At 41.8% G+C, this 288,358-nt stretch overlaps 3 protein-coding genes and 1 long non-coding RNA gene across 4 annotated transcripts in view; 2 read left to right on the top strand and 2 right to left on the bottom strand.

Annotated features, from left to right (window-relative positions):
* The window catches only part of VOPP1 (VOPP1 WW domain binding protein), a 62,544-nt gene extending 3,479 nt beyond the window's left edge, over positions 1-59,065 (top strand). Inside the window, exons 2-5 of the mRNA XM_036406618.2 lie at positions 40,932-40,990; positions 54,124-54,201; positions 56,221-56,357; positions 58,608-59,065. Of these exons, the coding sequence (XP_036262511.1) occupies positions 40,932-40,990; positions 54,124-54,201; positions 56,221-56,357; positions 58,608-58,789 (456 nt within the window). The 3' untranslated portion in view covers positions 58,790-59,065. The remainder of the gene's footprint in view (positions 1-40,931; positions 40,991-54,123; positions 54,202-56,220; positions 56,358-58,607) is intronic.
* Positions 59,066-63,398: 4,333 nt separating this feature from the next.
* LANCL2 (LanC like glutathione S-transferase 2) lies at positions 63,399-96,706 on the bottom strand. Its single transcript, XM_036399427.2, has 9 exons — positions 95,692-96,706; positions 85,546-85,663; positions 80,871-81,078; positions 78,516-78,663; positions 77,748-77,894; positions 73,966-74,148; positions 71,562-71,738; positions 68,221-68,293; positions 63,399-66,500 (listed from the first exon to the last, which is right to left on the bottom strand). Exons 1-9 carry the CDS (start codon positions 95,890-95,892, stop codon positions 66,385-66,387), a joined length of 1,371 nt encoding a protein of 456 aa, XP_036255320.1. The 5' UTR covers positions 95,893-96,706; the 3' UTR covers positions 63,399-66,384.
* A 1,516-nt stretch (positions 96,707-98,222) lies between these two features.
* Positions 98,223-107,798, top strand: LOC118696988 (uncharacterized). Its single transcript, XR_004981709.1, has 3 exons — positions 98,223-98,547; positions 99,578-99,696; positions 107,681-107,798. It is a non-coding gene; the product is annotated as an uncharacterized LOC118696988 (long non-coding RNA).
* Positions 107,799-127,686: 19,888 nt separating this feature from the next.
* Positions 127,687-286,126, bottom strand: EGFR (epidermal growth factor receptor). The gene is made up of 28 exons (XM_036406320.1): positions 285,752-286,126; positions 176,400-176,551; positions 174,750-174,936; positions 173,982-174,116; positions 172,154-172,222; positions 169,845-169,963; positions 168,301-168,442; positions 167,502-167,618; positions 166,813-166,939; positions 166,641-166,714; positions 165,368-165,458; positions 164,417-164,616; positions 163,254-163,386; positions 161,851-161,950; positions 159,772-159,929; positions 154,336-154,371; positions 152,893-153,034; positions 151,120-151,242; positions 149,789-149,887; positions 145,235-145,420; positions 141,823-141,978; positions 140,948-141,023; positions 139,614-139,760; positions 137,169-137,266; positions 136,463-136,630; positions 136,322-136,369; positions 136,116-136,221; positions 127,687-135,101 (listed from the first exon to the last, which is right to left on the bottom strand). Exons 1-28 carry the CDS (start codon positions 285,858-285,860, stop codon positions 134,725-134,727), a joined length of 3,675 nt encoding a protein of 1,224 aa, XP_036262213.1. The 5' UTR covers positions 285,861-286,126; the 3' UTR covers positions 127,687-134,724.
* Between the last annotated feature and the right edge of the window lie 2,232 nt (positions 286,127-288,358).

Below are 288,358 nucleotides of genomic sequence, written 5' to 3'. Positions count from 1 at the left end.
TAACCAGTAGTCTTGCTTGCTAGCTTAGCTTGGCTTGTGGTTCTGACGACAGGACTGCATTTTGTCTCAGTTGGCTCTCAGTTTTATAGAAAGATTTGAAGAGGTTCTTGAAGTGATGACTGTTTGGGGCATATATATCAAGATTTTCTGCTTCTCTTTTATCAGTGATCCCAAGGGCTTTGGTTGTCTGAGCTTAAATGTGACTTTAATGAATAGTGATGTCTTTGAAATGGGGAAAAAATAAAACTAAACAGTCCCCCCACCCCCTGATGAAGCAAGCTTATTTTCAGCCTGAATGAGGACACCAGTGTCTCTGTGGGGCTTACTTCTCAGACTGAGTGCCTGCTTTCTCTCACAAGCTGTGGAAGTGCTGGATGGAGGAGAGCTCAATAGCTGAAGCTCAGCTCAAGGATGGGGAAGCTGAACAGAGCTGTTGCAGGCTGACAGAGGACCCTGTCTGTGCTGCAGTGGTAATAATGGTGTTTTATTGTTGCTGCTGCAGAGAAGCTTGCTGGGTAGCCTCAACTTTCAAAACTGTCGAGTAATTTTAGATGCCTAAACCTCTGATTGGCCACTATATTGTATCCAGGAGAATCTAGTGATCAGTAGAATCTTCTTGTTAATTTGTCAGATGAAAGATACTACTCAAGAGTCAAGTGCCTTTTTTAAAAAGAACAAGAAAATGGACATGTCATAGGAACAGCAAAATGTGTTATCTTGAAAGAAAATTCAAATACTTCCGACAGTCTGTCATACAAGATTTGTTTAAGTAAAAGCAAAGTTGGCTGGTACTACTCAGTTGGTTAACTGATGTGTTGAGCTTTTTAGTATTATTTTTCTAAGTGGGCTTCAACAGGAGAGATTTTATCAAATCAGAGAAACCAAAAATTTCTGTCCTTCCTGAAGAGGTTTGTTTCTAGTTTTAGTTTGATTGTTTGTGTTTTGGGGTTTTTTTTTGTTTGGGTTTTGTTTTTTTAATCCTTGTAGGAACAAGAACGTTAAGATGAGGAAAACCCCCAGTCTTAAAAAAAAAAACCTACACATTTTAATCATGGTAGGCACAGGTGGAGTTCAAGAATTTGTGAGGATTATGGGGATCACTACATCCTCCCCTCCCCTGTTTCTGTTATTTTTTTCTATCCATTAGTGGTCAGGTTTTCCTTTATATAAAGGGCTGTAAGAGTAGTGTTGTCTCTGAGCTGTCCCTCTCTGTGGAATACTGTGGATACTGCCCTGTTGATAATTTAACTCGTGTTCTTTCAGTGGTGTCACTGTCATATTTTCTGAAAAATCCTTCACCAGGATTTCTTCTCCTGGGAAGCTGAGAAGCCTCAGAGAGAAATGAAAACAATAATTATCTGATTGCTTCTCCTGTGTTTGCTGCTTTGGAATGTGGTCTGGAGATTGTTTACCAACTGGTCATTGTTTGCTTGGTTTCATGTGAATTGTTTTAACTTAATGACCAATCTGTGTGTTGGGACTCTGGAAGCAGTCATGAGTTTTCATTATTATTCTTGTTAACCCTTCTGTGAGATCCTTTCTCAATTCTTTAGTATAGTTTTAGTATAGCATTTCTTTACTATATCATAAAATAATAAATTAGCCTTCTAAGAACATGGAGTCAGATTCATCAATTCCTCCTTTGTCCCGGGGACCCCAGCAAATACCACACCGTGGGGGCTGGGGGGAAATAAGGGGAAAAATCTATCCCAAAAATTCTGCTACAGTTGTTAGTGTAGATGTGGCCACTAACTCTCTCCTCCTTTTTTGGTTTTGGTTACATAACGGATTTAACAGCTTAAACAATTTCTGGTGGGTTTTTTCCCTTACCCTCCTGCAGCTGGTTGCAAAGCAGCTATTGCATTGCTGAGTGAAGGCAGGAAAGAGCTTTCTTAGGATTTATAGTTTGGAGATCCAACTGGTGCTGGCAAGCCTCCCCTGCCTCTTGACAGCAGTGAGATGGGCTGTGATTTCCAGGCGGGAGGACTGAGCTCACACACTTTTCTCACTTTGCTCCTGCTGAGGAGGAGACAGATTCGTGTTGGTGGTGGGTAGGAAATGGGTGGCCGACTGCCATTTGCATCTTCTAAGAGGAGGTGCAAATGGGGTTCTTTGGGCTTGGTTGGTGTGGGGGTTTTTTGTTTAAATTAGAAGAAGCATCTGTAAAATCGGTTTATATTTTCTTACGGCAGTCAAAAATATTTAGCACTTTCTGTTATGCTTTCTTCATAAAAGGGAAGTTGTCTGACTCTTTTTCCTCTTGCCACTTTCCATTCAGCTAATGCAGGTGGCTGGAAGGTTAAACTTCGCCGAAGCAAGCCCTTAGACTTCAGGTGCTCTTTTAAAATGGATTTAACTAAAATCAGTAAAAAAGAAAGGGGTCAGTTGAAACTCTTTGGTTTAGTACAGATTCATTTTGGTTTTCTCCAGTAAGAAGAGGCTTAGAAAAACTGCAATGACTATGCCCATATAGAGGCTTGCTCTGGTCATCAGTGTACGCTGAATTACAGGCAGAAAGAGATTAATGCTTAAGCTTATGCTACAGAATTTAAAATAAATAAATTAAAAAAATATTTAGAAATATATCTTACTGGGGCAAGGTAGCTACAAATTTACTGCAAATTTGTTGTGATATAAAAAGTAAAATCCATATGAAAAAACACTACATAAAGCTAGCATATTTTACTTTTTTTGTCTAATTTTTGACAGCACTGTGTTGCTTTGTATGCTCAGCAATGCAGCTGAGTTTGTTTTGCTGAAGGTTTTGTTGAAATCCTGTTAGAGTTTGTTATGGCAAACATATAAACTCTCTTTGGACTAGCAAGAGGCAAAGCCTTTCTAGAAGCTTTTTTTTTTGTTTGCTTGAATAGTGATTTTTGGGAAAGGAATCTTAGGTCTGTCTGAAGTCTGGGGATGCAGCCTGGGATCTTTGGCATTAAATAGCATTTGAAGACAAGAAAGCTAAGGTCTTAAATAGTGGATATTATCACTTTCCTGATACCAGAACAGTAAGATATGAGATGAAATGCCATGCCTGGTATTTCAGAAGGGCATGAGAGGACAATCTGGGTTTTTTTAATGTTTTTTTCCTTTTTGAGAACAATATATCTTGACAGGTTTCTCACATATTAAATGGAAGAGTTATCACTGCTGAGTTAAAAATGTCTTTCTTCAGAAGTGTGTCTCCAACTTCATGCTAAATAGGTGTTAGCTACACCTGTGTTTTAAATAGCTCAACTAAAAATCTATTCCTTCTTTCTTAGTGACTCAGCTTTCAGTCTGGTAAATATTTTAAAGGACAGGAACTAGCAAGAAGTGGTTTCTCATCTGTATCTCATGTAGTGAAGGTGTGGGTTGTTGCTGGTGGTCTCTAATCCCTGCTTTTGGCAGCTCCTGCAGCTCTAGTGACCCTGGGACCACTAAAGGATCATATCAACCCACTGATGCCGTGAATGACTAAGCCACAAAAAAGGGTCTGGGGGAGAAATGTGAGAGGGGATCGTTTTCCATTGGCTCAGCAGAGGTTTGTGCCTTGGTATAGCGTCATGGAACTTGCTGCAAGGGAGGAGAGAGAATGTATGGCTTGGAGCATGACTGCTCATTTTGGTAGCACACTTCTTGTTTCAATACATTAGATCTCTCCTAATGGGAATCATAAAATCCTTTTGGTTGGAAAAGACCTTTAAGGTCATTGAGTCCAATGGTAAACTTCACACAGCCACATCCACTGGTAAACTGTGTCCCTAGATGATGCTGCATTTCTACTGGAGTGGAAGGCAATCATGGAAATCTTTTCTGTGCTCTGCTAGAAGGGGAAACTAGCAGAGTGTGATTTTTATTTTTTTCCTTTGCCGGAAAGATGCCATTAGATACTATTCTGGAAAACTTAGTCTTATCATTTTCTCAAGTCACCTGCCACATGTCTCTCAGAGCAGAAGTGCTCAAGCAGGAGCTGATGGCCTCCCCAGTCTTTTCCATGTGTGGAGCAGGAGAGGGTCATGGATGGAGACTGTACTTTTAGGGAAGGTTCAGCATCAGTTGCAACATAGGAGGGACTGTTGTCCTCAAGTCCAGCCAAGGGTAACTACAAACACAGCACTCCTCTGCTGCACCCTTCACTCCACCTCTCTCATTTGGAGGTCTAAAAAAACCTTGGTCTTTCATTGAAAGTGACTGTGAAGTGATCTAGGCCTTAGTTTCCAAGTTCAGAGGAAGTTTCCAGAGGAGTGGAAAGTGGCCATTTGTGAAGGGTGATGAAGCAGGGTGATGGGAGCGTACCTAGACTCCAGTCCTGGCTGCACACGAGCCTTCTGTAAGCAGCTCACTGTTTCCAGCTGGAGTAGGAAAGATATTGTGCCAGCTGGCTTGGTCTCCCACCTCTGACATTGATAGGCATCAGGCAACTAAAGAGCTGGCAATAGTTTTCAGGATGGATCCTTCCTTCCAAGGTCTTATGCTGCTGGAATAAGATGTGAGGGCTGCGGACTCCAGGAATGTAGCCAATACCTCTAAAGATTTGTCCTTCTAAGGTAATTACATTTTATGTTTTCTTATGCCTTTCTAGTTACATGCATTCCAGTCTGTTTGGATCTTCCCTGGGAGTATGAAGAAGTGGAGAATCCTGAAATGAAATTAGTATGAGAGGAACATGAGCATGTGGGAAGGTGGCAGGGATCTCACAGATAGCAGGCTGAAGGCGATGGGTAGCACGTGTTATACTTGATGTGAGAGGAACATTTTGTTGTGCATGTTCATCTTTTTGGGCCTCAGTCAGGGGCACTAACACCCAAGGGAGCATGATGCTTTTGTAGACCTACTCTGCTTAGCTTGGTCTTGCCAGCAGTGTAGAGTGACAGGCTTGTGCTGCTATGGGGTTAAGAGCAGGTAGTGTGCCTGTGATCCAGAGGGTTTGGTTGGCAATAAACTAGGAGCTCTGTCAGGGAACATATACTAGCAAAGAAAAATAAAATCAATGAGTGTAGTAGCAAAGATGGGTTTCTTTTGAATGGCTGCAGACTTGGGGTGTTTTGGCTGGCACAGTTGTGTCTTGCTGCATGCATGTCTGATGGGTGTAGGTAAACCAAAAAAAATTCTTCTATGTGTCCTGGTCAGAGTCAGTTTTTCTCCTTTTCTGGACAGGAGGTGCTCCTTGTCCAGCTAGAGAAGGCCAGGTGTTTATACCTTGGTGGTTTTGGCACAGTCCCTTTAGTGTCATCACAGGAGATTGATACCCAACTGTGCAGCACTGTTTAGACATGGTGATATGACAGCAGTGTAAGGGTCTCTACCTGGGGAATTGCTCAGGTGTTGCTCAGTGTTTTGTTTCTCCCAGTTTTGTTAAATCTCTTCACTAAAATGGATAGAAAACCTGTTAACTTAGTGAATTCTTTTCTGATTTCCTCATTATATCTGTAAATGTAAATTATATCTGTAAATGTGGTGTTTCTCAGACTGATTGGTGGGTGACTGTAAGTGCTTCAGCTTTTGATGCAAAAACCAGGCAAGGATGAGTCAAGAAAGTGTTTTCTTTCATTTCTCCTCCTCGGGTGGGGGAAAAATACATTGCTTATTGCTACAGATAATTCTCTCAATACTGGTGTAAGTGAGATCCGTTAATTTGCTGCTGGCTCTCTTACAGTGTGAGTTCACAGCTCAGGGCCTTATTTCCCTGCTGCAATTGGAGCCAGGGGTTTAACCTATTACAAGGGTAATGGGTGTAAAAGTCCACCTTCAGTTGTTCAAGTGCCATTAAGTTTGGCAGAATCTCAGTCCAAAAGAGAGGACACATGGAACACGCTGCTTTCAAATAGTCAGACAATTGTCTAACCTAAAAAAATAAAGGAGGGGGAGGATGGGTGTGTAAGAGTTTCTAAATCTACTTTTTTGAGGTCTGCTTTTCTTTTTCAGGCTGACATAAGAGGCTCTTATCTTGAGTGCTGTCTTGCCTATCCAAACATTTATCAGTAAAGATAACCATGATTTTCAGTGTTTTGAGCAGCAGTGGTGCAGAGAATGCCTGCTGAGCCTGAACTATCAAGCAGTGCTGCCATGATGTGCTGCACCCTGTGCAGTGGGGTTTTGCATCAGAGACCCCAGTTGTGCTCTGATCTGCTTCTTGACTAAAGCAATTCACATCTCTTGGCTGTGATACAGAAATACTAATAACATATGGGATTAGGTTTAAACTCTTCAGAACTGGGTCATCCTGCAGTTTGAGATAGCTTAAGATAACGTTAGGCTGCTTCATTTTTATTTTTTTTTCCTGTAGTTGAAACGATAGCGGTCTCTGTTCCTAAACGTGTGTGCATGTGTCCCTGCGTAAAGTACGTTACAGTGCTACTCTAAGGCTGCATGTGTATGCCTGCATTTTTCTTAGGATGACCTGTATTTCTAGGGAAGCTAGGGAGCAGGAGAGGCATAAGTGCCTAATAATAGCCAGATACTACAAGTTGCATAATGTTGAGGAGAACCTAAGGCAGTTTGGGGCTTTCGCATAATGCCAGCACCATGCAACCAGCTGAACTTAGTGCTGAATTTGCAGCATGGTGATAGAGAAGTGTTTCAGAATCTGCAGCTGATGTGTAGATCTTGGAGCTTCTGTTTTCTGAAATCCAGGTCTTAGATTTGTTTTTTCATGTGCTGTGGGTAATACTTCTGATGCTGACTCCTTAAAGCCCAGGGTGAATATTAGCAAGTTGGGTCTCACTATACCGTGTATGTGGCAATCATTTGAACAGGTATCTTCAGTGCTCCTAGAAGGCATTGCAAGGGATCCTGAAAATGTTGTAGGAGACACATTTGAATATGCCCAAAACCTTGCTGGTGAAACTTCCTGGCATGGCTGTGCTGACCCACACTGCCAGCTCTGTGTGCGTGTATGCCTGTCACAAGGCATCCTGTGGGAACACATTTAGGTTGCAGCTTCACCTGGTTTTCCTTGTGGACAAAACCATGGGCACAGCTGTGGCACAAAGCCAGGAGGATTTGGATGAAGCTTGTTTTAATTCTGTAGTAATCTTGACTTCCTATTTTTATTAAAGCCCTAATCCTGGGCTCTGTCCAAAGGCCATTAAAAGTCAATGGAGACATCCTACTTGTTTGCAATGAGTGCTGGCATGGGCTGCCTGGAGGGTGCTGGGTGCCTTTGGTTTTGCTGTCTGAACCAGCCTGAGGTGCAGGTGTCTTTTGCTCTGTGCAGCTTGTGGAGCCCTGTGGGCAGGGATGGTGGTGTCTGCCCTGGGCTGAAGGCACACACGCTGAAAAGTTTGTTTGCCTTGAAGCAGCCCTTGGTGTCACTCCTCTGTGCACCTGCAGTGTGCAGCACTGTGCCCACCCACGGAGCTGCTGGTGTAGCTCTCCTTGGGGGAGCAGCAGCTGCTTCAGCCAGCCATGGTCACTGTCCATGTTGCATAAGGAGAAAAGCATCGTAGTGATTATATAAAAGAGATTATGTAACTGGGTAATTTGGTAATCGCCTCTCTGGTGAACGCTAAGAATAGCTTGTGAATATGCATTTATTTCTGTGATAGCCATCCACAGTGATGAAGTGCTGGGAAAGGTGGGTGCTGGGCAATGGCACAGGGTGAAATACTTGTGCCTGCTGGGTGTGTGTTTGCAGAAACTTTGCAGGTCTGTTGCTCCTTTGCTGCTGTGCTGAGACACATCAGCTGCAGGTCCCCCTGCCCCACACTGTGGTGTGACCTGCTCCACAGGTGCAGTGAAGGTATACAACTGCTTTTGATAAGCCTGTGCCACCTGCCTGTGGCATCTGTACCAGGCTGTGCAATGCAGACGCAGAACAGATGATGGAGGAAGGAACACATGTTGCTTCTCCATGGATTGAGGCCATTTTTGCTTTCTCTTGCTTCCCAGAGCTGTCTGGTTTTCATGCTGAAGTTGCCAGTACCTCTTCCCCCCACCCCACCCTGAGAATTGTCTGGGAGGTGCTGGACAATTTCCAGGATCCTGGTGAGGAGCAAGAAGGCTCATTGCCTGCTTTGAGACAACTGAGAAGACCATGTGTGCTTCAGCCCCACTCTTACTTGCATCTCTGTTCATGGGTTTATTCCTTTCTTGCAGAAGGGAAGGTGACTCATTAAGAAAAAAAAGATCAGATGGTGCCAAAGCCAGTGAGAGCTCTCTGATGCTAATTGAAGTCAAGGGAGAAACTGTGAAGGAGATGGGTGCTGTTCCTTGTAGTCTCTTAGTCATGAGAAGGCTGTGCAGGGGTGAGCTCGGGATAGCTTGGGAGAAGGCAGGAAACTGGATGAAAGGCTGTGGCAGGGGATGAAGTGAGCAAAAGAAACTCTCTGAGCAGTGGTTCATTTCAGAACATCAGTCCTGGCTCCAAAAATGTTCCTGCAGTTTTCAGATCAGCTTCTGGAGTCTGGATGATGGCTGCCTTTTTGTTATGGGTGTGGGGTTATTTTTAAGTTTTCTTTTGTGTGGTTTCAATTTGCCTTCCCATTCACTGTCCTGAAGGTACAGTTTGCCACCTTTTCTCATTGCTACAGCTATGTCTTCTGTACCTTGAATTGCTTTTTCAGCTCCTCATCTCCTTGCTGCCTGAAGCTCAAGCTCTTTAACCTTATCTTCAAGCTGCCACATAATCTTCTCTCCACCTACGGCTCTGACCTGGTTTCCTCCTCCTCCTCCCAGCCTTGCTCTGGCCTGCTGTTCCTCCCTTCTTGGCTTAGGATGGCTTTCCTCTCTCTTTTCTGCGTTATTGATTTCATGATTTGCAATAGTTTCCAGTTCCCTGGCTGCTGCATTCCTGTTCTCTTTTTAAAATGTTTTTTCTTTCTGTGCTTTCCTTTTTTATTTCTTTTCTAGGCTTTCTTCAGTTCCATCTATGATTCAGCCCTGGCACAACCACTTCCCACGTGGGTTTTGCCTCTCCTGTCATTTCTTTACTTTTCCCTACTTGCAGAAGGAAAGGCTGTACCATCTGCCCTTAAAAGTGCCTTATAAATCCATTTCCCACATACTGCAGTGAGGTGTTGGATGCAGATTTAAAAAAAAATAATAAAATCCTTTTCCCTTGAAAGAAATACAGGTTTCCATCCTGTCCCTTTTGCACGAATATCTGTTTCCTAGCATGTTTTTTCTCATTTTTGTATGTTAGGCTAGAGATTTAAGAGTTCAGTTTACAGCTTCACCCCAGAATTCCTTTCGTGGAGTGGGTGATTCCTTGTTGCAGTTGGCTGTCTTGTACAGAACCCTTCTCCTTGGTGTTTATGCCTTCTCCTTTTAGTAGAGTATCAGCCCTGGAATATGCTGCTGCTGTTGTTGTGAGGACAAAAGAGTGTTAGGGGAATGTTCTTAATAAACATACGGTTGTTGCTTAGTGTAGATGGGAAGTAGGCAGAGGAGACTGCGTGTGCAGCACCCTGTGAACTGTAGAGGACAAGGGCAGGCACAGACCATGGATAATATGAAATTATTTTGATGCCATGTACATTCTCAGATGCTTAATGGACTTAATTTTTCAGTGTCAAGTCACGCTTCTGGAAAAAGATGTGACTGAAGTGGAGAGTTTTTGTGCAAAAGCATGTAAGGATGTGTTAGAGCTGTTATGGGAGCTTTTGTAAAGTGAGAAGTGTTTAATTTGTAACTGTACAGATACATTAAGAATAATGCTGTCTGGACTGATAGGTAGGTGTGAAGTAGTGAAAAGATAAGGAAGCTGAAATTCATGTACTGTGTTAACTTTTTAAAACCAGTGAAACTGAAATGGTATCACATTTGCATCAATTTTGATGAAAGGTGTGTATGTAAACTCCTGCTTAGGATCAAAGAAAACCATTCTTAGTTTCATGTGGATAAGACAGTTCAAGGTGTGTAAGTATTGTATAAAAAGGTATGAAGGCAGTTTTTACATCTGATGCAGAGACACCATACAATATTTTGCTTTAGTTTTGTCTGCTTTGCCAGTGTCATATGCAGCATGTATAATCTGATTGACTTTAGTAGTAATGTTACCTTCCTTGTTCTGGAGCCTGCAGGTGCAGGCTTTCACCATGTGGGTTGTGAGGGTGTGACAGACACCCTGGGGTTCATCTGGAGCATACCAGTTGTACTGGATGTGAAGGCAGAACTCTCACTGGTGGGGAGGAGCAGAATGGGCTCCATGTTTTGGGAGCAATCCTAATTGGTCATCTGCTCCCTTTGAAGAAAATAGGGGCTGTGAAGATATTAAATTTCTTATGGAGGTTTGAGTTCAGTTAAATAGATTCAGTTAAAGATATTTCCAAAAGCAAGTCCAATGGAGGGAAAAAAATGAGCAGTGTCTGCAAATATCCCACTGTCAGGAAGTGCCTGATGGAGACAAATTAATAACTTTTAAGAAGTTCCCCTTTCAAATGTTCCTGCAGCAAGCTTTTAAAAAAGATCTAGAAAGGCTTGAAAGCAGGAACCCTTTGTGAAAGGTCTTTCCTTCAAGCAAGAACATTTTGACATGCCATGAAGCAAGGTTGTGAAGGGACAATTAGTACTGGGTTTCCTGATACTGCCTAGAGAGAGCTTGGCAGCCGTTTTCCTGTGGTAGGGATACACTTGTAATCTCAGTGTCAGTATTTGCAAATCTTACTCTAGCCCTGCTGGTGACTGCCTCCTTGTGTCTGAGGGTTATAATCACCCAGATCTTGAGGAAGGACTGAGGTCTGACTCTGAAGCAGGAACAAATGACTCTTGCAAGGGAATTGATCTCATGTCTATGCCAGATGTGTCCAGACCTGACTCTCCCTCAGCCCGACAGATGTTTTTGCAGCCATTTGATGGCAGGTACGTACCACCTTTGTGCCTGTGGCACTGGTGTGCTGGTGACAGCTGGCAGGGCTGGCATTCTGCAGGGCTGTCATCCTTCTGCTGGGCTGGGTGCAGCTCCTGCTCGCTCTGCCTGCGCCTGCAGGGACAGAGGTGTTCACACTCGGATCCTTGTTCCTAGAACATGGGCTGAAGGTGGCAAAACTGCATCATGTGCCTGACTTTATTACCTGGCTCTTCAGCTGCTGGAAAAAAAAACGTTCTTTTCTCTTTCAATGCTTTGTGGTGTTCTGGAGAAGAAATTCTTTCTTAATGATGTCCTAGACTGATATATGTTCTGTATTCATGGTAACAGCTTCTCCAACTATCCATCTTCCAAATTAGATTAAATCTATTTGTACATTTACGGTATTTCTTCATGCTTTATTCAAACACAAGTAATCAAATAAAGAACAATTCATGCTGTTATGCTTCAGAAGTCCTTGCCAGTACTTGGATTTTTATGGGAAGACAGAGTTTTGCAGTTGATTGTAATGGCAAAAAGTATGCTTGTCTGCCATCTCTCACAGAAGGATTTCATAGTACTTAAGCAATATTAAATATGTCATAGCATGTTCCAGTCACATCCAGTCCAGATGTGTAGCCTTGTACAGATGAGTAAGTGGGCAGAAAGTATTGAAAATGTCGTGCAGGATGTTTGTAGCAGAATTAGAAACTTAAGATTTCTGATTCCTGGTTTCCTAGTCCTGTTCAATATAAGGCAACTGCATTGATGTTACTATAAACACTTTGCAACAAGCCCTTCTTTTTCATGAAGTTATAAACACGGGAATTTTTTTGGAAGTTCCAAGCAAGGCATCTTGTCAATGGCATGCATCTCTACAGGCATGTGAGTGGTCTGGAGGAAAATTTCCTGGATTGGACTCTTCTCCATGAGGAATTAACATTTTGCAACCATTGTGTTTATTCACTGTGTCCTGTTAGTAGTGAATCTGAGATCAATAGATAGCTCCAGATTCTTACCCTTAGTATTTTGTTTTATGCATTTGCACATTTACTACTCAGCTGTACTTGTATTGGGATTGTCTTGCAGACTTAATGACTTTCTGATGATCTAATTAACCTCAGCCTGTTAGTGATGCCAGTATTTATTTGTGTAGAAAATGAATTAATGGAAGTTCCACCTGCATCTCACCTCTTTGGATAGCTGACTAAATCTGTTTAACTTACTGTTGTCTTCATAGTGCTGCACTCTGAAATACCACAGAAACTAAAGCTTGTGTGGGGTTCTTTGTTCTCACTTTTTTTTTTCTTTTTAACCATTCATTGACTATGCAGTCCTAAGACACTAATATTTTACAAACTTGAGTCAATGCCACTGAGTAGATTAGGTTAAAATAGAAATAAAAGCACATCAAGACAGTATCAAACTTCCAAAGGCTGTTTTTGTTTAAGCACTTCCAAAACCTAGGGAATTGAAAGTCCAGGTTTACAATGTGTGATGACAGTGGAACTTCTCAGGAAAGCTTGGCATTCGCCAAGGGTGTGGGAGGCCAGTTTTGTCTCCTTTGTGTCCTCTGGATGAGTCCTTGAAAGAGTTCCTACCCTAGATGGGGTATACTAGAATTGATTTATGTCAGTTGTTAACATTATCTCTCTTTTCCCCTTACAAAGGAAATATGTGCTAAGCTGGGTGGAAAGCTTCACCATCACTCAGTGGTTTAGATGCTCTTTGAAGAGACACTTGTGTTTGCAGCATTTATTCCAATTATACCCCTTCAGAGACTGAACATAGAAACTGGAAGACGGAAAAGGGTGAGACATTAGGTCTGTTGGTCGCAATAACACAGCGTGGCCTTGTTTTGTGGAGTGCTTACATGGGGAATTTGAGGCAACTGCTTGTGTGTGTTGGAGAAAGAGATAATTCTGTCCTTCCTGTTTTTTTACACAGTATCCTAAAAATTTTGCTACTATCTCTTAATAGAGATAGGATGCTGGTGAAAATAGGTCTTCGTACCTATATTTATGCATTTCATGCAAATGCATAGAGTGCATAAATATATGCACTCTGTTTCAATGTTGAAAAGAAATGCTGCCAGCACAAAAGTTTGAGGTTATGTCTCCTCCAATTGCCTGAAGTTAAATTTTGTTCACTTCCAGCAGAGCAAGAGAGGCTTGAGTACTTATGGATGGGAGGTGAGAAAACAGACTTGCCATATCCTGGCAGAACACATTAGCTGGGCTGGGTGGATCTTGACTGCAATTGCTACTGCACCCTTCCTCTTATACCTCTCTGTTCTGCAGATCTGTCCTTTTGGACACCTAACAGATGCAAAAAACCCCAAAGGAACATTTTTGTTTTGTTTTTGCTTTAGGAATGCAGGAAGCACAGTTTCAGGATCTGAAAAATACAGTTATGTGGCCAGCCCCCTAATATGAGAGGGTTCTCCAAAGATTTCTCTGGAAGTTGCATATCAAGCTGGCACTATCTGGAGTTTACCTGCTGCTACATATGTAATTCATATGATGACATGAAATATTTGTATTTAATAAAGAGCTCATAAAAATCTGTCTTCCCTCCTTTTCATATTGAGAGCATCTCATGGCAATGTCTGAAGGTTGCACACCCAGGCAAGGACTGTGGCCATACTGGAGAGATATATTTCAAATAATCACCATTCCTCTCCAGTAGCTAGGGAGATGGGCAGGTGGTGCAGTGGAGGATGCAGAGAGGGCAATGCCTAGTATACCTTTTCCAGCCTTACAGACTGTTCTAAAACAGATCCATACAACATTTAGGCTGAGAGTATTGGTAGTATCTTTTCTAAGCCCCAGATTTTTTGCAGGGCTGTTGTATTCCTGACATTGCTGTGCCAGTTCATAGTACCTTCCTCAGCTCCTTCCTATCTGATAGGGACTAGGTCAGGGAATTCATGCTGAGGCTGGTTTTGCTGCTGTCCTTTTCCTTTAATGAACATCTTAAGGCTGTCTTAGATACTTATTTCAAATTTTATTTATGTGAACTGATGAAATGTCCATGGAACTGGATGTGTGCTACGTTAAGTTTTGAGTTTATATATTCCTAAGTCTGTCTTGTCTGCTTCTCTAATTGGCTTTATTTGGGGTTTTTTCTCTAAATATTTTTAAATAATCCAATGATTTACATTTTTTCTGGATAGTCCAATTTTGTGTTTCTGTGGCTGGTGACAGGGCTGGTAAATCAGGATTGATTTAACACTTGCCACCCTCTTTTGGCAAGAAAGACCATCCAAGTGATCTCTGCAGTGAAACCAAAAGAAAAAAGATCAAGAGTTTTCAAATAAAAGCGTGCATATCAACAGCATCAGTCCTGCAGTTTCTTCTACCAGTGTGTAGAATTGGCACTCTGTGTTTCTTGTTGCACACTGTGGATTTAAGCTTGGAGGAAACCCTGCATCTTGAGCCTCTGATCACAATTTTATGTGCATAAATAGTGCTGGATTTTACAGTGTCCCACAAGAATTCTCTGTTCTGCTATCAGGCAGTCTCAAAACAAGCTGCCTACATGTGTGCCTTGCAAATAAGCCTCAAACCTGACCTGGAGGGAATACATCTGTGGGTGGATGCACAGCCCAAGCTCCCCACCTCCTCAGAGCTCTGCCCCTCAGATAAGGCTGTTGGCAAAGTTGATTATGAATCCTGGTGATGGGGATGACTTTCTGTTTGATGCAGAAGAACTCAGTTTTAACTGTTGTTAGAAAAAAAACCCCTTACTTCTTTAGAGCTTGTCTTATGTCAGAAATACTCAGTTTCCTCATTCGTGACATTGTGTGTTTGAAGATCTTTTTCCCTCCAGTGTGCTTTTGTGATCTACTTTACTATATAGGATGCAGTATAAAAGTATGGCCTCGTGGCTAAAGGCAGTGTCACTTAGGAAAGTGGGGTTCTGCTGTTGACTCTGCTGTCAGGCATGGGCATGCCTCTTTGTGATTTTTGTCCCATATTCTTCTTTTAGTTTAAGGAATTATAACTTCTATTTATAGCTAGTCTTGGAAGCTGTGAAGTAAAGCCATGGATTAAAAGCCATAAGAAAGACAGATAGGTTTCAGTAGATTGAATTGAGCAGATCCCACCATTAACAGAGATGAGGAAGAGGGATCTCTGGTATCCTTTTATTGAGTACTAAGGGTCATGACCAAGTACCACAGAATTATCTCTTGCCATGTAACGTGTTTCTCACATCAAGCAATGCTCACTCTGACTATGGGCTAGGAGACCTCTTTCAGTCTGTAGTGTTTCATAGTCAGGAGGGTTTTTTTAACTAGTGAACTTAAGGCCTTTAATAAAACCTTGTTTTTAAAAAAGTAAAAAAGATCTGATATCAGTTTCACTCCGTCTATTGAGAAAGATTAACTTCTGGCATTCTTTTTTTCCGCTTTGTTTAACGGCCTTGATCACATCTATGTTCCTCTTGGCCTGAAAAGCCTTGGGCAGTGCTTGACTTGTGATGCAGTTGGCATTGTACGTTAAGGAGCCGCAGACATTGCCATTGTGTAGTGTTAAACTTTCATCCATTATTTGCCAGAGATGGACTATCCTGTTCCTCCTGCACCTTGATTCTGGAACCTGGGTACACAATTTTGCAATGAATAAGTAAGTTCTATTTAAATCCATGCAGTTTTGATCTGAGATTTGTCTTGAAATGAATTGTAACTCCAAGCAAAGTTGTCTAGAAATGTTATCACAATGTTATCTAGAAATTATGGATTCACCATGGTTTTCCAGATGTTTGCCTGAGTTTGTCAGAAAATGTTATAAATGAGAAATATCTTCCAGAGGTTTTTATTTGTCTGAAAGCCACAAAAAGTGTTTTGTGTTTCATGCCATGGTTCAGCCCTAGCTGGCAGCTTAACGACCACACAGCTACTTGCTCACCCTCTCCTGGTGGGATGGGGAAGAGAATCAGGAAGGTCAAAGCTGGTAAACTCCTGGGTTGGGATAAAGACAGCTTAATGGGGAAAGCAAAGTGAGGAATTTATTCACTGCTTCCCCTAGACAGGCAGGTGTTTAGCCATTCCCAGGCTCCATCACACATAAGTTACTTGGGAAGACAAATGCCATCACTCTGAATATCTTCCCTTTGTCCTTCTTCCCACAGAAGGGATACTCTGAGCATGACACAATATAGTATGGAATATGCCTTTGGTCACTTGAAGACAGCTGTTCTGGCTCTGTCCTCTCCCAGCTTCTTGTGCATCCCCAGTGTCCTCCCTGCTGAGGCAGTGTAAGGCACAGAGAGGGCCTTGGCTCCGTGCAAGCACTGCTCAGCAGTAACTGAAACATTCCTGCCTTATCAACAGTGTTTTCAGCCCAAATCCCAAACACAGACCCATAGCAGCTACTGTGAATCAAATTAACACTATCCCAGCCAAAACCAGTATGCATTCTGTACTGCTGATTCTATCCCATTTACATTATGCTTAGGTCCCACACTATCCAATACATCCTCATTAACCCCCACCACCCTTCACTCACATCCTTTGGTATTGTATGTAGATATCATTCCATTAGTCAGTGAACTTTGGGTTCATTCAGTCCATGGCTAAGGGGTTCCATCTCTTATAGGGAGCACTCAGGACAGGAGAGATGGTGTGGAGTTACTTGCATGGAATTACTGGGCACCACAACCAGCTCAGGTCACTGCTGCATTTGCACTGCTTCTTGTAAGGTTTGTCCTCTGTTGGTTCCGGGGGTTTCTGCTGTTGTAATTCCCATAACATAATTCTGGTCACTTTGGACCAGACCTTGGGTTTAGTAGTGCAATGAACTTGACCTGCTGCAGCTTGGATTTATCCACAGACTGCAATTCCTTAGGGTTGTACTTGCTCCAAGTGGAGCCTTATCTATGAGCCAGCGTGTATGTGCTGTAGCATGGACATGGGCAAAGTTGCTTTGAGATGTGCCAGTTCCAGCATGGCCTTTTATCCGTTGGCCACAATCCCTGTGGAGATACACCTGCTGCAGCCCAGACATAAGCACAGCCCAGTACCTGCTCTGGCATGGGCTTATCTGCAACCACAGGTGCTCTGGAGAGTTCTGCTCCGGTGTGGACTCATCCACAGGTGACAATCCCTTTGACTGGGATCACACTGGAATTCCAGCCTGTCCAGCACAGCAGCGATGCTCTGGTCATCTGCCAGCCCAGGCGCGTGACCACTGTTATCAGGATGTTCCAGGCACAGCAGGGTGAGATGATAAGAGCACAGCAGTACAGGAAGCAGTGAGAGCAAGGAGCAGCCAGTTTTGAGCACCAGACCCTGGCATACAGTAAGGCAAGCAAGTTGTGAGGCACAGGGTCCTGCTGATTAATGGCCCAACAGCAATAATTTTATCTAGAATTCCATCTAGCCCCTTTCAGTCTAACCTGTTGCTATCTCCAAATGTTCAACCCCCAGGCTGCTAACCAAAACTGGCTGTGGTTTAACTCCAGCCAGCAACAAGGCACCACACAGTCTCTTCGTCACTCTCACCCAGTGGAATGGGGAAGGGAATCAGTGGTAGAAGTCAGAAAAAAGCATGGGTTGAGGTAAAAGCTGTTGAACCAAAGGTTGTGCACACAAACAGAGCAAAATGAGGAATACATTCACAGCTTCCTGTGGGCTGGCAGGTGTTCAGCCATCCCCAGGAAGTCAGGGCTCCATCACACATAGTGGTTATGTGGGAAGATAACCGTCATCACTCTGAACATCCCCCTCTCCTTCTTCCCCCAGCTTTATATGCTCATCATGACTCTGTATGACATGGAATATCCCTTTAGACAGTATTGACTGTATCTTCCCAACTTTTTGTGCATCCTCAGGCTTCTTCATGGGCATGGTGGTACAAGAAGCAGAAAAGGCCATTTGAGGCAGTGTAAGCACAGCTCAGCAATAACTAAAACATCCCTATGGTATCAACACTGTTTCCAACACAAATCCAAACTAGCTCCTGTGAAGAAAATTAACTCTACCCCATCCAAACTCAGCACATTTTTTCATGATGCTTTCAGGAAAAGCACCCTCAGTAAACTACCATACAGACCCATCCATGCTTGCTCTTTGGGAGGTGTTGGTCAAAATGGAACACCTTTCTGAATCCTCATTTAGCCAGCTCTCAGGCCATAAAGTTCAGTGGGGCATTTGCAGGGGTGAGAGGAGGTGCTCTTCCTACTTGTCATGGTTTTGTGTTTGATTGTATGGTCTGTGTCTTGCAGGCATAAGATGATCTTAGTGGTTGTTTATGGTTTTATAAATCTACAGAATCAGGGGATTTGCATTCTTTGGCTGCAGCTATACAGAGGAAGTCTGAATATTTAATGGAGTATTGAATACTGCATAACTTTTCCATGTATGAACTTGGAGAAGGTGTTTTGATAGATTGATTGGTTTGCTTCTTAAACTCTGTAAGGTCAGAGATCATGTGTCTGAAATGTTTTAAAGATCTAGTGTAGGTTTTAGGTAATTAATATTTCATGCTTGCCCCCAGATATGTGGTAGTGGTTAAAACTCAATTAAGTGGTGATTATACAGAATGATGAATATTTCATTTATTTAATATGAAATAGGAAAAAAGTTATATTGCTGCCATGCTGGTTTTATTTCAAAAACCTTTGTCAAGATTAGCAAGATTGAAAATCTCTTTAGTGTCCTGAATTTATTCTGCTGAAAGAATGCAAGTATTTATTTGAGGACTTTAAAAAAAGGATTCTGTTGTCCTCCTTTATAAGGATGTTTCTTCTTGCACCTTAATTAAAGCTTTTTCCTCATTCACCTTCAGTTACAGACCAAAATATTGTTCTGTTCACACCATTTATTAATTGAGCTCTTGGTAATTGTATATTCAGAAATATGAGTGTCTGCAAGACTGAAAGTAATCAGATGGGTGAGACAGGTGTCTCTCTGTGTCTGTACTCTGTCTTGGATGGTGGCAGGTGCTGTGCCAGGAAGGGCCACAAGACTGCCCACTGTCTGAGGTCCATTCCTCTCGTGCCTCCCCAACATATGGACCACTTGGATCAGAGATATTAGGGTGGAGCTCCCATTTTATTTGGTTTAATTACTGGTTTGGATCTGCCTTCCATGGATTTGTCTAGTTCTTTTTGCATCTGTCATCTCTGCAGTTTCCTGCAGCAACAGATTTCAGATTTTGTCTGTGTGCTGTGTAAAAAAGTACTTCTTAAATGAATTTCCTGCTAGGATAAGGGACACTCATTGAAACTATTGTTAAAGGCTTGGCAAATAATAGTTCTGTACTTAGCCTCATTTAGCTGTGCATTCAACCTTGCTTTTCCTCATCACCCAGGCATCTGTTTTCCAAGTTGAAGGCTCCCAAACCTTTTAAACCCTTCTTGAAAGGCAACTGCTCCATTTGATTATTCATTGTAGTTTTCCCTCCCTGTACGTCTGATTTCTAGCTACAAGCACTTCTTGGAAAGCAGAAATAAGAACTAAGTAATGCACTTTAAAATAGGGGAGAAATTGGTGACTAGAATCTGCTGAAAATTCAGGATTCCCCTCCTGTATGGAAAAAGAGCTCCAACTGATCTTTAAAATACAGCCAATTTTAATTTCTAAGCTTTTAAGGAACTGTAAGGAAAGTAACTCGTTGGTTTGAGTTGGATTCCAGTAGTGCTACTGACTTTTGGTTGCCCTTATTCTGCAAGGAGTTATTAGTGGAGTAAAGGACTTTTCAACACAGAGAGCTAAAGAGCATGAAACCTACCAGAAAAGCATGTATTGACTTGTGCGTCCTGAAGCTTTACTGCTTTTGATGGGGCTGGCTAAGGGGGGAATTATTATGTGCTCACCTCCTCTGAGAGAAACTAGTCTAGTTGAATTTTCAAAATTCAGTGCTCAGAGGCTTGCTGGAGTGTACCTGTAGGAGGAGATGGACAGATTTTAGCCTGAAGGAGTGTGGATAAGTGCAGCTATCAGAAGACAGTTGGAATACACGTCCTGCTTCTGCAGCCAATGCTCAGCTCCCTTCTGCAGTATGGGCGCAAAGGCTGCTCATCATCACAGCTGGCTCTTCAGAGCAGTGTTACATAATGGAAGTTTTATTACGTGGTTTGTAGCTATTATTTAGGATTAAATTTTGTTCCATGTAGCTGTCCTGCCACTGCTGTGGTGGTGTCTTCTTGTGTAACAAACAGCATGGCCAATATCTGTTCTGGGTCCTCTTCCAGTAAGCTGAGTAGATTTTCATATAAGAGGCTCAGTTTCATATCCTATGAAACTTTGTTGTAGACAAAGGAGAGAAAGTAGAATTTATTTTGTTATGTTTGAGGTGGGGAGTGAGTGTGGGAGTTTGGGAGGGACTCAGGATGAAGTGTTGGTCATCTTTTCTATCTTTTAGCCTGTGTTGTTGAAGGAGTACAATTTGATGTTTGGTGGCTGTTGGGTTTTCTGAGCCCCTGATGCCTTTATGGTATATCACAAACATCTGTTAGTGCCACAGCTGGACTGAGAGATGGCAAAGCCACCCATGCCAAGACATAGGCCACGAGGTGAAGTTGGGACTTCCAAGCTATTGGTGTCTCTTAATTGTGCTGTGCCCTTGAGATCGTAGGCAAATTTGACCACTTGTGGATGTATATGGAGAGTCAGAGATTAATGGAAAATCCTCAAAACACATTCTACTCTGCATTTTGCCTTCCTTATCTAACCCTGTTATCCCAGTAGTGCTACTGTGGTCGGAGTGGTGAGATGCAGGTGGAACTGAAAATGGTCTGCAGATTGTTAATATTCATATCCATGTCATTTTCATCCATTCCAGTATGGCTGTAAATAAAGAAAATTGATTGATCCTTTTGAACATTAATTTGGTTGTCTGGACTCAAACTGCCGGTGAAGGAACTGGATTGTATGCTTTGTTCTGTGTTGTAGCAGTGAGATTACACAGTTGGGCTGTTAACAGCTAATGCTTGAGTGTGTTTTACATTAAATACTGCAAGTCAAAGTTCAGCTGCTATGGATCTTACCTGGTGGGTTGGTTGTTTTTTTTCAGGTGAGCTCCAGGTGTGAGCCTATAGTAACTCTTAAGTTTGTTCATCAACACAGAGGCTTTTTGATAAATCATATGCACATGATTTTAATGTTCCTCATGGAAAACCATAAGGACTTTGGGTGCTGCTTTCTCAGAGACATGTTGCTTCTCTGATTTGCCCTTTCTTTTTCAATTCAAATGCATGCAGCCTGGTTTACATAGGTCTTTGTACATTTTAGTGTTACTACATTTCGCTGATGTATGACTAGTAATTTTTTTGAGAAAGAGTTGGTGATCTGCGCTTTTTATATTACATCAATGAAGAGTGGCTTAATGCTGTTTCTTAGACCTGAGCTAGTTGAATTGATGGCATGTGAAATTCAAGCACAGTAATCTTGGTTCAGTCACAGCTCCAAATTCTTCTGAGAATTTGAACCATGGGTACACATACTCTTTTTGTTTTGTTATGAATAGAAAATAGCTTCATACCACCAACTCTTTTCTTAGTTCCTTGGTTTCTTCAAAATTGTTCTACAAATTCAAGAATGTCAGTTAATAGAGCTTAAAAAAAAGGAGAAATTATTATGTCATAATAGCCTGATGCTAAAATAATGTTCCATTTACGTGGAGCCAGAAAATCAAGTTGCAAACCTGTCAGTGTAGACAGAATGTAAAAAAAAAAATAAAAATAAAATTTGCTATTCTTGTAGGAATGTGAGCAGTGACTTGTTGAGAATGAAATCCCAAATAAAAATATTTGTAGGCATGCAAGGCTAATGCAATTACTGTGGGCACATGGTATTTCTTGACTCTACGCTCCAAGGAAGACTTGCAGAAACACAGGGACATGAACAGTTTAGTTCGGATGTTTGCAAAAGAAACTGGTGTGAGATTCCTTGATACATCTGATGGTTTCCTTGATGTTCATGATGCTGTAAGATGGTCTTACTTTGCTCCTTGGATGAAAATATAAATAGGAAGTCAAAACAAGACTTTTTGCGTCTGTGTACTATTGTCCTGTTCCTAGTGTTTTCTTCCTAAATCCAACCTAGCCTTCAAATAAATCTGTGAAATTCTTGATAAGCCTCCTTCATCCTGCCTTTTTCCCAAACACTGGGGGAGGCTTTCAGTAAACACCTGCAGTTTCCTCCCTTGTTTATCTGCAGCTCCTGCCATGGACTCCCTGCCATGAATGCAAAACATGGCAGCAGTTAAGGGGCTGTATCAAGACCAGTTGCTGTCAGGACAAGAAATATTGCTTCATTGTTTGTTTTTACCCTCTCTTTGCATCTTGCTTTCTGTTGTGTCTTTTGTTTCATACTTTGATACTCCCTATTCCTTTTCTGTGTAGTGATTGTGCAGCCATGTCCTGGTTCCTGATATGGGCTTCTGGATGCAGCCAATATAAATCTTTTGTGCAATAGCAGTCATCCTGGCATACTTTCTGTCAAACTCTACTTCTGGTGAATTTATTTCCCTTTTATTTTTTTTTTCTGTGGTGCTAAGAACAGCAAGCAGCTGTCTACCAGCAGAAACTCTGGAGAACCAACTTTCCCACTGTTGATTTTTCCTTCAGTCCATATGGATTTCTCCCTTTAGAGTGAGGGGCAGATGTGCTTTGCCTGCTCAGTTGTGTAACACACCATTGGTTGCTTTTCTGCGCTGAACTCATAATGAAGTAACCTAAATGATTATAAAAGCTTTAGTATCAGCTTCATTTCATTTAAATAGACCAATAAAAGCAACCAGTGTGCAAGCTGCTGGCTCCACTACTCCTGCATAAACCATTAGCAAAACAATATTACTGGCTCTTGACAAAAGAAAACGGCAGTGACAAATCCAAAAATTTGCTCTGAAAAGAAGTCAACCAAGTGCCAGTGAATCCAGAGAGCCACTCATATGCACACTGGCTGCTGTGAGCTCTTTGTTTGAGGTTGAGGAGTCGGCACTTTCTCATAATTTGTTTTACATTCTGGCTTTGTCTTCTGTAAATATCCTTTGCAGTGTTTCCAGCAATGCTGGCAGCTGCTGAGGCACCAGAGGAGCTTCCCAGTTAGCTTGCAAGCACAGAGTTCTGATGAGTTTTGCATTTTATGCATGAGACTGGCTCATCTGGCTGCCTCCTAAGCTCTCTCCCTGCAATGCTAGCAGATTATGTATTTGCAGCACTATGCCCCATGTGCCAGGTATGGTATGTTGGCTTTGAAAAGCAGGAGTCTTTCCCATGGGGCCCAAAGGAGCCTCAGGATGTCTCTGCTAGAATGTCTCTGGTTACCTCACTGGTTGTGGGGGTTGGGAAAAGGAGCATCTCATGCGACCCAACACATGGAGCTTTTGGTACTGAGCAACAACATCAACAGCAAAAATCCTGTGAGCCTTCTATTCACCTAAGGTTTGTAAAGTGTGCCTTCAAGGATGCCTATACAGTTGTTATACTGTGTATTTCAAAGTATGCAGAATCTGTAAAACTACCTACCAACCCTCAACAGACATAAACTAGTACCATCTGCTTATATATTATCCTCTAGTGTTTTGCTGTGTCAGATAAACAAAAGCAGTGCTCACGTTTGGGTACCTGCATGGGCAGACAGTGATCTGGTTTCAGACACAGCTATCTGTGAGGGTGGCTGCACCCTGGCACTTTCCATTGAATGGTAAACCTCACAGATGGGCAGGTCAGAAGACCTCTGCTCTGCTGACACCCTTTTTCTGGGTGCTTTATGCTTAGGCTTTGCCTGAGACCTCTGCAAAAGGAGTACAAGATTCTGAGAGCTTTGGTTCCCTCTTTGCATTCTCTTCCTTTGTTTTCCTTCTTTAAAGCTGAAAACAAAAACTCTTCCTTTTTAATTTTACTTGTTGAATTTAAAGATGTCACGATCATTCTTTTCCAGGAAGAGCTCTCAGCACTTCAAACTTTCCTAAGATGTACACTGAGTATGGGTGCTCCCCACAACCTCTGGTCAACTGAAGCAATGTTAAAATGTAGTGTCAGCTAGAACAAGACAGATGCTGGAATAGGGATGTAGATGACCTCAGGGACAGTGAGAGGACAGGAGAGAGGATTAAATTTTCCTAAAACAGAGCTCGAAAAGATTAATAACCCTCTGTTTTGTGCTATGTTCTGGTAGCTGTGCATTAAATCTAATAAGGGAGCTGAGGCTTCTTTCTGTGCCCCTGTAAGCCAGGGGAGCACTTATTAAGTTCATATGGACTTTTTCTTTCCATCTCTCTGCTTTTGCAGAAGTGGGTGAACAGCACAGCATCATCACCTTTCTTGCTTGTCCAGATATTGTTTCTCTCTTAGGATTTGTTTCACTGTCCCTGTAGCACATCTCCCAGTCATCTAGATGGATGTGGTTGCATGTATATATTTTTTAAATTTAATTATTCTTTGATTCATTTATGTTCATCAGTATCATTGTCTGCAATCTGAGAGTTCACAGTCTGATGTCCTGGCATCATGTGCTTCTCTTCTTTCTTCTTTTGATGGATCTTTATATGTCTTCTATTATACTCTGAAGAATGTTTGTTATTTCCAGTCTCCTGGTATCTGTTCTGGTTTAAAGCAGATGTTTCTAACCCATTAAGAATGCCTTTACTGTGATAGCTAGACTTAAATTTGAAGAGCTGATCTGAAATAGAACAAGAATTTCCCAATGATCATTTTTAGTGTCTTGGTGCATTGTGGGTTTGTTATTTTTAGTAATCTTTGCCATTTATTTGTCAGTCTCACATTGGTGATACTCCTTTCCACTGCCAAGATCAGCTGCTAGAGTCAAGGGGTTATGCTTACTCTAACAAATGAGCAGGGAGCTTTGTAGTCTCATGGTTGCAGACAAAAAAGTTTGATATTTCATTCTCTTTGAAGAGAGTTATGGAAAGCCAACACAAAAACATTAAAGGATTTCAAAAGATATCACTGCAAAGCCTTGCTGATTTCAGTTTCAAAGTGAAAGATTTCAACTGATGATGTTTTGTTTCTTTTCTTCTTGTTTAAATGGACGTTGTACTGTTCTACGAGCAGTCTATATGGATGTGCCTGGAATAAGTCATTGAATCATCTCACAGATCTAGTCATTCTGGATGTAGGGTTTCATTTTGGCTTTTCCCCTGCAGTGAGGTGTGTTTTCTTTCCTGTTTTTTTTTCCCTGCCACTTCTCCCGCTACTCAAAAGAAAACACAGTTAGCCCTTTAGTAGTAACCTGGTGATGTAATGGCAAGCCCTGAAATCTCACTGGAAGCTTCTGGCTGGACGAGGCTTGAAGTGTGAAGCACATCCTCTGGCCCCTAGGTTTCTAAACTGTCCTGCAAGCACTACTTGTGCATGTTCATATTGGTGTAATGCCAGCTAAGTTCTCCTTCCAAACCCTCTGTATTAAGTGGTTTGTCAGTGATGAACAGGGTTTCACCCATTCCACACATCACCTTTGTGTTGCACTGTGTGCATGAGCATTGCTGTGGTGCCAGGTGTGTGATTCTCTGTTTCTGGAGGTTTCCTCAGTTTCCCTAATTTTATCTAGTTTTGCAATTCCTCTGTGGCCAGGTGGTTGCTCACTCTGTTGGTAGCTTTAAGACTAGATTTAAAAGCTGAATAAAATCACTTCTATGATCTAGTTTCTTTCTTTTTAGAGAAAATTAAATATGTCAGGAAGCTGATACCTTCTCAGAGAATATACAGTGAATGATCCCTATCAAGGACCTCTGAGTAGCCACTCCTGCTTCAAACAATGAAGGCTCTGTCTTTTATGGCTGGGGACTATATCCTGGCAGGTCTGTTCCTGGCTGGATAGGTGCCTGTATGCCTTGATGCATTTACTGTCCTGTGATGTGACCTATTATGTGCAAATATCATCTGTCACAGGAGCAGCCATACGTGCAGGGACTGAGCTGTGGACAGCCAGAGCAAGTATCTAACATGAATAATGAGTTCAGCTGTGTCACTGCTGTCTCTCTGGGCACCAGAGAGATATGGCTTTGCTCTGTTAAACAGCAGGGGGAAGGGATCAGGAGGGACACTTTCTATGTGCAGGATGAAGTCAGGGAGAGCTCAAAAGCCTGGGGAACAGCTGGACACCAAGCTCTATCCAACAGGTTCTCCATAGCTCTCACCATTGCTTTGTCCCTTTGCAGAAGACTTCACCAAATCCAGCTGGTTGCTCCTCTGCACCCTGGGCTGAGGGCAGGAGCACAGTGCTGCTGGCCCTGGGGGCCTGCTCTGCCTGCCTTCAGCTGCTCTGTCACAGACATGTTTTATGAAAAATCCTTTTGTTAGGTTTTTTCTCCTGAGAAGGTGAGAGGCCTCAGGAACAAAATGTAAACAATTATTATCTGCTGCTGTGGAATGCAACAGGTGGATCTGTGATTGGTCCATGTTGGTTGTTTCTAATTAATGGCCAATCACAGTCCAGCTGTCTCAGACTCTCTGAGAGTCACGAGCTTTCGTTTTGATTCCACTTCTTTCCTTGCTAGCCTTCTAATGAAATCCTTTCTTCTATTCTTTTAGTAGAGTTTTAATATAATATATATCATAAAATAATAAATCAGCCTTCTGAAACATGGAGTCAGATTCTCGTCTCTTCCCTCATTCTGGGACCCCTGCAAACCACCACAGTGCTCAGCAATGATGGCTTTGCCACATCTGTGCTGTCAATTGCCTTTTTAAACAGGATTTAAGCTAATCTCATTCTTTACCTGCAGGAAGGCATGGGGCTATGTGTGAAACTATTTATGTCTGCTTATTTATGTCTGCTTTTCAACCCAACCAGTCCATTTTCTTCCCCACTTTCTTCACATTCGCTGGGCAGTTTATTTATATAGAACTACCTGAACCCAAGTCTCTGATCTTTAGAGTGTTGGATTGAGCCTTTGCTTTTGTGATTGTTGGGTCAAGGGTGGATTGTTGGGGCCTTTTTAATACCTCCCTTGAGTAGATTAAAACCATATCTGAGCATAATAGAGGGCTCTTGGCAATGTTACAAGCTTTGACTTACTTAAAATTTCTATTTTCTCCCTCTTTTAAAACTGTAACTTACCACGTTTTAAATTTTTCTCTATCAGTGAGCTCTTAACAAGAGGAGAATAATTTCTTTTTTTTCCACTAGATATTAACTCAAATGCTCTGGCTTTATGACCTCTGACTGTGCTTTTTTGCATGGGAATGAGACAAATGAAACCCAGCAAGATGGAAGCTCTGTGTTTCCAGGAATAATCAGCTGTTTCCCAGTTTCCTTGCCACTTCTGAGCCTTTGCATGTTAATCCTGTACATAAAGTCTTAATTTTTCTTTTGTACTTCATTGCTGTTGTGTGTGAATTTATAGGCATTGTCTCTTTACTAATTCTGCTCAGTCTGGTTTGTGAGTGGGTATGCATGAGAAGATGCTTAGCAACTGAGGGCAGAGCTTCAAGAGGTGTAACTAAGAAAGCATTTCTGCTGCATCTGACTTCAGTGGTTTTAGTATTTAGATTCTCCTTGCCAAGCTTAAGAGGCATGTTTTGTTTAATTTCTTTTCTTCTACAAATACCGAGTACTTTATTGCTTTGTTCTGTATGAAATTTGGGAAATCCACTCATCCAGGCCATACACAAGTTGGTTCATTCAGGGAGATAAGTGAGCAAAGCTTCCCTGTGTAAATCATTTCACACCAGAAACACCCTATACTTAAAATAGAAAAATCAGCTCTTCAGCTGTAAAAATGTTCTCCACTTCATGAATTTTTATTAGGCACATTTTTTTCCTGCTAAGCATGCTAGTAAGTCTGCAAGCCTGGTCTATCCAGCTGGGGAGTCAGCTAATAGCATCAAATGAGAAACAAAAAGCTGGAGAAAATGTTTGGTGTGGACATGCAGTGGTTTACATCGTGTCCTCTTTCCATTTCTCTACTTGCTGTAGTCGTTGACTTGCCTTTGGCATTCACATCAGCTAAACTATCTGCCTGCTGCTCAGATAGCCTTGTGCCAGGACTGAAACTGGAGCATATTGTTCCATCATTAAACAGGCAACGTTGAATATTTTGGAAATTAACAACAGCTGCAAGTTCTTCAGCTATTTTTATTTGTACTGTGGCTCTGATTTTTCTAGTGTGTTTGTGCTGAAGTCAGAAGAGGAAAGGAAAATAGATCCCCCAAGAGGCTGATTTTTTGTTTTTAATTTAAAAAAAAGGCAGTGCCTAACAAAAGCATCCATAAAACAAATAGTACCAAGGGTTGCCTAGCAGTTTTCTTGGTGTTGTGTGGGCCCCTTGTGTGGTTGCTGCTATGAATTTCTGAGGACTTTAGTGGCACCTTAGTGTATGGTAATTGGCACTTTCCACAGTCAGCCCTCTCCTTTAAAAGTCCTGCTACTAATAGCATCTGTCTTAGGCTTTAGAAAAGATTGCTGCCAGCAATTTTCCATTTTATTTATGTTTTATGCTCCTAGTCAGAGATATAAGCCTCAATCCCCAAAAGCCACTCCGTTTGGTGGGCTTGGATGAGGCCCTGAAGTCAAGCTAGGAAAGCTTTAGAGGATAATTGTTAAACAGGATTTCTTAAGTATCCTTCAAGAGTCCAGTGGCTTGAATTTCTTCCCATAAGTCTCATGATCATGTGGCAGGAATGACAAGGCAGAGCCTTAGTCTTCTGAAAGTTCAAGAAAATGCTCCTTAGAGCAACTGTAGGAACCAGACATGAGTGCATTGTTTCTTTATTTGAAAAGCAATTTAGCAAGAATGTATTTTTTCCCTTTAACTGAAGAGAGAGGTGGTCCAGTTCTTTGCTCTGGTTATGTGACCTAACTCATGGCCAGAGATCTTTTCATTGGGCTGGACATCATTTTAGAAAACTGCATACCACTATGGGTATTCATAGGCATTCCTTTAAAAGTGTTGAATATGGGTTGGTATATTTCTGGATTTGAGTGGAAATTAATAAAGGCGATGGTTTGCTGTAATTCAGTAATTAAATTTTAGGGGAGAGCTAAACCTGTTCCCCCTAACATGGGTCCACCGTGAATAGTAAGAAATCTTCTTTGTATATGGAGCCCTATTGACATATTTGAAGGACTCAGCCTTATTCAGTATCTGGTGTCTGATTTGGGAGTCTCTAAACTGGTGAAAATTTCTGCTATTTTAGATGAAAGTGGCTTTATTGACATGGGTTAGCACCCTTGCATCTAAGCTATTAGAAGTTTTCATCTTCTCATTGAAAAAGAACAATGGCAAGCATGAGCCAAAGGCAAGCAACCTCTCAATGGTGAGGTGCTAGGCTTTTCCTTTCCCAAATTAGAGAGTAAGCACACTACTACAAAAACGGATTTTTTTTTTTTTTGCCTCGTACTGTGGGAAGATCATAAGAAGATTTCTTCCCTGGGCTTGCACAAGGAGATGTAGCTAATTCATGGTGTCATGCTTTTGTGTCAGAAAGGGCTCAAGGTACAAAACTTGGTTGTAGGTGAAAAATTGGAACTGCTGCCTTGCATGGAGGAGAGGTGCACCAGGTATCTGTCTGTAGTATAAAAATGACAAAGCCAGTGGAGTTGTCCCTTTATCAGTACCTTTGCAAGATGTTGTCATTCCTATATAGCGGCCACTAATTCAGGGACTACCTCTGTGATTTCTTTGGCTGCCACCCTGTTGGTTTCTGTCCTCTGAACCCTATTGGGAAACATGCTGGGAAGAAGGTTTGGCTGTGGCTCAGTCAGTGCCATTTATTCCAGTTAGCCCTAGATTTTATTCCACTTCATATTTTTCTGGTTTTCGTGGGCATGTCATTGTCTTCCTCGCTTCTCTGCCCTGCTGCTCCATTCTTTCTTTCTCTCATCCACGAGTTTGCTTTTGTAATTACAGTATAAAGGCGCCTTTGCCTGAGCAAAATTGCCCTGGAGAAATGTGGGAGCATTAATGCCTTTGTACTGCAGTGCTGTTTCCCCACTGAGATGAACCCAGCACTTGGAAAAGCAGCTGGCAGGCCTGTGAAGAGAGGGGCAGCAAGCCAAGCCATATCCTGTGAAAGCAGAAGCAATGCCCTTGAAATCTCTGGAATTGCCCACTACATGCACAGGGATTAAATTTTCTCCGAAAGTTCAGTTTATGCAACATTATCAACACTGACCAAAATATGCAAGTGTGTCTGTGCTCATGTCTGAGCTCTTGGTGCTATTTCCATCTCTTAGTGTGGGCAGGCACTATTAAAATCCTCAGCACTTTCAGTCTAGATGAATAATTTTCTAGCTGCTAGGTTTATAAATTAAACATTTATGGCCATATCTCATGCTATTATCCATCCATAGCAATACCTCCAGGCAAGGATCTTGAGCTTTTTTGGAGTGCAGGCCATGTGTTAAAGAAGAGCGAATGTTTCATTTATACCTCATCTTACTCTTGCACTTCTCAGTTGCAGAACATCCCTGAGGTAACCTCAGATATTTCTTGGGAGGAAATAACCTCAGTAAGAAAGAAGATTTTTGATGTCTGTGTTGTCTGTGTCAAAGGAAAGAGCAGAGTTCACTGCAGCATTCCGAAATTTTTTTATGTCTTTTCAAGTAACTTCCCAACACACAAATATGATCTATCATCTGCAAGCTGGAAAAAATAAAAGCATCACATGAAGCACAGACCACAAGGGTGGTAGCAAGAGGTCCGGCAGTGATAACTAGGGCATTTGCATTTTAACTGTTATTAATGGAAGCTGAAAGACTGATGGTGTCCCAGAAAAATCCGTGTATATGGACAGATGTTTGAACGAGGGGCATGCCCTGATTAACAATGAGAGGACGCATGTAAAAAGCTACCCACATCCTGCATGTCCTTCATCAAGTTGTGAAGGGAGTGGTTTGAGGGGTGAAAGGAAGTGAGACCCAAGTTGTGGCTTCTATACATAACCAAAGATGTTGTGCAAATTTGTCTGGTTATGTGTATCCAGTATCTCTTTCTAAACAGTCATCTTAAGAATATATATATTTTTTTCTTCTTCCAGGAAGCTATTTTGAGTGCGATAAAACTCGGGTCATAACTCAAAGCAAGGAAATGATCCATTTAGAAGAATGCCGAAGCTTGTGTTCTTTTGGTTTAAATGAAGAGCTTTGTCACATTCTTAGTGGTTTATATTGAAATTAGACAGTCTGGCACATTGTAGATTTTTGTTTAGGTACATTCAGGCTCCTAATAAAAGAAAAGCAAATATTAAGGTCTTATGTAGGAAGTTACTTTGTTTGGAAGAATGCTTTACCATCAGTAGTCATTGTTACTTGCCTGAAAGGATTATCTCTTTATTTGCTATTTTAGTCCTTTAACAGGAAATACTTCAAGGACAAATGCTTAGTATTTCTTCCTGCTCAAATAAGTAGTTCTGGGGTACAGCTGTTAGATTTGTCTCACTGGAATTTAATAATCATATGCTATTGCTGTGGTAGTGTATATTGGACTGTCTGAATAGGAGTCCATTTAGGTTCTTATTTTAAATTAAAAGACATTGATGTTTCAGTCTACCTCGTAAGTAGACTTAGAGTACAGCATCTCCCAAAAAGCTTGAATTGACGTGTTAAACAAGTACAAATTACATTGAGTTAACTCTTGTGCTGTTTCTTCCTGTGAGGAGGGTTTTGGCTTGAGACAGAGATGTGTTTGCTGCTGATCAGTAGGAACTTTAAGAGACTGTGTGCAAGAATAGAAAAATGTGATTATTAGCCTGGATGAACCCAAGCCCATAAACTCCTCCCAGTGTTCCAGTAACTGAATCCCAGAGCAAATGGGTTTCTGGACTGTGACATGGAGATGATTGTATGACAGCCCTGTTTGGTGAGCCAGCCTTGCAGACCAGACCATGCCTGCCTTTACTGTGTTGCTATCTAAGTATCAGCATTTACTGCAAGGTAGTTAGTCTAATGTAGCTGGAACAAATGAACTAAAGTTTCCTTTAGAACTGTTTCTCTAGTCCCAGTGTGGTCATTAAACCAGATTGGACCTGTACAATCAATTATACATCGTTGCTTTCCCCTTGAGAGACTGAGTGGCCTTGTGAGGGCGTGAAGGACACAGTAATGATGGCTGTTATTGTAAGTGTGTAGGTAATAATTGACTTCACTGCTAAGCAGTTGGGAGTTGACCAAGTATGAAGCTTCCCCAACAAAGCATTCAAATAGATTGCTTCTTCTCAAAGAAATACCTGGATTCTCATGTGCCAGGGGTTTTTAGAAACTGCTTTTCAAATATCAGAATGTTTCCAAGGTAACCTCTTTAATCTCCACTGTGTTCAAATGCTTACTAATTTAATATACACATGACGTGTGTAATCTGATTAAAAATTAACAGATGCTCCTAAAAACAATCCAACACTAAATATGATGGGGTTCTAGAATAACCTCTTCAAGGTGAGAACTTGCCTTGGCATTTCTTACCTTCCAGGTTATAGGAATAGTACTTAGATAATATTTCATTATTATTGATTTCTTTTGTTCCCTGCACCACTGGGTGTGTGATTGCTCATGGATTCTGCATCTTTTTTTTCTTTTTTTTTGAGGCTGGGGATTTGGTGTCTTCAGTGTTACAGATGTTTTCAGGACTTCTAAGCACAAAGCATTTCTTGATCCAGTATTTGCAGTTTTGGAATAAATACCTCAGAAAACTGAAAAGATAAGAGTCTTAGTTGAATAAAAAAATGTTTTGTTTTCCAATAACTCCTCATAAGAAGGATCTGAGGAAGGTGTGCATCCCCGGATTAAATGTCAAGAATGAAAAAAAAGGGTATTAGGGTGGAGAGCAAGAGTTGCTGTGATTATGCAGCTGCACTCTGTCCTCTCAGCTCGTGCTGTCTCTCTCTGTGGGACAAATGAGCATATGGGGGCTGCATAACATCAGCAGAACAGAGCCTGGGAACTCCCAAAGCAGCTGTCCTATGTCCTAGGGACCATCCAAGAAATCCTGCATCCTTTGAAGGGCTGTCATAACTTAACTGACCAGCATCTGTAGGTGCTTTTAAGTGCCTTGATCTTGTCTGCACTGCAGATGACTAAGAAAATTGAGTCTGAATTCATCTTCTTTTGCTCAGTCTTTCTTTGCTTTGGTTGTACTAGTTTGGTAGATGAAAGACAACCCCTGAGGATTTAAGTACTAGGTAATTTAAGGGCTGTTTTCATTCTTGGGGTGGTAAAGTGGAAGAACGAAATGCATGTAGGAAACAGGCAAATTTGCCAGTTCAGCGTGGACTGGCGTCGTTTTAGATAAAAACTGGGGAAACCTAAAACTAGACTTTTCCCTTAGTAGTACCCTGAATATCATAAGTTCCCTCCAGCAGGAGGTGCCTATTCAGGGTGGAGGCTGGAGATGAACCAAGCTTCCAGTTCTTAGGCAAAGGAAAGCTGGTTGGTGTCTGTGTTCATGGTGCTCATTAGAGGCATAAAAGTAAAAACATTGTATCACCAAAAAATTTCATGAAGGTTGAAAAATTTCATTTAGGTTTGTTTCATTTTTAAAGAGACTGAGGGTGGAAACAGTGATGTCCTCACTCTTGGCATGGTCTTCCTTTCAGTTCCTGACAAGTGATCCCTTCCTCCCATGCACCCTACTTTGTGGGTTGTTTTATGGTGTGACTTGACTTGTTCTGTAGTTAAAGAATGCAAATAATAGTACCCTTGATTTTATTTCTCATGCACATCTGAAAGGAAAAAGAATAATTGCAGAAGCTAAATTCAATTTTGGAGCTGTGGAAGCTGTCCAGTACCATTTGGAATGGATCAACCTCTGCAAGTTAAGTTGGGAAAATGTTACATCTGTTTCCTTGCAGTTGGAACAAAAAAAGTCTGCCACTACCCCCTGGAAGCTGCAGAGACTCCAGTGGAATGTTAAGTCTGTTTTGCTTTTCTTGGGTGAAAATGCCTTCAGTATGTGACATGGCTCATGCTTTCTTGCAGATCTAACATTAGGACTTTCAGTGCAAGGTCAATTCCACCAGGAAGCTTTAAATACACCCACTCCCCACCTTTTATGTTTGTGCAATTATTGCTGCATTCATGAGTGTAGAAATGAAAGAAAGAAGGTAAAGCAAGTCCTATACTTCTCTGATATTGAGGCTCTCTTTGCACTTTTGTAAGCATCTGGTTTGACATTCTGATGTAGAACTGAGCTGGCTATTTCACACAACTATGACAACTGTCATAACTATGCTTTCCAAACAGTCTGAAAGAGACTGAGTACAGCTGTTCCATCCAAGGCAGTCTGATGATGGTTTGGGTTGATGTGAAGTTGGATATGAGTCAGCAGTATGCCCTGGAAGCCAAAAGGGCCAGCTGTGTCCTGGATGCATCAAGAACAGCAGTGCCAGCTGGTCAAGGGAAGCTGGTCCAATATCCTGCTCTACACTGCATTGGAAGGTGTGGTTCCACCTGGAGTCCCGTGTGCAGTTTTGGGTGCCACAATATTCGAAAAACATAAAATTATTGGAGAGCATCAAGAGGAGGGTGCCTGAGGTGGTGAAAGACCTTGCGGGCAGGACGTAGTGAGAGGAAACTGGGATCACTGGTTTGGTGGAGTGTGGAGAAAAGAAGGCTGAGGGGTGATCTCATGGAAATCTATAACTTCCTCAAGAGGGGTAGTGGATGGGAGGTGCTAATCTCTCTCTGGTGACCAGCAGCAAGACGTGAGGGGGTGGAATGAATTTGCATTGGCAGAAGTTCAGACTGGACATTAGGAAAAAGTTCCTTGCTGCGAAGATCGCTGGAACAGCCTATCCAGGGAAGTGATTGTGGCACCAAGCCTGTCAGAGTTCAAGGAGCATCTGGATGATGCTCTCAGCTATATGGTGTAATGTTAGATAATCCTGTGAGGAACAGGGACCTGGACTGAATGATTTTTATGGGGCCCTTCCAAGTTGCGGTGTTCCGTGATTCTATGGTAGTTGTGCTTATTAATTTCTCATAGAAGTGCTCCTACATGCAAAGAGATAATTGGTAGGTGTGGCTACTGTTAGCAGGTGTAGGTGAGAACGGAGAGGGAGCTGAGAGCTGTGAGAGGTGATGTGTGTGGGTGAGGTTTGGTACAGGTGATCGTTGCCCCGGCCGGGATGCGGGAAGGTGCAGCAGCACCGGGGCACTGCCGGGAGGGAGGACGCTGTCCGCGGTGCTGAGCGCCCGCCCCGCACCCTCCCTAGCGTGAGCTCTGAAAAATATGGGTGCCTTGCTTTGCCTTTTATTTCTGCCTTTTTCCCTTGTATATGGATGAAGGAATTATATTCAATTGAAATTGTATTGTTCTGGGACTGAAGCGCATTTGCAATTTGCTCCATAATGGCCAAAAAAAAAAAAAAAAGGAAAGAAAATTAAACAAATAAATGAGTCAGGTTCCTGAAGTGAAATGGTAAAATGGAACACAAGGGATATTTGTATTTCCTCCCTGGGAAAGGTTAATAGATCTAAATGTAAAATAATGCTTTTTGATGGGAAGCTATCTAATGCTAAACTCATATTAATTCGAAATAAAAATATGATAATTAATACATGTGCTCTGAACAGCACAAGAAGTAATAAGAATTAGATGCTTGTGCTGAAATTTTTGCTGTTGCAAAACACACTCTGATTAATTCAAGGTGGAAAAGTTGTTTCTTTTATGAATCCTACTATCAGAAATATTCCTTCTTTCTTAGAGAACAGACAAAAAGTCTAACTAAAAGCAATTGTCGTAACCAAAACTATTTAATTTCCTTATGAAATTTATGAAAATCATTATTTATACTGTGAGTTATTTGACTTTGTAATTTTGGTGTTGGTGAAAGAGATGGATAGCTGAAATAGTATTTGTTCTGTTTACTGTTAAATGGGAGGGAAAGCTTGATAAAGGATTGGCATCCTTTTATACAAGAGCTTCCTGATGTGTTCTCATTACTTCATTAAATAAAAATACTTTAACATAATCCCGAGTTTTAGTAAAAAGTTGCTCCTGTCTTTTGCAACAAGGGTATATGTTGAAATCACTGGTAACATGGCTTGCTAGCTCAGTGTCTTGGAATAGTTTTGCAGATGGGCAGCTTTCACCCTCAGCTGTTAGCATCACCAGGGAAGAAGTAGGGATTAATTTTGATGGATTCAGGCAAGGCTAAAACAAAATGTGTTTTCTCTAGCAAACTATTTTCACCCTTAGGCTGCACTTTCCAGATTCAGGATATGCTGTCTCTTACTTTAATGGATAGTTTGCCCTTTTCTAGGCAATAGAAGAACAGGATGCCTCGTATTCCTGTGTCTGCACAAACAGTCTTTCAAACTTTCAGCACACAAGTTTCTTCTGATACAGCCCAGCTTGTATCTCATAATGCATCCAGCTCTTGTCTAGGCACTGAAAGGGATAGTGTTCTGAAAACTGATGCAGTTTTAAAGGTCAGATCCCATAAAACATTGTGATTCGTTGCCAATAATGTGCCTTCTGGAACTGCTTATTTAGTCTGGAGTTGCATCGTAGACTTTATCTTCATTTTGTCTGGGCTTCATCAAGTATTTGCCACATGCAGTGACCAATAAAACCAGGGAAGAGCTAAATTTTGCAAATGGCCTTCTGTAAGAGAGGCATCAGGTATAGATAGTTGTTTCTCAGATGCTGCGGGGCCCTATGGTGAGAAAGGTGTTGTCCTTCCCATTTTTTCAGATTTTAGTTTGATCAGCAGTATGGAAGACAGAGTTCTGGCTGTTGGAATAAGACTGTGTGATGCTCAGAAACAACAAGATACTTCTAGCATTATATTTGTCAAAGATACTTCTAGCTCTTTCTTCCTGTTCATCTGTGTATTAATCCGAGCAGAGCCTCCGAGGCTGCAGCCACAGGACTGGCATGTCGATGGATCATCTTGAACCCTAATAAGGTATAACATGTACCCAGCTAAGTGGCAGGTTACAGCCACTAAGCAGGTCACCCCAGAATACCAGGTCACTGTTAAATACCTGGTTTTGTTCTTCTGAATTTACCTTGGATCTTTATAAGTGTAATACGTAATGGAAGAGAAAGGCTCACCCTCAGTTGCTGGTAACTGATAGGTTTTCATCGGCCTTGTGACTGATAACAGCCTCCTACAGAATCTGGCTTTGAGCAGATGTCACCAATTCTCTCTGGATGTCCCTTCAGCATACAGATAGCAATCACTCTCCATCTGCCCTCCATGGCATGGCTGTCCACAGCAGGCTGCTTTTTCCATTGGTGCCCATAACAGAAATGGACTGTTCTCATGCTGGAATATGCACATGGGGCTTTACTTTTTTGTTACTAATTTCCAAACCTCCACTGAAGGCCCTGGCTGTTAATCCCTTGATTACAAAGACTAATTAATTGATCAGATCTATTTTCTTTTTGTTGTCCTGTGGGCTGAGAGATAATGATGTGCAATGTGAAGGATATTCCTGCTAGAGATAGTATTTCTGCAAATCCTGCAAAGCCTATCTGTGGAGTACCACCTGACATTCAGTGAGCAGCCTGCCTGCTCTAGCATCCTCCACACCTTGTGCATACATATGTATTCTGTGTTCTGTATTTTATGGTGTGATCAAAACCAGTCTTTGGATAATGTTTTAGGAACTCCTATTTCTCACTGTTTTTACTAGCAGCTGTAACATTTGCAATATCAATTTGTGGCAGGAAGCAGGTGTCCTTTTTAAAAGGAAATCTGAAATAATTTAGAGGCCACAGAAAAGGACAGCTTGCAATTCACATTGCTACACTCTTGCAGAGAAAACAGGCTACAAGACAGATGCTGATTTATTTAAAATCAGACGAACAAAAAAGCAAGTCTTGTGTTTTTTCTCTTTCTCTCCTTTTCTTTGCAAACTTAAGGAATGTATTCAAGCATCTGGCTAATTCACATACCATTAATTCTCTAAAGATTACATATGCACACCTAATTAGACCTGCATAATTTGTTATAAAAATGAATGTACTCTCATATTTATATTTTATAGCTGTGCCAAATTCTTAAAGGGCATAGAAGGGAGAATGTTGTAAGAGAAATGTGCAGTAATCCTTTCCCTAGAAAAGCTGGAAGTATCAGTAGGGCTGTATCTAATCTTAGTTACATAACCGTAGACACTCTGTTTTGGCTATTAGTGAATGGGTAAATGGCTTTTAAAATACATGAATGAATGCTTGTTAGAAAGTCTGAGATACAGCCTGTCTTCATATGGGAGCTGGCAGAGTGGGCACCCCTCCTGATGTGTGAGGTCCTATTGTATGGCAGCAATATGACTCATCTTCCCTTTGCCTCTGGTTTGTGGGCTGCAGCGAGTTCCTGCCAGCTGTGCTTTCTTGAGGATTTAATAGTCTCCAACAGCTACAAGGACATGGCTCTCCAAAGGCTGAGAGCCTGATGCTGATGGTATATGTCTCCTCTTACTCTTGCGTGGCTCTCCACCAGCTTAGCTCTTGAGGCCAGTACCACTCAGAAGAATAATTTGGGTGTTGGCAAGTGGCGGATTATCATAGCCTTCTTCAGAGGATGGATGTGGGGTGGGAAAAGCTAATCTGTACCCTGACCCCCCCGTTCATCTCTCTGGGGCCTGAGTGCTAAAGGCACTCAAATCCTTAGCAGCAGTGACATTCTCCACTTACTCTCAGCAGCAATTCCTGCAAAGTCTGCTAACCAGCAGTAGAGAGGGTGGTTAGTAGCCGCCTGCTTTGTGTCAGGCTTTCCTGGAGTAGAGTTGCCATGGAGATGGGTGGGAGTTTAACAGAGCAGGGAGCTCAGCGCTTTGCCCTTGTGCGTGTAAATCTGTCTGACATGTCATGTGCATCAGATTTGGCTCTGCTGCTCACATTTGAGGTCCACTGGATTTTTTTGCCTGATTCCCATGTAGGAGAGCTGAATAACTGCCATGCAGTGTTTGTAGCACTGTGATATTAAAAAAAGGCATAACTGGGATTGATGCCTGCTCTTCCAGGGCCAATTTAAAACTAAATCTGGACACCAAAGGATGTTTAGAGCAGGTATCTAAGCCCGGTAAGATGGAAGGAACTTTCCCAGGCTGGAGCCTTTCTTGTGGCAGCAGTAAGCATATTGGCCATCTGAAAAAGAGAATTATTTAGAGGCAGAAACAGAAATCCTACAGTTAGGGAGATGTTGGAAGGTGGAATCTTCCCAATTAATTTTAGAACTTGTGAAGCAGATTAAAATATGGGGGGAGAGTGCTGAATATAAATAAATGTCTGCTTTACACTTACAAAGGGTGTGCAGGCTCCACGTGCTCAGAAACATTTCTGGGAAAACATCAATTAAAATGCTTGAGACTGACAAAAGGCTTCAAGGCTGTTGAGGTAAATGGTGACTCATACTGGCCGAGAAGCAGGAAGGAAAAACATTTAATGGCAGCACCACCCCAAGCTGTACTCTGAAATGAGGCTTCCCAGGGGGGTGACCTGCAGACACTGGATTTTAGCCAATGTCTGCTGATCTACAGCCATCAAAGGTGAAGAGCCAAAGTATTTTTCAGTGACTTGGCAGCATGCCTACTGGGTTTTTTGATGCATGTAGGTTTGCATGGTGTTATGGAGAGAAACTTGACATATTTCTAATTTTAGAGTAAGAGGAAACAGCTGGATGGTGAAAATATTTGGAAGGAAGGGTTGAAAAGTTGGAAACATTGAAGGAGGGGAACAAAGAGGGAATAGAGTGAATGCAGAGATGGATCTTTGAACACCACTTGCTTCAGTAGAAGCTAAAGAGTCCTCCTGAATATACTGCCTGAGCCGTGGCATCAGTTTGAGAGGGGAATAAAGTTTTTGCTGTGTTTATCCCAGGGAAAGAGGACTGGTCCTTCCCGCATAAACTAAAGCTTGTGCATCTCGAAGACTGGTGTGAGCCTGTTGTGTTACTGGAGAAAGGCCTCAACACATGCTTCAAAAGCATCTTCTCCTCCTCCTCCCCCAATCTCCTGTACCACTTCTAACAATTTAATCCATAGCAGTTTGTCTTCACAGGCTGTAATTGATCTGTCTGTGATTTAGCTCATCACACACTCATTAAAGAGTTTGCAGCCTTTTTTATTCATGGAGAATGAGACTCAAGGATCTAAAACCACTTTGTCTTTGTCTTAACTGGATTCATTTAGTATTCTGGGATTTGGGAAGGCTAATAAACTTAAACGAGCTATTATTTAAAGGTGAGCTGCCAAGTGAACATGAAGAATGATCCAAACGCTGGCAGTGTGCCAAGGGCTCTCTGTTGTCAGGTGTCAGGTGTGAGGAGCAGAGGGAATTGTTGCTAAAACCCCAGATATTCCTCACAGCTCTGCAAGTGGGTGTCCCACAATGCCCTGCCCATGAGTGATTGGGCATTGTGATGATACAGCTTGCAGGGGAGCTGCTGGAGCTGTGTCTGCAGTGAAGATGGCATTTTGTGCTAGTGATGTCAGTGGGATACACAGAAATATTTGGTGCATTGTGTAGTGTTTGAGCTTGACATCTGGTTTTCTTTATTAGGGGCTGCTATTGTTCCAAGCTGCCGCCTGTGCTCAAGCATTGCCCCTAAGGATGAGCACTTCTCACGTCGCTGGCACACACGTGCTGAGGAAATGCCTGTCCCCATCCTTTAGCAGGGATACACTGGCAATCTGCAAAAGAGAACAATACCCCTGAGCTGCAGAAAACAGTTTCCTTTCCCCACTGCTTTAATGAACACTTGAGACATTTCCAAGCTCTAGGAAGAGGAGATGGGAGAGATGGTTCTCCATTCTGCTCCTTCCTGAGCCTGGCTCCACATGCCACACACATCCAGAAAGATGAATAATTCCCTGTAACTTGAATTTACTGTGCAGTCGTATGTGTAGTATCATCACATTGCTTTGTGCCTTGGATGTCATGTAAGGGGCTATGACCTGCCATGGGCTCCAAAGTTGTCCGTGGTTTTAAGGCAGCAGCTCTGCCAGGGAACACATGCAGCTGGATCCTGGGTCTGTGCCAAATGTACTGACTTTGTTGGGAACTGCGGGAAGCTGGTGGGGCCCTGCAGACAAAGTCCTGTGTGAGGGATCTGAATCCTGGCAGGACACGCTGCCATTTACGTGAACTGACTTCCTGCTTGCTGTGCGTATCTGGATTGGGAAATCTTTGGGAATATAAACCTCTCCTAACTGCTCGGAGTCACAGTATTTATAAATACTTCAGGCTTGTGTTTATAGCTATAAATCATCCTATGTAAATATTAATACCATATTTTTCTTTCTTTGTAGTGTACAGAGGCCAAAAAGCATTGCTGGTACTTTGAAGGATTATATCCTACATATTATATGTAAGTAGTCATCGCTTTTCTTTTTCAAAAGAGAATTAGATTCTGTAGGTTCTTAGACTGTTACTCTTTTACTAATTATACTTTTTCTATAACTCATCTGAGACTTTTGCAAATTCAAAAATGAAGATGCGGTAAACTTTCATTTCCCTCCTTCCCTGTAACCCGCCTCTTTCCCTTTTTCCTTATTGAAAAAAGTGTACAGATTCATTTTGCCACACACCCCAGATGACCTTTCCAACTGAAAACAAAACTCAAGTACTTGAACAGCTCTTATTTCAGAACACTGAAAGGAAACATAAGTAGACCAATGTGAAGACAGTTCTCCCTTTGTTTTGAACAAGGACAGGTAATCAGACAGAATACCAAGAATGCTTTGAAAGTAACTTTGTCCCTGTGCTAGTACTGTTGTTTAATTTAGATAGTTGAGGTCATTTGTTATCCATGGCATAACTGTCCTTTTGATGAGTGGCATCTGCATTCACATCAAGCTTGGGTATGAACCAAATGTCAGTGACCTGTATATATATGACTGAGGATCTCTCTAATTGCAGGTTTCTTTTAAATATTGCCCACAGCAATGGCAAAAAAAGTGGAGGAAATATGTGGATGGGAGATTCATTCATTGTGGGTTTGGGGACAGAAAGAAGATAAATGTAGTAAACTTTCTACCTGGTTGTATAACTTTATAATTGCAAACAACTGTAAACGTAAGTTAAAAAACCAAAAAAAAGCAGGGTGGAAAAGCATTAGGTTATCTGTTCCCTGAGCAAGCTCTTTCTTGCTGAAAGATTGGAAATTATTGTAATCCTTATGCTACCCAAGAACTTCCCTCCATTTTCTTTTCCATCTCCACTTCATCTGCCAGAAGCAGGAGAGAAATGCTAGAGATAAAAAGCAGCCAGGAAGCCAGTTGCAAAACAAAGCCCACAGAAAGAGTGAAACACCATGATTTAATCATCTGTGATCCTGGATATTAACTGCTTAGGAAGTGTTTGTGCCTGGAACTGTCTTTTTTTCAGGTGACTGAAATGTGGAGAATTACTCGTAAATGGTTGGCCAAAACAGATGGGGAATTTAAATAAGTTCTTTGCATGCTAATAACAATGGGACTTTGGTTCCGCCTACGTTTTATTTTGCTTTTCTACAATGTGGGAAAGAAGCTGGGATGTCACAAAATTACAAAAATCCCACTGTACCTTGACATTCAGGAGTGTGTTATTCATCATCACCTTGGTGTTTTGCTTAGGTTTCTGCCCACGTGCTTTCACAAATAGTGTTTGTCTCCCTTGGCAATACAAAGGGGTGGCTACTTGGAAATTGGGTATTCAGAGATTGGGTTCAGACCCTTTGTGTACATACAGATTCCTGCAAAAGAAATGGCTACCAAAAAACATCCTGTTCTATATTGACGCTGTCAAGTCAATCAGAAGACTGTCACTAGTCATCATGTGTTTTGTGGTAGTTACTGCAGCACCATGTTAGCCAAGTCATTGCATGAAAGTGTCGTGGTTGCCACTCTGCTGAATAGTGGAAGTCAATGGAAAAAGGAAGGGGGAAGGGGCAGGATGTGTGTGCTCAGCAATTGTCCCAGTGGTGATGAGTGTCACATTAATGCTAATGTTGTTGTTGTGATTATGAGTTTAAGAAGAAACTCTAGGGAAAGACGATAAGGATTTGGGGATGGTAAAGCTCAGAGCACAGATACTATGTGTTTGACAAGTGAAGGAACAAGGAGAGGGTATTTGAGTGCCCAGGAGCCCAGCAGGGTTAAAGGGGCTGCATCAAAGCAGTAGGAAGGTCGTGCATGTCTGTGGTGCCTGGGCTGTTCTAGGTTGTTACTTCTGCAATGTCAGTTTCTGTTGTTCGGGGTCCCCAGCTGCTTCCTACCTGTGCTGTCTTTTGACACCTCTGTGGTGGGGCAGAGGCACAAGTCCAATCTCAGTATCTTAGGGCAAAGTCCCATTGCTTCAGCACTTGTTTGACCCTTCACTGAGTTAATTCAATTTGCTAATCCCACAGAAAGTTGTTCATTTTAGCACATTCGAGTCAGTGTTGAATCAGCTTGGTATAGTTTTTGGCAAACACCGGTGAAATGGGAGGAAGGGAGTATTCTGCATATTGTGGGGGAGGAGGCATGAATAGCATCGTCTCCATCAGCATATGGTTACATGTTAAATTATCTAAAGGCATCATACATAACTTTGTCCTGAGAGTGCCTCCTTTGTACGAATCTAGATCTGGGATGTCCTCCAGTGAAACGGGTTTTATTTTATCTTAGCATTTCTGTAGCAACAGTCCATACCAAGCAGATATATTTAGATTTATATTTAAAGGAGTCTGCAGTAGATTCCATTTGTTTCTATCACTGATTTTGTGAACAGGCTTTTTTCTCCCCAGTTAATATATGTAGTCTCTCCTTTCGTCTCGACACTATCTTTGGAGACTTACGAAACCCAGCAATGCAATCCTTTTTAATGATTTTCCTGTGATTTCAGTCCCATGCTGGCACTATGTCACATCTCCAATGGAGACAGTTGGTATTATAATGAAAAGGTTGGCATGTCAGCTCAGAAATGCCAAGTGCTGTGTCTGTTCACAAATGCAGCGTGGCATGCTGGGACCAAGGTATCCCTGAACTGGCCCATCTACAGCCTTATCACTTCTGGGTAGGCACATCCTCCTGGAAGTTGCCTGCCTCTCTTTAAATTACCCAGAGTAATAGAGGTCTCGTGGACTGTCATATGAAGTGGTGGTTTGCTTTTCTCAGAAGTTTAAAGGCAAGATAGCTGAGTTAATCTTTCCTGTAAAGACTCTACTTCAGCCATCCAAAGACAGATAAGAATGTGTCTGCTAAGCCAGTGGAACAGTGTGCCAAAAGAAGTGTTCTGGAAATTCAGCTACATTTGGGTGGGTAAAACTTGCAATTATATGACAGTTCCTCTTTTGGAGCTTAAGTTTTTTTAGTGGTTTTTTAATTCAATCTGCCTTCCAGTATAATAATTTTAAAAGAAAAATCTGTTAGAGATATTGCTCAAAACTTTCTTAAAACTTGTCTTTTATGCTTTCCATCTTAACAGCTAGGGTGAAGGTTGAAGATCACAGTTCCAGAACTACTATTCTATATACTACTATTATACTACTATTTAATGGTATTAGTATTTTTTAAAAATAATTTTTTCCAATGGAAATAGTTATTCTATCCTTCATATATCATCAGTAAGCTTTAATTTAATTCCAGCATGTTTCTTCCAAATGTAATTACATTTCTTAAGGCTAGACTGAGAAATTGATGATTTTCCAAAATCTTTTCCCTCTCCTGTGGGAGTAAGGTACAATTTATTTCAGACCAGAATTGAACATGGAAAGTTTACCAAGAATTTGAGAGACATATGCTGGTCTTCTGTCCTTAATACAGACAATTTCCAAGGCTGCTCTTAACTTATTTCCCTAACCTATCCAACCATTTCTCCATGTCCTTGTCTCCTGAGTCACCAGAGACTGTTGTCAGTTAGATACTTTTCTACTACTTCAGCAAAATGTTTTTAAAATGTGACTTAGAAAAATAAGTAAGCAAATATAAAGCAGAGAAAGGAATTAGTCATTGGAGTCTAATTCTTATCCTTTGTAAAAGCGGGGAGCCAAGTTGTTCCTGAGTTTGCTTAAAGACTTAGATCATATGTCTCCTTGTGTGGATGCACAGTAAGTGATTCAGAATTTAAAGCTGTCTCAAGAGACTCGACTGATGCTCTACAAGCATCCTCATCCCACTCTCACTTAAGTAAGCCAGCTCAGCCTTATCTCAGATGTGCTGATGGTTGGCAGAAGAAACAGTCAAGGTACTTTTGATGTGAATAGTAACATAGAGAATGCATTAGATTGCAAAACCACCTTCCCTGTAGGCAGATGCCAACAGCACTTAAGATACTCCAGTTGTTTTTCCATTTCTAAGTTGGGCATGATAGGAGAGGGAAGGCTGCCTTATGTTTTGCTGATGAGTAGTAGTTTGATTGGAATGATTGTGGATATCTCCCTCACTGCAGAGTCAAGTATGTTTCCTGGTATGACTGATCAGTCCCGTAGGTCTTTTCTGTTTATTTTTCCTTCGGTTGTTAGCTACCATCATACTGGGGCTTTTAATGAGGTGATAAATTCCAGATGCATGTTTCTAATCCTCTCCTTGCCAGGCTTCATGGCATATTTATAAAACAGCAGGAATGTTTTTGAGTGTGAGCGGCAGGCATGTGTCCACAGCAATAGATATGCCACGGCTGGTGCCCCTGGGTCAGTGAAGGACTCACCCACAGAGAGGGCCACCCATTATCCCCTGCCCTCTGAGCCTCACCATGGTGTTTCTGTTTGGTTTTTTGGGTTTTTTTAAACACATTTAGCTGCCTGCCTGTCCAGGCTGTAAGGTGTGCACTTGGTTATGAGAATGTTGAGGGAGACAGTGTGGAAGCCATGGTGAAGCTGGGGTAAATGACATATCCCACTCTCTGGTTTGTCCACAGATGGCTTCCACTGCCAGTGTAGTGGTGGAAGCTCTTCTTGCTGGATCTGGTGTCCCTTCCAACTACTAGTTGTAGGTGAGGTTTGGCTTTTCTAACATCACACCTACTTGTGTATGTAATGATTTCTAAATGCCTCCTTGGTAGCCTGTATCTTCTTCTACCTCATAAATACTGAGTTTTTGCATCTGAGTTCTGGCCTGGGTTCCTTGTCTTAGGTAGGTCTTGACTTCTCAAAGGTATGCTAGTAGGTGAAAGGCCTCCAGAAAGAAACATGAACATTTTCTCTGGAAGGAAGTGTTAACTATTGCTGTTGGTACTTATATGAAGAACAGAACACAAAGGATGGGTATCTCTTATTGTCTTCTATTTCTTATCCAAAGCAGGACCTGAATTAATTTGAAAGCAAAGTGGAAGTGCTCTATTTTTAGACTAGTGTATTTTGGCCATAAAAACCAGTTTACTGCATACAGCAGAGAACTGCACATGTACACATTTGTGTTGATGAAATCTGTTTTTTCATTTAGAATTAGTATAAGAATACTAACGGACACCTAAAAATAAATGTTAGCTATTATTCTTCATGTTTAAGACCCTGAATGGGAAGAGTAATTTATTTTTCTTATTGTAGAGAAGAATGAGGAATATATTAAACTTGTGGTTTTTCATGGATTTTGAAGTAATTTTGTTGTGCATTTTCACATGCTTCTCTTACTTTGCTGATGTTAAGTTTTGTTGTATTTGTCACACAGCCATACTCATCTGGCTGGTTTTGAATGTGAGTCCTTTTATTTTTTGTGATCAGTCCATAATAATTCTGTTCATTATCAAGAACCTGCAAAATGTCCCAGGTGAAAACATTAAAAAAGTGTTTTTCTCTTGCTGTTGCTCAGATAGCTCAGAGGGCACTTCTTCCATCAATGTGTGTCCAAGAGGCTGGGAAACCACCCCAAACCAGACACTGGGTGTGTTGCATGATGGTGTCTATTGTCTGTGCTCCACATCCTGTTGTGTTTACTGCTGTTAATTAAGTTGGCTTTCCTGATGGTACATTTAGCTTTCCACTGCAATTACAGAGGCATGAAGTGTCAGCAGGTGTGTGCTTAGGGAGGTAATATAGCTGCTGATTTATCCTTCCATTTGATTTGAAGCCACCAGGGAGGAGGGAGAGGGGAGGCAATGTAATAGTTTTGCATGCTTCCAGGCACCTTGAATAGCTGGCATTGTACAGACCCAGAGACCTCGATCACTCCAGGGCTCACTTTTGCAGTGAGCAGCCCCAGGAAGGGCCTGATTGCAGATGTAGTTCATTGCAAGAATGTAAGGAAATGGTTTGTGTTGAGAAGAAAGACAGCAGTAATCATCAGACCACCTGTAGAATAGGCATCAGAATCCCACCACCAGTGCTCAGTCCTCTGCAGCCTTGAACAATAGCAATGCAAGAAGTCAAAGCTTCAAAAGTCAGTGCCCTTGAAGGGGCTTACTCCTTGCTCCAAATAAGAGACTAGAGTTACCCAGCAGGAGGTGCCTTGCCACAAACTGGAATTTCCTTCAATGGATCAATTATCTAAAGCAATCTGGGGTGAATTAGGCTGCCAAATTAACACTCAGCTCAACTTGCTAGGAGTAGGTCCTGGAGAGGGGTTTAGTATATCAACCTTCACAAGCCATCAAACAGGTGATAGACATAATTTCAGATTTAAAGGATGATTTTGGAGTTGGAGGCTGACCAGGTATAGGCAGCTAATTCTGAGAAGGTGAGGAAAGAAGAAAAGAGGGCATCCTATGTCTTCTAGTGGGGTACTCTTCTGAGACCAGACCTTCTCCTGGCTGAGGTGGAGCAGAGAACCCAGTCCCATCCCCTTCTCATTTCCACAGGGTGTGATATCCACAGCTGTGACTTACTGTGAGTGAGCCTCACTTTTTCCTGTGGAAGGTGTTTGACTTGAAATACTCATCAGGTCTTAATTCTTCCATGTTCCAGGCAAGAGCCCTAATGAGAGACCAAGAATCAGTTTCTTCTGGCTTCCTGTCAGTGGGACAGGAAAGGTTTTTCTTGGTTTGAGCTTCAATGGAGTGTCAGAATGCATCTGACACCTAAGTAATCCTGAAGTTCTAACCCTTTCTAAGTAGGGAGACCCCAAATTAAAGTTCTGAAAGACTTGATGGCACTTAACAGCTGGCCACTACTGCCCAGTCCTTCTCTGCATTTGATCATGCAGTGGTTTGGTGCAGGAAAAAAGGGTTTACTATGCTTTAGTATTTTAAATTGAGACAGACAGCAAATTCCTGGATACCCATCGCCCCCTGCCAGCAGACTTATGCTTTCCCAAAGCAGGGATGAGATGCAGTAGGACTGCCTGCTCACTGGGAGCAGCTTGAGATGCAAAGAACTAATCATCTGTTTAATAAGGGGCCTGATGGTTAACTAGAATTCCTTATTCCTGTTCATACAAGAAATTTACAATTCCACCTCCAGAAAATTCAAACTTGTCATACACATTATCTGTGGCTTACTTTTGTCAGAGCCTTAAGCAATGCTGTTTCTCTGCTTTGTTCTGTGAAAGAAAAGCCTGCAGCCTCTGTTGAAAAATGGCTCTTTAAGGCTCCATATATTGCCAAAGCCCAAGCCACTGCAATTCTCGCTAGGTTCTGCCACAAGGGGAGCAGAGAAAATATCTAGATGGATATGTGCTGGCCAGAAAACCAGGTAGTGGTAGTTTACAGACAACAAAGAGAGTTCCTCTGCAGGATGGCTTTCTTCTTGGGATCTGGAAAGAGAGCCTGGGGTTATGGTAAACCTTTGGGTAGCAGAAGGTTGTGAGAAGGATTGGTTTGATAGAAGCACCTGAGCAAATACTTCTCATCCCATCAGAAGTGGGGGAGGATTACTGTATTCTGCTGAGTTCTTGCACAGAGATGGTATTTATAGGCTCTTCACCTAAAGAGTAATTGAGAAATGAGCTCCTTTTCAGCTGTTGCCTGCTCTTGTTTTCCACATCTGTGGGAAGGACAGGAGCCAAGTATCTTGTATTATAGGAGATTCTGGTTGTGTCAAAGCAGACAGGACTCTAATCTGAGCAAATACTGTTCTGTCTCAGTTGTTTCTACTCTGTAGAAAAAAATTACCTGACAGCCCTTTTCCTTTGTTTTTGGCTTACATTTTCTTACATAAGGGCTATGTGATTTACCAAGTACCTGGATAACTATCTCTCTTTGGTACCAGTAGCAGTGATTTTACTCTTAAGTACAGATGTGCACTAAGGTCACAGCTCCATTCATCTATGAAGCAGCTGTATTTATTATAATAAACTTATCTATTCATATTTATCAGACCTCTGTTTGACAAGGCACTGTTATTGCATATGCTGAGAGATCACCTTTGCTATTTATAAGAAGATAAATGCTTTTGGATGCTGAGAACCTGTAACTGCAGGTGTCTGCTGAACATTAGGCCAAGGAGACACAAATGACCCTAAGACCAAGGCTGGAATGCAGATGTTCCCTACAGCCAAAGACCTTGCCTGTCTTACCGCTCAAGTTTTTGAGCAAAAACTCTCCTCTCAAGCACTTGAGAGAATGCAGTGGAAGGATGTGGTCTTTGTGTTGCGGCATCTTTCTGGAGAGAGATTAAACAACTTTGGGAGTTTCTGAGCCCATAGTTGCTTAGGTGTGACTCCTGAGTGCAGAGTTGGACTCTCTGTTTCTATTTCCATGTTCTGTGTGCTCCTGTAGCAAAACAGATTCATTGGGAAAACCCCTCCATTGTGTGATGGTTTTCCCCATGTCTGCAGCCAATAGTCTGTGACCTTCCTTAGACAGCAGCACAGGCAATGGGTTTGCTTTGAAGGCTGCTTTTTATGGAAAGATGGAAATGCACTTATGAAATGTCTGAAATGAATAAAAGTTTAAGTAAACTTGGTAGAAAAAGAACTCCTTCTCAATTACATGGTACACCTTCAGTTGTCTTCCCCATTTTTTGTCTGTCAGGTCTAAGTCTTGTGGCGGTGTACCTCAGTGACATCACTCCTCACTGACAGCACAGCCATGACTCAGAGCTTCATCAGAATTTTTTCTGATAGTCACTTTGTGGTGATTGCCTGCTTTTTCTTTTTGTTTCAAGCCTTATTTGTTTTTTCTCTGTTCCTGACTGCTGAGTTGCAAGCAGATTAGATTATTTTATTTTTAAAACTTCCTTTGTCCTAGAACAAGTAAATGTGTGTGCACACTTCAGCTGTCTGCTGTCATCTGTTTCATGGGAGCAGACCTGAACCTTCTGACTTTAAAGGCTCAGCATTGAATCTGCCTGGAGATGACCCAGCCTCAGCAGTTCATCCCTTGCAGTTCTTATGAAGATTCCTTCTGGTCTTTTGCCTGTGCCAATATTAGGGCCACATCTGGCACTTCCTTAGCTTCATTTAATGCTTCTACCAACCCCCAAAATGTTTCCTTTGTGTTCTTAGCTTTGCTCTACTGCTGTATTTTCATTTACACCGTTCCCTGACTCCCTTCAGTTTTCTTGCCCCCCACTTCAAAGCTGCCAGTGCTTCTTGTGTTTCATTGAATCCCAATTTGTATCATAGAATTTACAGATATCAGCAGCAATCATTTAACCTATGACTGGTATGCAGCCTTTTTTTGGAATTCATGTCAGGCTTGTCTTCAGAACAAGATGAGGCTAGAGATGATGCAGTTCACTGTATTTGGTTGTTGATGTGGAGCTGTGGTTTTATTTCACCCACTCATCCTCTGTCTCTGTGTCTACAGTAGTGTTTCTGCCACTACATGTGGATTGACAATTTATGGTTTTTTCACTCTTCCAAAATGCATTACTAATCAACCATCTTAAATGTTAAATCAGGTTTTGGCCCATATGATGCAAAACATCTAGAGAAAAAACCTAAGAATATTACAGCTTCCATTTAAAAGATGTGGTGGTGGTAGGGAAAGCAGCTCTTTGCTGCAGCAGCTCTACTAGGAAGGGAATTGTTCAGCTGTGTAGATGCAGGTATAATTGGAGAAGAGCTATTGGACCATATCATTGAGCAGCTATTATCCACAGAACACATGCAAGTAAAGAGTTGGTTTGTAAGGTTTGGGTCATGCCATATTCCTTTAAGAGAAACTATGCTTTGCTTGTCCATAAAGGAAGGAAGTTCAGTGCCATGATTTAAGTGTGAACCCAGAGAAAAACTGTGTCCCTGTGACCTGACATGCTGTGTAACTTTGATCTGTGACACAGCAGTTCCTTGGTGTGCCAGCAGTTCAAGACATTGGACATGCACATACAGTTCTTTTATTCCACTGAATTATGAATAAAAAGATGTACCTTCTAAATCATAAATCCCATTTGAATGAGAGACTGTTCTTGGTGAAGTTGCAGATTAGCAAAGCAACTAATTGTGACTTGCCCTGTGTCATATGTTAACTCTTGATCAATGAAATGAGCATTGCCCTAGGGAAATGCAGTTCTTGGGATCATCACTGATCTGTGAAAGAGGGAAATTGACTTTAGAAAAGCCTTCTGGAGATGGGTTCAATCCACTTCTGATTGTTAGTAAGGGTCATTCTGTTTCAACTGCCATTAGGCACACTGGTCCTTCCTTGTAAAGCAAAGCCAGAGTATGGGTTCAATTTAAAGAAAATGCATGCCATTCAATAAATATATGTGCATGTGCTTAATTATGGTTTTTTAATGAACCAAGATCTTAATTCTGCTGTGATTTGCCATCAGGCAGTGAGAGATAGTACATCAAAGACTGATTATACTTAAGCTTGCATGTTACTCCATTATTAAGCTGATTTTGTTGTTGACTTTTGCAGGCTAATAAATATGGCTTTTGTAAGTAATTGTCTTGTAATTGGGATGAATATTGTCAGGAGTTGTGTTGTTTTTCCACAGTGCATAGAATCAAGAACAGTAGATCAGCAGAGCTTTTGCTGTAGCCTGATAGCAGTATCAGCAAATGGAATATTCACTCTTCCAGTCCTTTTTGGTGCTGCTATCAAGTGGGGGGAGTACAGACAGCAGGTTGGCACCATCCTTGGTTCCAGCCTTGATTCCATGCTCCTACATATAGGTCCATGTGTCCATTCTCACAGGCACACAGAATAAAGCACCTGCTTGGTTTTATGGCTAAAAAGTGACAAGGTTACCAGTGTCAGATCTCAAAGGGTTGTGAGGGTTGTGGTACTGGTATCCTTTTGCAGATCCACCCAGCAAATGCAGTGGTCAGCCTGGGATGAGCTGGCTGAGCTTACTGGCTTTTACAGTAAGAAAGCTTATTGACAACCAGGAATTGGAGCCACCATGAGAGACTCCTCCATCCTTTGCATCATTATTTTCAACCATTTGAAAGTTCAGTCACCTGAAACTTCTCTTGATGGCCTGTTTGTTTGTCAGTGAGTGATCTCAGGAGCTTCATAAATATTCAGCAGTGTAGCCTTTCTGCCTTCCAGCTGGTGCTTTAGCCTTCTTTTGCAGGAATAAAAGCTAAGCCTTTGAGACTTTAAAAATGGTGCTGACTCCTAACCTGGATAACTTAAAGATAAAAAACAGATTGAGGTACTCTACAGATGCTCCTCTAATTTTGGTGGTTTGAATGACCATAATTACATATTTTAAAATAACCATTTCCCATATTTTCTGGCTCTGGAGAAAAAAGGTGCAAAATAAGCAAGGCAAGGGTGGGCATGGGGGAGGTGTGTGTGCAGTCTCTGTGACCTCTCTGTTTAAGTTTTATTACAGGTGAAGCTCTTGGGGCTCTGGGAAATGGTGCCTCCACTCCCCATCCTGTGTGTGGTCAGATGTAGGTGTCTGGACTGACAGAGCCAGTGTGTGGAGGCAGAGATAAAGACTGCTCACATTCCTAAAATCCTTCTTTTTATTTTTGTCCTAATGGAGTCAAGAAGGGTTTCTAGATTTATGGGCTCAGTTTCTTCTCTGCTTTTCTGGCCCAACAAAATCCTTGCTGTGCAGCGTCAGCCAAGGGGGCAAGTACCCATCACCATGGATTAAGTGCTCCAACCAAAGCATGTTGAAGAGCAAAGGGGTGCCATGAGCACTGGTGTAACAGAAGATAGCAGCTCCCAGCCCATTTTGTAAGGAACCTGACTCTGTCCTTGACTTCAACATATGTCTTGAAAGCTCCTGTTGGGTTGAACCACTGTGGAAACATGGAGGAATACTTAATTTCTTGGTCCCAAGGGGACTGCTGACTTGCTATGTCTAGTTAATAGTTATGTGAGGTTTGGTAGCTTTGAGTATGAGCAGTTGTCAGGGTCTTGGAAAGCTTTAAAGAAGGAAAATTGCAGATGGGTCACTTTCATGTTCAATGGCAGCAAAGTGGCTGTTTTCTCTTTTGGCATGAGCAACTTCCTTGGCCTGAGTCTCAAAGTGGGTGCCTGAGTGTCGTAATGAGCCCTGCCATGATGATCATGTCAGATCCTCCGGCTTGCCTGAGTAAATCCTACTTATTTGTCATCAAAAGAGCATGTAACTGTTTTCCAACTGATTATGTATCCATAGAGCATCCTCCTCTGGCCCCAGTTAGAGGCTGAAGCCTATGTGACAATGTATTTTCTGAGTGAAGCCTTGTTAATTGAGCATGTAAATGTGTAATTGTCTGTACAACTATTCAGTTGACATGGTTTTAGTTTGCATATAAATATGGGAGCACAGTCATGCAGCTGAGCAAACTGTCCAAGATCAGATGCTTAAATAAATAAGTGCATTCTGCACGCAGATGTGAACACCCTTAAAAAGATCAATCCAGTTGTGGTCACCTCCTCTTTTCTTTTTGTATGTGGATATGGTAATCTTATTTCTATATGCTTATTTTCATTCAAGTCTGCAACATACCACAGATTTTGTGTTAACTTGATCCTTTTCCCTACTAAGTTTCACTGGAGTGGGAATAGGAGTTACCATAGGAATTGTTCAGAGGTTGCCCTTAATGTATGTGCTTGCTTTTTGTGCAGTGGTACCTCATGCACACAATGACTGGGGATGTAATACTTTTAAAAATGTTCTGTGCATACAAAATATTAATATGAAGTGTGGGGTTTTTTTAGACTAAAGGCTGCTTTAATAATGGGACTTGCTGGCAGTTGTAATCCAGTGCAACTTCTGAGAAGAAAAAAGGGCATAAAATTTGCAAATAATGGTACAATTGGAATTTTCTCTGTACTCAGTGGTTTCTCTGCTTGGAAGGTGCTGATTTCAAAGAAAGGGTGATCTGGCAGTTTCATTCTGGCAGTTCTTGTCTGTTCTGTGAATAAAACTCCAAACATCTGTTGGGGGTCTGCAGTATTCATTTACTATGAAAGGAAAACACAGTGATACTGCTTTTCTTTATAACTTGTCCTTTTTTATATAGAATTGAACACCATTTTCGGTCTTTAGAGGTGATTTGAGATAAGTATATAGGAAGTTAGTTTCAATAACATGGGAGAAGTTCCTGAATAGGGATAGAGCTGTGCTGTGCATATTATTGACATCTTTATCCACACAAGGGTAGTTGGTTCTTAAAATAATGCTTTGGTTGGGGGTGTGAATGGTGTCAGGGTTGGGAATGCCATTTCAATCTGACAGCCACTCAACAGCCCTGTGTCCTTGTTTCTCCACAGATGTCGCTCGTATGAGGATTGCTGTGGGTCAAGATGCTGTGTAAGAGCTCTCTCTATCCAGCGACTATGGTATTTTTGGTAGGTGCTGCAGGGCATTTGGGAATTTTGTGTTTGTTCTTGTTGGTCAGACTTAAATCAGGATATTGTCAGCCCTGGTATTTTAAACTACAGTAGGTGCAAGTATGTAGGAAGGTATGTGTGTACATAGAAATGCACAGATTTTGTTTCTTTCTTATAAAATTCTCCTGATGTAGTAAGAGAACATTGAAAAAGGAGGTTAATCATGTCAGGCTGACCTTTCCTGCTTCTGCATCCTGCTGCTTTTTACAAGCAGTGGTTCCACTTTTATCCAGAATTGCAGAATTCTTTATGCCTGTCCCAGCTACTACCAAACAGCAACATTCTTCCTGGTTTTTTTGGGCACTCAGTTTTAAAAGTGGATCCTATAAGCAGGATTGTGCTTTTAGGGAGGATTTAATATAGTCCTGCCAGCTGAATTGAGGCTTCAATTAAAAAGGAAGAGAAGTACATTTATGGCTATGAGGATTTCACTGGAGATGACAGCAGAGGAAAAGAAGGCAGAAAGACTGAGCTTGTGAAACCAGCAGCAGTAATCTGGATAAAGCTTAAACTAATCACTGCTATATGCATAATGAAAAAATAAGGTAAATTCCTTTTGGAGTGAATTTAAGAAAGCACCTGAATAAAACCTTCTCATTACAGTTGAGAGAAAGGAAAGGCTCCCTTGAAAACCTTTTTTCAGGCATTTTAATGTGGAACTTGAAGACTGATTTTTAAAAAAGCCTTCAAAACTGAAACAAATAAACAGTGAGAAACAGAAGCCTGATGTATACTATAATACAGAGATTTCCCAAAGCTGACTGTGGGATTTCAGTGTACAATCCTTACTGATATAAGTGAAGAGCTCTCTATCTCAATCCCTGGGGTGACGTCGTAAATCTCTGTTTCTCTGCTCTGAAAAAAATCCTTTGCAGGAACACTGCCAAAGGGGAATGTATAAATATTGGCTCAGGGAAAAAGAACCTCCTTCTGCTCTCGTTTCTAATGTAGAAACAAGAACAGAGTTTGAGCCTTTGCATGAAGTAACTCTTGCTGCCATTCTGTGCCACAGTCTTCCTCTCAGCCACCTGGGAATTTTCCAGAGATAAGCATGGTGTGTAGGCTTGCCTCTGGCCAACTTCCTTGCCTTCCAAAAAAACACAATTGTCATTGTTTTCCAGTAAAAGGCCATGAAATAAGATGACAATTACAGGCAGAAGAACCATTCCAATTTACAAGAGCTTTTATGAGTCACTGGAGTGTCTGGTAACTGATCAAGGAAACACAGTGAAAGCTGCTGTCTAAAGACCAAAATATGTGTGCCCTTGCTGCATGTTCCTGTTTCCACCACACCAGGGCAAGGAAATGATGAGGACAGTTTAATTAGGTTGTAAAGGATGCTGAGAGAAGGAGAATTGTGGCTAAATAATGTATTTTTTTTTTGTGGAGAATGTAATATTCCATGTAGGAAGCGCAAAGCAAAATTTGTCGCTGTCAGTACTGAATGCTTGAGTCTTCTGGCTTGAGCTTAAGTGCCAGCTACTGTATTTCCCATGGGAGTTGAAATTAAAATGTTGAGTTAATTTAAGAATATCTGAGATTCTTCTTTAAATGGCAGATGCAGAGCAGTATTCCTCTCTGTACTCCACGAACATCCTGAGCAGCCTAGATGCTGTGAGCCTCGGGCCTGCATCCAAGAGGCGCAGTTTGAAACTGTACAGACCTGGAATTTCAGTTTAGCATCCCAGTGGCCAAGGTCATATGTGAACCTGAACTTTTGAAAAGTTCAAGTGTGTTTTACTTTTGGGTTACATGCCAGAGAACACTGACAATAGTACTAATCACTGAAGATTGATGTCTCTAATACATCTATAAGTGCTCCATGAGTGCTATCCCAAATGACAGACCTGCTCTCAAGAGGCAACCTGTTTGAGAAATCCTGTTAAAAGTTGTAGGTTGATGTATTCTCACTGAACAGTCTGGATTTAAATGCTGCCTGAATGTGCAGGTTTTGACTTCCCTCTTCTTTTTGCTTAGGTTCCTTTTGATGATGGGAGTTTTGTTCTGTTGTGGAGCTGGTTTCTTTATCCGAAGGCGGATGTATCCTCCTCCATTAGTAGAAGAACCTACTTTTAATGTGTCTTACACCAGACAACCAGTCAACAATGCATCAGGTCAGAGACTTCTCATAACAAGTTTCACTGGTTTCTTACTTTGGCCAAGGCACTAAAAAAGGGTGGGTTTTGAGCTTTTGTTTCACTGGTTTTTGGACACTGTGCAATTTGTACAAGGGATTGCACTACACTCAGACATGCATCCACCTCCTGCAGTGAGTGATGTTCTCAGCCTTTCCAACAGCATAATTCAGCTGCAGTGTACAGAAGGGGTGTTGAAACACATGGGATGACAGAACTTTCAGTTCTGTTTTGATTCCTAATACCTTTACAGGTGTGTGTCCATGTGTGGAAGGAGGCTAGCAAGCTCTCCCTTTGCAGTGTAGACAAAATGATAGGTGTCCAAATTCAACAGTCACAGGAAGAAAGAGTTTTAAATACAATTGATAACATCTGCCAGAGCTGAAGGAAAGCCTAGCATTTTCTTCCACAATCTGGCCATCTTGCAGGTTTTTTTGTTTTGCCTTCAGTGTTCTGTCCCGCAGTCTTTCTGTGCCAAAGTGGTCTTTTTCCCCTTGTTAGTCTGATTGCTGTCTCTCTAGTAAATAATTACTGTGAGCATCAGGAGGACCTACCTAGTGAAGGCTCCTCTGCTAAAATTGCTCTCTAAGTTTGTAATTTCTTTCTGTCTGGTAGCTAGTTCCACTTGGGAACACTCCTAGGCCTTAATTGTTAAAAAGATGCTACAGAGACAAACTGACACTTCTTTGTTTAAATTCAAAGGGGTTTTTAGGGCTCCCATTCTGCATCCGTTTTTCTCCTTAACTGAACAGAGAGCATTTTGCAGCTGGGGGGGAGCCAATCCAACTAGACTAATATTTTTAAGCCTGAAAAATAGCCTGGAGTTTATGTGAACAGAGAGTGTCTTTGGCTGAACTGATAAACACCAGATTTAAATTTGGAGCAGTTTTACTCTTTCATGGTGCTTCATGGAACATTAATTGTGGGCAAATATAAAATAAGCACAAGCTCTTTGATGACCTGATTATGGCACCTGCTTCCAGACTGTTACTACTGTTACTTAAAAGCTTTGGGCTCTGAGCTAACCCCACAATTTATTTTATTTTTTATTTTTAGTTTTTTCCACTGTTCTAGAAATATTTAACAGCAAAAGCAATGAGAATTAGTAGTCAAGCAAGTTCCCATTTTCCAGTAATTACTCTTCTGGGTTCGGTACCAGTAGCCAATTCACTGTTGAGGTGGAGCCCTCAAAATGTGGCTCATTGCCTATCTCCTTTCTTCCCTGCAGAGATAGCAGCAGCATCTTCTGCCATTCCAGCAGCATCTGCTGGGAGTAGTGCTCTTCTGGGAGCCCGATTGCGAGAATGGAAGGGGAAGATCTCTTAGAAGTTGTGTCATTATAGGAAACACAGACTGGCACCAAAAGAAGAAAACCTGTTGCTCAGCCATGACTTTTTCCCCAGTCCATCTTTATTTAAACAGACAGAGAGGGGAAAAAAAAAAAGCTAACTTAGATCTTGAGATATTCTGTGACTTCAGTTGCATTAAGTCATCTTCCACCACCCACTGTGATATCTGAGGAGGGTTACACACCAGCTTTGTTCTTATGGCAGCAATCTCTGTTACTCCTTATGTGTCACAGCCAAGGAATTTTGTGTTTGGCCATATATTTGCTTTCCTTGTCCCTGCAGGCTCCAACATCATTTCCTAATATGAATCTTTGCAAAGCAATCTTGTCCATTGTGTTAGCCAGCAGTGACTGACTGCAGCTTGGCTCTTTGCTTCATACAGGTTCACCTCTAAACTGTGGGAGGGAGATTATCCATCTGAGCTTCACTCTGGCTTATCAGCAGATCCAGGACACCACAAAATAATCTCTGAAGTCCTTTTGTAAGACTTGACACTTGAGTCAGGGCCACAGTAGAGACTCCTTTGTCCATCTGGGATCCCACACCTCTCCTCTCTGCAGACAAAAAGCTTTTCTGTCAGAGCAACTGAACAGGGCTCACTGTTTTCTCTTTGAAATGGTAGTTGCTCGGGGCAGTGGTGCCCTTTCATTCACTAAGTGATTTCCATTGGATGCAAAACTCAAACTTTTTAGTAGTATCTGAAGAGGTGAATGCAGTCCTGCCAGCCTGTTTTTTTTCTGGAAGGGAGAAAGACTCCTTGTCCTTGCTCTGATGAACACTTTGAAAACCTTGTCCGAGTATGCAGACACAGGCCCTGGGGGAGCACAGCCTGATGCCTGTGCTGTCGCTGATACCTTTTCTCTCCTTTTCTTTCTTTCAGGGTCACAACAACCTGGAGTGCCGTATTACACAGATCCAGGTGGACCTGTGATGAATCCCATGGCTATGGCTTTCCACGTCCAGCCCAATTCCCCACAAGGAAACCCAGTTTACCCACCCCCACCTTCCTACTGCAACACACCACCTCCCCCATATGAGCAGGTGGTGAAATCCTCCACATGAGGACTCTGGCTCTCTGACCTGACTGTGTGAGAAGAAGGTGCAATTGCAAAATGGCCAAGAAGGAGGGCACCTGCCCTTTTGAACACTTGCTAGTTCTCCAAGTCCTCTCTCCTTCCCTTCCCTGCACCTTTCCTCATTAAAGTTACTTGCAAAAGGGTGATTTTTAAATTTTTTTTCTTTTTTTTTTTTAGTAAAAGTGGATTTTTTCTTTTTCTTCAAAATGAGAGAAGTTGTCTTTGTAATGCTTTTAATGGAAACCTATATTTAAAACCTGTATGTCTTTCTCTTTATTTATTGTTTGTTTCAAACAAGGTTTTAATTGCGTCGTGGTAGGTTACTGATAGCAGTTCTTGTGACCCCAGAGTGATGTGCAGCCTCCTAAGACCCCACAGCAGAAATGTCCTCAGCTAAGGGAAATGACAGACAAAGAAGATAAAGGTAGAAGCAGCAGGGCAATGATTTTACCAGAAATTGTGACTACCATCTTTTGCTTTTAGTCTTTTCTTTTACATCTCAGTTCTGATGGCTAACAGAAAGATGCTCTGATAAAAATCACTGTGACTAGAGTACCAGTATTGCTTGAGTTGTGGCAGGGGCTCCGCCAAGTGCCCTAGAAAAGAGGGAGTTGTTACTTTAAATATGCATCCAGAATTAAGGACTGGGACTTGAGTGTTTCTTGCCCATCATGTGAACTTCACCTATGTGTTTGGTATCTTGGCTCCCCTTGTTTTGCCAGCGCTGAGATTGTATGAAATAGACGATGACCTACATGTTGGCTTGAGAGGAAGGTGTTACAATCTCAGAACTATTTTTACCTCTTGACAGAACAGTGAGAAACACTGAAATGCATAAGTTTTCTTCCCTAAATTAGAAAATATTTACAGTAAGAAGGAATGGGAGCATAGGTACAAGTTTACTCCCTTTGGCATTGATGGGAGTTTAGTCCCTGAGAAATAGTATCTTCCATTACAGTCTTACTGCTGCCACAAAGAGTACCAAGTAAAGCTGTCATCTTAGGTGATGGATCTGTAAATCTCCTCTCCTCTCTAGGTCAGAAAAGTAATAACTTTTTGGGACAGGTTCTTAATAGCATTCTTTGACCTGGTGCACAGATAGTTTGGCTTTCAATATCTCTTAGCTCTTCATGTATTTTGTTGTGAGTGCTCACGGCCAATCCTCTGAGTGACCACAAATGAACATCTTTGAATAAACACAGAGCCCCTTTGCCTGTGAGGGCTCTCACACCCATCCATGTCTAGCAAAAATTTGAAGTTGCTCTGAAACATGACTTCTACTAATGGGACCTTCTCCCTTTGTGCATATTAAGTCATGTCACTGAGCAGTGACAAAAAAGAGATGCCATTGCCTCCTGCTGCTGAAGGACCTGCAGAATAAGAGCTGAGGGTTAAGAGTCCCATGTGGTCTTTTGGGTACCAGGTGAATGCTCCTGTGTGACACCAGCCAGGGCACAGGGGTTTCACTGTGGTGGTTTGGAGTCATCTGAAGACCTGTGTTGCACAGGGAGCCAAAGCTTTTATTGCTGCTGTTCTGTGCCAGTGGCTTTTGAACTTGTTTCTAGGTGTCAAGCTGGATTTGCAAAATATCCCTTTTTCTGTGAATATGAGTGTCTAACAGAAAAACTTGTAAGGGCCACTGTTTCTTTCTGCTGGTGGAATCAGTAGCCATCTGGAGCAGAGCTAGCACTGGAGGAGTTCATTCCTGCGTACCTGACTTGGGTGAAATTGTAACCAAGGCTTTTCCTTACTGTGCATCACAATAAGGGACAAAGCAAAGTACTTCTGTGTGTGCAGTCTTAGCTTGAGGGACACTTCAGATAACAAAAAAGTACATTTTATGGATGAATAAGAGGTCCATCTGCACATCACAACTGTATATATTTTCTTAATTAGCTTGCACTTGATGTGTGAAAGCTGTGTATGTCACTATGGTTGTGTTTACAGAACATATTTTTTTAAAAGCAATTCCAACCTTTTTCTGTCAATAGGAATTACAGACCTCATTTTAATAGGTGTTGTTAAGTCCTTTTATATTATAAAATGTATCATCTGTGACAGCTGGCATTGTCCTGGACACACTGAATAGAAGCCTTTGTACAGTGAAATTCAACTTCAGGTGAAGTTCTCCTGAAGTCTGGCTCGTTTATTTCCTAGAATTGATGGATGACACTACCTCATACAACACAGGGAATTCTCTGCTAGCAAACTTGCTTGGTCTTGAAAATACAGCACCTGCGTAGGCATCCATAGGCATTAATTGCAGATTGTTTACATGCCTTTCCTCCAGTTGCCTCACCAATTCCAACAGGATTTTACTTGGCACTGGCCATGCCCTAGGAGCTGCCAGCTGCTGCAGCTTTGCTATTGTGAACTTCCCCATGGGGTTTGGTTCTTTATCTGCTGGGATTCTCTGGGTGCAGCCACTGCATCCTCTCTCAAACACTAGAGAGGTTTTGGTGCCTCCCTGAGGCAGGGTGGTGTTCTGACTGCAAAATAAGGTTGGTTGTCATGGCTGAGAGCCCTGGCGATCTGTGGAGCATTCCCCTGCCCCTTCCCAGAGGCACTGGACCAGTGTTCAGCTGACTCCCAGCCAGCCTTTGAGATCTACCTCAGGAAGGTGATTTTTGTGTCTTGTCTCCTGGTTCTTGCAGTGAGGTTTGATCCAGGGTGGTTAAACCCGTTGACAGGGCTTGGCCAGAAGGGGCTGCTTTAGTGGAGCCACTGAACCTGGGTGGGGAGCCGGGAGCATTGAACAATGTAACCCATCGAGTCCTTTCTTCAATTCTGCATCCCCAAAATGTCTGGTGTACCTCTGAGGAGGCAGGCACCAGACAAGGGTCTCTGCCCCTGTGACCTGGCAGCAGGAAGAATGAGAAGGGGATTAGTGCCCTTCTGCTGAGATATCCAACTATGCTGCTTCATGGGAAGAGGCACCACCAGTGACTCTTGGTTCACCTTGCCTGTAGCTCTGGTTGGGCCTGTGTTTCATCACTTTGGGAAGTGATAATGTAGTGACAACTTTTTATGGTTTGTGGGTGTTTTTTGGGCTTATTTTTTTCCTTTGGAGCCTTTGTGACAGCTTACACTACTGTAACAACAAACAGCTGGAACTATATTTTCCAAAAAAGTATGCAGACCATGTGAAGCAAAGAAGGTTTTCTTTCTTCCCTGCTTTAAAAACCCCAACTCCAAAACCTCAGATAGGTTAGCTCCATATACATATATCCAAAACGTCACTTTTTGGCACACAGGTCAGCCAAGAAGCCGTAACACTTTTTCAGATAGTGAAGCCTGTCTTCTTTTTCTGATCTGACATTGCTAATTGAGTAGGTGGAACAGGATGCCTTTGTAGGCCCTGTGGCTGTGGGAACCCTCCCCTCTGATGTCACCAGGAGCTGAGCTGCCTTACAGTCTGTACTATTTGGCAGGGAAACGACTACAGAGACACCATGCAGGGCAAGATCCAGCATGACACAGCTTTTACAAAGCAGCTGCTAGATAATAAGGCAGTTAAAGATGAGAGGTGCAACTGGCAGCCACTGTTCCAAGCTGCCATGTGCTGCAAGGTGAACGTGGCAGCAGAGAAGGCAGAGGGAACAGTGACAAATTAAGCAGCCCTGCCTTCCTGCAACAATCTGTTATTTTAGCTTTATGCAGTGAGAGGAGTCACAAGGATGGATGTCTCTTTACCTGTCCCACTCTGCTTCTCTCCTGCTGCCTAACCTTATCTTACCTAATAGCTACAAGCTGGATTTACCACAATCCACTTGTAGATGTCGAGGTCCCTGTGCACAAATCACACTGGCCCTGACTGGAACCAGTGAAAACATATGGGAAAAAAGTGAACAGTTTCAGTAGGAAAGGCTGCTGCATCAAACACCCTGCTGGGCAGGGCTCAGGCAGCACAGTGGTGACTCTGCCCTAGCTGTGAGGTGACACACAGCACATGCACTGCCTCCCACGCATCTCTCATGTGCTATTCTGCTGTGCTAGAGATCAGGTGAGGTTATAAGCTACACCTGAATTTGTACAGATTGTCTGCAGACCAGAACTGATCCTCTCCATCCAAAAAAAGCAGCAGTTTCTCTTGGTGGCCAAGATGGCCATGAGTGGTACAAAGGGCAGTGTGAAACAGAAATACTACCCTGGGCCTGCAGCATACTTGATGTTTCCTTCTGTTAAAGCCTAGCTAGAGGATCATTTCATACTTCCTCAAAGGTGGGAAACAGCTTTTACTCAGCTGGACAGGGAGATTTCATACATGTGTTTTAAAAACCAGTTCGTCCTGAGTCTGGCTTTAGTGGCAAACTCTTCAACAGGATCTGTGAGGCCACAAAGGAAAGCAGAGCTTTGCACTAAGCAACATACAGTAAAAATCATCTGGGAGCAGCAGCAGGAAAGGCACCTGCAGTGCTAGGAAAATGGGAAGGTTACAAACCCAGCAATCTGCCCTCTTTCTGGCATGTGTTTCATCCTGCAGGACTATAAGATAGGGAAGCAGCTCAGCAGTCAGTTCAGTGGGACAGCTATCACCACAGTGCTGGAGGGAAGGAAGGAGAACCACAATGAAGAAAAAAACAGACTCACACAAATTACCACCACATAGCTTAATCTTTACTAATAAAGCCAAAGAACAAAACATCAGCATTTTTTCCTCTTTTTCTGCCCAAAGGGCATTTCCATTTTTAACACTACTGCTTTTTGCAACAGATGAACTATTACACACAGACAAAGCAAACCAGGGAATATTAAGACATTTTCTACATTTGTAGTTTGATGTCATTTCTGACGACAATGCCTTGGTGAAATGCACTTTTTCACCTTCACACTTCTAGCTTTCTTTAAGGGGCCACCTAGATACCTCAATGCTGTGACAAACAGAAAGGAGGAGCCACGGGGAAAGTCACATCAGGAAGATGAGCCAGATGCACTGTCAAGATACTTCCCAGCTCAATACATTTCCAGTCTTACTCAGTTCTGAGAGGGTTCTGCAGAGAAGGATGGTGCCAGGCCCCACCATGGCAGAAGGCTGGCTATGGTACCAAAGAGCAGGTAGCTGACTTGCTCATTATCTTGACAGGTATACTCCAGCATCCTGGGTATCTGCTCTGCATTCAGCTGTTCTTAGTGTGTATATATCTGTGCATTTTAAAAACTAACAGGTTTTAATTCCCTTTAGGCTCCAACCAGCCAAACTCACCTCCCACAGGAGCCATTCCAAGCACAGTAGCCACGACCAATATGCAGATAATCACAGAATGAAAAACCTGCCAGCTGACCCCCTAGTTAAACAGTCCATACAACAGAGGCTTGGGATTTGCCAGGGTGGCCAGTGTTTGCAGGCAGTTCCTGTAAATGTGGTGAGCCCTTTCCCTGTTAACACACCCAACATGCTCTGCACCCACAGTGGAGGGGAAGGAACAAAGAGGTGGGGGGTGATGTGGAACAGGATCAGAGCTGCCATCTACCTCTGTTAGTATTTCTCTGAGACTTCCCAGGCAAGTTTCCTTCCTGGCTTTTCTATGGGCAGGATCAGGGATCCACAGGCTGAAGAAAGAAACAGAGTTAGCTCTTGGCATTCTTGGCATGGAGGAATCTCTCATCGAGATGTCTCTGTTGGTACACTGTGCATTGCCTGCATGACCTTCCAACTCTTCCTGTTCCTCACTGATCCCCCACATTAATAACTCCCTCTGTTCCTCACTTTTCTGCTCTGCTCCTGTTTGCTTCAGCCCAGCTGCTTGCCATGCAGCATTCCCCACTCCCTTTCAGCATTTTCCCCAATCTCTAGCTGTCGAGATGCAGCTGGGTTTGTTGCTCCCATCTCACCTTCTGCCTTTGCCAGAGGGGTGGAGAATTCTCTTCTGCTGCTCCCATGTTTTAATCCTCCCTGACAAACCAGCAGAGAAGCTGCTACACTGTGACATTAAGCTGTTTGTGCACTTACATTGCCGCTGCTGTCCAGCAGAATTGAATGGAGAAATTATTAACATCGCAAGGGATTTGGCAAAGGGCACTGGAACGTGCTCAAGGAAGTCACCTGCCAGGTGACAAATCAAGTCACCGATTTATACGGGAGCAACAATGCATCTCCTAGCCCAACCACAGACACTGGCACTCAGCAGATGGCCCACAGGTCACAGATATCCTGATGTGTGCCCTAAAGGTCAAACTGTGCCATCTGTCACACTCACACCTGACAGAAGATACCAATTAAAATGAGCACCTGGACTGAGCACAAGGAGACCTGGGGGAGGATGACCACAGAGCCCAAGTGACTGGGAGTGCACTACACTTCAGGTACTACTTGACACATCAACCTGCTCTAAGAGTACTCAAAGTATGTCCCACTTCTCCCAAACCAATGGCCTGATACTCAGGAGCACCTGGAGGCAGGTCTAGTATTTCACAACCCCACCACACTACAGGGGGAAGCAAAGCACTAGCAGCAGTTAAGACTATGGGAAAAGAGCTTTTACTGTGTGGATTTGAAGATGAATTATACTTCAATTACAGCCACTAGCAACGGCTTCATATTGCTCAATAATCTCTGCAGCTTCCAAAGCAGCTGGTACTTATCACTCTACTACTACATGGGAGGGGAGGGCCAGAACAAATCACCACTTTGGTTCCAAAGTAACAACCATCCTGAGCTACCTGCATGGGAGGCTTGCCCTGGCAGCCTCCCTTGCTCATCTGTATTTGAGATGCTGCAGGAGAGGTTTATTCCAAATCGAGGTCGAGGAAAGGAAAAGCAGTTATGCTGTCCAGGCTCTGCTGTTGGTGGTAGAGGGAGGTTAGTCTGAGTGACTCCACCTGCAGTTTAAGCTCATGGCATGGGATGGGCTTTGCAGTGGTGGGAAGAAGCATCTCCCCCCTGCTATAAGCACCTAACACACTAACCAGCTGCAGCTATCAAAGGAACAACAGAAGAAGCCTCCCACAACAGCAGCAAAAGACAAGTCAGATCCCTTCCAACCTGCTAACTTTCTGAAAACAGAAATGGCCTCACACCTCTTCAACAAAACAGGCTGAATCTCCACTGGCTTAGCTTGTAAGGACTGTGGAGAAAAAGGCAGAAAAAAATGAACACAGAAACATTTTCATCTCTTTGTAGAGCTGCCAGCACACCAGTGAAGCTGGGCACCGTCCTGCAGCGAGCTCTCCCTGCGGGTAACCACGCTGCAGAAAGCAACACTGCTCTTGTGAGTCATGCACGGAGGTACAGGACAGAGATTCACACGGAGACCAACTTTTGGCTAACGACAAAAGACTCGGATCAACACACAACACCAATAAACGTGCAGAGCATGGCAAAGACCTGAAGAGACAAATACAACAGAAGAGAGAAAAGTTCAAAACTTGACTTCTCTGGTCCTACATCTGAAGGTGTCACTTTAACAGAACTCAAGTGTGGCTTCTCCTGTTCATGCTCTAATGACTTCATGGTCCTTTGGGGCAGAAGGGGTGAGAAAAGGGCTTTATCCATCTGTCGGTTCAGCGTCAAGTTCATTCACTATCAGAGGCACGAAACAGTCTCATCTCTTTTGGCATCAGTTTCCTTTCAAAATGATGGTTTTAGCTGTCCTGTTCCACTTTGTTTTCCCTCCTTTGAGGTCTAAGTTCAAACGCTGGAAACTGGGAAGTCTCCGGTACTGAAATGTCTGAGAGGAAGTGAATAGCTCCAGCCATGCCTAAAACATAACGAGAAGGAGATCATTGTGCACATTAAAATAGCACAGCTGACAGCAAAGGCAACAGCACCTATTTGAACACCTCCCTTACTGGCATCTTTTTTAAAAGAGGTGAATTTAGACCCTACAGAAAGGCAAGTTCATCTGTACTTTGCCCAAAAAACAAATTTTCTTTGGAAATATCAAAGGCAAGGACCAAGATGTCTCTGCTAACATCTCTTCAACTGAACAACCTCAATGCTATTTCAAATTAAGAAAAAGTTAATCCAGCCTTGGACTGTCCTTCATAATTTGAGCAGCTCTTGCTTCTCATTTCACTGGTTAAAAGAAAAAGCCAGAACTTTATTGTGAAGTACAGATTCATTTCCTCACTATCCATGAAGAGGCCATCCAGACCCCAAAGTGCATCACCCAACAGAACTCATAGGGTGACAGACAGGAGAGGCACAACAAGGAAATCATACAAATATAAGTTCAGTTTTATGCTAAAATCCTATTTTATAAACAGCTATGCATATATATAAAGGAACCTTTCTGAATTACAGTATCTGATTGAAACAAAACAGGACAATTCCATAAGATGCACATGCAACTTCTGTTCAAAGCACACATGTTCAGGCAGAATTGGACAACTGCAGGCATGATTTTAGCTACAAAAAGAAACAAAGCCCCAGTTTAAGAGGTTTTTCCATCTCAAATATGAGATTTCTATATTTTTCTTTTAAAAATCTAGACAATAAAACCAAAATATAAGCTCTATGTCATCATTCAAGCACAAATCATCCAGCTCTTTGCACTGTTTCACCTTCTCAACAAATTTCAAAGCTTTTATACAACAGATTGTATGCATGCTCTTTTCCCTCCTACAAGAGCTCTCAGGAATAGGAATACTTATGCTTTTCTCCTTTAAGCATTAAGACAATAGCTCTGAATTTAGAAGGGCTGCATATAAACTCCTGCTCTCTTGTGTTCATTCATGCCCTGGATTGTTAATTTGCGAATATCCCCGCTCAGCTGCTGTAATTTCAAGTATCTGCGGCAGGTGGCACACGAGGCTCGTTGTTCATGGAGCAGCTGTGGTGCTACCTTAAATCCTACTTGGATCTGTAATTCCTCGCTACTGATTCTGTAACATGAGGATGATACAAGGAATAGAAAATAAAAAATAAAAAATACAAAGCTCTAGGAAAGTATCTGGTAACATCTTGGAACTTAAAGATAAGCCCCTAAGAACTCTGCACTGCTTTCCTGTTCAAGTGATTTGGGTTCATATTAAAACTACCTTTTCCCTGGTTGAGTATGGCAGAAGAGAAGGCCTAGTTCTGACAGCTAGCAGCAAGCTGGAGACCCCCTACCCACAGCTGCTCCTCTGCCCAGTCCCTCTGAAAAACCACCTGTGACAAAACTGTTTCCTGAACTTCTGTTTGCTTTAAACCAAGCTGCATCAGCACAGTAGAATTTTATTCCAGACTAACACTGCCGCTGGTTTTTACATTCAAGCTGCTGAAATGAAAGCAGGAGTGAGAGTTGTGACAGTGAATGATTTTTCTTTGTCCTTTTCTACCCCCTGCCTTCTTTTAGGCAGAGATGATGGTATGGGGGGGGGGTTTAATAGTGGAGGAACCCACCAAAGACTTCCCAACTCCTACACATGTGCCAAAGTTGCAAGGATGCCCCTCTTTCCTGTAGTACAAGACCATCTGCAACATCAGCACTTTACCTTCAAAGAGTGAATAAGGTCGGTCAGGAATACGACATCCATGCGCACCATACTCCAAACACCATTCAGCAAACTGGGGAACACATTAAAAATATATTTTTATTCAAGACTGTTAAATGCAAGCTTGAGTATCTGAATATCATTAATAGGTACAAAATGTAAGTGTAAGCAGACACACAACACATAAATCACTGAGATCAATTTGTTCTCCTTCAACCATGACAAGGCCTGCAATCAGGTTTTAAAATATGTATTTGCATAGAATGAGTTTCAGTTTCATAACAACTTAATGGTGGGGTAGACATCTGCTTTTTGTAAATCAACCCTGCTACATGCCAAGGAAAAATGCTGTAAGAACAGATATACTTGGTCAAAATTTACTAATATTCTATCAGTCTCTTATCTCTCTTGGTGCTTAATTTATCCACGAACTGAAGACTTATAGCTGTTAATTGCATTTTGGTTTTCTTTCATTTCTGTGCACCAATTTAGAGTATTCAATCTTCAGCTGTCATTAATTAGTTTCATTTATTTGCTCTCCCCAAGCCTTATGAAAAATCATTATAAATACAGTTAGACAATTATGGTCATCAATGTTTTGTTGCAAGAGATGGATTACCATTAAAAAGAGTTAACAGTTAAGTGTCTTTCTCACATTTGATCAGCACTGCTGCAGTAGCTACATTAGACACACATGGCTTATGAACTACATCTGGATCAATTCAGTAACAACCAGTTACTTCTCCTTTATGGCTCCCCAGAGCGTCAGGGGGGCACAAGTTCCTCTGGCATTTCTGTGCTTGGATGCAAACCACTGCTTGTTCGAAATACATGCACAGAATCCTGCAAAACTAACAACTGAAAGGTCTCTCCCTGCTCCCCCTGCAGTTTGGCCTACCTGCTAGCAAACACATCAGCCTAAATAGAGGGTGCCCCTGCCCTAGAGCTGGGGCTCTATGGGGTCTAAACATGATACCAGAGCCATCAGTCTGTTCATTAGAAGGAAAGGGGTGGTATCTCCTCTCTCCCTCCCCTCCCCACTCTGTTCTGTTTAAATATTTAGTGGAGGATAATGATCTTCTCTTGATAGAGGTATGTGCATATGTGTGTGTCTTCTGGAAACACAAGGAAAAAACCACAAACACTGTGATTCACACTGTTATTAAGAACTGATTAAACATTTCTGGGCACCCTCTGGGTATAGATCTCCAAACTATGGTTTAATTCTCCCATGTAATCCTATTTGAAATGTGAGGACCAAACATGTTTATGGCATGTTTATAAGCTACAATCAATTCTTGCAACATCCACATCTGATTGCACACTAGCCTTGATTATTACTTCCAGCCTGGGAACTGCAACAGAAATTTAAAAAATGCACCTTAGGCTACTGAAACACAACCATCATTTGCAAATACATAGCTTCAGCTCAACTGGGATCCAGTAAGCCACAGGATCTTTGTTTAACTGGTGGGGGGAGAAGAGGGAGAAGAAACAATATCTTAGGAAGACATCTGACATTATTTGTCACACAGACTGGCATGCTTGCCACCAACAGTGGCAGTCACAAGGCTGAACAGCACAGGGCTCAATGCTCTGTTGCCTGCAGCCCAGGACGCCACAGCCCCTGTCGCCTCTTACACACAGGCCAGCTACGAGCGCCTCAGCTCCTGACAATTTGAGAGAAAAGCTGTGAGGATAAAACGCGAAGGACAAAGCAGGGGTCTCCCTCTATTCAAGTTCTTGTGGTTCATTTGTGAAACAGCTTCATGAGGCAGGTATTCCAGGAAAGACTCCTTCCCCTGGGCTTGATGTTTTCGGTGTGAAGAAGCACTCCTGGGAGGGCAGCCATCTCATTCTCTCAGTTACATGCCTCTAGGTACCAACATAACTGCATGTTTGCTTCCCTGCACACTCTGGCTCAGAAAGAAGATATTTCAAGAATGCCAGACAAGCAAATTCCTCTGCATGTTTCCCCTTACTCTGCCTGTTGTCTCCCCACTCTCCCACTTAGCATCCCCAAGGGGATGCTGGAGATGCTGAGTGGCAGAGAGGCTGCAAATCCACTGCCTGACTATGGTGGGCAGCTCCAGCAAACAGTCTTTGGCCACTGCACCACAACCTCCTTCTTAAAGCGATTTCAGGTACGTATCAGAGTCTCTGCCTTTTCTGGCTTTGAGACAGACATGTTAGCTTTTCTCTAGATAGGTGTGGACAAACACCTGGGCTCTCTGGGGCCAGAAATGCAGCACCACCAGGAGCTGCCAATGCTACCCAGAGCTGCAGAAGGTGTGCTAGCATGAAGGATGATAGGGAGAGCTGACAGCCATGCTGCCAGCAATGCCTGCAGGGTGCTGTGGCTCACACATCAGCAGTGGGTGACTCCATGTTTAACAAAGTCACACATTTGCTGTGGGAGTACTGGGGTTTTATTTCAATCTCTAGGATGCAGGTATGTCTACAGGTGTCCTCACAGCATGATGCTTTGGTAAATGTGAGACAAGCAGCAGATTTTTAAAGCTCTGCTGAGAGAGGACAGGCTGACTGCAGAGATGAATACAGTAACTTTACATATGGCCAATATTCACTAAAAAGCACCTAGGAAGCAACTCGTCAAATTTCATTTGCAATACTGTGTAAAAGGCTTCACCTAAAAATCTGTGTACACAATATGAAAGAAAGCTCATGTCAGTGAATTAAACCAGAAAAAAAAATCCAACAAACCAAACCAAGGTCTTACTAGGTAAGAAAACAGGCAGAGAAAGCCTTCTCCTTCAGTAAGTGCTAGCACAGTCAGGAGCTGAGAGCAGAACTTGGACAATTCCAGTGAAAAAATTCTGAATGTGTTTTTCTCTGCAATTTGTATTAATAAAAAAACTCTAAGTGAGCAATTTAATAACTGCAATTTAGAGCTCTAAAAGCCCCAAACAGGCACTAGTCTGAAAACAAATAATTACAAAATACAAATACAAACAGCTTGAGGACCTGAGGAGGATAGTGAAACTCTCAGTGGAATAATTAGCACCACATAATATCAGTCTTTTATTGTTCAGGCAGGCTAATTTTCAGGCTCTTATTGTCTTCTGAATACATTTAGTCCCTCCCCTCTTACAAATAATTTGTCTGTTTCACTCTGCTTATTAAGACAGTGCCTGCCCCACATACACAGTTAAAGTCGTCCAGCCGAAGTGAGTGGAGTGGAGCGAGTGATGGGCCCCCCTGTTACCCCACCCAGTGTCCCAGCCAGCCCCAGTGCACATCATCCCACCCCCAGCCCAGTTTGTACAGGCACTGGGATGTGAAAGGGAGCAGTGATTTTGCTGGCATGCTGCAGAGCTCACCTTGCAAGCTCGGTAGAGGTACTTTCTGTCCTGAGTTAGGTTATAGAGAGACAAGAAGGAGTAGCCATTGCCAGCAGTACCATGGCAGATCCCATAACCTTTTCTCAATAAACCTCTCTGCCAGATGACATCACTGCAATCCATAGCATCTTTCAGGTATTTATCCTCTTTAAAAGTCTGTGGAATAAAAACAGAGAATAAACACACATCAATTGAAGTATTAATGAAAACAAAAGGAAGCTGTTCCTGACAGATGTTTTGCTGTTTGTGTAGGGCTTTTCCATATAAAATTTATTTTAGATTTTAATAATCTATTTTTCATAGACTTCTCTTCTTTCTTAGTAGGTTGTTTCTCCTTTTCCTGCAGGGTAAAAGAAAAAACTTTTCTGTTTTTTGTTTTCAAAATCAGGACTCCCAAAGAAAAAGCTCAAGTTCAAGGCCTTTGGTTCCAAAACCTACAATCTATTTAAAGGCTATGTGGTCCTTTTTTCTTCATTTTCTATTCCCAAACCAGAATTTGAAAATACTTCTGTATGTGATGCTGCCTCCAAGAAACGTAAAACAGAATAATGGATATCAAATCTGGTCCTAAATTGCTGGTCTGGTCTTCATGACTAATTCTTCCTGGTTGCTCACTGTCTGCCTTCAATTCCACGTCAAAAATGCACAAGAATTTTGCATAGGACAGGACTCTTTTCTCTGCCACAAATACATGCAGGAATCCCACATTTCCTTTATGAGTACTTGTATATTTGTATAGTATATGCTCAGAAGCAGTTTGAGCAAAGGAACGCTTTTGCAAAGTTTACTGCAACTGATATACATTTTAAACATAGAGGGCTCATACAGAAAGAAAAAACAAAAGCAAGGAATTTAGCTGATTAACACCAGAATTCCACCTTTATAAAGCCACTTTACAGATCAACAAACAAACAAAACCCCAAACCAACAACAACAAAAACCCCAACCTAAATAACCCCAACAAAACAAACCTGATGCACTACTGTAGACCTAGTCCTTTGGAGCTGGTATCCCCTGCCAAACTATTTAGTAAGATAATAGAAGCAACTAACATGTAAGATTCTTAAATACACAAGCTTGATACAGGAAGTGCCTCTCTCTGAACACTGAGCAGGGTTTGCCAGCTGCTTAGCTGTAACATTTTGAATTAAGCAGCACTTGATTTCCAGGACAAACACTGCTGTCTGTTATCACAAGTCCTGTGCCTGGTATGAAAGCATAGCCAGCAAAACACCTGCCAACTTTTTTCTTTCAGTGCTTCAAAAAGAAGAATATAAAGAATAATAGAAAAACATATGTTTCATCACTTTAAACACAGAAAGAGGCCAAAAAGGAGACTGCTAATCAGAACTTGGTCCTATCCCTCTCACCTCTTGCAAAACATTTTGTGCTGGGGAAAGCATCACATTGACAAAGAAGGAGAGAGTGGAGAAGTGTTAAGTCAATCTCCTGCCACAGTCCAAAGAAAAAGCAACTGCAACTGCTGTTACATGCAGCAATGCTGTAAGAAATTTAAAGTTCACATTCCAGGTAGCAGCATAAGTAATTATTCCATAAACCAAGCCTGCTTTTCATCAGCCCACCCAGATGCCAACCAGGGAATCTGTCAAGGAGGGCTGTCAAAAGCAAGAATCAATTTGCATATATTTAATTAAATGGCATACTTTCAAATGTCACGCAAATCAGAAGCACACAAAAAGTCAGGTAGCAAACCTAGCTAAGAATGGAGAAGGGCAAACAGCAGGCTTGTGGTAGCTCAGCAGTTTTATTTATGCCCTGGAAGGGGCCTGGGATTTTAGCTCTGACATTAAGTTCTTGAGAGTTATATCTTAATAAAGGAGTAATTTATGGAAAACATTCTTTGGCAAGGCACATGAACCTATATTTTTGAAAACCAACATAATTGTTAAAACTCTTGGGATGAAGATTCAAAGAATTTAGGTCAAAGTTCTCACACCCAGGACTCTGATGCCAAACTCTTTAAATATACGTCTCTTTTCCAAGAAAGCTTAGTAACTGCTAGTGCCCTGAGAAGAAATTTTACCCACTTATTTTCTCTTTAAAACATACCAATGTATGTATTCTGAGATTCTTAGGTGTCTTGCTTGGGGTTCTTGTCAAAAGCCTACATCTAGAAAGATACTATATAAAGTCTTGCAAACAAACAGGCCTGTATATAAGTCTCTCTGTAAAGACAGAGGTATATATGCATACATATGTGTATATATACATACAAATATCTGAGAGCTTGGTGCTAATTACACCAAGGCTGTGGGTTTGATCCCTGCTTGGACCACAGATTTAAGGGCTGGACTCGATGATCATTGTAGGTCCCCTCCAACCCAGAATATTCTGTGAAATCTATGAACTCAGAATGATTTACCTTATAAGCCTGCATGAGCATGTGGATGACTCCAGGGGCACCATGGCACCAGTGAACCAGCCTGTCAGTCTCATTGCTCAGCGACGATGGGTAATTCCCAGATCGGAATTTTTTATGACGCACGTAGTCAATGCTTGGCTTCACCAGCTCTGTCAGGGTCTCCTGGTCCACATTTGCAATTGGCTGAGGAAAAAACATTAAAATAAACATCACTAAATACATTAACAGAAGTAGTAACAAATTGTGTATCAACACTTAATTCTACAATCTGTTTTCAAGTATCCTACATAAGTGCCCTTGATCCAAATACTGTGAATCACATCCTACAGATTTAATTAATGCCTGCTTATTACACCCTTGCTAAGAGCATTTTTACAGTCATTGCAGAGACAAAGAAATTGGGGCACCAAGTTGTTACCTGTCTTAATGGAGGTGACACAGAAAGATTATGGAAGAACTGAGTACGACTCCCAGACCTCTCTTTGTAACTTAAAATAGGGAGAACACTTACAGAAGAAAGACAGTTTTGTACACATGGTGCTCATAATACAGACTTCCAATATATTGGGTTACACATTTTGTTTTAAAAATAACTATTTCCCAACAAATGAAGGAAAGTGTATATAGCAGCATACCTGGCAAGAGATTTATGAAGGCTGAAGTTTTCCATCATAAACAAAGCTCCCTGAAGCTATGGGCTATAAATCTGCATTTCCAATTTCAGAAGCAATAGCTACCTCACCAAATACCTAAACATCTTTGTACTACAAAATCATCCTTCAGTTGCTCTTAGCAATTTCCTTTCTAATTTTTTTTTTGTTTAATTTACATCCTTGTCAAATGGATCCATCATCCTGCATGTTCCTTGTAACTAAAGGTTTAGAAGCCAAGTAACTGTGGTGTCTGCAGCTGGTCTTGGTTGGCATTCCCTCCACTACCAGTCCATTTTCCACCATTGTAACAGCAGAGCTCTCTATTTTGACACAATCGATATGATTTCTGGAATTTCTGCAAGCTGTGGGAACAACAACGGGCACTGGAGCCTACAACAGCCTAATAACTGACCTTATTTTTTAAAATAACTTGTCTTTATTACTGATTCAATGTCATAAAATTCCACTGTTTCCCACCAGCTCCAGCACATTTGTATTCAACAGGTGAGCACACTCCTAGAATTCAAAGTCTGGCAGCCAAATTAATGCAAACTTTCAATAGTTATATTTTGAGTAACCTGAAAAAAGGAGAAGCCTCTATTTCCCCTCATCCAGAAGACCTCTGCCAGACTTCTATCCACCAGGTCCCTCAAGCAGACTGTTCCTGCTGTTCATCAGAAGTACCACTGAATACAGAGCAGCTTGTCATGAAAAACACCCCAAAGCTACTCAGCTCTCACTCAGAATCCTCCCTGTGTGGTAGGGAGGCTTCATAGGAATGTTTGTGCAGGGGCTCTTGATTTCACAAGGCAATCCTGTAGAAGAAGGCAAAGAGGATAGGCACCAGCAATAAATGCCTTCAGTCGTGAGCTGTGCAAGGCAAGGCCAGGCCAGCTCAGAAATCCTTAGGAGGTAAATCCAAGAAGAGCAGGGCTCTTTACAAACCTCCTTACCTTGTGCTTCCAAGAAGATTTGAGTACAAGTGAGTTTCTTGCCCAAGCTGCTGAGGCTCCCAGCACTTAATTCAAACAGCTAAAGAGTAACCTACAGGTGTGTGTCCTGACTTTCTGTCCAAGAGCAATGGTATGCAAACAGACATTTTTGTTTCAGGGTTAGTGAAAAGATCTTAGAGTAGAGACTTCCTAGCTAGCACTTCAGAATTCCCCCTCTTCCTCCTGGATGAGTTATTTAACATGGCTAAGCTCTTATTCTTCTAGCAGCCTGTAAATAACTCCAGCAATACCTGTTTTCTCCAGTTTAAGAAGTGTTTGGACAAAACTCTGGGAACATGGTATGATTTTTGGGGTGTTCTGTGCAGGGCCAGGAGTTGGACTTGATGATCTTGATTTGTCCTTTCCAACTCAGCATATTCTATGATTGTATGATATAGGTGTTGTACAGGAATTACCCTCAGTAACCTTCACATCTCAGGTGCAATGTTCAATGCCTTTTTTTTGTTACCAAATAACCACTCAACAAACCATCTCTTGAATTCTTTGATGAAAATACAGCAGAATTCACCCCATTTGGCGTGGGAGGGATGAGGAAAGTATGGGACTCTGATATGCCATCTTCTTCTGCAGTGGATGACTCAACTTTGCATGACTCACAATATTTAACATACAGTGAAAATATGGTAATCTAATTCTGCATAAACAATGGGTTTCTGGTAATTCTTAAAAGCAGCAATTAGATGTAAAGGAAAAATAACTAGGATTTTAACATGTAGACAGAATAGCTTCTGCTCAAACCAAAAAGCAATGTGCAATGATTTCTGCTATCAATCTTAAATAGTAAATGAAGCATGGAGCCTTTAAAGAGCCTTCTTTAGAAGACTAGATGTTTCTCTGAAAATCTAGCACTACCAGGGAAAGAAAAGAGAAGCCAGAAAGCTGAAAGAAGCAGAAGGGGGTGGACAACCTTGCTGAAGAAAGCAGTAGGTAAAGATAGGAGCAGGGTAAATCAGAGCAGCCTTAGGCCCCAGTGGGATGGTCACTGCAGAAAATGGGTATAGTAAGGTTAAGACACACCCCAGGTAGCAGAGCAGTAGCTACTTCTATAGCAAAGTCAGCTGGTTTAACCAGAACTGCTGGTGGAAATGGTGTAAGGTAATCTAAGACACAGCATTTTTTCTAAGCAAGGAATGGCTGAGCAGTGGCAGCACCAAATACCAGCTCAATCACTTCTGCAGTGAACACAGGTACACAGCTGCAGACTGTGAGGATATACAGTCCTTCCATTTGCCTGAAGAAAACTCATTCTGCATGAGCTGGCAAGGAAATTGATATTTACAGAGATGTGCAGACTAGCAGCAGCACCTTCAAAAACCAGAAACAGGTGCAATAAAGTTTTGTAGCTCTGTGGCAATCTTCTATAATGAATCTTAAGGCTCTTTTCCCAGACTGTAGAACAAAAATAATCATAATCCTATTGCAAATCTCAGGGCAGGGGGAACTGATTTAAGTATGAGAAAGAGGAGGTTTACAGAAGAGAGGAATCTCACTAAGGAAAACAAAAAGAGGAAAGCAGAGGTCATAAATACACAAAAGTACATCAGACTTTTGTGTGAGAAATAGGGGAGCTAAGGAAGAAGAAAAACATCTAAATATTAAAAGCATACTGAAGACAAATATGTCTTAAGGATAGTCTTCCAAAAGCACCAAGACAGTGGGGGGGGGAAAAAAAATCACTACAGAAGAGAGGAAGGGCATGGAGGACAGGAGGCATCAGCGGTGCAATAATTTAAAAATAGCAAAAAATTGAAGAGTGATGGATAGTGAGTAAGTGAATTTTTAGCTGTTCTAACTGCAGGTACCAGAAGAAGTATGAAGATGAGAGAAAGCACTTCACTGTCTTTGCTGAGGACAAGAAATCAGATCCTGAAAAGCTGGCGCTCTGAACCACAGCTCAAGAGTTAATTCATTCTAATGCGATCCTGTCCTAGTCACAGTTTTCTTCTGCTATCAAACCCTTAGGCAGCACCTCAGCACAGTTCTGTGCTGCAGTCTAACTCCAAATTGTGAGACCCTGATCCAGCACAACACTGCACATGCATGAAAGCTGAAGATAAGATCCCTCTGATCAAAAAATCCCTGCTACTTCACCCCAGCCAAGAGAAGACACTCTTACCTGCATGAGCATGTAATAGATGCCAGCCACTCCATGGGCTGCTCCAACATACTGCTTCCTGTGCCACTGGTACAGCAGAGGACAGCGGTCTGTCTTCCGCTCCTCCTTGGAGAAGTTCTTCCCCGACTCAATAATAGCATCTATTACCTAAGAAAAAGAACACTCCCTGGTCACCTGAGTCGCTCACTTCAATTCAGAGGATTTTGCTTCTGTATGACTAAACTCATAACAAACAATAAGCCACAATACAGTGATAGGACAACAATATTCAATTCATTTGGATTTGAGTGCTGAGGGAGAAAAGGTATTTTCCTTAATGATGAACTCAATTATATTGTAAGAGTAAAAATTTAATCTATCAATATTTCTAATTACTTTTTTTCCAGCCCTGGCTTCTCTGGTTCCGGTATTTGCAAAACGGTCATGCATGCTCCCCACGCTAAAATTCCTTTCTTTTAACTTAAAATACTTCCACACTTCTGTTTTAAGATTTTTTTTTTTTTGGTAACAATGTCTCAAGTGGTCAAAACTAGTTACATATTGACTTATTTCCTTGGCTGGACACAGACCCACCCAAACTGGCCTGTCCCAGCCCCAGCTGGGCAGCAGGGAAAGGGGGAAGAGACTGAATGAGATGAAATTGGGTTTCCAGCTCTAGGCCCCTCTTCTCTCCAGCATCCCTCTCTTAAATTGCTTGAAATATGTATGAGAGTGATCCCAGTTCAACCTCAGTGATACTGTGATGCTGGAGAGAGAAAAGTGTCCTACCTCTTTGATAACAGACTGGGGGACAGTGTCTGGACCGATTTCAGTGTTCAGGTACAGCAAGGCATACAGGTAACCTGCTCTGCCATAGAGCAGCTCATCTGGAAGTTCAGAATCTGTGCTGATGACTGTCCTCTGGAGTTGCAACAACCTGCATCAGACAAGGAAGGTGGGGAGAGAGGATCTTCTGTAGAGACCACACTGCATTGCACAAGCCCATCAATCCAACCAGAAGCAGAACAAATGGTGAAGCACCACCAACTCCCTTCAACCACTCCCAGTCCAGCTGGCTGCTGGGTTTACAGGCCTGAGTTCTGCACACTGCCATCTTGGAGATGGGAAACTGAGCCAGAGCCAGGCCAGTATCAGCACAGCTGTCAGGATTCTGTGCAGACAGAAACAGATGCAGGGCAGGAGATGGAGAAGCCCAGAGAGCTACTCCAGCAAAGACAGAAACCTCCTGGAACCTCTGGGAATTTCACCGAAGTGAGGAACACTAAATTGTACATGTTTAGACGGAAAAAAAACAAACACGCAAAAAACCCCAATACCACCACTTGTCATTCCCTCTCCTAAGAAAACACATTGTCTCAAACATTTAGCACCTCAGCTTTGAAAAGGACACTGCTACAATGCACAAGTGTTTTGCTTGCCTTTAGCAGTGAAAAAACAAGAAACAAGAAGCGCTGGCTATGGTAATTCTCATTTTCTCCAGAATGACTCTCTGCTAATACTCTACCAGTCTGTATTAGCACCGAGGTGGATCAGAGATCTATTTTATGGCCACTCCCTCCCTATCTCTTCCTATCTTTTTTGATTAAATTGATATTTAGATGAAACCATAGTAATGATCCCATTTTAAATTGGGGGAGGGGTAACAACAATCTGGATTAAGACCAAATTCAATTCCCAGATTCCTCCAGCTATTATTTCTCAGGAGAAGAGTTAGCATTAATATCATGCCATAGCAAAACCACTGACCTCAATCATGTGTTTACGCTGTCCCTGCTTAATACTAGGGAAAAGCTACTAAAAAAACCCAGTTTTATATCTCTTTTCTCAGAACTATGCTTTGGGTTTAGAATTAAATTGTTTTCCTCTAAATTATCCACTGTTAAGTTTTATTGTTGAACTCATACAACTGGACAAAGTAAAAGGTTACAAGTGAAATCACAGATTACATTTTGACATCTATAATGTACCACTCAGCTGGTGTCATGTATATATTTGTAAACAAAAAAGTTATAACATAAACAAATAATCAAACTAAACTCCTTTTCACTACTCCTCATAGAAATTACTTTCCAAGGAGAGGCAACACTAAAAGATTTACTGCTAATCTCATTTTGCTATCCTCATGCTTTTTGCCGTACAGCAAGCAATGCTGCTTTCTGAGCTGCATTCAAAATGACATGCCCAAGCTGACTGCCAGTTGTAAAAGCAAAAAACCCCAAACCTAACACTCACTTCAAAACTGAAATATTCATTCAGGAACAGCAGCAGAGGTTAATCACACTAGGATTCTAGAACAGAAAGAGACCAATTACATTTCCAAACATAAACTAGAATGGAGATGAGGACATAAGCCTCTTCGCAAATTCTGCCAGCCTGAGGTGTGCTGCTGGACAGCTATCAGATGGACTATGGTGCTGAATGCAAACCCCACAGGGTTCCAGGACTTCCAGCTCTTGCTGGGATAGCAATCAACTCTGTACCGGCAAAGGCACAATCAGCTCTCTAATGAAGCTACATCTAAATGGGATTTCTTGAGACATTTGTTCCATTTAGATTACTTTGAAAAAGGGCTGGAATTTTTTCAGGCCACCTTCATATGCTCTGACCTAATTAAATTCTTTGCCTTTACAAATCTGCTCCTGTAAATACTTCCTCTTTGATATATTACATTTTTGTTACGTATCAATCCAATACACCGTGTTTCCGTCTGCCTGCATCCAGATGCAGTGCACATGTTTTGTAATGAATCTACAACTAAGACCCACTCTTTACAGAAAGCATCACATACTGCACAAGCACTACATATTGCTGATGACAAGAGCATGGCTTTTGTTAAATGTCACTTCAATGTGACAAAATCAGAACATGTGTGCACTACAGATATGCCCAGGACATCCTGTCCTAACAGCGATAGAGGACTCAAGATAAACGTCTAAATATGAATCAAGTGCAAGCCAGCTTTAATAAAGATAAAGCCTATTTTGTATTCCTGTACCGAAAACTTATCAGGAGAGAAAGTGTCCATTCTTTAGCCCTGTCCTCTTAAATTTCACTTGCAAAGTTACTGAACCAACGCTCTCTACAAATGATAGGGCATGACATTTCCCACCATCAACCACTTACTTGGCAACACAATCTTGAGACTCACTGCTGTTTTTCAGCTTGTGGTAAACCACTGCACCCACTGCCAATGGCCCAGCGTCACCACAGAGGAAAGTAACTCTTCTGCCATTCAGATTGCGAAGGATTCTCTTCACGTAATCGAGAGATCGCTGCAAGTGGCTCTGGTTTTTTGTGACGCGGTATAGTTGCAGATATAAGAGGGCAATACCTGAAATGAACACATGAAAAAGAGAGAGTTTCACTTACTTTTCTTTCTAAGTGTATCCCATTCCCCTCTTTGGTGCCTCTGAGCCAGTAATTCAAATGTGAACAGGTATTTTGGCAATAAAAACATGTCAGTCAAGGGTCCTAGCTTATGCAGTGTGAAGGCACTGGGCCACTATTTGGATGACATTTCAATGGGATTGTGGGAAAAATTATCAGACTGAAGCCCAATGGTAGAGTCTCAATTTCCAAAAAAAAGAAGAAAACTCATGACTCAGGCCTCAACACTTGGCAAACTGTATTGGGTTTGCGTAGCCCAGCCTTGGTAGTGGGAGGCTACAGGCTTCTGTGAGAAACTGCTGGAAGCTTCCTTCATGTCTGGCAAAGCCAATCCCTGGTGGCTCCAAAGCCTGGTGACTCCCCTTTTCAATCACAAGGGCTGATGTGCCACTGGTCAAGGCTGGGCCTTGAATTAGAAATAGTGGTAATGCCTCTGTAATAACAGATTTAGGAAGAAAAGGAAAACAAGTTATTGTGCAGCTGTAATTGTGTCCAGAGAAGACTGGAATGAGAACATGTGAGAGGAACAACTCTGCTGACACCAGGATCAGTAAAGAAGGAGAAGAGAGGAGGTGCTCCAGGAACTGGCGCTGAGATTCCTCTGCAGGCTGTAGTGCAGATCATAGTGAGGCAGCTGCACCCCTGCAGCCCATGGAGGACCATGGGGATGTAGAGATCCACCTGCAGCCCATGAAGAAGACTCATGGAGCATGCCAAAGCAAGTAGATGACTAAGATGAGGCTGTGACCTACTGGAAGGAGGTTGTAACCCCTGAGGAGAGAGAAGCCCACACTGGAGCAGCTTGTGCTTGAAGGACTGCACCCCATGGAGGAGTGATCCATGCTGCAGGTTTGTAGAGAGCTGTTGCTCGTGAGATGGACCCACACTGGAGGAGTTCATGGAGAACTGTCTCCTGTAGGAGGGACCCCCATGGTGGAGCAGGGGAATGACTCTTCCCCTTGAGCAGTGGGTGAAACCATTGGTGATGAACTGACCATAACCACCATTCCTGTCTCTCTGTGCTGCTGGGGGAGGATGTAGAGCTGGGAAGAAGGGAGAGGTGGAAAGGAGGTGTTTTGAAGGTCTTATTTTACTTCTCACCGTCCTGCTCTGATTTTGTTAGAAATAAATTCAATTAATATCTTTAATTCTAGCCTGTTTTGCCCATGATGGTATTCAGTGAGTGATTTCTCCTGGTCCTTATCTCAACCCATGAAGGTTCGTTATATTTTTCTCTTCCCTGTCCAGCTGTGGAGGGGAGTGAGAGAGAGGCTTTGTGGGTGCCCTGCATTCAGCTGGCATCAACCCACTACACAAAGAGATCACTGAAGATTCAAAAATTTGAGTTAACAAGCACATGTGTGATTCAGTATAGTAACTGTACAATTCTCATCTATTATATGCAAGAAGTGACTTCTCATTTGATTTGTAAAAGGATCTTTTGATGAGTTTTTGGATTCAAGTTGCCAAGTTCTTCATACCCCCTAAAAGTATTTCACAAGATTACAAGCTTGCACAAGTCAAGCAGGTTTATAAAAGCCAGAAGTCAAATCAGGGCTCTAAGAATGCCAGGAGGTACTATCAAGCTTCACTCCGTTGAACTCATTACATAGTTTTCCATTAAAACAAACCAAAACCTTAAAAGTAACAACAATGTAGGCTGAAGGAAGTGAAACAAATCCATCTAAGTGGATGCCTACTGGCCAATCACTTATCTCCAGACCACACTGTAACTCAAACCCATTTCTGAATGGGGAGAGCACTCTCCCGAGCCTCATCCAAAGCCAAGTACACACAAGGCCCACTGAGCTCCCAGAGAGGCTATCTCAGGAGCACCACAACAACAGCACCACAAGAGTGCTGGTACATCCTCACATGTTCCCTGGGCAGGCTCTGAGCCAGCCTTTCTAGCTGAATCTAAGAAGAAAGCTGCAGAGTTTAGGTAACTCAGTTCAACATCATGGGAACTTGTGGGCTATTTACAGGGATTTGTGGAACCCTTTTTTATGCTGCAACAGATGTGTAAATATCTTGGCTTGACCAAAGGATGATTAGAAATGTAGCCACAAATTCCAGTTCATCTCATCCTTCCTAGTGTTTCTCGGTGCAACACCCTTAAAATGGTCCAAGAGGTCTGGCACATAAAAAAGTACTTGTATAAGTAAGATGGACTCCTACATGTGTCCCATGATTGTTACATGCCAACAGCAGGTGTTCCAAGATTTTAAAGATATTTCACAAAATGCAGGCCAATGCTCATGACTGCACTGCCAATAAGATTTGTCTAGACTTGGTATATAAAAGGCAGGGCAGTCGTTTACAGCACTACTTTTACCTTCTGATTTGTATGCTAGCAAAATGCAGCAAAGAGCAAGTTTGGGGAAAAAGTATCTGCATTAAGTACTTTAAAAACCAGATCATTTAAATACTTTTATTCAGAACCATATCCACAGGAGCCTTGAAAGAATTTAACAGCTTGGAATAGATGTAAATGGCAATCCTTCTACAGGATGGAAAAATCCCACACTCATTAGACAACGTCACTTGTTCATCTATATTCCTGTTTCAGCTAATGATGGCTGTTACTTTTACCTTATGACTCATTTTCAGTATGCTCTGGTTTATCAGCCATAATTTCAGTTGTCAGTCACTGTGCCAGAACGCAGCTCCCCGGGAGCCATTCCATACTGTCAGCACGAGAAAGCCCACCACTGGAGATCTGCACGCACTCAGCAGCCAGTCACTTTCAGACCCTGAAACACGTCTATCTTTTAAGCCTGAGTTGTCTAAAAGTTCCCCACCCATCCACCCACAGCACCATCTGTACCAAAACATCAAGAAAAAAGCAAAGAATTTTACCCTTTAATTGCCAGATTTAAGCCTAAGGATGGATGAAGGCTGGAGAGCTTTTCCAAGCTACTCCCCCCTCATGACAGAGATAAAAGAATAGATCTCCTCAGGCCACATTTCAAACATGTTGTGCTAAAAGTTTAAGTATGCCTGAAGCTTGAGCTAGAAGAGCAGGAACAGAATATGCCAGTCTATCCAGCAAAGTCACACTTAACAGGCCTAGATGGACACGTCCTGGCAACTTGAAGAACGGTGGCCACATCAGACATGAAAACTGCAGGCTCTGCCTAAAGGATCAGTCTCCTGGTTTCAGCTGGGGTATAGTTAATTTTCTTCTCTGTAGTTACAGTCCTGTGGTTTGGATTTAGTGTGAGAATAACACTGATAGCACACTGATGGTTTAGCTGTTGCTGAGCAATGCTTACCCTAAGTCCCGGACTTTTCATTTTCACATGCTCTGCCAGGGAGCAGGTGCACAAGATGCTGGGAGGGAGCATGGCCAGGACAACTGACACAAACTGGCCAAAGGGATATCCCCCTACCACAGGACACCATGCTGGGTACATAAACTGGGAGGAGCTGGCTGGAAGCCACCAATCTCTGCTCAGGCATGGGCTGGACTTTGGTGAGCAGGTGGTGAGCAAAGGCATTCTGCATCACTCATTTCTGTTGCATTTTATCCCTCTCCCCTTTTCATTACAATTGTAATTATTGTTGTTGGTTCCATTATTATTATTATTTTACTTTATTTCAGTTATTAAACTGTTCTTATCTCAGCCCATGGGTTTTATCTTTTTTTTTTCAAATCCCCTCCCTATGCAACTATGGCAAAGGGGATGTAGGAGAAGCAGGGCGTGTGTGCTCAGCTGTGCAATATTTAGTTGCCAGGTGAGGTTGAATCACACCAATTAGAAGGGCTCATTGACATCTGGACAGCATCAGTGATGCAATGCTAAATGAAAAATGGTCCCTAGCAATAGCCATCACCTGCATATGCCTAATTTTCCTCATGATCCTCAGTCTTGCTTCCATACCTCTACACTCCCCCTCCTCACACAATCATTTTACCATTTTTGTACAGACAGAACAAGAACAAGAATAGCCAATACCTAAATTCCAGATTTGAAGGCTACAAGCTTCTGGCCACAGAACATATTCCCCCCATGTACTCCCAGTGATTAGAAAATGCTGTTACCATTAGAAAAACTGCTAACTAGTAGCCTGTTGAACATAAAAAGGTGAAAAGTAACTCTTTTTTAAAAGCAATTTTAAAGAAACAAGAGGTAACGTAAAAGAGCAGCCTTAGAAAATCCACTCCTTTTAAAAAACAATGATCTCCATATACAAAAGTCAATTATCATTCTGTGTCTTTGTTTGCTGAAGTCAATGCAAGTTACAGACAGTAGTGACCAAGGTTCCAGAGTAAAAAAAAAACCCAACGCACAAAAATGCCCGTAACAGAGGATTTCTACCACTACTATGAGAATATCAGAATGTCCTATGCATAAATCCAATTACATCATTTAACAAATACATTTCACTGAAATTCCAGCTTTCTCACCAGTCCAGCCAGTATAGGCAGAGCAGTCATGTGGATCTGCCGTCTTCAGCCCTTCCTCCATTTGTTGCAGAAGGTCCTTGATTTTTGCCTGGATCCGTTTTGAGAACCGAGCATTGACCTGAAAGCAGGAGGCAGGGAACAAGCCAGAAAAGAAAGTAATTAAAGAATGCAAAGTGCCAGCTCCCCTTTCTTGTTTGGGAAGAAAACCAAACCAAACCAAAACCAATCAAACAAAAAATAACTAGAAAATAAGGAACACATACAGCAACCAGCATCATCAAGGTGGTTCATCTTAAGTGTGTCTCATGTAAATGCATTCTGACTACATTTTAGGGTAAGTTACAGGTATCTACATTAGGCAAAGGTTACCTATGCATTCTTTAAAGTCACACAAAGAGGAGCTATGGACACTGTGACAGCATGTAATTCTAATAAGGGTCCTGGTACAATGACCATGTTATGGACAAACAGCACAAGCCCCATGTGTTTGCTCTCATCACAAGGACACACCCTTTGTAGCATTACAGAGCAGGAAATACCGCAAGGAAAAGAAATGTACCAGGTGACCTGTCTTTTTGTACAGAATACTCAAGACAATCAAGCCAAAGAAGATGAGCAGAAGCAGCTCAGCATCTTCAGCTCAGGCACAAAGGCAAAGAAACAAGTCTGATCTTACACACTGCTTCCTTTTACTTTTGCTCAAAAAATGTTTACATAGATGAAATACATGATATATGTATCAGAGAGTACTTTACCCTTTCCAACATTTCTCTCTCATTATGCACACTTTTAGGGAAGATATGTTACTGATTACTCCTTAAAACCTATGGAACATGGAAATCAGCACAGTGGTATGGTAAGCTTTTGCTTGACTACAGCACATCCCAGAAGTGTGGGGTTTGGGTAAATGACAGGTCCTGGATGCCACCATGCAACCGATTACACAAGGCATACCACATTTTGTATTCTTGTTTAGAGAGAAACTTCAAATAAAAATCAGTGACTTCAAACATCCATCCAACAGATTCAGAAATCAGAAATATTTAAGAATTGCACAAGGCTTCTGACACACCAGAAATCTTCAGGGTGAATAGTTCAAATCCATTTAAGGATATCCATGGTAGGATAGGAAGGGAGAAGGAAATATCTCACACTGAACACGTATCATTCTAGAAACAAGCTAGAGACACCTTAACCTTCGCCAATATCTCTAGCAGCCAAACACAGTAGGTATCTGAAGCCTGTTAAGCTCCAGTGGTGTTAAGCACCTTTCTGTTAGGGAACTGTACTATGCATCCACATCACCACTACCCCACCACCCTCCCTTTTTGACTGGTTCAGTGAGGTCTCAACACAAAGGAAAACCTTCCTCAAGGGCAGGGCTTCTCTCCTTCAAAAGACAGCTATGCTGATGCTAAGGCATATGGTGAAACAGCATGAGGATATTCACGTGGATGCATCCAGGCACAGAGCTCAGCTTATCTGACAAGAGTGAACTAAGGCTTCACACTCCCCATTTATTTACCTACTGCACATCACAAGCATGCTGCTTATCTTTTTGTTCTGACAATACACCTGCTGTTACCAAATCAGGATATTTTATATCAAACACCAGATTAAATTACTTAGAGGTAGGAGGGGAATACTAGGACATCAGGATGCCTGGGTTCTGCATTGAAATCTCAGTCCCATACAAATAATTTAGCTCAGGTTGGTAATCTCTCTCTCTAGAATCTGAATTTTAACTTACTAGTCTTGGTTCAGTGCTTGAAAAAGCACAGATTAAAGGATATTTTTATTAATATGTTTATAATTATCTGTAAGTCCAAACAAAGCTACTCCCAAACTTATGTCAGTGTGAATAGGTTAAAAGTGGCAACCAAGTTTTCCCCAGCTATCTACTTCTCTCTTTTTTTCTGGTTGCTCTGAAGCTTTCCCAAGCAAGCACTGTCACTGATCATTTTATAAGACTCCGTTACAAGCTTGTAACAGATGCTTACATGCACTAGAATAAATTAATTACATGAAGAAATGAATGTTGAAAGGTGACTTTCGAAGATTTAAAAGCTTCCTTCAAGGAAACTTGGGGCAGCATTACTACTGAGCATAACACGCACACTTGTGTGGAGCACAGATTGATTTTCATCAGAGGTACATTCATCTCAAGAGGATGTTTCCAGCTGGCATTCAGCCTTTGCTGCAGGTGACTTGTTATTCCTGTAGGGACAAACAAAAATCAGGAAGCCTGATCTCTGATATCCAGTGGCACATTTACTTCGGGTTCACAACAGACTGGGTGATAGCAGGAGCTGAAGGGTTATCTTTAATTAGAAAAGGCTTTCTCCAGGAATTCAACTGCTGCATTACTCCTCTGCTGCTGCACAGAGAACAACCATTATCATCCCAAACACTGCTCAAGTTTTATATTGTCAAAGCACAAAAACAAGGGTTCATTCCTCATTATACTAAATAGAGCCTTGTGCCATACTGGTTATGGTAACTAGAAAGGCTCATTATCAGCACAAAAGTGATGCAGAAAAACCAAAATATGTTGGTTTGGAAATTAATAATTTTGTTATTTATTTGAACCATATCACTTTTTCCATTGCAGTGAGAGAGCAGGCAAAGATACATCCCAATACAAAGTCTTCCAAAGCCAACAAAAATGTAAAGAATGTAAGTACTTCTGTAACATCACTCACCTTTGGCACTAATCACAAGATGTCTAAATTATGCTGTCCTTGTTAGCAATAACTGTCTCCCCTACCTGCTTTCTTTCATTTGGAGGGTTTCTAAAGAGAATTTAACTCACCTAGTTTGGTAAATTCAGCACTAGAAGTACACACCTACATTAGAGCACAGTGCTAGTTAGATCCCCATATGGGCCATTCACTTAAGAGTCAGACTCAATGGTTGTTATAAGTCCATTCCAACACAGAATATTCTGTGATTCTGTTATGATAAAATATTTTAAATACAATATATATATATTTATTTATAAAATTTCTATAATGTTGCAAATAAAAATCTCCTAAAAACCCCAAACATTTCACTTGCAGGCAACATTACAATAACATCCCAGCTCTTACTGACCATTGCAGCCATATCCAGCTTTATGGCCATGGCACTAAAACAAACCAGAACCAGGGGCAGATGAGGCAATAGGCAGCTGCTATGTATGTATTGTATATCATGATTTCTGGTAGGTAAGAGAAGTCTGTAACTTTAAAGTCTTGCATGCACATTTGGACCAAATGTCACATTGCTGATATGAGTCTGACAATGTAACCCTGAGGCCTCGTGGCACTCCTTTTGTCATTAAAAGTAACACTCTGGGTTTGACAGACATGGGATGAGTAATCTCATTTGCAATTGTCAAAGACATTTAGATATCCATGTGTTGTTCAAAAACACCCGTGGCATTTGCTTGCATGACATCTATGCTAAGAACTTGTGCAGAGCCACAGCAGGGCAATGGAGACCTGAGTCACAGCTTCCTCACAAGTTGCCAATGTACCTATCTTTCTTGCTACCACCAGCTCCCAAAACAACCATCTTGCTCTTAAACCCTATTTTAATTCATCATGTTTTTGGGGATCGATGCTACATGCAAAACCAGACTGCAACAGTAAGCAACTGATTCTGCAGAAGTAGAAAGGAGATGATCTATACACACAGTGCTACCTCCCAAACAAGCAGAATACACTTTTATTTCACCTCACTTTGTTGTTGGTAATGTGTAGAACAGAACACATAACATGGTGCTGTATTGTCTTTGCCGAGGTATATTTCAAAGAGAAGAAAACAGAGCTCAAGTTGGTTTTCTGCAGCAAGAACTCATTCAGAAACCAAACTTGCATAGAAGATGGCAGAAAGGACATGACAGACACTGGTGAGGAAGAATGTAGTAGGGGAAAACTCCCAGTTCTGCCTAAATGAGGAATCCTGGCTGTACAGAAATCTTTGGGAACTTTGCCACTGACTGTAAGGGAGCCAGGTTTCACACCCATGCATTGGAGCATGGGTCTACTGAAGCAGGATGAGCTCTCATACCTCCACAAGTTCCTGCAAAAGCAGACAAGAAGGGATGGCAGTAGGGATGCAGAATCTAGCAAGGTTTGCTAGGAGGTGACCAGTCCTTTTGCACAGAAGAACAAGTTCTGCTTTATTTTTACCTAAGTCAAAAGGCTCTTACAGCTCCAAGTGCAGCGCCTTCTTCTCTGAAAATACCAGATACTGTTGAAGCTCATCACCCAGCCTCTGAAACACTCAAACACAGTTCTGTGATACTTCTCAGACAGGTCCTCCAGAAACAAATGCCAGTTCTGCAAAACCACATGCTTAATAAATGCTTTGAAACATTACTGTCTGTAGAGCACATTGCAGAGTTTTTCAGTGATCTGTCACTTAGTGCCATACATGTGACAATGGGGAAAAAAACAAAAAAAAAAAAGTAAAAAAGAAGGGGGAGAGGAGGAAGAGATAGAGAAATCAATAACTGTAGGCAAATTCCTACACTGCTACAAATGCCAGCTTAGGAACAGGCTTTAAACACAGTCATCGCCCTCAGAGGATGTAAGGGTGTGAAAAACATCATTAAAAGGCAAATATTCAAGTTATAGAAAGAACTACTTAAGGCATGTGAGAAATAAGAAGACTGTGTCTCTAATGCATTTGTGTGTGAGAGAAGTTATATGTCTCATTGGTTATAAGACAGCAAAAATCCAAAGTTTAAAGATCTAAATCATCACAAAGAATCATCAAAGAGCTCCAGATTTTTGGTAAGCAAAATAAACACGATTAACAGATATCCTATGTTTTGGGAAATGAAGACTGATAAAGCAAAAGAGCAATACTGAAAATCACTGGTCCTCCAGGTAGCCCAACACCAACATGCAACTTCTTGAAAGCTGAGAAAATAAAAGTCTGAGTATGATTTAAAGTCACTTATTACACAGAAGTGTCTAGCCCAGCTGTGACATTTTTAGGCGGTCCTCAAGTTTCAAAGAAAGCTAAAACCTCTACCAATTCTAAGTTACCTCAATGCAGAGAGCAGACATATTCCACATATTGAGCTTGACAGCAGATAAGTGCAGTTAGACCCAAATAAAATTTATTTTCACCAGGAAGCAAGTATGTGTTATTGCACTTGCCCACACAACTAGCTGGAGTAACAACTCATTAACATGCAGGTTTGCAAGATAAAACTAGAAACTGATGAAGAGTGGATGGATGTGAGACAATTTAATCAGAACTTGGGGGTTTGATTTTATGAAGTATTTTCATTCAGAACTGGTTGACTAAAACCTAACAGGCTTAACTCTTATGGTCACCTCTTGAACAGCAGGAGAGGCGTTCACTAGAAAAGCATCAGAAAAGCCCTAAGCAGTGTTCAGTGCTGCCTGTGCTGTGGGAAAGAAACAGCAGTTCTTCCTTCCAGGCTGTGTACGACTGCCAGGAGTTAGTGAGGGACAATGAAGTACAACAGAGTGATTTCCTGGATCAGTTTTGACCAAGACTCTCAAAAACCAAAACAAACTTTCCTTCTGAAGAATCACAGAGAATACTGCAAACCTTGTTTGTTTGAGAGTCCCCTATGAAAATAGCACATGCCTGAGCTGGACAGCCAGGAAATGGTCAAAAAAGTAATAAGCTCAAGAAATGCAGCTACCTCATCCCACATCTCTGGAAAAAAAGTGGGAAGAATTATTTAGTGGCTTTGGAGGTTGAATTTTGCCTCCAGTGCAATAAGTTGTATAATACTCATTAGTATAAGTTGTTGCTGAGTCAGTCCCAGAGCACAGAGAAATTGCTGCTCCCAGTGAGATAACTAAAATGCACAGTAAGGCAACTGCAAAAAGTTTTTAAAAACAAAACAAAAACAAAACAAAAACAAAAAAACAACCCCAAACTAAACAAACAAACAAAAACCAACAAAAAACAAAGGGAGAAGACAAGTGAGGCTATGACAAAAATCCATATACATATATATATATATATATATGTATTTAAAAGTATATTTTACAGGAGAAGGAAGACTAAAAGCCACGTAAGGGCATTATCAGAAGTAACAGGAGATTGAGAAAGCATTAGGAAACTAAATACTACTAAATCATCCAAATGATAAATCTAAGTAAATATCCTATATCACCATTAATAGGTACTTGCCAATGAGCACCATTATCTTTGAACAGGTTCCCTGTAAGAAGTCCCCTGCAAAGCCTAATAAGGTATTGTATACATTTCTCAGAGCATACCACTTTTTTCTAATATTCTTAGAACACTATGGCAAGTCAGGAAAAAACAAACAAAGAAAGAATTTGCCTAAAAAAGAAGTTAAAAGTTTGGGCACTCTAGTGATCAATCCATGAAGTTTGAATCTAATTTTGCTTCTGTCTTGTGATTCCCCAACAAATTCAGACAATGTAAGGGCTGGGATCATGTTAATTTCTTGATGACAAGGATGCTTCTTTTTTTTTTTTTCACAACCACAAAATGCAGATCATTGTCTAGGCTTCCACCTTCCCCTGGCTGAGCAGATAATATCAGGCTGCCTTTTTTTCCCATGTCACTTGCCTGTAGTCAGTGTGAAGGAGAATCCCCAATCACACCTGACCATACTGCAAATGTAGCCACAGGGCTGTGGTGGCTCTGAGGCCAGGAGGCAATAGATCCTTGAACCAGCCATCACCACCCCTCAGGAGCAAGCTCTCCTCACCCTTTTTCTTCCCAGGAAATCCTTTAGAGCTGTGTAACTCTCTACCCCACTAGGGAACTAAGAACTAGGGAGTGTTCTTTGTTATGAGTCTATTAATTTCTCTGCCTCCCCCCCAGCCATCTACATTTCCATTTTGAAAACTTTTGGACTGACCACTTTGAGATAATATCTATAGGTACATTTTTAGGTTAAGGTATCTCTGTGGGGCCCAAACAAAAAAGAAAAAGGCTACAGGATGTATATTTGATTGAAATACTAAACATCACTTATTAAACAAAGGTTTACATTTAAAATTATGTTTCTTATTAATCTAGAATTAATGCTGTCTGATGAATTATTACTTTGGCTTTCTCAGACAAGTCACAGAAGCAATTTAAGTTCATGATACTTTAATGATTAAGAGATCTAGTAATGAAAACAGTGAATTTCAACTACATGAGCAGAGCCCACATAGACAGCTGCATTGTTTACTGTGACTACTTATAAGAAAGCAAATCAGCAACCTCAAATTCTGTTCTCCTGCTCCCATACCTTCAAGATTTCTGAACAATACTTTACCCACACACACTTCCATATGGAGATTTTTGTCCCGATTGTGTCACCTTTCAGACAATCCCTTGAAGACCTTCTTGTCCTTTTATCAAGCAGGTGAATTTTAGATGGCAATCATGACAGACTAAGAAATCGAATGGATTAATAATGCATTGCCTTCCATGACAACAGCAGAGCCCTGCACACCTCAGGCTGTCATTACATGAGTCACTCAGCACTCCTCACTCCACTCAGCAGCAGATGGGAGAGGAAGGAATTATGCATGCACTGAGGCCTTCTGAAAGATGCCTTCATTTTTAGAAAACCTGTGTGCTTGTGTACAGAAGTTTACAGAACAGACTTCCTACCCTGTGTAAAGTCCCTTTGTCTTCACTGGGGCTTTAGGCAAGCAAAGACATTTCTCTGATGGAATGGGAGTCATTAAATGCAAAAATAAAACACTAAAACATAAACTGAAAATCATCACAACAAAAAAAGTACCCATCATGAAATGTCACAATAAGTGACTAGTACTAGGAGTGACAGCATGCAAATACTTCAAAGAATAGAAATACACATAAATATTCTCACAGCTATTCTAGCTGTTCTAGCCCAGAAACAGATAAAATGACTCCTGAGATTTTGCAGGTGTAAAACCAAAATAAAATGTACACTTGCTTCTGCCTTCTCCTATGAAATGCACAGAATTGCTGTAGTTACATGGTTTTAAGGCAGTACAGAATTTTTTTTTTTCCCAGAGGCACTTCATCCTCCTGAACAGAGCCCACACACACCACCTTTTATCAAATACAAGACTACTTAGGTGCTCTAACATATTTTCTGAACACACCTGCACAAATAGCAGCTGACTGCCACTTTCTAAAAAGGAATGTCATCCACCATTGATGCTGGGGAAAAAAACACATACATGCACTGTAAAAACACCATTCTCATGCATAGGAGAGCCTAACAGGCATTGCTAATGTGAACACAGGGCTAGAAATTCTTGACTAACTCATTTCAGCTCTGCCACAGAACAACATCTCTCAATTTGGATTCATTCAAGAATCAAATCTGAAGTAAATTAGAGTTGAACTATTCTGCAACAGATCTAGTATACTCTAAAATGTACAGATGTTCATCTTCTAAGGATGTAGTGTTCATCTTCAAGGATGTTCATCTTCTTTTAATATCTCACCATTCTTCTGGTTAACTCACTTGAGAAAGCTTTAGTCCATCTAGCAGTAAATGAAGGAGTGTTTTCTCTTTTAAATATGGACATGAAGTGTGGGGTTTAAAGCAGGTACACAAGATGACTGGCCTACAAGGGACTCGGTATGTTTTTTACCAATTTGACAACAATATCTAGCTATAGTGGTTCTGCCATCTCCTCTCTGCCTTTTTAATTCAACTCATCATACTTAGATGATTTTTATAGACTAAGCCAGATACAAAAGAACAAAGAAATAACAGTTCTCTTCCACAAGAAAAAAAAAACGTTACTGACACTCAGCATACTGCCTGGGAGCTGTATACAAAACAAAGCAGATTTCACTTTTGAACCTACTCTTGCTTTTTAAACCTCTTCAAATGCTTTGCTTTTGACAGCTGCAATTATCTGCAGCAGTTAGACACTGAAACCCCAAACCATTCTCTTTTGTGCACTCTGCTTAGCCACATACAACTTCATAAACCTCATAAACCACAGTCATAAACAACTTGGTGAAACCTTTCATTGCCTTGGACTGATGGTGAGCTGATGGTGTCCTGCAGGTACTTAAAGTGGTCAGAGCAAATGTCCCTCCCACTGTTGGGCATCACCATCCTTGTCTCACTCTATCAGTAAGTCAAGGTAATTCCATATTGCCACAAGCAGGAAAATACAGAGCTGGTATCAAGAGGTTTCCTTTATTCATCCCAGCATACAATCAAGAAAGTTGGGAAGCTAACTTCCTACCCTCAATGCATCTGTGCTTGCAGCAGTGTCACCACGCAGTGTTTTCCATGCAAAAGAGGACAAAGCTGCACAGTATTGAAGGATGAGGCTGCAGAGGGGCTAAATGACAGAAAGTCCATATTCTGGCATTCCTTCTGCAGATTAATCCAGCCTGCATGTTAAGAGGCCAGGCCAGAACAGCTTCTCTACTTAAAACCTAAGACACTCACAGTATACCAAACAGCAGCACATGGCATCAAGGAGATAACCAGAGCAGGAAGAGTGCAAACCTTGTGTGACCAGTCCTACCAGGCAAACCTTCTGTGAGCATGAACCAGCTTGCCAGGTGCCTATCATGGAGCACCTGAACCTATAAAAGCGCACATGTCAGTAAATAAACACGTGAGAAGAGTCTAGCTTCACCTGATGAGTGAGCGTTGCTGTCACCCGAAAATAAACTCTCCTTTTCTAGATGGGCGTTCATCTTTTCCATTCCCTTATGCATTTTCTCTGGTGAAACTCGGGCAACTTCTGCTGACAACTTCTTCTGAGACACCCAACCACCGTGGTATAAGCAGCTATAGCTGTTCTGCTATACATCGTTCAGCTGGGGCCCCGCGTTCATTCCCGTACCAAAGTAAAACAAACAGCCCGAATTCAGAGCCGCCGCTGCCGGGCTGAGCCGTGCGGCCGGGCTGAGCTCCCGCTGCTTCCCTCAGTTCACCCCGCCGCTCCCTCCCCTCGGGCGCCCCCGAGGCCGCGGCGGCCGCCCCGAGCTCGGCCGGCGCGCAGGCCGCGGGCAGCCCCACCGCCCCCGCCGCCGGGCCCGCGCCCCGCCGGAGCCGTCCCAGGGCGGAACCCACGGCCGCCCGCGCCGCGGGGCCGCCGGCAGCGAGCAACCCACAGGAGAGGCCGGGCTCCGGCTCCGGGACGCGGCGCCTGCCCGCCGCCCGGGACTCACCTTCCCATCGGCGCCGAAGGGGAGGGAGTCCTCCTCCGCCGGCGGCTGCAGCGCCCTGTCCCGGTGAGCGTCCGCCGCGCTGGGGGCTGCCACGGCTCCCTGGGGCTGGTAGTCGGGGTAGGGGTTGGCGAAAGCCCGCTCCTCCATCTCCGCTTCACCGCCCAGCTGCAGCTTCAGCCTCTTGGACATGCTCTCTCCCATCTCAGCCGGCCCCCGGCCCGCCTCCCCGCACGGCGAGCCGGCGGGGACACACTCCGCCCCGCAGAGCGGCTTTGCAGCAACGCGAGCGCCGCGGCCGCCCCCGGCTACAGCTGCCCCCGGCTACAGCGGCCGTGCAGCGGGGCTGGTTCAGGAGGGCGGCTGCGGTGACAGGGTCTGCGGCCGCGGGCCCATCGGGGCCGCTCCAGGGCGGAGGCGCCGCCGCCCCGACCCCGAGCCACCGAAGCCCAACTTTGGAAGGCGAAAGGGAAAGCTGTGAGGCCGCGGCTCTGCTCGGCGTGCCTGTCACCCGAGGCGGGGGAGCGGCGAGCGCGGGGCCATCACAGCCTGTACAGGGGCAGAGCGCGGCCGGGGCCGCGGCCGGGCCCCCCCGCGGGAAGAGGCAGCCCGCCCGCCGGCGCAGGCTGGGTGGCACGGCTGCAAAGCTCGTTCCAGCGCCTCATCCTCCCCCGCCGGGGCGTCAGTGCCTCGGGCTGCTGCTGCCGCCGGCCGCACGCCGGGCGGCGGAGCGGGGCTGCCGCCAGCTCCTCCCGCCCGTCCCCCCGCGGCGGGGGCGAGCCGCCGCCCGGCGCATCTCAGAGGAGCGGCAGCAGCAGCAGGAGGGGCACGGACAGCCCCAGTAGCAGGCAGTACGCCACCAGCTCCTTCGCCCGGCTCATCCGCAGCCGCCGCCGGGCCGCGCTCATCCGCCAGCAGCCCCCGCGCCCGGCGCGCCGGTCCCCGGCCAGCCCCGGCGGGAGGGAGGGATGCGCTCCTCGGCCACCGCCCGGCGGGGACGGCGCAGCCGGCGGCGACCGCCCCTCAGCGGGCGAGAGGAGGCAGCTCCCCGGGGAGAAGGGGGGTGGTCTCCTTCCCTCGACCCGCCCCCGGGCTGTAATGTTGGCCCGGCCGCGCTCACCGTTCGGCCGACGGGGAGCCCGCTCCAACAAGCCAAAACATACTAGAAAAATAGCCCCAGCCCCCCCCGAATGACACCAGAAAACCTCACAGCCCTGGAGGGGGCTGGCGGCGGTGGGTGGGGAAGGCCCTCAGCGATCGGCGGTGGCGGCGGCTGGACGTGAGGGTGGGATCGCATCCCACCTGGGGAGGAGCGGCGTCTGGATCCCGTGTGAATCGCGCGGTTGTGTCTCGGATCCAGTCCTGGGAGGGGGGGACTGAATGCCAGGGCACTGTGTCACCATAAATTTAGCCCGTCGTCTTATGACACCTCCACTCTAAGCTAGGAGAAGAGCTCCAGATGAGAGGGAACTGTACAGTCATTGAGGATAAATCTTTTTTATTCACAAATAAATGGTACGTGCTGTCGATATAGTCATAGATTTCAGGAATTGGTACTGCGTACTGAAACATCGCTGTGTAGAGCGAACCGGCAGAAAGCCTGCAATCCGGCGAAAACGCTGCACACAGCATTGTGTCAAAATACAGGCACGGGAGAACTCATTATCCCCTGAAATATTTACCCCCAACAATGCCATTCCTTTTTGCCAGTAATTGTAGGTCAGACGGACCATAAAGCATTAATTCAATAACTGGGCACTGTGCAGACTTATTGATCTTTAGTTTTATGCATTGGGTAATTTTATTGCTATCAAAATACATATTCAGTGCATAAGATTAAATATAGGTGACATCTGTCCTGGCATTAGCTTCAGTTTACAGTTGCTGGTAGCAATATACATGTGAATAAAGGGGTCATTTCTGTCACCTTGTCACAGGATGTGAATTTAAATTAATACTTGCTTTTATTTATTTTTATAAATTAAGCTGATGACAAAGCAGAAATTCCAAGCAACCTGTCTGACATGAAGTACCTTGTATTTGCTCTGGAAGTGAATATAACCAGTCACTTAAAAATCAGAGTAATCTATAAAATATCCTCTTCTTTGATAATTAAAAAATCACTTTATGCATCATGTATTCTTTAATGGGTAAATCTTTTGTGCTGTATTGCAGTGCCTGAAAAGGTAAATTCAGAACCTTTTTAAAACATTTCTTGCCTCTGAGTAAATATTTTAAGTAACATGTTTTCATCTAGGATGATTTCCTACCTTTAGTGGAGACCAGCTGCATCAGCACAAGTAATGGCATTCCCATAATGAAGATGAGAGTTAAGCCTTTAATATGAGTGTGTGTGGTTTCTGTTTTGTTACACCTTCTACTCTTCTTGAATCAAAATTATGGAAATATAAAAGCAGGATCGTACCAATTAGTACCTGCTCAAGGCCTACAGGTGTAAGGAGAGAAGGTGCTCTGGTACCTTGCAAGAGCAGGTTCTTCCCTTCTTCTGGAGCTGTGGGTTTGTGGGTTGCTGGGTTGGCATCTCTTCCCTTTTGCATCATTGCACTGTTTGATAATCTGCATGCTGCTGTGTTTAACACCCTGTTTTCTGGAACACTTCTTTCATGTTCACTGTTCTTCACATTTGTTCCAATGTGGTATGTTGAGTTTCCAGCATACGAGGCCTTCTTTTGTTCTTAGCAGATGGGATAGAGTTCAAAAGACTTTCAGGCTTCTTTTCAGTGTTTTTTCCTTTTGTTCTTTTATCCCTGATGCATGTAGATCTCCCACAGCCCAATAGGGAATCATGGATGAAGGAGGAGGAAAAACTTTGGGCTGACTGAGGTGTCCACCTGTAACGTAAGTTTTAAGCAATAATAAATTCACATCTCTCATCTCCAGCAGTATGAAGCAGGAGGCTTTGCCTACTGAAATCATGATTACATTTGTGCTTTCATCCAGAAAATTTCTAAATGTTACTGAAAGCACTGAGCCCTCACCCTTACTTCACCACCCCAGCTACAAGCACTCCTGTAACCTGCCTTCTGCATCATGGGCAAATATGCAGCCCTGCAGCAAGCCAGTCTAGCAGGAAGTTGTGCTTTTCCTTTCTGTGATGTAGGTAAAATCCAAATAATGTCTAAACAAAGCCTGATTCTTACTTAGAAATCAGTTTCTTCATGTAGATGATGAAAGTTTTTGCTTATCAGATCAATGGGCTATTCATTCTTTACACAAGAGGAAATCTTAAACGCTTCTCTTATGGCCTTTCCTTTTCTCCAGTCCTCTTCACATGCTGCAGCATCTGATACTCTGCTCATCATGAGACTAGTGCCAATTTTTTTTAATATTAAAATATCTGTTTTAATAGTAAAATAAAATATCGGTCAGGACTACAAACCAGAATCCATACATAAATCATTAGTGATGCTGTGCTTTCCTATGCCTTTTGCTGCTTGATTCCCAACATGAGTTGTAAATGAACCTAACTAACAAGGTGGGAAAGAGCATCGTATATCACAGAGTCAACTTTCTGAGGACTAGCACACAGCTGCCCTTCCCACTACACTCCGTGGGAGCTGCAGCGTGATGCAATGTATGTGGCTGTGGAAGGAGTGTGAGCACCCATCAGGAATCTCCATAGCTCTAGCTGTGACATGTTCAATGGTTCTTTCAGCATCTGTGATCATTCTCATTACAGTGTAATAGTGCTCATTTATTTTCATGCACAAGGGCTCCACATATGTGCAAGCAACAGCTCCATCCATGCTTTGCTCCATGGAGACAGGATGATGAGTATATGACTTCAGCACCCATGCTAAAGTGCTTTTTAAATTCTGGGAAACCATTGTAGCAGCTGGCATTAATCTCATTTTATTTCTGATTGTAGAGATCCAGCTGAAATTAACTGAGAGAAGCAAGAGCTTCAGGAATGGACCCTGAGGTGATGCATAATGGAGAACAGGGCTGTGCACTGCTTTATTTTAAAGCAGTATGTGGAAAAACAAGGTATGGCAATTTCTCAGCTAGTGTCAATTAGGACAGCAGATCAGTGGAGATGGACTAGTTTATACCTGCTGCAAATCAGGGGTCATACTTTTATTGAACACAAATATAGTCCTTCATACTTTCATACAAAGCTTTTGCTTTTTCTCTGGTCATCTCTTCAGACTACACTCTGTCTATGATGTATCCTTTGTGCTCTGCAGCAAACCTTTTACTCCTTGATCACTGCCTAGACCTGTAGTAGCCTAATAGAAAGAATTTCCTAATTCCCTCTTCACTTCCCTTTATCTGTACTTCCTAGTTTCTTTTTACCTCCACCATTGTATAAGAATATATTCTGCTACTAAATTTTTTAAAGCTGTTTAGGTCTAATAAGCTACGGACAGTTGCTGCTTGTAAAAAACCATGATATTATGAAATAAAATCTGCAGGATTAGGTTTTGCATTTTAATTGCAAAGGACTTGCAGGCTTTGGATCAAGTTCAGTCCTGTGTTCAGTAATAAAACGTAAGAGTCAACTAGTCTGTGTGAGATGTTATTATACTGTTATCAGTAGCAACAAATTTCTCTGGCTGCTGTAAATAACTGACCTCTATTATTGTATAATTTTACTATTTAAGATCTCAGAGATTCTTGTGAATCTGAGAAGACACTTTGTGATTCAACCACAAAAGTAATGTTTCTCTAATATAGTTGTCTTCTTATTTTATTTTCTTGTCTTTTGCTTTGCAGCAGAAAAAAGCAGTGTCATGAAGTCTGCTGCACTTCTGATGACTGCCTGCTAATAAATGATAAGCCTGAATAGCAGTTCTTGTACTTCAGCTTCTTTTTAAAGAATGGATTTTGTTACAATCAAACGTTTATGTTCCTTATCCCCTTATTGCCAGTAGGTTTTGATTTGCACATCCTGAGCAATACAACTAATGCTGAAATCATGCAAAGATGTCTGTAAATGTTCTTAGAGGTCCTCACCATCTATGATGAAAATGGAGAGAGCTTGCTGCTATTAAAATCTACCCTTTAGAATAATTTGCCTAATGTTCAATTCTAAAAGGAGTTATTTCCAAACCTGACAAGGTTTGTAAGTCTGGGGAAAGTTCAGTTAGTAGAAAACAAATGTAATCCTCCTGAAGCATGAGGAACAGAGGTGAAAGATGTTAGAATAGCAGTGACTGGCCAGTATCAATAAAAAGAAGCAACAAAACAAGTGTTGGACAAGAGGATTCCTTTTCCCTAAGGAAGCTGTTGCAAGCTGCACACCTTATTTCTTCTGATATTGTTTGAATGACTCAATGTCAGGGGCTTAAAAAGCAGCCCTAGTCACTACCTTGAGGTTAGGATAGGTGAAAGGCTCAGGCCTAGGATTCACCAGAAGTTATGGACATGTTGCTGTGATGCACCGAGTGATCTTTTAGTCCTGTTTCTTAAGGTTTGTTTTATGGAGGCTTGTGATCTTCAGAGCATATTCACAAGTCCATAGGTTTGGGTTCTGTCTTCAGCGGCTTTTGCTGAATCAGGACAGAGTGGGGAACAAGCACCTTCAGGCAAAGCAGTTTTACAACTTTTGCAGGGTAAGAACAAACTACAACAGTACAAGAAGGGAGAAGAAGAGAAACAATGAGAGACAAGGGAATTTGGGAAAAACTAGACAAAAAACCATCAAGGACTGTACTGCTCCTACCTAATGAAAGATCTTACTGACTGTAAATGAGGCACATAGCTTATTTCTGCCCTGACACTGAAAGCACAAATACAGCGAGTAGTGTTCCAGATAGTACAGCCTTGATAATGATAGTAGTGAAATGGCAAGAGAGTCTCTAACACAGGATGTGCCATCCATTGCCTGTCACTGCAGGTAGTCACCAACCTTCAGAATCAGCAATACAGCACCAATCTAGAGGACAAACAAATTTCTCACCCATCTTTCAGCTGCAAGAGGTCAGGGCTGTTCCTGCTGTGTTTGCTTGACCAGGTTTTGAAAAACACCACCAAGAAGGGTTTCCTCCACAGGCAGTCATCTCTGCTGTTGTTCCCTTCATCAAATTATTTCCCGTGTCAAACTTGAAAGTCCCCTGCTGCAGTTTCAGACCACGTAGAGAAGTGTTTACACTGTTCTTCATGCCTCTGTTGCCTTGCTAAGGAATCAAAACTAGCACAAGTACAGCTGTCCTCAGCACAGTGTTGGATCATGTGCACATGTGGATCATGGTGCAAGGTGTGTGAAATGGGCTCCATGCCTGAACAGCACTCTTCTCTTTCCCCCTGCCTCCTGCCCCCCCTCTCCCTTTTAAGTATAGCAGATCCCTTTTTTATCCTTGTGGAAACAGCATGAGGAGCTGGTGTGTTTTTACCAAAGAGCAATGGTGACCAAGGGAGTCACGGCCCCTTATTACCATTGCCTAATGCCATCTTGCTCACAGATTATAGGATGGAGTCATGGGTACGAGGCTGTGCGGCACATCCATTCCAGCTCCTCCCAGTCAGTGCAGGGCTTCATCTGCCCCTGCAAGGTGTACATTAGCACCATTAGCATTGCTCTTCCCATAATTTCCACATTTTGAGGCTAGGAGGAAGGAGAGACAGAAAGAGGAACAGATCCACTTTTTCCATTAGTCACTGAAATGGTCTGTGTTAGCCAAAAGCCTGTGCCTGGATAATCTTATTTTTTGAATTCTTCTTGGCCATTAAGTTCTGATTTGCATCTTTAAAAAACACCGTTATTTCAGAAAGCATGAGGGAAAAGATCAAATTTCCAAAAATGTAGGTGACTAGGATCTTAAGAAAGAAGCCAACTACTGCTGTAACAATGGTAAAACCCCTTTAGCCATGTAAGTAACAAAGAGCAAAGAAAGAGGTGTGAGGTTTTCTTTTATTTAAGGGAAGGATAAGGTTTAAACCCATTAAGGATACTAAAGGTAATCTAAATCTAGTGGAAAGGAAAAATAGTATTTTTGCTCAGTATTTAGTAGCAGAGAGATAACACAACATGGCTGTGAAAGAGGATAATGGGAATAAGTGAAGGAGAACAAATTACCACATTCAGGGTTTGGGTGAAAACTAAACTTAGATTATTTATTACTCAGTTTAACTGGGATTATTAAAGTTGGCAAATGAAACTGTAATTCCCCTAGTGATGTTTATCCATGCAGTGAGCAAATTAGCAAGTACTGTGTGGTTGGGGAGGAGCACATATAGGACCTGCTTAACCAACAGAGGAATCATGAAGCCATCCATTACCAACCATTAGTTGACCTTGCCAGGATGCAAAGATTTAGTACAGAGGTTGAAGAAAAGATTAATAGGAAAGATGGAGATAAATGGAAAAAATATTATGTGGGTTTGTAATATATCATTTAGAGTGGAGAAACTCACTACTGTTCTATGGCAAGAAAAGTAGTTCAGTAGCTGTCACTTTTTGTACAGTTGCAGTAACATAACTGGTAATTTCCCATGTAGCCCAGTAGCAGGTTAATACAATTATCTTACAGTAAGTGAGGATCCAGAAGAAAAGGGGGCAACAATGTGCTATTGTCAAAGGGAATGCATGGGGCTAGAGAAAAGGTAGTAGGGGTGGTAGTAGGGTAATAAAGGAGAGGATTTAGGAGTACATTTAACAGACATTTGTATTAACAATGTGTGTACAGCAAATAAGGAAAAAGCACAGCGAATTTTGCAGAGGATGATTAGAATGTTGTAGTATAAGACCTCAGTGAAATGGGCAGTTGTGAATGAAGGGTTGGTAGCTTTAACAGGAGTAACGATGTATTGACCAGAGTCCAAGGTCACAGCAATCTGCCTGCAGGGGAGCTGGTCAGTTGTAGTCCAAAAAAAATTCATTAAAATTGGAGCAGATGCAGAAAATGTGAATTGAGAGTCTGTTTAATGAGGAAAGCTGAGAGCATTTTGGCTTGTTTAGCAGAATGATGGCTGGAATGGTATATAGATGCTGTTCATAAAAAAGAGAGAGATATAAATATACAGCTGTATGTACACTAGGGAGGTATGTATGTACAGCTTTATATTTGGATATATATAATGGAAAAAATTATTATATGTTGCCCATGATGAAATTCAAGCTGAAAAAAAACCAAAAAAAAAGGAGTGATTCACTATCAGAAGAGGAAGATTTTGGGGCAACCTATCAGTGCGGCATTTTGGAAATACTTCAATAAACGTCTTGGGTAAAAAGTGCTATAATGTAGAAGTTGTGAGCCAGTAAACCAAGATTCTCATATTTCTGTGACTCAGGGAAGTACAGTAGTCTCAAGGGACACAAAAGACCTTCTCCTTATTCATCAACAGTGACACCTTCTAGGAGCCAGTGAATATGCAAACAAAGTTGTTTTTTTCTTCATAAATTCCTGCTGAGGGAGAGATATTGGCAAGTGAGATGGTTGTAATAATCACTAAGCTTCAGTGTGAGATTTCCCACAGCAGGCTTTTAAAGTCTAATTGTCATTAACAGTTCTGCACATGATGTGTTTATGTGAGGATGGAGAGCAGGCATCTAAACCTGCTTCAAATTCTGCCAAGGGAATGACAAGCCAAATTACTGATCTGACAGATAAGAAAGTTAGAAAAGGATGGATCTAGGCAGTCTTGTATTTTATGGCTTGAAGGGAGATTTTTGTCTGAAGTGAACTCCCCATTCAGACAGTTTCCTGACATGTGTGTTTATTTCCTCAGTTCTCTCCTGATGTTTAACTGTACAAATTTTTCCATCATCTACTACTGAGCTTCCAGGTCTAACAATAATGAGAAGACGGCTGAAATATGAAAGTAGGGCCCTCCTGGAAGCCATTTAAAATCTATCAGTCTGACATAAAAGAGGCTACTTATAGTGCTGTATTTAGATTTTTCCTAACCTGAGCAGATAAGGAACTTACGTGGGATATTCTCCCCTCTTTTCCTCAGATATTCTAGCTTTGAAGAGCATTTTGGGTCACAGAATAGAGGAATGACTTGGTTGTTGTTTAGTCCCTCCATCACTGTCACACTGCATGCAGTTCATCATAAGGCTGAGTACCCCTCTGCAGTTATGAAGATAATAAGTTGCATAATACAGAAGTTTATGTGCTTGAACAATGAAAGAGGTGACTGCTGTCACCATAGAAAACCTAAATTCTGCTGAGGTAACTGCACTGACTGGTTTGGACTTCCTTAAGTAGTTAAATAAATTAACATTACTTCTTCATATATGTGTTGCAACTCAGTTGCTAGATCGCATCAGAATTAAACAAACAACCTTTACGCTATTCTGGAGTAATGCTGGCCCTTATCAAGTAGTACAAATATTGTTGCATCCAGGCTCAAGCAGGTCATGCTTTTCACATCTATTTTTTTTGACCATAAACTACAGCATCTTTCTGGCCCAGAGGCTCCTTAACACACTGGGCCAACTTCTGTAAAAGTTATAGATTCCAGGGACTGAGGGGGAGGAAATGATTGCAAAACTATTGATTGTAGTTGACCATTTTAAGAAAAGGACAGCATGAGAGAAGCAAAATAGAGATAATGGGCTTCAGTAAAGCAGATGTTGGTAAAATTTGTGAGAGGATTCTTTTGGAGGGATAATTTAAGGAGGAAGTGCAGGAGAGATAGCAATTACTGAAAGAAACTGTATTTGAGATACAATAGCAAATTATTGTGCTGCAAAGGAGAAAGGAATCAGCATAAGCTCTTTAGAGTCTTGCATGTTTAAAAGGGATTTATTTACAAATTAGGAGCAAAGACATCTGTCTGAAGCTGAGTAGAAACAAAATAGACCTAAAGTTCATGGTTGAGCCCAGATGGGTAAACTACACAATGACTTACTACTATTGAGGGTGATTACAAATTAATGTGAAGAGAGTGTATGAACACTAGAAGAGCAGAAAAAAGCAAAGTAAAATTCTGGCCCATTCCTTAATAGGCAAGGAATACAAATAATAGGCCATGATGAGAAAGCCAAGATATTTAATGACATCTTTTCTTCAGGCATGACATAAATTGTTAGCAAATGCCTAAAGCATTTAGGTTGTTTACAAGAGCACAGAGTAGGGAAAGATGAGGTTAGAAAATATTTAATGTGTTACATATATTAAAGTTAGAGTGGCCTGATAAAACTGACCCTGGAATATCTAAGAAACTGAAGCAGTATCTGAACCAGTAACACCTATTGGTAACACAAGAGAAGGTTCTCTAGGAACTAGAAGAAAACCTACAGAACCCATTCTTCAAAAGACAAAAAGCAAGATTCAGGGAGAGAACAAGTCTATCAGTGTTATCCTGAAAGCTACATGTGATCTGTACATAGAGAGCAATATGCTAATAAAAACAGTCAGAGTAGATTTGTCAAGAATAAATCATGTCTAAGTAATGGTTTACTTCTCTGATAGCAAAACTGTTCTCATGGATAAGGGAGAAGCTGTAGACATGTCTTGACTGTGCTGAGGCTTTTGGCGTGGTCCCATCTAACATATTCTAAAGGAAACAAAAGAAACCTGTACCTATACCCAGGGTCACAGTACAGTGAGCACACTCTCATACTTTGAGCTTAAACTGGGAAGGCATTACATGCAGGGGTCTATAGAAATCATCTCAGCATTTTCATCGACAACATGAATCATGAAACACACAAGTGTCCAAACATGAAGCTAGGAGGGATTACACACTCTTTGAGACACAGGACCAAAATTCAGAGCCATACTGAGAAACAGCACAAAAGGCCCAAAATCAACAAGGGAAAATTCAGTATTTGAATACAAACATTTAACCTTGGGAAAGGAAAATTAAAATATAAACAATAAATTAGAGAATGAAGTTGCATGATTGCTCTTATGGAGATGTCTAATGGTGCCATAATATGATACTGTTACAAAACTAGGCAAATCTCATGCTGTGAGGCACTGACAGAAGTGTTGTGGGTAACATATGCAAGGTAATTATCCTTTCCTGCTTGACCCTGGGATGCTGACACTGGCATGGAACAGTTTTGGACACTACACTTTCTCAAGTGTTGCCAAACTGGGAGGAGTCCAGAAGAGGGAAATGAAAAAGGTAGGAGGTAGAGAAATCATGGCCAGAAACAAGAGCCAAAGTCGTGACTTTTGAGAAAAGATTGAAGGAAATTTCTTTGTTTGGTACAGAAAAGAGAAGACTAGAAATAAGATGTAATAATAATCCTGTATTCAAGGCTTGTTAAAGAGAAAGATGGTAATTGGTTCTCAGAGACCCATGCAAAACAGACCATGATGAACTCAATGAATTTGCATCACAGATATTTTATGGTGCAGTATTAGGAATTTATCTGTGGTGCAGTGCCTAAATATGCTACACAGGAGAGTGTAGCATATTTATGGAAGGATTTTTAAATCAGGCTGGACAAATTATTAAACATGGTCTAGGTATAATAGCCCAATCCTTCAGAGAGAAAAAAGGACTGTTAGATCCCAGGATGTCCTTACCAGGCTTACATTGCCATTATTCTACTAAATTAAGGCGAGGAACACAGCAGGATTTGACTTTACTATCTTTGCAGAAAAATTTCAGTTTCATACTTTGAATATACAAGGCCGTTTTATATGGATGTTAGACAACCACAAAAAAGAAAGGAATGTGATTTAATTATTTTTTTTAACTCTTTAATTTTGGGCCAGTTAAGGAATAATATGTGGAGAACAAGATGTAATTAAGGAAATATAGGAGGCTTATAAAGAATTAAATCTGGTGTGTATAATGAAATCCCAATAATTTCAGCAGACTGGTTGAGCTGGTAGCCTTGTTGGCAGAAATCAGGCTAATTATACCTGCTTTGAAAGTCCATTCTTAGGATTATTGTGGAAAATAAAATGGAGCATAATAGAGAATACAACTTTAATGTGAAAAACCAAGCACACAAGAAATGGAAAGTCAAGGAGAGGTGTAAGAAATCCTCAAGACCCTAAAAATCAGGAGCAATAGTTGAGGAATAAGTTTAAGTCAAAAATCTTCTCTGTGTTTGTCATAGAATCACAGACTATCCTGACCTGGAAGGGACCACAAGGATCATCAAGTCCAACTTCTGTCTCTGCACAGGACAATATCAAAAATCACACCATGTGCCTGGGAGCATTGTTCATGCACTTCTTGAGCTGTGTCAAGTTTGGTGCTGTGACCTCTTCCCTGAAGAGCCTATAAGATGGGCAGCAACTGTAAAGGTTTCCAAAGTTGTCATTTACACCCTTGTGCTCTGCAATCATAGTCTAGAAGGGTGGTGACTGGAGGGCTATGACCCTAACCCTCTTGGGAAGCTGTCACTTCAGTGTTGCTCCATTTGTAATATCTCTCCCAAATAAAGCATCTCTATGTTAAGACTATACCAGTGCTGGTTAATGAGGTCTCTTAATGCAGCAGCAATAAAGGGCATTGCTTGCTAGCTGCTGTAGTTTATGCATTTATCAGAACAGCTTTGGTGTTCTAAATGCCAGTGGTGAGACCCCAGATGTGAAATGAAATACAGGAGTTACCTATGAACTGCAAAATGTAGCACCCTGTTGTATTGTGTTGTTGAAGTTGGACTGTTCTGTTCCCCCCTTGTTTTGTAATGGTTCTGCCCCGGTTCTCCGTCCCCTCCCGTGTCAGTGTCTGTCACCCTAACCCCACCCCAGTTGTCATTGTATCTTTTTAAACTCCTCCCCGGTTTCCCTAGAAACCAATGTATCCTTTCCCCAACCCCTCCCCGGTGCCCTGGCAGTCACTCTCCATTCCCACCTTTATTGCTAGAAGCTTCCAGCTGGAAAGTTGAATGACTGGCTCAGGGACCGGGGCCCCTCCTTCGAATTACTCCTACTGGTGTTTTCCCCATGTCAGTCCTTTGGATCCCACTCCCCACTGTATCCTTATTGGTCCACGGACTGGCTCCTCCCTTATATCCTTCACACTTTAAAAGTCGCTGTAGTCCCTCCCTCCCTCCTGGTCTTCTCCTGCTGGTTCCCCTGGGATCCCTTAAAGCCTGGATTAACCGCAGTTGGAGTCCACCCTCTTTATTCCGCTGGTTGCAGCTCGGATACGGCCATGTCCCACACAAGGCAACGTCTAAAGCTGTAACGCTGGGCGTTTGCCTGAGGCGCTGTCCTGAAGCCTGGCTATCGGGACAAGTGCCCCCCTGTGCTGCTAGCGGTGCTGGCAAGCTAGCCGGATGTCCGAAGAGGACAACTCTCTCGCAGCCGCACTGCTGCAGCACCCTTCTTCCTCAACTGCTGGATCCATGTACAGCATGGCAGTGGCTCTGAATGCTGCTGACAGCCTTGGAGGAAGGAGGCTTCACTGACAGCAATCTGTTGATGCAAAGCTTTGGCTGGTGTCACCAACACAGCCTCTTTCAAACAACCTAAGGGTGCCATAAATGCAGTGCAGAGGACAAGTGTCTCTGCAAACACAGCATCCCTCCTGGGACCTCATCTCCCACACAATGCAACCTCACCCAGTCAGAACTGATCCTCAAGAGATGAGCCAATGGAGCTGCAAAAAGGACAGAGCTCCTCTCACCCTACCTGGGGACATGGCAGCCAGGAGCCTTACAGTTTAGTGTCTGGGCTTCCTTCCCCCAAACATTTTTCCCAGCCACAATATTTGCGTCTGTTTGAAGCCTTGTTTGGTGGCAGCACTCCTCTAAGGACAGGGATCTTGGGATCTCTGCATCTAACATAAATCCTGGGGCTGAATCTGAGCTATATGCATCCTTTCACATGGGCAGAGCAGGTGGACTACCTCAGCTAAAGAAGTGGGTATAGGATGCAAATGAATCTGCCCCATGGTCTGGGGCAGAAAGTTTTCCCTTTCCTACTGAGCGACCAGCATACTTGACCCACTGCACCCTGAACCTTGATGCCTGGCAGCCAGAGATCCATTACAATGAGGTTTCTACTCTTCAGCAGAAAGCCTGGCATCTGCTATGGTATGCTGTTTACAAAAGAATAGGAGGGAAAGAAGAAGCTGTTCTGAGGGAAGTATGTTTTCTGAGAAAGCTTGTGAAGCAAAGGGAATTAAGTTCAAATGAGTTCTAGCTTTATTCCACATAAGTCTCCTGAACATTAATCTGGAGTCATTATCCTTAAGCACCAGTGATTGCAAATGCCCTTCTTAGCCTTCTGAGCAGAGGCAGGGAAGTACACACAGGTTGACATGCCCCTTGAGGGAGCAGCACTAGACAGTGGGCAGTAAGAGTTTGGGAAGGGAGGTAAGAGGCCTTAGCAGGTGGGATTTGTTAAATCTTTCTTCATAAGCAGACTTCTGCTCTAACTGAGAAAGGAAAAAATATCGATGTTTCTGCATGTAGCTGAAGCAAGCAGAATGTCTGAAATATCTGATGTATGTCTAGGCTGGTTTGCAAGGACTCAACAATCCCATGTGTGTTGTATGCTTGGGGATGAAATAGAGCTAGACCCTAAGGCACAGTGACCTGTAAGTCTTAAATGTGTCCACTTGATTTTTGAAAAGACAGAGAAAGCAGCCATAAGGTCAGCATCTTTGCCTTATAAAGCCTGAGGCTTTGAAGAGTTATTCAAGGCAATAATTTATCTTGTACCTATGAGAAATTAAACAGAAGGGTTTTTTGCTTAGAGGAAATAACAGCAAAACTTTGCTCCTGTCAAGAAAGAAGACATGGTATCCTAATTAGCTAAAGAACATAGTTAGCTGTTCTGCTAATGATGCCTCAGGTGATCTCCCTGACCATCAATGATAAAATAGACAAAGGCTTAACATATATATATAGTGGAGCGGTGTGGCCGGTAGAAATCACGCCCAGGCTAGAATGACCAGCCCGCCTCCAGCCAAAGGGGCGCTTCCCCAACACAAAGCTAGGTACTGCGCCTAAGGCGATAATCCACCTTCAGGACGTTGGCCGCTGAACTCCGAGCCGCAGGAAGAAGAGGCGTCTCTCAGTATGATCGGGTTTATTAGGTCCCGAGGGACCAAACACTCCCAATGGAACCAGGGGATGAAGGCTGAGAACTGAGAGCCCCAAGGTGTGGAAAACCTCGGGTTTAAAGAAGGTGGAAGGGGTGAGGGGTAGCAAATCAGGAGGGAGAAGGGAAAGATACATTGGGGATTGACATAACGATAAAACCAATCATGTACAACTAAGGGAGGGGCCCCGGTCCCTGAGCCAATCACCCGACACCCTGGCCAGAAGCTTCTGGAAAAGGAGGCAGGGGTGCCGGGTGACAGGCAGGCAACCGGGGGTGGAGAACAAAAAGATACATGTGGTGACCATAGAAACTGGGGAGGGGTTTGGGGATTGACAGTTAACTGGGTTAGGGCAGGACCTTTTAACATGAGCAATGGGGGTGAACAGAACAAACGTGAAAGGAACCACAACAATATAGGACATATTATTTCTCTACAAAGGGGAGGATTTATGCCCAGTGCTTACTTTAAACTTTGGATATTCTTCTTACTGTATTGCAAACAAATCCTCCCTCATTAATGAGTAAGACTAAAATTTAAGATAAAGCCTTTTCATCTGTAATTTCAAGCACCTCAACCGAGAAAATTTGATATGTAATCATGTGATTTTTGTTTTCTGTATCTGTGATGGTCATTATTACATCTCCAGACAATGAAGTTGCTGGTGCTACAGCCCGTTAAACTCACATTTTCTTGAAGATAGATGGAAATTTGGCTAACACCAAGTAGGCACATTTTTGGTACAACATGATCTGCTTATCTTCCTCATATCAGGAGTTACTGAAGAAACATCTACTCTAAGAATGTGCTGAAACAGTACAAGCATTTCTATTTGTCTCACAGTAAATTGAGCATGTTTTGTAACAGGACTGCTACAGAGAAGGGAGGAAAGACTTACAAGACAACACTGATAATTTGCAAATACTGAAAAACTCAGCAGGGTATGGGAACATGGATTTCCCCCTCACCCCAGCTTAGTCATCATCAGTGATTAAAACTTGCTTATAACACGTAGAATCTTTTCTCTGGGATTTAATTAAGCAATTCTCTCAATGAAAGGCAAAGCAGGTTAAAATTTGGGCTTTCCTAAATGTACAGCATTTTTGTAGCTCAAATGACTAAGATTCAAAAACCAGTATTTTTATCTTCAAATCAGCTCAAAAGATTCCTAATAAATGTAATGTAATTCTTAATAAAGTAAATTTTTAATAAATGTATAAGACCAGCTGAAAAATAAAGAAACACCTTAAAAATGGCTACTTTCCTGATTTTACCAACAGTAAAAGTATTATGAAAAATCATTGGGAATACTCAGTTTTAATGTATTTTGATGTAGTAAGAATTTCTTTCGCTGCTTCTTTCTTTGCCTCTAAGTTTACCAATTTATATCTAGCATTCAGATTTCTATGTTTAAAATAGACTGCTGAGTATCTGTCTTTGTAAGCAATCCAAACCAAAGAGCATCACACAGCAATTTCTGCAGCTAGCAAAGACCTTAACTTTGAATTGTAGCGTGTTTCAAAAAGACACCTTGGCTTTTCTCTTTGTTACAAATTCTATTCAATTGCCTCCATCCATATCAGTAGGCATTTTGAATTTTATTAGTGCTTTAGCATTTCAACAAAGTATCTTTAATTGAAAAGCATGTATGTGACTCCTAAATAAAAGATGCACTAACTTTATGATAGTTAAGATGGTAATTTACTCACAGTATAGTGACAATATCAATTAACTCCACACCTGGTAGCAACATCAAGAAAGAGTTAAATGGGCACACAGAGATCCTTGTGATGCTTTCATCTTATCCAAGGTGAAACTGAAGGGTGTTGATGTAGCAAGAAAAGCAACTTGTTTAGCTCTGGTCTGGCCTCTCATTAGACAAATTGATTAAAAAAAAAAAAAAAAAAAAGAAGGGTGTATGCTTGTGATAACTTCAGAATTGGCAGTATTAGATAAAATATAGCACATTTATTTAGAAAGTTTATTCTTCAATACATCTGCCTTCTAGTGGAAGAAATTGACCTTAGTTGTGTTTCCTCCCCCATCAAAGATATCACATTGCTTTTAAAGAAACCATTATTAACAATATCAAAGGGATAGTGATGGTGACTGTGAGGAACTCACTAATTGCTAAAGCTGGTTACAGTCTAGACCATCTCTAGATTTTACTTTGTGTTCAGTGGAAATTCGTTCCTGTGCTATTTTGGCTCTACTAACAACATTAGTGATGCGACATTTTCTGCCTGCTGCCTCCTGGTTTGTCAGTGTTGTGGGTTTTTTTATTCTTGGTATCTGAGTTGAGTTTGCATAGCTTAAATGACCTCTCTTTGTTCTTTTTTCTCTCCCTTAAAAAATAAATACTTCCCTCTCTTTCAGTTGATCAAGGCTTAGAAACCCACTGCCTCGGGTGTTTTCAGTCTCTTTTGAGTTTAACATCGTTTGTCAGGATTCTTGCCAAGTGCCTCAGGATGCAAAAGAATCACAGACATATCATCTGGGAAAAGATTTTGTGTTCAAGCCACGACTGAATTGACTTACAGGCTATATAGGGTACTGGGGAATACACATTCACTACATCTGTCTTCATGCCAGGACTTCAATTAAGCACAAGAGAAGCAAAACTTAAGATTTACATTTTAATAGAATTGTCAGGTACGTTCTGTTTGCCAATTCTTTTTATTTCTTTTTCATATGCTCAGTATTTAAGTGGATGTTTTGATGTTTTCTGATGCCTTATGTTTTCTAACAAATTGAATGGCAGTGCCACATTCAAACTAATAAAACATAATAAAATTTATCTGATCACAGCATAATTTGTAATTCAGTCTTCTTTAGTTCTGACTATTTTCTAACTTCAAGATGAGGTTAAAGATGCTAAGGCTAATCTTTCTAACCTGAAGATTGTCCGAGTTTGGATCCACGTCTTGCAAAATTGCAAGTGTATCACTTCTACATTCTCTGTAATAGTGTTGGGTCAAAACCCATGCTATTTCACAGGCATCCTTTGTCACATGGAAGGAAAATGCCCTTTTTGGTGACATTACTATGAAGACAACATGTGCTGGACAGACAACATAAGTAAGCATCATGGATTTTGCAAGGTGCCAATACACCCATGTAGTAATTCTCATTTTTCCTAAAACTCATGTGTTCATGTCCTGGCACTGCCGTTTGCTGTCGTTTTCAGCCATACTTTCTCTCTTATAATGAATACTACCAAGTCCTTGCTTTAAAAAAGTGAGTTTGAGTTAGAACACAAACAGAGTCATTGGAGTATCTGGAGCCAAGGACAAGTAGGGGCTATTAGTATTTTCTTTGGCACTTGGCAGAATGGAAGATGTGAGATTCTGGGATACTAAGTCTCCCACGTACAAGAACCAACGTTGAGGGGGGCTATAGATCTGCAGGTTAGGAGAGGACTTGAAAATGTTTTTTGGAGGCTTACAAATACATGAAATAGGGCTTTGCAACAAATCAGTTCATGCAAGCACTGATGTACTTACTAGATCACAAAGCAGTGAGGCTCCTATAGTGTAGTTGCTTCTTCAGGGATGGACGTCCCATCCCTGGCAGTGTTCAAGCTCGGGCAAAATGGGGCTCTGAGCAACCTGGTCTAGTGAAAAAACTCCATGGCAGGAGTTTTGAAACTAGATGATCTTTAAGATGCCCTCCAACCCAAATCATTCTATGGTTCTTCAAGGCATAGTTTGAAAAGCTGAAGAAATTTCCCCTTTATCCTTCTTTCCTTCTCTGAAGTATTTATTTGAAGACCAAGTGAAATCTGGCAATACAGTAAAAAAGTATATAAAGCACCTTGAATTCCTCACAGCATTATGCAAATTGAAAACACTCAGTTATTGTCAGATGCTGCGTATTGACCCACACTGGTACTTCCTACATTAGACATCTATAAAATACAGCACTTGTATCATCTCAATTTTCATGTATGAGCATGAACATTATTAGGGTTTACTTTTGTGAAACAACAAAACCTGAACAAAACCAGTTTTCTGATAGTCCAGTTCATCTCACTTACCCTGGATTCAGCCCATCAGAAAGCACCCTGAGATGCTGTAATGGGCAGTGATATCTCATTTGACTTGGTTTGAGGGAGAAGCTTGTCCTCAGAGACCTCTCAGCTGCAATGTGTGATGGAAAACCTATTTTAGATTTTGCACGGTGATGTTCATAGGGGCTATCTCCAAATCAGCACTCACCTTGAGGAAATGCTGTGAGGATCTCTTTGCCTTGCAAAGGATGGAGATTTCCCAACAGCCCTTCATGTTCTGACAGTGTCTGGCCTGACTTCACAGCCCAGTGAGTGTTGCATCCAGTCTGGTGCAGTGAGTGGTATCTGACGTGCACAGCCTGCTAGCACAGCAGAAGGATCTGCTCACTCAGAATCAGTTTCTCCTGTGATACATAAAATTTTGCCCAGTTGCCATTGAAAGCAATGTGGCTAACTGAAACATTCAGTGGCTAACTGCTTTTTTTGCCAGCACTGTTAAAAGCATGGGATTATTTTACTCACAACATGCCTTCCATCCTTGCCTTTACCTCTGACAACAACATTCCTGTTCCAAACCACTGAGTTATTTTTGCTGAGAATTTCAACAAAAAGAAGTAATTTTGTCAGGCACTGAGGAAAAGAATACAGCAAGAAAAGAGAAAACCTGTAGTGGACTGAAGACCATGGGGAATTCTTGCTTCATTTGATCTAAAGCAACCTCTGTGACTTCCATTCCAATTATTGTCCCTTTTTGACAGGGATAACCAATGTAGAATTAAACCACTTGGAAGAAGAATAAATCAGAGTCATCAGGCTGCAGAGTGCTTCATTAAGTAAGATAATCTATCAGCTTTACATGGAAAAAAAAAACATAGAAGAAATTGCTTTTCAACCAAAGCAGTTCTGAGGGGAGAAGGCAACGTCAGTGTATAGTTTTCAGTGACTGACAGGATGGAGCTACAGGCTTTGGTTATGAGATCTTCCTCCTCAGCAGGGTGCCTGATTCTTGTGGCTTTGTCAGATCTGACCTCCCAGAGTACATATGGCTCTAGTCAGGGCTTCATCATAGTGCAAAAGAGCACAAGACTGAGGTCTGAGACTGAGGAGGGATGAGAAACTGAAGAGTTGAGCAGGTGGTCCAAGGATGTGAAGGAAAGGTGGGAAGTGGGTAAAGGATCCCTTAAGGTGAAAAATATTATGTTCTAAACAACAGGTAGAATGAAGATGTGAAGGATTAACAAGAGAAAAAAAAAAAAAAAAGAAAAAAAGAAAACCAGCAGAGCAACCTTCTACTGCTGCTTTGATCAGGAAAAGCTCCTTGACCTTGGCCAAGAGTTCTTTAGTCTTTTAACACAAGTAGGTGGTCAGAGTGGAGTGAGAGAAGATGAAAAGCCTGGGTGATGTTCTGAGAGACGCACATTTTGCTTAAGAACTATGAAAGTGGAGGCAGAAGGTGGTTTTTAGGATTATATTAAGCTGTGTGAGATGTGATGGGGCAGAGGAGGTGTCAAGTGGAACAAGAGGACCAAACATGTTGCTGGTATGAGTGGTACAGATTTAGCATGCCAGTCCTAGTGAGGTGGGATGGGGAGGAGGGATGTGCTCTTCTCACCAGGAGTGTTTCATTGAACCCCTTCAGTTATTGCTGAGCCAAACGATGCAGCAGGATGGGAAAAAGGAGTGAGTGGATTGATGCTTCCATTCCCACTCTAAATGTGGGCAAAATGGGTATGTTTTCTTGATTATTTATCGGTCTTGATGCTCAAGGAAAGTTATATTCTGGTAGCTGAAGAGGCTGAAATCTTTCATATGAAGTACAATCAGACATTTTAAGCTTCTGTGCTACTGAGGTCTCCTAGGACTAGTTCTGAGGATAAACAAGCAGGCCTCTCTTCATGATGATTAGACTCAACATGTTGGTGATGTCACAGTTTTATTTCAATCACTAAACTGAATCCATCTATCTACGCCACATACTTGAAACAGCCATCAGAATATGACAACTTTCATCAAACACGAGTTCTAAGTAGTCCTGTACCACCACTTTCGAAATTCATTCCAGTTCCCTGCCAATTCCATTGGTGTTCCAGATCTATGAATATTTCTCTTTCCTTCCATCTCTGGTTTTAAATATAAACGGATGGAGAGTTTAGAAAAAACAAAAAGGAAATGCTGTACGGTTTCTAGCTATTGGTAAATACCCAGATAAAATGTCCTCCACAGATTAAAGAAGTAAGCTCTTAAGAAGCTTATCTAGCCTCATCTCCTGCTATTTTCATTTATTTTTTTTCAGAATTAGCACTGATTTGACTTTTTCCTGAAATAATTTGCTTCCAGAGTGGTCTGTCTTTAAAATGTGTGGCTTTGCCCAGTGTGTGTTTTGGTGTGGTCTGCTGATGGATAAATAGCTGGCAGCTCAGAGGACAGCAAGTGTTCAACCACCACTCCAAATACTGGAAGAAGGGGCGAAACAGGGAACAAATCATAATGTACCTAATGTGAGATGCTGAAAGCTGATGAGGCAATAGGAAACACACAGATCTTGTGCTAGCATATGCCTGATAGCAAAATGCTTCATCACTTAAAGGAAAGAGTGAACATGAGGCTCTGAACTTTGCTGTGCTTTGGTCCTTGTTGCACAGGGAAAAATACATAAATTTTGTTATACTACCAGACTGTCTGAAAAGGTAACTGCAAGGTTGAAACAGTGGGTCAAAACTTGCGTGACCTCATTCAAGGCCTGAAAGTTTTAAAAAGAGTTCATTTGGAGCAGGGACTCAAATATCCCAAGACACCCAACCAGCACATATCAGCACTGCTAACTTCCAAACTAAACCTCTAAGCTGGGCAAGACAGATCCACTGTGGAAAACAACTGTCCTGGTAGTCCAGAAGGTTCTATAGTTCCACAGAGCTTGGCATAAGGAGGAAATGGTGTGGATTTATAAAAGGCAACAAGGAGATGCCCTTCCACCATGCAGTGTGAACTCAAGTCCACTTTGAACTTGCTGGTGCTGAAAGTTTCCCTGAAAGATGAGAAAACCTTTTGTATGTGGAAACAAATGTCAGCTATATGCTTCAAAGAAGTAAAAGATGTGAAGGTTGCCTTGTGTGGAGCTGAGATAAAAGCTTCAATGAAAACATTTCAGAAAGTCAGTGTAACAAACACTGACATCCCTGTATGGAAGCCTGCTTAAAAGCTTTCACCGTATCAACACATGTACTCTTCTTCCCTCAGGAAAGTTTAAGAGAAAATTCCCATTAGTAGTAGTCCATTTGGTGCTTTAGTGTATGTGTTTGCAACCATTTGTGCACCACAAAACCAAGAATATCTTACCCCATTTGGACAACTCTGCTTTGCTTCTAACCTTGTCAGCAAATCATGCTTGAGGAAAAGTTTCTGATATAACCAGTTAGTCATTAGCAATTTTACAGATCTAATTTTTCACTTGCATAATTTCCCTTAACTGACAAACTGCTGAAACTGGTGGAAGTTGCAGCTGGACCAGTAAACAGCAAATCTTGCTGGTCTTGTTTAATTTTCAATGAAGCCAGCTTATCAGTATTTTGTCACTCTGTCATGGTGGTCACTGCAGAAACTGAAGAACTGGAGTATTCATAAAATATAAGAATGGCATGTACTCTATTGTGGCAAAGCCCTTAAAAATTTGCATTTGAAATTAACTATGCAATATGGTCTTCAGCAAAGTTGATTCTAAAATAGTCACGACAGTATCAGCCAACAAAGTATATGAGAAAGTCATAGATTTCCAGAGCTTAATTCAGTGTAGGAAGAAACCCCTTCTATGAAGACATTACTCAGTGTTAAATAGGAAACTAAACTTTATGACCATTTTTCTAAAATAGCTAAGAAGTTTTATGAGAAAAGAGTAAATCGAAGTGTCCATAAATGAATGAGAACTACATTTTGAAAACAGTGGGAGTCAGATGGTAATCCAACTGCTAGGAGACTGTCTAAATGTCTAAGTGTATGTGTACATTGAAGAATTGGGTCAAAAGTGATCTGGTTATTCAAAATCTCATTGTAAAAGAGAGACAGCTACTTAGAAGTCTATTTCTCTGAGCCTTCATTGAGGGATAAACATTATGCCATACAGTATTTTTGATGTCATCTAAGAGGAAGTTTATACAGAACTGTGTAGGTTAAAATACAGATTAAAAATACAGTTTAAAACACAGTTTTAACTTTTGGATAAAAATCATAAGCTAGTGAGTTGAACTCAGCTTTTATATCATGCACAAATGATTGATGCTCTTATTGGTGGCAAGGCAGCAAACCCTGCTGTGGTGAGACTTCTTGAGGCACTCTCTGGCTTGGGCCTTCAAGGGAGCCCCCAAGGTGCCTCCCCAGATGTAAGGATGACCGGAAAAAAACAGAGTCAGAGTAGTAACCTCAGCAGGGCTGAAGGACCTACCAGTGTGTGCCAACAAGAGAAATGGTCCCAAAAGCCAGTTTACACTCATCATGGCTTTGCTCATGCTGAGGTTACATTCCCATATTAGCCCAGGAATGACTTCACTGAGCTTCTGTGGGACTACTTTACAGAAATAATCTTGTATGCAAGCCTTCCAAGACCAGCCTAGAGAAGTTCACTCCAGCAGAGAGGGTGATGTGCCATTAGTCATGCTTTAAAGACTTAACAAGGACATAGATGATGCATTACTTTTTACACAGATTGTACACACACATATGCATTTCAATAGCATGCTTAGTGCTATTTGCAGTATTTATAGAAGTGTTTTGCATTCGGTAGTGAGCCAAAAAAAAAAAAAATCTGTGGCTCAGGTGATATCTCAAAGGGATATTTAAAAGCTTTACTACCATTTCCCCTAAGGCCCTTCCCATGATAGCTGCAATAATGAGACTTAGAAGGTTAATTAGTGAAGGCTTTTAAAGGATTTTGAAGATGAAAAGCTTGTTTTTTTCTTTTTTTCTCTTTTTTTTTTTTTGAGCTAAACATGCTGATGATTATAAAGGTGGGATTTTTGTCAGCCTCTTTGTTTTGCGTGCTGCACTGAAGTGGTCTGCCGTGAATTCATTTTGCTGCCAGATTTTCAGTAATTTGTTTATCTGCTTTACCTGCTGCTGCCTTTTGCCATGCTGCCCTCTTCCCCCTGGACCAGCACTGTTGAGGAGGCTGGCTGATGTCCCTGCACACCACTAGGAATCCCACAGTGGGCCAAGTGAAAGAAACTCATTCTCTCTAAGTCCATCAGAGTTACTCCTTGACTTCAACGAGCAGCAGAAACATAACCTTGCAACCCAGGAAATGAACTGTTCTTATTGAACAGGATCTGTGGGGCCAGCTCATCTCATCTACAAAGGCAACCCACCCTGCCATTCTGCTTAGTAGAATACATCTTAACCACGCAAGATTGAAAAAATGAGAGCAGCTCTGTCTCTGGCAAATTTGACAAAACCTTCTTTGCACAAAATCCAGTACAAAATACCAATATTTAAGGAGTCAAGTACTAAACAGTCTGCATTAGTGCATCTTATTCATTTAAATATGAGAGCTTAGCAGCAACAACTGCCTTTGAGTCTAATTCTCTGAGCTTCCTGGTCTTTCAATAAAAAAACTTCATTGAATTCATTAGGTTGTTCTTTATCTACTACCTACACTTCCTTAGGAACTGGAGCAAGGCAAACAGCAGTCTCCTTCATCACACAACTTAGTATACTTTCATATTCAGTAAAATTAGCTAATGTTATTCTACCAGCAATCTTGATGGGTCAAATTTATTAAGTTTTCATTAATCAGACCACTGCAGTATTGGAAAAATTTTATACCTGTACAAGTGGGTTTATGAAACAGCTTATAGTGCTGAAAATATGTTTTGGGATATTTACATATTTGAATGTTTTTATAGCTCAGACATGAGGATACCTTGAGAAGATGCAAACAGCAATCATTGGACTTCACCTTAGCCACTGCTAGTTACTTGACTGCATGTTGCTTTGTTTGCCTGCATTGCTTCTGCGTAGGGTGAAATGCACTTTCCCTATAAGAAAAATCATCCAGAGAACTATGACAAAAACCCACTGCCAGAGCAAACCAGTTTGTTTGCAATGTGCAGACTGAAAATTTTATAAAATAAAAAAAAGTAAATGTAAAATTTCATTTTACAAAATGAAAAAAACAAGGCATTTCCTCAGCAAAGAGCTAAGAATCCTCTTTAGCCCAATCTGTATTAAAATATTTATTTTAGAGCAATATGATGTTGGAGGGAAGGCCTCTATACTACATAAATAGTTCTCCCTCTTTTTCTTGAAATTATATTATAAATTATCACTATTAGTTTATTGAGCACTAATTTCCCAGCACATATGGATAAGCAGTCTCTCTATATTTATGTTTTCAATATAAAGAGTGTATCCATTAGATATTTCAAGGCAAAAATCATGGTCAATATAGCAGAAGACAAGCCATACATTTTTAAACTGATATAAAGCCCTGCTGGCTCAGTGGCTGTAAACCAGAAGGGTTCCAATCAGACCCTTTTGTGTTATACTCACTGGAGAGCTTAAGCAGCCCCAGCACCAGGAACTAACTCTTCTGCTTGGTGGCCAAAAATGTTTCAAGAATAGTTGCAGCCAGGGTTTCCCTCAAATTTCCATCAGTAGTATTAAAATTCATCAGACCAAAGGGCTATATCGCAAAATACTTTCCCAGTGGCTAAAAGGTAGGTTCTCAATGAAAGAACCTAGAAGAGAAGGCATCCACGGTCTTGGAATAATTCAGTTTATGATGAACCTATTTATTAATGTCCTGATGTGAAATACAAAGCTGTGTTTCATGTCAGGTACAAACAAGTGACGTGTGTATTTGTGAATGCGAAATGTGTGGACCCCGACAATGGGAGAGCTGTGAATTCTAATAATAACTGAGGAAAATAAAGCATGGAAAAAGGCCTTTGAACCTATGTTTTGTTTGCAATTAACCCTGGTTGATTTAGGAGCATTGGAATTAAGGTGTTAAGGATGTTGCTTTTTGCTTGCATTTAATCCATAAAAAAGCTCTGTAATAATAACCTTTTGAAGTATAATTTTAGAATATTACTTGTATCCTTGAAACTATAGCTTTGGAATATATATAAAGGAAATATGCTCATCTTACGCCTTATTGAAGCAGAGGAAAACAGCTTGAGAAAGGAATATGAGCATCACCTCAAGGATTTATGGTTTCGACCAAAGGGAAGCTGGACATCACTGTTGTAATGATTTGTAGTCTCTGCAGTTAAAAGGTGGACCCACATCTGGGGAGCTGGACTCCACCAGATGGGATTCGTCTTTCTTCTTTTGGAAACTGGACTGCCACCATCTGGGATACTCCTTTTGAGATACATCCTGAGAAAGTAAGATCACAATAGTGTATAGAATTGTGATGTAATAATTTGGAATAAAAATTGCTGATGAGTAAAAAATTGGAAATAGAAACTGCTGAAAAAGCTGATGAGTACCCCTAGAAATACCTGTAACCCTCAACTATTGGTGTGCAGTTGGAGGGAAAACTTCCCCCACTGTACCCAGTGCTGTATTGCTCATACTTTACCATATTAAATAATAAATTGATTGCTGCTTAAATATTGGCCTAGTCAAGCTTCTTATTCATAACACTGATAGCCTCTAGGTAATTTTTTGTTGTTTCTTGTTGTGAGAAAGCATGAGTTTGAATCATGATCATTAACTGAGTTTGAAATAGATTTTAATAGAATAGCAGTCTTTCATCCAAGAAAGTTTTCTGAGCAAATGATACTGAATGATAACTGAATGATAACTTCAATACACAGTAAGCAAGCATTGAGGAAAATATAAACTCTGAGCCCATTAAAGACTCCTCAAGGTAATGCCTTCTCTATGCAAGCAGGTGATAGGCTTGCAAAAAGGAAATTGCACCCTGCAAGAGGATGTATACTTGCCTGTAGCTTGTTCTGCCTGCTGTGCAAACCTTTTTGCATGGAAATGTGAGACCAGAAGACTACACACCCAGCATCTTTTTTCAGAAGGCACACTTGGGATATTTTTTCCCACACAAAATCCAGGGGTCTGATTTCAAAGGGACCTCACTGTGCTAAGTACCTACAAAACCTTGCCAAGAAACATGCAGTGCACAGAACAGCCTGCAGCCTGTATGTGGTTCAGCTACAGAGCTCATACTTGTGTAATTGCACTGATCCTTTGATAAAGAAACTGTATAAAAGGCTGCCACCACCTCAGCTAAAGTCTTAAGCATGGGCTCAAAAACTGACTCCTGTAGGTACTTCCTCCAAACTGTGTCCTGCTACAGCCCACACTTCTTCCAGGCAGGACCTACAGTTTTCTTTCTGCAGCACTGCCTCATATGCCCTTTGCTACATCGTCCTCCACTAAGTAATACAAGTCCAAAAGACCATCCAAAAAGCAAATTATCCAATCCTGTCCAAAACATCTCCAGAGGGCTCAAACCTTAGTTGCAAAATAAAAAAAAACCCACATGTGTAAAAGGATCTAGTTAATGATTTAGGAAATAAAATGCTCTTTGTGTGCACGTGCCTTTGGTCACTCAACCACAACCAAATTCTGGTGCAAATTTATTGTAAAGAAAATACCTGTTTTCCCAAATCAGTCAACCAGTCTCTGACACACCTCTTCTTAGCTCTACCCACCACCACATTTTCTTCCCATCCTCAAAAAATATGCACTTCTATCCTGCCAACACCTATTTGCTCCCTTTTCTTAGGCCATCCCACACTAGGCCAGGTTGTGTTTCTTTCTCTCATCCCTTTTAAAGTTAAAAAAAAAAAGTTATTTTTATTACCTGTATGTAACAAGCTTTCCTACCTCCCAGGGTCCTTGCAAGACTAAATATGAGTCACATACTGTGAAGCAAACAGGGTCACCTCCCTCCAAGGTCTCTTCAGGATTTCTTTGGACAGTCTGAATTTCCCACCTACACCCTCTAATCTCTTTCCTCTGGCTTCCCCCTTGTAAACCAGCCTGGTGAAAATCCTCTGATGGATCTGGCCCAGCCACCAGTATTTCAATGGGCTCATCTCTGGCTAAATAATTATTTTAAGCTTTCCAGTGAGCATTGTCCCTCTGGGAGAAGTGACCTATTGATCTGCACCAGTTTCTATTGAAGGGAAGCATTAGAAAGCCAGTGCAATTAGCATGCTGACAAGGCTGCTTACAAAGATGAATTTGTAGTCAATGTTACCTCTAATAACTATTGCCTAATCACTTTTGGTTTAATTACATATAGATCATTGATTCTCCCAGTAATTGCCTGGTGCCTGCCTGCCTTTTTGTGTTGGTTTCAAGTGCCCATTGGAGGCAGCCTGACCATCAAGTAACTATGAAGGTGTCCCTTGCTGCTGCGTCCCCTGTGGTGGGGGAAGGCCCTGTAGGTATACAAAGTCTTCCTCATCAGGCATTGATATGAGACAGAGGAGAAAGCAGCCTGACTTTTGGGAGGAGGGCAGCTGTGTCTGTGCTCTTGAATTGTTACATATTGCTTATAGACACATGCCTCAGGGGCATGCCCATTACTCTCTGCTCCTAATATTCCCAGGTTTTGGCACACAGACATTTTGCTACTTTCTACCATTGGTACAACTCATGCCTGATGGAAGCTAGGTTTGTTAGCTTAGCACTCAAAACCCAAGAATAATTGAAAGTCTCAGTTGTTTACAATTCTGTTCAGCATCGTTATTCACAGCAGTAAAACATGAAGTGGCCAGATTTTTTAGGCAGATCCCCATTGGATAATAAACCAACAAAACAAGTACTAGAAATAATCTTACTTTAGCAAGCCCCAGGGGCCAATACACTAATTTTAAAAGTATATGGAAGCAGTGTTTGCATTAGGCAAAACCATGGCTTCTCTAAAAATGCCATTCTGCATTGTGTTAGACTCATGCTGGAGCATTCCCATAAGATAGAAAAAGGCTGGATGAAGAATTCACCTACTAGCAGTATTATGATCACAAACCAAACCTGAACCTAGATCTCTTTGATCTGACAGAGTCTATTTGCACTACGTTAAGATTCTTCACAGCCTCATCTGCACAATATTGCTTTTCTTGCAAGACATGGAGAAAACCAGTAACTGAGAATTGGGGAAATAAAATTATTTACAGTAACATGCACAAGAGGTTTTGAGGGCAGGAGAATGTCACACTAGTTATGATGCTGTCACTTGTACACTTGTCACCAAGGGGTATGGTCGTGTCCTTTGCATGTACATTGCCATGTTAGAAGTCAGCTCTGTGGTGTATGCAGTTGTCTTGCAAGTCTGCTAAAACTCAGCTGCCAAAGAGAAGGATTAATTTTCCATCGGATCAGTGCAGCAGCCCTTTCCAGCAGCATCCCTTACGTAGGTTGGATTAAATGTACCATGAACCTGTACTCCAATGGACTGGAAAATAAATTGCCCACGCAAGCTCATTTTTTCAGCTTGGTTTGCTGGGAGACCTATTTTAAAGCTATGTGTGCTCTGGACAGAGTTTTTTTCCTTCCAAGAGAGGGCACCATTAGCTTTCCTTCTGCTGCTCTTTGAAGCAGGGGTAATAGGAATAGTCCCATAGAGGCTTTGCAAGCTTGGGTTCCTTTTGGAAATCTCAAATAGCTGCAGATGTGCTCTATGAGTGCCCCATAGGATGTCTGGCCACAGGGGCAAGGGCTGTGCCTGAAGGATCTCACCACTGTGCTGTGCCAGAGCTGCATTCCCTTGACATTTATGCCCAGCCAGGCTTGGTTTGACCTAGCCTAGCCTCCATGGGCAGCAGTAGAGGTTACACGTTGTTTTATTTCTTACCCACAACCAGCAAATTCACACAGAGATCCTCAGCTTTTGATGACTTAACAGGCTCCAAGAGCTAGATGGGAATCTGTACAACCAGCTGTGACCCTTACTAGCTGTACTTTGGTCTCTAAATCAGTGCCAGGACAAACACTGCTAAATAAAAGTTGTCTGTGAGACAAGGATATCCATCTCTTGTATCATCACTGCTCCTGTCTGAGAGGGACAGTGTCCAGTGAAGTCTAGAGCAATCCATTAGTCTGTGTGCTTTCAAAAAAGAAAAGGAAAAAAAGGTGCAAAGACAAAATATATGCATACAGTACAGGATAAAGATGAACAACACTTACTGTGCTATTTCTGATCTACTTCAGTTTCAGGGCTGTAACTCACTGGAGAAAGCAGTCTCTGAGGTTAAGACACACATTAAATAACATTCCTTCTGCTCTCTTTAGAAAGAAAACTGGTTTTCAAGTAAAAGGATTTCTGCAACAAGAGCTCCGGTGTTGAACTTCACACAGATGGTGCTTATTAGAGAGACTTCAATTTCCAACAAACAGTTTAAAGCACCACCTGATCTGCAATTCCAGCTCCTCTCTCAAATAAACAGCAATAAGTCACAGTGTGGGCCTGGGGCCTTCATTTATATTTACAGATGGGGTCCAAGCAGACCATGTGGGGAGCAAGATCAGCCAGCCCACTGAGCACCCTGAGCAGGACAGGTCCCTTTGTGCCTGCCATGCCAGTGACACCCCTCCTGGGGGTCTGATGCAGGAGGGTGCTGACAAAAGAACTGAGCCCATCTTGTCCAGGAAACATAATGCCACTTTAAGGAAGCTGAGTCACCTTTGTCACAGACATATTTATGAAAAATCCTTTTGTTAGGATCTTTTCTCCTGAGAAGCCGAGAGGCCTCAGGAACAAAATGTAAACAATGATTATCTGCTGCTGTGGAATGCAACAGGTGGATCTGTGATTTGTCTGTGTTGATTGTTTTTAATTAACGGCCAATAACAGTCCAACTCTCTCAGACTCTCTGGTCAGTCACAAGATTTTATTATCATTCCTTTCTTTTCTATTCCTTGCTAGCCTTCTAATGAAATCCTTTCTTCTATTCTTTTAGGATAGTTTTAATAATATATATATATATATAATAAAATAATAAATCAGCCTTCTGAAACATGGAGTCAAGATTCTTGTCTCTTCCCTCATCCTGGGACCCCTGAAAACACCACCACAGACCTTCACTGCTGTTCCCATCCCCAACCTTTGGCAATTGCAAGGCCCCTCTTTCTTGCCAGACCAATGCCTGGTGCAAACACCCCTTACCAAATGCTGCTGCAGAAGCCTTGCCCCATTCAGCAGCCTTAGGACCAGAATAAACAAGGCCATTTGTGACGAGTTACTGCTGCAATGTGACTGTCTCAGTGATGGTGAAGCCCTTCCATGTTCAGTGCTGTAGGAGCTAACTGGGTTTGTCCCAGTTGCCATGGTAGGTGGTCCAGCTGTGGCTGGGAGCCTCCTCAGGGAGCATTATCTTTTACTGGCTCCCTTGTACATTTCTGATATGTTCTGATGTAATGATTGGGCATTCATTCCCCAAAGGCTGGCTTTGTTGTTTTCCTAGGTCGAGGTCAGGAGTGCCAAAGGGTAAGGCTTGCTTAGGGCTGCTGTTAATAATGATGGAGCCTATGGAACAGACTTGTATTCCTCTCCTATCTTTTAATAGCAATTTTCTATATCTTATCTTAATCTGCTGTATCCTGTGCAGGCAGATAGGGAGGTTAAACTGCAGCTGTGTTTCTTTGGCTGTCTTCTATTCTTGCACCCTCTATCACTTCTCTGTTTATTTGAAGTTGACTGCACTGAACTTAGTGGAATTTCTGAATGCTCATCCTTCCCAAACACCCACGCCTTTCTATACTTACATCATTCTTCATTCTAAGTTCCTCTCTTTTGGTGCTTTGAAAGTGGGATTTAGCAAGTCAGGGTCCTAACCCCTCTGGGGTAAATGCAGAGGCATTGCTTTGCCTCTGTCAGAAAGAGACAACAGCAGTTTCCTGTCTGATAAGGACTTTTAAATCTACAAGTTGCTTTCTGATCTTCAGAGGAGGTGCATAGATGTACAATGTATATTTTAATTTCCTTCTTGATACTAATTATTCTTCTTCAGAGCAATACTAACTTAGCTAGAATCTTATCAAGCAGCTGATTTCAAAGCAGGGGGGAAGGAAATAATGTGCCAAGAGAGCAAATATTTATTTAATTACTTTTATTAAAATAAAAATATCATGCATTAATACGCATTAGACATTTCTGAGAACCAGTAATATGAAGATTAGGACTACATAATTTCTGCATAAAATGGGTTGAGCTGGTAAAACATGCAGCCTATGTACTGGAAGGGTCTGGATGGAAAGATGAAAATGAGAAAGGTGCTATTGTGGCTTTTTTTTTTTCTGTGTACAAAATTAATCTATAAAGACAAAAATTATTTCATTTACTAATTGTGATACCAGGGACCTATCCAGGCTGAGTGCATACTGAGAGTTCCAGCTCCTCTCTTCTTTACTGTTTTGCAGTGTATTTTGCTCTGTTCATGTTGAAGACCCTGCAATTCCTTTAATCTTTGTCAGCCACGTGTTCCACCAGTTGGATATTACACACCCATACTCAGGGTACACTGGGGCTTCATTTGGCTCAGCCTTTGCTAAGAGAATTTCTCTTCCTGCCTAGTATAGTACAACAATTTAAGTCATCAGTGTGACTCTGGTTGAGACTTTATTTTGCCTTAGCTATGCACTTTGGAAATGGCCAAGACTATTGCTTCATATGACACATGGATCAGCCTTTAAGGGATTGCTTTCACTCTGCTTCTGCTCTTGTCATGGAAGTGAAGTGGGAACCTGACACATAAAAGAGCAGCTTTTTTTAGGCCCTGATAAGCAGCACCTGGGCTTTCATATTGCACTTCCACTAGTCACAAGGGTTGCCTGTATTATTGGTCACATTATGAAACTCCAGCACTGTGCATGCAGAGAGCCAAAGAGTCTTGAAGAGAAGAAAGAGGGCTGTTACTAGCTTCACTAAGCTCTGGATAAATCCCCAAGGTGATAAATTTAACCAGAAAAAAAATCCAAGTCCATCAATAAAGAACCCTTACTGTGAGTTCTCCTCTGGCTACAAGCTACAAGCTAGCCCCTGCTTTTTGTTCCCCCCAAATACAACAGTATATTACAATAAAAGTCCTCCAAAATTAAAAACAATTAAAAAGAATAATATACACCTCATTTTTTCATCGCTCATATACAAACAATCTTTGATCAACAGTATAAACCATTAAACCATATAAAAGTCAAGAGTTTCTTATTTTACAAATAGTGCTTTCATAGTTGAGTAACTTTACAATGTTCTGAGGATCTGTATCTGTGGATATATTGCTTGACAGTTTATTAAATCCAAGTCATCATACCTTATATTCAGTTGATTGCATCAGTACAAAGCAGCCTAAAATGGGCAATGGATCCATAGGATCTCAGATTATTGTGAGGGATTTTCAAAAATCACTCAACATTAGCCTTGTTTTATACTCTCAATGTAATCAATTTCAACATCCCATTAATTTCAAGGAGAACTCTATTAGGAATGTAGGATTAAAAAGGGAATGTAGGTATGTGAGCCAAGCCTCCTACCATTGTAGACAACTACTTTGATTATTCCCTTTAATAAAATATGAGGATAACATTGATGGTGGTTGCAAATGCACACTCTCCACCTAGCTTATGGGAGGTAAGGAGAAGAGTCTGGATAAATTCCAGCCTGACTGGAAATTATGTACTCTATTGGCTGCATAGGAACAACACCTTCTACCACTACAGTTGTTAGAAGCATTTTTGATTTCTGTTTTTTTTTTCTTTTGATTTCTGGTTTACACCTTATTAATCAGAAAAATCCATTACTTCAAGGTGAGAGATAGAAAGAGACCATAGGACCTGTGTTGCCCCATCTGCACCATGTTAGAAGATGACAGCAAAGTTGATGAAGCCCCAGGCCCAAATCTTGGCCGAAGGTGTTCAGCATTCTGACTGCTGACTTCATCAGTGCAACAAGTGCTGTGTCTTTTGCCAGGCAGGTCTTCAGCTGCCAATTTTTCGCCTTGTGAAACCCATTTTTGGATGCTGTTGAGGGCTTAGCTTGACCACTAACTGTGGGACAGCCAACTAGGGCTGCACTTTTCTCTCCCTGCAAAAAAGAAGGGCTTGCACCAACTCACAATTCTCAGTCCACAGGGCCATGGTGATAGAGGTGGTGATCTGCCTACAACAGACATCAAATGTAGGCAGGAGACATGGCAGAAAGCAAAGCATATCATGGAAGCTCTGTGATTTCAACTCCCCTGCATAATTAAAGTAATACATAATCAAAAGTGTTACTGTTTTAAAGTCTCACTGCCTGCCTACACACTTCCTCACACAAAGAAGTTATTTTATCATGCCTCATCTTCACATCGCATTTTTTCCTGATACTGAGCCAAAATATCATTTATTTGCTTCTTTTTTCTTGGCTGTGTCTCTGTTTAGATAGTGCATTAAGTGCAATACAAAGTAGAGGTTGTAGGTTTGGCCCTGAAGTGATACATGGTCCTGATATTCAGTTTGGTTTTCTATGGACAGGCCTCACCCTCCTGCTAAGCTCTCTTTGCTCAGTGGAAGTCTGATCCTGCCCCAATGAAGGGTGCAGCTCTGTAGCTCTTCTCTATAAAAAGAGGCTGTGGAAGTGATGATCAATACCTTATTCCTTTAAAGCAAGAAAACAAGACGTTACATCTTTGGTCCTAATGCAGCCCATTTGACAAGCTACTTAAAAGTGTCAAGTTCTTCTTTTGTATAAACTTTTTTTTTCTTTTTTTTTTTATTTAAAAAGGTTTTTCTTGAAAGTTGTATGTCAGAACAAAGAGGGAACACTTATAAGAAGAAAGCTCGAAAATGGGATCCCAATATAAAAATTTGAACTAGTGGTGATAAAACATTACAAAGCAGTCTTGCTAAGTGTTATACACAAAGTCTGACATTTCATGAGTATACAGTTTCCACCAAGAAGGACACAGGTATATTTTCATACTTTGTCCTGATTCAAGTGTTTTCTCATAGAGAAACTTTGGGGGAAACAATGGCTGGTCATTTGACAGGCAGTGGTCATACTAAGAGAAAATGTGGAACCCTGAATGTGAAAAATGAGTGCTTGTCTGGAAATGCAAAGTTTCTTCTTGACACCCTGGAGCACCCGCAGACAGACCAGGAACACCCCAGGCACTTTTTGATGGGATTTCTTCAAGCTGTTTGGGGTCCTGTGACATTGTTGTAACCCTAACTATGTCCCCCAGGGAAGAGAAGAGATACCCCCCATAATACAAATGCCATGTACATTGGTTTTGGCACAAGCAATCTCTGCAACCCCCCTTCACATCAATTGCGTTCAGGGACAGCAGCACCTGTACCTGCAGGAACAGCCAGTGGCCACAGTGATGTCCCTGTGCAAACTCAGCAGCTCTCTCAGGTATGGACTGGTCAGCTGCAGCCCTTCCCTGGCATTACTCTCCCTATACAAGTCCCTTCCTTTCAAACAAACCACAGGACCACATTTCCTAATGCTAGGGCAGGCTTCAAGTTGTGGTGAGGTGGGTGGGATGGGGCATCACCCTGAGGCATTCCAGAAACCAACATCTCGTTCCAATTGCTCTCTCTAAAAAAGCTTACTTCAGTGTTGACTGTCAGCTGGGAACAGTAGCAAGTCCCTGGCCTCTGGATGAATTTACTCGACAAAATCTATTGCAACATGAAGAAAATTTTCCAGATCAACTCCCTTTGCAGCAGAAGAAAAAACAACCCAAGGACCACAATGAAATCAAGTGTGCTGACACTGCACACAGTCACTGGAAAACATCAAAGTAAGATGAAGACTCTTAAATTACATTTTCATACACTCAGAAGTTATTAAAAGTCCTAAATTATTATTGCAAAAGGAGTTCTGTAATAACTACAGCTTTAGCATAGATGCTAAGGAATAATTTGTGAGTGTTTTATTTGGTCTTCCATGAGAAATACAGTAAAGAGGGAAATTTTATCTTTCTCTAGTGGTAAGACTGTCAGCTTTCAGAAGAGGCTTTGGAATGCTACATTTCCCTATTTAGCTGTGTCTTTAAAATCAGCCTTTTCTACCCACACCTCCAGCTGACCTTTCGAGTTATTTCTGGATGTTCATTTATGCTGCTTAACCATGGTCTCCTGTATGAGCACACACAATCTGCTGGGGTCTCCTTGCTGTTTGATGTTCAGTGAGCTGCAATGGGCTGTAAACCAGGGCATTTCTGCTGCTTACTTGTGTTTTGTTGTTTTTTTGTTTTTTTTTTTCCTAATCCTGGTGGAAATTATTTGGTATATTGCTATTATCTGTTACCTGTGAGCATCAGCCTGCACAGCACCTGTGCTTCCAGCCACAGTCATCGCTGCACAGTCCCATCTGCTCTCAGTGCCACTGTATCTGCCCCTGCAGGCACTACCTAGTTTTTATTTTTTGCTGGCTTTTGAATCATTACTGAGCTGCCAACTTACAAATCATGGCTTACAAGATGCCATTTACCAGAAATACTTCACAATAGAGTTGATCCCACCAGTCTGGAATCTACATTTGTATCAAGAGTTTGTGGTCCTACATCCTCTTTCCTACTTTTTTCATCAAAAACATCACATTCAAAGAGAGATTGTTTCAAACTTAGATTGCTTAATTTTTAGATGAATCTCCTTGTTTCTAGCACTGAGCTGCTACTGAATCCCTCCTGAATTGTTTTAAAAGGGCAGGCATTAATCTCTATTCATGCTACATAATGCTGGTGATACATAATGCTATTTCTCAGTGGTTTTCTTGTTTTAGCTAACAGATTAAACAGATTAAAATCAGTAAATTCCTTTGTGCAGTAGTGTTTGAAAGATTCTGTGGGAGAATATGCACTATGTGATTTTCTAGTGTTCTGCTTGGAGACATAACATCTTCAGCAAATTGAAAAATTATCTGTGAATTCTGTTAAGAACTTTTTTTGGTTTTATGTACATTTCTGCCAGGGCAGTGGGTGGGGAAAAGCAGCACTGCCTGTGTGCACATGTTACACACTTGTGAGAGCAACACAACAAATCTGCTCCCAGGAATGCAAGGAGAAATCTGCTGCTAATTGGACGTGGGAACTGAATTTTGGTTACTGTTTTAAATAAAAGCCACTGATAATCCAAGTCAAACATTGCATCTTCCACACTGCTGTGTCTGGGACTTGGTCATGGTGAGACACATCTACCAAACAGAACAATCTCTGGATTCTGACCCAACATGCCACTTCACCCTGTACTGTAGCGGGACCCATGAACTGTACACATACAAACTGCTAATGCATGTTACTTTAAAAAGGGCTCATTTCATATGACTGAAGGTCTCCTTTCCTCAGTAATTCTGTAATAATAGTGCTCTAAAGATTTGCTACTTGATCCTGGACTTCAGATGGAATACCTGAACTGAAACACATAATGATGTATTCTAAACACAGCAGCAGCATAAATATGAGTATTTCTTGCTACTTAATATAGACTACAGATCCTCTCCAAGTCAGCTGCTTATGCTATCCTCAAGCAAGTTGCCAACATTCAACTAGTTAAGAGCCTTTGTCCCCAAATGAGAATTTGCTTTCAGATCTAGTGGTTTGATTAAAATAGCACTGCCAAGCTGCTGGTGGGATGCATCTAAAGGACTGACTAAATTCACACTTTAGGCACTTTATTCCTCCTACATTCATAAGAAATGTTAGTGATGGAATAATTTTATGGGTCACTGGAAAAAGTAGCTGCTTTTGCTGCTGTGACTGATTTATACTGTCAAGCCAAGATCTTAGCCTTGCCTTGCCTGCCTATATCACACTAATAACCAGAAGATGATGCTGCATATTTCAAAGAAGCAGTAGGTAACCCTGTGCTTCAGAAGAGGGAGATAATATTTTCCATCACTCTAGATTATTCATTCTTTCCTTAATTCATTCTCACTGTTCCTCCTGCATTGCCAGAATAGTAACCCCAAAGGGACATTTAACTAGCCCCAGCCTACTACCAACAATTGGTAGTATTTTGCCTTGAAGTGAGTGAAATGTACTACTTAGATAGTACCCCTTTTCTTTGCCAAATGTTTAAGGGAAAATTATTTCTGCTTTGAGTCCCTTTAAAATGGGAAATAAAGCTGCTTGGCCAGAACTACCTGTATTTCTTGCCTTAGTCAAGTTTAATTTAGTATAGTTCTTCCAGTCTGTCTTGTGAGTGCTCCAATTTGCCACTATTTGCATTTCCTTGACATTTAATTGAAATCTGTTAAAGATTATCTGACACTTCATTTTTCAGTTATGGCAACATCTTCAACAGTTTTGTTGAAGAAGAAAGGCATTTTGACAACTTGACAGCTGCATAAAGGATCAGAACAGAAAAAAGTCTTGGGTTTGACCATCAGAAAACAGACTAGTGAGCACTTTATAATCATGTATAGGTGACTTGGAGGCATGTTCCTCTTGTCAGTTTGTAGCAGTAGTGGTCAGCAGGTGATGCATTGTGCTATTTTGCTCCTTGTGCTAGTTTTCCCCAGACCAATCCACTCCATACTGCCCTGGGCAGAATCGCCCATACGTCCCTCAGATGCACTTCTCACCTTTGGGTCAAAAGGCAGTATATGGAGCCAATTTGTAAAAATCTGGTGGTTTGGAATAACAGTTTCAGTTCCAGAAGATTTGGAACATAATTCTTTTCCCTGCTGGTGATCTGAGCAACACTTAGCAGACGAGCAGTACAAGCATCTGATCTTGTAAAAGATCCAAAACTTCTGTTAGAAACATTTATAAAAATACAGAATGTAGAAAGGAATTTGACTGTACAATGTGTACAGTTCTCGAGTTCATCCCAGAGTGGCTTTTTACCATGCTACCATTTGAAAATGAAAGGAATGCATCCATATTTCTTCAGTCCAGGAAGATCCTGCTCCATCCCAACATGCGTCTGAGCGCAGGCTATGGGCCTCAGTTATTACATGGAAATGGGCAGGGAAAGACCCAAACTACCATCAGACAGGCTTTGCAGTTTCCAAGCCCCATGCTGAAAAGCAGAGGTGCTTTTTGATGCATTGTGGTTGCCATTTGCTCTGAGCCAGAGTCCACTCTTGCAGCAGTCAATAGTTCACTTCTCCAGCTTGCCTTGCTGCAAGAAGAAATTCTCTATGGTCATGCTGAGGCTTCAATGTATTCACTTTTTGGTGCTGCTACCCTCAAGTACTCTGGGTTTTCTGCTGCAGGAACTTTCAAGAGACCATTAGATTTGGTTTCCTTCGGTAAGAAGTCCTGCTGGTAGTCAGGATTGTCCAGGTTTATTTGGTGGTTGCCCGCCTGGATCCAGTAGGGAGAGCTCTCAAAGACTGTCTTGGTCAGGGGAGACTGGTTGGTGTTGAGATACTCAGGGTTGTCCACAGCTGTGCTGTGTGAATTCTGGTAGCTGGAGTCTGTGGGAACCTTTGAGTTTGCTGTGAGAGAGAAGTTGTTGTAGATTGGATTCTGGACTGCTGAGGCAGATGCTTTCTTGGGCACCAATTGGTTTACATACTCTAGAATAAAAAGGAAATTAAAATGAGAAGGAATGAAAAGGAAGATATAAAATTAATGCAAACATTTGTGTCACTTGACATTTAGTTTCAACCCAGCTGCCACTTGGTCTTTGCACATGGCACATCTCTGAATTTCCCAGAGTGGAAAAGAGCCAAAGGCAGGGACTGCCACTCTGGGGCACCAAACATGCTGCCCTGAGGTTCACCTTCAAGAATTTTGTTTGCCAACCAGCAGAAAGATGGCTTGGACCATGAGACAGTGAGATAGCTACTGCTGATTTTAGTGGTGCGTGGGTGGCTGTGTCCCAGATAGTGTTCTGAAATGGCAGTTTAGGAGGTTAGCTGCCAGAAGCTGTTTCCCTGGAAAAAATGTTTAGAGATGAGGAAAATGCCTAGAAAATACAGGACTGGCAGTAACACTGACTCCACATTTCACGTCAGTGCTATTCCTTGCAGGGCCTTTCACCCTTTTTAGCTATGGCATATTCTTGGTTGGGATTTTTTAAGGACACAAAGCCTCATCACTGCATTATCCAGCCCCATCTCCCTCAGTGCTCACTGGCTCTCTCTCTGGCCGCCTACACTGTAAGTCCACGTGAAACCATGAACTGCCTTCTGTGAATTAAGTTGTGAAAGCAATGAAACAGCCATAAAGCTCTTTATATTGTTGAAATGGTAAAAAAATGAATCCAAAATTTTTAGAGGCTATTTTCTCAAGTAGAAAGCTTTAAACATATAACCACACATGCAAACTCCCTGCCTAGATGGCACACATGGCTAACATAAGGAATCTGGCTCATAAGGGAACTGAAATGAGAAATGGTTAGAAGCAGACAGCTAAAGGCTAGGAAAATGGTATGTGAACATGCTTCCACTCCCATTTACTGAGCCAAAAGGGTAGAAAGCATTTGAATTGCTTCATTTCTACAGAAAAGGAAGGAAAATGATTATATTTACAAGCAAAGGGCTTGTGGATGAGTGGCCATGGGATGGAAAAACAGGAAAAGTACTCACCTGGGGCTGGTAGGAAGCTGTCATCTAAGCTGTCCTCCAAGAAAGCACCTGTTGGGTCTGAGCTATACCTCTGGACAAAGCTGTCTTCCCGCACAGGGTGCCCCTGCTAGGATGAAAGTAGAGAAAAACAATATTAAAGGGACTGATTTGTAGAAGTTGATCCACATAGGAGGATTTACTCCATTATTAAAGGTCATTCCACTTACCCCGTTCCTGTCAATGCAGGTTGTAGCAGAGTTGTTGCTGGTAGCACTCTTAAAAGACAGAGAAAGAAAATACAGACATTTTGAGAAGCAGTTCACTCTTAAAATTTTGTGTCATATTTCCACAGTGGAAAATTTTCATACCAATGAACTCAAGAGGGGAGTGCGAGACGTTGAAGGGCTGTTGAAAAAGCCCTGGTGTGGCACGAGGTACTCATCTGCATCCACTATATCCTCCATGTCCTCCTCCTCCATCAGGGTGCGATAGAACTTGGAGTCCGTAGGGCTGGGCAGGTGCATCCTATCATCTCCCTGTTGAAAAAGTCAGCATGAGACAAAACTTGCAGACTCCTTTCAAGCCCTCATTCTCCCCTTCTCTCTGAGACAAAGTCATTTAACAAGAGGCACAAGATTCAAAATCTTGATTCATAGATTCACAGAATCTATGTTGGAATCTGAGTTGGAAGGGACCCACAAGGCAAGTCCAATGTTTAAGTAAATGGCCCATTCAGCAATCTGTGTGTTTAACCAAATTTACCTAGAGTTTAGGGGAACCTAGACCTGCAATCTCAGTCCATGTGCTGTAAAATAACTGCATTTTGAAGAGGATCAAACTATGTTCTCCTCTCATGGACTGTTTCTGGTTCTAGACTGAGACCAGTACTAAGAAAATAGTGACCAGTCTTGACATTTTGTTTGTGGCTCTAGCTGAATGAGTTAAAACCTGGAAAGCAACAATAAATCTGGCCTTCAGTTATCCATATCATATGTTCTCATATGCATTACTAGTTACTTGAGGCCTCAGATTAAATGACCATCAGAGGGCACTTCCCACCACTGTGTTTAGTACCTGTATGACAAGATAGCGCGGAGGGTCACGGGCCATTTTAGAGAATTCAGCTATCAGCTCGCGAAACTTGGGACGGCTGTCTGCATCGATCATCCAGCCTGCAAGGAAAAGCAATGCACAAACAAAATTGTATTGGTGATCAAACACAGAGTCTAAAATAAAATATAACAGCAAAAAAGCAGTGCCATGTGTGGAAAAAAGAAAGGAGCTACCCCTAAGGGACCACCATAAAAGTTAATTCACCAGCCACGGGTGTGAATTTCATCATTTAAAATGCAGATCTTGGCAGTTTTGGGAAGACAGAAATAAAACACCACATTGGAAAAGCTTCAGGCTGAGTCTACATCCACGTGGGCAGGCAGGTCCCACCTGAGGGATAATCCCAATTAGATTGCTTTGAAAAAAGCTCTTGAAGGAGAGGAATCAAACTAACACCAGTGGGTGCCTGCAGTACCAGAATTTGCTGTCTGACAGTCACTGGACTGCTTCATGAAGCCCTGGGAAGCCTACAGCAGAAGCCTCCCTCTGTACCAGATGTCTTCTAAAATACAAAACATCCTCACTGGAGACATATTGAAAGATTACTGCAACTAAGCTGTATTTAATTAGTAAACTGACTTCAACAAAAGTAAGTCCTTACAGCTTAGTTTGGATCAATGCTAGAAGAGATTTCAAATATAGATACTGGAGGTTTTACATGTGATATTAGTTAGGAAACCCACATTTTCTGTAATCAACTAACAGATGAGCTGATCTTGAGACTCTTGTGTTTAAAATTAAAAATAATAAAGGTCAAGCTTAGTATGTCTAGAGGAATTCAGAAGAAACAGCTGATCTATATTAATGGGAAAATGAAGGGGTTATATGCCTTCTGAAATCTGAATTAGACAAAGATCCACGTTAGACAAAATCTCAACATTTCCAGTGACTTTTTACCAGCTAGAAATATCATTCCTCACTAATTCAGAAAGAAATGCTTCTTGCTATTAGACAAAATTGAGTGTTTGGGAATTCACTGTTCTTGCAGGAGTAGAATCTACTGTTTCTGACTTTATCTCTAAGTTGCCTATATTTAAATGCTAGTTTTTAAATTAAAAAATTATTAATTATTTTGCAATAACTTTGAACATTTCAGATTATACTTTCTGATTATAAAAGAGGTGACTGGGAATCCTGAATTCCTTTAGATGAAATGGCACAGCTTCAAAAGGGTCGGCACTGTAGCCTACAAACATGAGGTGACCAGAGCAGCAAAAGATGTGCAACCGAGTCCTGTGCCAGGAGGAAGGCTCAGCCCCCAGATGCTCACACTCTTGCATTTAAATTCAGTGTAATGGCATGGAAAGGATGGGGACACTCCATTGGCTGTGTTTTACAAGCAACAGGTACCGGATCAGGTGCCTGGCAAAACGCCTCCTTTCTACATCTGGACTGACCCTAAGGAAAGATAGGGGCTGAAGTCACAGTAGGGTTCAGAATCTCTGAGGAGGAGTTTCTAGGACATTGCTTTGGGGTCTGGGCACCTCCCAGGCTAGGTGCACACTTCTGGATGTGGTTCCTGTTGCCCTGCTGAGCATAGGATCAGGCTCACCTAGTGTGATGCTTGTCCCACCACAGCAATATGTGTGTGCTCTAGGATTCCCCAAAAGTGCTGCACTACAGAGTGTTCATAGCTCCTGTTTCAGGAACAGGTACATATTCCTCCAGTGAGAAGGTCTTAAATGCCACCTAGTGGGCTGCTTATCACATCCTCACAGCAGTGAGCAGGGATGTGGCAGTCACAGCCTAGAGATGTGCAGGAAACAGGTAGTAATCTGACATTTAGTAGATGATATAGATGGAAAGGGGGTTTGAGGTTCAGAAGTCCTTTGACGTGTCCTAAACCAGCCAAAAAGTGCTTCAGAAACCCTCTGCCCTTGAGCTGCATGCCAAAAAGGGACCAGCCAAAAATGAGGAAGAAATTTGAAAAGGCACTCTAAATCCTCATGTGTATCTAAATTTATGATTGTGCCTGCACTCCCGACAGTCCTTTAGTAATAATCCACCTGTGTGCTTGCAGTGGGAAGCACATTACTGAACCAAGGGGGTGCTTGGAGGAGAAGGCAGTGCTGATTTTATTTCCTAGGCATACAAAACCAGAGTATGAGGCACAGAGGTTGGTGTCATGCTAATTTATAGTCCCTGACCATATAAGTTTAAACTAATTGACAATATCAGTCAGTGGTGTGAATGGTGAAAAAAGCCTTAGTTGGTTGAATGAGTGACTCATGAAGCCACATCCCATGCTCCTAGGAAAAGCTCAAGGTGTGGGAACACACTCTGGTGTCACCACTCTTTTCACACAACCCTGTTTCTGTGCCATTACCAGGTAGGCAGCATAAAATGCAACTGAGTTACTTATTCAGCTCAGATTGTGAGCAGCCACAAGCCCAGGTAGGAACTCACATTTGACCATGATCATGTACACATCGATGGTACAGATGGGCGGCTGCGGCAAACGCTCGCCCTTCTCCAGCACAGAGGAGATCTCACTGGCAGGAATCCCTTCATATGGCTTGGAACCAAATGTCATCAGCTCCCAAACTGTCACACCTGTAGGGTGGGAAGAGAAGATCATGAAAGAAACTGCCAGGAGCTGGACTGCTCTGAATAGGTGTGGAGAAGTAGCAAGCAGAGAGGGGTCCCCTGGAAGCACTGTTTTGCCAGAACCCCAACCTGAGAAACCATTTTCTGCCATGATTTTAAAAAGAGATTATATATAACATTTTGAAATCATCCTGCTTCCATTTAAGGTTTTGCTTTTTTCCTTTTTTTTTTTTTTTTTTATATCTCAGCTAATATATCAGTGTTGAACATTCTACAGTCTTCCTGGCTCCACAGAAAGGAAATGCAGGTTACTGTCTCCCAACTCCAACACCGCAACTGGTTTTAAAAATGGAAGTTCTCTTTTTGTTTGAAAACAATCTCTCTGGAGATGAGCAAAAGCAGTTTTTGAAAGACGTGTAAACCAGCTGCCTAAGCGTCATTTGCTGACATACCATGGACTCTTGTGATGTAGCTGTTGTGATTGTCCAGTAGCTTAGGATACAAAACAAGATTTTGGATGCCAAGATACATAATTGGATTAAGAAGACCAGAGGGTGTACTGTTACAAAAAGGACATAGGATCTGAACATCTGCATTAAATATTTTCCAGGAATATAAGAGCCCATGGGGGGAAATTTTGCAATAGGTTGCTTTGGAAAGTTTTCTTTCTGCTTCTTTCTTTCAAGCTGGCTTTATGAACTATACCAAATACAAAATAAATTCTCTAAGGAGGTTATCACACTGCTTCCCTTTTAGCATTGTCCTCTCAGTACCAGGACAGCATAAACATTTTTGGCCTCAGCAGAGTTACACTGATTGACACCAACTGATAGTATGACCAGTGATTTTAAGTCCTCCTAGTTATCCATCTCTATTGCCAGCTCCATTATATTTCCTGTGAAGTTGCTGAATAAAATGTTTAACAGAACTTCAGCAAATAGACCAGAGTCTCCTACCTGTGGCCCCTTTCAGGGGAGGGCTGATTACCCAAAGCATATTCTGTGAAACATCTTATACCTCATGCAGTTTCATGGGGATTTTACTTCATTGAATAGGTGATTTGGGCACTGTGTTAATATATTTGGTCTCTTGCTCTTCTCACAATGCAAAGTAAAAAGGCCAGTATAGAGTCACCAGCAAATAATGAAATTTTCCAACCTATCTGCAATAATTGTAACTGCTTTTAAACTCACCATAACTCCAGACATCACTTTGATGAGTGTAAATCCGGTGTAAAATTGACTCCAATGCCATCCATTTAATAGGAACCTAGGAAAATTCACAAATAATCCTTAAGAAGCTGACCCAAAATTTATCAGGGATATTTACCACCAGGTGGTGTGTAAATCAATAGTTTCGTTGCAGAAGGAAAAAAAACAAAAACAGCCAACAGAACCAGCTGAACGGTAGAACAGACAACTTTTGAGTTCCCCTTTATTATTTTCATATGTTGTTAAGAACCTGGAAACATGTGGAATACTAGGTGTATCAGAAATATCTCTTACTAAACAGTTTGACAGTATTTTAAACAGTCAAATAACTACTTTTTAGCCTTCTATCAGAACAGGACACAAATCCAGTCTTAGGCTATATGACTGGTCTACACTCATATGGTTTCAATTTATGGCCTCTGCAATATTTGCAAGCAGCTTCTCTTTAATTTCTCAGCAGGACACATTCTCTCCATCAGCACGCAGTACAACACAAAAGCATGTTGAACCAAGTCTGACAGGTCTTTCTTCTGCTATAAATATACAACATTCCCTTTCTCTTTATAAACTGCACAGTCTTATTGGTGTTGGCTACACTGATGAATTTCCCAGACATTCTGGGTGGGAATTTCAAAAGCATTTGCTGCTCTGCTACCTCTGCTCCCACTGCACTCCCACTGGCCTGATGCTACTTTGGCTGATTTCAGAGGACTTCCACAGGCTTCAAAGGCAGCACGCTGGGATGGCAGCTGAGAGCTTTGAAAAACACACTCTCTTTCCCCCCCCTTTGTTTGGGGCTTGTGTGCAAGCACAAACACCAGCAAATGAGCAGTAGTTCATTGTGCAGCCTGCTTTACCTTGCCTCCCTCAGCATGATATTCCTTCTCGTCTGCACCGAGCAGCTTTGCCAGCCCGAAGTCCGTGATTTTCACATGCTGAGGAGTCTTGACAAGGACGTTCCTGGCAGCAAGGTCACGGTGCACTAGGCGCCGTTCCTCCAGATAGTTCATTCCCTGCAATGTAACACACTGCTGGTCAGCTCTCACTGGTACAATCAAGTCACCAAACCTCAGCTGCTCTGTGGTAACCACAGACATCACCATAAACACGTGGTGAGTTATCCCACCTGCACTCTCCATTTACATGATGTTTATTGCAGGGTGAGGATGAGGGTTACTCTTGTAACATTACTGACTGTTACTATTACCCTGCAGGAACCTTCTTGTGGGTCCAGGCACTGGCGGAGTGGTGAAGGACAAAGATGCAGTAGTGGGTAGAATAGATCGTAGCAGGGGATCTGGTTCCTTTGGAACTTAGTTCAAGAAATACAAAATCAGGATGGAACGTAGAAATAAAGGGACAAAGTCTTCTTTCGGCTGCACTTGTGCAAACCCAATGAGTTCAGGAGAGCACAGTACAGAGTTTAACTATCCCCTGCCATTATATACACACACCGGCCCTACAGAGAGTATTTAGACAATTACTCAAAGTTGCTCATACTGTGTTTTATTACAGGCAGCGTACTCTGCCTCTTCCTGCTAGCAATCAGGCAGTCCACTGCAAGGGTAAAAATGGGGGGAAAACAAAAAAAGTTCATTCTAGGTCTGAACTCAGAGCTGCATCCATTTTCCAGTCCTCTTTGAAAAAGGCAAGTTCTTCCAGTTTCACTACCTCCAATGATTAGGCTGGATTTGCCATAGCATACGTGCTTTTTTTGGTATCACTGCCTCTCAAGGAAGAATATAACTAATTGTACTGGTTTGACTTCTAAAGCATAAATTTAACAGCTGTGTTTCTGACCACAGAGATTACTCCCCTTTCCCTCAACACCAGTCTCTTGGTATATGGAAACAAAAAGTTCATGATTTGCAAGTTTCCTGCAATATCTTCTCCAAAATCCACTATTATTCCCAGTTCATGCATTTCTGCTGGTGGTAGGTTGTGCACTTGTATTTTGATGAAGAGAATTGATAAAAAATTACTTTTAACCTACAAAGAACCAAAAAGATAGTGTTGATGTGATGGAAAAGGACTGGAGGGAATAATTGCCTTCCATCCTCCACCCGCTTCCTAAGCCCACTTCTAAGCTGGACCACCATCAAATCCTCCTTCCAAGTCCCTCAGCAGAACTTCACCCATGCACTGCTAATGTTGCCAAAACAAACCACCCAAACAAACTGGCACAGTGCCACTACGAGCGTGCACTGAATCACACAAATAGATCTTTAGCAAGCAGAGCTCTTGGAACAAAAACTTCTGAGCTGCTGACAGAAAACAGACTATCTTAAAAAAAATAATAATTGCATAATCTAGCCCCAGTAGGACAAAAAATGCCCTGCTAAAATTGACTTGCTGCAGAGGCTAATAAGACACAGTGCTGCTGAAAGGCAGAATATCAGTGTCACACTAAGCTGTTTAGGGTGCTGATCGCTGAATACTCCTGCACATGCATAACCATACACCAAAAATGTTGAACTGCCGGCTTAGAAAGTTCAGCACATTTTTAATTGTGTGCAGGCTTGGAGTTTAATCCATTTTTCATCACTAAGCATTAGACCATTGTGTTCAAAGAGTTCCTTCACAGTGTTTCTGCACATGGAGTGTTTATGCTATCATAACATCTTGCCTGGAAGAGAGGACTCCATACCTCAGGAAAAGATAATGTTTGTAAAAGATGCAAAGAAAACTTATTTCAAAGCTATGAAAACAGTAACAAAAATAAGCTTCCCAGGGAACTTGCCTCCTGCTGATTAGTTACCAGACATATATTTGTTTCAATTCTTTTTTCCACTCATAAGTAAAAAATTTTTAAAGTGTCAGAGAATGTTCAAAAATCTGGCATAACTTTATCAGAGTAGTAGCACCCGACACATTGGTGGGAAAAAACTGTACATAATATTTATGAGTGCTTTGAAAAGAACTTCAGTGGACTAGCACAAAGGAGTTATGTTGAAGGTCAGGCATCACTGGAAAGGGTAGAAGTTTCTATGGGCAAATGTTGAACCACCATGAAAAAATCAAACGAAAGCGAACAATTGTGAATGGCAATCTCTCAGGCAAGCAATGCCCCAAGAACCCATCTGGGGATACATTTTCCCACCTTAAAAATTAACAAGGAGAAGAAGGAGGAGGAGGGAAATATAGCCTCCAGTTCACCCTCCAAAGAGACTGAAACCAGGAGAGAGCAGTAATTGATTTTAAATAAGAAAGCAAAAGAGTCACAAAAAGTCACAAAAAAAAGCAACTCACATCCCAGGTGGACACATAAATTAGATTTCACTTGTTGTGGAGCAAAAAACGTACACTGAGATGAAAAATGTGCTCTATAGACATTTGGTGGATACATTTCTGAGGTCCTCAGCATATTTCCTGAAAGCAAACCACAGCTGGGCAAGCCTGGCATGTACACAAGGCCTCAAGGGACAGATAAGTTTTTAAGTGTGTGGTTTTCCTGCAGACCAGCATTCCTGAAATAAGTAGCATTAAAGCAACCATGCTGTGTGGACACTGCCATCTCATATGATGAATCTCCAACAAATTGCAGTTATTTTTTTGCTGATTTTGCATTGATTTTCTATGTTTGCAAACAGCTAACCACCATCCAAACACAGCATATTGGGCTAGAGGCTGTACTGTAGCTCCTCTGCTGCTCTTTGGCAAACAGTACCAGGTGTGATAATAAGACTTTTATGGCCATTGCAGTTAGATTACAGACCCCAGCTCAGCATCTATGAATTACAGAACAGCTCTGGGTTGCCTGAATGCCTTTTGGTGGAAAGCCCGACTGAGCGAGGATGGAGATGGGATTCAGTAGTCAGCAGTTGTGATCCCTGGCCTCAGAGATTTCAGCATGAAACTCTCCAAGTTGAATACACAAGAAGGGGTATTCAACATCACTGTCCTGTGACACAGCCTGAAGAAATCCACTGATGGAAGCAGCATTATTCTATGGAAATTGACAAATTCTTCTATTGCTTTCCCTGCTGCCTGCGCTGCATCACATTTGCATCCCATTATCCTTTCAATACTGGGTGCTTGGTTTGGACATAAATGTCTAGGTGATAATATTAAGGTGTCTAGAAGCATTTTGAAGAATAGTTAATGTTTGCTCATCACCATGAAAATAGTAAATTGTTCGAGAAAAAGTAACTGCTTACTGCCATGTATAAGATACCTATGATCCAGGTGGCGAAACAGAAAGATTTGCAGAGATGGGTAATTACACGCTGTCCAACCTCTGAGTTTTAGCTGATCTGGAGCTCTGCTTACCTTTGCAATCTGCACACACCAGTTGAGGAGGTACTGAGAGCCGATGTTGTCCTTGTGCTCCCGGATGTAATCCAGGAGGCAGCCGTAGGGCATCAGCTGGGTGATGAGCTGGACGGTTGAAGTGAGGCAGATTCCCAGCAAGCGACACACATGAGGATTGTCAACACTAGCCATCACATAAGCTTCCTGAGAAGAAAGGCAAAAAAAGAAACGTGTAACTCTCCCTTTGGCATGGCATGAATATTTAGAGGCAGTTTAAAATAACTTGGTCATCCAAGAAGTTGCTAAAATACTATATGCAAACTTTCTGTCTCATATCACATACAAAATACACATATTTCCCACTCTGTGGACTGATTATTTTCCATTCAGTGGAATTTCCATATTTTCAACACTAAATCATCACTGAAATGCTACAGAAGAGCCAGTCTCTCACTACTGTACATCAAGCAAATGCTGGACAAAAATCCTGGAGATTAAAACTTACAGATGAAGGAGGAATTAACAAATTGAACATCAACTGGAAGCTGATGGGATTTCATAATTTTGAGCACCTCATTGGAAGGGCAACACATTTTATGAACATGGCTTTTTTCTCCACAGACCTTTTAATGAAACTGACCAGAAATCAGTATTTTTGAGAATTCTGCTCCCCTGTCAAGGTTGGTACTAACCCAGAAAGTCAAAGTTGTCATCTAGAACATGACTGACAGTCTCATTCTTTAAGAGACCGTGTTCTTTTTGACCATGTTGTTCTTCATTCCATGTCAAACCAAATAGATTAATAATCAATTGGCTGCTTTAGAAGCTTGAATGCTTTTCTTTAAGTAACAATGGTGAAAATACTGCCCTCAATTGGAAAAGCTTGTTTAGACTCATATAGAAAGGTAAATTGTACTAGAAAGGTACTTGGAATGTGGGAGCCCAAGCATTACAGACCCTTTGGTCAATTGGAATTTTGGGGTTTAATTTCATAAATATGTGAAACTCTCTTTTTTCAAATATGGGTACACACTGTGTAGCTTTAGGTACCTATCTACAACACGCAAGATACTTCTTCTTCTTTTGTTCTTCTGTGGGAAGGGAAAGACCCCTTCAGAGGCTGGTTCAAATACATTATTTAACATGGCCATGGGGTAAAAAATCCTGATTTCATGGTTTTTGTATGCAAAAACTACTTACAGATTGAAATTTGAGATCTGTATTTATACTCAAATCCATGGTCAAGTGGCAGCTCAAAGAAGGGATTCCAAGGGGAAAAAATAAGAGCTGCAGTTGTTTGGTTTCTTTAACTAACTTTGTGTCTGATTTACAGTATGTCACTTTTAGATATTTTAAAAGTGATTTGATTGAAAAGTAACACAAGGGGAAATGAATGGGAATTTTTCCATTCAGTGAGCGGGTCAGCATCTTGATTCAGCATCTGGAGTAACACCTTATCACCCCTTGGCAATTCAGGCTAGCAATCCCTCAAAGCCTAAAATCATAGTCAAGACATGAATAGTACAATGGAAAGAGCAAATCTGCTCTTTCTAAGAGCTTAAGAAAATAAATGCCATGGCACTTTACTCATCATCTAGCAAACAGATGTCACATAGCTCCATAGCTGGTGAGAACTATTATTAAACAAAGTTATTAAGGCAATGACGTTCAAGAAATAAGCAACCCCAATTCTTAAGCAATACTTTCTGGCCTCTGTGTTGTTGCTTAATGGGCCAGTCTAAGCAAAACATGATGTAATGCAGCCTCTTTTGAGGCACTAGTTCTGCATTTGGTATCCTTGTTTTGGAGCCCTCAGAATGAAAATGGCCTCCAGGCAGACAGGTTAAATAGGATCTGTGCCAGATTTAGTAAGAGCTCATCAGCCTACTGCATGATGTGGGCACACCATTGACAAACAGCCCACTGATTGTGTGGGCTAGCTCAAGGAAAGATAAAGCAGGAACACAATCTGCTATTCAGTTTGTATATATTTGTGGCATCATTTGTTAGAGATTCTTCCAAATTTGTTATCCAATACTCAGACATAAGCAGAGACCAAAACAACTTCATTTCCCTATGCTTCCAAGCTGAGCCATTGTAATGATGAAGGATGCCTTGCTTCCTGCTGGGATTCATATCCATATTGTATTCATTTTGGCAGGTTAGGGTGGGGGGAAGACTGCAGAGCAGGAGCTGTTCTCACCGCCCATCTGCTGCACAGCCCCTGTGGGGCTGACCTGGGGGCTGAGCACTGGGATGCTGCAGGAGCGTGGTGGGCGTTTGGGCCACAGCCTTCGGAGAGCATCCAAGTGTTGATTGCCTCTTGCATTTGATACTGCAGAGGAAAACAGGCCACTGCCTCCTCCTTTTAGAAAGCAGAACAGAGCTATTGTGTGGCTGTGGGTCTGTCTAAGTAGCCCAAGACATTAAAGTGGGTCTTTGTTTCAACTGTTTATCTTGGAAATCTCTTTGGGTTCAATCTGACCTGCTCCAAGTATGCTTGGTATTTAACAACAACCTTCTCAATTAACCCTACCCTAATAAAGTCAGCCAGAGCTTGCCTGAATTGTAAGAGCTAAAGCTGCTGTGCTAGTTCTATACCTAGTGTGATTCTGTAAGACAAATCATCTTTAATTAGACATTATTATCTTTGAGGCTCCAGTGACCTTGGAAAATTGGTTGTGTAGCAAAAATCTGTTTTGAGAAGTGCTTTTGGAGTCATCCCTCTGGCTTCTTTCACTAGTTCTGTATTTTTTTCAAAACTAGCTCTGAAATACAGAGTTCCACTGACCAAATTATCTAAAAATTAACTGGATTGGAAAAGCAAGAGCTTTTTGATAAACATCCTAATTCAAAGGAAAAGAAAATGTGGAGATTTGCTACAGAAATTTCTTTTAGAAGATAATGCACTTTGATATCACTCAAGAGCACACAGTCCCTGCATCTACTGCCCTGTCCAGTGATCTTGATCTGCTGAAGGAAGGATGAAGTACTGTAGGCTTGTTGACTAACCCTTTTTCCAGGATACATGCCTTCAGGAATTTAATGCAGTTAAGTCGAAAGCATCCTTTGTGAACACTGTGTTATGCTCCTCATCACTGTGAAGAGCAAACGGTGGGGCAGAGCTCTGGGCAGGCAGCTGAGCAGCATCTCTGCCAGCTCCTCAATGGAGGGAATGTCAGTGAAGGGAGGGAGGGGCAGGAATGAGGGCCACATAGGTAAGACCTGGGGAAGGGCTGAGACTTGTTCGGAATCTAACTAAACTAAAACCAAAATGGATATTGCTTCCTGTATGGATTTGCAGATGGACCACCAGTTCTTCTGCACTGCTGCAATATGCCTATCAAATCATATGGTGCATAACACACAATCTGTTGAAGGAGAGTAATGTATTGGAATAACACTGTTTATTCAGGATGACTTGAAAAATCCAGTGAGCTTTATTATTGTCAGTAGCACAAGTGGTGGTTTGTTCACAGATATTTATCCTGAGACTTCTCACTACAAGGATAGGCTTTTTGTTAAGATCTTTACCAGCCTCAGCCATCTGAGATGAACCTTCCTACCTGAGGTGTCATTTGCTGGCCACAACTGGATTTAAGAAAAAATATCTTCTAAATTCAGTCCCCACCAAAATAAAAAACAATACCACAATTTTCCCCATGGCTGAAGGACTTGTGTGCTTGATTAACAGCACCATCAATTCCAGACAAACAGGTCCATTTGGGACATACCAGGGACAGAACAGAATCAAACAGACATACTCTTCTTGTTGCTTAAGACTGAACCACAGCATGGGAAATGTGAAGTTATACTGAACTTCTGAGTGCTCCTCTCCTCACTCAGCAGTCTCGTGTACACAAATTTATATATCCTGGGTGCTGCATGTTCCATGGCTTTGGTTCTAGTTAAGATTTTCATAAACTCCAGGTTCAGGAAACTTTGTATTTAGGACTCTGGCTCACTCATTGTAAACTCAAACATTTATGAACTCCTAAATCAGTGTCCCATAGCATTTTCTCCTGTTTTCTGAAGCTATGAGCTCTATCCAAACAATAAAATAAAAATCCCAAGCTTCTGTCAGAAGGTGAGATAATTTCTTGCATTCTATGGCAGATAAATCAGACAGCTGGCATTTTTAAATTTTATTTTGGATTTATAGTTAATTTAATTCTATTTAATCAAGCAAGTAGTTTATGACAACCTGCAGGATTCATAAATCACTAGGTCTGTTGTTATTTGGCTTAGTTGTACTACCGTAATGACAATAAAGGCTACAGCTTAAGGCCTAAAATATCAGAATAAAAAAAAAGAGAAGTAGTTGTAAATGTATGGTCCTAACTACTCCTTAGGTGCTACTCCACAAATATAAAATCTGTATTGGGATTGGATTAATGAGAGACACAAAAGCACTTCACAGAGTGGGCTGCAAAGTGCAGAACTTCTAGATGGACAATTGAGTTTAGGATGCAAAATATTTCTTCCCACACAAATTCCTGAAACCCCTCTAGCTGTTAGAGAAGAAAATCCACAGACCACTGGCAACTTGAGAAAACAAACATGAAAACTCACATCAAGTATTTCCTTGTTGGCTTTTGGTGATGTAGCCTCTCTCAACTCTTTAATAGCAACAGGAATTTTAACCTTCTCTCCTTCTGGGATCCAAAGTCCCTACCAAAAAGAAACACAGAGAGTTATTCAGTCTCATATCTAACAGGTTAATTCTCACAGTTACATATATATTTTACATCTTCTGAGTAGACTTAAATATTCTGAGCAATGGAAAGACATGGCATACAACAAAAGTATGCAAAAAAATGTGTCTTGTGTGTATTACCAAATTCCTGCTAATGGGGTGTTACTTCTTTTTCAGTCACCTCTACCATACTTTCTTGAAAAAACATGTTCATTACTATGCCTCTGTAAGAAGCCCAAGAGATGCATAAAGAGCAACATTTGTGGATGGAAATCTAACTAATTAGAGCTTCACAGCAACTGCATGTGCAAAACCTTGCCACTTCCAATTTATAAATCATGGGATGAAAATAATTAGCATTTTCTCATTAAAACCATATGGCACCTGTGATGTACAAATAATCCAGCCATACACATGCAGTGGTAGGGGAGTCTATGTCCCACCGGTGCAGTGATCTACATCTAAAGTAGGAGCCATTTAGGTGACAGGTCAGCAGTGTGGCACTGCTGTGGCAGTGTGGCACACTGTGGCATGTGGGAGGACATGCTCCTGAAACCCCCAGCAGTGCAAGTGCACATCTTTTTGTGCCCCTGAAGTTCCTAATCATAGCTGGAAGCCTGATTCGGAATATAGCTCTTTATAAAGAGATATAGGAATCTACAGTTAATGGAAAAGCCTGAAACACATATCCTGAATAAAAGGAGGAACTTAATGAAGAAGCACAGAGGATAAACAAACATCACGAGAAAAAATAACTTGTGAACCTACACAACTGAAGGTGTGCAGACACTTTCACACATCGGAATCAGTTCTAATGAAAGAATGATTGAACATTATAAAAAGAAGATCCCAGATGACACAGAAAAATGGTTTTGCACTGAGCTAACCACAATGCATTTATTTTTCTTCTTAATATTTATAGTGGATGTATCTGACTGTGGTAGGTTTTAAGTCATGATCTTTGTTCTCCAGGTTCAGCAGTATGACTTTGGCAACCTTTTATGTAAACCTGCTCCAGTTACCAATTTCTAACAAAACTAATGATGATTGAGTAATCTCTCTACGCTTCAATAGATAGATACATGCTATAAAATCTAATTAAAAAAATATCTACACAATGATTGAAGCTCCCGGTTCTTGCTTTGTTTGGGCAGCTTCTGCAGGAAGGAGCAGGATGAAAAGGGGAATAGAAAAACAATGATCTTACCTTATAAACAGTGCCAAAAGCTCCAGAGCCTAAAACTTTGACCTTTTTAAATTCTGTTTCCTTTAGAATTCTCAGATGAGCCTGGTTTGGTGCCTCTCCACTGGGTGTCAGTGGTTCAACAAGCTGGTGCAGAGAGAAGATGATGTTAGAAGGTTACACAGTCTGGAAGGTTGAACACTTTGGGGAAGTAAATAAATCCTTCCTTTAAAATAATGAACATATGATTCCATGTGAAGTTGTTGGGAGGAGAGTTCTGCTCTGATTTGCAGGAATAAATACCCACTCCAAAAATCAAGCATGGAGTGGCAGCTGCCATTTTGAAGGAAAGTGAAGGAATACCTCTTCTCAAATGGAGGCTATGACTTCAAAGCCTTGAAACATATAGCATGAAAAATCATGTAATTACCACAGATGCTAAAGGAGATTATTTTTGTTTTGAACTAGTGAATAAATTATTAAAATGTTTAAAATAATGGGCAAGAATCACCTGCAACCTTTCATGTCTGCTCTTGTTTAACTGGAAAAAAATCCCAGGGTACCAGTGGTTCCCTCAGATCACGCAGTGTACAAGCAGCAATTGAAACTCTGACAGTGGTTCTTGCCTCAAAAAAAGGGATGTTGAATTGCCTATTGTTTTTTTCAAAATTTTATCTTTGCCTAATTGCAAACAGTGGCAATGCCCTTCCAAAGATATTTAATGCTTTTATGATGCATAAGTCAGCTTTTTCCTCAGTGTTTTTCCTTTTGCTTTTTCTTCAACTGAAACCATATTTAGCTAGATTCAATCTGATTTTAGAGGACCAGCACCCTCTCACTTGTGATGAAATATCCTCATTTTGAGGAGTCCAGAGGGTACAATATGAGCTGAGCAGAAATTGAACTCTACTACCACAACTGCAGAATACAGCAGTATGTAAAATATAGTTTTATAGTGCAATGAAAAACAAGCCAGCTTATCTTTTTCTTCTTTTTTTTTTTTTTAAGGATATTAGCAGCTGACTCTGCAAAGCTGGCAAGTACAGAATGAAGCTGCAATTGGGATTTCAGCAGAATGTTAAAAACAATTGGCTAATTTACTAGAACCAGACTAGAAAGAGAAGGGGGCTAACCACAAAAGAGCAGCTTCCACCCAGGATTAGGAATTTTGCTGTATATGAGGTATCCAGAGGGTGATGCTGTAATGCACACAAAAACAAAGAGCAGTGCAGAAACCTTGTTCATGCCCAACAGGGTGAACCATTCACTTTGATGGCTTTGTGGGCTTTTTGTGCTAAAAACAAAGCAAAGACAAGACACAAACACTTCCTCAATTCCTTTCCCTCCTCTCCTTTTTTTCCACAGGATCAAGGGGGAAATACTTTCAAGAGCATCCCAAGCTGCCAGAGGAGCCCCAAGGCTCGTCTGGAGGGACACACGATTTGAGGCTGAAGGTCTACACAGAAAGGTAGTACGGACCAGCAAACACATTGCACCTCAACCTGAAGGTGTAGTTTTTTTGGGGTAGACAATCTCAATGACTATCCTTGGGATTGAGACATCCCAATCCCTTAAATATTTTGCAAATTATACACAGAGGGATCAGATTTGAGATTGAGAAGGTGTTAGGTGCATGCCGCTCCTTTCCTGAGTGGTGTGGCAACTGCCTCGTTCCCCATCCCAAGGGATTGCTGAGCTACAAGGATTCAGGACACAGATGCAGGGTGCTTTAATCCTCTGGCACAAGGAGCAGTACCCCGGTGGGCCAGGTGGAGCAGGGGTGCTGGCAGTGCTCACCTCCCTCTCCTGCAGCAGGCGGCGCAGGGTGCGCTTCCGGACGATGTGGCGTCTGCGCAGGTAGAGGCCAATGCCCAGGCCCACCACCACCAGGCAGAGGAGCCCTCCCACAACACCCGCTGCTATAGACGGGATCTTGGAGCTGCAACACAGCAGGGCACACAGAAAAAGATTCTTAGGTGTTAAGACTTTAAAGAAGGCCTAGAGAAGTTGCAGGAAGCCTTATGTTTTGATTAGACTCTGGATGCCCACATAAGCCTATTTGACATTTCAGATGTCTTGCACACCTGTATTTTGAAGTTCCTCATCCTGTAATCTGTCCAAAGTGGTGCTTAATTTCCATCTGGGCTTAAAACTACAAGTCTTCACTCTTCCCTCAAACTCACAATTGAACTGATCCTCATAGCTTAAGTAAGGGGATTTCTCCTCCCTCCAATGAACCCACCAAGCACATGAGCATCAGATCTGTGATGCCTGTGTGTGCCAGCTGTGAGCAGCCCATGTGTGATCAGAGACATGAAGCATGTGGAGAGAAGGCCTCTCAGAAAGGCATCCACAGGTCTGATACCAGCAGTGCAGCTGATATCCCTCCATTGTTGGGGGGGAAGGAGGCATGCTGTAAGGGTCACAGTGAAGGTCAGATCATCAATCTTCCTTAGAAGTACAAATGTCTGAAGCCAGGTGTTGTGTACCATTCCCACTGTACAGACAAGATTGCTGCCTCTTTATTAAAGCTTGGGTAATTGCAAATTAAAGTTGAAAAGAAAAACCCGTTTTCCAAGGTTGTTTTTTGGTCTGTACTTAGAGATTCTTCCCAGCATTTTTCTAAGTTGCCCCAGGGATTACTATTTAATACAGTCACTTTTTAACAGTACTACTAGGCTGAATTTATCTTGCCATAGCATGACTTTGTGGCCAGAAACTAAATCCCTCTCTCTCTCAGTCAGACTGTTTGCTTGTTGCATGACCTCGAGCACATCATGAAGCCAAGCAGTGTGATATAAGATCTAGTTTGAGTGTGATGAATAAGAATCCAACTGGGCACACAGTATTTGGAGATGTTCAGATCACAGGGCTGGAAAAGACCCTCTGCATCTCTGAGTCTCCTGCAACACAGGTAACTATATCAGTCCTAAACATAGCTCTCTCTGCCCTTAATCCTTCCTTTTTCCATCCCCTCCTTTTATTCTTCAGTAACTGATCCCTGGTCTCACCTTGACAAAAATTGTAGGCAGAACAAGATTTTGAAGGCTTGTGCCAGTAGCAGTGTTTCTCAGTTCTTTAAACCATTTTTATAGCTCTGAGCCTGCTTTAGTCTGTCACTTCCCTGTAAACAGCTGAAGACTTTAGTCCCAGCCTTGCAGTGTCCACTGTGGAAATGTAAACACACACACACACATTCCTTCCAGCTCTGCCATTAATTGTAGCAGATGAAATACTCACCCATTTGGACAGCCTTCAAGACCTGGCCCTTTGCACCTGTAAAAACAAATGAACGTTACAAACATTGTATGTAGCTCTGGCCTACATACTTCTGTAATTCCAACTAAGAAGAGTGCTACTGATTTGAAAGTTTGTGTTTCAGAGCAGTCCAAGTGTTAACATAGGAATTTATAATAGTCATACACTCCATTAAATATCAGTCAACAACCTTGCTCCAAAATCTTTTATCTAGAGAAATAGCTATGCTGCATACTTAGTTTAAAGAATGTTTTAAAACAATTTTTTACCATGTGGTAGAAGTGTGGGAGGACATAGATACACAAAATTCATGGATTCCCTATCTCTGTGCAGAGCCCAGGGCTGACTGTGGAGGAGGGCAGAAGTAGCCTCCTCCTCCTACACGGACAGAAATACATGTGGAAACATGTCATTGCAGACCCTCCTGCATAATCCTTGCTTCCTGATAAGGTAAAGAACTCAATTTCCAGACTTGCTGTTTCAATGGAAAACTGGGGTAGCAGATACATGGACTTTCATCAAAAAATGAGACTTGACAGCACTCTCTCGGGCTACAGTTTGTTGGCATGTGTCCATGGTATTTTTCCTTTAGAATCCAAAGTCTTATGTTACTGGTAATGTAAACAGGTACAATCATTACCCAGGGAGCCAGGAACTCTACTAGCAAGTCATTCACCCTCCATTAGAGTTTAAAATGCTCAAATTTTTTGTAGTGCAGTGCAAAAAAACCCCACAGATGAAAACAGTGACTACGTTCACTTGATGGTCTAATGAGTGTGACAGGCACAGTGCATTCCCCAAGTGCTGCTGGGCTATAAGATGTATGCTCTTCATGGGAATTGTGGTCTTTGTGGTGTCTGCTGAGGAAGGAGAGCATTACTGAGAGGCTGACATCACCTCTAGAAAACAGAGCACAGAAAAGGACTAAAGTCCAGTTTGTGGTATCCGCTCCCTGTGCTGACTTAAAGAAAGTGGATCATCCCAAAACAATTCCAGAGGAGGTCAAATAGGGGGTAAGAAGTGAGCCCATGCCAGGAAAACTGGAATGGAATCCTTCTCACTGACAGGAGAAACCAAAAAAATCTCAGAATGCCAGGTAGAGTTGTAGATCTTCTCTTGTAACTTGGACTAGGTCTGGGGAAGGAAGAAGTGAAGCAACTACTCATTTTATTGGGTTTTAGTTTGTTTGTTTGTTTGTTTTCATTACTTGGATCTTCCCTTGTGTATTTGTCTTGTTTCTGGGCCAACACAGTGCTCCAAGACCCAGCATCTGGAAGGTCTCGTAAGTTCACTGGGCTCCCATGCAAGAATGCGCATCCTGGTGTCCTGGACATGCTGGAAGTGCTGTGCATACCAATTCCCGGATTCCGGGTCCTCAGCCTTGTTAGCTTTCCTACCAGCATACAGCTTGCTTTGTTTGCCCAGTTGTGTAATGAAGCACAGAGAGGCTGCACGTGCAGAGCAGGGCCACCAGCTTGCTTATCGTCACAGGGGGCAGATCTTGCCTTGGGCTTCTCTCTTCAGGTGCTCAATGGAAAACTGATCTAGGACTCCAGACCTCATCCAGTCATGGTCTACCTCCTGAACATTAATTTCTAACGCAACAAAACATGTGCAGCTGCTCTTGATAAGACTGAGAAATTAGAAGACCTCACTTAATTTCAGAATATGATTACTGTCCCTCAAAGTATCTCCTTCTCAAAATTCTGGTTTGCCATGCTACTTTAAGATGGCAAATTCTCTACGTGCTTCCTAACAGCAAACAAAACTGGCTGAGGGGATTATAGCTAGAGTCTGAGGAATGACTGACCAGTTCTCTTACACATTAAAGTAGAGGCAAGAGAACTGCAGATTTTTTTATCAGTTTCCTTCCTTTTCCCACACAAATCCATCAATATCAAGTCTTGTAGGATAAAGTAAAAAGGTATTTGGGAAGAAATAGAGAGATCAGTTTGTGCTTTTCAAATCCCACTTGGTTTTCTGATTAATTTCACAAGTCAGAGAAGAAACAAAATCCATAAGAATTATCCCTCCAGGACTATATATAACTATCTTTCTTAATGTGGAATTTTATGATGACACCCTACATAAGTAACCCAGATTTTATGGAATCTAAACGATCATGTTTTCCATTCCTGAGTAATTTTTCTTCTGCTTACAGAAACCAAAATGACAAATGTGACCTTATGTTATGAAGAGCCTCAAGATCTTATGGATATATGAGATGAATATAACAGCAGTTGTAGTCTTTGATATATTTCTCTACTTATTGGAAAATTAGTTCTGTGTACAGCTTCTGAAAACTACTTCATCCTGAACTGTGCATTTTACCTGTCTATGTAAATATTACTTGTCCCAGTGCAGACACAGCTGTTTATTTCCTAAATCCATGAAGATTTTAACAACTTTCTCCTTGACCTATAGTTCCTAATTTGATGTAATATAGTCAAGTTGTTATGATTGATGGCCTTTCAGAGGGGACTCACACTATAACAGCCTAAGTTACTTCACAATCATAAAATAAATGGAAAACCATTTTTAAGGCTTTTTAAACTTTAGAAAAATTGTATTTTGTCTTTTCTTTCTAAGTAACCTTCCAAGAGTGACAAAGGCATAGAATTTGTGCTGTGCTTCTGCAGCCTTCCCTCTCAGATCCCCTAGCCACTTTCTCATTTCCCTCAAAAATCCCTTAGCATTTAAAATGAAGACTGGTGAGACACAGAGTGTTGATAGCAACTGTGGATGGAGGCAGGATGTGCCAGCCAGTGGTATTGGCTACAGTGGTGGCTTCTTCTCCTCCTTGTTTATCCACTCCACTGGCTGTGTCTGAGTTTATTTCCTGTACTCTGTGAGACTGGCAAGGGAAAATCAAATCCTTCAACACTGACCAGATTAATTAAGAAGATGAATGTCTTTAACTGATGAACATTTGGGGTAATTCCAGGGCTTTTGAGATGTTGCTTTCTTTATTGTAGCATATAATTCTCAGCTGTACTTGAGGCAGGGCAAAAGGAAGCTCGTGTACAAAATTCCCAAGAGAATACAGGAGAATTGAGAGAGCTAAGCAGGAGGAAGCATCCTTCATTCTGTTTCCTAATGAAGGCTGAAAAATGGACTCAACAAAGAAAATGAGACTCAAAGGGATTCTTCACGGCATCACAAAAGAAGCACTGTACAACCAGTACGCATACCTAAAGTGAGAAAATGAAATTCCTGACAAAACTCAGCTGGGAAGAGAAGTCTTTTACTTAAAGCTTCTTCAAATAAGGAAAACAGAGAGAGATTCTGGGAACCCTTGCTTGCATGACTACTGAAGTCAGCACACTTAATCATGCTGATAAGATTTTGTGGGCTCTAGCCGTGAAATTGGACAGGGACAGAAATGAAGTTGTTGTTTCTTGTCATGCAGGAATTGCTGAGACTGTGGTTTTAAGGATACAAAAGCTTTGTGAGACAGATGTTTTCCACCCACTGCTGAACAGATCCATTCCCACAGCAAAATGAGGGAAAGGCGTGAAAAGAAATGGCATTGCTGATGGATTACCTTCAGAGGGACAATGCTGTGCCTGACTGCATGTTCCCATATTATAAACCTGACACTGGCTCCCTACTCATCCATGGCCACAGATGTCTCATCTGTATAGCAAATATTGCAACACTACCTCCTTCTAGCTCTCTCGGGCCCTTCAGGGATACAGCCTATTTCATCTGCCACATTTGGGCATCAATTTGACTTGGGCTATTGAGCATGTTCACAATGTAACTGATGCAAACTCAGCCCAGCTCTTTCATGTGAAAGATGAAATTGATACTACTTTTTATGTTCTGCCTTAATAACACAGGGCCAAATACACTGAGGCATATGTTGGGTAACCCTCATTTTTAAAAAGTCTCCTTACTGTAACCTCATCTCCTGCCTGACTCTTGTGGTTCCCCCATCCATTGCTAAAGCAAGGCAGGAATTGACTTCTCTGATCAATTTTGCTTGGGGAACTTGCTTGTGCACTAAGAGTCATTGTGTGGCTTGTTTTACATCCCTGTCTGGCAAATTATGTTCTTCAAATCTGCAGTCTAGTGTTCGATCCCACTACTGAGGCTGCACAGTGAAAAAAAGCCTTGTTCAGATGTGGTTACTCATTACACTATTCCACTAATCAGCTGCATTTCCATGTGGCCAGTTAGAAGAAGGATATCAGACCACTGTGGCCAGTTTGTATCAGTAGGGACTACTGAAGTAGTAGAGCAACTTAATTATGATCCCTTTTCAACTGAAGAAATTTCTTCCTGGGCTTGCAGTGGGAAGCCCTGATAAGCCTTGTGTGTGACTATAGAAAAAGCAAGGGCCATAGCTGTAAATTGTGGCAAATCCAGCAGGTTGGTATAACTACTCTCTGAAATCCACTGCACTGAATTTCACTATGAGCACTGGAAAGGGCTGTTACTTGCCCTCTAATGAAGGGAGTGATTCCACCCTTCATCTCCTTTTTCCCATGAAAGTGGGGAACTGGCAGTTGGATTAGCTAATATACATTGTGATGGTTGGTCTGAGTATGTTACAATTCCTCTCTTGCAACATTTATTATGGGCTTATTATAGAAGGATTTTGGATCAGACAAATTTGCAGGGTAAAAAGCAGAGCCCTGTGAAGGAAAATACGTCAAACGTGGGCTGGCTTTTTATTCTGGAAGCATCACAGTCCAATAACCAGCTCTCAAACCCTAAAACCTTTTCCCGTGCATCCCATGTCTTTTGTAGGTTGGAAATAAGGAGAGGAGACCATTATTGCTTGTGATGTAGGTTAAACACATCAATTCACAACTTGTCACGGGTTGCAGTCTAAGCTATCTCCAAATGAGGAAAAAATGGCTCATATAGATTGGATTTACTGTGATTCCTGTTAAAAAAACACACTCACAAGGCTTTAAAATCAGACCAAGTGCTAGTGTATGGAAAGAAGGAAAAAAAGAAAATCACTGTGTTACCCTACTGGGATTTGCCTCCTGAAAGTTGAAAGGTGCACAGAAAAATGGGCCCTGGGAACCCAGCATCCACCAGATGTCACTGATGTTCCTCTCAAAACCAGAGGACACAGCGACAAGCCAAGTGGGAAAAAAAGGGGTGCATCACTTGTGGTTGAGTCCTGTAAAATTCTTTCAAGTTATCAAACAAGCCTGTTTCAAAACCCTTAAATATTTTTTTCTTTCCTTCTGCATAAAGACAAAGTACCACTGACCTTTTCCTACTTACAAAGTTTGCCACACTCTGCTTTCATTAACTATGCTCTCCTGACCTCTCTTGCTCCCTGCTAGTTCTTCTCAGTGGTTTGACATGGGACGATCAGGAGGAGAAAGAGCTCAAGACAATCTGTTTCTCTTTTTCTTTCTTCCCTGTCACAATTCAGTCCCAGGTTTTACTCACCCCCGGGTGCAGTTTGGATGGCAGAGCTGGCAAACATTATTCGCATCAGCATATTTCCAGACGAGGGTGTCATTCTCACCCAGAACCCCTGCTGGACAGGATTTCACACAGTGGGGGCCATCTATAAAATGGGCACACTTCATGCAATTGTCAGGGCCCTGCAGAGAGAAACAACTTGTTTATAACACCCTTACATTCAAGAGGAAATTCAGAAGATAAATCTAAATGCCTTTTACTCCTGGAAGTTTTCAGCATTGTCTGCTTTTATTACCTTGCTACCTGATATTCTTTCAAGAAATTGCTCTTGCAGGATGGACCATACAAAAGACAGTTCCTGTTGCTTAAAGCTAATATTTTCTTGCATTATAAAGCTAATATTTTCTTGCATTATAATGTCACTTCTTTTTCACCTCTGCCTTCTGTCTGGTTGGAAAACTTGCATTTTGCATTTTAAATGGGGAAGAATTTAATGACACCTTGATAAGGGGCTAGCTGAAAAGCAGACAGTTTGGTTGCTACCTGGTGCAATCTCCTGTCACATAATTTAAAACAGTGGATATAGACCTCCTGATACCTCCCTGAAAAACTGGAATCAAATCAATTCTTTTCTGGTTTCTCAGCACAGGTTCTTTCCTCTGTTAGGAAGAAGCATAGGATGATGAAGGCAACCCAAGGAGTCCATGCATTTTTTTTCCACTTTGAAAAGCACTTAATTTGTATTTTGTATTTAAAGGCATTGCCTTCAGCCATTTTTGGCAGAACTGTTTTTATTAAGATTGTAACAGCACCATGACCTAATGACCTAAATATTTTAAAGCAGGGGAACCAGCAATTGTGGGCCAAATTCTACTGTGGAGAAAAACCAGACCAGATCCATAGTGCTGGCTGCGGTGGGACAAAAGTAAGACACGCTATAGGAAGATTATTTTAATCACTATAATGTCTAAGGGCCACTATAATAGACTGATTACTAGATGCTAGGCAAATATGGAACAGGAGGTCACTGCCTGAAGGAGTTTATAATGTAAATAACATCCTTGAGGCCATGGTGCTAGGAGGGAGGATGGAAATGCTTCACATTACTGAGCAGTGACTGCTCAAACTGATGATGGGTGTCCTTGTTCTTGACAGGACAGGGTTAATTTTTGCAGCAGCCAGGAGGGGCATGGCTAGGACATGGGGGTCATTCTATACCCCTTCATGTATACCTCCTTCCCCCAGGAGCAGGGGGAAGGAGTTTCTCCTGGGGAGAAGGGGTTCCTTCTGTTTGAGCAATCATGACAGAGGGAACAGTGGGGTAATGCTGGTTCTGAGCAATTACGTCAGAATCCTTCACCTTTCTTGTACTAAAGTTGCTGTTACTGCTCCCTTCCTTATCTCATTGCTGTTTCCAGTAAATTGCTCTTATCTCAGCCCATGATTTTCCCCTCTTATGCCTACAATTCTCCTCTCCAGCCTGCCACAGGGGAAAGGGGAAGGGAGTGAGTGAGTGGCTTGTCATTTGGAGAGTCTCAGTGGGAGTACTAAGTTGGGGAGTTCCTAAACCACAACAGTGATCAAGGGTCAAACACTCAGACAGGGTCAAACACGGCTGGTGGTGGCAAGAGGTGTTTAGGTGTTTAAAGAGCTGAGCTAAATAACACAGAGGTGGACCTGTGATGGAGGCAAGAGATTTGATCTCAAAAAAAAAAAAAAAGAGAACTGGACTTTTGCAATTAAGATCTGAGTTTGATCTAATGTGTTCACACCGACTTGGAAGTTGAGTGGTTACATGTTACTCAATTTTTTGCCATATTTGCCAAAGTAAGTATTTTTTAAAAAATACAACATTTAATATTTTAAAAAATATTAGAGACTCTACAATGTCTGTGACTGTGGATTACCTGTCAGAAAATAAATCTCACACCCTGAGGTTTCCTATCCTGCTCCCTTGCCCCAAGATCTTGACTTCTAACCACCCCCATTCTCTGCTTCACCTCAAATAGGATTAAAATGAGACCTCAGGATTATCTGAACATGGGAAATACATATTAATATGTGATCTGGGGCTCAAGTTTGCTAAGATGAATCTGCTCTTACAGGTCCAGTGCAGGTTGCATTGTACATGGTGGAGTTTTGCACCAGGCACTCAGGGTGGCAGGGGAGGCACTTGGAGTCCTTTTCAAACTCTCTTGGCTCCCTGGAAAAGAACAACAAAAAAAGAGAAACAATTAAACCTTAGAAATAATAGCAAGTGATAAACTGTAGTCTTCTCTCCTTTTCCAGACTTTTCCACATTAGACTGAGATGATGATGGTACTGAGACAGGAGGAGGGACCCTCTTGGCTACACCAGTAGCACTTGCTCAGTGCAACCAGGAGGGTGTAAGAGTAAGGGAAATTTGGTTGACAGCGAAACACATGGCACTCCAGATTGCACACTACAAATTAGTTTACTTTCCCTTTGAAGCTGATGTCACAGAATACTCGCAACCATTTCTAGAGGCTTTTAAATGGTAGTGATGCAAAGAGATCAGCAAAAACAGTTCAAGTGATTCCAAGGCTACAAATAATAATTAGGAAAGTTAAACAGCAAGGCACTGATAATTAAATTCATGTCCTCTCTACAACACACAATGAATCATTAAAATATGAAAGTTGGGAACAGATGGTTTTAATAGCAATAAAGCTGTTCCACTTCAAGTAATGGTGTTATTAATTAAATCTACCCATCATTTGACACAAAATAATGCCCTGATCTGCCCTTCAGGTTATAATAGCTGCTAGAGGGAATTCACTTTAAAAAAAAGACAGCTGCTAAACTGCAAACCACTAGAGAAATACAAACATCAGAGGCATTAACACCCTGACAAGTACTTGCTTAATACTCAGGAGCTTTAAAAGTCAGACTTTGTAATTTTGCTGCTAGACATGCCTTTTCCACCTACATCACCTGTTGAATTGACAGACAAGGCAGCAATATTTTTTCCAGGTCCTGAGTGAGGCTGAGGCAATAATTTTGTCTGAAATTGCTGCTCTCAGTCATTTTCAGAGGAAAGTTCATTCTCCCTTCAACTTTGCAAACTGCAAGGGTGAGCTGCTCATCTGAGCAAATATAAGAGGAAAGAAATCTACCAAGCAGTGAAGCCCTGGCTCTGGGGATGTCTGAGCTCCCAGAGATTCTAAATGGCTTTGGCTCTCACACAGTTACTTGACATGATAGCCACAGATTGAGCTTTAAACTCCTCCAGATAGTCTCCTTGTGGGCTTAAGGGGATGTTTTCTTAGCAGTCACCATGTCAGGAGCAAACTCCTAAGAAATACTGAATGGGGAAGGAGAGGTACCTTAGCTAGGGACTGTGTTCACACAACATCTCTGCAAGCTGGGGCAATCCCATGCAGGCAGAGACCCAGCTTCTTGCTTTTTTTCTAGCTACAACACATTTTAAAAACCAAAACCCCCACACCATCACCAAAACCTGAAGCACCCCTGAGACACCTTACCCGTGCAGGATGTTGCACTGTTTCACACATTCCTTCTGACGATCAAAAAACCTGCAGGAGAAGCAGTGGAAGGGCCCTGGGCCCCAGCAGCCTACATCTGAGCACAGGGGGTCACAAACATGCTTGGCAGCAGCTGAGAAAGAAAGAGGGACAAGAAAAGATATGAATGTCAAGGAGGTAAGAGAGAGGTCAAACTCTCCATTCTCACTCCAGCTGACCAACCCGTTTCCCCAGCCTGTTCCAAAGCACATATGAATGGTTCTGGTAGAGTGGAAGAGGAGTAATCACTCTTCTCTAAATCCCAAAGCCTGAAATTGAGTGATTTCTGGCCATTCAAAATAAGAATGATATCCTCTGTGACAGCTTAACAGATGTATAATAACGTTAAGTCAGGCTGAGGGAGCTGGGGATATCCACCCTGGGGAAAAAACAGCTCTGGAGAAACATTACTGGGGCTTTTTTGTACTTGAAGGGCACTTTTAACAACTTTTTAACAAGGTCTGTAGTGACCGGACAGGGGGAAATGCTTTTAAACAGAAAGAGTAGATAGATTTATGGATACAATGAAGACATAGTTACAATGTGGTGAGACACTGAGTTGCATACGGAATTGGTGGATGCCTAATCCCTCAAAGTTCAGGGTCAGATTGGATGGGGCCCTGAGCAACCTGGTCTAGTGAGAGACATCACTGCCCACAGCACAGGGCCTACATGACCTTTAAAGTTCCCTTCTGACCCAAATGATTCTGTATTTCTATGACAAATTTCTAAAATATAGCAAATTCATATTCTGCAAAAAGAAGTAGATTTTGGCCCAGGGACCACTGCAGTCAATAGCAGTATGGTTGAACAGCAGCTTCAACCTTGTTAAAAAAGGCCAGGTTTAGGAGTTAGCTTTTGTGTCCTTCAAGTGATGTGGCTTCACTACATTCATAGTAATGAAGAAGCTCCTGATTTGCTGGACACCACAATCCACATTTTGGTGGGAAGAAAAAAAAAATCCCACTCTTCCCTCACCACTTTCATTAAAGCAGTATCACTGATGAATTTTGTAGCCATAGGAACATGGAGAAAAGAGCCTTACTTGAATCAGGAAAATGCAAGCTTACTTTTGAATTTCAGCATGAGCTTTGATGGTAAGCAGGAATGCAGCACTCACTTACCACACTCTTTTTTATCCCTATTCTGTAAAATCTTAGTTTTCTGACTCTCAGTTGCAAACAGTCTGTACCAGTCCATGGTGTCAGCATAGCAGAGGTTCTTGTTCTTCATAATGGCAACATCTCCATCACTTATTTCCTTGAGGGAGCGCAGCCCTAGGGACTGTATTTTCAAGTTAACAACAGCAAGGGAATACTGGCCACTAAAATGGAGTGGGACAAATAGAAAAAACATGGAAGAAAGGTAATTAGCAAGCAGGATGTACTCAGCATGTTTTTCTTTTAGTTGTCAAATGCATCCTGCTGTGAACTGCATTTTCTTCAAGCAAGGTTCTGCTCACCCTTCTAAACTTAATGCCATGTACATGCCATGCCTATTACGTAACAACTGCAATACTCACATCTGGTTTTGCAAGGGCTTTTTAAGCTAAAACTGTTAGGACCCACATGTTCTGACGAGTAATGAAGTGGAACAATGGTTGTAGGTAAAGCAGCTATTACTTTGTTCTTGTCCACCAAGTCACTCTTCCTTCTGGGGCAAGCCTAGGAGGGCACTCGGAAGCATTGCTGATGTTTGCACTGCTTGGTAGCCTCCATCCATGACTGCCCAGCTACCTCAAATCCCATAGTGCTTCTGATCACATTATGACTTACCCCAGACTGTAAAGAGCATTTTCTGTCCTGCTTGTGCTTCCAGGATGGTGGGGGAAACCCTGGTCCTGAAAACAGGCTGAGGGCAGCCCTCCATACATGGCACAGAGCTGAGGGTCTTTATTCCCAGGGCACATTATCTATGCTTCAGAGATGGTGCTCTACTCCTTGCAGGGTTTACCCCATTTTGCATCAGTTTCGGGACACCTGAGCCTCACACTGCTTGCAACCTTGGTGTGCTCAGACAAGAGAAGCTCAAAACAGAGTTTCTCTTAGAGTGGCTGTGGCACATGATTTACTTACTGTTGCTTTGTTCTGCCTCGTATAATCTCCAGATTTTCAAAAGCATAAAGATCAGTAGCATTCTCAGGCCAGGCTTGAATCAACAAAAATCCTGCAAGAGGAAAAGAAGATTAAAAAGTAATCATAATGGAAATAAACTCTCCATTAGTACTGGCAGCAGAACCTTCTCCTGTAGCAAAACCTGCACCAGGAGAAGGCGCTTGTACTTTCCCTATGCTTATCTGAAGGACCATCTCAAAGTCTAACATGACATTTTAGGGAGCAAGGAGATATTTTTAAACCCTGTTTAATAAACAGTTTACTTCTTAGCCCACCACGAGGGCCTAGGAGAGCAACAGAGCGTGTCGGTGAGCTGCACATCCTGCCACACCGAGTCACCAGCAATGATAGCTCCTGCCAGCAGATACCCTGGCTGAGAGGCTCTGGATCTGTGGGAGAAAGGCAGCACTCCATCCCATTTTGCAGATGAGCTCAGAGAAGAGGAAAACTGAAAAGCAGGAACAGAGCAGAATAGCTACTTGTAGTGTATTTTCTGAGGCAAACAGAATGCCCCACTCAGCTGAGGTGCTTGTGAGGAAGGGGAGAATTTGGAAAATTGCAGGCTGCTGTATGAAGCTCTGCAGTTAGTCATTGCTACCCTGAAGGGAACCACACAGGTGAGAGAGAAACAAAAGGAGAACTGGAGTCATGTCTGTAGACCCAGCCCCAATGTTACATTCATTGCATAATGGGCTGAACACAATTACTTTTAATTGATACTTGGTGCAAGACGGTGGCTGTGTGCTCTGCTGGCTGCTTTGTGCTCCTGGAGACACATTCACCCCAAGGAAGAGCTCATCAGGCTGGAGAGGGTGTCTCCATAAGGATGACGCAAGCCCCTGAGCACGCTTCCCTAAGGAGCTGCTGAAAGGTTTTCCACAAATAGAAACACACTTGGCTTTTTTTAGCTGGAGTGGCACGCCTCTGCATCACCACACGCTTCTTGGGTGGCTGAGGATCTCCACTGCTTTTACTCTTCTCTAGGGCTGACAGTTCAACAGAAGGGATGTTCTGGCTAAACCACACACCTTGGATGGAAGACCAGTATGGGTTATGTGGGCGTAATGCTGGCAATGTGCTGCTGACCACCTTGGTTAAGAGTGACCCTTGTTAGCTCAGAGACAAGAAACACTTTGCATGCACTTCTCTTCATGTGCTCAAAACTTCCCTCCTCCCCATTTGTGTTTTTGGCAGTATCAGTCAAAAAACACCTCAGCTTAAATTCACTGCTAACCTGATATTTCTTTGACTGTTTTGAAGACATCCAACTTCTTGGGATCCAAAGGTAGGGTCTTCGTGAAGGCATCACTGAAACAAACAGAATGAGAAATTGGGAAAAGAACAACTTAGCCTGGATTTCCCCTAGCTTTTTCCTTTCAGTACTTGATGGCCAGCAGGTAACTCACCCTAGAAATGCAACTGGGAGAATGCTGACGTCTCCATTGATCTTGGTACAGTTTTTGAAGGAGTCGATATTTGTGGCATTTATGGAGAGGATCCCCTTAAGCTCACCTATTCCAATGCCATTGCACACTGTTAAAGGAGAGATACAAAAGTTAGGGGGGACAAAAGTGAAGCCCAGTCACATGGCAGGGCAGAAATGTGGAGGTGCCACAAGTTCAGAAAGAATTCCTGTATGGTCAAACCACCCACTCTAAGATGAGTTTCACAGATCTTTTGCCTATTTTTGCTTTTCAGAAAGTGTCACAGGATAACTGCTTCCTGCTTGCCCAGCTGTGCAGCTCTGGTCTGAGCATCTCTGCACACAGGCTCTGGCACATTCCCTGCTCTCTTTGTCCCATTTCCATTTCCCTTGATGAGACACAGGGAAGGACTAATGGAGGAGAAGGCTGATGTGCAAGATATACATGCACACAACATACAGTTTTCTCTACTGTACTTGTGGTATATCCCACCTGGAAAGCATGCTCCACAGTCATGCTTCCTGATGAAACCTCTTGTCAGATCTCCAAACTATTACTGGATCTGATTTATATTGAATTTACACTTAACTAAGATCAGAACTCCCTGCACTTTTCCTTGTGAGTTCTCTATCATCCCAAAGCCTCACTGGTTTATTCCATGCCTTTTTTACCTTTGCTGCACAGCCCATCACACTTTTTACACTTCCGAACACCATTTTCTTCCACTTCATAAGTATCAGCATTGCATGAGCGAACGCAGGAGCCGTGGTCTGTCACCACGTAGTTGTCTGGAAAAAAACAAGGATACAAAGGTGACTGAAATACAAGAGGGATGCTTTGAGGGCCAGACAAGAACTTCAAGACTGGTAAGAAAAAAGGGATTTGAGCTTTTGGTACACTCAGGAAAGTACAGGCATTAACTATGAACATCACAAACATCATTTGAAGGTAGATGAACATACAGTGCTATCAACCATTTTACAGGGAGGGGAATGGTCACAGAAGGATGAAACAACATTAAAGTCTTGATGGATTAAAAAAGTACAGAAATGGAACAGCAAGAAAGGAAAAGCAAGCATCTGTAGAGAATACAATGATTACAGGCCGTGAGATGGAGTGTTAAAATCAATTACTTTTTAACAGTCCTAATTAAGAACCAGTTAAGAGATGATACTGCTTTGGTAATCCATAACATTGATCCCATATAGCCATTGTTTTAATGGTTTTTGGAAGATGCTATTTCTTCACCAAGAGAAAAATTTTCAAAAGTCAAAATGCAAAGATTGAAAACCAGGCAAGGTGATGGATGCAGACTGTTTCAAGAGGCTCACTTTGTGACCTGTTCCCACAGAAACTGAAGAGAACAAGTGCTTTTTAACCTGACCACAACACAGAGGGATGACACAGGACCCTTCCCCCTTTTCTCCAATTCCCCACCTCCTCTGGGGCTGCAACCTGAAATGAACTTACGTGGACATTCCTTCACACAAGTGGCTCCGAAGCTGTATTTTCCTTCAGGGTTCACATCCATCTGGTAAGTGGTGGGGTTATACAGGACCAATGGGGGACATGTATCCTTGCATGTAGCATCATCCCGAAACTTGCGGCATGCCTGTCACGGAACAACAGCATGCATTAAACTACCTTTTCCTTAAAAAGTGACAGTGATTTTACATCAGGTCTTCAAAATACTCTGATGGCCTCATCTGCTTCCTGTTTAGCTCTAATGGAAACCCCAAGCAGCTACAGAGATGGTCCCTCAGGCTTTGAAGTTGAAACGTTGCTTCAGGCTGGGCGATGGAGTTCAATATTTTTTAAAAAAGAAACCATGAGCTTTTCTTTTTCTAAGCAAGAAACCTTGGCACTCTGGTGGGGAGTGGCTGGGATTCACGTGGGAACAGGAGCAAATCTGCATGCCTTAGAAAAATTTTCCCTTACAAGCAGCAACCAGATCAAGACAAACTGTACTTTTCTTGGCCAGTTTTTAATAAACTAAATCAAATCAAGTCCTTTCCTGCCAATTACTAAGTTTTCTGGCTAAATATTAAACTCAAGCCATTATATTTGGCTGCAGGTAATGAACAACTTAGCAGGCATTTATGAAGGGCAAGTTGGTTCTTCCAATCTAAATCTGCATTAAATTAATAATGACTCCCTTTTTCCCTTTCTTCTCCCCTGGCTTTCCAGATGAGAGAGAGTAACTGTCTTCCCTGTGAACCAGGAAGGGGATCATAGCATCTTAAAAGGAAACCAGAAATAGAGGTAATAACAATAAAATCCAGGTTGGACAATTTCTATGGTGATTTCTGAGATGTCACTGAATTCTCAATGAAGTGCAGTGCAAACATGGGGAAGAGTTAAAACCATGGCATGCACCAAATCCCTGAAACTCTTGTTGAAAAGCAATGAGACCTTTATTCCCTAAAGAAGCTCCATTTGTTTCTTCTCTCTTCACTGCCCCAGGGCTCCCCAAATACAGTGCTTTTGTGGCAAGTCAAAAGCAGGAAGGGAAACCTGAATTTCACGCATGAAGTTCGGGGAAATACAAAATAATAAAGATCCATCACTTCTTTACGTCCCTTACAAGTTCTTGCTTTAGTAAACCAAGATTACTACTGACTAGTGCTAAGGAGTACAAGGCAAAGCTGTGCTGGCCCAGATAACCATAGGGGCAGCTGTGGGCTTGTTCACGTGGGGAAGTTGCCTACAGCAAACTCTTGCATGCTCTGCAACAATGTTGAGCTCACTGGGCAGTCAAAGGCACTAGCACTGGTTTGGAATACACTAGGAAGGTCCATGGGCAGAGTCAGTAAAGACCAGCTCAGGGTGCTGTGAGGTTCATGTCATCTTCCCTCCCAACAACCACCCATGCAGGGAAGCCCTGGAGCACCCTCCAGGTCAGCATCTCTCAGGAGGCCTTCTGGGGCTGCAGAAGGCTAGAGGACATGCAGCTGAAAGCCCTGCTCGCCGTGTCAGGGACTGAAGCCATTGTGGTGGTGGGGCAGCATCATTACCAGGCAGTCACTCTCCCGAGGCCCGGTGCAGCCCGCGGCGCACTGGTTGTGGCAGCAGTCGCTGGGCACCTTTCCCCTGCACCGACCAGAGCACTGCTGAGCACAGATGACTTTTGTTACTGGAAGATACAAGAAAAAATGAAAAACTTCAGCTGTACCTGCTGTAATGGGATCAAGAAATATGGAGAAAAGGTCTGGTGCAGGTTCTGTGCTAGATTTTCCTCATGGGACGTTCTGTCCTCATTTAAGGCCAAAGTTTGGGAGGGGTGAGAGCGAGTGTGGGTGGTGGTAAGAAGGGGTCATGTTCAGCCTGTAATTATCTTGGCTCTTATGAGGTGCTAAGAACTCTGATCCTAGCCAGGAAATATGTCCTGCTTAGAAAGAACAACCCTGTTGCACCAATGCCTTGTTCACCAAGTAAAACTGTGACAGAGCCATTGCATCTTATAGCTGGGCAACAGAGAGTTGGAGACATCTGTCTCCATTTCATTGAGAAAATTTACTATTATGGTGCTACCTTTGGGAAAAACAATGTGACAGAATTGCCAGGACTCCGTACTATAACTGGAAACTGTACATTGTAGGTGTGGTGCTGTAAAACGTCCCTTTAATGCAGTAAAATATTTCCAAAATTTGCAGAGATAGGGGAGACTCACTCAGCAAGCAGATTTCATATGCACATTGAATTATTTTTCTTTAATGTTCAAATTCTTGGCCAAATTTTATCTTCATTACCTAACTCCCTCAGGGTTTGCACCAGTGCAACAACCCAAAGGAAAGGACTGGCCCTGGTCCAACTTTTTGCAAAAAAGCAAAAACTGCCTGAAACATTTTGTTGAGAATTGGGAAAGCTTCTTCATTTGAATATCAAAGCAGAGAAAAGGATCATCAGAACAATTTTTAAAAACCCCACAAATGAATGGCTAGCATGTTTTGGTATCAGAGACCCAAAATGGATTGTTTGTTCTCTTAAAAAAAAAATAAAATTACTGATCCATGAAGCCTGGCATAAAGTGCCAGAAGAACCTGATGGCTACTCTGCTTCATACAGCATCCTGAGCATTTCAGCTGTGCACTGTGCTAACTGTTATCAACTTCACAGTTGGCACAAATGAATTACAATATTATCAGAAATTCCTATAAGTCTGAAAGCCATGGTTGTTAATTAACAGAAAATTATTTCAAAAAATAGCCAGCTGCAGGATATATAACAGTGGTTTTTTCAAAATCATATATTCTTTTTCCATTACACAGTTCTGTATCCAAACTGTATTATTTTATTTTTTCTTGTAGACCTATAAGCAAGGTTGTATATTTTCCAGGAAACAGATTATTTCCACAGTATGCATTAGTTTCTCTGATAGCAACAGGGGAATAAAAGGCGCATTGTTCTACATGAACAGCATTTTGATACAATTTTTTGGTAAGAATTAGCAGGGGAATAAAGCACCTCATCACTTTGATAACTATTGACTAGAGTTTCCTGCTGGAAACATACATTACATCAAACATTTTTACTTCATATAGAGTATCCCATGTTCATTTCCAGAAGAAAGAGACATATCCCCCAAACTTTCCCACATATGGCAATGTGGGATACGTTTTCAGTTGGCCAGAGTCTCAAATGCCTGGAGAGGTGAGCAAGAGCCCGCAAAAGATTTTGTTTCATGCACTCCTGATTCCAGTGAGGGTTTGTAAATGCTGGAAGCTTGCAGGGCTGAGACCTGAGGTTTCGCAAGGTCCTGGGACAGCTGTGCAGCCTCAGCTGCAGGAACCAGCCCAGGAAGGGCTTTGTATGCGCAGCCATTGTGCACCCCGAGAGCCAAACTGCAGAGCCAGCTGACAAAAACTGAAGCATGCAATAAGTGAAGACAGGAAAGGTATACGGTCCTCTTTCCTCAAGCTCTAACTCATACAAATGTGGCTTGATATTTGCAGACAAAAAACTTAGGTTCAGGTGACTATTTGCAATGGAAAACTGAATGTAGGATGTTTCTTCCATTTGCATTATGTCTAGATCAGCCATTTTTCCACTGAACTTTTCACAAAACAAAACCCAGTGTATTTCCCCACTTTTTAGAGAGAAAAAAAAAAAGCAGTGAGACAAATTGTCATAGTGTTCCCCCTCAACCTTTACTTTAGTAAAAATAAACTGTTGCAAAATCTCAGGCACTTGTAAATGGATGTTTCTGCTCTCTTAGTATCAAGGAAACATCCTACTTGCAAAATTAGTTATTTTTTCAGTAGACAGAAATGTAGTATGTATGTTAGAGCACACAAGGTGTTTCTGAACTAATATACAGGCTTACATGTCTGGCAGTTTTGTTCACCAGGGCCCCAACAGTGGTCTTCTGTGCAGTTCTGATGGCATTTGGGACCTAGAACATAAGAGAGAGTATAATACTCTGTAAACTAAGAAAATAACAAGGTACCCTGAACAACAGAAAACAATGACTTGAGCTTTCCTTCCTGATAAACCAGGGTAGGAAGCACCTACATAACAGTGCTCAAAAAATTTGTGAGCTGAATTTGTTATCCTTTGTTCACCTCTGCTTTCCTACGTGCAGTTCTCCACCTCCACACCTTTGAGCAAGTGAGCACAATACCCACTCAGTCTAGCTTACGAAAGAGGAATATTTTTCCCAGGAACAGGAATCTCAGCTACTGCCCGGCTGGCCCTTCTGCTGGGGTTTTCATGCAATGGCAAGTCACCACTGGCTTGAAGTCAGGCATGTGCCAGCTGCTCACTACAGGCCACATGTAAATCAGTGTTTCTGAACAAGGCAGTTCTAAAAAGAAAACAAATCCAACTGGATTCACAGGCAACTGCCAGCTACTCTGACCACAAAGTAATTTGACTTGTCTGCTTTGTGCCCTCCTCCCATCCTCTGCCAAAAATACTCCTTGTGCAGGACTATGCTGCAGATGAATGATTAATGGAGAGGTGGGCAGGATGGACAGACACCTTGCCTGACCTCGAGCATTCAGTGCTGGGTTCTTTCCCATTCTTCCCTCCTTGCTCTGTTCTTTCTTCTTTCTCTTAATGACAAGCAAAGTCCCAGAGAAACAACTTATTTTAGAGTATGGCATCATTATTAAAGCCATAAAAGGCTGTCTTAGGAGATTAATGTGGAATTCACTACATTTAAAAGACATTTCCTACTCCAGTGCTTCTTCCCACTAACAACATGTGATTCTCCTTCCCCCCATCAGCCATCAAATAGCTGAACAAATGCCAATACTTGTCCAAGAGTTGATTGATTCGGTGTGGGACTAAAGAACTTTATTTTTTTTAAGTTGAAAAGTTAAAGGCTAACATTTCTGTGGTGTTCAGAGCCAAACTCCTGTGCTGACATGTATAGTTTGCAACTCCTTGATTACGCCAGGGCTCCATAGAAAAATAAGTCAACACAGAAGTTGGCTATTAGCTCAGGCAATTATGCAACTGGAAGAAGATAAAGAAAATATGTTTTCCTGCCAACTTTAAGTTCCAGAAATGAAATGTTCAGAAATGAAAATAAACTCTCCTTTCTGTGAAATGACTTGGGATTTTATGAGGGACTCATAAGGCTGAAGGATTAGCTTGAGCCTGCTCTAAGCATATGCTGTACAAACTTTTAAATACCCCCTCATCTCCCTGTTGATCTGAAGTGTCAGATTTATCTACCTATTTATTAATACTTTTGCCAGGGTAATCTGTGCAGCCCAAAACAGGAGAATTTTGTGGCATTACTTGGGCCCTAGCTCTAAGTCTTCAAGTAACTCCATGAAGCTGCCCTTATAGTTTTTCTAGACCAGAGCCTTACAATGTAAACAGAAGAACGCTGGAAAGAAAATGAATGCACATTGTTTTTCTGGGCTGTCTTTCTGAGCTGAGCACATATGCAGGATACTGTCCTAAATCAAGAGGAACATTCCCAAGAACTTTGCTGAGTTATGAGTTAAGGACCTAACCATCATGAAAAATTCTGTCTTAGGCCAGTGGTGCAGAAATGAAAGCACTTCTCTTGTCACAGACCTGGATGGCCTTTGTTAGAAATTGTTGGAATAGGAACCCACTGCATGAAAGGTGGGATGTTCATTTTACTCTCTGAAATGGAGGGGGACACATAGCACTTTTCATAAGTTAATACTCACAAGAAGACAGGTTGCTTGCGAATTCAAGTACTGTGGGAGGTTTCTTGCTTGTGTCAATGATGTCATTCCAAAGAACAGTATCCATGTTGCACAGTTTGGGGTTGTTGCTGATTTTAACACCTCCATTGAGAATTTCTGTTAAAGAAAAAAAAAATTGCTACATGAAGCAAATCCCTATTTTGCCCCAGAGATGTCCCCAAAATCTCTCTGCTCTAAAGAAAGAGAAGTAAGTTACATCTTTCTCCCCCTCAGTCACATGATACTGACAGAAAGGAACAATCAGGACATCAGACTCCTGATGGTGTAACTAAGACCCGGATCAGACCACTAGGTTCTGCAGAACCACCAAGATGCCACTATGTGTAGTCTTCTGCCTGGTGCCACCTCTAGGGCCCACAGTGGTCAGCAGAGTAGGCACTGCTGGTGTGCCCAGTCAGAGACCATGTGAGACACACATATTACCAGTTCCCAATGAGATCTAGCAGAAAATATCGATATGTATGCACTAGAATCAAATAATACAAAATAACAAATGGGTGCTTCTTTGCCAGTTTTGGGAACAAAGATGAATCTTGATGAGTTTTCTTTGTCTTTTGCAGAAGACTGGCTAGCAGGAGAGCAATTAGAAAACTACATTCAGATCCTTGCTTTTAAAGCAGGTTTTGATGGCCCATGACTTTGAGAGGCAATCTCCAACAGATCTTGACATCAAAAAGTGACAGTTGAAGTTGGCTTTAGAGGTGCCTCCCCTTCTTGCCCGTGTCTCACCTGAAAGCCGCTTCATTGGCAGCTGTCGGAGTCCCTGGGTTTTATTCATGTGGTAGTTGGATAAAACAGCCAGGGCATAAGAGTTGTCATACAGCACATTGCCTCGGATGATCTGGAGGTTTTCCAGGGGAATGACATCCACCATGTTAAGGGCGATAAGCACGTAGCCTGCAACCTCCTGTATTGACTGAGAGAGCAACAGAAGAAACAAGTGGCTTAATCCATAGTACTCTTCAATAATGGCTTTCCTCCTCCCACTCCTTCAACCCACCATCTTTCAATTTTAAGGGATGGGAGATCACCTAATCTCATTAAAAATAAAATAAATCCAAGAAGAAAAAGGGACTATGTGCAAAACCTTGGTGGTTAAGCATGTATAAACTCACCCTTTCAGCAGCTACCAGGGGGTCATTCCAAAGGTCCAGCATACCCCTGGTTCTGTCTCCAAGTAAGGGTAAGTGGGGCTGACTAGGGCATGCAGGAGAAAAGGGCAAGCATGTATGAAATGGCAACTAAGTGTGATGCTTCCCATAAACACTTGCCTAGCCTTCAGCAACTGGCAGCACACAGATGCTGCCTGATTCAGGCTTTTACATGGTCCCTTCTGTGTCCCTTCCCATGCTCATTAAAGTGAGAGACTAGGCAACCTTTTCCTTCTTAAACAATTTATATCTTTACATGAAAAAAAGACAAGTGAGGTACTGTTCCTGCATGTGGGTTTGTTCCTGTCTTGCATTGTGAAACGTATACATTTCTATCCCCTACAAAAATCACTGCAAGTGAAAATCCTTCAGGCTACTAAAGATATTTTCCTCTTCTGTGAAGACTACCAGTAAATTTTCAAGAGACTCATTATGTTCCTTGGAACCCTGAGCTCCCCAATCAGGTTGTGTTTGGGAAAGAAGAATGGCAATACCATCATATTTGTAACCCTATGTTCAAACCACAGATTTTTTGATATTGCTTGTTACTTGCTGGTGGAGAACCTGCAGGTGCCTATGTCAGCCATGGCTCCTCCACATGCCATGGCTGTGTTTAAACATCCATCCCCGGTTCACTCCCTCCTCAGCTTGCCTTAATTTGCCCATGAACTTGTGCACAAAACAAATGTTGAGATGGGAGTAGCCCATGTGTCAATCACAGGGTATTATCTTGAAGATCACTTCAAGAATCCATGTGGGAAGTTATTGCACAGGACTTGCCTGCCTGCTGAGGGTGTGAGCACTTCAGGCTGGAGAGGCACTCACCACTATGGCAGGGGAAAGGATCGCAGTTTGGAGGGCAGGAAAAAGGTCTCCACACTTCACAATCTGCCACTCGCTTTGTGCTTTGCTTTGCCCAACAGCACCACAAAGCCTTTTGCTCTCTGAGAAGTGAGATAATAGGTATGGATGTAATTCTAATTATAAATGAGAAGAAACCCATCTCTATGGCACCCAGCGCAGTGCTTGAAAAGCTATTTCTCAAAGTACCTGATTTCTTTAGCAGGGTTGAGTGCATCCTGCAGCCTACAGGTATGCTTAACTAGAACCTTAACTAGCTATGTTTTTGGATCATCACAGAATTTTATCAGCAGCTGATCCTTTGCACTTAAAAAACGGAGTAGGATTTGTTGTAGTGGAGAAGACCTCATTGGCCATGAGCACTAACCTTCAGGAAAGAGAGGTCACGATTGTGCTCCACGTATGTAATCTCCAGGTTGCTGAGTACCACCTCACAATTGTTGTACATCCTCTGCAGGCTGGTGAAATGGTCTTCCACATGTCCCAGTTGGGTCAGCTTGTTATTTGTCCCTTGACAAACTGTGGAGGAAAGGAGAAAGCTCCATGAAGGAAAGGAAGAATTAACTACAGGGCAAAGACTTGTTTCTCACTTGTCTTTAAAAGCACTACAGTAAGTTAAGCATCATCTTCATAAGAAACAAAAACATTATCTGTCATGACTCCAATGGCAATAGTGTAGGAAGTATGCAGTGTTTCCCAGGGACAGAGATGTACCAGAATTTAGAGTTGGAATAACTTCCCATCACTGTCTGTTATAGAAAAGCTGCAATACGAGGCTTTTGTACATAGGTAGCACTAAGTTTTCTGCATCACAGACATAACTCAGTTCCCGAAGAGAGGACATTGATACAGTTCCACTGAACACTACTGAAACTGGCATGTTGCCAGGTATCACCAAAAGTGACTTTCCTGAGGACCTATTTTACATTATTTTCAGGGGCATTGGGTCTCCTTGTAAGCTCAGAGGAAGGAAGGGGGGCTTCCTGAAGGACCCCTTAAGCTACAAATTCGGGTTTTAAGGTCTAACTGAACCTCCAGGGCTTACACATCTCTTGCCACTCTGACATTTTGGGAGTATGACAGATTTAGATTTTCTGGCATATTCATCTTTGGCACTCAAATCCATTTCTGCCTGGTGGGGAAGGAAGAGGTGTCACACAGAGCACCACTGAGATTTCAAATATTTATAACAGCACGATGGAAAAATTAATCCCCTCCTGAAATAATATTACTCTGCTTTATTAAATCTAGAGGAACTGAAAAAAGTTATCAAGATTGTATTTGATTGCAATGCATGAGCAAAATGCAAACTTGCTCTGAAGAAAAACACCAGACACAACCCTGAAAAATTCTGTACTCATACAGTCATTCCCTGTGCTATCCCTACAGGGGTCAAATGAACACATCTCTCAGTTATGCTAATACAGAGAAAAGTAGAATGATACAGAAGACAATGTGGTAAAAAACTTCACAACCCCTTCCAGGGGCTCCTTCAGCTCCACTTTGCTCTTCAGTGGGAGCAAAAGGAGGCTGTTATCTCATCGTTTGCATAATGCAACCCCAGCCTGTCTGCACAGCTTTCCATATTGAAAGAATTATATTGTTTTAACTTGGAGAAATGAATATATGAAATGATAGTTTTGTAGAGCCATAATTCACAGAAATACCAATCACAAACTGGGGTGCTGCAAAGCAAATAAAGACTCTTGAGAAAGCTGGAAATATGTTTCAGTTCTAGTAACAAAAGACAACACCTATTGAAGATTTACTGAACAACTGATGCTTTATTAGTAGGAAAAACAGTGGAATGACAGTGATAAAAACACACTTACCAATCATCAAAACTATTCACTGAACATGTGGTACTCCTCAGTACAATCATCAGCATTAGGAGTTACAGTTATAACAGATTAAATACTCTGGGCCATGTTTAAAGCAATGCTGTTCACTCACATTCCTCAGTTATTTCTCATTATACATCTAGAGAAACATTATAGTGTTTGGAATCAGAGCGGCAACTGCTGGTAAATGGGAACACTATGACAGGCTGGGAGCACATCATCTAAGCTGCTTGATCCTTTTTATATATTTTGAATTTCTGAATTTCTTAACACTTGCTTTAGAAATTCTAAACAGGATTTATTGTTTTAGTTTCTGTTCCAGTTTCAAACTTAACTGTTGCATTGTGTTCATACTTCAAATCTGTATTTGATGTCTGCTTCAAGTACAAGGTCCACAAATTATCAGAGTCATAGGTAGGTTTTTATTCTGCAGAGTGGTCACATTTTGAAAGTTAGAAGTACTGTCATATGGCTAGTCTGCTCTGGAAAAAGTGTTGGTTGCTCTTGGGGACAGGGATGAAGAGTCTTTGAACTGACTGGAAAAGTCAAGGAGTCATCCCAGAGGACATCTTGAATTTTAAGCAATGTTATCCTAAAACCAAGGAAAAAACAGTAATTACAGATTCTCAGACTGTTCAAAACCTCAGCTTGGATGCTCAGTTTAGGCATCTCATATCTGATCTTTAGAACAGTGTGATTTTGGAAAGCACTCTAACACAGTGCAGGAGCAGGTGCAGTTTGGACTGCTCACAGAAATAAAACTATAAGTCATCCTGCTGTGCTCTTCAGGGTCCCCAAATGTACCTAATGCACTTGTTGCACCGTCTGAGGTTACCAGCAAAGATCTGCCCCAATACTCAAGACAGGCCCAGTGCAAAAGCTGCAGTGTTTATGCTACACCTGAACCAAAGGATGGCTGGAAGGAGGAGCTTTCCCTGGTGGCATCCTCTGGCCACCTGTGCCCTTCACCGACTCTATGTGGCTTGGCATCAGTCAGATCATACAATAAAACAGCCCAGCTTGTTGAAACAACCCCTAAGACAAACTACACTCATTTGAATGTGCTTCTCTTGGGATCAGACAAGTGTTGGAGCTCTGAACTTGGGCCAGCTGTCTTGAGAAAGACAGACTTTTTCACTGCTTCAAGACTGAGGCAGCAGTCAGAGGGCATGGTTACTCTTGCACTTCTCCCTCTCTCCCTCCCATAGGACCTCTCAGGGAACCATGCCAAAGAGTTGATCCCAGCTACAAATAATATAGGACAATAAATAAATAATTAGACAGAGGGTATTTTCAGCTCAGGAAAGCTTGTTGATGTGGTTTACTATGGTGCTCCATGCATTGGAAACAGCTCAGAGGACAGAGCAAGGAGGCAGAAACAAGTAGGCAAGAGAAAGAGCTTCCCTGCTTGTGAAGCTGCAGAGGGAAACCCAGACATAACAAGCTCTGAAAGGGCTTCACCTTGGTCCCCCAGGACCTCTTTTTTCCCCTGTACTGTGGGCAGACAGCACTTTGGCAGTTCTCTACCAAAATCATTCAAAACCACTAGTCCCCTCCTCACATTCTCCATCCAGTAAACAGTAGCTGTAGATGAGATGTTAGTTACGATCTGGAGAGCAGAATAAAGAGGGCTACTTCTACTAAGAAATCAACAGTGTGTGGCTGTCAGAGTATCAGCCAGAGCACCTCAGTGGAGCTTTCTCCCTCATGCACAAATTTTTGTTTGCGCTAAGAGATATAAGGGATCTAAGTACATCCACAAAGTGAACTTCATCACACCACTATTTACCAAGTGAGAACCTGGGTCATAAGCAGTATATGCTGAGCAAATAAAACCCAAATCAAACAAAACAAGGTAAATCCCTGCAGCAGTATTACTGAGCTCAGGCAACAGTGCAGAATAATTTTCTAACTAGAACATTTGAAAAGAAAATAAAATGGCCTGCTTGTATCTGATGAATAACACCATTCCTGCAATTTCTTTGCTTATGGAAACTGTTCTAAAAAGATACAGGCTATAATTATCTGTGTATAATATCACAGTGTGAATGCCACTCTGGCCAGAGGCTAAAGCACAGACAATGAGGTGCTCGCCTTGCTCCGCAGAGTTTTAAGTGGGATGTGCATGCTTGAGTGGCTGGAATTTATTATGATTTAACCTCTATTGAACTCAACCTACTTGTCCTCTAAAGGACAGATTCTGATGCCACATGCAATACATTCATTACATAATTTTGTTCCAATGTGTAGGAAAGCCAGCACTATCCAGGTTTAGGAGTCAGTGGTGGGCATGGATACTTGCATGGTACTGCTGGAGGTTATGGTAGCATGTACTGTATAATATATGTTCTTTGTGGACACTTACACATTTTAGCTAAAAGGGAAAGTAAAACATTCAGGGTGAGAACATCCCTGATAGAAAAGCCAAAATCCAGAACTGAACTTCAGGGCATGGGCTGATCCCTGAAAGACGAAAGCTTTGCTTTTATCTTTGATGTTAATATAATAAAAACACAACCGGTCTGGAAAGTTTTGACACAGAGGTCACGTCCTAAGAGGCTGTTGTCTGTGGCAGTGCTGAGAGCAGGGCTGCATGCTGGAAGTGCAGGGTTCTCCTATCCCAGCCAGGGTGATCTGCTGGGCCCTTAGTGCCCAAGCCACCACTCCTATGACATGGGGCAACCCAGAATTCTGCAGGGCAGCATCATGGGGTTGTCACCCTGAAGCATTTAAATTCTGTGTGATATAGATTTTAGCCCATATGCTGCAATTCTTAAATGCCAAAGTGATGTTGATCTTGAATCAGCTGCAGCATTACCTCAACAGACAGCCTAACAAAAATTTAGATGTTGCTGAAATGACCCATATGTCAGGTGCCGTATAAGGCAGCAGCAATCAAAGGGCTCAGGAAAGAGGCACACTATACTGACAAATGCAAACTCATTGAATTTAGTGCTTATGAAAAGTGCAGGGTTGGCTGTCCTGGCTACTAAAAGCTACTGTGTGTCCACAGACATGCTTGTTCCTCCACTTCTCTGCCTCAAACTTGGACTTACAGGTGTATTTCTAGATGGTGGTTCACCCTCTGCAACCCTTTGCTCCTTGGCCACTTTTTTCTTGTGCAGCCTGAAGTAGTAGTGTGAAACCAAAGCATTTCCTAAATAGCATTTTCCTCAAGTGATGGTAGGGAGACAGAGGCCACCCATACAGCTGTAATGCTAAGCGACAATATTTTCCCAAATCCATACAAGTTCAGATTAAACAAAATGGTCCCTGCAGCAATTGCACTGATACAAGTAAAATCTGTTTTCATCTTTTCCCCAGAAAATCTCTGATTATTGAAGTCCCAAGCCTGTCACGCATATTTGCCCCAGACTTGAGAAAAACCCCAGAGAATGCTTTGAAACCAAATTATCACCAATCCCCAAATCACTCTGTTTCTATCCATGCTTAGCCTGTGTTAGTCTCCCTTCAGCTCTGATAGACACATCAAAATAGTAACTCACAAAGGCAATTTCAGAGATATGCAAATCCATTTCCATGCTTCATATGACACTTATAACTATATATGCCCTAGTATGATAAATTTATGTACTTTTGCATGTTTTCTAGCCATCACTGACGATAACACAAAACTTGTAGATGAGGGGTATTTGTTTAATCTGACAGTGTATTTATAAATGTTCCTCTCTCCTCACTCGTTAGCAATAATTTAACTTTTGATTGTTTTTAGGTACTTAATGGAAGAGCAGTACCTTGCTGGGTGCTTGGTTGGGATACAAAGCTGGCACTGAATGTCTGGGAAGATAACACTACTACTGGGTGTGCTACCATCAGTGCTGCCCACACCCCACACATCTTCATCAGAGTGTGGGGGAAAAACCTTCCAAGTGAATGGAATAACTTTATAGGAAATATTGCTCAATTTGGGTCTGTATAAGCAATCACACCATCCCAACCTTTGCCCACTGTATCCCCTGGGTAACTCCTGCACAACCCAGAGGAGATCCTGGCCATACCCTGCATCTCAATGCTCTTGCCGGGGGAGGAAAACTGTTTCCCCTTTATGAGGACCTTCATCTAATAGGCCCTCTGAAACTAAATGAAGATGCTTGTCATTTAAGCATAAATATGCACATCAGCTCTAAGGGCAGGACCTCTATATCAGGTATTTTCTTAACCACCTTCAAAGCATACCCTTAAAGCTATCAAATGGATCCACATAACCTGCAGTGGAAAACAGCAAAGTGCAGCTTACTACCTGTCAAATGATCAAAATAATGATATTTAAGCTTACAACAAACTACTAGAACAGACAGGACATTTGTCTTCATGACTAACCTATTAGAAAGAGAAAGAACCATGCAATGCTTCCCCTAAAGAAAACACAGTATGAAATATCAGAGGTTGAAATAAGAAAGTGACATTACATTTTATTAATCAATCACTCAAATAGAAATATTTCTTATATTCACAAGTTCCTCAGCTCTACAGAGAGAAGGGGTGGAGAAATTACCCAGTATTGCTGGGCTGAGTATGTTTACAGAGTATGTTTCACTGAGTAAGAACTTCAAGAGGGAGGAAAATTCATGTGACACAAAAGGAAAACCAAATCTGCTGCAATGTGCCATGGGAAGTTATGGAAAGGAAAGCTAGGAAAAGGTGAGGAGTACAAACAGTGCTCACATGCTGGCACACGTTTTCCTCGAGAACAGTGTCTGCAAACCCATACAATGCCTAAAAAGTCCAGTTTCAACTTAATGACAGCAACATTCGGGCACTGGAAATTCTTCTGCAGAAGATAATGATTTTGCACATATCCAGATACTTTAATTCAAAACACTGTGAAAAACAACCTCATGTGGCTTTAGCAAGTTCTTGCTCAAACAGTGTGGTTTAGAGTAATGCAGTTGCTGAGATTAATTCCAACTTTTAGACACACTGGGACCAAAACAATGACAGAGCTCTTAAAAATACTTAGATGGAAACTGTAATTGCAAAAATTACCAAAACTAACACCCTAGTGGAGAAAAAGAATATGCCTTGAGGGAAAGCTTTCCCAGATGGTTTCTTATTTCTATTTACTTGACAAAAGCAACTTTTCCAGATAAATGTAATTTTAGGTTTCCCTTCCTGACTCCAATTAGGAGTGGAGACCTGCCCTTCAATGCCAAAAGTCACATCCTAAATTGCAAAGGATGGAGGCATCATGACAGATGGTCTGTTTGCTGGTGAGTGCATTTGCCTGAAAGAACAAATAATCATATACAAATCAACTTGCTTCTGGATGAAGACCTCACCAAAGTCACAGTATTTCTGACAACAAGGGATTCAACCTTATTAATTCCCCAGTGTGTTTTTTTTCCCTCCCCAATATAATTTACTAATATTTCTATTTTTCTTCTTTGTTGCCATTATTTAATTCTGCATGTATGTTTATTAATCCTCCAGAGATTAAGGCCAGACCAGGATGTGCTGAAATCAATCTTTCCACTGGCTTCAATGTGAACTGGATGGGGGATTAAATTCTTCTCTTGCTGATACCGGTATAAATTTGGAGCAAGTACATGGACAGGATGGACTAACCCAGATTTAAGCTTTACCCTCTGAATGTCTTAGGATAAAACTGTTGTTGATACAGATATTTTCTGTAAATACAAGGAAAATTTGAAAGAAACAGGAATTGTCACCTTGCAGTTGATTTCCAAAGGTGAATAATAGATGGGAATTTTCAGAGAGGGTATTTCCACTGAGGTACTGAAAGATAACCTGAGTTTAGCTCAGTTTTCTTCATATGGTTTTGTCACTGATCTCAAAGAATACTTCAAATCACTGCTGAGGAATCCTGCAGATGACACAAGCATTGCTGGAGTTCTAAATAACAAAGAGGGACAGATGACCAGCACAGGTTGGTTTGTATAATTTAGGAAAATAAGCTCCCTGAACAACATTACATGAACTATAGCCAAAGGCAAGGTGTTACATCAAAGACTGCAGAACACATAGTAGGCAGAAGATGGGGTCCTTGGATGCAGTTGCCCAGAAAAAGACTTGGGAATAATATGAGGTGACCAGAGGGAGAAGCCAGGATCCACTGGTCCATCAGTGGCAAAATGCTGAAGGAAGGGAGGCAGTGCTGGCATTAATGCCTGGTGGTGCCCCAGCATGCCCCAGGGGTGGTGGCCTCTGCACTTGAGGACTCTCCTATCCCTGCAAAGCAGCTGCCACCTGGGGCAGCTCCCACTCCCAGTGCTACCAGGATGCTCCCCTCAGGCTTCAGCCCTTCTCCAAGCTACATTTCAGCCCAGTTCTCTGACACATGGCCAGTGACTAGTGCACTAGGATTTTGCCTTGACTTTTGCAGGCTATTTATTGAGAATGATGGCTGGAAAATCAAGCTCCCCAAGACATCCTCCCCAGCAGCTGGGGTGCTGCTGTTGGGTTGCTCTTCCGACTCACACCCTCTGGAGAGGCTTCCACAAAGGTAAGTAAGAGCTTGCATGGGGCTTTCTCTTTTCAGCTATTGCTCAAAGTTAAAAGGTCTATTACAAGTGCAATAACCAGAGAACTTAAATAATGAGTAGTTTATAAATGAATAGTTTATAAATACTAGACACAACACTTAACAAATTTTGTGCAGAAAACCACAGAGGCACCTTCCCCCACTTTTTAACCATATTTAGAGAAACTCAAGCCATACGGACTGTGCTCTGTGAAGTGAGCATGGACTCTGAGGTGCCCCCAAGAAGTTTTCCCATGGAAGCCCAACAGAGCACGGTGATCAGCTTGGCTCTACAAATATATCCATATCAGGATGGGCAAAGTGATGAGTTCATGCCCTCGCTTGCCATTTTTAGACTCACTGTTCCCTACATACAACAGAGCAACTGAAGCTGGATGCTATAGTGTGCAAAATGGGGCTCTTCAAGACAAAATGCCAACTGCAGCTTATACATTCAAGTGGTGTACAGCACGGGGAAACACCGCTGAGTTCTATGGAAAGGAACAAGACTTTGGGAACCACTGAGGAGGAAATTAAGGAGTGGGGAAAGGCAGAATTGGTGGTATATTGGTTATACTGGATGGATGCTCTGCCATCCCACTTATTCTGGGTCTCCCAAGAGAAAGCATTGCCCATGCCTGTGTTTTAGAAGCATGATCTTCATGCTGTGTGAAATCCACATACTGACCAAAGCAAGTCTGTCTTACACTGTACTATGTGCACCCAAACAAGAGACCATGCAAGGGGCAATAGACTCTGGTGTCAGTCCCAGAAGCTCTGTGCACTACAGCGGCTTGTTTCCCCCAGGGATGGGTCTGTCTATCAGGTAGCACAGATCCTGGCTAGAAGTCCATGGCTGCAGTCCTCCAACCCTCCAGTTTCATATACCAGCACATCTACTATGCTCATCTCAAAAAACCTGCGTGCATCCTCTGGGCAGAACTCTGGAGTGTGAGAAGGACTGTCACACAGCTCCATTCATGTGAAGTTCAGGCCCTGGAAATGGCTCACAGAAATGGAATGGTTCTCCTGGCATCCATGGAGAAGTTTGTATTGCTGTGTTTGCTGCAAGTGGTGTAAACAGTCTGCACAGAGCACAACCATGGGCATAGTTCACCAAGCCTTGAATCTGGTGACACATGTCTGGCAGGGCTATGGCACCTTAAGATCTACACCAGGATATTTGGGAAAACAAGTAGATGACAATGGATAAATGAGCCTGTTTCCATGGTCTAAAAAACCCCACATTCTTCACTGTTGCTTGTTCTGGCAACATCTATCAAGCAGCAGGATTTTATAGAACAATAAAAAGAAACTGAAGATGTGTGGCTGTGAAAATATGGGATCAGTTGCTAGTTACATCAGCACTGAATTGTTTAAAATCATTTCAAAATGAGTTAACTTGAGAAACGAGAGTTAAAGGCATTAAACTGTGCTGTGAACATTTTAGCATGTGGGATTTCTTGAGACACTGCAATTGCATATTTCAATTTGTGCCTTTCAATGAAAAAAAGTCATATGTTTTTCTTTATTTATATTAAATCAAGTCTTATGTTGAAGTAATCTGTGGTTCTCATGCTCATATTTCTGAATCCCCTGAGGTGTAAATTCTATGTGAGCACTCACACACTGGCTCAAAAAGGACAAGAGAAAACACTTGCAGCTGATTCCAAGTAGAACACTAAAAGCTTGCTATTACAAATACAACACATCCAATAAGTATATGATTACACATACACACCCACAAATACATATATATATATATATGTTTATATCTGTAGCTCTCCCAGATAAGCAGACGGAGATCTCTAGAGACCCAACATATGTGGAGTACTGCTGAAACACAACAGCAACCACACAAGCTTCATCTGCTGCTTTGAACTACACTTGCCCACCTCCATGATCACCCCATCCACTTCTGTGTGTGGTTCTGCCCACTGAGGACATGGAAGTGCTTCCAGCACCCACGGTGAATGCTACACTGAGCCTCTGGGGGCATGTGCAGCTGCATCAGTCCCAATACTTCCTCCCAAGCTGCTCTACAGTAAGTTCCAGCCTCCTGTGGAGTCAAGCTGGAGAGCTACAGGAAGATCTATGCCTCAAAGTTCCCTACAGGACATCTTGTCCCTTAAGAATGAGGTCACCTCTCTAGCAAGACTAAAACAAGACAAAAACTGCAGACAGGACTAATATAAACAGCATTTACTGCTTCAAACAATAAAAGGTACTGTTAAGTTACTGCTGTAGCAAATGCCCTGTCAACTGACTACAAAGAACAAATGCAAGCTGATAAAAGCTTTAAAAGTTTGTTTTCAACAACTGTGCATTCATGGGAATAAATGCTAACAATGACTCTAGGGCTTCCAGACGAAATTTGGATATTTGTGCATGTTGACAAGCAAGCAAGTTAATACACGCTGCTGGGTTTGAAGAGCCTCTGGTAATATTTAAGTTTAAAAGGCATAGCAGAAAAGCATATTAGATGCAAATGAGGATCATCTTCTGATCTTCATTTAAAACTTGACTAAAACTCAGTGGAAAGACTGCTATTGAAATGAATGGGATCTGAATCAAGCACTTATTTCACTTAATTTAACTGTGTGAAATTTAATAAATGAGGTAAATAGACTCTCTACCACCCTTTATTCTGGAAGAAGGAGAACTGCAATTACATTTTGAAAGCCCAGGTAAAAAGCCACAAAATGTTTTAACAGCACCTGGGTAAGTTTTGAAGATGAAGAACGATTTATCTTCAAAAGTCTGGGAAGAAAAAACATTGAATTCAGTCGTTGTTACTATAAATGTTGCAAGTTATAGCAAGTGGACTGCTTTTAGAGCTGGTCTTATTTAGCAATAGGGAATGTCAGTCACATTTAATGCCGGAGTTCAGTTCTGTGAAGATCTGTAAACACGTCTGAACACTATAAAAGGTATTTGAAATGCATGATTACAGTACATTTCAAGCTGTTCAAACTCCAAAGAAGTTCCCTCTCCATCTCATGATTTGCATGGCTCCTTCCTCATGTCCTTTCACCCTTTTCAACAAAGCAAAAGCTCCATGGCTTAGTACAGAGCCCAGAACATCTGCAACCTGAACTCCAGAAATAAAATGTAATACTGGATAAATCCCTGCTAACACTCTTAGACTTCTATGATCATGATGTCCATTCATGCAGGTCACAGAGAAAAAACTTCTGAGGTTTGTTTGTTTGTGTTTTTTTTTTTTTAATTGTCTTTGAAAATACTAATAAAACAAATATTGAAGATGGGTAAGTGAAACTTTTTTCCCTGAAAAGAACAAAGCCTCACGTTTATCAAAACGCTGTGCCTTGCATTGACCTGTGTGTCTTTTTAGGTCAAATTATTGTTTCACGTCTACTCAGAATTAGTGGCTGTTTAATTGTGAACAGTTTCAAATCATAATAAAGATGACTGCAGTTGCTAAATTTGGTTCTGCAACTCCTTTGTCCCTAATGTTTGAGGGATGGTCTTTCTCAAGGACCTTTTCCAAGAAACAAGGCAGGAAAAACAATGCACAGCTTTATCAAACACTTCACCCCCCCTACATGCAAATATGAAAATCTAGAAGATGACATGCAGATAAGGATTAAAAGAAAATCCGCCCTTACATAAATGACACAAACCTGCTTTAACACATTCCACCCCCTGAAGAAAAGTTTTTCAGAAAGGAACTGCCCCATCAGTTCAGTGAACAGGGGGAATAAACGTCCCCTTGTATACAAAAAACTGGTAAGTCAGCTACAACCTAAGCTCCAGCACAGAATGTGAAAATGTTATCGGTAGCAGACGGTTGGACTGTGCTTATCTTTGCCAAAAGTGTCTTGAGGGGGGAAAAAATGCCAGAAACTTTTTACTAGTGCAGCGAAATGCATGAAGAGACATGAAAGCCAGAGACGACTGACTGTGGAACTGATCTCACTTGCTCCTGTTCCCATCTGCTCCTCTGTTCCTGCAATGCTTCTTCTGCAAATGATAGTACTCAAGAGTTTTGATGAATGGAAGAATTTTTGTCATCCATTGGATTTGGGTTGGTTTTTTTTCCACTCTGACTAGAAATAATCAGCTTTTACTTTTCACTATATTACAATTTGGAAACTTGCTGCTGTACACGGGTCTCTGGCTTTTTTTTGTTTCCTAGAAGAAAACAAAGGGAAACAGAGCTGGGAACATCCCAGTGCAAGTTCCAGCACCAGCATCACTGCTGTGGGGCATCTCAGCAGTGTTGCAGGAGGATTGGCCCTGCTCATCTGCCAAACACAGACACCCTGTACGTGTTTGCTACTCCAGTGCTGCTAGGATGCCTTACACCTTCCAAAACACCTTAGGCACCTGCCCAAGAAACCCACTTCCTTGACTTCAGCTTTTTGTAGGAAGAAGTTTCTTGAACAGCAAAAGAATTTAAATCACAATCTAATGTATTTCTGGTACATTGCTTTGAGATGCTACACTTTTCTCTAGCCCATCTTTGGTAGAAATTCAACGAAAGGAAGGGTTGGCAGAATAGCAACCTCAAAAGATATTAGAAGCAAGCAATGTTAAGATGTGACATCCATTATGCCAAGAATTTGCATGCTTGAATCTTCCAAGGACTTTTATGGAGTACTAAAACTACGAGGGGAAAAAATTATGTGAGGCAGGCATTTATGTATCTCAGCTGAAAAAAAACCCAAAAAACCCAATCACACTTTGTTTTCCAGAAAATGACATTAACTTCAGAAAGATCTGGCCTTAGCCATTGCATCCCAGAAAGTTTCCAAAATTGCAAAATGGTCACCTTCTGAGCAAATGGACACATTACACAGCCAACTCTCCCACTCCACAGCAAAAGTGCTCCCTGCCTCATGAAATATCTTTGATAAGCCTTACTAAAACCAGAGCCACCTTATCTGGGAAAAATGACACCTACCAAGTTCTTAAAGCCATAGGTCTGTTTGGCTGCCTTTGATGCATTTGCCAGTCTTCAATCCCTATCTATCTATCACTTCATGGAGGAGCTGCAGCAGCTCTAGTGAGCCCAGTAAACTGCCTCACTGCAAGTGATGAAATGCCACCGGCCCCAGAGAACAGAGCAGCTTTGTGTTTTAGCAGCTCTGTGTTGCCTTCGTCCTCACCATCCAAAATGTGGAAACAAATACTCATAATGAAGAAATAAAATTATTTCTTCCATGGGCTAGGAAATGAACTTTGCAGTGTTGAATGCGAGACTGTGTAGTAAGTTGGATTGTATGGCCAGTCTTGGAAAAATAAAGCAGAACAATCCTGCTCTCAATACCAGAACTAGAAGTCTGCATTACAAAACTTCAAAAGATTTAGATAGATTTTCCAAAGTGGGAATAGGAGTCTGGCACATAAATCATACAGCATGTCAGTGGGAGGTGGCCATCAGCACTGGCTGTTGAAAATCCTCTCTTTAAGAGGGATCAGCACTACTCAAACAAAGATGGAAGTTTTGCCATTAAGAAGTAAAGTTTTCAAGACCTACTATGCCTCCACGAAGGAACATTCTGAAGGAATAAGAGCCCCCATTTTGCCCCCAAATGCAACATCACTGTGTTGATATCAGTGTTGCATGAGGGCATTGACTTCATAGTCGCACTGGGCTGCAGTACCTTGGAGCACTGTCATCATTTTTAAGCAGAATGCAAAATGGCATTAAAAATAATAGGAAAAAAAAAAAAGAAAGAGAAAGATGGGCTTAGAAGGGACAGAAAACAGCTGCTGGTAGATGCATTGCAGCCGCATTCAGCTTACAAGCTCCCCAAAGGTTCTGGTACAGGAGTTAAGCAATCCCTTGGGAAAACTGAGCTTCTGATCTGGCTATGTTATACAGCTACAGGATGTCTCTGCTGTCACCAGGTTTGCTTTTACGAGACAGCGCCCGATAGAAGGGGGGTTGTGTTTTTAGCTCTTGGATCTCATAAATGAAATTACTGAGTTCTGTCAGAGCTTTGCCAAAATAAGTTTCCATTAAAAGTCTCAAAACTCTCTATGGAAAATTTCTGCTATGCTTTACTGAACTCTCCCAATAAATGGCAATGCAGTTTATACTTGTGGGAAAAAGCTCTGGCAGCATGCATCTATTCCAGATAATGTGCTACTAACACAACTCAGGAAAGAAAATGTAGGTCTCAGAGTAACTCAAATGTGGTGGTTTAGGGTGTTGCTTTTCCCTCTGCATGGTGGAACCCATTGTTCTAAGGAGGAGTTCCACAACCCTTGCAACTGCATCTCACAGGATGTGACTGATGTGCTCTGCCAGATGGGACATGGCAAAATATTGGACTTCTGTGCACTTTTTGTTGCATTTCTGTGAGAAACTAATCCTACCCAAAAATGTGAGGATGCTCATGAACATCAAACATATTCTTACCTGCTCCTAATAATGTATGTCTTCAAGCATGCAAAACTGTCTGTCCTTCTTTTTCCATTTAAGTGCATTTATTTAAAAATTTGGCTTTCCATCAGGAAGGGAAAATAAGTTTTACGCTTCCAGAATACAAAACTCATCAAGTGGAAAATCTGCATTGGCCTAGATCAGTGACCATGTAAAGATGAAGCTGCTGAAACCCTGATGATAAAACTGCTGCTTTTGAAAATTCTGCCTTAAAGCCTTATCCCATTCTTTTTGGTTTCAAGCAATTTCTTTAGATTGAAACTTGACTATAAGTAATCAAACCCTATACCACAGAACTGGAAGGCTGTCTCTTGTTCAAAAGCATTTTGCTGTGCCCATTATGTGAAAACTTGTGGAGAAGCAACAGGATTTCAGAAGCAATGACAAAATGTGCACATCTCTCAGACAGGGCACTGGAAACTTATTTTTTGCCTGCTTTTAATAAAGAGATGCTATTAGATCTCTGTGGTTACAACTGCAAAAGTAATAAGGATTATCTCATTCATTCTAAGGCATCATTTTATGTGCATCCTCAACCAGAGCTTTTCAATTTGTGCTCAACACCACCCTGGGAGACCCTGGACTATTTCCATGCCCATGAAAGCTAAATAATGAAAAGCAGGCTTACACTTGCTAGACAAGTCTGTACCCCACCTCCCTTAGAACTACTGGAGGCACTTGCATATTGAGCAATGATGGAAACCACTGGTATGCATAAACTGTGAACTCCTTTAAAGCACCTCCTACCACTGCCTGACCCCCTGCACCCCACAACACTGTATATCCACACACGTTCATATATAATATATAAGATATATATATGTATTACATGGCCTCTTGTTGCCACCATAAGTCTATCTGAAATACTTAAAGGTGAGATTGAACTGCAGGAGGGGGGTGGTAGGAGTATTGCACACCAATTTCCAAGCTCTCCCTGAGCATGAACAGTACCTACCACTGTCTCCCATAAAGTCTTGTGTGCTTATGCACGGACCCCTTAACAAGAAAACACTTCCAATCATGCAAATGCTTACAGGAATCTCCCTATGTAGGCACTGCCATTTCTTCCTCACTTATTTTCAAGGAATATATGTCATCATACATGTCATGAGGCAGAGCAAATAAGTTTTTTGTTCAGATGAATAAATACCCCACTAATTGTGCAATGAATATCCCGCTGCTGAAGATACCGTGAGCTAGGAAGTGTTGTTGAGCACTTCAGAAAACAGAGACTCAGTACATTTTATAGATATGTATGATACTAACACAGAGTTGACTGTGAGTGAAAAACAATCCTGTTTCAATTTCCACAGGAGTTTATCATCACATAACCCAGATACTGTAACTATTTCCTTGCTATGACGTGAAAAATGTATTTCCTTGTTCACCAATTGGCTGGAGAAAGAGGGTGGGGGAGTTACGTGGGGATGTAGAGCATTATGTTCTGCAATGACAACTGCCCAAGTTAATGCATTAATTATTTCTCAGCACTATCATGTAACAGTGTGTCCCTAAATAAAAGTAGTCAGCATATTTATCAGGGACTTAAAAATGTACTTTATCCTCTGTGGCATAATGCCATGACTCAAAACAAAGTCTTGAATTCTTCCGCCAGAGGTTTTTCATCTAGGGTCATGCTCCTGTCTTGATTAAGAAAATAGAAAAGGTTTTTGTTTGGTTTTTGTTGGTTTTTGGTTGGTTTTTTTTGGTTTTTTTTTTTTGGTTTGTTTGTTTGTTTGGTGGTTGGTATTTCTTGGGATTGTTTCCTTTTTTTTTTTAGGAAAGCACAGTTTTTTATTTAGGTCTGTTATGAGATAAGATATTTACTACTGAACACGTGCTACAAGTATATGACAGAGCAATAAAGACAATTTAATAGCCTGGGAATCTCTTGCTCAAGAGGCTAAGAGGTCAAAAGTTATGGCTTTGACATATAACATATGCTTTCTGAGTGCCTTCTTCTTCCTTGCAGGAAGTGTTTTGATTTCACAATCTTACAAATATTCCTGAAAACTCTGAGGTATTTCTCAAAATGATTCACTCATGTGGGATTTTAAAAATGGATGCTTTCTCTGACCATCTTACCTTAGCACCAAGTGCCTTCATGAATGTGCACTTTAGGAGGTCATGGACATCTCCTGAGGTATTTCCCCTCCTGGAAGGGGACTGTAATGATTACATTACATGCAGAGCACTGCCAGCATGGGGAGAGATCAGCACCGGTACACCAGCCACTGGACAAACAAGCACTGAGCCCAGCTGTGCTGCACACACACAGAAACCCTACCAGTTGCCTGCCAGATGGGCTCAAACCCTGCCTCTGCAAGGGCAGAAACCCATGTCACACCATTCCTAACAGCTGGGTGCTGCTGAGTCACTCATACCCAGGAAGGGGAAGCCCCAGACACAGCTGCTTTCGAAGGACTCACTGGTATGAGCTGTCACTAGACCCTCTGCAGTCAGCGGGTACAGATAAGAAAACCAACAGAACTATTCACCCTCACTGCACAGGATACAATGTCCCTTTATTTGCAGACAGCTTAAGATTTCAATAGAGACACAGCATAAATCAAATTTCTCTACAAACATCTGGGTTGTAACAAGACCTAACTTGCCTGTGACTTATTAATTTACAAACAACTAGGAGAGTAATAAGAATGAATGACACCAGTGATAGCTATAAGCAGATTTTTTTATCCATTAGAACCTATAGGGTCATGTGATGTTCCTACAGGTTCCCTGTTCAGTGCTTATGTTTAATTCAATGTGTGCCATGCCACAGCCCTCTGGAAACACACGGAGCCCCAGGGAGGCAGTGGGGCCCTTTGTGCCTCTTGGGAGTTTGCTCCAGACCTTCATCCCTCTGATATTTATGAAATTTGCTTCTAAACATTCAGCCAAAACTCAGGCTTTACCATTCAGACTATTTGTGTAAGTTGTGCTAGCATTGTTCTTTCCTTTAAGGTAGCTTCCTTCCAGTCTGATACTGTCTTTTCCAATGCATATACCATGTTACAGTTTATTTTGATTCATTCAACTCTCTTAACCCTGTCTCATAAACCAGAATATTTCACCTGATTTTCCTTTTATTGTATCCATCCAGTTAATATCCATATTCCATTAAACTGGTGACCAGAACGATATACAGTGTTTCTGCCAAGGACTTAGCAGTGTATTGTAAATGATATTAATGCTTTATCACTACTGGGATTTTCTGCACAGTGTATCCTTATTTTCTGGATATACACATGAGTTCCTCCATTCTTCCAGATTAAAACAAGAATAAGTATGTACTTCTGCATTCTGCACAATTTTAACTTTTATTCCACTTCTTAGCACTCTTCAATTCTACTCAAATGCCATCCAAACCTTCCTCTTCAGCTCTCCATCGTGAACCATCACTGTGAGAAGCATCTATGCAAAGATCTTTAATGAAAATATTTAATTAGATATGTCCCAAGAACAATTCTTAAGGATACCCAGTAGATACCTGTCTCCAGAGCTTTTCTGATACAATCTGTTGTGTCCCCTTTAATCAGCTCTTTATCCAAGTTTAAACTCTGCTACTAAACTAATGTAACCTCCTTCAAGTTATATAGTAACTTCATTTCATTACTTGGGTTACTGAAGTTCAGGCTAGTAATTATCTCCACAAAATTAAACAAAAGCAAGAACCCAACCATCTCACCAAGAAAGACAACCTGGTAGAACTGATCTTTGCTAACACAACTAAAGCTTTAGACTACTTTCCATTTACTTTATTTACCTTTATTTTCCTTTCCTTCAAAGCACTTTCTGAAGCTGAGCATGATCTCAAAGGCAGAACAAAGGTTCTAAAGGTTCTATAGCCATGTGGCTTTCCTCACTTCTTGAAAACATGGGGGCCTCATTTTATTGCACAGACATGTAGAATCATGACTGCTTGATGACAGATTATATGGCTTACTTTTAAAATAAAGTATTTATCACTCTTTTTAAACCATATATAATAGGAGCTTGACCTGGGTGTGGAGAGCTGTGGAGCTGTGACTGGAGACTGATTGGAAAAGTGGAGATGACACATTTCTCTCAGTGAAGATTTAAGATTGTGAAATTCCATTAAGAATTACTTTCCTGCAGATCTCTCCTGGCCAGTACCTTTTACATGTACATGTAAACATCCTGTCTGTCTTCAGTAGCATATAAAGCTTTCATGGTAGCAAAAGTCAACCTGATGTAACCTGGAGCTAACCTCTGATTCATTTTCTTCTTAATTAATGTAAGTTTCGAGCATTCATGCCCTTTGCAGAGAAATAAGGAAGGTTGGTCTTTTAAATCTAAGTTAATTTTTAAAGGAAATATAATTGAAAAAAAAACAAACTCAGACAGTCATATCTGTGTTGCTGAAGCTCTATGAGCTGTACCTGATAAATTATCTGTCTGTGATGCCTCAGAAAACACTCTGCTACTTCCTGTACACCTTGTTTGTAAAGCTCTGTTTACTTACCTGTTACTTTTTGGCTAACTATTAACCACAATTAACCTGATGGACTTTTTTTCCAAATAGAATAAATATTTATCAGAAAAGCAAAACTTATTCAGTAAGCCAAATGCAAATGTTGTCTCAGGCAAGGTCAGAGAGGCCATGGGGAGCAATAAAGTTCTATTTCCACAGGCATTAGTTTGTTCATTATTGCTGATTGAAAATTAGGGCGAGATAAGTAGAAGACCAGAACTGTAAGTTTCTGTTTATTATTATTTTTTAGAAGGTATTATTTACAGAGTGGTTTGGGAACTAGTTCCAGATTGGAGGGAGGAAAAAAAGCTGTCTTCTAGGTTCGCTGACAAAAACATTTTAAAATTCACTGCAACACTACTGACAAATTTTGGGGTTTTTCTTTCCTACTGTCTGTTTCTGAGCAGCGAGCAACAAAATATTTCAGGAGAGCAATGGATGTTGCATCCTTCCAACTACTTCTGCATCCTTTGGCAACCACTCACTGACATCTCCTTTTGCTCTGATATCTGGGCTGATGGCTTCTGTACCCTTCACTGTGTCCCTGTGGGACAGACCCACAGGGTTCATACCTGTAACAGAGTCTTACTGATTTGAGACACCACTCTCACACGTGGTTAAGTCTTGTCTCCCCAAGTTTAAAAAAATCACTAGAAACTAAAGCAGGTAAACCCAAATTTTGTATTAATGGTGCCAAAATTAGCACAGGCTATGGCTGAAATAAAAAAAAATGCACAAGAGACCGTCAGATGACACCACAAATGCTGGCAGATCAGTCTAACACCTAACTTTCCTGGCTGGGGGAGGAGGTTTTTCAGCAGATACTGCAGACATCTAAATCTGAGAGCTCAAATTGTAATAAAACATTTCACTTTTCCCAGACGGTGTTCTCCTATTCAAGGGTGTTTTTGAAACTGTGCTGCCAAATCTGTGATTTCACAAACTTTTCCACAGTGATAACATAAACAGTGAGTAGAGATTTATCTGAGGGATCAAGCTGCACTAGAAGGGGAATGTGAAAAAATGTGCATTTGAAGGCATTCTCTCCCCGAGGAAGGATGAAAGCTCATATACATGTATAAAATGAACCTCACACCCCAGATCTGATTCAAGCTTCTTTTGGTGTACTTTCTGAAAATGCATATCAAATTCAAAGAACTGAAAAAAATTGCAAAATAAATAGTCTTTTTTTAAACTGAATTAGCTCTGTCTTTCCTCTTAATAAAGCAAATTTGTGAGATTTACACAGCAGAGCTTTAAGAATATTCTCCATAACTCACTGAGCTTTTACTCTTCCTTTTAAACTAGTAGATGATGGCTTTCTCAGGGAAGATCAAATTTTGCTCTCAGTTACATCTACATCAAAGCAGAAGTAATGACACTGACTGGGGCAAAATTATTCCAGATCTACATCCCCCTCACGGGCAGCACCAAGAAAGAACAGTTTAAAGACAATCTAGTTAATTAAATCCAAATTCATCACACTTTTTAAAGTTATGAGCAAAAGGAAAAACCAGACTTAGTATGTTTGTCTTATTGCCAAGGAGCACTCACTATAAAACCCCCTTGAATTCAAAACTGAATGAGCACATATATTGTAGCAGTGAAGTTATGGCAGAAAGGAGAATAACTTTACAAACTTTGATAATTACTTGATCTGAAATTTTGATTAAATGGTCCTTCCAGTATGAAATTATCCTCTAAGAGGGCCACACTTTTGAATTCTCTCTCATATTTCGTTAATGGTTTTCACATTTTATTTTCTCTACTGCAGTCAAAACAACTTCTTTGGCAGTCCTATCTTCCTGCAGTACACAGCCTGTGTGACCACTCTTATCCGCACAGAAGGCATCTGGGACTACATCCTCTCCTGGATGAAAGTGAGAGCATCTGTCTTCACCATTGAAATGAAATACTGCTCATTTTTGCAGAGCTCTTAGGGCCTTGGTTTAAGTGCTGGGAGAAAGGGAGGCTCTCCCAGAGAGCGGCTTATGCAATTATCAGGTCATGTAGTCACAGTACACAAGGGGGTCAGAGGAGGAAGAGATATGTGGCCAGTTACCTGTCCCAGCACACACATCTTGTCCTGGTGCCTCTCCCTCCATGCTCCAAAAAACCCACACACACAGGTTTACAGCACCCAGTGCTGTTTAGAAGAACCATATAATATAAAAGTGCTTTTTAAGCTTCATTTTTCTCCTCAAAAGAGATGGTCAAGTGAGTTAAAAAATTGTGATAAAGCTGCCTATAATGTAACCTATCCCATAGTTTATCATGTACTTACTTGAGTACCCCTTATAGTTGGGCAGAATCATTCAGGGAAAAAAATGCACCAGAAATGATAAACTCTGTCTTAACACACTATTCTGGAGGTCAAGTGAGGATCAGTATCTCAAAAGCAAGAGGAAGAAATTATGATCTTGCATATATTGGGTAATTTTTTTTGGTGTGAACCATCACCATCACTCCCTGTCTAAATAAGGGCATAGTACTGAAGAGCCAGAAGCCTGGAAAGACAAATATTCCCATTATCAATAGGAGGGCTGTATTCCTTGTGATCAGTCACTGTCTGTTCCTAATCAAGGTTTTCTCTGTATGTATCCTTAACCTCAACTCCTTATGGCTTTATTTTTTTTCCTTGGTGCTTTCCATGGAGATTCAACTTCTTCTTTAGAGATCTAACCTCTGCAATCTGCCTTCTCCCAAACAAGCAGCCAGAAAGCAGTGAACTAGAAGGCTGCTCTCCCCCAGTTTCTCTCTAAGTAGTTAAGAGAAAAAGGCAAAGAGGAGAAAGGTCTTATTTTAGGAAAGCAAAGCTCGGGAGTGAAGAAGGCATGAGCTTACTGTGCAGTGAGGAGTGCACCTGTGAGCTGTAGCTTGGGTGGGCTGGCACAGGCCAGGGGACATTGCTCCACACCCTTGTGCCCATCCCAGCCAACACTGCTTCCTTTCCCACTGCCTCACATCACCACCCAGGAAATCCCAAAAGCAAAATCCTTTTGCCTTCTTATCCACATCACCCAAAACCATTTGCAAGCTGAAAATCAGGGCTATGACGCGCTCAGAGTTCATTTACCCAGAGTAAATGTGATAACCGACAGCAGCAATTGTTTGTTAATATATGGAGCCTTGTGTCCTATCGCTTTATTAAAATGTCTACATGTATTTATCCATTCAGGAGGTGTTTATTCTTCTCTGTGACCACTAATAAAAAATCCCTGCCAATATTTGATATTAAAGTACTATGCCTTAATGAAGCAATTTCCAGGAGCCACGAGTAAAGACCCTGTTGTGAACATACATGAAAAAATTAAGAATACTAGATTATCTGAGTCAGATGAAAAACAAATAAACCCCACCACAAACAACACTAGGAAAAATAGGCAAAAGTCAAGACAGCCACATTTTAACGATATGTTTTACTGTTAGGGGTTGATGGTTCTGTTAATGGCAGCTAAAGGGAAAAGAATTACTGGGGTCATCTGTGATGGCAAGGAGGTAAGAAGTAGCACCCCAGCCTCCCAACAGAGGCATCAAGTGAATTGCAGAGGGGAGAGCTGACACTGTCCTTGCCTCTGGCAGCACTGCTGGCTGGGGCTGCTCCCAGCTCAGCTCCTGGTTCTGGCTGAGCATCAGTAAGGGCATTTCCCAGTAAGGGTGGAATCACTGCTTTCTGAAGAATACACCAGTCATACTGAGGGGGTACTGTTCAAAAAAGAAAGTACTTTTCCAATTACTAAAACAGGTAAGGGTTACACCCTTGGCTTTCTTATAATAACTCATATTTAGCTGGGGCCACTGAAGACCCTTTGCAGCAAGCCAAGCAAACCCAGCTCACTGCACAACTGGATTTCTATTTCCAGCCCCAAAGAGCCACATTGAGAGGTTTCTCAGCCACCACAGGGTGCTGAGACCCATCCTGCCCAATATCTGGTGGTTCATGGTGTAGTCATGCTCCTGAGAGGCAGGGCTGGTCTGTGACAAAAGGCCAGGTAAGCATCATGGAGCAAGACAAAACTTGCCTGACAGCTGGCTGAAGCCAGGGTTACTGTGGGCTCTTGCACAGTAAGTTACCTTGCCCTGCCATCCCAAGCCACAGCTGAGCAGAGAAGTCAGCATTCTGCTGCAATACAACATGCCCCCCAGCTGAGTTAAATCAGAAATAATAATCAAAAATTAAATTCATGCCCTGAGTTAATACACATAGGATTTGGGAAGAGTAAATGGGAGAGGGCGACGAACAGCCAGAGTAGGTGCAGTCAGCTGCTCACCACTAACTCAGGCCAGGGTTTGCATGGGCACCGAGTCAGCCTCTGGGCTGTGAGCAGAAAAATCCAAACATCAACCAGCAGAACTTGACACGTAGGAGAAACATCCAGGCACTCACTTGGGACATGGACTCTTCACTGAATCTGTCACCCACTCCAGTCTGCTTTTCACATATTAGCGGATGAGAAAAAAACAGGGCAGCAAAATCCAAGACACAGGATGGCGTCAGCTCTCCCACCCACAGGTGCACTCCTCCTCTGCCCAGCAAGGCACTCGGAATTTGACAGGACAAACCCATCCTCAATAAACATGTTGCATCTCATTTAGGAATAGAATTATGCCCAGCAAGGGACAAGGGAGTTACATATCAGGTATCACCCAAGATTTTATTGTGGCTGGTACCATTCATGTACAACTCATAGGCAAACGATGTGAGGCCAAATGGGAATTACTCACAGTATTTGGCATGACACAATGCTTTACTATGAAGAAACAAAGGTCACTTTGGTCCACTTGATGCCAGAGACTAAGAAGTCTAAAGCCAGTGCAAGTTATTGCTTCTTCAGGCCTCTCTGAAATACATGCTAGAGCCATTTAGGTGCCCCTGGGGACACCAACATTCCTCTAGGGTGATATCTGTTAGGATGTGGAGGCACCAAGCAGGGCAAGAAGAGAATAATGACAAAGAAATCTAACAGAGTTCTTGCACAAAATCACCACCCAGCTCTGATGAAATTTCCTGAGAAACAAAGCAAATTATAGCATTAGGGGATGATCCTCATAGCTGACCAAGGCTGCTAATTGTGAAAGAGGCTCCAATGTACACAAGTATATCTGACATTACACGGAGTAGAATATGAATTTTCCCGTGGACTACGATACAGGTTCCTTCTTCATTTCCAGAGCTACAACAACAAAATTTGAAATTGTCTGTATAAAATAATTCCCCTAATACTTCTTCTGACTGACAGCATAAGGGGACTACCAGGGGCCACATGCTTAGGATTACTATACCAAATTCTGCCTTTGCTTAACAGTATCTTCTGACTTGCAGAGATAAAGACATGAGCGAGAGCACAGTCCATAGCACACAGCAAATAACAGGAACAATAAATGCAGTTACCTGTGCCCTGAAGCAAACACATGTCCCTGATCTGCTGCCATGGGAAAATACCCTGTTGAAACTACCAGCAATTCAGCCCAGAATTTCACATCATGTTTATGCCTGCAGCACTGGCAAGAACACTGGAGGGGTTTTCCCTATGGATGCTCAAGTGTTCCTGGTGACAGAGTCTCTAGCCATAGCCTAAAATGTGCAAGGAAGTGCTTGTCCAGATCCATGTCTTATGACTCAGTTCCAGGACTGCCTTAAATAATTAGGCAACATCAGCCAAACTGCAGTCGGGAACATGAACAAGGGCAGTGTGAAGCCAGTTTCAAAGAATGGTAAATCCCCATGTGAATTTGAGAGTATTTATTTAAATATCCACTCCTTTTTTTATCATCTGCATAAATGACAAAGTTAATACCCCCAGGAAGACTGACTCATTTGGGAAAAATCAAGAGCTCCCAATTATTTCTCTTGTACCTGTCCCTTCTTGCTTTATTTGTAAAGAAGAGAACAACTATAAACCAATAGACAATGTGTTCATACCACCCCACCTTCCTTTTTGAAGCTATCAGAGATCACATCCTATTCTTCCCCTCAAAGATACACAGCTGAGCCTGCCTCTGCACACAGAAGGGACTTTGTTTGAGCAGTGGCAAAACTGATAAATTTTTTTCCTTCTCAACATTAGCATATCCCTGTCAGCTTCCCCATCCTTTCTGCTATCAAAATCTATTTTATGGATGAAAAATCATTGAACCCAAGATCTGAGAAGTCTATTCTTGGAATTTGAGAGGGGGAACAGGAGAGATACAACTGCTCCTAAAAAATTATTAATTTTTTGCAACGTCTCTTTTCTTTTTAGCAAATTATCAGAGCTCATTGTCAGTACTAGCACATGAATATACCTGCAATGACATGTGTGGTATTAATGAAAATACCTTTAAAAATGCAAATTATTCATGCCCCATTAACTGTGAAGGGCACACCTGTGTGCCACTCTCTGCAGAAGGGATTGCCCCTGACTGACCCGCCTAGCCTTTCAACTTAAATCCAACACAGCTGCCCACAGGGACATAGGACAGGAATTTGGTGGCACTCAAAACTGTGACAGTGATTTAGTGAGAGCATTTTAATTCCTCTGGGAAGGTTTTGCAGGGAAGGGGATAGCAAGATCTCTCTACCTCTCCTTTTTTTTTTTTTTTTCCCTGTTACAGGCAGATGCCTCATTTTCAGTGTTTTGTGGAGGGAACAGAAAGTCAGTATCTAGTTACTGCTCTGTATATTTATATAGCCTTTAAATATTTTTATTAGCTCCTAAGCAGTTCATCCTGCCTGCCAGTGACTTGCTTCAGGGCCTCACAGAACTGTCTGGCGGGAATAATGGTGAAAAAAGGTAACTTAATTTTAGACCGTTTTACTAACAAACCCACTCATATTAGGTCTTCTCAAATAAAAGCAGAATTTCACTAGGGAAGGTTTGAGTAGAAGGGGTGGTTATTCCCATTCTGCTCTCTGCCCTGTGTTTACCAGGAGTGGCAGAATCACACAGAAACGAAGCAGTTTACACGACCACCTGAAATAACAGGATTTGTTCTGTTTTAACTCCATAGGAGTTGGTGACTCACCAGCAATGATACTACACTTCAAATAAAGATATTCAGCTCCATCTTTTTAGTTTAGCAATCGAGCCTAGCAGGAGAGGGAAGGGGGGAGGGTCTAAGCTGTCATTCCTCTATTAATATTTCTTCAATAATTAGCTGTTTCTCACAGTTTTCACCTTTTTATTTCATGCCAGAAAGCAAGCCTTTCCATGAACAACATACCAAAAGAGAGTGCTACTATTTTAAAGTGTCTCAGCATTCACAGTATGAACTGCTCTGTGTAAACAATGAGATCTTCTCTTACCTTAAGAGAACCAGATGTTTCAGAAAAAAAAAAAACCCAAAACTTCCCACATGGAAGACAGTTACAGCAGAGAAGAGATTCATCTACCAGATTGACTGATGGACTTTTTTATTGCTGGTGGAACAGGTCGGCTTTTCGCCTTTTTATTTCTTCTGGCTAATCTGCACTTTTCAGGCAGAGAGGCATAAATCAGTTTTTCACAGTCATGTCTTAATAAAGAAATCTTTAAATGCAAGGCTATATCTTCTACTATGCCTTTCCCCTCTTTCCTACAGAAAGTGTCCTTGCCTTATTAAGAAGCTGGATATGATTGATTGTAGTTTCTTGGTTTTTTTTAACTCCTAGCCAAGGTTCATGGACACTGCTGGGCAGCACATTCAACAAGACTGTCTTCTCAAGGAGCAAACCCAGAAGAGAACCAGGTTATGAAGATGATTCTGTTCCTCCTGACAAAGCCTGCTCACATCTCACCCCTGTACATAGGTTAAAGTGAGCAAGGTTTTGACTGTGACTTGCTCAGGAGGGCTAAAAGAGCTGAGATTAGCCCAACAGGACCTTAATTAGTATTTGCAGTGCTAATTTCCAGTGGCAACATGCTGGACTTAGAGATAACTGAGAGGTCATCTTACAGTGTTTCATTCACCTCATTAGAGAGAAATCAGCGTTCAGTGCATTACTGAAAGATTGCATTTAATTAGGCAACATGAAAATAGCCAACACAGCCCTGTACAATGTCCCAAGAAGTAAATATCTGCATGATTTTCTTCCTCTAACTATCATGAATCAAAGTTCAATTTCCTGCTAAGGTGATATAAACTTATTTTCCTGAGGCAAAAAATCCTGTGCTTTCCCCTGGCTCTTTTTATTGTCGAAAGAAAACCTCAGAATTACACTAGTGAGAAATGAACTTGCCCTCTCTTCTGTCTTAATAAGAAAAATTGACTGTGGGTAATTGTGTAGTCTATCTTTGTAAAAGCCTGTACAGATGTAAAATGTTCATGGCCGAGCTCAAATTATCTTTCACATGATGAATGAGTATACAGGAATTGGGTTTCAATACTGAAGTCAAGCACCTGATTTTATTCTCTGCCTAGAAAAACACAGAGCTGAATACTGGCTACTGCTAAAGAAATTAAAGTCACAATGAAATGAATTGACTGTGGTTGGGTATCAGAAAAACATGGAGGCTTTGCACTGTAGGCTCTATGTCTTCTTGTAAATCATCAGTCAAAAAAAGATATTTTTAATCCTGTTTTCTAACAGGTTCACTTAAGTACCCCAAAGGAATCCCATTTTCACATGTGTTTATACTTACATCTTTTCATCCTGGTGTCCTCAGAATAGCACAAATTAAAACCAGAACCTCCACAACAAGGTACCAAAGCAAATAATACAAACATGGTCTGCATCAAAAGAACCTGGGCTACAGGATCTCAAATGTCTTTAAAATACAGCTGCTGGAGTTACCATCCACACAGCTATCTGTTAAAATTTGTTGAATTGCTCAATCACAAAGGGTAAGGCCTGGTTTAGTATGTAAAAGAAGACCATCATAAAATTAGAAAATAAGGAACAAGCTGAATTGCTCAAATCCCTTCACCAGCTATGACACTCAAGTCTCTTCAAAGAATCTGCTCTGCTTTGCAGGCTCAAACCAAAGCCTGAAAGCCAACACGCTGCAGAGTCTGCTAGACCAGGAGGAGAAGCCTTTTCCAGACTTGCCAGCTGAACACTCTCTCTCATGTTCTGTGGGCTTGACCTGTCTGAACCAGGGTTCTGGAAGATCTCTGCTTCAGGAAAGGGGCATAGAAGCTACCCAGCCACATCTGCCTAGTGTTCAGCTGAGATGATCAAATCATAACTTCCTGCAAAATCTGCTTGGAATTCCAGATTTTGGGCCAAGGAGCAACTTTGCTGAAACCTGTGTTCCCAGACAGAGTATTTCTAGGAGGGTTGCAATGATTACCTTCAAAACCAGTAACACACACTCTGCCATCATTCATTACTAGACAAGAAAGTACATTTCTGGCACCATTAAAAATGTATATTTTAAAAGACTTTCCCAACCTGTTGTTATGCAAAAATTGCTTGTAGGCAGTAGACTACATAGCCTATCAAAAAGCTTACAAAATGACCCTAACATTGATGAACAGACAATCATTTAGTTTTCCAAAACATTTCCAAGATGGTAAACATGACCTTTCATGGAAAAAGAGAAGTTGCCTCTACCACTCTCCTGAATTTCAATTCACTCTGCAGTACACCCAGAGGACCTTAACGTTTTTTTCCTCATCTTGTATATTAAAAATTCAGCTGAAATCTTTCCTGCCTAAACTTAATGAAAATTACAGAGAGACAAAAATTCTTTCTATCTTTTTTGTCACCACTCACTATCAAATAACTTTTTGGAAAGCTCTGAAAGTGGTAATGGATAGACCAGGCTTTCTAATATGTTTGGTTTCCTAGACTGGGTAAGTCTTTTATGTTAATACTCTTCATGTGAAACCCAGATGGATTTAATATAACTAAAAGAGACAAGAAAAAGTGCACAGGATTAGGGATAGCAAAAAGGTAAGATGCTGTAATATGGGGGAAAAATGCTCTTCCTTGTGGTCTCCAACTAGACTTAGTAGTTTGGGACCACAGAATTTAAAAAGAACCTAGAGCACGCTTCCAGCTGCTGCATATTTTTACCATTAGAGATTTAACAATCTCTAATATTATATATATATGTGTGTATTGTAATATAGACACTTGAAGATTCTATTAAAATCCTAAATCATTGAGACCGCTGTTATCAACACAGTTATCCTAAATAGCAATATCTGTTCAGACATACACTTTCTTTACATCCCAGACAGACTGGTGACTATTTGGAAGTTTAAGATGTGCTTATATTTCAGTTGTAGGCAGTTTCCCTCAGAAAACCTCTTTGCCAAAAAATTATGATCACCTTATTTTTTCAAAAACATTATAATCACAAAAGAGAGTGAAAAAGATTTAATATTAAAGTATTTTGAAAATGTTCATGCACAAAATAATCTTCAAAGGTTGTTTCTGTCCTTTCTCAAAGTTTGAATTATATATATGTCATCAGGAAAAGGCCTCCTATGTTACGAAGGCCACTCTGCACATGTGAGAACTACAATTCTAATAACAACTATTACAAATAAATACAATTAGTTATTCTCCCATCAAAGAATAAAGTTATTTCTGGCCCTGGCAGTGTTATTTGCAGACTAGTCTATGCTACATACTCATTTAAATTTGTTATGATACAGCACCCTGCAAAAGAAAGCAACAAATATGAGCTCCTGTAAGGGTAGGACTCTAGAGACAGTGGTATGTCACTTTGACTCCTGTATTGGATATTTGAATTATGATACTGAGCACAACCAGTTCCCTCACAACAAATAACAAGGGCAGAATTAACTTCCAGGAGTCTCATCAGAAACATATTTAAATATATACACAACAGCTTCATAGCTGCACCTAATCTTACATAACCCCAAGCCAAGATCCCAACGACTTCAGGAGAGCAGAATCAGGAGCTGAATATTTGCTGAGCAACAAAGTTACACCATATAACAAAAGCTAAGTATCTCTCCAGAGCTTCAAATACTATTAATCTGGGAAAATGCATTCATAGAGTCCAATAATTCCACTTAGAAAGTAGATAGTTGTAAGAAGGACAGCCAGTATGCACCTCTGCCATGAGTTTCAGCTTCATATTGTGCTCCTAAGTTACTTTCTTCACAATGGCTTAGCACAAAGCTCACTTACTTACACATATGCTCTGAAAACAGTTATGGTAAAACCAAATTACAAACAGAAAGTAAACTTAAAACAGCAATTTTTAAAAATATAGGGGAAATCTGCACTCACAGCTGATTTCCCTCCCTAATTTTTTACTTAAACATGTCTATCACTGTAGCAAGCCCCTTATACTCTTCCAAGATACTTCATACTTCACTCAGTAGTACTAATAAGCATTTGAGTAACAAAATGTTAACTATAAACCAAAATGTCCTGTTCTTCTTTGCCCCTTCACCAGAAGAGCCAAAAAGCTTGATTCTATGACACAGGTATTACCGGTTTTATTCAATGCAAAGAACTGGATCAAAGTTCAGAGTCTGAGAATGCTGAAGAAAAACAGACTGCAGATCAGTCAGCTGCTGTTAACCCAATTCATTTTCTCCCTCATACTGGTCTGGAGAAAACAACAAACAATTGGTTTGGGACCAACATTCCTTTCATGCATCAAATCAACTCTTCTTTTATCTTGCTGGGAAGCAAAAAAAAAAAAAAACAAACAAACAAACAAAAAAAAAAAAAAAAAAAAAAAAAAAAAAAAAAAAAAAAAACACACACCCAAAAAAAACCCCAAAAACAACAACAAAAAACCAAACCCAAAACCCTAACACCCAGACAGACAAATTATAACAAATGTTCATACAAGATATCTCTGATATAACAGTATGCTGAAAACATCTGTACAACCAGATATAGTTCCTGTGTGCAAAACCCAGCACCCAGCTGAGATTGCACAGTCTCACGACCGTGATGTCATGATTTACAAAAGGAAATGTACATCTATACAAAACCCTTGAAGTTATCAAAATTCAATTTAAAACTAAAGGAGACATAAACAAAAGATTTTCTGGCCAGATCCATCTCCATAATTTATTGGACAAGAAGCTTCTTTGCTGCTTGGGACATTCAGCTTGGGAGAACTTCTGCTTAACTGCACTGCAGATCACAGCTGTATCACAGGGCTCTCCAAGCAAATCACCACCAGCACTGCAAGATGACAGGTGTTTGATGCTTCCCAAAAAATGGAGAAAAAGGTCAGTACACACAGTCCTTAACCAGGTGGGATAGAGTTGGGAAAGTGCTCTATTCATGGGCTAGGTGTCAATAACAGCAGCGATAATGTGCCTGTTACTTAAAGAAAGGGCTGAAGTGTCTTCAGTGCTTTAACCAAAAGTATCTTGTGGACTGGTAAAATTACTGGAAAAAATGAGACTTTACACTTAAGTCAGCATAGATCTCAGTATGGAAGCCTCTTGACCAGCCCCTGCTTATTTTAACGTCATGCCATTAAACCTAACGCGTGTACAGTGGCTTTTCATAAAGCCTGACCTTTAATAACAAGCCAGTGGTATTACACAACTAACACCAACAAAATACCCATTGCTATGGAGGGATAAAAGAGAAAATACTGTTCCCAAGGGAAAATCAGGCTTCACGACTGGAAGGCAGTGCCACATCCCTCAGCCTACATCATGGGTCACCAGCATGGCCCCAGTCAACTTAAGAGGGTTTATAAAATTTCCTTTTCAACAGAAAAGCCACAGACCACATTCTGTGGCTTTGGGAGCCACCAAGGCATCTACAAATCTTTGCAGCAGACAGGATGTCCCTCTGAAGATCATGTCCATGTTAGTGCCTCAGGTCAGGCAAGGGGATAGAGGAAGAAGTCTCTTCAGTTCATGGATACCTGGACACCCTCCCCAGAGCTCCTTTGGGCTTTTTAAGTGCACTTTGAATGATTGATTCTGGCACTGACTCCACTGGGTGCACACTGTCTCAGGCAGAAGGCCCAGTATCATTGTATTTCCTGCCAACTAGCAGAAATTAGGCAATTACCAATACCTTGATAATTTTGCACCTTGGTACCATGTTGGAACAAAGGGAGACCATGCCCTAAGACTTCCCTCTGTAACAGTTCTGGGACGAGAAAGGCTCCAGGCTTTTCCCTGCTGCAGCAGCCAGCAATGCAGCTGCTGAACACCCACTGCATCAGCAACACAAGGACAACACAAAGGCATCTGGCCAATTCAAGTGGCAGGGGCTGAGCCTGCGTGTGGTAGGAGAAGCCAGAGAAAAAGGCAACACAAACAAAACCTAACCCCACGCCCCCTGATTTCCTCCTTCTAAACAGTACCAGAATAAGCCAGATGTGCGTGTTACCGCTTTTGTCCGGAAAAACTCCTACACTTCAGGTTTTTTCCTTCTTCCTTGTAATGCAAGTCCAAGAAAAATGTGGCAAAGAGAAACATTATGAGCAGTTCCCTCAAGAGGGAAGGAGAGAGATGCCTAGAAATATAATACATAATGACTACAGAGACTGCTGGAGTCCAGGAAATAAAAATATATATAGCCAGTAAACCAAAGAAACATCACCTCTGATGGCTCAGTCTCCATTGATCAGCTTCCAGATGGGGAGGAATTAATTTTTCTTGCTGTTATTCTACCTCTATGAGAAAAGACAGATAGAGCTCTGACTACAAAAAAGTGAGATAATATAATTAGCCAAATATTTGTATAGGAAAATGATGGAAACTTTGTAGGATGCATATTGATTGGAAATGAATAGCAAATAGGCTGGCAAAAGGGCTCCAGCATAGCTTCTCCTCACCACCCAGAGGGAAGAGAATCATTTAATGGGAAGGAACACACTTGCGACCTACCCTAAAATCTATCTCAACTCCTACTCTGTTCGTAGGACAAGCTACAAGCCAGTCTTGTACAAGCCATGCTAGAAGCCTAATGCGAGGGTTTCAAAGAGTGAAAATGAAAGAAAGCACCTGCTGTGCTGTAAAACAGAAAGTGCCCAATGTGCTGTAATAACTTGGTTTAGCCATAGCTCCAACATGTTGGAGAGATAGTGCAATGGCAGCATTGGAGGGCTCATTGAGAAAGGTTGTTGGTGGTACTTTGCCTTCTTGCCACCTCTCAGGAGCCAGCTGACCCCTCTTCTTTCTCTCCATCTCTCTAGGGTTTTGAATCCACTACAAAACTCCTCTTGGAGAGTGGGTGTATTCATTAACCTTTAGGGAAATGTCTCATCAGACTAATTAAGTCAGGTGACATTTTATAGGCAGTGAGTGCTTTTCCAGGAATGTTTCTGTACTTGGCAGTAACGTATTTGGATAAAATTTCAGTGTTGTTCCTAAGGCTTAGAGCTGGAAGGAGAAATGAGGACATTTGCGTGATGTGATGAGAAATGGGAAACATGTGGCCGCAGTCTTCCCCTCTGTGGCACGTTTCCTCTGAAGGACCACAGATGAGAAGTGATGGCATACATTAGGAAATACATATGTTTTGCTTTTCTAACAGCCCCAGTCTACTACTGCCTAAAAGTTTGAGGCCAAACCTTTTAAATCATTAAGTTTTCTTTCAGAATTCCAGCATAAAGAGACCAAACCAACAGTGCAAACTATTTCCATTTCTCTCCTTCCCAAAGGCATTTTCTCTCTGTACCACAGGCTTCCCTCCTGAAAACAGTCATCCCCAACTCCCCAGACAGCCTTTCTGCATCAGTCTCTTTTGGGAAGCTACTGATTTTAACCCTGCAGCAATGCTCCCCTTTGACTAAAGTGTACGTGGGCAAAAGCCTGCACAACTTATTCTCCTGACTATACACCCTCTCCAGATAAGAGCCATAGCTGGTGAAGAAACTTTGGTCTTAATTTTATTTTAATGCAAGTTACTTTAAATGTAGGTATGTTTTGGCTGGCAGATTTAAAATTTCAAACATTTCAGTGGAAGAAGGTAGCCATGCCTCTGTGCCAACTCTGAGGGCATTCACCATTTTGAGGTGTAGAGCTGAAACATAACAGGAACAGAGAGAACCTGGTGCCTGAGAGCACATGGATGTCTCCAAAACCATTCACAAGGAGGAAGGAAACTGACAGTAGACTGGATCTGAGCAGTGGAAGAGTTTAAGACCAGGTTGGATGGGGCCCTGAGCAACCTTAGCTAGGCTGGAGTCCCTTTCCATGACAGGGAAGTTGGAACTAGATGATCTTTACGGTTTCTTCCAACTCAAATCAATCTATGCCGTCTGGATGGCCCTTGTCTTTGAGGTGAGGTGAAATATGAACTCTGTTAACAGCATCTAGTAGCCCTGTAAAGTTTTATTAAAAACAAAACATCTCCCCACACAACCCATGCCAAAACTTAAGGTTTACACTTATCAAGAAGGTAATAAAGAGGGCAGAGAAAAGGTGTGGCCACAAGAATGCTTGTTGACTCTCGTGAGAAAATGAGATAGCATTCTGGGTATCATGATTTTATTCTCTACTGCAGATGCAGAAAAACTTTCAAAAATATCACAGGAGCATTTCAATGACATATTTACAAATATGTCCTTATCAATTGGGGTTGTCCAGACCCATTTTATAATAACAGGATTATGTTTCCTTCTTCCAAATGCAGAGCTATTTAGAAGCTGAGCAATATACCACAAATAGAAATATTAACCAGAGTGGTCTGTACTAAAAAGCCACAGATTTATTTTTCCAATGTATGGACCATAAATATTGTTGGAGAAGGAAAACACTAAACATACACCATCTGGCACACATCTTTAACTTACACACCAAAGTTGTTAGCAGCCTTATTCCAACCATGGATCTATTCTACTGAGGACATTCCAGCTTTTAATGCTGTATTATATTGTTGCAATACACAGCTGAAAAGTTTCCACTATAAACAATTTGTCTGCTTTTTTAGAGCCCTGTTTGGCTTTCTAATGGTCTACAAAGGTTTAGAAGCTCAGCTGGTTGAAATCAAAGCAGTTTCAGGGCATGTGACTTTCCAGACAGCAACAAGTTCTCTAGCAGATCGTACTGTACTGGCCTCTGGGTGATAACAGGAAGGGGCTGGAAGAGATTGTGGTGGCAGCAAGGGAGCTGTTAAAGATCGGTTGAAAGAGCCTCAGCTACTTAAACAGAAAAGCTCCACTAATATTTTTCAAACTTCCTTTCACAAGGGGTGTGCATTCTAAGTAAAAATGCCAAATATACCATCTTTTCTGCTCGCATGACCGCACAGAGAGTAACCCATACAAAAGAGAGGGGGAGCCTTTCAGGTGAAGAATTTAAAAGCTAGGATGCTAATTATGTCCCCAGTCCTTGAAAAGCAGAGCAGTTTATAAACAATGAATCCTTTCTGAGTGCAAGTGCTAGGGTTGAAGCTTAACTGCAAACCTCTGATACTTTCCCTGTGTTTCTGCAATGGCTAACTCTCTCCACATGCAGTATGCACCCAACTCCTACATTCTGAGCTCTTGCCATGTTTAGGGGTTCTATTACAGATTCCTGCAGAAACCTAGTGAGCAATAAACCCACGGACGTCAGTAATGACCATGACAAGGGTATTCTTACTAAGGTTCTCTGAGTCACCCAGTTATTTATCATTTAACTAGAATAAATATTGACTTGTTCTTTGCACTGTCCTCTACAAATACAAACCCACCAGAGGGCCCAAAAGGCTAAAAAAAAAAAATCAAAGTTGCTAAATAAATATGAAAAAGAGCTGGTTATTTGCCCTGGGATTTTCCTGGTGTTTCAGATTTCCAGTTTATCAGATGTTGACATTCAGAGAATAATCTTAAAAAAAGAAGACCTGATATTAATATAAAAACCTGAGTAGCTGAAGTTTTTGTTGATTTGTTGGCTTGTAAAGAAATCATCCAGAAGAAAAACAAAACCAAGAGACCACTTTTTCATCTGTGGCTAAGCTTTCTTTCCAGAAACAGATAAACACGCATACCCTGATTTGCATGGGTTTGAAAAAATCAACAACGATTAAGCCTGGAGCAATTTCCTGCATCTTTACCTACAAGCTTTCTGCTACTCTTTCTCCTCTATGGCATAAACTCTTGTCTGAGTGATCTCATTTTTGGCACCCAAATTGAGGCATGTTTCTTTCTATTTCCCAACAGAATCAAAATATCAGCAGAAATACCAGTCACAGTCTGAGTGATGCAGAAGAGCACCTGAAAGCAGAAGCCCTCAGCATCTTCATCTGAGCACTCGGCCAATAAGACACTCAAAACCACAGGGCACTTGGCAATGTGATGCTTTTGTTTACTTGCTTTTATCTCACCCATAAGAAGTAAAAAAGTAGTGAAGACAATAGAGAAATCAGTCTCCACTCAAAGTCACTCATGCAGATCAAACACGAGTGCAGGCCTGGCTGCATGTGACCTCATATATAACTTCTTCTGTTACTGTAATAACAAATCATATTAAAGATATGGGCTCTTAAAAAAGCACAGGTTCACATGACAATCTTTCAATTCTCCCCCGGCCCCTTAATTAGCAAACAAAGGCTCTAGGGAGCCAGAACAGAAAAAATTCCATTGACCTTGGTGCTGTTTTCAGTTAAAACTTTGACCTCTCTCTCTCTCTGGGCACCAGCATAAAGCTGGCTCTTCTATTCCTCCACCACTGGGCAAACTGAACACGACAACTCCTACCCAGCTGTGAGGTCATGGAATGGTGGGCCAGAAGTGGTGGAAAAGGAGATCGTGACATACCGACAAGGAGGGCAACTGGGGTTACTGTGATGAGCCACCATACCCAGGAGACACAAGAAACATCAACAGAGAAGCTCCTTTAATTCTACCACTCTCAAAGAACTAAGTGCCCAAAAGTTACACTGAGAAGGGAAAGATAAAGCCCAGGAAAGTAACACTTTGAGGAGTAACTGGCTTTGGTTAAATGGTCTATATTATTCTGGATGATAAGGGACACTTGTTGCCTGAAAGAGCCTGTGATGTACGTATCAATGTTCTGCTGCTGATTTACAGCACTACAAACCACACTAACAACAACTTCCCCTAAGAAATTAGTATAAGAAATAAGAATAGTAGCAGAAATACCTGTTCAAGGCTGTAAAAGGAAAAATCTTTCCTTTTTATGAAAAGAAAAACCTAAACACTCTATTTGGATGGCTGTCAGACTAACACTTTGTGTTAGTTCCCTGCTACAGCTGTACATTTGTAGCCATACCTAAAAGGGTACCATTCTAGAAAGTGAAGGTGCCCTTTCCTGATGTTTTTCTTTCTGCATGAACATGGAAATGGAAATCCTGGAGGCAAATGAATTTAGCTCCTCAAAAGAAAAGTACATATTTAATTCCAAGATACTGAACACACTAATTTAATTGTTTTTAATAAAACATGGGCTTGAACAAAGTGTTTTTAATAGAGATCAGACACCAAGGGCTTCTTTTAATGTTTTCAAAACCAGTTTTAATCTCACACTTAATAAGATGCATTTCACTTTTCTAGAATTCCAACCCTCTTACAGATAAACTAACTTAAAACAAAAGAAAAGAAACTCAACTGGCTTCAGAATCGCTCCAGCTGCATGGCCCAGCTGGAGGGAGACAGAAGGCATTATTCCCTGTTGACTCCTTCAGGGGCTGGAAGGGCCCAGTGTTGTTCTTGACAGTTTGATACTTTAGGCCAGTGCTGGGGGGAGGAGAAGAGACACGTTCTCCCTGGCTTACCCAGGGATGTGCTCTGCATGCTGAGATGTACATGTGCCATTGGACGCTCCCCTCCTGCTGCCTCTGCTGACGGGCTCCATCAGACCCTGGGGCATTAGGCAGGAGCACATCCATTCACTTGAGCAGCATTTCAGTACCAGATCCCCGAGTAAGTAGGTGGAATTTTAATTAAAGAAAGAGAAAACATGTTAATCTCATTAATAACCGTGAAGGGGAAACCCCACTAAGATGAAAGTCTTGTTTTGTAGGAGCATTAGAAGAATATCCTTATGACTGGAATGTGCAGTGCATTTTGCTGGTCTGTCCATCCATCCTTCTCTTCAGAAACTTTTGGTCAGCTGGGGATTTATTTTGTGAGAGGAGGTAACATCATGCTCTTAGTCACTACTCTTGTACTAGGTACCAGCAAAGCTAAGGGAAGAATGTGTTGAATAACAAATAACACATTAGGTCAGTAAAATCATCCAAAATGGAACATTCTAGTGATGATCTCTGTAGTGTTTCACGTGCAGTGGGACTTTTATAAAGAGGCATTTTTGTGAGGTACATGGCAAAGTACATTACAGTGTGTAATGTAACTGTAATGAGGCACATGATAGTACTTTAAAAAAAGAAATGCAAGTATGGCAAATAATGACAATTGAGTGAATCAAAGAGCACCACTGGTATTATAAAATACTACTCTTCAGATAATTGCACAATCATAAGCGTTGCAGTTTGTGTTATGCTGGCTGTTTACACATACAGTCAAAGCAGACTCAGAGCTAATAAAAATACTTGCTCTCAGGTCTTGTTTAAAAATGTAAGTCTCTCCTTTTGTTAAAGAAGTAAAGAAAAATTCCTTGACATACAAATAATTTGGTGAAACATGTAATTGGCTGATGGATGAGAAAGAGATGCAGGTTACAGAAAGAGAAGATAATTTAGCTGAACAAATTTTCAGGGACTATTTTGACAATTTATGTTCTACTTTCCAGCTGTGAAAGCTCTTATTCACTTGACTTGGAAGTTAAAATAGTCCCCTCTCCATAAGTAAGTAAATGAAATTAAGTATAGATGATAATGTTTGTACGCTCTGGCCTTAGAGCTCCCTTTGAAATCAAAGAAAGTAAAGAGTGTTTATCACCTAAGAAACTTTTAAGTGTCCATTTGTGCCCTTACTTTGCAGGTTTATCTCCTGTTGACTTAAACCAAGGACAAGATTAGACTCAACAACTAAAAATTCCCATCAGTTTGTTTCAGCACAGGACTATTTTCTGTTCTGTATTTCACAAGTCTTGGATTCTTGGACTGTGGTTTAGATGCAACTGCTCTAAGAAGAGATTCTAATGACCATGAAATAAAATAAAACACTTGTCTGGCAAGTGGAATAACACCCAGTTCATTAGAAGGGGTGCTCTGCTGGTGAATGTCATCCAAGCCACCCTGTAAATAAAGTGGCTTTATTTGTATTAGGCAAACAATAGATAATCTAGACTTTCTATCTGGTGAGTTAAATCCACATGGCATATCCATGACAATTTTAGTTTTAGGGGATTTGTAAATGCTCTGAGCAGTTAAATAAAATAAATAATTTTTCAATGCTCTTATAACTATACTGGCTATGAAACAAATGCAAAGGCCAAGCACTCAAAGCACAGCAGCACATGTTTTATCTAACACACCTTGTCAATATTGTGCTGGATGTCTTTCTTTAGCAGTCTGGTACAGCATACGGCACTGAACTGGTTGTGCCACAGGGTTTTTACCTGGCAATGGAACTTCTTGCATCCAGCTCAGTGCTACTTAAATTGGAAACCTTAATTAATTTCAAAAATTTAATTATGGTCTCTAAACAATGAGCTGAGAATTCATGCTTGGGAGATGGCTGTCATTAATATAATCTGACCATAACAAAAAGAACATGTGAATTTTATATAATTTCGTCATTGCATCTGGTTTAGCAAAATTAATCCAAACCTTCCCAGAAGTCAAAAGCCTGCCATTTCCAGGAGACATCTGAAACTTAACAATATTCTTGTGTAATGCATGGGATGAGTTATGTCCTAAGTGGGTGTATAGTTTGACACCGTACCAATATATTTTTTCCATCAATGGCAGCTGCCATCTGCACAGAAAGAGAAGTTCCAGTGAATGAATGTTATCACCAGACATTATCTCCTGGGACTCAGCCTCAGGAATTTTTTTTTCTCTTGCAGTGTGGAAAGCTGTTCAGTGTGCTGCATTTCTGCAGAGCACTGTGGACAGCATGTGGGAGCATTGTGGACAGCATGTTCTCTCATTTACTTTAGAAACATAATAAATGACAGGGTTTGCATTTGAATACTAAAATATGCCTCTCACCTTATTCTCCTTGGGTACACATAGAAGGCACCTATTAAGAGTCCTAAGGCATGACTTGTGAACACAAGAGTATTCACCACAGCAACTGGATGCACTTAAGAAAAGTCAGGACCAGCTCTAAGAGTAACATACTGGCAATTGTGATTGTAGTGGTTCTATTACTGGTGCTTCAGATGGTTTTGGAGCTATAAGGGAGAAAGAAGAGGTTCAAGGACCCTGTTTTTCACATCCAGCAAATCCAAATAGGCTTTGTTTGCATGCCCTCACATTCATCCTAGTCTCCAAAGCACTTAGACTAAGAGTTTAATTAACAGATGGCTTACACATAATTTTTTAGGACTATTAAAACTGTCTTAAGATGGATGAAGTCTCTCAGCAACTCACTTGGGTTTTGGGCACAGCAAGGCAGTGAGGGACAGGCAGGCCACCCTGGGAGTGATGCTGCCCAGCCCCTCCCCTCCTTCATGCCACAGCTCAGAAGATCCCCACATGATGCAGCACAAGCTTCTTCCTGGCCATAAGCACACTCCACACTCACTTGCAACACACACTCACCCTTTGTTTGTCTGTCTCCCATAAAGCCCCTTCAGAACATTTTAAGGAAATACTAATCTAATTCCTGTTGAACTACAGCAGAAGTCAATAGCTTTATTTGGGTGTTCTAAGCTTAAACAAACAAAACACAAGAAATAAATGCTATTTGTCTAGCAGAGTTTTGCAGACTTGGGTGGTTGACACAGGAGGATGTGTACACCAAGTGCTGGTGCATGTGTGCACTCATGCAATTGCAAAGGCTTTACAGGCCAAAATGTCCAGCTGCTCACCCCGCACCCAGTTTTGAAGAACAGAAACTTGTGGTAAAATATGAGGGTAAATCTGGGGTTCAAAGATCACATAATTATTTTCTCCTGCTCATTTGCCCACACAAATTACTTACAGTCTTTCTCTTCCTATTCTACAATTATCAATTCCTGACAAAAATGAGAACCTGCAATTTTTGTCATGCACAGCAGTTTTTCCAGTGGCTCACCTACATGTTGGCTGGATTTCCTACTTTATATCTGAATAGCAACCAGCCACAGGTTATCCCAAAGAGATGCTAAGGATTCACATCCCCCCAATCACTGTACTTCATAATCTCCAGATCTGCTTTAGAATTCCCAGCATGTTATTGGTAATAGCTTTCATGCTCTCCCATTAGCACATTAAAGACCTACTGCAACTGCACTCACAGAGGGGGATAATTAGGCTAAACTGGCAAACTTCTGAAGCAGCTTTTCTATAAATAAATAAGACCCTATAATATAAATAATAACCCATTGATATATGCTAAATAGTAGATTAAGGAGAGGAGGAGCTTTGCCATTTTCTCTTGGACTGACTATAATATCCAGCTCTCAAGCCCCCAGTTTGCTGCTGGAAAGGAACAGGAACTGGGGGCTCCTGGCTACAGCCCTGGGAGCAAGAGCAGTGCAAACCCCAAGGGGATGGCTGGACCAAGAACTGAGAGCAGTTGGTGGTGGTGGACTGGGGGTCAGGAATGTGAGCTGCAGGTCCCAACTGGAATTAAGTGTGCAGAGTGCAGGTGGGGGAGTCACATAAAATGCCACTTCTGCTTGCAGCTATTGACTGCAGATGCACAAGTTCACAAAGGGCCTTGAGATCCCTAGGGACCTGTGTGTTTGGAGCATAGAATATGCATTATCAACACAGTCTGCACCAAATACACACATTTAGCTTTAGAGAGGATCTGCACTCATGCTCCAAACCCAGCTAGGGCAAAGGGAACAGCACACTGGTGTGTGTGTGTGTGTACACACCAGTACACACACACCAGGCCAGCCAGCACCACTGGGATGAAGCTAAACCTAGCACACATCAGTGGAAGCCAGTAAGTGTGTAAGTGCACAAGCTGGTAGCTGGCAGGACAGCTGGCCATCACTAGGACAGCCTTCAGCAGCCTTGCACCAGCACTGCCCCTAGCTGGGAGCATATTCACCATGAGATCTCTACCAGCCTCCACACTTGAACACAGCAGTCCCATTTTGGTGTCAGAACACAGTAAACCAGGAGAAAAACCCTTGGTGAAACTTTGCAGCTGATTAGCTTGACCCAAACAATATTCAACATAAACTGTGGAGGAACAAACACATAAAGGATAAATCTGTGCATACTGGATTCTTTTAGTACACAACTGGCTCTTTGGTTTGAGTAATGTCACAGGGCGATTACTGCTTGCATTAGAAACACTGCAAAAAATTGCTACAATGCCTTTTTCTTTTCTTTTTGTGAGCTCAGAAGTGCAATTTAAGCTTCCAAACAGTTCAGTGGCTCTACAAAAGGAGAAAGAAAAGAATATTTTACTTGCTAAATAGTCCTTTCACAGGATAAGCCAAATACAGCAATAAACTTCAGCACTTCAGAAGGGGAATTGAAACTGCAGCTCTGCAAAGACTCACATTTAGCATAAAGGAGTGGACTGGATCTTTTCTTTCACATATGTCACACAAGGGAACATTTCTTTCAAGTGCCAAATGATTTGGTAATAACAGAGGTAACTCACGCTATAGGGCACTTACTTGACTTTACTGTAAATGTCACATGCTCATAGGTGTCCCACTGTACTGTAATTTGCTTTATAATGTCGCATTACCTTAACAAAAAAACAATCTCAGATTTTATTTTTAAAGTTAAAAAGACCTCACAATTCACTTAGAAATTGCACTGAAATTTTCTGCATTTGATGTGATTTACCATACATGTGTTTTAGAAGCTCGTTGCCTGAAAACAAGGAAATAACCTTCGTCTGAGAGCTGCCCACTGGCAGCTGAGCATCATCTGCTGGCCAAAGCCCAAATTCTCCTTGAGTTATGATTTTGAAAAGATGATGATCATAAAAAGATAAAAATCAGATTAGGGTTGTCAGATTCTAAGTCCCACTCCTTAAACTTAGAGAATCATAGAGTATTCTGAGTTGGAAGGGGCCCAGAAAGATTGTCAAGTCCAGCTCCTAAGTGAATGGCCTGGCCCCCACAGGAGTTGAACCCCAACTTTGGCACTGTTAGCACCATGCCTCAACGACCTGAGGGTCTTCTCAGTGTTCTATGTGATACTGCACACAATATCCTTGGAAAAAGGAAGGGCTGAAGCTAATCAGCTTGGAATTACTTCTGACCTGGTCCTTGGTGTCTCAGATCCATGCATCTCCTGTCAGTTCAGTAAGCAGAGTCAGAAGAGAAGCAGCAAAAATAACTGTTTGTTTTTTCCTGTCACTGCAGTGCCACTGCATGCATTATTGTATGGCCCAGTTCACACCAGCTATTTTCTCAATGTACTATTCCTTCTGAACATCAGAAACATTTGAATGACAACTTCTAAGCAAACACACCAACTAAAATACCCTTTGGGGTTTATCATCCACTGCCTAATCTAAATTTATCACAATATTTCCAGCATGCTTCAAAGCAGAGGAAAGGAAGGAAAAGATAAGGGGTTTTGCAATGATTAATAAAGGAATGCTCTTATCTGATCCTCCTGCTCATGAAATATACAGAAGTACAATAAGCATTTAATATCTATAACTTCTGGGCAGCCCTAACAGAAGAAGACTTCTTTTTCAATCAGTGTGGTACCAACTGATCAGTGCTGCTTGATTAAAGCAGGCATGTAATGCTTCTGGAATCTCATGAAGGTGAGTCCCTTAAGCACTGACCAGAAGATAAACAGGATGTTTTACTGCCATAGGTTTTTTCCCTCCCCCGTTGTTATTATTGACTAGGGACAAAAAAAGTTTCCAGATGAAAATATGCGTGAGTGTAATGGAAATGACATGCGGGCAGCAGCTTCCCTCCCCCATTTGGCTGTCAAACGGAGCTCAGTCTAGAGCAGCCCAACAAACTGCATGGGGGGGAGGAGTTGGGGGCTGAGGGGGAGGGCTCAAGTGGGCAGGGGAAGCAGTGAAAGCCTAAATAAACTTTGACTATTAGATAACTGGGCTATTATTGCTCTGTAACACTTCCTGAATGGCCTAGAAAAACACAGAGACAGTTCTTGTTCCTGCCTGAAGGAAACAAAACACAAGGATGAGTGCTCAGTATGTCAACTAAAAACTCTGGTTGTTTCCTTCCTTCCTTCCTTCTTTCTCTCTCTTTTCATTAGTTTTAATTTGAATTTGTTTCCTTTTTTTCCCTTGTCCTTCTTAAAAACCATGCTGTATACTTAGCCAAAGCCATGAAGACCCTCTTTCCATGCACAAAACCCCTATTTAAGTTTCTATTGCAGGATGCAAGCCCCACACGTGTAATGCAATGCACAGGCTGCAGCCACTGGGGCTGCAAGGAGAGGCATCTCACAGCCCTGCCAGAGGCACTCTGGCAGCTGCAGCTCCCCAACAGCACCTCTGCAGGGACATCTCACTCCTTCACAACTTGGAAAAGTTTTTTTCTCACCTAAGTCACTTCAATCAAGGATATCCCCTGTTGTTAACTTTCTTGCATGTAGGATACTGTTGGTATGCTAAAGCTGTTAGACTCATTAGGGAAGCACCTACACCAGTCATGTATAATTACAATTCCTCAGACTCAAACCAGATGCTCCAGACTGCCACAAAAACAGTAACGTGTACTGTTTATATTCACTGTTCTCTTTGAAGGTGAAAGCAGTGAGAAATAGGTTGCTCAACACCACATTTGGAAGACAGTGTGACCTGGAGTTACAGCTGATCTTTCTCTCTGACACTGTTACAAACTTCTCCATTCCTCTCCATCTCCTTCTGGTCCATCAAGCACTCTCCCCATCTGGTGTGAGTCCTGCTCTGGCTGCTTATCTTGCTGCACCCACAGAAATGTTGCCATAAAATGTGGCAACCAAGATCATCTGAGTGCACTGCCTCCAAGGCGGTGACACAGCTCCCCTAACACGCTCACCAACCTCTGTACCAAACAGCAGCTTTCTATCAGCATGCTTTGCTAGTGCCCTCAGACAACACCTGGATTTTCCACGTCTTTACATACTCTTTGTTGTGCTCCTATATTGTGGCAACTCAGCACATCGCTCCCGATGTCCAGAGTTGCCAGGAGAACCCTTGGGGGTCTTGGAAACCCTGGAATGTTGCCAAGAGTGCTTGGTGGCTTGATTTTGATCCATCCACAGAAGTGACAGCAGTTTGAGGACTTGAGAATCACTTTAGAGTGAAGGGTGTAAAAGGGACACATTTAGAGGGTGAAATATAGACTTTAAGGTTTTTGGTACAGGGGGGGTTATGGAGACAAGATGGAGGGATCAGGGCGTGTCTCGTCCTTCTTCCTTCTTCTTGTCTTCCATCTTCTGTGGTGATGTTGGCACTTGGGGATTGGTTCATGGTGAAGGTGCACTTGCGAACATGGGTGAAAAGTATTGGAAAATAAAGGTAAATATCATGTATGTAGATTTTAGTATAAAAAGACATGACCGCCCCGTGAGTGGTCATGAGTGCCCTTGGCTGCCTTGCAGATCAGACCACTGTTGGGCAGACAGAAAATTTTGTAGATAAGAAAGAATAAGCAATCTGAAGATCGAAAAGCTGAAGAGTCCAGACTCGTCCTTTGAAACATGTGCCACCCAAGAACCACCCTACCCGTGTCCGGGCAGAGACAGACACACGAACCGGACACTATATAGTAGTTTTCACTTCTTCCTCAGCTCCCTACTGCTCTGTACTTTCTTCACAGGCATTGCCCTTTCCTTCCCCTCTTAACCACTTTATAGCCTTTCTTTTTGCAACATTCAATATAAAGTCCCCATGGGCAACCATCTCTGTGGTGGAAGAAGGGTGGATCTGTGCAGGACTCCTCACACCTGCTCTTCTTTTGAGCAGCACCAGGCTGGGCACTGGGATGACTGGGAACAGCCACTGAACAAGAATGTCAAACTGAAAAGTACTGGTCTGCAACTGGAGATAATGGGACAGCCTGACTGGACAGACACTTCCAACCTCCGTGTGCTCAGAAATGAGCAGGAAGTATGTCACTTACACAGACACACACACAGTGGAAAAAAAAAAAAAAAAAAGAAGAGAATAAGAAAAAAAAAGGCCAAACCTCAAATGCCCTGTTTTTGGTCTAGTGGCCTTAATATGTTGCTTTTCACCCAAGAAGGGAATATATTTAAAAACCAGAAAGAAGCTCCAGACCCAGGAGACCACACAAAGGTATTGGGAAGGACAAAGAGAGGTGAGGAGGGGAAGGAGAGTTTTCTGGAGTGTAAAATTGAGCTGGCGGCAAATAAGAGGCAACAAAAATGCTGAAATGGATTTCTGGTGCAAATAATTGCAATATACCTTGTTGATATTCACCCAAATTGTTCCTCATAATAACTGTTCCTGGAAAATGGAAATACTGAGAGGGGGGGAAAAAAGAAGTAAATCTGAGTGAAAGCAAATTCTGCATTTGTATTTTCGTGAGCCGCCAACATAAAGCATTTACCAGCTGTGAGCTCATCCGAAACGTTCATGGGTAGAAAAGTCATTTTGCGGGACTGGAAAAAGTGATGTTCTAACTGACTTAAAAGTCTAAGCTTTTTTCCTCTAGTTTCAGCACCCTAGGAACATTGAAGAGTCAATCCAGGAGCCCTTGTAATCATAAACAATTCTTTTTCTTGTTAGTGGCTGTTTAATTTTTTTTGTTCCCAGAAAGGTTGTCATTAAACAAACAACAGGGATCACGTATGAAAAGAGAGACATCTTTGAAGCCTGAACAAAGAGAAAGCCATTCCAAAACCTCTTAAAATGAGTAACCAGACAAGAGAGAAGGATGGCATAGGATATGACTCAAGGTCTGACACACTCCTCCAAGCCCTGATGACTGACCTTGATGGGGTGTTCCACGGGGGAAAATAAACCTCTCCAGAGAAAACAAAGCCATTACACACAAAATAGGTGAGGAAAAAAAAGGAAGCCCTACCTCGATGTTAAGCAGCCCTGTCACTGCATCCTGTAGGTTTGAATCAAGCCTCAGTGTGGGCTGTGGCTGGGAAAGACCTTGTAAATATCGATGATGAAGCAGCTGCTGGTGTTAAACTGTTAGAATAGTTGTTACATGGCTCCTCCTGCTCCACCTCAGCAGTAGAGGTGGTACCAGACCCTGCAAACACATTCATGAGGTTTCCAGGAGCTGTTAGACCCATCCCTGTGAGGGTGGATAGCCTCAAGCCAATAGAGCACATTGGCTTCAGTCTTTCTCCTGTGATGAGGTTTCCCTCCTAAAGAGCTGGCAGGTGAAGTCCTCTCAGAAACAAGATTGTTCTACCAGCTCCCGTGTGTGCCTGACACTGGCAAAGCCTCACCCAGGAACTCCAGCAGCATATGGAAAAGCAACAGCCTGTGCTGTTATTGAACCCTTCAGGGAGACTCAGAGCTCTTCAGGGCTGCTCTGAGAAAGCAACTACCCTAAAAATAATCAGACCATAAACACACTGGAAATCAGTTGTCAATGTCTTGGTTGAGAAATTGCAATTAAATACCAAATCTGTGTAAGTGCTAGCTTTTAGTTTTTCCTGTGCCATTATCAAGTTCCTGTCTTCTCTGAAGCAGCACTTGTTGAAAATTGTCCATAAAGGTGAAGTCACTTGCCATGGCTGAGTGCAGTGCAAGGGCTGGTGTCTGTTATCCCATGGTAAGTGATTATCAGAAAGGGTTACACCTAGATCATACAGTCCATTTATTCAAGCCTGAAGGAACATTCCCACCATGACTGAAGCAGGGGTTTTGAATTGAAAGTATCACCACAAAGAGAAGGCATAAGCAAATTTGGGGAAAATGGCCTCAAAAAGAGACACTATTTGTAGCAAAACTCTTAGGTCCTTGATGCAAGCATTTCAATGCAAGACAAAGAAAAGGAAACAGAGACTTCCCATGTTCTACTTTTATTACACTTCCCCCAGGAGAGGGACACTCACTCCAGTCTTAAGAGAGCAGCTCACCAGTAAGGTGGGAAGGTTTTCTGCAGCTCTGCATTCATAAGAATGAAATTTCTTTTAAGTGCACAAAGACAGAGTACTCTTGACAATATACTGTTAAAGTGAAGTAACTTTGAAAGGGAGAAAAGTACAAAACCAGGTTGTTTAACTGGCTAACAGTAAAATTTTTCTGGTTGAATGCACTTACCTCTATTCTCATTTAAATGAAAAGAATGTACTCCACTGAGTCCTATTAGTCTGGGTAACTAAGGAAATTGACCAAAAATGAATGAATGAAAGAAAGAACTTAAGTTTCACTCTAGTTTCTTTTATAAAGCTATCTGATGAGCACATTTCCTTTCCTCGTCCTCAGCCCCCAGAAGCAGTGGCAAGGCATCCAATTTCACAGGGATTGTCATTGCTTTATATGGATAATTCTATTAAATGAAGCTGAATCCCAATCCCAGTTTTTTACCAAGTGATACTATTACCAGAATGATGCAAATGGAAATCTAAGAAACAGGACAGAAATGTAAAATGTGAAATGAGTTTCTGAATATGAAACCAGAAGGGGAAGACATGCAGAAGGTCACTGTAGTCCTTTCATTCACTCTGTACTAAGGTTTCCTGTGAGTGCAGAATAGTGGCTATAAATTGGGAGCACAAGTCTGAAATGTTTCCGCTTCTTAGCATCAAGCTGAGATAGCTGCTAAGAAAAGCTTTACAATTGTGCCTGCACATCTACCTCTAGGAAACAATATTTTAAAAATTCAAACAAAGAAAACCCCAACAAAGCAATAAGAAAAGCAGGTGCAATCAGTTATCAAATAAAGTACACTAATATATCTGAAAGTTTCAGTGAGAGGCATAGGTGCCCAGAATCCCCTGGGAAACAGTTCATACCTTGTAAAGCTGAATAAACCACATTTTCCAGATTATTGAGGGCAAAAGATAAGGATGCCTGATGAAATAGCAAGGTAGGAACAATTTGCAGGACTGCCTTTCTTTTGATGTCTGCCCATGTCAAAAACCCCTCATCGTTTGCATTACTGTCAGTACCATGGGAAACCTCAGCCTGTCTCTTCTCCACAACAAGAAGGCAGATCTGGGGCACAGTGGGCTCCCAACACCCTCAAACATTTTGGGGAGCTTTCATGGTACAAAACTCCTCTGTCTGTTCTTTCCAAAACAGAAGATTTCTTTCACAAACCATACTGAACATGAGAGTTTTTCAGCTATAACCATATGAGACCAACAGCCTGGGCAAAGACACAGTTTATACATCTACCAACTGCTTGTTCATTCCAATGGCAATGTGGCACTTTGATGCCTACTGTCTTGAAGGCCTCATGTGCTGTTCATCACACATCAGTTCTCTTTCTCTTCCACTGCTTTATCACCACTAGCCCATGAAGACTCTGGGCTTGGTAGTTAAAGATTATGGGGTTCATTTATTTCCCCACTGTAAATGCTTTCCCACTGAAGCCACTTGGTGTCAACCAGAACGTTGAACAACAAACTTGAAGTCTAAAACATGGAAAAGCCATAGTCTCCTCCAGCATTTCCAATTCTGCAATGTAAGTATGTTGCACAATATAAAAAGCAGGAATCTATTTTTCACTTAGCTTGCCATAGCATGGTTACCTCCAGCCATTTGAGGACCCTTGTCCTTTCTGCTTCTCTTTCCAAGCCTGTGCCTATCTCTAGCCCAACTCAAAGCATTGCTGTTTTTCATGCCCAACACTTTAATCTCATCAAACACCACTTTCATCTTGTGCCAATGTTCTTACGGCTCTCACTGTTCTCACAGCTAAGAAACACCTCTTTCTAAGCAACCCTAGGAAAAAAAGTAGCTAAAATGCTGCAGTTAATGATCTAGATGAGGAAACATTACCTCTGTGCACTAGACTGGCCCCATTGTGCACCTCCTGCACAGTGCTGGGTAAGTTATTCACTTTCCCTCTATCTTTGCAGAGCCAGGCACAGAAGAGTTGAATCAAAACTGGATTTGCTAATATTTGCAAAGCGCTCATTGATCATATTACTACTTTATTACAGAGGTGACCAGCTTTGCTGCAGGGACATAGCTCTTCTCCTCCACAGCTGAGCATTTGTGAAATAACCAGCTGACCTAAAAACCTCATCAACCTCCTGCGAGACCTGCTGCAGCACAGGGAGGAGACTCTGGGGCAGAAATCTCATTTCATCTTGTTAAACAGGCTCAGCTACAGAAAGTTAACAAATTGCTAGAGAACCGTGCAAACCCCTGCCAGTGCATGACTGCAGCAGAGCACACAGACTGTGAGCCATGTGAAAGACTGGTGAGATCATGAAGCAAAAAAACAAACTACAGACTAGTAAATTAAGAAGAGCTTGTGTGGGCAAGTCTGCCTCATTCCCTCTGGTTTTTGTAGTAGGAAAGGTGCCATTATGAAGTGGCTGGAGCGAGTTAAACACCTTTCAAGTGTGTTCTAACAATTAGTGGTATTATGAAAAAAAAACCCTTGGCATTTGTTTAAAAAGAAAAGTTGTCTTATTTAACTACAAATCCAGTGTTTAAAGTATTAATAGCTGCCTATGCCACTCGTTCCTACATGCTTGCATGCTTTTCAAATTGCATTTGGTAAAGCTCAGTCCATCTGTTTTCCCACACTCCATCAACACATGCAACAAAGTGAGCAGAGGCTACCTACAGTAGGGTTGTGTTTTGTTCAGAACTTTCTGCTTGCATACCAGAAATTCAGTGCTAATTCAACATGCTTTGGGCACATTCAAGCTACAAAAGGAGGGGGCTCAGGAAGGGGAGGGGAGAGAGGTTTTCCCTCATCACCATACGCTCACTTCCAGATGAAAAAGTGCCCGGGAAGGATTTGTGGAAGCATTGTGGAAGCCTGGTTGCATACCAGCGCCTCTCGACTCCAGGACAAACCTGTTGCAACATGACAATATTATGCAGCAGAAACTGGACAAGCAGCTGCTAATTCACTGCACTAACTTCAAAACTCATAAATTTTCTTTTCAAACCCATCCAACAGGACAAAGAGAAGTCTGTTTGAGATTCATCACAAGTTCCAGGCTGGTGGCTAATTTGTATGAAAATAGGCATGGTGGCTCCTGTAAATAGCTCTCCTCAGATACTCTGTAGGTAAGTGGCTTGGGGAGCATTTGAAAAGGGATCACCCCTACCTAATAGCAGCCCGCATCAAGCCTAGAAAGAGACAAATGCTTGGATGTGCAGCCCAAAAGGCATGGTGATGTGAGGGGTCTTCATAAAGAGATCCAAGGAGGAGAAGGAGCAGAGGGAGAAAATGAGAATATGCTGCTTGTGGCTTCTCAGGTGGATTCTTCACCAGCCTTCTTCTGGTCCTCTGTTCCTCCATCCCTTCCTGTCCCTGCCATGCCGTCTGTCTGCCACCCCCTCCATTGCGCCAGCACAACTGTTTCAGCAGCCATATTCTGTGAACCGGACTAACAGGTCAGGCTCCAAAAGGAGGAAAAAAAACCAACCCAACCTAAACCATTTTAATTGCTAGGCTATTTTTAAATTCTCCAATGTTGCACAGCATGGCAGGTACAAGTGAGGGGGTGGCATTTATCAGCCCAAGGTAAGGGCAAGTGGAGAATGAGGATGCTCTTAGTGGGTAACACCAGGAAAGATTTTGTCAAATGAAATGTACATCGTAACTTTCTCCTCCATTATAGCTCCCAATGGCTGCTTTGCCTGCCATTTCTTTCAAGCTGATCTGATTCTGGAGTCATATTAGCCTGTGTCCCAGCACAGACATTTAAAATCACTTCTAATGTCTTCAAGCTTCTACATTTTGACTTAAAAAATATTTAAACAAAACTACTTGCTCTTTGAAGAAAGCTAACCACACAAAAAAATTTCAGAATTTATTTTTTTAAGGATTCTTTGGCAGTGTGCACAACCTACATCAAATGATAGTTCAGCACTGCATGGCCATCACATGTGCTATGAAATTGTCTGAAAATACCTGGGGAAAGACACTGCGGTGGACAAACCACACTCAGAATACAGATTTATGCAAATGAACTGGCACTACCATCCCTGGAAGCAGTTTTAGGTGAAGAAATGAAGTAGCTATCCCTTAAATCTTTCATGTAAGAAGCTTTGGAGGCTTTTTTGGAAGCAGAAACAATCTTCAAAATCCACAAAAGAAAAAATTTGGAATTAACTCACTCTAGATTTTTACTAATGTAACTTCTCATGTTTGCAACACAGCCTGGCACATAAGCGGCTGAGCATTTACTGCTAGAGATCAGAATGGATATTTAAAATGCCTGCTCTATTACAGATGGGTTTTTGGTGATGCAGGTGGGATGTCCTACATTTATGATTAAACACACTGGCAGCAACTACCTGCATGGGCTCTGGATGTCATTTGAATATCAGCCAGCAACCTTGAAATGGGGTGCATAACAAAAAATTCCTCCCGTATAATGTAAAGGTCAAAAGCTGTCCTCATGTGAAAACTAGATTATAAGTATTTTTCCCATTTAAAGCTTTTGTTCTTGAACACACTAAATTCTAGTTTGTGCTTCAGGACTAAAGGTTATGATTTTAAAATATGCATCCTTACTTGATTCATATCTCCCCAACCATATGTTCAATGTCACTATAAGGTCTTCCCACAGCTTATGCCAATGTAACACCTGGAATAAGAAAAAGTAGTTCCCATTCAGCTTTTACTCTTCATGGGAAAGTCTTCATGGTAGCATTTATTCTTTGGCTAAAGATTTTGATATTTGGTTCAAAGAATGATATTCCAGTCCTACTAAACTGTAAAATGTGGTGAGGCTAAAATTTAAGCCCAGAATTAATCTTCTTAACCAGCCTGCTATGTTTGAAGTACTACTGGTCTCCAGAACCTATGTCAGGTTGAATTAAGTATGGAGCCGCACTGCTTGGCCAATGAGTTTTGTTTTACTCAGCCTCCCTCAGCTGGAACTCTTCCTGTGGCATCAGGGGTGCTCACAGCTTCATAAACTTGGACTCTCCTGCCAAAACAATCCCTGCACCTTGTGGGATTTCCCAACCATGCAGTGTGGCTGAACTTAAGGGCCAGCAAATCTCCACTTCCACCGTGTTTATGCTAAGTGGCACGGAAACTCTGTGTCAATTAAGGGAGTTTATTTGGTGTCACCATGATTTCTTTTCCCCCCATCCATTGCTAATTTATATATATACAAAGGGGAAGGAGGGAGCTCTGCAAATACAGGAGACAATTACAAGTTCTTCCTTCAGCTGCTCTGCTGCTGCTTGAAGTCAGCTTGTAGGGATGGGGTAAAGTGAAAACATTACACTATGACTCTCTCTTACACAGAGGTTTTCTCCAAACACCCTGGAAGTGAATAATGCTAGGAGGTCCATAAATGTAAATATCAACAGAATATTGGGAGCAGAATTATTTTGTGGTTCAAAATTATCCAGGTCAAATAAAATGCAGAAGGATGGGCTATTGATCCAACTCTCAAAGCTGGAGTAACTAAAATATCTCTCTCCCGTGTGCTTGGTTCACTTTTACTTATGATTAGTGCAGAATGTAATATCAATCTGGAATCTTCCAGCCTGCTTTTGACATCTATATAGCAGGCACCGGATGCTTGCAGAGGCTCACAGAACCTCAGCTCCAAACAACCCTTTGTTTGGTTAAGAGGATAGCAGAGAACAGCCAGACTTTCACTCACTGCTTTCACAGCGTCAGCCAGGTTGTAATTTGCTGGGAACAGGATGAGCAGTGGGGAATTTTGTTCACTGCTATTTTTCTTCCTAAGCCCAGTGTTTGCTTGAAAATATATTACTTTATCTAGGAGAGATTTTCATTCACAAGCAATTTGACAAGCGACTTCAAACTTCTGGGACTGTATTGATTCCAGAACTGCAATTGCAGTTGTCAGCAACATGGGCTCCTGCAATCTGTTAAACACATTCCTTGAAGGTGGTTAGTATCCTCCCTTCTCTTTTCCTGTGGGAAAGACAGCCACAATGGGCTCTCACTCACCATTCCCTGAAAGGCTTCCCTGGGATAGTTTATTATACTAAACCCTGCTGGTCTTTGCCCTTCCTCCCTATGAGCCTGCCTTGCAGCAGAGCCAGCTGGGCTGGCTGATGCCTGGCTGTAGCCTGCTGACTGATGGCTACTAAGTAATGGATCAAGCCAGCCATAAGGGCTGGAAACCCAGTCCTCACCGCCTCTGCTACCCCAGGACAGGGACAGCATAGCCACAGGGGCACCCAGACAGAAAGTAACCACAGAAACCCAGACAGAAAGTAACTTAATTTGGACAAGAACAAAAATCTTCCCCCTCAGTGCATCTAAACTTGAGGTAAGAAGAGGGGGTTTTTGGGTAGCTTTTTTTCCCCCTTTTTAATGCTTTTAACAGCACAAAAATGCTTGATCCTCCACATACAGTCAAACAGCCAAAAGCCTGGTAGTTCAGTTGCTGTTCCTTGCCACTGCCTTACTCAATTTTGACTGTGGCAATGCCTCTGTAAGAAAAGGTGCTGAGTCACACACAGCATTGAACAGGCTCATTCTTACGTCCCCTCTTCTTCCATGCATCTTTCCTTTGCAAATTAAACCCTTTTTCAGACACAAGAGCAAGGTGAAATGGGGTATAAGGAATCACTCAGGCTGCTCGGACAGCCCTCCAGTTCATGGAGCCTGGCAGAGGGCCACTGAGAAGCAACGGTGTTGGGCTGATTTGCACCAGCTCAGGCTCTGCCAATAACCCTTTTAAGGATTTGGAAAAGGTCCCGGTGAACTAACAGGCTGGGAGAGTTTAATCCCAGTGAAGGGGAAGGGCGATTCTGCCCGACCTTCGCCTCCTCTGAAGGAGGGGGAAGGAAGGCGGGAACAGCGGAGCAGAACTTATCTGAAATAAAAACAGGTGTTGGCATACACAAGGTACTGCCTGGAAAATAGAGCTGCTGCAGCCTAAAGCAACATTCCTTCATACCAGAGAGATGAATAATATCAAATAATACATGCAAGAAAAACACTATTCTCATCGATTCCCTGTTTCCTTCCCCCTTGCACTTCTCAACTCTGACCAAGATCAAAGACAAGGCTATTCTGATGTGTAGCAGAGGCATTTGCTTGATTTATTTTAAATGAAAATGCAACAAACTTGCCAAAAATAACACTCCAAGTATTTGCACCAGAACAATCCCACCAAGGGTGAAATGTGGACAAGTGGCACCAGGGCTAAACTCACGACAGTCAAAGCCCAAGAGGGATTACTTGGCTTTGTTGTAAGAAACTCCTCTCTAAGCACTTTCTCTTTCATCACTGCTGAAATTGTTGCTAGCAACGAAGCAAAGCAAAAACAGAAGAAAATTTGGATCTAACATGCTTTCAGAGAGAGCAGGCATTAGCTGGCAGGCTGCACGGCCAAGCAAACCTTGCAGGGTTTCTGCCAAGCTCTGCCAGAAACACAATATAACTAGTCAGCCTTTCTGAAAACTCTGCAGCTTGCCTTAAATTAATTTTACTGCCATATCATCTAGCCATAATCAACGCTCTTTACAGGAACTGCTATAGATATCACATTATCATGAAGTTATCAAGGGCAAATGACATGTTTTAAGAGCAGCCACTTGAACTGCAACTCTTTTGACTAAACTTACTCAGAGACAAGCTTTCTACATAGGCATTGTACACTTAACATCAAAGGCCCCTGGCTCTGTTTTTAAATAGGTGTATAAATGCATAAATGGCCCTGTATCTCAGAAAGCAGAAGACACTGGATAAATGCTAAGTGCTGTTGAGAGAGCAGGACATACTAAAGACATTCATGGAACACCAATGTACAGACAAGACTGATGTATATATGACTGCTATTATACAAATTACATTGTATTAGTCATCATGTTCCTCTAAATATTAGAATCCCTTTCTCTAATGAACTGCAACCATAAGCTATTCCAATTCTCTAAGTAGGTCACAGGATACTGGGACACGAAAATCCTTCCATCCATAGGCAGCAGCTATAACAATTGCAAAATAAAAACCATTTGTATCTGACCGACCTTGTTTTGCTGGTATGCTTGGCTTGATACTCTTTGCATGTGGAGACGAAGAGGCAGCACAGCCTATAAGTCTATGTTTGTATACACCAGGAGCATGGGGGAGCAAGAAGCAGAGAGAAAATAATCATGCTGGCCTGGGCAGCAAAAACACTTGGCTACTATTAGAAAACCTTCCCCAGTTTCCAGTCCATACCTGACCACCTAGTTGGATTCTGAGAGGGGTCTGGGGCTTTCAGTTTGTACTTCTTTTGGAAGGTGGTTAATGGGATTTAATATCCCAAGAGTTACCCATGACATGACAGGATTTCCCACATTGGCTTTAGTGCTATATTGGTTTTCTCTAGCAGTTACCAAAAACGCACTGGGCTATCATCTAGCCTCTCCTGAAAGACCCCAACTTCCCCCACCCTAATCTTATTCATGTTTTAAACACAAATTAACTACTCTTACCAAAGAACCAGAGAACTGATTTCCAGTAGAGCCCTAAGTACAAACAGCTGTACAGGCACAGGGTGGAGGTGAGAAACTACAATAGGTGACTATGAAAGAGGGGGCAAAGCAAATATTCCCCAAACCAGCTTTGTGAGTGAGGAAAACAGTCTTGGAAACAGTTTCCTAAATACATGTATACAATAAATTATATTGGTATTTCATTCCCTGCCTGTACCTGTACTCCAGGCAGGAGTACAGGTACAGGCAGGGAATGAAATACCAATATCAACCTCTCATGCACTGTACTTTCAAATGCTTTAAATACAGTAATGGTGGTTATTTAACTGAGGGTCTGTTCCACATAAAGCTTTCTCCCCTGGTCGCTTCTGATTCATTTTGGTTAAAGCTTAATAGAGTAATACACATTAACAGGCCTTTCTATATTTCTTACTGGAGAATCCCCTCTTCTCCTGCCAGCTTAGGCTACAGAAACCCCTCAATTAAAAAAAAAAAAATCAGTTGAGATTCATTTAAAGAACTCTTCCTCCTCTTTAACTTTTGCAATTCATTAGACCTCCATAATTAAACCAATGGGAAATCTTCCAGTTCCCCAATGGGTTTTTGTTAGTCAGGAAAAAAAAAAAGTTTTCCTGCATGTGCCTTTCAGCCTGCACTGAGAATCCCAGGCTTTTCGTGTGAGCAGCTGCAGCAGGGTTACCCAGGGTCGGCTTGGGTAGGAAGCAAAGGTTTCCTCCAGTCAGATAGGGGGAACATAGCCATGGTTGGCAAGAGGGAAAAGAGAAAACAACTTCCCTTCAATTCAAAGTGCTTTTAAAAGAAAACCAAAAAGAAACATTTCAGGAAGGGACTTTGCTAATGGAGAGTGATGAAGAGAGGAAAATCCAGAAAAATCTAGATGAAGTGCTAAATATTCAGAAAAAAAATGTAAGCAAAATCCAAATAAACCACTGACACAAACTTTTTCTTTTATATCTGTGCACACAGCCAGGGTACATTACCTTGCAAACCTGCTTAATATCTTTCTTCCAATCCTCAGTTTCAGCTGAGGCAGCTTGGACTCACATGGTCCCTCCATCCTTCCCTAAGCAGCCCATATCCCTAAGAGCTTAGCACCCCAGGCTTTGCAGCTGCGTGGTTATGCACAACAGCACGAGCCCGCACTCATGGCCCAGTTGTTTTAACTGTACTTACTTTGGAGCAGGGCAGGAGGAACATCCCCCCCAACCCTCAAAACAAAGGGGACAAGGGGCAAATCCTGTCTTGAGAGCATTACCTACCAGCAGCCACCTCACATAGGCTCAAGTAAATGCCAAGGCGGTATGGGAAGATGCCCAGGTCAGAATGCAGGTATGCTCTGCTGGCTTTGCTGCATCCAAGGCTCCACCTCTCTGTGGACTTGGAAGTCAATAATAAACAAAACCATCCTCCTCCTCCAAAATCCTCCCAAAACCCTAAACATGCACTATGACTTGCAAGGTTCTTGGACTTTCAACTTCAATCCTGTTTATGAGAAAAGGCTATTCTTAGAAAGGCTTTTCTTTCATAAAAGAAAATCAAAGCTGATCCATTTTAACATTACTAACCCCAAGAACAGCTCTTTCTATTCTTCAAAGCCTGCCCCCCACTTGTACACATGCTTATTCTCTTTGTCCAACATGTGCCACTCATTAAAATCTCTGGGAGACAAGTCTGCATGGACCCCTGATGAAAATACCTGCACAATTATTTTCAGTACTGGCAGTATTCATATCTCCTCTTCCTTGAATAGGGGAGGGAAAAGGATAAACCAGGTTTAAGAATATTTGCTTAAAACTTAAAAAGAACATATGAGCAAGCTGAGTTTTTTCGGAAGAAAAAGAAAGAAAAAACCCCATGCAGCACCTGGCAGATTACAATAGCTGCAGAAACTGAAATTCAGTTTATCTCCAGAAAAACTACAAGGAAGGGATGCAGCAGAAGCTACTCTAGCTAGCTACCCTGGGCATGCCTGCCTTCAGCAACAAGGAATATTCCTCTGCCTCAGCACAGAGGCTACACTGAGCAGTGCCCGCATCATTCTACAGAGATCCAACAGCCAACAGGGATGTGATGCAGGGATGAACTGGTGGTCTAGGTATTTAACAAGACAGACAAAAAAAAGCCTGTTTCTTCTCCCCAACCCCCAATATATTAGTGTTACTGCTATATTAGTGTTGGTGTTGTTTTACATATTCTCACTATTTTCCTCCCAAAGCATCAGCGTATATATGACATGCACACACAGATGTTCAAATAATCTCCAAACCCAATATTGATAGGTCATAGATCTTGTTTACCATGTTTTTTCCTACAAGCTGAACATCTCACTGGGAAACCACATACCTATAGAGAAAAAAACCAACCCAAACAACTCTTATTATTTTGTTCGTGACAAGATTAAGGACTTGAAATGCAGACATTAGTTTCTTGCTTCAGACTACACCAGTCCTGTAATAGCAGATCCCTGTTGTGAAATGAAAAAGAGTACGACTCAATATGCTGTTCATGAATAATCCAATGTGGATACAGAGTTATTCAGCTACAATGCAATTAAGAATGAAAAAGAGAGGGTAACAGTGGTAAGCACCCAGGGATATTTTGAATGTAATTGGGATTAGCATGTAATACTCTTACAGCCTTTTGGAGAGGCTACACAGTGGCACACTGAGAACACAGGCATTTGAAAGCCCCAAGCACCTCATTTAATGATCTTTTCAGCTGGTGTAAGTTGCTTTCAACAGTGGGCTCATTTGCAGGGACTTTAACCCAGCACTTGCTGCTTGAAGCTGAACTCTGCTGGGGGGAGCAGACTCCAGTGCTGAAGTACATTTTGCAGCACATCTCACACAGAGATACTACATGTAACACCAGGGAGTGTTTACCTTGAGGAGAACAGCAGAAAAAGACACATTTGGAGGGCTGCCAACGGGATGGGGGAGGTGTGAGCAATCCACCTAGACAGATTCTACTAGGAGAGCAGGTGTCATATATATGCTTTCTGTGCACACTCCTTCTAGGGGATATATAAATAGGGGGGAAATAATCAATGACTATTTTCAACCTATGTTTTGGGAGGATGCATAGGAAGTAATCAGGCAGCCCTTTATGGTTTATCCTCTGCTCACAGAAGTATTTACCAATAACTGCCAATGTTCTGGTACTGCCCAAGCTGTTTAAAAGGCAATGGAGCAAATCCCTGCAAAAGCAGGTTTGCAAAAGCAGAGTACCCATCCACATCTCAGACACTTGTGCTGCTCTTGCCTTGAAGAATGCCTCAGGGAAGGTTCAGAGTCCATATCACTGTTAGGGGCCCCAAAACATAACCAGCAGCTATCAAGCTCACAGAGGGTGTCTTTTAGGCTCTCACAAGGGCCAAAACTGAGGTACTGTGAATTTACCTTGTGAATTTCCACAGCCTGCTCATTTTTTGGTGAATGAGTCTACCGGAGAATAGTAGGGAAACTTGGGCACACAGGGGAATGAAAAGTAAGGGATGTCTTTGATATTTTTTCCCTTTCAAACAGCTTCAGATCTCTCCTTCAGATCACAAGTGTCAGAATGGTTTTATAAAAGCCAAAGTTTGCGGCAGGGCTCTCACTGCAAAGGCACTACTGTCCTTACGCAGTCTTTGAAGATTTTCTTCCAAGCTGTTCCCACCGTGTGTCTCCTCAGTTACCAAACCCAGTGGGAATCAGTTGCACATGTTGCCTCAAGTATTTCTACAACTGCACAGCTTTGTTTGTATGTGGTGGCAGTGGGGGAAATGACTTTATTCTAAATATATCCCCCTCTTACATCTGGGTGAGGAACTAGGATGAGGTTATCCTTTTAAGTGCTGGTAACTGGGTCTAGTGTATTTGTTATTGCAGCACCTCTGAGAAAACCGAATTAGGGACTGTTGTACTAAGTGTTGTTTTTCTCATGTAAGGACAATCTCTGCTCTGGTGAGCTTATACAAATCCACCTTCTGCCAACAACTTAGCAAAATACGGAGCACAAATTCTGCTGACTTGTGTCTGCAGCGGTCCCACTGAAATCAGTGAGGTTGACCTACTTGTAAATGGAGCAGAATTTGATTCCTGTGTTTATTTGTAAATGGCTATGGAATAGGCTGACCAAGTCTGCATGGAAAAAAGATAACTCAGAACATCAGAGGTAGCTCCTGCTTGGACTAAACTCCAGAGAGTTTGAGGACAGAACATGGGAGCGGATGGATGAATCCTTATAAAAACAGCAATGGGACTTAGCAGCTTTGCTTTGTTAACCTGAAAACTGCTCAGGGAACTCCCATGCTGGGAAAATTCATGTGATCTAACTATTACTTACTTCCCACTTTACCATTTTTCATTAGTGCGTTTCCCTTGAATAAAAGGAAATCAGTTGCAGATAAATGATATACCCAAATACCACAGCAGTGGCGAATTGAAAGGAAAAGCAAAGGAAAAACTCAGTAAAGGTTTTTAGCTACACCATGCAACCAGCAAGGCAGCACAACCTGAGACATGCTTCATCAGCCAGGCACAGCATTTGCAGCTGGCCTGAGCATTGAATGCAGCACAGACCCAAGCATGTGCCCTGTATTGTAACAGGAGAGCATTGGCATTGGCCGAGCAACTACTGGTTGCTACATGTTTAACATGGACAGGAGAAGTGAAGGGACATAGTTCAGAGTCAAAGTAATTAAAGGTTTGAAGATGACTGGGATTAAGATACCAACACCACTGTTTATCTGCAAGCACCCAGGAATCCTGGGAGCAGCTGCAACCACTGCAGAGTTGCTATGCCAGCAAGGACCTTCCTTGACAGCCTGCAATACCAAATACCACTCCATGGGGACAGGAAGATAAAACACCTAGATGAAGCCCCAGCAGTCTGGAGAATACTTCTGAAACTTGCATCTTAGCTGCAAAAAGGGGTTTTTGGAGACAATAAGTTTTTAAAACCCTAGAAAGTATAAGCACATAAGAATTACAAAGACTGAGGATTTGCATTAGGAAGCAGCTGGGAATAAAGCATCTCTTCTGCATCTTGGAGAAAGCAAGCCAGCCTGCTGAGAGACCTGATGGAAGCTGTGGTTCTCACTCACTAACTAGCCAGTGTGGTGGGCTGAAAGACAGATAACATCATGTCTGCACCCTCTTTTCAGAGGCAAAAATCTGGGCAGGAAAAAAGTATACTGCCATTAAGTGAGCTAATATAGAAATTACTTTAAAGCTCACTGGGAACAGAGGAGGAAAAGTATGAGCACAGGCAAAGTAAAAGATCTGAAAAAAGAGCCTTCACACAGGGCTCTCCATCATTTCCAGGATGCTCTAAACCAAGCTGGCATGCTGCAGTATGAAGCCAGCTTTCACTGGCACACAGTAGCTCCTGGCTTTCAGTGATTTCCAAACTTGGCAAAAGCTAGGAGCCAAGAACCACTACCTCTCACAGACACTGTACCAGCATGCTTAATTTGGGAAAGGAAAATACAGTCTGGCACATTTGCCCTGAACAGCTGCCAAGCCCTGCTCTCATCTATGCGGTGCTGGAGTCGGCCAAAAAAAATGGGGAAAGAAGTCCGACACCAGGCTGGATTTCCCCACTAACAATCCCCCTTCCCAGCCATCTCAGTTTCAGTGTGCTCACCTCCTTCCCAGCACTACAGGGAATCAGAGTGTATATTCAGAGCTAACAAAACACCAAACCACAAACAATCTGGGGGAAAGTGGGGGCAACACAAAAGTAAGTCTACAGAGGTGCTTGCACACCCTGTAATGCTGAAATAACCAGTTCTGGAGATTGTGCCAGGGCTTGGTTCACCATCCTGCTCGATACCACCACCAAGCACGACAAAAATCTTGCCTTCAAGGCTGCTCCACAGTGCACAATCCTGTGCCTAATCCAACTATAATTAAATAAACCTATTTTCAAACCTATTCATAAGGAACCTGCAGTTATTATATGGATTAAGAGACATTTTGGAATTATTAATACATGTGTTATTAACACATGTTAAGCCTAATCAGAAGAAAATCCTATGTGTTTTGAATCATTTACCACAATCACCTGGGTTTTTTCAGAAGTCTCAAAGAAAACAGGTCTCCATAAAGGAGTTTTATAAAAATAAATGTATGATAACAAATGTGGAGAGAGCTGTGTTTATTTACATTTTAAACCCTAGGAAGCACTAATGTCTTATTTCATAACACTCTCTACAAGCAGGAAAACTAAACCCAGCATTTTGGGTGGGCTTGTTTGGGTTTGTGAGGTTTTTTTTTAAAAATAATTTTGTAATTTAATCACTTGTTTCCAGGATGCTGGGCTTTGAAGAAAATGTCAATTGTCAAACGTCAATGCTGCTGGAAATTGAATAAAATATGTTCTTGTTTGCAAGTACACACAGGATCTTCAATTTGGCTTTGACCAGTACTAACCAGCAGTGTTTGCCCTCAAAAAACATGCTCCAGAAAACAGACTTAAGTACACAGGCAAATATCTTTGCTTGCCATCTTCTGTTGTAAGTAATAAAACTTTGAAAGTTTCCTGCATTCACTAAGGAAGAGCAAGAAGAAAGGAGTCTAGTAACACACTGTCATGCAAGACAACAATATGGCGTGGAGATCATGGAGCATAATTTAAAGCCACGCTATACATCCACAGTCTCATGAATTGCTTTTAGCAACAACTACAATTCCTATTCCCCATCCCCAGAAGAGTTCAGGGCCAAGCTGGATGGGACTTGATGCAAGCAGAAGGTGTCCCTACCCATGGCAGGGCAGTTGGACCTGGATTATCTCTAAGATCCCTTCTAATCCCAAACATTCTATGACTCCAAGAAGGACACAAGTAATGATGGAGCACATTTGCTTCCATCACCCTCCAGTGTTCCCACCCAGCCATGCCGGGCCACAAAGTGGCCGGTGGGTATCTCTGTGCACTACACTGATACTGGCTGCCCCAGTGAGGCAATCAGCTTCATGCCCTCACCTTCCTCCCAAACCTGAGTCACGCTGGAGTTTCCAGCCCCAGGAATAAGCCCGTCCTAGCTGCAATTTCAATGGGCAGTGGTGGAACCAGCAGCTGGGACCAGCTTAGAGAGTTTTCTCACAGAGGTGAGCTTGTGTGTGCTGTCTCCTCAACCTACTCATTCCCCAAACCTAGAAGCAGCAGACAAAATAAGGTGTCCTCCCTGGACACGTATTGAATAAAGGGGATCAAATAATCAATTCTTTTGAAATGTTCCTACAATTTATGTATTTACATATAACATTTATGTAAATGTTCCTACTACTCAAGATACCATAAGTCTCAGAAAAACTAACCAAAGCCCTCAAGATGTCATCTTAGATTAAAAAAATAAAGGCCTGTCTTGGATAGATAAACTACTGAGAAAGGTCTTGGGGAAAAAAAAAGCAAATTTTTTTCCAATGAGCCATATAGGTAAGGGAAGTGCCTTATTTTTGAAGCAGTACTGATTTTTGATGTTTTCTTGCCACCTCTTAGGTTCAGGCAGCTAACAACTAACTGCTCTGAATTGAAGGATAAATATAAATAGATGAAGCCACTCATTCATGGAACAGCAAATGTGCTTGGAAAGCAGCAGCAAACACTCTGCCCAAAAGAACTATAAGTGTGTGAAAGAGTACAGAAACTTATGTAAATAAGTAAGTTTTTGTAAGCCCTGTTCTTACAAAACCTTAATATTTTGGACTCACGTTGCTAACTTTGTGACTTGAGGGAGTAGAGCAGCTGGTCTGTCACACAAGAATGACCTAGCCTCTTGGACACAGACTAAACAATGATAGCCCACTTTCAGAACCTGGCAGAAGTGTCCCAGCCTCACCCTATCCTTCTTTAACCACAGGCTCCCTTCCTTGATCTCTTTATTTAACATTTACCACCTGCTTACTGCTCACTGCCTAAAAGCTGCCTTAGTTTCTGGAGTTGCAAGAATGCTGTTTCTCTCACAACCCAAACCCCTTGGTTTTATCAGAGAAGAATGGAACCATCTTTTGCTCTTTCTCATAATTTGTTTGAACAATGCTTTCAAGAAAAAACAAAAGACGTTCACATAACCAAACGAATAAAGACAAATTCCACTTGAACTGACCATCCCTAAGTGGATAAGTATTTTCTCTTTTAGTGCTAGCACTGCCCAGATGAAGGGGCTGAAGAGGTTTGTGAAATAATTGTGATGTCCTCATGGTGCCCACCTTGCTCCTCCTCTGTCTTCTCTAAGGAGAAATAGTGAGTTTGTAATTAATTACTTAACATTTTAAAGCAGTAGTACAGCTTCATGTATCATTCCCCTCGGAATTTAGCTAGGGTCAGGTATTGATAGTATCTAATGAAAGGCTTTGAGATGACTTCATGATCAGCTATCATTTTCAAACATGTTTTGGTGAAGAACAGAGATGCACACAAACATAGCAAGGAAAACAAGCAGAAGAAAAAAGTCCCTGTTTTTCAGTAGTACCATCAGAGGTTAAAATAACAGGAGGAGGACATCTCCTCCTGTCCTGTAGCTTTCCCATTTTGATCCCCTCTCCCTTCCTGGCTGGATGGTATAGAGAGAATCCATGCTCCTGTTTATGATGTGCTTCCACTCCAGCCCACTGGAGCTCAGATATTTTACAGGCAGCCACCAAACAGTGCAGTAAAACATGGCAGACCCAGCTACAGGGGTCAGACCAAGTAACCCTGAACAATGTGTGATGGGCCAGAAGAAAAAGAGTGGAGAGGGGAATATAGTTCCAACATTCACCCTAGGAAGTTGACGCTGAAGTGGAACAGCTCTTTCACTTGCTCTAGGAACTATGAGCCATGCTGGAATAAAGCATGCTGCATCCCTATTTTCCTTATAGGCATTTCCATGGGTTGTCCTAGAACAGGATCTTCAGGGCTGTACTTTATTATCAGCCTAAGCATCAACTCTTCTAAGGGGACCTTGGTCATGCCTGGGACCACTGGTACCCCACCCCAGGAATGAGTGCAACAGGAGCTCACCCCTTGACTGCCTCACTTGCAGATAGTGGAGACCCCAGTCTTACACAGGCAGAATTTCATGCAACAAATCCTTGTTTCAGCTGCACTAATTCACTATGGAGAAGTTTTCACTATAGAATATTTTCACTATTCTCATGGAGAAGCATGCTTTCCATTTCAGTGCATGCACATTCTCTAGCTGCAGGGGACCTTAATCTTCCACAAAGACTACTACTTTAATACGTCAGCTCATCTCTTTTTTTTTTTTAATTCCTATACTCTACTATGAAATGGAACAAAACAGACAATTTGTCATTAATCTGTCAATTCAGATGGACCCACTGAGCTAAGATAATGGCATATATTGAGTGGTACAAGACTTAAGAATTATGCTGAGCTGAGAATGTGTTAAGCTGCCATGAGAAATCTGTGGTGTCTCAGCATGGTATCACATTGTAATTTCCATTCGAGGGAGACCCTCTCAATCAGGATGTATTAGAAATGATCTAAGGTTTCTGGTGTTGCATTAAAAACTCTCAAAGCACCAAATTTACACCAATGCTTCAGTTTTAGCTTTCTATATAATAGAGACAATGTCAGTGGTTGGGATGTTCAATGCTATCACAGCATAAACAGTGCAAGACACATAAGCAAAAGTAAATTAAAAGATGGACCAAAATTGAAATGCAAATATTAGAGCATGTTGGAAAACAAGCAGCAAATCAACATGGAGTAAAGTGTTCTGGTCACACATGGTTGACCATAGGGAAGTGGTGAACAAACCTCATCCCCAAAGCAAAGCAAAACAAAAAAACCTGCATTTTTCCTTTAACAAGTGTTGGAGGACTTGTAATAAAGGTTTTGTCTAAAAAACCCCAAACAAATAAGTATCTAGCTGCTCTTCTAAAAGAGAAGGAAAATCTCCAGCTGTAGCTAATGGCAGCCCATGATGGGCACCAAATCCTTCTCCCTCCTCAGCCAGGCCTGCTGCTCATTGCAGCACAGTCTCCAAAGTCCTCCAGCATCACCCTCCCTCCCACATTGCTCCCTCTAGAATTTTTTGGCTCAAGGCTCACCTGCCCCATGTTACTCCTATGACATGTTTGATCTGTGTACCCAAGTTGCCATGGAGTAGGACAAAACTTTGTAAATCTCCACTGTTCAAACAGATTCTCTCAAGATGCGTCATTTTAATGCATTTTCTCAGCCTCCCTTTACATACCATCTCTCTGCTCTCCTTCTCCTCCAGCCCTATCTCTCTTCCCAGTACCTTCAATAATAGTATATGCAGTTAGAAGTAAAAATGCAGCAGCTGCTTACTTGTTAAAATATTTATATTTTTCATTTCTGCTTTACAGATTGAGCCAGTTATGCTCTCTGACCCAATATTTAAAAAGATATAGAGCTGTATGTTTTATTTAATCTAAAAAAACATTCAAAGAGTCCATGGCATTTGGAAGAGACAAACACAAGTGACAGGTTGGAAGATGCAACAAAAAGAATGTGCTATTTCTTTTTGTGATATAATCCCGCTTTCCAATCCTTTCTTGGGAATGTTTATTTTTGTGTTAACACCCCAAATTATTTTAGCTGCACTGTAAATATTTCTATTAATTTCCTAGTTCAGTTTAAATTTCATTAGTATCCTAAATACTGAAAAAAGGGAAACTTTAAACAATCAACAATATGCAGAGAATTTTTTCTGGGATGCTGGAAATGCTCCTATTTGGTACTGGGCCCACTCCCTCCAACAGCTCAGGAGTGGTTTCAGAAGCTTGCTCTTAAGCAGTTAAAGAAACTTCCCCCAAAACACTATAAAGCTGGAGAAAAATGTAACTAATTTTTGTATGCAAAGAGGTGCATGCAAAGAGGTGCCTTTCCTGCAGCAGCAAGTACAGGAATGAAGACCTGCTTGGGTTTCAGCTGCACTAAAATTACTTGAGTATAAAACGTCAGTCCATATGGAAATAACCAGTTAAAAGAACACTGAAGGCTTGGTCCAAACTTTCCTTCAGTATAGCAGAAAAATATATTACTTTTCAACTGTACAAATGACCTTAGCTCTTTTTTTTGTCTTTTCCAGTAGAAAACTCCCACTGTTCATTACAGCACCTCACATACAAAAGAGGCCTTAAAAGGAGAAGTGGCTCCTGCCTACGAGCAAGATGGATATCTATGCTGCCCCTACCCCTACAGCCTTCTCAGCTCATGAACTGGGGAAAATAAAATTATTACTGCAGGTCTACTCTTTCTCATCTTCATCTCTTTAATTTTCCTCTTTGTCTATCATTGCTTTTCACAGCACTAGGCTGAACTGAGGCTGGATTATATATGTCATCAAGTGAGAGCCGAGGTTAATACCTATCCACGCGTTTTAATTTTTAATTTATTTTCTTTCCTATTTGGCAGTTCTCTAAAAAATAGAGGGAAACAGGTCCTCAGGTGGACAGTTAGTGTTTCAGACTTTGACTGCTCTGTGGCAGACCCACGGACATGCCCTAATTTAGCAAACAGCCCATGCAACTAAGCATCCACCCATTTCCTCCCCCTACACCTCCTGGCCCCAGCTCTGCTAGCAGAGGCTGATGGACCCAAACACTGAAACTCTTGGCTTACATTTCCTTCCTACCCTGAGCATGCCACCTGGGTTTTAATTCCCAGCAGGTTCAGTGTCCACAGCTTATTTATTGAGCCAGAATTATAGGTACCATATGAGGGAAGCAGACTATCACATGGACATAAGGAGCTCTGCTTTACCTTGTCAATTTTGCTCATTTCTGATGATCCATCTTCAGGCAAGCCTTAATTTTTCATCTTCTCCAATTCACAGTTGAAGATCCCAAGTCTGTCTTCATCATTCCTATTGCAGAGACAGTTTTCTACCCTTGAAGTGCAGGTTAGTGCAGATAAAATGCTGGATGGAGCAATGAAGAGGGCTGACCTGACATGACAGCTATGAGCATGGACACTGGTGCTGGAGGAAAACAACAGCCTCCACCAATGCAGCACAGGCACATTTGCAGCAGGGAGAGATGGCTGGAGGAAACCTTATCAGGGCAGGAGGCAACAACACCAGCAGAAAGCAGAGGGGCAAATGGCTCCTCTTTTCCCCCCTTCTTTTGGCACTTGTGATGTTTATTTTACCAGATCCAGCTTTTTCACAAAAGGGTGTAACAACCTCTGAAACAAACTGTAACTCAGGTTATTTTCTTCTTTTATTCAAACAGTGCCAGTGCTGAATTTATTTTCCACAGAAAGACTCAAGACTGTCAAGGACTGGCTGGGTCTTACATCAAAGAACCAAAAATTGCTTTGGTCCTTCACAGACAACTTGAATTACTTCTAAAGGCAGAGGCAAACCCCACCCAGGTCTTGCTATTTAGCCTTCACTCAAGAACTGACTTGCCACAAAATTTCACTGGCTTGCAGCTTAGGAACCAGGCAGAATATTCCAGCAGCTTCTTTATCATTGCAGAGCCAGAGCATACCTATCCTTGATACATTAAAAAAGAAGAGATGCCATAGACTGATTTTTGTCAAGGGAAAATGAGCTCCTGGTAATGCTGTCCCTTGAGACATGGCTGCTGGAGCCATGGTGGGTCGTGCTGAGCCCTCCCACCTCCCTCTTTGGTTTGAACACCAGGACTGGAAAGAGGTGGCTCCCCCATCACCCGTGATAAGAGTCCCATGGGAGGACGTGAGGGGTTCAGGTCAGCCAGAGGCACATAACAGCATTTTTGTTGGGTTTCCTGGGGCAGGTGATGTGACATTATTTTTGACTCAGTGCCTTCAGACCACCTTCATGACAGCTGCAGAACAGCCAGTATCTGCTCAGGCACCAAGCCAACTGGTACTGAATTACATCATTCAGCTTTTCTTGTTTTTTAATTTTTTTTAAATTTGAAATACAAATCTTGAGACTGGATGGGCAAGGGAGAATGAAGTGGGATTTACCTCCTTTGTGAAGCCATTACAAGCCAAAAATAGTAAGCTGGGGAGAGACATCCACACAATATAGATCAAACAGCCGATCGGACTTGGCCACTGTTAATACTGCAGCTCACCCCTGTCCTCCCAGTCGTGCCTCACAAAGCCTCCCACAAGAAACAACTTCCCCAGTCTGGCAAAAGGCTTAGGAAGAGCATGAAGCTCCTCCCTGAAGACAGCCTGAGGCTGAGGGCTTGTATGCAGCTAGGGGAAGGTGTCCTGACAAAAGTCCTCCCTGTCATTGCCAGGACATGCCACCCACCATACCTCTTCTGGAGCTGGGTGTGTATTATTCACAGGACATTTTGAAGGTGCCATGACCCCTTCACCTTCCCTGTCCCTAATGCATTTTCAGTGTTTTCAGACCTCTGACTCCTCTATTTCAGTGTGGTTCCTGGTATAAAGAGCTCTAAAAGAAATAATCAGCATGAAAAATATCTTTCTAAGGAAAAGAAACTCTCCTGTAGGCACTTGAGAGCCTCCTATTTCAGCTGGTACAGTAAGGTAATCCACATCTTCATTTCAACTCAAACTCTTAAACAATTCTATTTAACTAATAAAGCCATTCTTAATAATCTGCCTACTGCTGGGTTCCAAAGCTAAGGCATAACACAAACATCAAGCAGATTTTTTTCCCTTTGTCTCATTCTTAGGCATTTCTTTGAGAGATCTTTAAAAGAGCATATTTAGACTCAAGGAAGTGGAAGTACATGTTTTTAAAAAGTAGACTGCGGCAGATACACAAAAGAACAGAGTAGGCTTTGCAGACTTGGTTTGAGAGAAACCCCTCCAAGCCCCAAACCCAGCGGTCTTCAAATTGCAAGTGCAGACTGGAAAATGCATGAAGCAGCAAGTAGACAAGAACTAGAGCTAAGCTTTTCACCTTCTACAACCATCGTTTTAGGTAGCTGAATCTGCGATGACACTAAACTGCAGAGCTAGATCCAGGTTTTTGATCAAGGTCTGGCTTTATTGGAAATTGAAAATGCACCTATATGTTCATGCATGTAAATATCTGGGGACCCCTTCTATTTATGAAGGGATCTGCTGTTACTACACCAGATGTCTCTCCATTTCCAAGAAACTATAATAAAAATTCCACTTCTTTTTTCCTTGTATTTCTGGCATGTAAGGCCTAAAGAGTTTCATCATTTTACCTTTGACTACCAAATTAAGTTCCTTCGGTGGCACTATATTTAGGAAATCTGATGGCCTTCCTCACCTGCAAACCATCACTGCAAAGACATTTGAGATAACACAAAAACTACTTTTCTCATTTGGAATTTTAGGCTTTGTAAATCAGAAATTATCTGAAAATACTTAAGCCCAAATTAAATTTAGTAGTAAAATCTTCGAGCTATTGAGTGAGCTTTACTGTGAATTTCAGATGTTTTCAGGCACTATGAGGTTCTCCTTGAGCAGAAAATACTGAAAGAAATATGGAGTTAATCCTACACTGGTTGGTTAATCCCTATTTCCTATTTTCCAACACAAGTATGTCTGCTGGCAGATGTTGGCAGGAAGCAAACTATAGACCAAAGGTTAAAACCATTACAGGGAGAGAGCATTGCTATGGAAAAACCCATCAAGATAGTAACTAGTGGAAAGAGTTTTCCAACTCATGATTTCTCCCTGCTCTTTTATAAAGTTTATGTATCACTTCTTGGTTTTTTTAAAAAACCCCTATTTAATTTCTTTTCTGGCAATCCAGCTGACAATGCTGATCATGAGGTTCAGGTCCCCAGGGGTTAGCAGTGTTGCAGTGACAGCTGACAACCCAGATTCAGCAGCTGCTTAAGATTGGAAGTCAATCTCAGGAGTTTTTGTACGATAGCTCTCCTTCCTCCTACAGATGCCCTACCTCATCTTTCACAAGGAGTTCCAAAATGCCTTGTCTACCCATCTGCCAGGGGAAGTGGCATGGGCTATTCAGGCAGCCTCACCTAGAGTGACTCAAGGTAGGAACTTTACAGAGAGGACATGGCTGGCAGGAATAAAGCCCCAAACCCAAATACCAAGCACACTTGACATCACAGGGAAGTAATGATGAAGGGAAAAGAACCAGAAATGAGCAAAAGGCAATATAAGGGCAGTGGTTATTTCCTGTTCATTTACTTCTTAAGTTTTTTTTCTTAAAGTGTAAATTGACCCCATCTGTTTTTTTCATTTAACCTCTGAAGGGAGAATATGGGCCACAGTTTAATAACAGTGTTCCCATGAGACTTGGTAATCAGGCATTATCTCAACACCTTGTTCCAAAACTGAGAAGAACGGGAAAACCACTCAAAAGACCATAAGAGTGCCACATGACATGCCATCACTTTTTGCAGAGACCTGTAGGATAAGAGTAAACTGACAGCAGAATGAAGGAAAAAAATATCTATAATCCAAGATTAAACACTGATGAAAGAGTGTACATTGTGAGAACCAGTCCTAGCATGGCTGCAAGCAGCAAGAGGACTATCCCACTGCAAAGCATGACAGGAACTTGGATGGTAACCATGGAGCACCAGTAACATTGTGAGAAAGTCACAGACTGAGGATACTGCATTTTAGAAAAACTCTCTCAAGATAATTCTTTTGAAATATCTTCAGATTAAAATGTTTCTCTTCAGATAAATATTTTTCATTTATGGAAAATGAAAAATGTAACAATCTTTCAGCAACTCTGCAACATAATATTCTAGATGCTACCAGGTCTTCTCTAAAGAGTGCTATTGAACCCACTTGAATCCCTCCTGCCTGACTGAGGTAGCCATACTCCTTCTTCCAGCAAAGACAAGCACTTCTTCACAGGAGCTCATCTTAAGCTCTACTTTGACACCAGTCAGAATTGGGTACAAGCTTTCAGAGTTAAAGACTGACAATATCACATCTTAACAGCTATACTGAATGAAACTTTCTTTGTGGACGAAATAATCATTCTGTGTTATTTGCATTTTAGTACTTTTAATGCAGATTTTGAAGTTTGTGGCCTTGCTTTAGATGAAAGTCTTATCAACAACTTATTTATAATAGCCTCTTCCTTAAGATAAAGAAGTTGTCATTCATATTTCTCCTACACCCCTTGGGACTAAGGTAACCAGCTTTGCACATTACCTTGCTCCTCTAATTTGGGGCTACAATCATAAAGCTCCAAGTGATTTATTGCCCTAAGACACTCTCTGAAAGGTACCGAGCTCTGAAAATGGGCTCAAAAAAAAGGAGCTTTCATCACCAGGTTCACAATAGAAACATTTGAAAGAAAAGGAGGAATAAAATAGAAAACACATGCACAACACAGATGTCGTAGGAAAAAATCTGCTTGTTTCTAACACACTGGTGAAATTGGTCAAGACCATCACATCTGTTCTGTAGCACAGTTCTCACAAACACAGCCACAAGCAAAGGCAAGGACCAAGCAGAAAGGAGGAAAGGTATAAAGCCTTCACTGCTTTATCTGTGCTGACCACTGTGGAATATACCTTCATACTTTATGAGAGGCTGAGGTGCAAACACAAACCCCCCCAGAGATCTGTGACCCTTCTTGTCTGAGCGTGAGACGTGGGGATGTGCTCAGGACAACGCAGCACCAGCTCCTTGGGAAAGCTACTCCTCTCCTCCTGCATCCATCTGCTTCGGGACACAAGCACAAATCCCACTGCAGATTTTTTTTTCTGAGAAAACAAGAGACCTCATAAAAAAATAAAACAAGAAAAATCCCCACAAATCAGATGCCTTTTCAGTAGATTCCAAAACCCCCCAGATATTAGAAAAAACTTTAGCAAACATGGATGGAAACTATATTTTTGGAAACACAAAATTCAAGCATATTTAAATTGAGAACAGCCAAGCACTGTCCACCCTGCAGAAAAATGCCTCCAGAGCTTTCCCTCTCAGCCCTCTAGTAAGAAACAAATAATTTTGCTATACAGGCAATCAAGGTCTAAGTAGAAATTCTTGCTTTTCAATTGTCATATCAAAGTCAGTGGTGAGTTCTACAAAACAAAAAACCATGGTAGCATGGTCCAGTGGGATTTGTATGTGACCACAAAATTTATAGAGATGAAATTATAATAATCTCAGGGTACTCTCTGGGAGCAATTGTTGGATGCAGCTAGTTATAAAATAAAGATAGAAAAATCAAGTCTGAGGAAGCTTTTGATATGTTGTATTTGCCATGGAAATGCATCTAATAACATGGCACACTGAAATGGAAGAGTGGGAAAATCTGCAGTTGTCAAAGAGGAAGCAGCATGAACAAATAACTCATTTTCCTCTAAACTTCACTTACGAAAGAAGGTGCTCTAGGGATCCTCAGTGGTAAAAGCCACTACATAACAACTCAATAAAAAAAGGCTATGTTATATAGAGCAAATATTTATTAAGATTAATTACAAAAAACTGGGGAACAATAAACTTTCCTTTACTGTGCTCAGTTGCCATTTTCTTTTAAAACCTCATGACCTTCTCACTGTGCCCTTGAATTGTACCATTAGTTATAGACAATATATTGTGAACTAAAATGAACAATGATCACCCATGCCCAAATTTTATACATAGATTTAAAAAAACATTGGCAAATGGGCTATTAGAAGTGGATGCACTGTATTGATTCCCCCTTAAAGCAATTTACAGTTGGACAGCACTGTTCACTCAGTAGCTTTAGAACAAAAATTGCTTGTATTTATCTTGGTGGCAAGGAGAAAACACATCAATGCATTTGAGCTGAGATTTGTATCTTGTTAAAACAGTGCTAAAAGACTCTCCACTGTATCTAGCAGACACCTGCACATGTGCTTATGTGACAATACTTTAAAAGATGAAGATTATCTATCATAAGAAAGAAATATTTTGCCATCTGATTGCATTTCCAAGTGTTTCCCTATATTCTTCATTCCTCAGTGAGCTCCAAGACAAGTAATTACAGAAAACACTTTCACTGCAAGATGTCTGGAGGTTTAATAGTGCACTTAATCAAGACAAAAGTATCTTTATATATGATATTTTAGCTGATGATCCCAAGAGCAAAAAGCACATATTATAGGGAAAGACATCTACAGAGGCCAGGAGAGGAAGGAACAGATTATCTTGAAGGAAAAAAGAGTGCACAGATCAAAAAAGGAAGTTAATGTGACTAGTTCCTTACAGTACTGTGGTTCAGGATAAGTTCCCTAACATGCCTTCTTCCCTCACAGGCTTCCTCATAGACATCTTTTTCCAGGTCCATTGCTGGAATTATTAGAAAAATGGAAGAGTATTGCATTTTGCTTAAGTCAATTCAGTGAGAAAACCACACAGTCCACACTGCACTGGGCAGTGTTTTGTTACAGATGCACAGAGGTTCTCATCAGCACATCTGATCAAGCCACACTTAATGGCTTCAAAATCTGCCCACCCTCACCTGACATGACTTTGGGTACACACCTCTCCACTTTTACAAACAACCTTTCCTAAAAACCCAGAGATTAGCTTAGTTGGCTGGAGCATGGTGCTATAACACCAAGGTTGTGTACTTGATCCCTGTATGGGCCATTCACTGAAGAGCTGAACTCAATGATCCTTATGGCTGCTTTCAACTCAGAATATTCTGTGATTCTATGAAAACCACGCTTCCCAGAAAGTCAAATAGTGATCAAAATAAGTCGTCATGGACAAAAGAGAGACTGAGGGAAAGGCTTATTTTGCTGCGTTGGAGCAAGATTAAACACAATTATCACCACCCCTACTGACTGCAAACATAACTTAACACAGCTAAGGACTGAACCACAAGTTAGAAACAAGCAGAGATGCCACTGCTGACATCTTAACATTATGTACGATGATTGAGACTCTCCTTCTGTATCACCAATCACTGCCCCACTGCTCCATGCCCAAGCACCTCTCATTAAGTGTCGAGCTACATTTGTTCCACCACCACGCGATGCCACAACACGATGACACCCTGATCTTGACCTGCATTCCTCTGCTGCTCTGGTTTGGGAACCTCTTATTTGTGAGTGAATGCCATCTTTCTTTCATACTTGTTACCATCAGGAGAGTATTTCCAACTCAGGTAAAAAAAAAATTCTCATTCTGATAAATTTTGAGGTGGATCCATGAAACAGATTTACTGATTCAGAGATATATCTGTGAAAAACCAACCTCATGTCTGTCTGTGAGGAAGGAGAGCTTTGCAACTAGAGGATACCAATGCCTCACACATATTCCTGCAGCAATAAATGAATCCTTATTCACTTAACACTAATTATTTTGTTCTTGATGAGCTTAGCAGATATCATCAGTGTTGAAATGTCTAGAGTAAGTTCAAGATTTGGTGTCCTTGTAACTAACTGATCAGCCAGAGCATGAACTGAAAGCTCTTGATAACCACAGACCACTATCCTTTTTTAGACAGTTTACGGGAACGCATTCCAGAGAAAAAAGGATTTATCTCCAAAGAGTCTAGGAAGACAAGGGAAACCACGGAAATTCTACAGTCCCCAAACTCTGGCAAAACCAGCAGGGCCTTCTCCAAGGGGTGTTTATCTGACACTTGCCATTTTGAAGGACACTAAAAGGTACGTCAGGCAGGCCTCCTGTGCCAAAGCAAAGGAATCATCTGTGACCTCTGAGAGGAGTAATTTTTGTCACATGGACTTCACGCACATACAGGAACACTTCCAGTGACCAAACATAACTGGTATGTACTGGAGATTGGAATCAGGACACAGAACAATAACAAAAACCCTGCAGCTGTCTCGATGTCATGTGTTTGGATTGCACAAGTCATCGATAGCATTCTTCTACTGCCATTCTACAAAAAAGCCTTTTCAGTCATTGATGGCTGAATGTGATTGTCCCCCACCCTTTATCAAGGGGCATTATGCCTCCAGAAACACCTGAGCCTGAATGCTCCCGGCACTCCTTGTTCTGGCTTTTGGGTGCCCATAAGCACATAACTTAACTGGCAAAACACACCACTACACTGCACACCTTGTCCAGCAGATGAGATTTTACTACCATATTCACAACACAGACATCTCATCAGTAACATATAAATGCCATGACTATAGACCAGGCAATTTGTTTGTGTGCTTTGACTGCTTAAAGGAAAAAAAAGGAAGCTTTTGGAACAGGCACGAAGCACAGGCATACAAAAACTGTGTAACATTAATCTGAAAACCAAAACAGAGCTTCAAGTTTCACTTCAGGCTTTTCACTGGGTTCTGGAGCCATATCAGTTATATCTTTATCACACGCTCAAAGAAAAAAAGTTGCTACAGAGATAAAGAGTATGTCATAAATGTCTTTTTTCCTGAAAGTAAATAGTCATTAATATACTGGAGATGGCCCATTTACAAAGGCCTGTTCCCAAAAGTCACACCCATGCATTCACTTGCTTTCTTCAAATCAGTCTGAGATGAAGTTATTCAAAGCCTCTTCAGAAAAGCCTTAAGAAACAGCTGTATTTTGCACTTTTAACTGCTCTTTAAGAATTTACAGGCAGGACAGTGTTAGTAAATAACCAGATAATATTTCCATGACATGCTCCATTTCTATCTTACTGAAAGGCAAGCTAATTTTAAGACTAAAGCTCAGTTTTCAGTGAATACAGCTTTAGCACAGATGCTTTGGTGCTGCTAAAATCCACAGCAATTGCGTCCTTAGCTATTATCACCATTAGCTGAATGGATCTGTGGTTTACCAAATCTGTACAGGCAAAACACAGGGTCTCCTTCCAGATAAGTTCCTAGCTATCAAACAGGACATTCTCTCTGTTTCAGCACTTCTGGTTCTTTGAGGCATTTACTGAATTCTGCAAATTAGACAGTGGCAATTTTCTCAGCTCCTCTGAGCGACTAATGTTCATTCAAAAATGGGCAGAGACATGTGAAGTGAACAAGCAGCACAAGAGCCCTCCTAGAGATATTTTTTCAAGTGGGTGGAAGGTGGAGATTTTAATCCAAGAGGCTTTAGCTTAAAGAAGCATCATGATCATCTTAAAAGTGGTTTCCTGGAGCTCCAACCAGTGAATGCTAAAAGGTAAAGAGCACAGAAACAACAGCAGTGTCTTCTGCCCATCTGAATATGACTGCCAAGAGGAAAACTGAAACTGGTTCCTGAGAATATCAATAACTTGAAGGAGTTGCTTTACAAAACCATTTATGGCAGCTATGAGAAGCATCCAGGGGTCACAAGACTGCACTAGCCAGCACCAGCAAATCAGCAGGAATCACATTCAACCAGCTGAAGAACTGCAGATTAAGAGCCTCCAGTCCACTCAACAGTGTCCTGGTTTACTGTAAAACATCTTAAACTGGACAAATTGTTTCAAAGGCTCCACAGGTCAGCAGAATTAGAAAAGCACAGTCCTATAAACCATACAGACAGCAGACTGGTGGTGGAACAAATTCACAGGAGAATTCAGATGTTTGGAGTCAGCTTCCTTTTTAAAATCCAAAATCTTTTTTAAAACGTTAAGGGTTGCTGTCCTGGACAGTGGTCTGGGATGCACAACTAGCCCAAGGTCTTTTCTTGGAAATTGCTAGAGAGTGAAAGGAAATTCTCTGAAATTTAACATCAAGTTCTACCATTCCTCAAAATCTTTGCTTTGATCATCCATTTCCTGCACTCAAATCACCCTATTGTATATCATCTGATGTCCACTATACCACTTAAGAAAAGGAAACTGCCTGTGTTTGAATAAACTGCTATGCTAAAACTGGGTTGGCAACCACTCAATGAGAAGAACAGACCAGGCCAATTTTCTTCAGTACTGGCTTCATGTCCAAGGATACATCTGTTTCTTTTCTCCTTCCAAGCCCATACCATTTCAATCCCTATTTTAACCTGTGCAGAATACAAGTAAATCAAGCTCAGCATGTCTCAGGACTGTAAGAGCCTTCTGGCCATTTGAACAGTAACTCCCTCCACCTTGTCCCTGCTCCAGTAGTATCAGCAGCAGAGGAAAGCAGCCAGAATAGCAGGGAAGTACTGAAAATGCCTTTCATGATATTTTTTATCACTCCATCAACCTGCCACTAAAATAAATTCTGAGACAAGGGGATGCAGTTCTACTAAAGGGTACTTGATAGATATTTCATCTACAGATTTCCCCTGCTTGCTCTCTGAACCCATGTAAATACTGTGGTAGGGAGTTCAAGGGTTTTAAAAAATTCTAAGTAAAACTTGACAGAGCTGTCAAACGGGACATAGGATACAAAGTACTCTTGCAGTACGTGGTATCTGTGTGGTATTTATGAAAAAGCAAACATAGGAAAGCTAAAGGCATTGGTGGATGCTTTGAAAAGGGAATGCATGGGCCCATGTCTCAGCCCCTTTGGCAGGAAAAAGCTCATTAGTGACACAGGGCTGTGCTTGGAGTGGTTAAATGTCCTGCAAACATTTAGGCTCCAGCTCAGTTGCAGTGAGATTCCTCGCATGCTTAAAGCAAAGGCAGTGTGTAAATGTTTGAAGAATGCCCCTTTGCTAGCTGCAAGAGCACCAGGTATTTGTTATTGCCTTGGACAACCTGGGAACTCTCAAAGAGATGCTATTCACATTCCTATTCACAGAGGTATTCAGCAGAATTTGGATCCCACAGCACAGTAGACAGTTTCAAAGGAAGAAGATCAAGGGAACAGACCTGTTAATGAAATGTTAGAATTCACATCTTTTGCTCTTCCACTTCAGAGCCTGTCACCCGAGCCTCTTTCAACCTCAAAAGCCTCTGACAATACATAGTTCTGTTTCAGAAACTCAGAAGCCTGGAAATGTATACAGTTTCCAAATACTGCCTTAAAAAATATTCTGCAGTTTTTCTTCCTCTAGTCATAATAACAGAGCAAAGAAGAAAAGAAATTTAAAAGGGATTGTTTGGGGCTTTTCTAAGTACATTCCCTTGTTTAGGATTAGAAGATAACGACTTTTGCTTTGCTGCAGAGCAATTATAGAAATACTTCTATTTACCTAGAATCTTTTATCCTGAGAGATCCAAGGGGTATTTATGAAACATAGGCCAGAATTTTTAGCTCAGGAATGTGTGTAACTGCAAACAAACACTTTCTGGGCTTGCTCAATTCAAACATTTGCACACAAGAACATCCAGCTACGTGTTCCATTTCATCTCCTTTTAAACAAACAAACAAGAAAACATCCTATTTGCAAAACTGATTTGTAGAAATAAAATTCATGTGTATTTGGGAAAATACTGAAAAAAATTACACTATGAAAAAAACTCACTCTGGTAAAATTACAAATTCAAGTGTTGTCCTGTTTCAGATTCCATAATAACTATATTTAATTATACCTGTGCATACCAATTTACCTTCGCTTTCTCTGAAATAGTTTTATTGCCTCAGTACAAGAGTATCTCCCAGGAAACTCACCTGGGGGAGTGGTGACAACCGCTGTTTAATCAGTACAGCAATTAACTTAAGTTCTGCTTAACGGCTGAACATTCAACCGATGGCATGGAGTGGAGTCATGTTAAACTCCAGGAGCCCAGCAAAGGCAAAAGTTTAAATCACTATCTTGTTTCAGAAGAAGAAAGTCTGACAATGGTTAAATAAAATAGAATCATTAAAGAAGTATCAGATACTAACAAAATTTAAGTAAAGCTCATTTTCAGGATTTTTTTTTAATAAGTGAGTTCCTCTTGGGCAAACACAGTAACACAATTCCCAAAGTGAACTTCCTAAGGGATGGCTGAAGGTGGGAGGGAGAAGGAATCTTCCTCCCACTGCAAAATTGTTTTACATCCGATGGCTGAAAGATCTTTCTGCAGCCACACTGCTCCGGAGAGCTTGGGGCACGACCAGGAAAATTTGTGCTTCCAAATGTTTCCAGGTGCACTGTGAATAACTAAAGTGAAAAACCCACCAAGCCTTCTGCCCGATTCGTGAGCAACTGAGTCTCCCGGAGAGGTCAAGAACTGGCTATGGGCTGGGAATGCAGCTCTCCAACCCTTCTGGGAAGTATTGGGGCTTCTTAACCAAGCTGTGAATCACAGTATAACTGTTACTGATGAGGTGGGGAAGGGCAATACGGATCTAAAAGCCTTATGGCCCTTGTTAAACTCTGCAAAAGAAAGGCAGAGAGCCAAACAGGCATTTAACATCCCGCCAGTGGAAGCAGTTTGATTCAAATTCTGATTTGGGGCCTGATAGCTTTGCCAGGGACCCAAATCAGGCCTTTTGAGTGTGCTGAGAATCCAAGCTGCACTGCCTCATTCATACATTTTCTTGAATAAAGCTTGAATAATTGCTGTCCTACAATCAGAAGTGAAATCAGACCCTCTTCCTTAACTAGACTACGTTTTTATTAATATTATCATTTGCATGAAAAACACCTAGATAAAGGATGCTATTCATTCTAACAAAAGCTAGGGAGCTCTTAGTAGCCACAATACAGTATTGGAGTTGAATTCTCAAGAGAACTGTTTTTATCTATTCTCTGATATCTGGTGTTATCTGATCTTTTGAATATGAAATCACTGCAACGAAGTAACCCTAAACCTCTGCTATTCAGAGGACAGGGCAGAAGATACAATTCAATTCACTTTAAGTGGACATAATTCACTAATTTTTAGAAGCATATTAATAGCTCTCCATGTTATGTCTGTGCCACATAAAAAAGTTCATTAACTTGGCCACCTTTCTTTTGTGTAAGTGATTTTTCTAGCTTTTCTCCTGAATGAAAAGCTGAGGATCAAACCAATTTGTATCCTCTGAAAACAAACGCACTCAAGTCCAAAACAGATGTTAAAGTGCCTGCTGCATGCAAAAGGCATGCATGGCATAAGTATACTGGGAGGGGGGAAGTTGGTGCATTAGTAATGGGCCTGTAGCATTCTTCTCTTTTCTTTCCAGTCAAAAATACCTTGTGAAAACACTGTGCTGCTAAAAAAAAATCTGATTATATGATCTCAGCTGTTTTAGGACCATGTTCAAAGTAACAGGAGAAGCTTTCCCAAGTGCCACAGAATAAATCCAAATGTATGTAAGTTTTAATCAGTGGGGCTGGGGCTGCTTTAATGCAAAGCTTCACACACACACTGCTCTTCTACTACACCACCACCCACATACTGTGCTCTTCAGAAGTATGTGCTCACCATTAAACAGAGAGCTTTCCACTTCCCTAATCTCCTTTGACTTTTCAGAGTGGATCTGGCCACACATGGAGTCAGTCTGACCCATCAGTTTACATTCAGCCCTTCGCTTACACCTCTGCCATCGAGGACAGTGCCTGCAAGATGCAACCACATGCAATATAAATACAGAGGTAGGACAGCCCAGGGGCTCCTTCTGGAGGGAGACTCTTCTCCATGGAGGCTGTGGATGTTGCCCTTTACTCTGACCACTCTATCCTTCTGCCACCAGATCACCCAAAGGGAAAGCTGGTCCCCACCTCTGCTGTTCCTACAGACGATCCCAGGGCTGAAACCTTGCTGGTGAGGGCAGCTGCTGCAGAAAACAGCTGCTGCTGCTGGGTGCCACCTCTTGTTCCTACAGACAATCCCAGGGCTGAAACCTTGCTGATGAGGGCTGCTGTTGCAGGAAACCATCTCAACCTGAAGCTCTGCAGAGAGGGCAGGGTGTACTTACACCAATCAAGAAGTTCAAGGCAGAGGAGGGGGAACATGTTCCAGCTTTCAGTATAAACACAAGGAGCTCTACTCAGCCAAGCTGAAGTTTTTTTGTCTCCTTTGTAAAGCTCACAGAGGTGTTCCACATGGCGGAACAGAACAACAGGGTTGTTTAGCACCCCAGGCAAAGAGCAAATGTTTATTAACTGAGAGAAAATATTCCTGCTCAGACATGGCCTAGCATGCACAGCTCTGATGAAAAGTCTCTCCAGCCATCTACATTAATTGGACTAAACTCTTCCTTAAGACTAGGAAAAGCATCTGCTCCACACTTTCATCATCGCTCTTACTCTCTTTTTCTTTTTTTTTAATAATATACAAGTTTTTCCATTTTAGTTTCAATTAATCCATCATTTCTACCTGCAGTAATTTTCTAGGTACATCATGGATTCAAAAGAAAGGGTCGGATCAAAATTGTCCTCAAAATTCCATACGTAAACTTCCATCCCTTCTTCCATCTCTTAAAGAGACTTGAAAATACACTAATTTATTTTAAATGCTTCAAGAAAATATGATTGTTAAACAACTCTGAGATGAGTTTAACATCCCAAAGCTTTAGAAATGTGCAGGTAAAGTAGAATGGATGTCAGGTGTTGATGCGCAAAAGGAGCAGAGATTTCAGCAGAATCTGTTGCATAAATATTTTGTTTTAAAACTGAGTACAGAAACTGTTAAAAAAATTTCCTAAAGTGAACGATCAAAGTTGCATTTTCCATTGGTATCAGAGCCACAGCATACACACACAGTTTCACAGTGAAAATAATCTAAATTTCTTTCCCAAGCAATATTCCTTATTTGTACTTCCTGTCTACGGATTGAAATGTCCCTCCCACATGGGCTAAGTGCAACCACTGAATTTGGATGAGTAATGACCAGCTGGGCTGAAATGTCTCCAGTAAAATGTTCCTCCACCACAAAGTATGAAACCTTTTTTTGTTTTCTGGCTTTTACTTATGACTACGAAGCCTACAGATTCAAGAAAGCACCCTATGTCTAAGCCAAAGGTTTGATCTACAGAAAGTTCATGCTTGCTTGGTAATGCAAACAGAGCACACTATCACCTAGAAGGGACTAAATCACAGAAACAGGGTGATATGCATGAACAACACACCCGAAAAAAAACCCCAGCTGAAATACAAAACATGATAAATTACCTGTACAAAAGAGGAATCAGCATTCCTCTTAGTAACACTCCAGGTCCTAATTACATATAATGATCTTGCCAGGTAGCAAGTTACCTGCCACCTCAGCACAAGAGGACAGATGCTTCTACCACAACATGCAGGTTTTCCTGAGAAAAGTGGGAAAGGCCAGTAACTACCCCAGGCAACTTCAAGTCTCTGTCCTGACTTCATTTCCCCCATTCAAAAAAGATAGGTTACAGCAATTTTCTTCACAAGCAGCCTTAGAGGGAGTCTGTGACCCCAGGGCAGACATTCTGAACAACCTGAAGATAACTCCAGATAGAGAAGCAGTGCTGCTATGAGGGATGTCTAACAGAACCCCTATTCCACACCAACTGCCCATGAAACAGCATTTTCAAATCCAAACACCAAAAAGACCCTCCTCCCCAAAACACCCTGCTCTCCCAAATAATGAGGGATGAGACAACACATGCAGAACACGAATCTCTCCTCCCGCAGCTAGGGTCCAAGCAATGCACCTCTGAGTGTCCTCCATAGAATGGATTCCATGGACTGCAGTGTTGGCCATGGACATTTACCTGAATGCAGGCAAGCACCAATCTGAAATGTGGGAAGGGACCCAGAAATCTCTCCCCAAAGACAAATGCATGGAATTCAACCACGTTATCTATAAAAACTTGGAGACTTCCCAATAACAGGTTAGGACAGCCTTGACATATCTGATGCTTCAGCAAGAGCCCTGTGGGAATGACTCACACCGGCCTGTGCAGCTGGCAAGCATCCAGCTTCCACACAGAAGATCAGGAGAGTCCCAAGAACTCATTGGGACAGTGAGGAATGATTAACAACTTCAAAATCAGAGGAATTTTCCCTTTTACAAGAGTGGGAGAGAAGACCTATAAAGGTCAAGCAGTCAAAACACATTTGCAACTGTCCTGCAGCTCTCCAGCTGTAACTTTCTGCCTCTCTCCTGGAAGAAGTGAAGCACCTTAAATCCTACACTCATGGGATGCAGGGAATCCTACACGCTTTCCAAACTGCTAGCAAACACAATTCCATGCAGCAGTGAGATTAGCAAGTGACTTTTCTACCAAATGAAGGCTGCAAACATGAGTCATAAGATGACAGGACCAAGAAGTTCCTCCATGCTGCCACCCCCCAGAAATTTATATAAAAGTGGGCTCTCCACAACATCCCTTGCCCAATTTCCATTCAGCTCTAAATGTTTTACTACCTATAGAATATTTTCTGGTATTGAATTGCTATGCGGGGAGAAGGGGGTGGTTTGTATCACTGCAAGTTTGAAAGCTGATTAATCAACCTTTTCAAATTGGCCTTAGGGAAACAATTGTTCTCTCTCATTATTTATTGATTTTTTTTTTTTTTTTTTTACACTTCGTTACAGCCAAGACCTAGATTTTGAACCCAGTCCGTAACCAAATCGACTGCACTTTTGGAAGGTGAAAAGTAAAGATACCTTTCAGCTGAAAAGCAGTAGGATCTCCACACCAGTAACTCCTCCCTGAGTTCTCACTGTTTGCACAGCAGGATCAAATCAGGCTAACAGGTTGCACTAGGGTCGCTACCAACCTTATCTTCAGTTAGTAATCCCACATATCTTTAAGAGGCAGGAACAACTTCGGAGAGTGTAATTGTGAACAGCCCATGAGCTTAAGTGAGTGAGCTCTGGCATGGGCCTTTCATTTCATTGCACTTCCACCTGGGAGGTACAGAAAAAAATCTCTTTTTCTCAACTCCATGGAGTTCTACGTGAATTTCAACAGAGATGCAACCACACAGGAAGCATCTGCTTTCCCCTCAGTGAGTGGAAGGGCTACAAATCAACATTTTATATGCTGCTCCTACTTATTTAATTTAGCAGTTCTCTTTATATTTTCAAGAAAAAATAATACAACTGGATTTAAAAAAAAAAGTAAAGGCTATGAATTTTTTCTTTCTCTCACACAAATATGTACGAAGTCCTTGGATGTTCCCATAATTTTCTGGCCTTGTCTTTAAAGACATTAATATGCTTAAATACCTGGGAATTAGGTTTCAATTACCAGCATCCCCCAGAGGTGTTTTTACTTTTTCTTCTTCATTATGCAAAGAACATGAAGAAAGATGAAGTTTTTTATGAGCCCACCCACAAAGGCTTCAAATATGCTGACTCTTAATAACAAATTTGGAAAGGAGAACATAGTCTTGGTGAACATATTTTAATGTTTAAAAAAATATACATTAAAAAGAAAATCATGGAAGAGGTCCTTTCACTCTGACAGAACCACCACAGGACAGGAATGAAAATAAGGTGACTTCCCAGTTTCCCCAGAACATCATTCCATTTTATTTCATCACCTATAAGCGTGCAGGGCAGATTTAACTATTGCTGCTGCCCTCTTTGCTATTAAAAAATTGTGAAAAAAAGTGATTTGACACCTTCACTTTCATCCTGCTCACCAGGCAGAAACAACACCAGCCATCACTCACTATACATCCCTGGTGTTAAAAAGACTGAGCTGGCTACCAGAATAATAATGCAAAAAATCAACAGGTGTAGACCCATAAGAGGCAGTTAATGCAATTATTAATAAATACGGCCATTTAGTGAAACCATCCACTTACTTTGTTTACGCTCTAGAAATTTTAGGCCTCCTTGGAAATTATCTTTCATCCTCTGGGAATGGAGTCTCATTCAAAGATGCTGGCACAAAGCGCAGACCTTTTGTTTAATTGCCCTCTTTTGAAGCGGAATATTAAATCAGGTTAGATGGAGTAAGAAAGGGAGAAGCCATACTGGAGTTGGTGGGAATGAAAGCCAGAAGTACAAACCATATCTACCCCTTCTTCTCAACTCTAATGGTAATAAGGGAAGCATACTTTCCCATCCAGACTCTGCAAAATGCTCCAGAAAGAAAGGGGGAAAAAGGAGAATGTTTTGAATGGAAAAAGCACTATACTTCTCTGAGTAAATTTTATTTCATTTTATTTTTTAAACATACAACAATATCCAGAGACTATGTATCTAAAGCTGTCAGTCTCAGAAGTACTGGTGCTGGAATAGTTTCCCTTGTCAGGAAATATCTGATACTAAGTTAGACTAAAGCCGCCTGATAAAAACCCCATTGGTAATGTTTTTAAAGAATCAGGGTTACTACACAGCAGATGTGTAAAAATAAGAATAGAACTATATTTCCATGGATACATGTAAGTAAATACACACATAAATGCAGCACCAACCACACCTCTGTGGACTCTAGGGGTTGGTTTGCCCCCAGGACTTAGGACTTTTCCAGCATGTTACAATTTAGTATTTGCATTTGTCAAAAAGAAACTGCCAAAGTTAATAGCTTGAACTGTTTTCATTTGCCAATACAAATTGTTACACAAACAAAAGAGAACAACTACTCAGAACCTATGGGCATGCAGTGAGCTGCTTTACTCTTGACAAAGAAAACTTTATAGGGGAAGAAAAATGGTCTCTTCTCCTTTTCCTGTAACAGCAAAATTTTCTGCTCTTTTTAAATATATTCAGGGCATTGCTTACCTAAAGCTTCCAGAATTTAAATGAAACCACTGCATTGGCTTTAGCCAGTTAAGTAAGCAATCATAGATGCTACAAGCAATAAACTTCTAGAGTGCAAGGAGGTGAGTTGCTTAGTCATCTCTGTTGAGTGCCTGAAACTCCACTTTAGAAACACTGGTGCTGGATTTTTGTCTAGTATTTGAAGTAATTATTTTAGTTTCTCTTGTAAAGTCTTTGTGACAAGGTGGTCATAGCAGGCTGGGGTCTGATGAGGCAAGGGGCAAAACCCTGTCCTTTACTTTTGGCCCTGGGAAGTGCATGCCATTGCCATGCAAGAGATAAACTGTGGTCCTAAAACGGATGTGCAGCCCGGATTTAGAGAGTTGATAATGAGTCAATGCATGTAACACACAGAGAAACACAGAAGCCGTGTGGATCCAAACCACTTTGTGCAGGTAAGACAAATGCTTTCTTGGGCAAATACAGAAATCCACGTTCTTCCCTGCCACGGCAGACAGGGAATTCTCCAGGCAGGCATAGATCCATACTGTACTGTAAATTATGGCCTGCTATAAATGAAAAATGCTGATTTGGGGATTGTTCACTTTGTTATAATTTTCCAAGAGTAATATCCTGCAGGGAACAGCCAAGTTAATACAATGTTTCCACTCAAAAATTGGCAGTGCAGGCACAGCCGATGGGGTGTATTTAATGAGACTTTGCCTGCTGATAAAACGTTATTGCAGAACGGGCAGGCTAAGGAGAGCCTCATAGTTTCCATCCCGGATGAAATGTTAGCCTAGGAAAACTCAGTAACTAGCAATACTTCTCTGCACTTGTAATACAATGTATAGTCTTACTCTGTTTTAGACATGTTCTATAATTGGTAAGATCTTTTAGCCATCAGCAGTGTACAGATGCCCTTTTGTCTGGTTTATTCTCAAAGGGAGAGGCTTGGGATCTGCCACGGATACGACTCGTGCCCGTTGTTTTCACACTTGGCTCTGATGTGCCGCACAAAGGTTCATCTGCTCCATCTGAGAGAACCTGAGTGTAACTCACAGAGCTAATCGCCTCCAACACAAGTATTTGCTCATCTTTCCTGAACCTACTCTGTATTTTCTCCAAACTTCCTATTTTTGGCACAGGGCGTGAATAATTTCCAGTGAAATGTGAAACTACAGTAATGCACAAAACAAAATCTGGGATTGAGCAACTGAACTGAGAAAAATCCAAAGTGTCAAAAAGCCCCCGCTGCTCTGTTGTGAGCATGGCACGAAGGTAACAGATGTGTGCAGCCCTGAAACCATCCTCTCTGCTCCCCTCCCTGCCCTATGCCCACAGCGCTCAGCACTCCTTTTGCATCCATCAGCTTACATAAAGCTCACAAGCTGCTGAAGTCTGAAACTCATGGAAACGTAACGCGGGCAAAACTCCATTTCATGCTAGATCTCCGTGATCAGCATCATGGACAGATGAAGTTCCAACTTCTGCATCCGTCGCCAGATGACAGATCAGCGCGTGAGCACCGAGGGCTTGAAGGAAGGAAGGAGCCAAGGACCACAAGAGCCCCTTGAGCTGGGCGCGGGAGGTTGCACAAACACACACCAACAAATGTTACGGGTCTTCCCTAGGGAACTTGGGGCAGCGCTGAACATGATGCAAATTGCATGGAGTCACAGTTTTGCCCTAATTTGTACATCATTTTGCAGCATAACTGCTTTATATCCAGTATTGTGCAGAGGAGGAAAGAAACCCCCAAACACTGCCTTGAGATCACAGGCCAAGTGCTTGCTAGAGCTACGAACAAATGTGTGCGTGTGTGTCAGCATGTGCGTGTAACTCCACAGCTCCTCTCTCCACCCCCATACACAGCACAGGGAATCTGCTAATGCTTAAATGGTGGGGAGAGTCAAAGATTTATTGTGGGAAAGCCAACAGTAATTTTGTTGCCTCTCTAAAATACTGCAAACATCCAAATTCCACAGCTTAAGCAGAAAAATAAAAGTTACACTTTAATTTCAGACTTTAAAGATTCATAGAATCCACAACCGAAATCCACTGCAATATTTCCATAAATTGAGAGCAGCAAGTTATTCTCTCATAAGCGAAGCTCCTTCTACAAAACGTGACAACAAACTTTCCAAAGGTAGAACTGGAATGTCAGAAACCTCCTTGCTTACAGGCCTGCCAAGAGTCCAAAATCCCTGCCTTTTGCAAGGATTTCTCCAACTTTCCCTGTGCCCCTCCACAAGAAGAGGCATGCAAACACTTTGGCAAGAGGCAGAAAGATCTCGTGGAAACACTGTGGAAAGCACTGGAAGCAGGATTTTCTTTAACATCATGAGGGATGAACTAAGAGAGGTTTGCTGTCTTCCCAAGTGCCCATTTGCTTCTGGTCACACACAGGACTTTGGGGAACACCATGTGCTGCAACTGTGAAGCGTCCTAAGGAGCAGACATAACCAAAGGCTTATTCAATCTCTGGGCTGCAGGGTGGCATTTTGAAAGATCTTATCTGACTCCCCCCAGGCTGGTCCCAGGCTCAGTCTTCTCTTTTGGGAATACATTTTTCCATGGAAGAAAGCTGCTAGTGGGAAAGACCCTCTGTGCTCAGGAGTGGCTGCTATTGCAACACCCTGGTTTGGCAGAGGAGGCTGCAGCGTCCCCGCAGCTGTCCTGGGTTGCAGCCAGGGGCTCTCGCCGAAGGTGCTTCATCCTGGGTCCAAGACTTTTATGAGTCCCAGACTTGCACAAGAGGACTGATGCCAAGTTCAGTATGTTCTTGGTTTTACCAGCTGCCTTTAAAAATAAATTATTCCAATTCATAATGGGATGAGAAACTGAATATGAGATGAATAACAAGGTGCAAAAGCTTCACTTGATTTTGTACAAGTTCCTCGATATTTAGCTGGGGATGTTCACTCCACAGCCCAAGGCTTCAGTCAGTGCCAGTGGCTAATGCAGACTTTTCTCTGGTAGGAGAAGGAGGCTAAAAGTATTAAAGTGCCAATCCCATGTAAAAAGCATGGCATGTCTAGCCTGTCCTATGTTAAACTAATGCTAAGTGACATAAAATGTCAGCATCTCTATGTACTTCATCCCAAAGCTTCCAGCAATTTGTTCCATTACCAAACCTCAAACCAAATTTTTTGTAATTGGTTGCATTTTAGACCTCTGTGCACTAGTTTTCAGTCATTGCAGGTATTCAGAGACCAGGTACTTTGTGATTTTTGCTCTCTCCACCCTTAAGCACACTATGGAGAAACATGGGGCAACACTCAGTGTCAAGGCCTCCCCAGCTTTACTTTTCAGACCTCACCACAAGTAGACCCCACAGTGACTGGGCTCACCAATGAATTTTTCATTGCTATGTAGGGCCCCAGGCCTGAGGGATCTTCTCTTGTATAAATTGTATAAATGTATGTATAAATTTCTCATCCAACTGGCAACTTCTTGCCATGATGATCGCAAAAGCATTCACCAAATTTGAGAGGAACTCCTGAGGACGCTACATAACCAGCTGGGTTTGGATGGCACGTGCCCTGTCCAAACAGCTCCATCTCCACCAGTGAACAAACCTGGCCAGTAGCTGAAACGTTTTCTAAAAATCACTGAAAAGAAAATAAAAAAATTCAATCGCTGGCCTCACACAGTACCATCAATACATGACAAAAAGCAAGCACTCGGTTTCAAAGGGGTCATTAAGCCTTAAACTAGCCACTTAACAGGAGTGCCAGTAGCAATACTGGTCAAGTCAATGTTTGTGCATGATTACACTTCAAATGTAAATGTGAAGCTGTTGTCTTAACAGGATCTGTGGAGACTTGTTTCTCTTTCTAATGGATTTAAATTGACAATAAAATGGAGCCTAGGACAAGGGTACAAAACAAGCTTGAAGAACAAACATCCATTTTCAAAACACCATGAAGTTATCAAGGGCATTTTGCATTGCCTGCCCAATGCACATAATTTAAAAGAAAATATTCAATTAAAAATAAATAAAAATTGTGGGGAAGGAACACCTTTTGAATCAGATCATAGAATGGACAGTCATCACATGGTGCTCTTCTCCACTCTTCCCAGCTGTAAGATGCTTTTCCTTCGTATGAAGCTTTGTACAAAGGCACAAATCAGCCCTGAGAACGCTCATCCAACTGAAAACTTATGGTGAGGGCAACAGGCGAGTGGTTGGGCAAAGGAATACACCCATCCCACCTCAGGAGAAAATAAAGTAAACACAACATGACCAAGGTTGGCATCGGGGTCTTTGGCCAAGGAGAAGTGTGCAACCCTCTTTTTCACAGCTCAGTCTGGCCAGTTTGCTGCAAGTATCCTTGTGATACAGCAGTTAAGTGCAGAAGTTGTGCAGCACCTTTTGCAGGCTTTCCAGATATTACAGGGCTAGTTTTACCTTATAAAGGCCTTTTGTCATCAGAAATCATGTTAGATCTGTAAAGTAGCTATTGTCCTGAGATTTTGGACCTAAACTCTCTTTCAATGGCAATAAGTTATGCTTTCCTTAGGTCTCTACAGTATCAAATGCTATTAAAAAAGAAAGTAAGAATAGAGATGTAAATATCCCACCTGTTATCCTGGCATGCGGCAGAAAGTAGTGTCACTAAAAAAACACCCAAAACCTAGCCAAAAAACAATAACAAAAAGCAAACACACAAACCAGAATTCACTATGCCATGTAGGTGCCTCATAAATATCCTCTTTAAGTATTTACCCGCAGCTGAATTTGGATTGCAGCAAAAAACCTCATTTGTATTCAGCCAAAGGATTGCTGCTAATACTGCAGAAAAACACAGTGCAGATTAATTCTCAATATTAATGAAAGCAGAATATCCTAAAGCTGTGAACTAATAAATATGCAGTCATGGCCAATGACAGTTTGTAGACAATATATATAGTTCAAAGCTTTAAAAGTTTCTTTTCTTTTTTTTTAATTCCCTGGTTTGTTTTCTATTGGTCCAAAACTCAGAAACCCTGATTAACTTTGCAAGCAAATGCCATGGACAGAAAAATTAAAGGGACCTTAAGGAAGCTGTTAGGCAGCCCTCACCCAGAGAAGTTTTAACAGGGTGAATCATGCCTAACCCAAACACAACCTCCCAGCTTATCGAGGAGGCTCCAAGCCTTGCCAATGCCAAGCTGGGGCCAAAAAGCAAAGGCACAGAGCTGGGCCAGCCTGCCAAGGCTGTGAGCAGTGCCAGGATCTGTGGGGCAGGCTGAGGCTTCCCCTGGGCACATCTGGAGAGCAGCTCCCACAGGGGCATCACCCACCCAGCAGCAGGCCCAGCACTCGAGGATGCCCACACACTCCTTGGAAAGTCAGAGGCAATTAGTAACAGGTACGTTTTCCCAAGCCAGGGGATTGTGTGGCAGTTTCCAAACATGCACACACAAACGCTTTTTAAGACCCCAGCACTTACACACTGCTGTGGCTTCACTCACCCTTTGTTTTACATCTCAGAAAATGAAGTCCCTTTAGTACACACACCTTGTATTGCAGCACTCAATTCTTGATAACACACAATTACTTGGGGTTGGGGGTGGGCTAGGGCTTAGACCATATCAAATCTATAAAACAGTGCAGACAATTATAATACACAGATCCTGATTTTATAATCCTCTTTTGACTATTTCATGGGAAATCCATTATTCTGATCCCTATACAGTCAAGTCAAAACCGCCCAAACAAAATCAAAACCAAAGTTCTCCCCAAAATCCAGAGCTTGCTAAGGATTTGATACTTGAATTTTAGCTCATCCTTGGTGTACCTTTTTCTTGGGCATACTTCTTCTGATCATACTTCTTTCTTGGGCACTTATTCTGGAACACTAAGCCAAAATCCCCTGCTTTATCTGCAACAGATTATGATTTCCATGCAAAATTCCTTATTGCAGTTACAGTGGGCTGAAATAAATACCCAAAACAACAAAAAGTAATTGGCAGACTATGGCATAGGACTTATCTACAATGAATCATAAAGGACAAACTTTTTTTTTTTTTCAACAAGTCCTTTACACCTGACAGCCCAGACTGGGAGCAAACCTGAAAGACTTGCATCCCTGCTTTTGAGCATTGCTTTTCCTGACTGTATTATCCAGGTCTGCTTTCAGACCTGAGCACAGTACCTCAGCATTTCAGCATTGCAGAATATTTACCTAAGGGTGGAATGTGAACTTATGTTTTCATATCACAGTGCTGCAGACACTTACACTGTCCCCTTTTCATACCTGTGCATGTTAAAGTACTGTCAGCTTTAGGTAACATACAGCTGCCTGCAGCACAGGTAAATGTTTACTATTCCTTCCTATAAATGGAAATATGTTAACAAACTTGCCTGGCTTTCAGAAGCCTTTGGTGTTTAACTTAGTCCATAGCTAAAGCAAGCTCTCTCCCTTTAGCATATCATGTTGTATACAATCAGGAAACACAGCAAGGGAACACACATGCATTTTAAACTGGGAGTGCTAAGCATTATAATACATCTGGTGCAATGAAATACGGAGTCCATGAAATAACTTTCTAAACCTTGGGAAACTTCTTCTCCCTGACATCAGCCACTCACTTTCACTTTGTGCACAGGCTCTGAGCTATGGACAAAACATCATTTTCAGGTATCAACCCTACCTACCACCACATCCTCTCGGCAAGACCCTCAACTTCATGTACTGAAATAGTGCCACTACCTTCATTTTTAAAATTCAAAACAGACTTTCCCCTCAATACGTCTGTGAGCAGATGAACAAATAAATTTCCTACCTGGGTAAACTACTACGAATGGTGAACCCAGTTCCTCTGCCCCTGGGAGCTCCTTTCAGATAAACACTCATCAGACTTCTAAGCTTTTCTGCCTCTGTCTCCAAGAGCATTTTTAATATGCATCTCAAGCAGCTTGTTAAAAACCTGCTAGTGCTGGAAAGCATTCCCAACGTAACATTGAGTTTATCATCAGAAGTGAGTGATTAATTAGATATCAGGCAGACAGGCTGGATTTTTGAAGGTGGATGTATATTTCTGAGATAAATCACTGCCTGCATTCAATTTTTGATGTAGTACATTTAAAGCACTACATACAAATAACAAAATATATCATTAAAAATTCTGCTTTTGACCACAAACTGTGACTTCTTTTTGTTGTCTCAATCAAATTATCATATATGTTATGTGTCTGAACACTTTCACTACAGACCTATTCCTTTAATACAGTACATGCATGAAATATCTTTTATGCACTGGACTCCCCTGTCATACTTGTATCAGAACTGAATTGAGTTTCTGAAGAAACTTCTTAGTGACCCTCTCAATCAGTTTTTCTTATTGTTTGGGCAGCGCCACAAAGGTGCGGTTTCCAATCCCAGGGTACAGTCCTATTGCTGCCTTTAACTCGGTGAACTTCCAAGTGCTTTTGGCATTTGTTCAAACAAAACATACTGAGGCTGTAGGATGGTTATCAAGAATAAACCTGCTCTACCATCCTAAAGTAAGAGTGACAGTAAATATAGTTACCAAGAGAGAGAATTCATGAGCAAGATCCGAATGGGAATTACAGAGACGGAATATCAGCCCAAGTGCTGTGGGTTATACTACAGTGAAGGTGTAAAAGGTAGAGGTTCAGAAATCATCCAAAACTAATCTGTGAATGTTTGTGCCTGCCTGACCCAGGCTAGGAAGGGAAAGCTGCCTTATAACCCAGCATGGCTTTCATGCAAAACTTGTGAATTTTTTAGAAGCATTTTAATGACAACGTATAGCTTCATCAGGGATTGGGCTCAGCCCTGAACATCCAGCTATAGCAGGGTCTCCTTACACCTCAGTGTCTTACAAGGAAAACTCACATAGGTTTACACTACTAGATTCAGACTAGCTTAAAACCTTTCCTAGTCTTTCCTAGGTCTCTTGCCTCCCCTAAAACAATTACATTTTATAGTACAGAAACTTTTACAACATACCGCTCTAATGTTTAATAGACAACAAAACATACTTATATATACACCCCTCAACACATTATTCCTTATTATATCAAATACAGGTGATACACAAATGTAATATGAAACCCTGTCCAAAATTCAAAATGTCCCATAAATCAAAACTTCTGATACTTGCAGTTACTCATGACTTCCCTTTCAATCATTTTCAGTGCCTCATTGTAGAGAAATGTCAGGTATCTGCCCTCACCAGGCACACCCTACGAAAGTGTCACCGCTGGAACCTCTCAAAACCATCACTCCCTTTCACAATGCAATTTTTGTCACCTGTAAAACAAGACTCTTGAACCTGTACAAACTCTAGCCGTACACAGAGCTCAGCTGATTTCAAAGGGATTGTAGGCTTGAAATGATGCATCTGTCAAAGAGCTTGATGAATTAGATCTATTGCTATTTATTTCCGTTAAGAACTTTTCTCAACTTCTGAACAAATTCATGATCTCCTTTCACTGTAGCACTCACCAAGTGTTAAGTTCCTACTCTCACTTTAGCTACATGCACTTTAAAAATCTGTCTAAAGTGCTTCTGTGAGCACTACATAGATGGGAGCTGCTTCAGCACCGGGTGGCATAGCAGTTGCTGTGGTAACACCATTTTTTCTTAAATGATAAAGCAAGAGTGCCAGAGGCCTCTATATAATAAGAATTACATATTAACATATCATCTCAGGCCTATAGTAAATAGTTCTCAGGAACAGAGAGAGAGAGAGGTGTATGCTACATACACACGCTTCTTTGCAAGAGCTCCCATGTAAAAATTTTGGCTTCAACACATCCAGTGTGTGAGTGAAATGCCACTCAACTTGATAAAGCTCATTCCAGCAAGTTTAGAGATATCTCATTTTTGCTAATCCATGGCACCACCGCTTTGGCTGGCAGAAATCAATGCCTGAAGCCACAGCGCTTTACACAGCCTAAAGAATTCACCCATCATATTAATCACATCCAAAAATATATCTAGAAACAATTTTTCAGAAAAGAAAATGGAAGGACAATTACCAGACTTACTTGCCTTACCCAGGCAAAAGACTCATTGCAAGTTATAACACTGATACCATAAAATCTTGGGATGTGATTATCATCTTACCTTCTGTTTTGGGAGAATTACTTTTTGGCATAGTGTTCATATAACACAGTGTGGTATTCCATACCAGTTTTTCCCTTTAAACTAGATGAGAAGAATTTTCTTAGGCAAATAAAGTAATAAAAAACCCTGAACTTGCAGTGGCAGGCAAAATATCCACAGACTTCAAAGGGATATAATGCCTACGGTTTGCTGGATTGAGCCTGAAGAGAAAATGCTGCAGTGTTACTGTAACTGAGAAGCAAGAGTTCCAGATTTTCTTCTCTCTCCTCCAGCTCTCCAAAATTTTACCTTTTCCATAAGCTTCCATGTATGTAGCTACAATGCTTTTTTTCAAAGTTGCACATTCTGAAGCTGAGGAGCCAAATCATTTTGAGCCCCTCCTTGAAATCCACTTTACCACTCCCTGTCAAGTACATCAGAAAGGTGGAGATATAGCAAGCAAGTTTATCAAAGGGCCATTCAAGATCATTAACTTAAGAATTGTATTTTTCTGGGGAAAAGCACTCCTGAAGCTGTATAGATGGAAACCGGAGAATATATTCCCCCAAGATAATTTCCTACCTCTACCATCACCCCCTAAAGAAAATAAAGCAAATAAATATGGGCAAGCAGTAACTCTAGGAGGACAGAACTTGTGTCTATTTAGCACATTTCTGTTCCCCTCCTTCCCAGAGTATAAAAACAAAACTCCACCTACAGGCAGGTAAACCAGCTCTTTCTTTCTATCCCATGCTGCAGAGGTGGAAAGTCCATGCTCAACTCTTCATTAAGCTTTATATTAGCAGTGCTTATGCATTGGATATGTTGAATATCACCAACAAAGTATCAGAGCTGGAGCAATTCACTGCTTGACTAAACTAATGACATATTTTCCGGCTGTCCTTACTGCATTATCAGTGCAGTATTAACAGTGATGTTTCTTAATGCACTGTTAAATACTGTGTGCTATTTATTTTCTTGCAAAAGAACTTCCTTCTCTTCCCACTTTGGATTAAAGCCCATTTTGCATCACACTATGGCCAATAATTTATCTAACCAATCATTTGGAAGGGATGAGGGGACTAAAAATGAGATAAGGAAAGCAGTAGCTGTGAAAACAGTTTGAAAGAGACCATACATTGACACAGCTTGTAAGTTATAGCCAAAATTTAAGCGCTTCTTTTATTAAGCGCTTATTTTTTTAAATAGGGTATTAATGATTATGAAAGTAATTAAGCCTTTTTAAATGTTCACATTCTAATAATTGTAATGCCAAAAAATCCACAGTCAAAACTAACAACAGAGTAGAAATATAATAAACTTAAACTATTTCTTAATTTTCATACAAACTCTGCACTGACATTGCCTATTTCTGCTGATCTAGTGAGCAACTGGCAGAGGTAATGAAAAAGTGCCTGTCCTCTACACACAGAAACCTCAAATGTAAACCCACCTCAGCCCAAGCCACATAAGGGACTTCTGGGAAGCTACAGCAACAGTGGACCTGAGTCATTAATTTTTAGCTGACAGTATTTTCTATTATTTATTATTAGAGTTATTACATCTTCAGAGCGAAAACCTTATTTTATGAAATTACATAAACACAATTTATTGCAGGACCCTAAGATGTTCACTGACAATCTAACAATGGATGGAACTATTGTTGACAATTTTACAAAAGCTTTTATCAGAGTTTATGGGCCATTAAGCCCAACAGTGTGATCACCAGTACGATATCATCTCTCTCAGTAGTACAGAGCTGGCCCATAACAATCCATTTTCTAATCTTCTCTATTATAATCAGTCTGTTTACTTAGAAGTCATATGTTTGCTATTTCTGAAATTATTTGAGTCTTTGGAACTGTATTTTAGTCCACAGATAGGATCCAATAGGTCCCATATTAAACAGGATAAAATAGCCCTTCTTTAAAATTCCAAAAATCAATTCAGATTTTCTCTTCATAAGTTGAAATACAAAACACAGACCTTAGCATACCTGTATTACATTGCATGATACAGGCAATACAATAAAAAAGGTAATATTTTTCCCCAGAAGATCAAAGGATTCAGTTCTTGACCTGAGTTTGTCATTGACACCCTTCCATGCCCTATGCTGACAGGAATTAATTTGGCTGGTAGTAACTAAAGACTAGACAGAAAAGAAACAGAGAAGGTGTTAATTAGCTATTTTTACTCTTAATTCACTGAATAGCATGTGCTCATTGATGCAAACCAGACTGCTGCTGTTCAAATCAAGATGACCCTCATTTAGAAAAAGGGTCTGTTCTTCCTTTTTTGCACATGCTAAATCCTTCATGTGTCAGCAAGAATTATCCACACATACTGATTGGAGCATCTTACACACTGCTGAACACAAACTTCCTTGGTGCTGGATTAGTTCATCTACCATAGACAACTGAGATAAACCGATTCTGCCTAGGGGATCTGCCTCATTAAGGGAAAGAGAGAACAAGAGCAGATTTGAAATAATAAAATCATTAACAAGAGCACCTTGAAGAGCTTATTAGGTAGGAAACAGACTGACAATACCATTGTTTAACACTTAATTACTTTTTGAAGACCAGATGGAAACAAGAGAGCATTTCAGTGGTCATCCTTTCAAATTCAAGACAAAAAGACGAATATCAAACTGATCCATTAACTGGGCATGCATCCTAAAACAGATGTTTTAAGAAATAATGAGATCCTACCAGATAACTGAAGATGCTCAAGTTCAACTTCACCTCATACTGCAGACTTCCTCACTGCAAGAGGTCAAATTAGGAGCTACAAATTACTTTTACACCAAATTAAAAATGCTGCAACTCAATTACTTATCCTCACAGGCAGGTGGAAGCTAGAACACACAGCATAAATCTGTCCTACATGCTTTCCCTTCCAGATCTGCTGTGAAATACTTGTCCCTGCTCCTACTCTCAAAGACTGAACTTCTGCCATTAATTCTGGGGTAGTGATAATGGCATCAGTATCCACCCAGATGTTACAAACATGGCAATAAGGCAAAGTGTGGAGCTGATACCACCTTCCCAGGACTTTGCTCAGTCTGCTGCGCAGACACCAGCTCAGTCCTCATGTTGACCTTCCTCTGCTACACGAGTGAAACTTTGAATAGAAGCCTGTGCCGTGTCCCCAGCATGTTTGGGTACACAAGGACCAGCTAGAAGGGGCTCTTTTCATTAGAAAGCCAAACACCAAATGGTCCATCTGTACAAGCAATCAGTGCCCTGCTGGTCATTGTGTCTCACTAAGGACACTCAGCATTCTGATGCCAGTCACAATCCAAATATGGAACCTGAGGTGGAAAAAACTCTCCTGCTGGGCATAATTCATCTTCTGTTCACATTACCACATTACCATTTCCATTAGGAAAGACCTGGGTCAGTACCTGAGGGAGAGGAGATGCAACTGGTTTTCTGGCAGCTTGGTTTTTAGGAGTGTTTTCAGAACCAGATTAAGGGAGAGAAGTCGAAGTCACACTTCCACCATTTCCCAACTCTCCTCAAATGCCAAGGGCCCCACGTCCTACCCGCTGCTCTGTGGTGCAAAACCCATGTTCATGCGGAAACCTAACAGCTCCAATTATGGTCTAGCTGTGACAAATCAGCTTCCAGAGTCAGGATTTTGCCAACTAACACTTCTGCTTCCAAAAAATTGGTTTGTTTTGTTCTGGTTTAATTGGTTTTTCACTTGGGGTTTTCTGTTTGTTTTTAATAGGAAAGAAAAAAAAAAGGCATGTACTTGGTGCTGAACTAGTCTGAAGAGCAGCAAAATAAATTGAATCCTGTTCAAGAAGTGAGAATGTCAAAATTCCATTCATGAGAAATAGGTTGCAATAAAAATGGAGGAGAAAAACCACTTCACTCCTATAACTTAGATTTTAATTTTTAAAGGCCTTTGCTATTCAGCAGTTTCCAAAACATCATGCCCACCAGTCACTCAGACTTGAGGATATCTCCCCCCACATTTTTGTGGGGGAAGATTTCCTTGTATTCACGTGCCCAGTAGATGATCTCTGCACCTTCAGATTTAACACATGAGAAACAAATTTGTCAAACTTTAGTCATATCAGCTCATATCACAGCTGTCCCTTCCCAATGATTAAAGGAAATGAGGAAGGCTTTATTTTTCTCCCAGCTTCTAAAGTTTGTGCCAATGCCTTCATGTAACTTCAGAAGAAAAAGTGATCACATATGTAAAATGGTATTTTTATCTGGCACTGAAGATCTGTTATCTTAATTATTTTGAAATCTCTTTTATCAGTTTTGTATAAATCTGTAAATTGTGTTTATTGTACCTTTCATGCTATATTAACTGAAAAATTTGGAAAGAAACACGATAGCAAAATTTTATCCTGAATAGAGCAGATGATCACTTGGCCAGTAGACCCCAAATCTTACCATATCCCACAGCTCCATATCATATTGCCTTTGATAGTCCAGGGTGTATTTTCTTAAATTAATATTGTTTTGTACGTGGCAAAACAAGTATGACATAGCAGTAAAGTGACCATGCATTTTTTTAAATACTATTTTCACAACACCAAAACTACCTGGGATTTTTCAGTTCCATAACATAGCAACTTAAAATTAAAACAAAACTACAAAATAACTACATCAGGAAACAAAGGACAAGCAGACCTTTTCTTCCTTGTCTTCTACATGAATTGCAATGCTCTCATCCAAAGTCCAAATCCAAGAGCAGAAGTTGCAGGTGACCCATGAAGTGCATCCCCTTGGAAACACCAGGCACAGCATATAATCCATGGAACAGGTCTGAGAAAAGCACTTTTCTGCACCTCTGGTTATGCACATCCCTGGGAGTTGATGGCCAAGTAGGACACCAAGGAAAGCTAAGACTGCAGTAACTGTAAATATTTGCAAAGCACCTGCTTGAGAATTGCCCACTACAATTACAGAAAATGGAGGTGGCCTTGGCCAGGTGACTTCTTTTTCCTGTTAAGAATCTGTTTGTAGAAAATTCACAAGAAAATAAAAGTGCAGAAGATACAGCACAATGCCACCTGTGCAAAACATATGTGCACCTCATTTTAATGTGAGCTCTGGTTAAGTGGCTTGTGTTGAAATGCTACCTAGCATTCCAAGTGTAAACCAGCTTAATCATATCTATTGAAAACCACATAATAAATAACATGAAATATGCAGCATGCCATCCTAATTGCAGAGGTTGTCTCACTTACTAGAAGTCATTTATTTATTCAAATTACTTGAGCTACATGATTCAATCTGAATCATGGGAACTAGTTACTGATTTGTGCAAACAGCCTCTTACCTCTTTGCTAAAGGCATTGTTGAAATAACTGACCCAACTGCTAAAACAAGCTTCTTCCTTGAACCCTGCCTCTTTCTTTAGTTTTACTTCCTGAGTGAACTTCAGAAAACATCACTGTTCTACAAAAACACTGTAAATTTAATTTAAAAAATAATAATTCCAATGCAATGAATTAAGTAATGCAATGGGAAAACTGGTATTTTTAGGATGAAAAAATTGCTTAGTAATAGGGAACTGCATATGCAGCCGTAACTTCACTTTGCAGAACTGAAGTACACAGCTCTCAAGAAGAAACATCCACTGCCTCAGATGTGATTCAAACTTAATTTTCAGAATTGCACATATGTCTCTGAGCTTAATGGGGGAGAGGGAGTGAATACATATCCATGAATACATGCCCCCAGACAGAAGAAGCCACAATTGATTTTTTGATTGGTTGGTTGGTTGGTTGGTTGGTTGGTTGGTTGGTTGGTTGGTTTTAGGGTTTTAGGGTTTTTTTAAGTTAGGCCTTGCAAATGTGAGAACTGCCATCATAACTGTGCTGCAGCTACATAAAAAGCATAATTTAGGAAACAATACATCTGCTTACACCCAGCCTTGATCTGCAGCTACTGTCTCACAATGCTGTTATTTCAGGAGGTGCTGCGGCTTCCCTGGGGCAGTGGAGCAAGGGGCCAGGCACTCTGAGCCCTACCACAGGCAGGGAGTGAGCATGCCTCAGCCGCCAGGAGCCAAGCCAGACACATGCCACCACAGGTCACCTCATCCCAGGCTCCAGCCAGCCTCCATCAAGGGACATGTCCCCAGGGAAGGGCACACAGGAGGGCCTTCAGGAAAGGGAAGAAATGATGCTGCACACGAGACATTTTTTCAAAGGTTGTGAACAAGCCCCAAGTAGGATGTTGGTTACCTTCAACTCCAGACAGTGTTTATCATGGGCTTGGGCATGGGGTGAGAGGCCAAAATACTAGCAGACAACTTCATCAGTGGCCAGATGTATTGCCTCAGGCAAGCATTCAAAGTCTCTGTGGCTTCGAGCCCTTGAATCATGATAGGTAAAACAATACTTTTCCCTATCTAGGAAAAGCGCTGTGCAAGCTCCCAGTGCCCCAGTGCCAAGACTGGCTGATTTCCAAGGCTTTCCTAGTTATCTTTGTATTTACTGCAGAATCTGGTGATGGGAAGGCAGGGATTATGCCACCATGTCCTGATTACCAAACATACAAATGCCATTCCCACAAAGTGATAATTTTCTTCTTATAAAAGCCAGAGTTAAAATACTACTATCCTGTCATCAAGACAGCTGGTTTATATCCTCTTCTCCTTCCTTCCACCTCTTCCCCAGAAAACATCCTGTCTGGCATGGTCTCTGCCAACTCATCCAACTCTACTGGTCTCTGCACCCAGGAAGGAGCCATCCATCCCGGCAGAGTAGCTCTGGCACCACTGCCTTTGCTGGCCCTGAATGCTTACTTACAGTTTTTCACATTGGGAGGGAGGGGGCTGGCAAATCCCCGACTTTTTCAGGAACTGGGGGATACTCCTGGGGAGGCTAGCCACCTTTCACACAGCACCTTTGCAAGGTAAAGCAACCAGAGAGAGGTAACTGCTAGACAAGAAGACTTTTAACCCACACAGAAACGTTGCTGGCCCTTGGGGCATTGCTACTGCTCAGCAGTGTCACCCCATATGCCCAGAGCCCCAGCCCGCCTCCAGCAGGAGCCTGCAAGGCTCGGGCTCTTCCACTGGAGCTCAGCTATGCATGGTGAAGGTGACAAACATGTGGAGGCCAGGGAGGTAATGGACACCAAGCTTCTTTTAATTTAAACCTATTTGTTTATCCCTACTTCACTATTTTAACGATTCCACCATTTCAATTTAAGAAAATAGAAAAAAGTGATCACAAGCGTTTTGGACTTCATTTATCTCAGTACTCACAGAGATCAGAGCAGAACTATTCATGTGTACACAAATGACAGTTTACCCCACTCCCAAAGCCTTAATTTTTGGAGCCAAGCTCAGCAAACATGCCTTGGCCAAAAAACTAAGTGGGAGGGAGGTATAAGAAAATCAAGTGGTTTTCTGGTATTTTCAAAATAAACCTGCAAATTTTCATTTCAAACAACATTTCATTTTGCTTCTTACCCAACTTAAAAAGAAATAGTCTCAACTCAAATTGATCTTCCAGATTATATTAAAACAGGGCTTTTTTCTTGGTGTTTTGTTGCTGGTTATTTTTTTTTTCTCTTCACTTCACTAAAACAACCCCTGACATACTTGTTTCAGTATGGCTGGAAATTATTCTTTTTTTTCTAGGCATTTTTTCCCCCTCTTCAACCACTGAAACAAACAAAAGCCACCCATGATTCAATGCACTCTACTAGTAGAACATGCATGTGAACACGTAGATGTTTACTTTCATGTACGCAGATGTGCTGGGCAGAGGAAGGAACGCTGGCAGCAGGAGAATCCCTGCATCTGCCTTGCATGGATCTGTCAACAGGAAAAACACACTTTGCATTGAAGCTTCCAAGGGAAAGCTCACACATCCTTACGGGATACATAAATCCAGTGTGTCTCTCTCCTAACTATGCCCTCTGTTTGTTAAAAAATTATTTTTAGAAGGTGCGGTGTGATGTGGTGTGGTAGCACTTGCACTTGTTAGCTCAATGGCCAACACACATGGCCACATCTTTTCACTTTGGTCATCAGAAACATTTCCTGCTCAAACACACAATCTCACAGGTAGGTTTCTCATGTTTCTTCCTTTGAACAACCCTTAATAACATTAAGCATGGAGAGCACAATACCCACATCTACACATTCCCCCCCCCCATAAGACAAACTAGAAAGTTGTGCTGTAGTTCCTAATAAATAACCACCTTGCTTCAGCAGAAATAGACATTTATTTTGGTCCAACTTCTCTGTACAGAGGAGTACATCTTTTTTTTCCACATTTCCTTTAAAAATGACTTCTTCTGCACATACTAATGCCAAATATTTTGTAACTATTTCTGATATTAAAAAAAATGCACTATTACTCAATACTGTTAGGTCAGCAGAATTCAGCCATAAAAAAAGGAAGCATTCCGTTTGCCATAGTTGGAAGTCAAGAAGTAACAATCAGAATGCACTGAAACACACTGGGTCTCATACTGTACCTACTAATAGTGTTCCTGGAAGTTCCTGGAAGAAGGAGAAGGTCAAATCCATACGTACTTAACAGGATCAGTGTGTACTGTATTAAGTTGAACAAGAACTGTCAAAGTCCACACAAAACATTAAGCAGCGGATTTCCACACTGTGTACCATTAATGCCTGGAAAAACATAATTCACCTGAACACTTTCTACCAACACCTACACAATGCTGACAAACCCATAGTGCAGGCCCTCCATGTACTCATGGATTTCACAAGCTCTCTGAAGGCAAGAGGTGTGAACAGCAGCAGTTCTCAGAAACGGAGGACTTCTGGTGGGTCACATCCAACACAGCTCTTGAACCACCCTCATCACCAGAGGTGTGTGGCACTGCAGAAGTTTTGTTTAAAGGGTGCAACCCAGCGGTGAGGGCCCCTCATTATAATTCCTATTCCTCTGCCATAGAGCTCAGCATCACACAGCTCCTGGCCATGGTCCCTAGCACAGGTGCTGGGTGAAGCACTGCTCAGGACCCAGAGAGACAAGTTCTCCACTTAGAGCAAGATGTGTTGCTCAAGCTAACCTCGAGGCAAGTGCAAGACAGGCACCTATCCCTATCACCACAGACACTGCTGCTTGAGTGTTCATTGCAGGCTACACATCTCCCACAACTGCCACAAAGCAAATGCAGGAGTCAGAAAGTGAGAATGATCCTTCCAAATAACAGCTCTGCTGCATTTCCTAATAACTTTCTCTTTCTGACAAAGCCAGCCATTTCCCAGCCAAGCTGAATATGGTTCTTGTGCCAGATGAGCCCAGACTGACAGAAGTTCATTTTCCACTAATAAGTAAATTTCCAAGGAGAGCAGTACAGCAGAACAGGGGTCTGAGAAATTATAAACACAATTAGAAGATGCCTAATGCAATTCACACAATTCCAAAATGGCAATTATTCCATCTAGCAACTAATCCTTTTACAGAATTTGACTAGTCTATATTTATAAAGGTTTGTCAGCCAGGTCACCCCAGGAAGCGTTCCTAATATAGAACAGCCAGAAGATGTTTTTGTGAGTACAGCCTGTTCTGACTCCCTCAAATAAAAGTTCTGCAAGTCAAATTTTTGTTACACAAACCGTTTTGCAATACAGATCCAAGTCTAACATGAGATTTAACACAAGTTCTCATACCTATAAATGCTGGTGCTTATAACATAACATGCTGACACCAGTTTTGAGTGTCAGTTCTTTGTGGGATAATCCACTCACATACACGGTGTAACTGTACTGTCTGATGCACACATACTACTGAAACCTGGACTAGAGCAAGAGTTTGTAGCAACATCAACAGTTTCTATGCAAAACCATTCTATGAAGGTACCGTCATCCTCCCAAAAATGAAGTAAACCTTCCACTAGGCTTGTTTCTGAAGAGCTATTAAGCAAAGGCAGTTTGTGCTCAAGGAAGATAAGGACACTTTCTGAAGGAACTGGTTTGGCTAGTCAGCTATCTTGCTGCTAAAGCTAGCATATCCCAGCGATTTCAGTGATACATGGATACCTAAATGCAAAAGTCAGCCCTGAGGACCATAATGGCATTGTGCGACACTCCCCAAAAGTCTCTCTTTATAAATTAACAAATAAATTACAACGGACTAGACTGATTGTAAAGTCTCCAGGGCATTGATCTTGATTTCCTATTTATCTGCAAATCTCTTAATATACTCTTGATGCAAGAAATAACACAAGTATTTAGCAGCACTTCAGCATGTAGTCAGCTCACCATACACACACTCTTTGTTGAGAGGCCAATCTCCCTTGTAAAATTTTGCACATAGTCACTATATTTTGCAGATTGACTGAATTAAGGAGATGACTTACTAGCATTTTACCTTCCCTTCACTGCTCTTAATGATGAGTTTTGGGTTTTGTCTTCCACTGAGGCATTGGAGTAAAAGCAGCTCTACATTCAACACTATTTATTTATTTCTATTATCTCACCAAATTGGGCCGTATCAGTACGTAAGTTTCCATTTCTCTAACTGTATTTACCATCATGACTGCACAGATTGATTTTAGTTTGCAAATCCAAAAATGTTTGGTCATTTACCAAGGAAATAGAAAATAATAAATGGTTGTATAGACAAGACCTCACATAATAAATACCTACACAAACATACTACCAGCTCCTGTTCACATAGAAAATTCCATTTGTGTCAGTGGTAATACAAACACAGAAATGAGAGAACAGTGTACCAGTTCTCCTGGGACTTTAACAGGAGTATGAGGCATCCTTCACCTGGTACCAGGTAGACAGAGAACACTGCTGACTCCTCAGCCACCCTGTGGATGTGTGGGCAGCCTCCTGCTCCTGGGAGGCCCCCATAGCAGGCACAACTCACAGGCTCCTGCCAGATCTCTGCTCCACAGAGCAGCAGCCAGGTTACACTGGAGTGCATCTAAAAAAGCACTGGATGCTTGCATGTAACTGGATCAAGCTCTGCACAATCCACAAAGACTCGTCTACTTGTAGGCATCTGTCACAAGTGAGCATGGAATAATACACAGTGCAGAAACTACAAGACAATACTCAATATAAGTACACACAAGGCCACATGTAAACACTGCACAGGATATCAGACAAAAGTCTTTTACTTCACATGGACATGAACACTGGGATACCCTTAAAGAACTCAGAACTCTTTGTATAAGAGTCCAGGTACAGAAAGGTACCACAGCCCACTCTGGCTGCTCCCGAGCCGCCTGGCACAGCTGCGTGCACACTCCCGACACGGAGCAGCACACTCCCATCCCAGAACCGCTGCAGCTACAGATCAAAACTACAGATATAAAACCAATATATAGCAACTAAAAGCAATTTGCTGAACCGTAGCACTGTCACTGAGTACTGGCACACAAAAAGGACGCGGGTCAAATGCATCCGGAGTAAATGGTATGCCAGCTATCACAGTATTTATCTCAGGTACCACCAAGCAGGCCTTCAGGTAGATTAGTGGAAATCTGGATTAGTTCGACTGTGCTTAATGTGGGCTAACATCAGAGCAGGTACATAGAGGTGGGTATTGATCCCTGTGATGAGAGTACTTCACTTTTGAGCAATGCCCTTGGCTTCTGGAGTATGTTCAATTAGGCTTTTGTTTGTATCTTAATGATTACAGTGTTACAACAAAACCAATTTTCTCTCATCCATCTTCAAGAAAATTAATTCTACAGTTTTGGGAGAAGATACAATTGTATTTAAATTTCCATTCAGACATTATGTTGGTAGGATTTTATAGGCTGATTCTGATGCTCTTCTAACAGCTGCCCATGCACCTTTTCTTTTTGAGACCACTCAATTTGGTAATAGAACAAATCAGGTTGAAGTTTTAAGAAGTGTCATTTCACATGTGATTTGAACTTGCAGAACTGTTGCATATATTTATTACAGCAAGTTTCCTTTCAGCATTTCTCTGAATTCTGATGCTAGGTCTTATCATTTGACCAAGGAGGCAGTCCCAAACATACACTGATCCTCTACTACCTGCTGGACCTGTTGCTTCAAATCAATAATGCGCAATTCTCAGATGCTGCTTCATTTTGTGCCTCTGAGTAATTTTCTTGCTTATCTTCAAGTGTGGGGAGAAACGAATGAAGTCCAATCAATTGATTAATGCTTTCTGAAGAAATCCTTCTGCCTCCACCTCTGCCACTGAGCCTCCAGCTCTTACCACAGGGACAGTTACTTGCTGACACAACATCCTGAGAATAACCTCCACTGGATTTATCACGTAGCCATTGATTATTTAGTAATCCTAAAAAACTGGCAACCTCCTAAGCTTATGAGACGCAGAATTAAACCTTATAAACAAGGTATTTCTCCTCACTCTTAAAATATTATACAGGGCATGTGCACCTGAGACTGCATCTCAAAAGACAGGTAGAGCAGATGGGAGACACTTTACTTCTCATCACCTTCAAAGGGTGAGGAAAAAAAATAAATAAAACCAGGAAAGAAAAACTGCCCATGTTACATCAAGAACAGGTATGAACTTGATTTCTGGAACAAGAGAATCTTTCCGCTTTTTAAAGGTTGTGCAACTAGTTCTTTTGGATGGGGTGTTCCTCACTTTCAGGGCGGCTTTACAGTCCACAGTCACGAAAGACTCTAACTCAGTTGCTCTAAGCCATGCAATCAGCCCTTCTAGAAAGTAATAGTTCTCTTCTCCCGCTTTTTCTTTAAAAAGAATGAAAGGAAAAAGAAGTAAAACCAAACCACCCAAATGTGCATTTTTTCCTCTGGCTGGCAGATTTCCAAGATTAAGAGGACTGCTCTCCGGCTGGAACAGCAGCCGGGGCCTGCTCTCCAAACTCACAAAAGAGAACACCACACACAGAGAAAATGTGACGGGTCTGACGGGCCAGAAACGTCTTCTCACCCTCTGAGACAGCTTCTCCAATGAAGAAGGAAAGCCCAAGCCCCCGCGGCAGCCCCACGGCCCGGCCCCACAGCCAGCCCCGCCGCGCTGTTCCCACGCACCGCCGGGACGGGCGGGCAGCGCCGGGGCGGCAGCCTCGGGACGGGACGGGGACGGGACGGGACGCGACGGCGGCTCCTTCGCGCCGGGTCGGGCAGGGAAAAATCGCTCCTCTTTCTGATAGCTGGGGAACCAGAACCCACACGAAGTTCCCCTTTTTTTCAGTCACCCCCTCCCCAGGTGTATACTTCTTTCTATTATTACTACGACTGTTTCTGAACAGGACAAGCGGAGGTGTCCGGGTCAGAGCGACAGCGGGTTACCGGAGCGGCGCTTACTCGAGAGCCCCGCGGCTTTTCCCCGCCGCCCCGGTGCAGGGGAGCCGAGAACGGCCGTGCTGGGCTGAGCCGGGGAGTGCTCTCCGGGGAGCGACTGGGAAACGTGGGAAGGGGGGAAGAAGAAAAAAGAAACACTAAAGAAGAGAAGCACAACCGATGAGATGTGCCAAGGCTTATTCCCTTTTATTTCCTCCACCCCCACAAAAGAAAATAAGCCAAGAATCAGGAAGTCAGGGCTGCGTGATCGCTGCTATAAGTTTGGTTTTCTCCCCATTTCTCTTCTCTCTGTTTTTGGGGTGGGTTTTTTGTTTTGATTTGGTTGGGGTTTTTTTTTTTTTTTTTTTTTTTTGTTTTTTGTTTTTTTTCTTAGGGAAATGAGTAGTTGGGACTTTCCCTCCGCCTCTCCCCACGGGAGGCCGCGGCACGCAGCCGCCCGCAGCCCCGGCTCCCTGGTTCCCCGGTCCGCAGCCGGCAAAAGGCGGCGGGACCCCCGCACCCTCGCCCCCCCGGCCCCCTACCTTTCTTCCCCTCCACGGCGAGGCAGAGAGCGAGGCGCCCCAGCAGCAGCAGCACCAGGACAGCGGCGCCGCGGGGCCCGGCGGCAGCGAGGGGGCTGCGGCCGCCCATGCTGCGGGACCGCCGCTCCCTCGACGGGGTGCCTGGGGGTCGGACGGGACGGGTGCACGGGTGGTTCCTCGGAGCCGCTCCTGCTCCCCTCTGCTCCTCTCCCGCGGCAGCGATCAGCTCCGCTCCGGCGCTCTGCCCTGCGCGGCTCCGAGCAGCATGCTGGAGGGCGGCCGTCGAGGGCTGCGCGCACACGTGCGTGCCCCGCTGCGGGCGGGCTGCTGCCTTCCTCCTCCTCCTCCTCCCACCTCTGCTCCTCCTGCTGCAGGCGGCGGCGGGTGCACAAGGGCTTGCGGAGCGGCTGGAGCCGGCTGTGGGACGGGGTGCGCCCGGCTGCGCTCTCCACTCGGTCGCGGAGCGCAGGGGCTCCCTCTGGGGACGCCAAGGAGGAGGAGGATTGGGAGGGAGCAAGGAGGAGAGGGGAGGAGAAACCGGCAGCGCCGTCCCCGCCGAGGTGGAGAAGGGGCGGGCTCCCCACCTGTCCCGGAATATAGGATGAGAGGAGGTGGGAGCGGGGATGAGATAGTTCAGTCGTTCCGCCTTGCTCGGGAGGGTGTGTGTGTGTGTGTGTGTGTGTATTTTTTCTACTTCCCGGCAGTTTCTGCCCGGCAGCTGCCCAAGGCATGAGCGTGCCTTTGCGGCACCGCTCGCAGAGAAGCGGCGTGGCCCTAACGCAGCTCCTGCCCTCCCGCCCGGGAGTGGTGAGGGGCAGAGGCTCACAGCAGCGCGGGTGTCCCCGGGGGGTTGCAGCAGCAGCGCTGTCCCGGCCCGTTCCTCAGGGAGTGCTGTCCCCTCGCAGCGCCAGGGAGAGGAATGCGGGCCAGGGAGAGCCGAGGGGTTCCACTGGGGAGCAGGGAAGCCGCTCCGGAGGTTCGATCCATTCCCCAGTGGCGCATCGCCGGGCTCCGGCCTCCTTTCTGCCCCCCAGAAATCAGCGGAGCCCACTCGGCCTCTGCGAACAGTCCTGCTCTCCTTCTGGTCATTTTACGCTCAATACTTGTAAGGCCGAGTGTGTGCGTGGAATGTAACAGCGCAGTTTTACTTTAGCGCATTTAGCGCACGGATAACAGGGTCCGTGTCTGCCCGTAGCGCTTCTATTCCCCTGGCGCCAGCGCTGAGAAAGTGCTCCCTTGCTCCGCGTAGCGAGTTACTTAATAAACACAAAGTAACATAAGTGTTCCTGAGGTGCTCCAAGTACATCCACAGACATTAAGCGAAAGAGTACCTGTATGGTGCTGCTTTCCGTCAAGAGGAAAACCCAAGCTATTCAGGATTCATTAAAATATTCCTAGGTTTTTTTAACAGGCTGTTTCTCTGGAAAGTGGGAGGAATCACTGTCTTGTCACTCAGGTATGTAAATAGGACACAGACGTGCCACTTGTCTCTTGGGCTGGGGTTTCTCCGAGTAAATCATGATTCAACACTCAAACCTGCGGAACTCTGATGGCAATTTCTTCTTAAAGCTCTTCTGAGGGCTTAGGTTACACAGTCAATAGGATATAAGGACTTAAAACTGCTGTGATTAAGTGGGAACTCCAGAACGAAACCAATAATGACATGAGATTTGGGAAATTCCGTGCTAAATGTCTGTGTCTGTCACAGAGTACTGGAGCACAATAGATTGCAAAATAGCCACTGAGTGCACCTTGACTTTTCTCTGTTATGCATGTTTCTTTGAGAGATTCATCATCCTTCTCCTACCAGTCAAATTCCTCTGTAAGATTTTTTTTTCCCTATAGTTTACCTAGCCGCTGTCCTAACTAGGCAAAGAAAACTACCATCCCATTCACACATCCTAGCACAAAGCCCGATGCCTGGCCACATGCCTTTAATCATTTATTAAGATGAGTTGCATTACAAGACGGCTTTCACATGCTGTAGCTGACATTCTGGTTCAATTATATTTTGTAAATAATGTGAAAGGTGTACTTTGAAGTAAACTCAGACATTAACAATATCCGAGGAACTCTATTCTTGTGATTGGTTTCATGGCTGTAACTGAGGGCAGAACCTGATCTTACAATACAATATTAACACGAATTTGCTTCAAAGATTCTCACACAGTGCAACTTCATAAAGACTATGTGTATATGGTTAATTTTAAATTTCATTTAGACAAATAGGAGGATCCTTAAAAGTGAAAGAGACCTAGGAAAAAGAGATCATTTTCTAGGGAGGGAAAATTGCAAAGCACCCTCAGCACACACTAATGATTACAGCTTGCATTATGATAAAGGAAATGCAATTAAGACAACCAAGAAATGAACTTCAAATCAGTTCTGTAGGTAAATAATAAAAAAAAATGTGCCCCTAGACACACACACTGGATATCAAGCTACCAATATAGAAGGTAATAGGGTTTTTAAAATCTAGAAAAAAGAAAGGATTCAAAGTGACAAATGAAAACCAAACTAAACATAGGGAAAAAAGAAAACATTTTTGCATGTTAATTCAGTGGAGAAACTGGTCCAAATCTTGTCCTAACATGCTGAAGAACAAAT

This window comes from Molothrus ater, chromosome 1 (genome assembly GCF_012460135.2).
Source record: "Molothrus ater isolate BHLD 08-10-18 breed brown headed cowbird chromosome 1, BPBGC_Mater_1.1, whole genome shotgun sequence".
In the NCBI taxonomy this organism is placed as follows: domain Eukaryota; kingdom Metazoa; phylum Chordata; class Aves; order Passeriformes; family Icteridae; genus Molothrus; species Molothrus ater.
The sequence above is the reverse complement of the archived record's forward strand: the minus strand, read 5'-3'. Positions and strand labels throughout refer to the sequence as shown.

What these genes read in the sequence shown, in the direction of transcription:
- LANCL2 (XM_036399427.2), bottom strand. Translation starts at nt 95,892, where the DNA reads ATGGGAGAGAGCATGTCCAAGAGGCTGAAGCTGCAGCTGGGCGGTGAA. An exon ending in TCTCAAGATTGTGTTGCCAA is followed by an intron (nt 78,664 to 80,870) that starts GTAAGTGGTTGA and finishes TGTCTGATGCAG; the next exon opens with GTTGTTGCAACTCCAGAGGA. An exon ending in CCCAGTCTGTTATCAAAGAG is followed by an intron (nt 77,895 to 78,515) that starts GTAGGACACTTT and finishes TCTTTTTCTTAG; the next exon opens with GTAATAGATGCTATTATTGA.
- EGFR (XM_036406320.1), bottom strand. Translation starts at nt 285,860, where the DNA reads ATGGGCGGCCGCAGCCCCCTCGCTGCCGCCGGGCCCCGCGGCGCCGCT. An exon ending in ATGCAACCTGCACTGGACCT is followed by an intron (nt 159,930 to 161,850) that starts GTAAGAGCAGAT and finishes TTCTCTCTGCAG; the next exon opens with GGCCCTGACAATTGCATGAA. An exon ending in CCAACAAGGAAATACTTGAT is followed by an intron (nt 145,421 to 149,788) that starts GTGAGTTTTCAT and finishes CTTTCTTCTCAG; the next exon opens with GAAGCTTATGTGATGGCTAG.